Raw genomic sequence first — 288,358 nt, forward strand, 5'->3', positions numbered from 1 at the left:
CATGATGGAAATCTATGAATGACCCCTGGTCTTAAATTTGTTGCCCCTTTGAGAAAATGCAGAATTAAAGGATTTTGTGATAAGAAGTCTGAACTTATACATGATAGTACCAATGAAAGTGCTGCAACCTGTCTACGAAGAGTTGCTGAGGCAAGATCCTTGTCCAGTCCCTGCTGTAAAAAATTCTAAAACCTGGGAGATTGAAGCCTCCCCAGGGTCTGAATCCTTATCCTTGAACCAATTACATAATACTCTCCAAGTGGCCTCGTAAAGCCCAATAGTGGATTGTCTTCTGTCTGCCTGTATAGTGTTAATGATCTGTATGGAAAGGTCCACCCTCTTCAGCAGTCTCCTCTCAAGTGCCAGGCGGCCAGTTGGAGCCATTGAGGCCCTGGGCATTGAATTGGCCCCTGGCTGAGAGAAACCCTGTCGGGAGTAATCTTCCATGTACGCGACACTGACAAACTGACCAAGTCCGCGAACCACGGCCTCCTGGGCCAATATGGCGCCACAAGGAGAATCTCCACCTTCTGTTGTAGGGTCTTCCTGATGACTGCCGAGATGAGTGGTAATGGAGGGAAGGCATAAATGAGTCATCTTGGCCACTGAAGCAAAGGGCATTGATTCCCTCTGCTCCCCAGGATGGGAACCTGGAGAAGAAATGAGGCAGTTGATGATTCGTCTCAGATGCAAAGAGATCCAATATTGGGTGTCCAAATCTGTTGGAAATTTCGTGGAAGAGAAGCGGATGCAAAATCCACTCTGCATGATCTATTGTGGATCTGCTTAATAGAATAGAATTAACCAATCTGCCCTGACATTCTGCCTCCCTGAAGTATGTTTAGCTTTGATTGAGAGCAAATTCTTTTCCACCCAGCTGCAGAGATGGGAAGCCTCTTTCTGCAATGTCTTGGATTGTGTTCCTCCCTGACGATTGATGTGCGCCTTAGTGGCCACATTGTCTGTCAGGATTAACACTTCTTGTCCCACAATTAGTGACTCAAATTTCCTGAGAGCCAGGTGGGCCGCTCTTAACTCTATCCAAGTGATATTATGTTTGAGGTCAATATCATTCCAAATGCACTGTGCTACCTTGTCTCGACAATGGGCCCCCCATCCTGAAAGACTAGCATTGGTAGTTATGCTTGTGAAATCTCTGTCTTTAAAGGAGCATCCTTTATCTAAGGCCAAAGATGTCCACCAAAGCAAGGATTTTAATACCTTGGTTGGCGATCTTACTTGGATGGGTGAGGTACCTTTCAGTGTTCACTGAAATGGTAATAAAAACCACTGCACTTCACAAAAGTGCAGTCATGCCCATGGTATGATATCAAGGCAAGATATTATTTTGCCTAGTAATTTTGACATTTGGGCCATTCGTGTGAGAAAAAATTGAGCTGCTAACACTTTAATGTCCTCTCTTCTTTGTTGAGAGAGGAAAGCTACATCTGATTCAGTATCTATTATCGCCTCTAAATGTAAAAGTCTGGTAGAAGGCTCAAAATGACTTTTTTCCTGATTAACCAAGAATCCATGGGATTCTAAAGTTTGAAGGGTGATGCACAAGTTCCTAGTAGATAAATCAAGGGAAACAGATTGAATTAGGATATCATCCAAGTAGGCCAATATTCTAATTGGAACAGTTCTAAGGTGAGCTGTTACAGCTGCCAGAACTTTGGTAAATGTCCTGGGGGCAGATGCCAATCCAAAGGGAAGGGTTCTGTACTGAAAGTGTTGACCTGCATAACAAAATCTTAAATACTTACGGTGGTTGTTACGGTAATTCCTTGTTAGGAGAATGAGCACATACAGGGAGACGTATTTTGAGAGTAGTGTTTGAATAATACACACACAGCACACAGATACACTGGGTTGAACGTCTTGGTAATAGAGGGCTAACTGGTGGACTCTCCTTTGCCACCTGCTCCTGTTCTTCTACCTCCTCCTGTGCCTGTTCGACTACTTCCTCTTGTTCTTCCTCTTTAATGGCAATTTGTTGTTTACTGATTTCATCTTTAGGGACTATTTGGGTGTCAATAATAATATCATTGCTGGATTCCTATTCCAGTTTATCCCACCCAACGTGCTCAAGAAATTTTGCATTAGCACTACAATAAACATGAGCTGTGCCTTGATCCCAGAATCTAAATGATCTATGGTTGGCCTTATAACCCACAAAAAATAATTTATTAGCTCTATGTTGCCCTTTCAGTCTTACTTGTGAGGGAATATGCACCCATGCTGGAGCTCCAAATGTGTATAGGTAACTTAAATTTGGCTTTCTGCCATGCCAATGAGTGAATGGCAATTCTCCAGTTGTTGTGTTAACGACATTGTTTAAAACATGGTTACTACACATTATGGCTTCACCCCACAGTGTTTCAGGTAAACCTGAATCAGATAACATAGTGCGAGCCATGGCTTGTAATGTTTGCCCTCTTCATTCTACAAATGAGTTATGTTGTGGTCTGTAAGGTGCAGAACGTTTATGCTCAACACCAGCCAATTTCAACATAGTTTGGAATCTTTTGTTAACAAATTCAGTCCCATTATCAGTTACTAAAGTAATTACTTTACTTTTCATTTTTCTCAGCAAACCTTAGCCAGTTAAAGAAATGTTGGAATGTTTCTGTTTTGTTTTTCATAAGATAGCAGAAACCATATCGTGAGTAATGGTACTCAATAATACTCAAAATATAACAGGCACCTCCTAAACTTGTTTTTTAAGGACAAATTATGTCAGCAAACACAACCTCTAAAGGTTCTTTGGTCTTAAACCCATTTAGTCTGTTTGCTGGAGTAATCTTACTCTTTTCTTGGCTATAAGCATTACAGTTTAAATACTTGCTACAGGGTTTCAGTTTTACTCCCTCTGACAATTCAACAGTTTGAGCATTTTGAAATTAATGTGCCCTAGATGTCTATGCAGTAAATGTATACATTCATCATGTGGCTTAACATTGTTATAAACTGAATTAGCCATCTGCAATTGGTCATCATGTATTACATATAAATCATTCTTTAAAGTAGCAGTAACACTTTTACCCTCTTTCTCTATTATACAGTTATCTCCCCTAAAGGTTACTACATAACCAAGATTAACTAAAGCCCTTACTGATAATAAATTAAATTTCATTTTAGGTACATATGACATAGTTAAATGTTCGTTTATACAAGAACAATATGCAGTACCTTCACCTGATGCTTTAATCTTACATCCACTTGCCAATGATACATGTTGTTTACTTGTGAACATCTTTACAAATCTTTTTCTATCTTTAGTAATGCATTGTGATGCCCCACTATCAACAACCCACAAATCATAGTTTACAGTTGAATTGCTAGACATAGCTAAACTAACATTCTTCTTGGCCTTCTGGTGTTTGCCAGTATTCTGTTGTTTTCCCTTCTTGCAGAATTTAGCTACATGTCCTCTAGCCCCACAAGAAAAACATTCCCTAACAGTATAGGCAGTTGAAGATAAAATCCTCTTCTTGTGGTTGTACCTTCCTCAGTTGGTCCCTATCCAGTCGTCTTCTTGCTTCCTCTAACAATCTTCCAGTAATGTCAGTCAATGGCAGTTTATTTCTGGGCAGGACTTCCAGTGAAGATACATAATCATCATAACTTTCATCCAATGAGGAAAGAATGATATAAACTTGATGCAGCTCTGAAAATATCAGTTCTTTTTCATGTAGCTCTTGAAAAATTCTTTTCATGAAGTTTAAATGAGCTAACATATCTCCATCTTTCAGAAGACGTGCTCTAAACAGTTTACGTGTAAGATGTATGTGTGCACCTACACTGTCACGAACAGAAATCCTCTTCAAATTCTCCCAACACCTAGCAGCAGACTCTTCTCCACGAATATGGACTAGCTGCTGGACACTCAGTCTTAGTCCAATTATACAAAGAGCTCGTTCGTTGTTCTGGCTAAAGTCAGCAAGCTTCTTGGCATCGTCCTCATTTTCTGGATCCCAAGCATTTACATCTGGTGGGTCTTGAACTACATTCCATAAACTTTCTCTACGTAGAAGTAGACTGCACTTCATAGACCAGGAAACATAGTTTGTTCCATCCAACCGGGTTATCAGTGATAGACTTGTTGAAGTGACTTGTGCCATCTTTACCAGGATAGTAAACCACAGTTAAACAGTAAACAGCTGTCTGTTTACAGTACTGTGCATTCACACTAACTCTCAGTTATCTGAGCCTGGCATGGCCTGGGGCCATAACCAGTGTTGAGGTAATTCCCTGTTAGGAGAATGAGTGCATACAGGGAGACGTATTTGAGAGAAGTGTTTGAATAATACACATAGAGCACACAGATATACTGTACAGTAAATGTAGGTTTTTACTTCCAGAAAGTTTAAGCAAAGTTCAAGATAAGCAGTCCAAAAGTCATTCACAGGTAAATCAGTCAGTTTTCATCCAGGGATAATCCAATAATGAATTCCAGTGTCAAAAACAGTTCAGTAACAAACTTACATCAAATCCAGTAATATCAGTCAATTAGAAGAAATGAAAGAATGGCAACTCTTTCCAATAGAAGGAAACAGAGATTCACTCTCTTCTGAGACTAAGGCTAAACAACCCAGGTTTTTGGCTCCATCTTATGGCCATTTGAGAAACCACACCTAATTACAGTTTTGCATTTTCTTAAAGATACAGTTTTAAAATGTTTGTCCTGGTTTATATATTTCTAACCCAAATAGCTGTTAGGTGACTCATATTCCTAACAGCTTCTCTCATTTGAGCAATGAGCACTGCTGTATCATTACCAGAGGCTTTTCCATAGGTGTCCTGGGGGTCTCTCAAGACTGCTGGCTGTTCTATTTTGGCAGTTTTGCATGACATGCTAATCCTCAAATAAACCACTGATTTTGATTACTGAGGCACATGGGTGAAGGAGGAAGAGATGATGACTTGCATATCCTCTTTAATCCTTTACTGTGGCTTAGCATATCATTGGGGATAATTCAGTGATTCAACACTGAGTGCCGTGAAGGCTAATTTTAATTATCTGGACCAAAAATTAGGGGATGATTTTTAATGTCTTTATTTTCAGCACAGTGCAATACACATAAAAACAAGGGTTTTCATTACTATTGCTTTGCAATGGTTTATAAAATAAACATTTTAAAATGCAGCTTCACATTAGTGTTGAATGATTGCTGTTTTCAATTTTCACTGGAAGAAAATGATTTCTTTTTACTGCATTGTGTTACTATAATGGCAACTACAACTGATCGATCCATCCATACTGCTGTGGAACCTTTGTGTCCTTTGCTATGTCCCATCTCGCTACATTGGAAATTCTTCAACTGAAAGAGAACATTTTCACGTGTACAATAATGTACATGTAGATGATTTGATTGTACAAGAATCATTGCATGTACATGTAGTGTGGATGCCTAGAAGTCCAGTTTAGATGTTCACTCAGTGTAGTTGTGAGTTCACAAGATAATCATATTTATTTAAACATAACTTGTGGAATACAGCACAATGGATTCATACCAGATAAGATAATGTAGATGGGGTTAAAATGGCAATGAGGACTAGCAGCTTTCCAAAAATTAAGGTTTATTTATGGCAATTTTTTCCAATGTGATAGCTTAATGCAATGAACTAAACTCCTATGAACTCTATCCTGCTGCCTGCTAATGTCATTTGGAGAAGCTAATCAATATTAAATTGCTTTGTTTTCCCTTTTCTTTCTTCAAAAGCTATGTCTCTTCTGCAGTATCCAACATCACAATTCCTACAATGTAGCACTAATTATTGCTCTCTCAGTTGGTCTCCTTTTGTAGAGCTTGATCTCATGGGATGGTAATAAGATTCTGGAAAAGTACTTTTGCCTGAAGGATTCAGATAATAAAATCAACAGGCTCATTATAACGAGGGGTACTAAAAGTTTTCTGAACCATACCTTACTGTTACTCTTTTCAAGAAAGACATTGTTGTTTAAGGCCTAAATGATCCTGTTTAGTTAAAGCTCTCATTTAACTATACAGCAACTACTTTTGCAGTAGTTACACACTTGGTTGGTCTTTCTAAATCTGTGAAACCCTATGGAAATAAACTGTGGGATTACAGATATACAATTTTTCTATATAATTTTAATTCCCCACTGTAATTATTTTAAACACATGAGCATGTTTAGATTAGCATGATCAAACATAAGAGAATTATGGTTAAATCAGTCAGTTTTCAATCCAGGGATAATCCAGTAACAAAGTCCAGTGTCAAAAACAGTTCAGTAACAGATTTACATTAAATCCAGAAAATATAAGTGAATTAGGAAAAATGGAGGAACTGCAATACTTTCCAACAGAAGGAAACAGAGATACACTCTCTTCTGAGACTAAGACTAAACAACCCAGGTTTCTGGCTCCATCTTATGGCTGTTTGAGAAACCACACCTAATTACAGTTTTGCATTTTCTTAAAGATACAGCTTTAAAATGTTTGTCCTGGTTTATATATTTCTAACCCAAATACCTGTTAGGTGACTTATATTCCTAACAGTGGTCAGATAGGATTGGAATATGCAGATACGCTTCGGTAAGATCAATTGAAACTAAATAGTCCCCATGTATCACGTTCCTCAAAATATATTGAAGAGTGTGCATCTTGAACCTATGATTAATAATAAAGGAGTTTAGTCTTTTGAGGTTTAAAATAGCCCTCCATCCCCCTGACGATTTGGGAACAATAAATAACATAGAATAGAAGCCTTGGCCTTGTTCTTCCTCTGGGACTACTTCCACTGCTTGGATTGTTAGGAGGTGCTGAATTGCTTTCTTCATCTTTTTCCTTTTGTGTGTGTTTGAAGATACCAAACACCTGATAAAAAATCTCAGGTGCCTGGCTCGAAATTCAAGTGCCAGACCTTCTCTTGATGTCTGTCTGACCCAAGCATCTGAGGTTGTTTGCCCCCATTGGTCTGCAACACTTCGCAATCTACTGCCAACAGGAGCCTCCAAGTGCTTATTTGTATTTTCAAAATGGTCTGTTAGATGTACCATGGAATGATCGTTTGGTCTGTGGTTGAGACCTTGTAATGGTTCCCTTGGGTTTGTTGAAAGTCTTGCCTCTGGCCAAAGTTTGCTTGATTTCTGTGGCTGGTGGACCTGTAGAAAGGTGCATGAAAAGAACGTCTGTAATAGGGTGATAATTTGTTGTCTGCTTTCTTTAAGACTGATGGAAATATCTTATGTTTATCCCGTGACTCAATGAGAACAGGATTTGGGGGGGCACCAAATAGCTTTCCGCCTTTGTATGGTGCGAACACCAGCTTCCACTTCTTCTTGGTATCTGCTTGCCAATATCTGAGCCAGAGTAACCAGCGAGCTGCTACTGCTGAAGACATAGCCCATGAGGCGAATTTAACAGAGTTCAAAGTTGCATCTGCCATATATTCTGAAGCAGCAATAACTTTGTTAAAGTCTAAATGGGCTCTTACGTTGTGTGTTGGTACCTGCTGCGCCATTTGTCTTAGCCAGATCACAGCGGCCCTGGTGAAAAAGGATGCTGCTGTAGCAGTTTTGACCACCCATGGAACTGCCTGGTGCATCTTTCACCACATTAAATCAGCCTTCTTGTCCTCTCCTTTTAGGACATCATCTTCGTCATTTAGAGTAGCTGAAGAAGATGCTAGAGCTAATACTGGGTCATCAACCTCAGGCAGCTGCAAAGTTGCTGCTAATGGTATGTCTACATTGTAAAATTTTTTTTGTCAAAGGTTGTTGCACCTGGGCCCGAACCAGAGAGATCTCGTTGTCTCTGCACCATATTAAAGAATATTTCATAGGAAGGGATAACTTCCGCTTCCACTTGGACCCCACCTGGGTCCATGAAAACAGCTTCATCACCCCCTATTGTTATGTCCTGAGGACTCTAGGAGTTCTCACTCAGGTCCACTCACTTGTGTGAGCGTTCTTCCCCCTTTCCTCATTGGTTGATTCTCTCCAGCAGCCAGCTATAAAAGCAGGCTGCGGGGTCCAACCAGTTGCTGATTGCTGCGAGCCAGTTCCAGGCGTGGCAAGCACGGTCAGCCCTTTATTGTTATAATAAAGTATTGTTGCACTCATGCTCTGGTTCAGCCTCTCATTGCTCAAACTTAACACTGGCGACGAAGGTGGGATGGCTACCAGAAGCACCATGCAACCGCTGAGTCACTAGTCACCGATCCGCAGCCCAGAGAGAGCGATCGGCCGACTACAAGAGAAACGCTGACCGCAGCCAGAGAGAGCGGTCAGCCAACAAAAAGAGCGAACATTGATCTGCAGCCAGAGAAAGCGGTCTGGTTCGAAAGTTAGAAGCGTCTGTAGCCGCTTGTTAGCCCAGCTACGGGAAAGTGAAGCGCTGCGAGCCGCGAGTCGCTCAGTATTAGGCGCGAAATTCAAACGGGTGTCATTTGAATTTCAAACCAAGAGAGACACAGCACAGCGCTGTAGTAAGTCACTAACGCCCACACTGGCGCGAATCTAGACACCTCCCACGGCTAACAGCCATCGTGGTTAACCCAGAGAGAAAGAGAGGATAGCAAAAAACCTCTCCAGAGCTGATTTCACTTGCAACCCACGAGCGCCGTTGTCCCCAGAGAGATTTTTCCGCAGGTAGCCCAGCCGTTTCCAGCACCATGAGTTCCAATCCAGTATTCCCAGCGCTCAAACCAGACGAAGAGAAGTGGGAATCATATAAGAACCGCTTCAACCATTACATCGATGCGGTCGGCCTGGCGGATGCGGGAGAGCATCGGAAAAATCCTATTTCCTAATCTACTGCGGAGCCACCGCTTACTGATACTGCCGCAGCACTCGTAGCTCCTAGAGAGTTGAAAAACGTCCTGTGGTCCGAGTTGCTTGAGATCCTCACTAACCACTACGCTCCCAGGCCTTCACAGATCGCCAGGAGGTTCACTTTCCATATGAGGAAGCAATCGAGTAAGGAGACCATCAATCAATATATGGCCGCCATCAGAACAGCAGCTCTGCACTGCGGGTTTGGAACATACCTGGAGGACATGCTCCTCGATCAATTAGTTTGTGGGGTCAAGGACCTCAACCTACAGAGGCGCCTTCTAGCAAAAAAGACCTCAACCTCGCACAAGCGGTCGAGGAGGCCCTGGCAGCCGAACTGGCAACGAACTCAGCCACCGAAATACAGGGCCCAAGCGCCAAGCTGGCATCGTTCCCAGTCCATTCCGAGGAGGTGGTAGCAGAGGAAACCCTCAACGGCACTTAAAACGAGCGTCCACCGCCTCGCCACGACAAACGGCCGCAGGTAGGGGCCAAACAAGAAAACACGGTCCACCCAAGCACATCACACTGTGCCTAGCCTGTGGGGATCGCATCAAAGGGCCACCTGCAAGTGTAAAGGAGCCACCTGTAACAACTGCCATAAAAGGGGCACATCGCGAGAGTCTGCCAAATCCCCAAAGCGCTGCACACAGACCCTCCCTCCCGCACTCGGGACCTCAGAGGCAAGTATTAAACTGTCGCACGCACCGCCTTGCCAAGCGTACTTGCCACACTGTTAGTAAAATTTCTCTCTCCGTTTCCCTAGAAGGTAAACCGTGCCACATGGAGGTTGACACAGGGTCAGCGCTCTCAATAATTTCGTGGAATACCCTCAAGAGACTCCACCCCAGCCTATCTACCACCCGGCTTCAAAGATGCGAGTTCGGCCTGAAGGACTACCAGGGGAAGACCATTCCTGTGATCGGCAGAGGCAAGTTCTTTGTCAGTTTTAGAACTTTTAAAGGTCACCTACCTCTAGTGGTAGTTAACGGCAATTTACCCACCTTATTGGGGCTCGATTGGTTTCCCCACCTCGGCCTAGGGCTAACAGGAGTCCATGCTGTCTCAACCTTAGACACTGACTCCTTATTCGCTGATTTCGCAGATGTGTTCAGCGAGGAGCTGGGGTGTTATAACGGAACCCCCATCTCATTCACAGTTGACCCCCAGGCAGTCCCAATCAGACTAAAACCGCGTAGAGTTCCATTTGCTATTCGACCAAAACTAGACGCTGAATTGGATAAACTATTAAAACAAGGGGTCATTGAGCCAACAGATTTCGCCAAGTGGGAGACGCCCATTGTCACACCCTCAAAAAGATGGTAGCCTGAGAATTTTCTCGGACTACAAGACAACAATCAATAAATATTTACAAGTTAGCGCCTACCCTGTGCCCGTCATTCAGCACTTATTGCACACATTCGAGCCGGGCAATATTTTCGCTAAATTGGACATGTCTCAAGCGTATCAGCAGTTCCCTGTTGATAACCAAACAGCGGAACTTCAGACCATCGCCACTCACAGGGTGCCTTCCGATGCAAGCGCCCAATTTGGCGTAAGTGTTGCCCCAGGGATTTTTCAGTCCCTCATGGAGCGGATTTTACAGGGCCTCCTGGTGTAGTACCCTACTTCGACGACATCTTGGTCTCGGCCAGGGACAGACCCCAACTCTTCCAGAGAGTGCGAGCAGTGTTAGAGAGGTTCAGACAGCATGGCCTCAAGTTAAAAAAGAAAATGCGCCATTGCCACTAGACAGGTGGACTTTCTGGGTTATAAAATTGACGCCTCTGGCATTCACCCCTGGAGTCCAAGGTCAGGGCAATCCACGAGGCTCCCACTCCAACCTCCAAAACGGAGCTGCAAGCTTTCTTGGGGCTGCTGAACTTTTACGCATCCTTCTTGCCCCACAAAGCCTCAGTAGCCGAACCCCTTCACAGATTATTGGACAAACAGTCACCGTGGCACTGGGGCACAAAGAAGACCAGGCGTTTAACGCCGCCAAATCACTACTCACGCCAGAGGCGGTGCTTATCCAATTTGACCCTAACCTTCCTTTAGTACTGGCAGCAGACGCATCCCCTTTTGGAATTGGGGCGGTCCTTAGTCACAGATTTCCCAATGGCGCCGAGGCCCCATCGCTTTTTTCTCGAGGACGCTCTCGGCCACGGAACGCAATTACAGCCAGATCGACAAGGAAGCCCTAGCAGCTGTTGCGCCATGAAAAAGTTTCACGAATTCTTTTTGGCCATTTTTCGAACTGGTTACGGACCATAAGCCCTCCTGGGCCTACTGGCCGGGACAAACAGACCCCTCAGGTCCTTTCCCCTAGAATGACAAGGTGGACACTCTTCCTAGCGGCCTATTCCTACAAACTTATTCACCGCCGGGCAAAACACTGTCCCACGCCGACGCGCTCAGTCGCTGCCCCCTTACCCGCTCTGGCTGAAGACCCCGCTCCTGTCAACGCCATTTTGAGATCACCCAGTTGGACCTGCCCATCACTGCCCTTGACATCGCCGCCAAAACCAAGGCAGACCAAACGCTCGCCCAGGTGCTCGACTGGGTGAGGAGGGGTGGCCGGGTGGCATCGTTGATAACAAATTAACTCCATTTAAGACTCGCATGCAGGAGCTGTCCAGCTTGCAGGGTTGTCTACTATGGGGCACTCGAGTGGTCATTCCGACCTCGCTGCGTACCCGAGTCCTGGAGGCGTTGCACGAAGGACACCCTGGCATCGTGAGAATGAAAGCATTAGTACGCAGCTACGTGTGGTGGCCGGGTCTAGACGAGGACATTGTCAATTGGGTAAGTTCCTGCAACATCTGTCAGGAATCCCGCCCTGCTCCCCCCATTGCCACCCCTACCAGATGGGAGAGCGCCAGCGGCCCTTGGTCTAGAATCCATATCGATCTGGCCGGCCCGTGCATGGAAAGATGTTCCTAGTGGTCGTGGACGCTTATTCCAAATGGATTGATGTAGCACAGCTATCCACGACCACCACACTAGCAATCACCAACGTGTTAACACGCCTGTTCGTTACGCATGGACTACCCGACTCCATCGTCTCCGATAATGGCCCACAGTTCGCGTCAATAGAGTTCAGCCGTTTTGCTGCCAACCTGGGCATCCGTCACATTTTCACAGCCCCATTTCACCCTGCCAGTAATGGGTTGGCGGAAAGAGCCGTCAGGACCACCAAAGAAGCCCTCGCCAGGTTCAGCAGGGATGACTGGCACCACAAACTCTCACGGTTCCTAATGAGCCAGCACTCAACCCCTGTTCAGTCACCAATAAGTCCCCAGCAGAGCTCCTGATGGGCCGGCGCCTGAGGACTGTATTGGACAGACTTCACCCACAATACTGCCCTGACTCTCCCCTCGCTTCCACTTCGGGGTTAGACATTTTATGTTACAGGAGCCTGTATTCGCGAGGAATTTCGCTGGGGACCCACTATGGATGCCAGGCGAGGTCATCGCCATCACCGGGCCGAGATCGTATAGGTTCAGGCTGGAGGATGGTCGCGTCTGGAGGAGGCACATAGACCAACTGCGGAGGCGCCACAGCACCCTTGCCAGCAGAAATCCAGGGCCACCAGAACTAGGGGAACCGCATCATCCGCATCTCAGCCTCATCGCTCCCAACGTCCAGGCCGCACCAACAGCCGTTCCGGTCAGCCCGAACTCGGACAACAACGCCCGAGAGTTGACCAACCTGATCCAACCCACGGAACTCGCCCCAGTATCCAGCCCTGTGAGTCCCGAGGATGCCCAATCCGGAGAGCGCATTGGCGACTCGCTGCCGGCTCAACCGCTCACAGACTGATTCTGAATGGACAGACAATGTTCCCGAGCTGCGCCGTTGCCCGGCGCCAACACAAACCCCGTCTACCTCAAGGACTATGCATGTTCGCATCTGGGGGAAGGGGTGTTATGTCCTGAGGACTCTAGGAGTTCTCATTCAGGTCCACTCACTTGTGTGGGCGTTCTTCCCCCTTTCCTCATTGGTTGATTCTCTCCAGCAGCCAGCTATAAAAGCAGGCTGCGGGGTCCAACCAGTTGCTGATTGCTGCGAGCCAGTTCCAGGCGTGGCAAGCACGGTCAGCCCTTTATTGTTATAATAAAGTATTGTTGCACTCATGCTCTGGTTCAGCCTCTCATTGCTCAAACTTAACACCTATCTTATCAGTGATACTTGGTGTCTCTTTATTCAATTCTAGCCTGGTTGCGCTCTTGACCTTGGCTAGTAATGCTTTAAATAAATGTGGTCTTAACAGGCCTTTGGAATCTGATTTCTCTGGTTCTGTTTCCTCCTCAGAAAGAGATTCAATTTCTCCTTTCTCAACTGAACAATTGGATTGTTCATCCTCTGATGTCACAGGTGAATAAGGTTGTGTCATAAGAAACTTTTTAGGGGGATGGGAATGTCTATTACGGTGGGAGGGGTCTACTCTAGATTCTTCCTGTGTTGGAATCTTCATCTGAAGTCCCCCCATCATTCCCTGACCAATCAATTGAGTAAACCACTGCTGAACCTCCGGTGGCATTAAGTGTCCTCCTGTCTCAGCCTGCTGTATTTGCACTGGCCTAGGCAAGGGAGGAACCATTGGTCCTGGATTACTCCAGTAAGAACAACCAGGGAGCTCAGAAGCCTGTGTGTTTATAACTGTTTTGCCCAAATTAGCCATATCCAATCCTACTTGGGAATGAATTGACTGACTTGTAAGATTCTCCTTGGGAGGATTTAATTGCAGTGACTTCACTTGTTTTTTAGAATTCTTTTTCTACCTGATTTACCAACGCATTATGGAGTCTACGCTCAGCCTGTTCATCACCTTCAGTTTTCCTGTTGGCTCTGGCCCTAGCCCTGATTTTATCTGCTGCCTCCTGAACTGACCCTCTGGTCTTGCAGGTTCTTTTACTCCTACCTTTCTGTTGGATAGAAACAATCTGCTGTGAGACAGCATGTTGGAAGAGTCCTACATGATTTTTGCAGATGAAGAGAACAATACATACAAAGCAGATAAAGACAAAGATAGAAATTAACTGTAATTGTGCTCCAAGGTAGATTGAAAATCCTTTGATTACTTAAAGGATGAGACAATCCTATATATGACTGGCTGATAACAGTCCAACTGTGAGAGGCTCAGAGGAAAAATACCACCTGTCCTTTCCTGAGGCTTTGCCCAGCAGGGAAAAAAGTGGTAAAGACCAATTTAAAGCAGTAAATCTCACCCAATTCGTACTGATTAAGATTCTCAATAAGCAGAATCACCCCATGTTACTGTCTCTGCCGCCTCCAATGACCAGTCGGAGAGCACACTAGTCTTTGTCAGAAAATGGCTGCCTAAAACAAAATGGCGCTCCCTCTAATTTTAACTGCCACCGCACTGAATTTACCCTTGCTGGAACTCTTGTGGTGGTTGCTCTTTCACTCTGCTTAGACAACATTCTCTTAATTGGGCAGGCTGCCTGACAGGCTTTTTGGTTTGGGAGCCCTCTGATTAAAGCCTTGAGCAATCACGTCTTGTATCAGCTGTTGTGCTATTCAGCCACTGTTCCCTATTTTGGCTCTGAACCGTGACATCTTTGCTATGGCTGTTTAGTGCTCCCTTAAAATAGGCAGGCTGCCCAGCTGACAGAAAAACATTTTGATGCTCCCAAATCCCCTTATCTAGATCTTTGGGAGCAATGCTTGAGAATCTGCAATCAGTCGCTGTGGTAACTTCCCTCGTAGAACTAATAGGGAAATATTATGCCTTCTGGCAATTGAAGTAAGCATCTGAGCTATTTAAAAAAACCACGTGGTGCTTTTAGTCCCTTAAGGACTGTTGGGTGGATAGACCAAAAAAAAAAAAAAAAGATTTAAAGCTGCCAACACCAATCTATCTCTGAAAAGTAGAGGAGCAATCTAGCAGCCATCTATATCAGCTGAGACTGAATAGAAGAACTGGGGATGATGGCCCGGAAGGGGTGTGTCTTCAGTTTTTCTATTCAGTCTATAGCCAAACAGAGCTGAATATATCCCATAAATGGATCCTGTCGAAACCATTCGCGAAAAGCAGTTGAGGTTGAAAAAGCAGGAAATAAAGGTCAGATAATAACCCGGGCAGGAGGGTGGGCGAAACAGCTGCAGACACAGAACCAGTTCTATGTCTGCTGCTCTTCAGAGCTACCGGTTCTATAGAGCCAGGCAGAACCAGTAGCATCCCACCCCTGGATATGACCCCTTTTTTGTGTCTCTATCCTGCAACACCACACCAACTTTGAAAGGCCATTCAGTTTTCTAGAGAAGAATGGAAGCTTGGGAGATGGAAGGTTGAACTATGGCTTTTCTACTAATAACTGATATATTGATCCTGACATGAATTGAAATTTCACCTTAATACTTGTAGGATATGGCAAGTTCTTTAGGAGGGATTATTTTAAAGAGCAAACATTCATTTTCCAAATAGATGTATAATTAAATCCTGTAAGTAGATGCTGTCAAACTCTGACAACTTCCTGAACTGATTTTCCTCCCCCCAAGTATGATGCTACAAACCTGTCTGGCAAGATTTACTAAGATGGAAGAGTACAGAAATTCCAGCAAGTGAACTACTTTTCAATTAAGAATCAATCAATCTCAATGTATGTTAGCACTGAGAATTTCTTAGTCTGTTTTTGATGTCCTTACAATCTGCCAAAAGAGGGTTAGCTGTCGTCATTGATGACGGTAAAGTCTGATTGTTTATAGTTGTTGAATATTTATAAGGTTGAGAACTTACAGATGCTTCTCTCTTGTAAGGTATTTCCAAAAGTTCCCAGGCAATTTTTCTTTTATGACCACCATCTTCTCCAACCATCCATCCCTCTCAGATTAGTTCTGAAGCTCTATTTCATTCAGATTTATTTAGCTACATGTTCATGTTGTTTATTGTTTAGAAAGCAGACACTTTTATTTATTACTGTTCCTTTTTCAAACATCTGCTATTTTCTGGACAGTTCTGGATAATGCATATTATTCTACTGTATCTTATTAGTCATTTTGAAAGATAGTTTAGACTGAGAGATAAATTATTAACCTGCATGCTGAAAATATTAGTTTTTCAACTGCACACATCCCTACAACATCACAAACCACACCCAGGCACAAAAGCAAAGTAAAGATTTCATGGCAAAATGTTTCCACTCTTGTCTTGCTCAAATATCATATACTAAAAAAGAAAAGATTTCATAATTCTCTTCTGTTAAGTTGTAAATTTTTGCATCTTAGAGCTGTCAGTTTAAACCATAAGGAACCGGAGTTCTTTACCATGAAAAGGTAAAAGGAATCCCTGTGGATTTTTTGCTCCTAATTGTTGCTGACTATAGGGGGCAGGGCTCATTTTTGTTTCAAGGCCATTGAAGCAGGGCTGTCTGAAGACATTTCCAGTCATGTGGCCAGCATGACATCACAGAGCACAGTTACTTTCCCACTAAAGTGACACCTATTTATCTACTTGCATTTGCATGTTTTCAAACTTCTAGGTCAGGCAAGGACAGCAACTGTGTCACATTGTGCTTGGGTCTCGAGCCTGGGTTTCCAGCTGACAAGCTCTATGTCTTAACTGCTGAGCCATCACACTGCCCTTAAATATGTTCTCTTGCTTAAATCCTTTTGTTGCTAAGATTATAGTCCTATCTAGGGGCTATTCTGTTGTTAATCTTCACATTTCATCCAGAGAAACCATGATACTGATGGCTGATGCTATTCTATTCTTAACTTGTTTTATACCTTTGCCACTTGTAAAGAAAACCCATGGTGAAAGGGACAAGTCTGCCTTTAGCTTAGCTCCACATTTATGGCACTCATCACAGTATTTGTCATGCACAATATTGTCAGGTGCAATACTAAAGCTTGCAGGTCCTTTGCATTTTTAATTATCAGAGCAGTATTATCAGCATTATGCAGGTTATTGATGTTTCCTCCTTCAGTTTTACAGTGCTGCTGATTTTCCAATCCAGTTTTCCTTACTGTAGGTTGAATAAATAAGGAGAGAGTATACAACATCATTTCGCTCCTTTGCCAATCTGAAGTAAATCAGTTTCACCATATTCTGTCTGTATTGTATCTTCCTGATCAGTATATAGGTTTATTATGAAAATAGAGATGTTCTTGGGATTCCCATTTTTCTAAAGACATTCCACGGCTTGACACAATCAATAAAACTAAAGGCTTTTTTGTATTCAGTGAAGCACATACTGGTATTCTTTCACTTTCTCAATTATCCAGCATGCATCAGCAGTAATAACTTTTGTTCTAAAGCCAACTGAAAATCCAACATATCCTTTTCCATGTAGAATGCTAGCGTGTATTGGATGATCCTGCTAACATGTAGATTTAAGGATATTGTGTAGTAATCTTTTCTCTCTTTTTTTGATATTGGATTGCAGTTTTATTTCTTTCCATTGGCATATGTCATTTTGGTGACATGACTTGATTCTTCTGTTGCTTCCTTCCTGAGATTTTTGTCTTTCTTGGCTTTGGCTTGTTTTCTTGGCAATTTTCACTGTTTATTCATTCTTCTGTTTTTCCATCTTTGGCCATCTCTCTTCAGATTCATCCTTAATAATTTTAAATTAATTTGACAGTTTCTCTCCATTATCTAATAAGGTTCAAGACTTCAAAGCAATTCCTGATGTCATTGATAAATGCATTATTAATTATGGAAACTGATTAGTTTTCATCTTTTTTAGCTTAACCTGGAACTTGTGCATGAGCAGATCCTTTCCCACAATCTTCTACTTGATCCTTTTCAAGGGATTTCAGGGATTGAACCTGGAGCCTTTCAAGTACTGTATATAGCATTTGCTGTATTTCTGTACTAAGGTGTTATTCTTTCTACAAATAATGTTGGAAAGGATCTGATTATGATCATAGTACTGGGGCAGGATAAATATGGGACAAGTTGTTGTCTGAGTTTTTCTGGATTCAAGTTATTTAATTATTTATCATTCTGTCCTCTATTAACTAATAAAGCATTAAACAACTTAAATCCACACACTAAATAACACTGTTGGTTGTCCTTTCTAAATTCTGCATTGCTTTCTCTTGATCCTTGTATCTTAGAAGTGAAGAAGGAACAGATATTAAGATACAAGGGTCAAGAGAAAGCAATGCAGATTTTAGAAAGGACAACCAATAGTGTTAACCAATGAGGAGTTCCTATATTGAAATCTGAACTCTATTGCCCTATTTCCTGTGGCAGACTCTTCTGTCAAACAGCAGTGCAGTTCCAGTTCAGTGATCTTCCTCTTGACGGGCAAGCAGGAAACACCAGTATGGCAGTTTCCAAACACAGGAGGCTGGTAACCTCATTTTGAAGTAAATGGAAAAATGCACATCACAAGCTAAAGAGACTCTTAAAACCATTAAAATCAGAGACTGAAATTATCTAACTGCCCAAATGGATCTGAGAAGAAAAGATGAGCTAAAATTGCTTGGCAATCTTATTTAAAGTATCTGCTCTTCTCGGTAATGTGAAAGCTGCAAAACTTCTATTTGCAAGAAAGACACAACACTGAAATGGCGAAAGGCAGGCATTTTCTAACTTTTTTGTAAATTAAACATGATAGCTCTGAGATTGGCAGTGGAGGCCTTGCAAACACCATATGACTCCCACAGACATAATTTTATATTATATACATTATTATGTAATTTTATATTATTATACACACATATCCATCTGTCCACACCCATATTTTGTATGGCTAAAAATCTTATTTTTTATGAGATATGAAATTTTAGGAGAGAATGCCAAAATATTGTGAAAGTTAAAATAAGAGTGTGTGGAAATTGCTTAAAATCTTAAGAGTAAAAATTGCTAAAATATTGTGAAATTTCTACCATTTTAAAAAAAATTGGCACATGGCTGCTGATCCTATAATATCTCTCAGATATCAGATTCTACACTACATTTTATGTATATATGTATAGTCTTCTGAACTTGAAAGAATTAGGCATTTTACTATATCCAGGTAATGATGCGTGAAATTGCTGGATTGGGTGATGCCTTTGAGTTGTGCTTCAGCTGTGCTCCACGTTCTTGCTTTGAGAAACATGGTTACATCGTCTGGTAATTAATTTCCATTGTTGTGGTAAGCATGCCTCTGTATTTCCTCTGTACAATTAGAATTATGAATGCAATATATACAGCTTAATAGAATAAGGTTGAAGGTTTAGATGAAGCAAAATATCTATTAAATCTCTTTATAAAATGCATTGCCTAAATTAAGAAGACAGATGAATGGTAGGAGTGAAATGAGAACAATATACAAATGTCATGGGGATGGTTAATATCAATTTTGTCCTATACTATCCAAAATGTACTTTGGAGTAACATGGATAGGAAAGGAGTATTTTGTTGTTGCTGACATCCTTTCAAACACAGTGTCCTTTTAAATTCTCTAGATTTGGCCACAACAAACCATAGCATTATTCTTATTTGGAAAATTTATGAAGGACAGTATCTCTATATTAGGTTGGATTCCACAGTTATGATGAATAGCTTCTGATAGTCTTAGTCTCCATGAATTAGCATACTTGACTTCCAATACCTTTAAATGTTGGCAGACTTTATCACGGCTGGTGATAAAAAGTTTCATAGTATAGCTAGCTATGTATGTTCTAAGCATGGGCTGGCAACGTACACCTGGGTCCTCATTTTTCTTTTTGGATGTAATTCCTTTTCCTATAAGAATGTAATTCATGAATATGGTTCATGCTGAAGAGTCCTCCTAAATGCCAGCATGTTTACCCAAGAGAGAGGGAGAAAGAGTGGGCATTCTATTATTTATTCATTCACAGGCATGGTTTCTTGGTCCCTGGAAATCAGGTCCTATACACTGGATAGTGTTCTTTTAAATCAAAAGGGACTAATCATCTCTTAACTTCACTGGATAATCCCAGGCTCTTGTACTAGGAGAGAAGGACTTAAATACCCATTTACTTTCATCATATTATTGTTTTTATATTCCTTTAGGTATATAATCACCTTGCTTTTATTTACTTTTTTCTTTTTCATTAGCTTTGTTTAATAATATCTATGACATTTATCTGCTGCTCATCTCAGTTTGAAGCAACTCTGGGCTTCAATAGATAACAGCTAAAGCCAAAATGGCAGGGGTTGTACAATTTGCTAAGCCAATGTGAAGCAAATATCAATAGGACTGTAGAATGCTATAGAACTCAGCTACTGTGTCCTTTCTTGTTGTTCCTACCGCTTCAATGTTCACTGTGTTGCTGTCGCTTTCTTTTCAAATTTGGATTCAGAAAAAGCAAGTTTATTTCTTTTCTTTTTGTTACAGAAGATTTACAAGCAGATTTAATGGGCACACAATGTAATTACCTGCTACTCTCTATCCATCTACCATCCATTTCCTGAAAATGCTTCAAGAACTAACGGAGGGCTGGATAGTCAATTTTCCTCCCTTGTCATTTAATTTCTAGAATTTGATTGGTAAGGAGAAGTGTGTTAATGGAGTGGCCTCTCTGTTATGGAAGGCAAAGTAGGAAGTGCTATGTGAATAGAAATGGGTCAAATGGATCATCATGTTCCTTCCATCCTAAATTTTCTTCAGTGAAAATGAAAGATATATTTTAGCTGATGATCACTTGCTGGATTTTTTTTCTGAAGGGCTTAAGGAAGTTGTAGGAAATTGAAATGTATTTTCTATAGCATAATTAGTAAATTTGTTTTGGAAGATACAAGGACAGGTAAGCCATCACCTCCACAGGCACTGCCTAACAGCCCCAAAGCTAGACCAGGGTTTCCCAAGTATAAGATAGGTGGACTTCAACTCCTAGAATTCCCCAGCAAGTTTGAGCCAAGTGAGAAAAGCAGTTTGCCTTTTAAAAAAAATCTAAACTGATGGACAGGAGGCTGGAATCCATTGGATTTGATTATCTCCTCACAGCTTCAGGATTAATTTGTGATTTGCAGAAAGCAGGGTTTTCCATTTAGAAAAATTGTCACAGAAGTAATACAGGTGTCAATGATCATCTTTACTATTTATTCTGTTTCTGCTAGTTAATGCTTTATGCTAATATTTATGTTCTCTGTACATGCTCAGTAAATGCTATGTTCTTATGCAAATTTGTACCTTTTCTCATCAGAGTTCTGATTCAGTAGAGGAGCTGTCATTTTGCACCTGCCATGAATCTTATAATTGAATCTTATAATCTTATTAATTCTTCCCACAAATGAAGTCTGTGTTTTGACTAATTGTATATTTTTTATCTCTTTTGTGGCTGAATGTTCTGCATGCAACTGCTTTAAAGCAACAGAATCTATTTTTCATTTAAAAAAATAAGTATATTTATTGCTTGTGTTATTGATATAACTGTAAAAGCAAGGAAATGAAACTGACACTGAAGGCATAGGAGGTGGAGCTGTCAGATTGTCAGAACTGTCAGATTCCTATCAATTTCATATGCTGAAGTTAAATCAGAGGATGTCCATTAATACCCTGGAAGTTAGGTAGTAATATTAGTAATTTCTGAGCAGCTATGCCAAAGCAATAAGTGGGGCCAATGGATGTAAAACCAGAAATTTTGGTGACAGAAGGGTTGAAACTTCCAATCTTTTTCCCAAAATGACCAGCCATTACACTGCTGAAAATATCTTGGTTTTAGTTGCCAACCTATCATATTTTGTTTCCTTCAAGTCTTTGATGTTCTCTGAGATTGGCTGTTTGCAAGCAGACATTTCATTACCCAACTACATAGTTAACATCTTTATTGCTAGTGAGTGTGGGCTTTGCTTCTTGTTTATATACATTAGTTTTCCCTGCCAGTGTTGGTTAGGAGTATAGTTTTCTCTTGGGTAGTTCCTTGCTTAGGGTATTTCTTTCTACTTGATAGTTCGCCTGATGTTAATAACTGTTTGTCTGTTGATTGTTGAAGAAGATACGCCTTTTTCTTTCTTTCTTAATTTATTGTCTCTTTTGAATGGTATGTAAATATTTCTTTGGCAATTTCAGTGGCAGCCTCATTGGACCAGCAGATACCATGGGTTCAGAGGCTATTAAAATATAACGAGAAAGGTATGGATGTTACTTCAATTATTCAGGAATTCATGCCAATAGTATCCTTTTTATGAGTTTCCAAGTTTGGGCCAAGAAAATCTTGTCTCAATTTACATTTTACATCTTGATTAGATTTTGCCTAAGAAGGAAATAGTGTTGCCTGGAACACTGAATTTGATGTCTCCAAGACACTAATTGGGGAGACGCTAACCATGATTTACTTATTCTTCTTGGACTTAGGGACAGTTAAAACTATCTAAGTACTTTATAGGACCCAGTCTGTATGCTTGCATATTATTGCAGCATTTCATCTAAAGGATTTTCCTCTTTTGTACCTAACCACAGTATAAACATATCCAAATTACATTTTTTCTTTGTCCTTTTTTGTAGTTTTTATTTTTTACAACAAACATACAAACAAAACATAAAAATATAAAATCATCTTTCAATTATGTGCATACAGTGTGTCAGTTGGTTACCATCTTTTGTGCTATCCTTTTTTTACCATTACTCACAAGTTTTATAAATTCTCACCTTATCAATCTAACATGTGCTTATGTAGTATCAATTATTAATCATTCATTTGACTAAATTATTTTTCCATCATTCTATATGAGATATTCTAAATTTCATTATAGTTTAATCTTATACACTCATCCAATGGCTATATATTTTATATTGTATTCTATATCAATCTATTAACTTTTATTGTAAAGCTTCCTAATATATTTCTTTACCGTGTCTTTTTATCTAACCAATGATAAAATAAATCCCATATCATATAAAATTGTTTGTCTTCTTGTTCTCTAATTTCAAGTGTCAATTTACACATTTTGGCACAGTCCATGATTTTCTTAATAATTTCCTCCTGCATAGGTATTTTTCATTTTTCCAATTCTTAGCAAATACAATTCAAGCTGCTGTTAAAACATTTACAATCAAATATTTTAATTATTTACTGTATATTTCCGATATAATTCCCAATAAGAATATTTCAGGTTTAAAGTCTATGGGTTGTTTTATCATTTTTTCCAACCATGTGTAGATTATAGTCCAATATCTTTTTGCATCTGAGCATGTCCACCACATATGGTAATATGAACCAAGTATCTGATGACATTTCCAACATTTATCAGATTTACTCTTGAACATTCTTGCAATTCTTGTTGGGGTAATTGTCCTTCTATACCATCATAATCTTGATTCATCTGTCCTGCAAGCAAGTTAGTAAAATAGGCTTGAGGCATCCTCAACTACATTAGCATTAAAGTAATTGTCTCTACCTTATTCTAGGAGAAGCCTCAAGGTATACAAAATCTGCTTGTGTGTCACCCATTATCTTACAGGGAGCCAGGTGATTTCAATAACAAAAGCTGTAGAAGGAAAGTAAGTAAAATTAGTAACAGGGACAAAATTTTCCTCATGTCAGGACAAGTTTCCCTCTAACTCAAGGATAGTAAAGGCAGCTTTAGGGAAAGTTCTGTGATTGTAACCTTCTGAAGAAGTGTTTCAACTTTTCTCATTTCCTTCCTCTGATATTGAATAAAAAAAGAATTGCCTGCTTGGTAACTCAAAAGCTAATAACCTTTAAGTCACACGTTAATAAAGGTTAGCCTTAATATGGATCTTGAATGTATTGTCTCTTTTTTCTGATTATTAAGATGGTTTGTTGGAAGAAGCAAAATGTTATAAGCAATTTTGAACAAATCTTGAATAACATGTTGACATAACTGAATTTAGGAGGCATCAGCTAAAGAGATTCCATCTGTTCAATAGCCTCATCTGTATCTTGATTGTCTGCATTTCTAAAGAGATAGAGAGCAGATGAGGCAAATGTTCTAATCATTTTATACAGTAGTGATAAAATGCCATTAAGAAAAATGCTGGTAAATAATCATCCTTCCAAAATCAGCCTTAAGGCACCAGATTGGCAGGACTCATATGACCCAGAGGTTAGTGATTCATTATCCTTTTTCTTTTATTGCTCTATTTATTGATTAAAATAACTGTATTTATAGTATTGTCTCACACATCTTAATCTTTGTTAAAGGTGCCAGAATTCTTTTGTATAATGTACTCAAGGAGAAATAGGATAATTAGTACAAACAGTAATGCCATTTAAAATAAAGCAATCCATTTCTGTTCGATTTATTGAAATTAAGGAATAAAAATACATATAGGAAGTCCTTGACTTACAACCATAATTAACCCTGGAATTATGGTTGTAACTCATGGTGGTCATTAAAAAGATCACCATGTGACTGCACCTGCTTTTATGGCCTTTGTTGCAGTGATCATTAAGTGAATGCAGCAATCATTAATTAAACCCATTATACCTAATGGATTTTTTTTAATGAAAATTGGAAGTAAATGCTGGAAACTGGAACAAAACACCAAAAGTCAATCACATGACCATGGGATGCTGCAAATGGCCATAAATGCAAGCTGGTTGCCTAGTACCCAAAATGCAATCACATGATTGCAAGGTGAATGTGTGGCTGTCAGAACTTCAAAACTGTAAGTACATTTTTGGAGGTTTTGTCATAACTTTGAATGGCTGCTAAGCAACCTGTTGTTAAACAAGGATTACCTGTAGCATGATACAGCCACAAGTGTATGGTCAGGGGTATGATTCAACTGATGTAACAACCAGTTCGGTGAGCGTGTGTTTTGCGTGCACGCAGAGGGTTTGCTACTGACCTTCAGCAATCTCCCTGTGTGTTAAACAGCTGATGTGCTGCAATCCCTGTGCTGTGCGAAGCAGCTGATCTTGAAAACCAATAAATAAAGGTCGGAATAGAGCCCAGGTGATTGTCGGAGCAAACCAGTTTGCTCACAGATGATCCTCAGAGCTACCGGTGCAGCCAAACTCAGACAAACTGGTAGAATCCCACCTCTCTTTGTGGGTATGGCAAAGCTATTTTTGAGAATACAGATAAAGTTCTTGAACAGCAATCTATTTTAGTATCTTCATTGGTATTTACTCACAAGAGTAAAGAATTTAATTATTTACTGATTAACTCACAGAATTTTAGAAGTACGAAACAGGAAGCAAATGAATACCTGTTAGTTTACCAATCACCTAAAACAGGGGTGTCAAACTGGTGGCCTGCGGGCCAGATGTGTCATGTGCAGGCTACACCCAACTCAGCACAGCAAAGGCAAAAACATCGTGATACATCACATGATGTGATTGAGTTTGACACCCACAACCTAAAGGCTAGTTCTGCACATATTTATCTATTTAATCCAGCCTTTGCAAAAGACAGGTCATTAGAGAAATCACTTACAAACACCTAGATGACAGCTAAAGTCATCTAGTACAGGTAGTCCTTAACCACCCAATTTGGACCAGAATTACCATTGTTAAGTAAAATGGTTTGGCAAAATATTACATGACTGCACTGCTTAGTGACAGTTCCTGTCCTACTTGAGGTTTCAAATACTAACTCATACATAATTGCTATATTCACAATTTACTCAAGATCAAAAAGATTACAACAATCAAAGGATGCAATATGAACAGAGTCTCTGCCAGGGATGGGAAACAAAGAACAACATGTTAGTTTCTTTATCAGGGAATTGCCAACTTAGACAAACCGCCTAATAAACAATAGCCTAACCAAGGAACCACCAAGAACACTCCTATCAACTCTTATAGGGCAAGTCACTTGTATATGAACAGAGAGCAAACTCCACTTCCTTCTAGCATTGATGTTACCAAGTTTGGTAATGAAATGTCTGCAAGAAAGCAATAAAGTTCAGATAGCATCAAGGACTCCACAGTTCAATCCTGAGCTACAAATATTCTGTTCTTTATTTCATGTTCACTGAGACAAAATCTTGCCAGACTAAAGCATACTCTGTATGAATGAATGCTGATAAAAAAATTAGTAATGGTCCCTCCTGAGCTGCTTCCTGCATATCAATGATTCTAGGTTGATGTTTCTCTTACTTCCCCGCTCAGATTCCCCCACAGACTCTGAATAACAATTACCTTTTTAACAGGAGAGTGCAGAAGAATAGTTTTAAAAAAACAGGCCAAATTTTTGAAAGCTAGGTCAGCATTGTCAGTCAGTCCAGTGGTCAGAATTTCACAGACAATATCGACATGAATTGTCACACAAGAATTAGAGATTAGATTGTTTCCAGCAAAGGAACATGGGCCAGGGCTGCCTCTTAAATCAGGCCCTATCAATTGTCACTAATCAAGAGATTAACTCCTTTGCTTGGCAAGAAGCCTTATGAAATATCTCTACTCTGCTCTCTTTTCTTCTAGCAGGATGTGGGGGCTGGAGATATTACATCATTCTTATCTGACTGTTCCAGCTGTGCAGGTGGTGTCTGTTTTTGATCAGCCTCACGTAGTACTTAGCTTTGTGTCTCCTTAGGCTGACATGCCACAGGTTCTGCATGAGTCTCTTCTTTAAAGTCAAGTCAGCATCTGAGCTGACCCGTGACAGTTACAAATAGTCCTGGTTGCAGTTAGGTAGAACCTGGTCATTATTAGGAAAGGACTTCACTTGTCTTCTGCCCTGCTGCACTTGTCTTTGCTTCAACTCCCTCCATATCTCCCTTTTGGCTGACCTACCTCTGTCACCCTCCCCATCCGAGCTTGTCTTCATAAACATCTTTCTCCTGTTGTCCCAAAGATGCTTTTTCAAGAGGCAACTGGACTTTCTGGTTTTTCTTTGTTTTGCTTCTCATCCAAGAAGCTTCTTCAGCTCTTCTTTTTCAGAGCCGAAGAAATTTCTTGCATGAGAAGCAAAATAACTTCAAAGAAAAAACAAAGTCCAGTTGTCTCTTGAAAAAAGCACATTTGGGACAACCATAACCTGGATGACTGAGAATCTCCTTAGACACTTTCTCTTGTTGATAAAGAGGCCATTTTAGGTAGATGCTGGCCTGTTGTGAGGCCACTAATATGACATCTCTGAAGCCTCACTAGGGATTCACAAAAAGCCAGAAGCTGCCTCAGCTGGGCATGCCTCATCAGCAGCAGGAGGAAGAAGTCAGCGATGATCAGTTGGGGACAGTAGGGGAGACAGAATTAGGTGGTGGCAGAAGTGTTCAGGATGACCAGAAGTTGGAGGGAAATAGGTGGCTGGGAGGAGCAAAATGTGTAATAGGAATTATATCAAATGGCAATAATTATTATCCTAATGTCACCCTAATCCTACAAAAGGATTTTAGAAAAGACACGGACAACATACAACTCATGAGTTCCATGTAATTCTTGGCTCCATTCTGTGCTGCTGAAATCTGTAATTAGCTGCTGAAATCTGTAATTACTAATTTTCAGTAGCATTATATATGGATTCCCTCTTAAACAAAATCCCCATCATAGTCTCCAAAATGAACCTTTTGGCTTAGCATCTCACTGCTATACCTCTTCTGGACTTTGAAGGGCACTCCCTCCTTAAAACCTCCCCAATCCTGATGAATCCTGGCTGAAAGAAAATTTTCCATGCCTGTTTTGGGATATGATGAAAAGCTCTTTCTTCCATAGCTTCAAAATACCATAGTATTCATATCCTCATGACTCTCAAGGTAACATCGTTCATGCAGAAGAGATTAGATTCCCTTTCTCTTACAAATATAGATTCTACATTTGTGTGTAAGATGACATAAACTTGCAGTTACAGTTTTGAAAGAACATTTATTACTCGATTTATGATCTGTTATTTTTTTTATGTGATTCGCCAGTTTATCAACATCTGCCCCACAGTTTCATTGAAAGCCTTTTGTTTTCGCATAAATTACTAGAAAATGAAATCAACCTTATGTTATTACTTTTTTAAATATTTGGAACCTTGTTTCCCAAATTTATTATTAGGTTGCTAAGGTTTGTATGATATGCCAGAGATACAAATATGGTAACCATTATAATTTCAGCATATTTGATCCATTAATTTAATGGTGATTAATTCTAAAATACCATACAATAAAACTAAGAAAAAAATAGAGTTGCAGAGATTTGTCAGTGAATGAGCCACAGTATTTACATCCTGTTGGACTCACTCATGTTGGCAAAGTAGAAATGAAGAAAGAAGATAGGTTTTGCTTTTCCCCTCTTCCCCAGCCAACTCTTTCTTGCTTTTGTTATTTTTATCAATTCCCACCCTCTGGCTTCAATAGGGTATAATTAAATTATACCAACTCCCTCTTCTTTACCAGCAGTAACCAGTCTTGTAGTTTTCTGCTCTGTGAATTTCAAACTTTGATCTCTGCCTCCATATGAGAATATTTCCCCACTGTTTTCAGAACAACGATATACTATTATTCAGAATCCCCACCTAGAATCATAAACTTGGTCCTATTTCTTAAACCATATGAGAATATAGTTTTTAATATCTGGAGGGCTCTTGTTTAGAAAAAGCTTCTCAAGTGCTATTATGAGTGATAAGTTTCTGAAGAGAAAATAATTACCTTATATTACAGTGCAATCTGAGTAACAGTTTATTGTCAATTCAGTGACACTATTACGATCTTAAAGCCACCCATCATGTTTCTACTCTAGATAGATTCATCATAGAACAATGAGGTTTGACATCTCTATTGGTAACTGTATTAGTTGCAATGCTTTTATTTTGTACAAACTCCTAGATAGATTCCTACTGTATCCCAATTTTTATAGCTTGTGTACTTTATAAAAACAATCCTGATGGTTAATTGTCTGCCTGATTTGATTTCTAAAGTTATCAAGCCTTGCTTTTCTATATCTCATGGTTCTACTGCATGAAATCATTAACTAACACAGCTTGAATCTTCTTGCTTGAAATTATATTTCCTGATATAATGTGAGAAATTAAAATATTTACCTTGTTTCTTTATATTCTGTAACAGTTTCTCTTGTCATACTTGAGTTCTGTGGACATTTTTCAATTGTAGTTTTAAGTTCCTAATATTGTCCCAAAATGATGCATTTGTTAATTTGGAAAAATATACTTATTCTCCTCGTTCTTGTCCCAGAACAGAACTTTGTTATCTGTAGTTTAGAAGGACTATTTGTCTGAACTTGGCTAACAATTTAGTGATTTATTTCAAGATGTTATAGTTGAAGATGCTAAAGAGGTAGAAGGGCATGTACGTATGTGTATATATGAAGAAAGTTCTCATTAGAGATTATGCACGTCTTGGATGATTGTTTCTTTTCTTTCCTGGAAACTCTTACAGTTTTCCAAGTGTCTATTTTGTGGCTTACTTCTTAATGCATGAGAGAGAATTGTAATTTAAATTTCAAGATTAATTTATTATGAGAAATTTAACTATTATCCAGTACAATCTCTCTTTCCCCTGATACAGCCTATTGCAATAAAATTATTAATTTGCCAGCTCATTTAGTGGAATTACACAAGAACTATAACATACTCCATATGATAAAATTTCATCAGGAGCAGATTTTTAATAGCAGACTTGTTCATGTAAATAGCCTAGAAAAAGGCATTGAATTGATTCATTTCTTCATAGTTTGGGTTTAAATGACATTGTGTACCCTAAATTAGAGAAGAACTACAGAAAAAACATGAAGCACATCAGCATCATCCCTATTTGATAAACATCTAAATAGATCATAAGATTTGGGGTTATCATATGTTGACTAGTAATCTTTGACTTGCAAAGATTGTACATATTTTTTTTATACATTTGGTATGTATTTTTCTTAACAGGCACACTTTTTGAAGTCATTTTTCTAAAGGAAAATAGCTTTTTTACCCTTATTTTTATAAAAAAAATCCATTGTTATATGAACTTTTCTACTGTTACAGAATTCTGGGAAATCTGACATTGAATTTCTCAATCAACATATGAATGAATGAAATTAATGCAACTAATTACGTAGAAGATTTCCCTTGATAATTTCTATAAAACCAATCTAGAACCCACTATGATATAGTATGAATATATAAACAAACTGGAATTGTTGAAATCTTTATACTAGTTATTTTTTCTTTTTGATAATTAATCCCAACTTAGTTTAAGTATAGCATTTTCTGTTCTTCTGTCTCTTCAGGATTTCTAAAAATATTTAAAATATAAACACTATTGTGACATGGCAACAATTATCTAATGTGCTTCTATACACAATACCACAGCCACACTAAAACTGTCTTCATAGTGTCCTGAGGCTGTACTTTGACAGTGACTTAGAGGGGTTACTTTTAGCATCCAAAAAGAGCATTCAACTTGTTTAGTATATGAGAGATTTCTACAGTTTCCAGACCAGCATGATGGAACGTGAATGATTGAGGCTACTACAGCTCAATATTTTATACTAGAGTGTGATGAAGTGTAAAACTGTAATTAATGGGGCAATCACATTCTTCGGCTTCTCATGGGGATGTGGAGATGTTGTTTGCTATATTAACCTTTTATGCAGTAAAGTTATGTTAACTTTCTGCACTGCTTTTTCTATGATTTACATTGATGGGAAAGTATATTCTTGCAGTAACCTTGTCACCATTTCCCTTCCTTTCCCTCACCCTAAATACCAAGGCAGATTTGTTCCACACATGGAGGATTCTGTGGGGCCCCAGATTGCTATGGATGTTAAGTCCACCCTCAGTTTCCTTCTGCTACAGACACTAATAGCATATTAGAGCAGTGATTCTAAACTTGGTAACTTGAAGAAGTGTCTTGTTACCTTACATCTGGTAAACTTGCAAAGATTTGTTTCTCTCGCCACGTACATGTATACATCTGAACTAGACTGTATGTTGTGGCCTGCCAGCTGCCAGCAAAGTTGATGGCAGATTGGATAATGAGTAGGTTGGGGAGGAACTTGGGCCAGTCCTGGAATCTGGGGAAGGCTCTGATGGGTGTTCTGCATCAGAGGCAGAGAAGGGCCAGGCCCATCTGACATTTATCTTCTGCCTTTGAAGTTGTTTGTTTGGTTTTTTATTTATTTATTTAGTCAAGCATGTATTAGATAACATGTATAAATATAAACATGATTTTCAATACATGAAATGGATACAAATAAAAAGGAACATTAGGACAGGGATGGTAGGCACATTGGTGAGCTTATGCATGCTCCTTGCAGGCCTCTTAGGTATAGGGTGAGGTTTAGTCTAAGGTTAAAATTTGGGGGGGGTTGGAGAAGAAACCACAGAGTCAGGTAGTGTATTCCAGACATTGACTACTCTGTTGCTGAAGTCTTATTTTCTGCAATCAAGTTTGGTGTAGTTTACCTTGAGTTTGTATCTGTTGTGTGCTCTTGTATTGTTATGATTGAATCTGAAGTATTCATTGACAGATAGGACATTGCAATATATAATTTATGTACTATACTTAGGTTGGACCAAAGGCGGTGAGGTTCTAGGTTGTCTTAAGTCTAAAATTTCAAGTCTGGTGGCATAAGGTATTTTGTTGTGGGCAGAGGAGTGGCGGACTCTTCTCGTGAAATATCTCTGGACTTTCTTGATTGTATTAATATCCGATAAGCAATGCGTGTTCCAGACAGATGAGCTATATTTAAGAATTGGTCTAACAAATGCTCTAGTTAATAGTACAATATTACCAGAGAAAAAGCTATGCAGAATTAATGCCTTTTTGGCTATGTAGTTGCAGTGAGGTCTAGCACTTAGATCATTAGAGATGAGTACTCCAAGGTCCTTGACATAGTGGAGGTCATCTACAAGGTTGTGACCATTCAGCTTGTATTTTGTTTTCTGATTTTTTTTGCCATTATGTAAGATATACATTTGTTTGTTGAGATTTGAAGTTGCCACTTGTTTAACCATTCTGACACATAGGCGAGATCTTTTTGAAGGGTAACAGTATTGTTAGTGGTGTTGAACAGGTTTAAAGCATCAGAGAAAAGAATGCAGTTGCTTTTAATATGATTACAAAGGTCATTTATATAAAGTATAGAGAGTTGATCCTAGAATGCTGCCTTGGGGGACACTGCTGTTAACAGGTATGGGATTTGAGAGGGCGTTCCCTATTTTGACCATTTGTTGCCTGTTTGACAGGAATGCTTCTATCCAGTTATGCAGGTGTCCAGAAGTACCATAAGATTTCAATTTGTCGTGTACCACTGAATCATAAATGGTACACATGGTACACAATGATACACTTATATACTATAAGTGGTACATAAGCGGTACATGGTAAGTGGGGAAGAATAGCTGGAGCCTGTTCCAGATGCGTACATGCGCAGAGCTGTCAGGAGAAGGGAACAACTAAGGAACAGGGGTTGACTCAGAGGAAAAGTCACAAGTGGATGCTGAATGCCCCCTCCCATATGAAATAAATAGGAGCAAAAAAGGAGGGGTGTTTGCAGGAGACAATTAGTTTGCTTAATTATTGTGAAGATTTGCTTATCTGAGTTTGTGCGCCACAGAGATTCGTTGCCAGGTATTTCATTTTACAGCGTTGCTCTTGGCCTGGCAACTATCCAAGGACTGATAATGTCTTTTATGCAATTAAACCTGGAAGGCTTATTGCTGGAACTTTTCTGGGTGTGAATGTCAGAAATTCACATTAACCAAATAAAAGGGGGGTCTGTGTTTCAGGACAAGGAGTCTGTTTCATGATTCTGTTAGGTCTGGGTCAGAACACTGTGTTGTTTCTCCATGTCACATAATATATGTGTGTACATGCATAATTTTGTATTTATTTATCTTGTCATGTTTATGTCGTATATATTAGAGATGGAGACACTTTGAGAGATGTAAAATTTCAATTTAATGTATGCCGATTACTGTACATTCAAAGTGACAATACAGTTATTCTAAGTTCTAAGTCTATGTGAATTCTCCAACTAGCAGACCAGACCACACATCACGCTAAGTTGAAATGTGGCATGCTTGGAATTGATTTAATATGTTGTGTATGTTGGGATATGAAACACCTGTATTGTGACATGCCCCATGAATTTGGTAAGTTGGCACAAGGTAGCACTCTTATGTTATAAATGTATATAGATAAAGAGGGAAGGACTGGAATATTCCATTTTATTTCTTGGGATTTCACATTCTTTGAAACTTTTTGGAGGCCATTGTTTTTCCTCTTTTTCTACCAAACTGTTATGCTTATTAGAGTTAGCTTTTACTAAGTAAAAGTGTTGTTTAAAAGTTACAAACTTGAGTTGCTACCTATGTAACAGTATGATGAAGTTCTTTTTGAACCAGAGATGTATTTTGGTTTGAAAGAGTGGCAACTGACACAGAAAAACAAGACAGTGGAGGTTTTTTAATGCTGTTTTTACTATTTGCTGTGAAGCCATTTGTAATAATTAATTACAGTAGGAATACAGGGAGTCCTCAGATTGTGACCACAACTGAGCCCCCAAATTTCTATTGCTAAGCAAGCCAGTTGTTTAGTGAGTTTTGCCCCATTTTACAACCTTTCTTGCCTCAGTTGTTAAGTGAATCACTACAGTTGTTAAGTGAGTAACACATTAAGTGAATCTGGCTTTGACTGTGCTTGTCAGAAGGTCGCAAAGAGTGATCGATCACTTGATACAGGAGACGGCCACTGTCATAAATATGAATCAGTTACCAAATATCTGAATTTTGATTATGTGACCATGGGAATGCTGCAATGGTCATAAGTGTGAAAAATGGTCATAAACCACCTTTTTCAGGGCCATTGTAATTTTAAATGGGCAATAAATGAACTGTTGTAAGGTGAGGTCTACAATCCCAGTGTTTACCTGGTGTCAAGTTTCCTCCTATTTCTTCCTTCCAAAGACCTCCCCGCTCTAGCTCTCCTGCCCCCTTCTCCTTTTCTGGGTTCATCAAAAGAAAGTGAAAAGAAAGGAATAATAGGCTTGACTTTCTGTTAGATCTGCTCAACCAAATACCAAATATGGTTTTCCTTTTGGGAAAGAATGTTCTTCTGCCCAGTCCTTCCCCAGAGACCAGGTCTTTGCCAATGAACGACAACCCCCTCCTTCCTATCTTGACTTTCGAGTGAAAATTTGCCCTGAAAATGCCAGCTGGGTCCCTTCTTTCCATCTTGGATTAAGGGTGAAAATGATTCATCTCTGAATTTTTACTTCCTTTCTCTCAGGAAAGAGCCCCCCCCCCCCGGTGCAATATACATTCATGCAACTTCATTCACCAACTTTTCTCTCTACCCTTTACATTTTGCAGTCTTTTTGTCCCCTTCTTGCCTTTCTCTCTCTCTCCAATTTTGAGTCAGTTTAGCAACATCGCCAGGGACTTCTACTCCTCAACATCTACAATATCAGGTTTGACCAATGGAATTGCTGTCCTGGCATCTCCCAAAGTAGCCCTGCCTAGCAGTCAAGTTAGTTCATCAGCCCTTGTGACAGTACAATTGCTCTTCCAGCTGCTTCCAGAATTAAGCTACTTCTCCCCTTTTCTCATTCCACTTGCTGATTCATGCCTGCACAACAGTGTCCAACCCAGGCCCCTAAAAATCCATATGTAACAGACTGCTGCATAAAAATCCCACACAGCAACCAGTCTGAGCCCAATGATTGTAATCTGGAAATCATGGTTTATGCCTTAGTACAGGGGTATCAAACTCAAGAGGGTTACAGGAGGCCATCGCAGCTAAAAACGGAGCTCGCAAGGGTAGCGGATTGCCTGCCCAAGCTCTGTTTTCGTTGCAGGAGGGTTGCAAGAAGTCATTGCAACCAAAAATGGGGCTCGGGAGCCCATTTTCACTGGCTGAGCCCTCGGGCCAGCACCTAAAAACCTTAGGACTGGTTTAAAAATTATTGTAGTTATAACTAGATTATTCTTAATTCCAGAAGTGGGTATCTGATCAATTGTGGCAAGCATGTACCATATTGCAGCTGGTATTTTTAAGAATACACAAACAAGATTAAATTATGTTGATAGTGATATAAGAGAATAAAAATATTTCTTATATGACAGAGGCCAAAGTTAGGATTCCTATGATGTAATAAGGATTCCTATGATGTAAAGAAAAAGATTATATTTTGATTACTTTTCAAGGTAGAACAAACACGTACCTTTAATTTTACAATATGTTTGCTGTCAAGGTCAAATATTAAGCACAGTTGTCTTATGATATTCTAATTATATATATCATTTTAAATGGATCATCTCAAAATGCTTTTCTTCTCATTTCTTTTTTTTTAAACTAAGAAATTTAAGGAAAAACTGATTTTTTTTTTCCGCTCACAGGAAGAAATCAAGGTGCTTTTGGACAACCTAAAAAAATGGATGAATAAAGAAAACTGGACTTTAAAAATGGAAATTCCATCAGAAATAAAATATGAAAAAAGAGCAGCACATCTTATACAGTTTATTGTTGGTGGATATATTTAGATTTGTAGAATTTAATTGCATACTTTAACATAATTAAAGAGAGACAGTTATTTGAAAGAAATGGTTTGATTTGACACATATAAAAAGCATTGTCTCAACACTAAATAGTTTTCCTGGTCCAAAAACGTCATTCTAAAATTCATATTAAATTTGAAGAAAAAGATATAACTTTGTTGTAATAGTATGTCAAGAGAGCCAGTTTGGTGTTGGGGTTAACAAATTGGGAGATCATGAGTTCTAGTCCTTGGGCACAAAGCCAGGTGGGTGATCTTGGATCAATCAATCTTTATCAGCTCAAAGAAGCATGAAATGGCAAACCACTTCTAAAAAATCCTTGCCTAGAATACTACATGGACATGTTCAGGCATGCAACAGGAATCAAGACTGACTTAAAGGCACTAGTCAGGACAAGACAGGACAGGTAGGGAAAGGAAACCTTAATTTGTTATAATAATTATTCATTTTACCCTATTACATGTCCTTTATTTTAATTATTCAATAATTTAATTGTAATTTGCATATTCTTTTTTCTTAGATATATTGGTGGATAACTTTTATAATATCTCTCTTAAGCTTTAACTATCAATCCCAAAATTGCAAGGTCAAAGGCCATTTCAGGCAGTATATTAAGCTTTTTGACACATTGTGATTGCACAAAAACTATTACATGAAAATGACTGTGAGTCAGACAGGAAACCTCTTTGGGGGAAAAAAAAACTTTGAAATGAATTACAATTTATTTCTTGTCTGAAAAACTTTTTTTTATTGCATTTTCTTTGTTCCAAATGTTTGCACTGAAACTGATTTCCATAAAAGCATAAGAATATTATTTTAGGGTCTGAGATAACATGCCTACAAACTGAATTCTCTTATAAAGGTACATTCTTGCCTTGAAACAATAGTTAAAAAGAAATACTGATGCTGAAAATTGGGCACACATTTAGAAACTCTTATTTGCAGATATGACAGGCCCATTGGTTTATTGGCAGAAACGTCAGAAATTCTGCATTTAAATCACAGCAGAAATTGCTGTGCGTGATAGCTATAGGTCTGGTATCTTCATTCTTGTTAAGATATATCAAATATTAGTATGCATGAATCTTGTTTGGATGAGTGTTTGAAAAGCTGAACAGGAAACTCAGCTTTTATTTAGAATTGAATGCATTCATGTGAAAAATATTCACCTGAATATGTACTCTTGATCAGAACTCTGTAGAAGTACCCAAGATAAAACGGAAACACTAATTGACCTACCAAGAATTTATCATGTGATGCCCATATGCGGTTGCTAATTAATAGAACCAAAATAGAAAGATGGTTATCTCATTATTTTTATTTCTTTCACTGATACAGCAGAAATAATTTCCATTCATTGAGTATCTATAATTAGCCAAACATAGAGTCTTTTATTGTCTTGGAAGCCTTAGGAATCTTTATGTATAGGTATACATTGGTAGGGCCATGTGGCAGATGTACCCAGAAATAAAACAAAGTTTGGTCAGAACATAAACATGGATCATCATGGCTAAAATATCTTTGTTAGAAGAAATCACACTTGGAAAAGCAGTTGAAGATCTATCTTATGAAAGCTACTTTTGATAATAAAGATGTTCTGACCCAGCCTTAGCAGAAACAAGAAACAGACTCCTTGTCACTAAAAACCTGTCTTTATTTACCTCTTGTGAATTAATTGCATTCACCCACCAAAAACTCCAGGAAATAGTCCTTCAATGAGTTAACAGCAGCAACAAACCTTATCAGTTCCTTGCGATAATTGCTGTGAGCTCCCAGCTGAAAGGCTGCAAATTAAGTTCTGGCAAGCAGTCTCTATGGCATGAAACACAATGAGCAAAATCTTCAAAAAGATGAACTGTTATCTCCTAAGACAATCAGTCTCCTTTCCTTCTATTTATTTCCCAGCCAGGGAAGGGCCATTCAGCATCCACATGTGCTTTGCTTCCCGAGGCGACTCCTTGACCGCTGTTGTTCCCCTCTCCTAACAGGCCCCAGGCATATGGAACAGGCCCCAGCTGTTCTTCCTTCCTCACTCATATCAGCCTCCAAAGGCAGCTGCCTCTCAGGTGGCTAGGAAATGTTGGATGGCCCTGGCCCTATCTCTGCATCCAATACAGAGCATCCATCAGAACGTTCCCCAAACTTCAGAACTGGTCCAAGTCCCTCCGCAACCTCCTCCTCATCTGATTCTGCTGCCAGCTTGGCTGATAGCTTGTGGGCCACAACAAAAGATTATCTAGTACATGGATGTCAAATCTGATCGTGTCATGGACTGGATCATGATGTATCACGATGGTTTTTGCCTTTGTGAAGCTGGGATGGGTGTGGCCTGCATATGATGTATCTGGCCCATGGGCTGCCAGTTTGACAGGCCTGATCTAGTGGTATCTCCAAACTGTGTAACTGTTTTTTGTGAACAGTAACTGGTCACTCATTTCCATGCCAGGGGAAATACCAGATGTTGTTTTTCTTATAAGAGAGAAACTGTGTGACACATTGAGTCTGAATCATTGAAAGAACAGAACTAATAGCTGTTTCTCATGCAGGTCAGTTGCATGATAACAACAAATAAAATGCAATAATTTGTTTGTGAATATGAGTTTATTCACATTAAAGTTTATTTTATGCCAATTTTAAACTTTTATTTTAAACTTTAATTTAAACATTGAATATTGATGATCAAGTCAACAACACAAGGGTATGAAATACTACTGCTCTGTTTAATAAGGGAATATCACATTTCTACGTTGAATAAAGAGATGTAGATTTTATTCCTGTAAACACTTTTAAAATAATGGCAAGTGGGAGAGGAAACTAAGTGCATTGCAGTTGGAATATAGATTGTTATATGGAAAGAGACAAATGTATCTATTAAACCTAATTATTTTATCATAACCTTATCCCTTATTCCACCCCCACAATATCCTCTCCTTTGGGCTAACATTTAAGAGACAGAAGGAGTAAAATGCATAAATCCAGATATAACTGCAAAATGGAATGAAGCCATCATTTAACACTGGGGAAATGTTACCAGTCGAAACCCAATGAAAACATATGATTGATGGACAATGTGATATTGCACCGCTTTCAGTGGGAATTGTGATGACAAGAAACAGATTTCAGGTTTGCTAAATCCTATTCATTTACTGGACAATACTTCTGCCAAAAATGATGGAACACAGGATATGCTGCAGAAACCGCTGATATAGCCTCCTTTTTTCTGTACCTGCATAAAATCCAGACTGTTTGCTGCAATTTCCTTTGTACTTCAGTTTAAATTTGACATGTGGAAATAAATTTTTTTTAAAGAGTTGATTAATAATTTAGAAAGTTGACTTCCATAGTTTTAATTAATGATATTGTGCAGTTTTTCAATCCCTTCAATCAGTTTTAATTAAATATAAAATTTCTCAGTTGCCTGTACTCTATATATCCAATTCTGATTAGAGAGTTCAGCTTCCCACTTCCAATTTTTCAGAATTTTCATCCTGGCCACTACCAAAAGAAATGATTTATGTTCCTTGTACCAGAGAGATATGCTCCCATCTTCAAAGGAAGAGGATGTGAGCAAAAATCAAAGTCCTGCAATCTCAGATATCATATCAGGACAATAGCCCAAAAATCTTTGATCAAGTTTTGCATAAGTAAATTAGATCTTGATGCCACAGTAAATGTATAACTTTTTCATGCAATGTTTCCTTTTAAAGCAATGATTATGTGCAGGGGTGGGATTCAACCGGTGTTACTACAGGTTTGGTGATGACAATGCTTTCAAGTCTCCCTAATAGTGCATTCATTGCCACTGTGAAGTGATCCATCTTGCTGCTGAGTAGTATCTTCTTCTTTTCTTTCCTTCTATTTTCCCCAGTAAAGCTTCTCCAGACAGTTGGGCTTTTGCATAATATATCCAGAGTAGTATAATCTGAGCCTCATCTTTTGTGCCTTGAATGATATGGCTTAGTGATGCATATTTTGATGACAATGGAGGTTCTTTCCAGTTCTTGGAGAATTAAATATTAAACTTGGAGCTTTGGCCATAAAGAAATATATTCCATTAACCAAATGCAGAGGTCAATATTTGTCCTGTGAATGGTTGATACTTTATACCATTCATGATTTTTCCTTTCCAAGTTAGATCATTTGCAAGAACTTACATCTTATTTTGTTTCTTTGTGGGAAAATTCTCTGAAATGAAGTTGATAACAAGGAATTTCTTAACCTTATTTCATTCATGAACAGGGAAATTTTTTTTTCTATATGGGATCCACATTTTTTCCAGAACTTGATTATTCTGAAATAAGCAGATTAGAGAGGTAAACATAGTAGATATAGATAGTGAAAAGGTGTATGCCAGAGGTACCTGTGCCAGAAATAAATCTATGAACTTGGAATTACACAAGCATTAAGTGTAATTTGAAATATGAGAGTTAAGCACATTATATATAGATATAGACATCATACTATTTTAATATTTGATTTGCTATACCCTAAAGCCTTTCCTGTATTTCTGTATCCTTTTTGAATATCTTCCAGATGTGTTGCATTTTAATTCCCAGAATCCCCATCTATTGGATATCCAATGTGGGAGTTTTGGAGATGCAGTCCAAAGCACCAGATGGGAAAAGGCTGCGATAGAGGAATGCAGAAAAATACCAGACACACTAATTATTCATCTCCAGCTGTAAAGTGAACTTTAGAAAACATGACCTAAACTTTAGAATCACCCAGGAACAGCTATTTAATCTAGAGCTTTTCCTTAATTTTTGGAGAGTACTATGCAATAATGAGTTTATCCAGTGAAAACAGAAATTGAAATTGAATATTGAAACAAGATCCAAATTTCAATCTTCCCTTTGTTAACTAGTTGTATTTGGATTCCTGATTAATTTTTCTTTTGAATTATCAACAGTGAGTTTCAGCTTTGTAGATTAAATATAATAAAAGTGATGTAGCACTAGACTTGAATTATCTCAATTAAAATACTATATGAAAAGGAAACAAGTATGCTTTTAGCAAGAGTTTAGCTTTGCTTTAGTGCATAAATACTTAAAAGAGAATTGCTAACTCCTAAAACCATTTTCTACTACGGAATGATATTTAGCCTTTTGACTTGTACATGTGTGCCTTTTGGCATCCACAAGTATTTGCATATATTTTAAGTTTCCTTACTTTTGTGAGCTGTTGAACTATCTATACTAGCACATATAGATAGTATAAATGCAACATACAGTATGAAGTTAGTGTTGCCTCTGCTTTGCATATAATTGTTGGGTGTGAGTTCCACAAAAGAGTAATACAAGTTTTCCAGATGGAATATTTATTTCCTTATGGTTCTTTTAGGACTGGAGGAGGAGGAGAAACAGCAGGAAAGTAAACCACATGCAACAAGTATTTCTTAGCATTTTTTAAAAAATAAAATACTTAGGATTTCATCTGTAATCTAAAGTTATGTCCTACTTCATGGTCTGATTCTTAGTATTTAGTACAATCAAATAAATGTGTTATACCTGAGCTACTACACTATACAAAATCACTATGTGCTACATTTGGCTGTAATTTATATAATCTGGGAATTTAACATGGGTCAATCAGAAATTACAGTTTATGACTGAGCATAATATGTGAACCAAGCTAGACACTTACTCAAAGTCTTTAGCAAAAATAAATAAAATGTTTGGGGTGACATATGATCTCTTATCACCGAGATTTTCCAGGTGTAGAAAATGTGCTTTATCACTATATGATGGTGTGTGCATATTAGGCAAAAGTTAGGCAATTTGGCCTCCAACATCACACTGAGGTAACAAATCTTGACTTAGCATGGCTTCTGTCCCTCTCTTGTACATTTTCAGTGTTGCTGCTGTACTTTAGCTCCACTGCCTGATCAAAATAAGGAACTGATACATCCAAAAGCCTTTACATGACTTGCCTTGCAGCTTTTTTTTTTCTGAATGCTTTTCAGTGTAAGAACTTTCCTTCTGGAAATAGCAGCTTGCACATTTTTTATTTGGAGCCCTGGAAACAAAGAAGTCAAATAACACAGCCCAGATTTCATTATGTTGAAATGAATTTGCCTTGGAGACAATGGTTTCCTGTTTCAAAGTAAATCATATCATGTAAGCATGAAGAAATTTACATATATGACATGGTGGCTGGAAGCCAGTTCCTAGTTCTCTGAAGATGTCAACAAATCACTGCTTTTGAGCAGTCTTTGCTTATATGGGTCCCTCTGAGATTTAAAGAAGACACCAAGTGAAACATGGATTTTTGCCCTTCACCTGATATTTTTCCTTAGACAAAAATGAATGGCTTATAGATTATAACTCATCATTGGAACAGTTATTACAGCAAATTGGAGCACATTTATGCATGCATAAAATCCCTGAAGCAAATCACTGGCACCTCTTAAATTGTTTGATGAAATTTCCAAATAGGAAAAGCATAAATTATTGTTTTAAAATTCAAATAGAGCCCATAAATATTTGATTTAATTTGAGCCATATAAATGAATGGTCCACAAGAGAAACACATTTTCAAAACCAAGCTATTTTATCAGGGAATAATGAACCTAGCAATAAATATTTTTCATTAGAACTTATCACAATGATTCTCAAAATGTGGCCTGTGGACCTACAGTGGTCTGCTGAGGTTCATGAGAGAATTTGCCAAAACCTTCCCATGGACAAAGCTTGTTTGCTGGCTCAATTATAATTCCCTATGTCTACCAACAGTTAGTAGGAAGAATCCACTGCCCCACTCAACCCCATTTTTCAGCATGCATTAAGAGATACAAAGGGGCTGTTTGTTGGCTTGGTCCATATTTCCCTGCATTCTTAACACATGAGAAGAAATCCATGGCTCAGGATTCTTTCCTTGAAGCATACCAGTTATAATACAAGTAACAATCTGAATATTAGATTTAAGAAAACTATCAATACAATATTATGTACAGTATATGATAATGATGATAAATCTCTAAAATGGGATTTCATCGACTTGAGGATCCATTTGCTCATCTCTTTAGTTTTGAGATCTTTTTTTTTTTGATGACCATTTTTAATCAGCTTGTTTGTGTAAAGAGGTTTTCTTGGGGTACATGAAAAACTAATTGGGTAATAAATATTTAGTTTGAGCTTAATATTTTTTAAACAAAATGTAATTGCAAGATACTTTTAAATGGGATGGGAAGGTAACACAAATGCAACCATAATCATTATGTTACTTGTAAAAATATAAACTCCCATGCTGTTACAGTCAAAAATACAGGAAGGTGCATTTGCTTAATTGGAATTACGTTTTCTAAATGTGGTCCACGAATGCAGTTAAGCTTGAGAAATACTGAAAATGGCAACTTTATGTGTTTAATGAAACATGCAGTCAATCAATTTGCAATTTTGAATCTTATTTTCATTTATTAATTAAATAAAAGAAAATCTATTTTTATTTATCAATTTTTTATGCTGCCCATCTACCGTACAAAATGACTCTGGACAGCTTACAAGTTATAAAGCAAGTAGAAATAATTAAAATATTAAAACAGCACAAATCAAAATATTGTAAAAAACTGTACTAAATCTATTGGATGGAAATTATTAGGATGAGTCACAAAACATTTTTTTGCTGGTTGAAACCTGCTTTTCTCATGTTCAAAGCACTGCCAATGACTCAAACAACCACAGGCACACAAATCTTCAATAGTCCAGCAAGAAAGCCTGAGGAAAAAAAAGCCCATAAGGTAATGGAAGCACTGAGCAAGGGAGGAGCCAGGTTAAAATATATATCTAAACTTCAGCCAAAATATTGGTGCAAATTGTGCAAGGCTGAGGAAGATATAAATAACATTCAACACACTGATAAGGCATCAATCTATAATTCAAATTCTGGGCTGATGAAAGTTTGGATTCAACACTAATCTCCTAATTTATTGACATTAAACTGGAACTTGGCTATCTTGGTTATCTTAGCTTGGAAGCTATTTTGATTGGCAAACATACATTTTATTTTGAAATTATTTTTTCTTTTGTTTTACTTGAACTTTACAACAGAAAATATATTACAAGGCAGAATCATACAATTGGAAGGAGCTTCTTATGCTAACCAACCTCCTGCTCAATACAGGTAGTCCTTGACTTACGACCACAATTGAGCCCAGAAGTTATGTAGCTAAATGAGAAATTTGTTAAGTGAGTTTTGCCCCATTTTGCAACTTTTCATGCCACTTTTGTTAACTGCAGCTGTTAAATTAGGAACACTGTTGTTAAATGGATCTGGCTTCCCTATTGGCTTTGCTTGTCAGAAGGTTGCAAAAGATGATCACATGACCCCAGGACAGTGCAACCATCATAAATATGAACCAGTTGTCAAGCATCCGAATGTAAATCACGTAACCATGGGGATGCTGAAATGGTCATAAGTGTGAAAAATGGTCATAAATCACTTTTTGTAACTTTTTTGTAATTTTGAACGGTCACTAAATGAATTGTTGTAAGTCGAGGATTACCTGTACAAAAATCTAAATTAACGTATCTCAGACAAATCTTGTTCCAATACCATATTCAATGCCCTGGAAAAAATGAAAAAAGATCTTGACTTGTTTGATAGCCTTTCAGGCATATCAGAAGATTGCTATTCTATCCCTTCTTAAACGTATTTCCTTTATTCTTCAATATCTATTCATATGCTTTACTTTCTAGTCCCTAATGATCTTTGTTGCTATATTCAGAATTTGCCCAACTTTGTATAGTGGCAATAACGAAGTCAAGAGCATTAAGTCATGATGACATTCCAGTTCACTGCAGTTATCTGAAACATTACAGTACATAGAACAACAACAGCATGTTGCTCTTCACCTACATGTAAACAATTCAGTTATCAATAGACATGAGCATTTTAGGCATTCCTGGTCAAGCTGTTTTAATGAGTTCTACATGAAATGAAGTTGCTGCAATTTTTACATAGGACAAAGTTAAATAACAGGTAGTCTTTGACGCACGACTACAATTGAGCCTAACATTTCTGTTGTTTAAGTGAGAGATTTGTTAAGTGAGTTTGTCCTGCTTGACATGGTTGTTAAGTGAATCACCTCAGTTGATAAGTTAGTAACACGGTTATTAGTGAATCTGCCAAACATGGATACACATTTTTAATTCATGTGCAGTTGCTTACAGATGGAAGATAGGAAACAACGAATGTGTCACATGGAAAAATCAGAGCACCCTTTTAGTTGGGAGGCTTTGAGATATACCATAGGAATTAATGGCATTCAAACCACCACACCTGTAAGGGTGTGAATGCCCACTACAGCATATAAGTCTTGGGGTTTTTAATCATTCAGCAGTTATCAGGCTGGCACTGGGTGGGTAATAAGATCCCAGTCATTTGCTCTCAGCCCAACCCACTTCACAGGATTGTTGTGGGAAAAATAGGTGGGTGAAGAAGGCATATTCAGCACCTTGAGTTATTTATAAAAATAAATAATAAAGGGGGGATAAACAATAAATAAATAATACAACCTGGATCATCTCTATTTTCTTCCCTTGGATGCTAACTGTGGTCACGTATGGAGTTAATGCCTAGTCCGGAAGACATTTAAAAATAATTCAGCTGCAGGTAAAATAAGTCTGATACATACATTTACAATTAAGTTGTGTCATATATTTTTTGGATTCCAAAGTGCTTTGTAAATTTAGAAAACTTGACACTGTAATAAATATGTATTGTTTCTAATTTGATTCTCCAAATCCCAAACACACCTTTATTTGGAAAATGGATATCTTGTTTCTGTTTGTCCAATGTGAACAAGGATTCCCACAACATCACATACTGATACGCCTCTAAAACAACAAATCTGACACCTTTTCAACTCCTCTTGAATAGCTTTTAGGTTATGCTGTTCATCTCATCTCCACAATTACTATTATTAGTGCAACCCTCCTACTCTTACTTTCCTTTGATAGCCTGTGACAACATTCATTGCACAGAATGAAAGTTGTTTTGATAATGACTATTTGGTGATATGTGTGAACTCTTTAAATTACTTATCTTTATACCTTGTAATTATCACACATGTCAAACACTCAATCCAATGAATAGACATTTTTGATGAAGTGCTAAACCATATCTCATGTTATTTCCAAGCATGATAATATATTTTCAACACTTAAGCAAAAATAAAATAAATGCCAAGACTTTTCTCTTTTATATATGTTGTTATTTCTTTCTCCCATGCTGGTCAGAGAAAGTTCAAAGAAAGCAAATGAAAGAGGTCTATTTCGCCTGAAGTCAAAGACTTAAAACAGGAACTAGTTTTGCATTATGATTTTATAACTTGCTATTATCAGAAATTACTTAAGTCCTATTTATGCTGATTTAAGAAATTATAGAACATGGACTATTTCTGCAGTTCTACTCCATGCAGGCAGATAAAGGATTGCAGATACAATGACAAATACTTCTACTTGTATGGGGTGGATAAATATTTTCCACAAGATTAAGCCAGCCAAAATATGCATTTTGTCTTCCTTCTAAAAGTCTGATATTTTCATTGTCAGTCTCATACTGTATGTAAATGAAGTGGTAAATTGGACAAAGTTCCCACTTCTTTTTTGAAGGAGGTGAAAATGTAGGGGCAAGCTAAAAATATGATGGTGCATTTGAACTAGATGCTGCTCATAGAGGCAACCAACTTGCTATTCTGTTACCAAAATAATTAATACAAAGCTTTTAATAATTTTCCCCAGCTGTCTTCTGGAAATAGCAATTATTCAAGGATTCCAGAAATGTATAGTCTACCATCCATACATGTACATAGTCATTCCATTCCATCCCCTAAATTCTGCCTGGACAGGTGAAACATGTCAATATGCTTACATGCTATCTAAAGATTGCAATCCTCCATAGCAACTTTATAACAATTTACAATAATAACCTGGCAAAACTGACTAGGGTCTTTTTAAAAGTAGTGCTCTCATGATGGAATGCCATCCTGAAGAAAGTATAACTGGCTCGGTTATTTTTGTTTTAAATTGGTATTAAGTACTTTTGGTGCTACTCTATGTTGGGCGTCGTGTACTACTTTTTTGTCTTCATTTACATTTTGTTGCTCCTATCTCCAAATTTCATGAAAAATTTTAATAATAATGTTATTATCAGTCTCGTGCAGAGGTGGTATTCAGCAGGTTCTGACCAGTTCTAGAGAACCGGTAGAGGAAATTTTGATTAGTTTGGAGAACCGGCAAATACCACCTCTGACTGGAGATTTTACAGTACCCTTCCCTTGCCACGCCCATCAAGCCACGGCCACAGAACCAGTAGTAAAAATTTTTGAATCCCACCACTGGTCTTGTGCCTAATATTTGTGTGAAATGCCATTTACAAATCCAACTAATTTATTATTAGTTGATTGTCTTATATGAAGGAATAGAAATAAGATTTAACCTCTTCTAAATGGTGCCAAAAACTAATCTATAGCTTTAGTTACTAGGATACTTTCTTTGGTTGCTTGGTTTGAGAAGGTATTGCATATTTTTTCAAATGGAGTGTAAGTATATGAATAAAGAATACAACTCATTAGTGGAATGTCCAATTCTAGACAAGTAACAATGTTACCTGCCAATGTTTCAACAAATCCAACAGAGATTTTGGAGTAATAGGTGGGACAGAGCAAACATCATCAGATAACCCACATCAAACATAGAAACACAGAAAAAACAAGAAATCATAGCAAGGTGAATAATTTTTTTAAGAGAAAGCATGCTTATTTCCAAATGCTGAAATATTCATTAGACAAAGGAAAAGTGCATCTGTCTTATACCTCAGCAGGTGGCAGCACCTAACTGACCTTGATTTTGAATGCTAAGAAGGGTCAGCTTAGGTTAATATTTTGATTGGGCCTAACTGGGGATTCTTAGCATTGTGAATGAGGGTGGAAGTTGTAGAAACACCCAAGAAGACAAAGGCACTAGCATTTTTATAACTCTGCTTAAGAAACAATATGGATGTAAGTAAGAAGAGCGGAGCCAGACATGAAAGAAAAATTACTGTTTTAAAACGACCTGCGTGCAAATTTGTACTTATTAATAGATATCTAGATTATTTAGACCAGACTGGGTAAAAAATTTGTGGCCAGGGGCTTCCCTTAATTTTTTTTGCCTGAAAGCTGTAGCAATATCCATCAATTCAGCTGAAAGTTTTCTGGAAAAAAATAGAGCTTGGGCATACAGGATGCCCACACTTGGATTAGACAGAAAAGGCTTCGGTTTGAATCATTTAATCATTTGTCACAAATTATTTCTAAATCTTATTTGTGTTGGGCACTGCCTCAAGCATACTGAAAAAAGACGACTAGCACATGTTTTAAATCTTTCAATTAAGAAAAAAACATTATTCACACTTGATTAGTGCAGGAAGGAAAGAATCTGTTCTTCTCTTTAGCTGCGTTTATCAAAGAGGAAAAACCTAGGGACAGATTATGTCGAACCAACATTAAAATCCTTTGGGTAGAAGGCCCAATATATTCAACACTCAACAGTCCCCGGAAAAATAGTGCTATCTGCTGAGGTTTGAACAGGGCTCTCAGCATGTTAATATTTCACGCGTAATGCATCACAGTTTTAAAATTACCCTGATTGGCGATGACACTTTGGAACTAACTGAACACAGCTGGGAGAACTGGTATCATTCTAAGATGGGCTTCAAAAGAGCATGTAAAATATTGCCAGGGAAAGACTGGCATGGTTTAGCCTTAGGAAGTCTTCAGAAGGTAGTGTTGAATAATGAGAACAGGTAGAGTCTTTTTTTTAAAAAAAAGCATCAGGATTTCATCCATGTGCCTGGGCAGCAGTGTGTCTTGTGGTGTGTCACTTCAGGAAACTCTCATTGCAGGTGGTTGGCAGAAAACGAGGAACACTGCCCATGAATTGAGGTTTGCATTGATGATTGGATAAAAATAGTGGTGTTGCTCGCCTTGACCTCATAGCAGGGCTACAGCCATTGGTTGTGCCTGTTTGTACTACTCCGGCAGATGGAAATCTCCCAGGTGTGCCCTGAAACCACACACAGAGGGCGAGGGCTTGTTTTCTTCCATTAGGCTCTCCTTTTTTGCAACCTGGGAGGTATTTCGGAGGAACTTGTACATTAAGCAGGGCGGGTCTCTCCTAAATAGGTTGCTAGATACACTCACTCAGCCACCCACCCACCTCTTTGTCCTAGAATGTCAGATTTCATCCCCCACTTGGCTCAACAATATTCTTCTCCCGCAGGGTGGGGGAGTTGCCAGATGACTTGCTTTTGAATAGCGGGCAAGGGTGGAAAGCCTGTGCCAGTCGCAGAGCCGGCCGGTCTCTTTCTTCCCTCCTTTTTAGCTTCTCTCTCGCCTCCCCTTCCCCTCTCCTCCAGAACTGGGGGCGTCTTTAGAAGTACTAAGCTATCTGTTCCTTAGCGAAGAGCGAGAAAAATAAAATAAAATAAAAATAAATCAGCAGCAGCAGGAAGAGGCAGCAAGCGCCGCCGACACCGAGGGGCGGAAGGCGGACTGGAGCGAGAGAAAGGGGCGGGCCAGAGGGGATGGCACGCAAGCGCGAAGGAAGCTCGGAGAGCCCCACGCGGGCGCTCGCGGAGCCTCGGTGGTGGTTTAGCTTCGAAGGGGCCTCGGGCGGTCGGGAGTCGGCGGCGGAGTGAGCCACCCGCTATTGGGAGAGCGGAGCAAGGCGGGCAAATTCCAGACCAGGGTTGGTTTGAAAGGCGCCCGGCCAGCCATGGGGTAAAAAGGAGCGAGCGGACACCGAAACAATAAAGCGGCTGGTGCTACCGGGCTCCTCCCGCCGCTGACAGCGCCTGGCCGAGCGCGGGGAAAGGAGCGAAGATGCCGGGGGCCGGCAGGCGTTGACCGAGCCGACCCGCTAGCAGGAGAAGGAAGCCGAAGTGAAGCGAGGCGGTTGAGAAAGCGCGCGGCGGATGCGTTTCGGGGTTTGGAGCGGCGGCGGCGGCAGCAGCAGCAGCAGCAGCAGCAAAGGGAGAGGCGGAGGTCGGCAGGAGCGGAGAAATGATCGCGGAGTTGGTGAGCAGCGCCCTGGGGCTCGTCCTGTACCTCAATACCCTGGGCGCGGATTTCTGCTACGACGACAGGTAAACGGGGGAGTTGGAGCTGGAGAGTTGGCGGCTACTCCGGCCGACGTGCCCTTTCCCAGGAGATGCCCGTTTGTGTGTGTGTTGCGTGTTTGTGATGGGGCTTGCGGTTGTGTGTTCTTCGGGAGGAATGTAAGTTGCGGGTCGCGAGAGCACTCTCCGTGCGGGGTCCTCCGATGGAAGAAGCGGTGACTCCCCTTAACTGGTCCGGTGGCTGGAATTCTTAACCTTTTAGTCCCCGAGGTTCTTTTTCACCTGTTGAAGCGGGATTAGTCGGATTATTCCTCTTTTTCTTCTATTTGGGCAGTTTTTCGCCCCTTTCCCCGCCACCTAGTCAATGGAGTTGCTGTTGCAAGTGCTCTGCTGTCGAGAAACAACTCGCAATTCATAGATTTCCTTGACTGTCAAGTTACTTCGGTCGAACAAGCCCTGCCGGGAATAAACAAAAGAGCCGGGAGGCTGGCAGCACCAGCCAGTCTGATTGTAATAAACCTCTAATCCCCTTTTTCCCCGGATCGCCTTTTCTGTTCCTTGCAAATATACCTGCATTTCATGGAAGGAGCAATCTGTTTTGCTTGAGGCTTAATTACATGGCCATGTGTGCGTGCTATGGTATTTTGTGCCGGAAAAGTGTTATTTTTTTCCTCCCTTCAAAGCAACACCTTAATAGGCCGTTTAAACGATGTTACATCTGGACAAAAAGGAAGGAGAAAAAAAAAAAGACACCACATTTTGAATTGCTCCCATTTGTTTCTCTTGACATTTTTGTTTCCAAAGCATAACGTACTTCTGACATTCTCTTAGATTCTCATACACATGGTAAATAAAGAAAATGAAAATAACCTTCAAATTTAATCTATTTAATTCAAATAGATCACTAGTGGCTTTGTAACTTTCAACCTCTACCTTTTAAATGCCATGAGTGTATCAAGAGAAAGCCACATGCTCTTGTTTAGAAGTTTCCTAGGAGTGCTGATACTGAAAAAACTTATTTTTTCCAAGTACACTGAACACTGTGAGAAATTAAGTTCTGAAATAGAAACTTTTGCTTTCACTTTACTCATAGGGGCAGTACTTGCTTGAGAAATCAAAGAGTAGCTGTTTTTAAGTGTCTGCAAGTGGGCGCCTGTGCATACATTGTCTTTAAAGATTTGCCTGGCAGGTTTTTTTTTTAATTTATGTTGGGCTTTCGTCTGTGTATAAAACATTGCTAATGGAGTAAAATAAAGGACCTAGGACTTAAATTTGCCTTTTTTGAGTTTGGACTGCTAATGAAAGCCATACAGAATTGCTGAATAAAATGACCCTGATGTCTAGAAATGTCACAGTTTTGCTGGTGTTTCTACCTTTCCTTAAATAAAAACCCTGTTTTAGGAAATTGATGAAAAGCTCTTAGTAATTAGAGAAACTTCCAATTTGTTCCTTTTTCAGTGATGTAATCTGATTGCAATTAGAGCAGATGCATAATTAAAATATATTGGGGAGAAGAACATGCTTGGCTGAGCTTATAAGCCATTCTGGAGTGTTTGTATGGTCCATTGACGTTAAATCATCCAAAAAGTGAGCAGAAGTTTACTCTGACAGCATTTCATCAGCCCCTTTCTGTACGGGAAGTGAATAGATCCCTTGGGTAAGAGTGTGAACCTGCCCTTCAGTAAAGTGTTTGCATTGATACGATTTTTCTTACATGACTGTAATTTGATATCACGGTATCTAAAATATCCAAACTAAGCTGTTTGTAAAACTTACAGATGGAAAATTTAAAGTTCTTCTTTTAATTTGAAGTTCTTATTTTATAACCCCATTAGTTTCATAAGTATTCTAAACAGAATTATTCAGTGGCTTCAGAAACAATATTTGGAGAGGATTGTTTAAAAAGGCAAACTGTGGGAGGACAACAAAGTTGAGTGTAGAAAAGCTCTCTGTGAAGTCTTTAGAGAGAAATACACAGAAAGGAAAAGAGGCATTTTTGCTCTACAAATCATTTGCCCTGCAACACAATCTGTCCATGTTTAAAAAGTGAATAGTGCATTTGAGAAGTTTATTTTGTTTCAGATGTGTTGCACCTGTTATTATTAGGGAGTTAATGTTAACATTAACTCATATGTTCTTTTTGGTTTTACAACATTGAATGCCAATTTCTGTAGCCTTTTAGTTATGTTAGAAATCTAATCATTTAGCAATAAAGAACTTGCTAATTCTTTAAGATACTTAATAAAACCTTTAAGTGTATTGTCGTCTGGTAATGGTTTTTAAAGATAGAAAACAAAATAATGCAAAACCCAGACAAAATCTGAGTCACCCTGTTAATACTATGTTGCTAATGTCAGGATATTAAACTGTTGAATGCGCTTCACCATGGCTGATAAAATTTGTTGAATTGATTTATCAAATTAATATTCTGCCCATCTTGTTGTGGTTCAGGTGTCTCTGAGCAGCTTACATCAAGATAAAACAAACATTTAGCAATTATAAATATAAAAATGGATTAAAATTACAAATTAAAAGAAGCTGAAAAACAAGGGTTTGGAGGAGAGAGATGGGGTGCCGTCTCTGTTAGTCAACAGTGTGCACCTGGTTCTTGACAGGCTTACAGATACAACTATTGTATTTAGTTTTCTAAGAAAGGCTGTAATTGTCTGAAAGACAGATTGATGAAACATACTGTACCCTCAGTTTGTTGGTTGAAGATAGATGGTAATTCAGAACATTATTCAAGAACATGAATAAGTTCATTTGCTAACATTTATTTTTTGTCATTTGTTGATCCTTTGTCTAAAGATCATTGTTATTCTAGCCATAATTGTACCTTAATGTCATTAGACAAAATTAGCAGCACTTAAATAGTAGGCTATTTATATTTTTGTCCATTCATATAATAATGGGGATAGCTGCTTGGTATTAATCCCTCATCAATTACACTTTATTTTAACCTGTAGGCATATTAAATTTCTCTCAAAACTGGAGATCTTAAACACTCACTGGATTCTGAAACACACTGCCAGGTGTGGACTTTATTGATTATTCTGTGCATTAGGTCAAATAATTTTATATTATTTTGGGGTGGAAGGAGAAATTGCAAGAGATTGAAGGTTTCCTCCATACCACTACTCCGTACCATAAAACTATTTAGAGAGTTAAATCCTTAAGCTGAAATATTGTACTAGTCACAGAGTTAAGTTTGTCAAGTTCCCTTTACAAAAATATATACGTTTTAAGGTAGCAGAACAAAGCAAATCACCTATAAGAATGAATATAGATGATAGTTTTAATGAAAATAGGTGCCTATAAAGTGTCCCAAATGTGCTTTTTCAAAAGGCAACTGGACTTTGTTTTTTTCCTTGAAGATGTTTTGCTTCTCATACAAGAAGCTTCTTCAGTTCTCTTCTTCAGTTCTTCAGCTTCTTGCATGAAAAGTAAAATATGTCCAAGGAAAAAATAAAGTCCAGTTGTCTTTTGAAAAAACACCATTGGGACAACTATGACTTGGATGATTGAGAACCTCTGTAGACATGTGCCTGTAAAGTATTTTAGGAGTTTTGTAAGGTTAATTAATATACTAATTTTCATATGACAAGATCATTTCCTTAATGATAAAAAATTGAAACCAACATGCAGATATGACATAGAATGAGATTACCTATAGTTCCTCATTGTATTGTGATGTAAAATTTCCCTTTAAGTGTAATTAAATGTTAATATAGGTAATCGACTTATGACTGCTCACTTAACAGTGGTTCAAATTAATAATAGCCTTTGAAAAAGTAACTTATTTACATATTCACATATTTACATGATCAAAATTCTGATGCTTAGCATCCAGTCTGCATTAATAACCAGTTGCAGCATCCCACTGCATGATCATGATTTGTGACAAAAAAAAACACCTCTGCATGATCATGATTTATGACAAAAAAACAACAACTTTGGGAAAACTGGATTTGGATTTACAACCATGTGAGTCAAATTACAACTCTGGGATCCCCACTTACAACTGCAATAAAAATGCTCATAAAATTGGGTCCAGTCACATGATGACTCGTGACTGCAACAATTCATGATAGAAATTCTGATCCCAATTGTGGTAATAAGTCAGGGATTATCTGGACTAATTTTAAAAAAGGTTTGGAAACTCAGTCATTATATATACATGCACCTAAGCTTATATACATGTACTACAAGTAGCCTTGAAACTTTATTGGAGATGTGTTTGTTAAAAAAAATATAACAATAAGATCTTATTGACTCTTGTAGAGTAAATATCCTGTTTCTTCAGACTTGATAAAGTTGTCTTGACAAGCAAAAAAGTGGTAGATAGGAATTCAGACAGAACATAAATTCTTCTGGTGTTTATGGACAGATCAGATTAATCCCAAATGTTCTTAAATATAATGTGAAAATAATTCAGCTGGGTCTATTTTGCCTCTGTATTCCATTATCCCATTATTGTTTGATTTGATTTATATTCTATATTTATTTTGTACAATTCAATAGTTTTGGTGATTTAATTTCATGGAACATAGGTGAATCAATCGCAACCACTTTGGATGACTATAGGTTATCTTCACTGTCAAAGGGGTGATTCCTGTAAAAAAACAGGGAAGCAAAAACAAAAAGGTATGTCACTATGCAAAACAGGATTTAGGACTAAACAAACTGACCTGATAAAGCAGAAATCTTCTTTTGTTCTTAAATCCCCATATGATATCCTTTATGGCGTCTCTTGTTTCAGCCAAAGCTTAATTACAAGACCACGAAAATATATATTTTTCCATTTTTTGATCTTTGCTGTTAGTCTCTGTCATTCTGGAAGAAAAGGGGACACCAAACCCTATATTTATTGACACAGATGATTGTTGCATATTGCTTTTGATGTTGAAATATCAAAACAGCAACAACATGATCTTGAGCAATTTCTTCATTTATTTTGATGATAGTCACTTTTTCCTATGTCTCTAGCTGCTAAGAAGTGCAAATGCTAAAAATTCTGCAGATTTGTTGCTTAGGGTGAGCTTTGACTATATTGCATTCTGATAAATTAAACAAACATGACCTCTCACAGCAAGTCACATCCTAAAAGAATATATGTCACTAAGAATCGCAATTGTATCCCAAATCACAATAGTTCTTAACCGTAGATGCCATGCCATTTATATAACTCCCTTTTTACGACCCACAATGATGTATTTTCATGGTTGGTTAGTGTACTATTCATGGCAATGATATAAATGAACAAAATTTTAGAATTAACAACATACATACATACATACATACATACATACATACATACATACATACAGTGATCCTGCTATACAAAATATCCTCCAATGACAATAAACATGCAAACAAATCCTCTGGGTGAAAACGAATTGCAACATTAGCTAATAATGTGCTACTTTAAAAATGTTATGTGAGATTTAGAAAGCATCCCACTTACTTTTATGATTAATCAGTATTTATTAATGAACTGGCTGTCACTATTTCTCCAAATGGCCTACCATGATATTCTATAATATTGTTTATAAAAATATGTTTTCTTAGCATCTGTTTAAGAATCCCATGTGTGGAGGTATCAGCGTATTTCTTTCTTTCTGTGGCTTGTATTCAAATGATACAATTTAATGTAAATCTACTATTTTTAGTCCCAGCTTCTACAATCAATATGTTATGATGTATTTATCCATGCTGTCATTGCAGTTTCATATCAAGAGTTACAGGTTTTTTTTCCTTTTTGTATGCCTGATGTCCTTATTCTGTAGGAACCAGAGGCCTTCAAAACTCTAAGACTCAACCTATATTTGATTTCAGCTGACCAGGATTTTGTTTGGTGTTTTCGGGGAGATGGAGGTGGGGTGGGGCTAAAATTAGTTGATCCAGTTTTCCCATTCACATGATACTCTACTCCCTTTCTTTTGATGCAGTTAAGTGTGTCATGTAAACAGGACCACTAGGTTGAAATTTTATCTTGCTAACTTGCTTCAGAATAGAAAACTGTTTTGCAAAATTAGCTTCTTTGTCTCCATTCAGCACATCCAATTTTTGTTCTTTTTAAATGGATGTGAATGCATTTTATAGCTGCTAAAGACGCCTACTACTATAATTGGATTACTATAAAGAACAGTTTTTCACTTGAAATTGGGCTGTTTAGTCTGTCTATCTGGCGTATTCAAGTGTCTGTTAGTTATAACTAGAATGTGTAAGATCATTTACAGCTACAGTGAAAGCTACCCACATGTATTCACTATTTTGTTACAAACCCCAAAGCAAAGCAAAGCAGTACACTCTCTGGATAGTGTTATTATGTTGCCCTATAATATTGACTGATAATTTATTTCTGCTGGAGTTGATCATTTTGAAGGAACTAAATACAAACAGAGCTATTTTATATTTAACATTTTCATTTTGTAACTTAATTTACAGTATTATGATTGTTTTCACAATTCTAAAAGAGACAGCTTTAATATTTGAATTGAACAACATGGATATGTGGATTTCCCATAGATTATTGAATACCCCACAAGTATTCAATACATTAAATGATAACAAGATCAATCTATGATGAAGTGTAATGTGTGAAGAAGTCATCTGTTTCTTGGAATGTCTAGTGTGAAAGTATTTTGATTATTTCTTAATTACGGGTTATTTCATAAATACATTTTAAGATAAATTTCTGTATTGGATTAGTGAATTGATCAGTTGGTCTGTTTACAGTATTTGAAGTGAAATTTTTGAATAATACTCCTTAAAGCATTAAAATAACTGCATGTTCTGAAAAGCTGGTTACTTTAAGAGCTTCCCGGACCATCACTGAACATTTGTTCTTGTTTTTCCAGCAATCCTCAGTGCACATATTGATAACTTAAGGGTGTCTTTAAAGTCTCAGGAGGACAAGTCTGCCCCATCACCATGGGGAGATTTTTTTTCCTTTCATTAAATTGTGTCTGATTCATGGAGATTGCCTGGATATGTCCCTGCAGGTTTTTTGGCCAGAATTTACCACTGGTTTCTTTCAAGGGCTGAGAGAGAATGATTGGCCCAAGGTCATCCAGCATGCAGTATGGGTTGAGATTTAATCAGGAGGCACCATTAGAAGAAAACAGAATTGTGTAAGACATACTTTTTAGCAATACAATGATGTTTTATTAAAATTTATATTTGTAGTATGTTCATAATTTGGTGGTAATGCAAATATATTTAATTGTAGTTTTCCAGTCCATCTCTGAAGTCAGATTATAGAACTTAAAATGGGTTCATTCAAATATGTTGCATGGGATAGCTATTGCTAAAGTCTAGTAGCTCATGTAGTTAGTTGAGCATTTTGTATGTCACTGAGGCCAAGCAGATGGATATGAGAAACATAGCTAGGAATACACTGCTTTCACTTTTTTAGTAGCTGATACTGGTGAACCGTAATACTGAATTCATACAACACATTAAAAGTCAAACTAACCATCAGTTTTGGCCAGGGATAGTTTGTAATTGCAGCTAATATATGATGACTGGAATAGGAAACTTAACATTATGTTTCCTTTGATTTAGATTTTAGTTTAGCTTTCTATTTAGTTTCAAGTCTATTCATAGTTTCTTGTGTGAGTGGCTGAGATGTGATTCATAGAAGTCTTAGTTTAGGAATATTGTCAGCACACTCCCACGTGAGTTCAGAAATACGTTAGTGTAGCGAGGCTTAGTATTTTGGTTTACACACGGCGAAAGCATTTTTAAATGGTGGATGTGGAAGTTTCATGGTAAACATTCCATCACTGGAAGGACCTTCTTGATTTATTTAAACCAGTAAAATTGGTGGCTTTTTCTTGTGTTCTAGAATTTCCATTACCTGGACAATGCCAAACATTAGCACTGGTAATTATATACAATGAATATTTGTTGTAATTGTATGGCCAGCCCCAGATGGATTTGTTCTTCTGTTGATGGAACTACTGCTGTATATTCTGTCTTGGGAATGTTCTATTTCTGTCTTAAGATCCATCACTAAAATTTTGGAATGGTCTCTGTAATAAGAAGAAATGCACTTTACAAAATCATTTGCTGAACTTTCTATATAAATAGAGAATTTATATAATAATATTGAGTGTCTTAATTATTTGACTGCTTGAATTTTCAAAGATAACATGTTGAGGTAGCTTGTATCTTCATAAAATTGAGTATTTTCTGTAAGAAGGTCAAAGGAAACAAACATCACTTTCTCTCCCATTCCTAAATCCTGTAATCACAGTTTGTTGAGATTTATTATTGGTTCTTATAGGCATTTGCAAGTAGTGATTTATAATTTTTACCGACGCAATAATTATGGCTGATTCCAAGTTTCTCATTTGTTTGGAGAGTTTATATTATAGTTTATATTATATTGATATAATTAATAGCACATGATATTGTTGCACAGGACCTTCCTATGTCAGAGCCTCTTTCTTCTTGTAATCCAGTACTTGCTGAACATTTTAAAAGATAGATTTGGATAGCTACAATGTGATTTGGATGGCTGCAACTGCTTTGGCTTTTCTGAGGACTGTTAAAAGTTGGCTTTTCCCTAAGTTTGAGGATCTTACTTATTTATTATCATTATTTATTATATCATTTTAATTGGTTGTAAATTTTTAATACCACTTTTAATACTGTTTTTGCATACAGTGTTCTCCACAGAGTTACATATTTAACATGGGTAGTTATATAAATGTGATAAATAAATGAGATAGATAGACAAACATAGTTCACTGTTGCTCTATTAAAACCTAAATTTCATGTTTTAATCTTCTGAACCTTCAAACTATTTTTGAATGATTCTTGAGTTAAATTCTACTTTTTTTCCCCTTTGAAATCTGACTTTTCTTTCCATTTTGGTTTTGAGGATTCTTTTTATCTCTTTTCTAAATAGCTGAACTGATTATAAATAAAGGTTACAAATATTGACAAAATAACACATACAGACAAAATCATATGGAGATTTGCAGCCCTGGTCAAAAGGGCCAGCAGAGATTATACTACCTGAGGCTTCTCAGAAAACAACTGAATTAAAAACTGCTGGTGAGCTTCCAGCACTGCGCCATAGAGAGCATTTTAACATACTGCACCTGTCTATGGTTTGCCAATTGCACAGTGGCAGATAGGACAGCACTCCAGAGTTAACGTCATTGCCCAGAGGATCATTGGTTGCCCTCTTCCCTCTTTGAAAGAGCTTTATAGCTCCCGCTGCCTTAAGAAAGTTCAAAACATTCTCAAAGATCCATCTCATCCTAGGAACCCTTTTTTTGAACTATTACCGTTTGGCAGACAGTACAGACTAATAAAAACAAGGACAAATAGGCTGAAAAACAGCTTATATCCCAGGGCAGTAACTCTTTTGAATTCTGCTGTATATAGTGCAGTGTTGGTGTGGTGTCGGGGGTTTCCGGTTCAATGTGTGGAGGGTGAAGGATGTGTGTTTGTGTTTATTTTCATGGTCATGGTCATGATGTACACTGAAGATGGTGTTTGATTTCATTGTACAAGGCGCAATGACAATAAACTAAACTAAACTGTTTGATTCATTTTGGTTAAAATGTACTTTTTGTACTATATTGATACTTTGCATAGAATTTTATTTTGATTATCAGAATGGTCAGAATGATACAAAATATGAATGTCATTCTTTAAGAGTATCACTCTGACCGATTGATGGATACTTTTATTTCTAGGTTTAATGTAATAGTTTTCCAGAAAAAGTACTTGACGTATTTTCTTTGGATTTTTGTTGTGGAATTTCAAACAATGAGACAATTGACTTTGGATTGTAGTCTTTGGAAAATACGGCACAGTTTTTTCAAACCCAGCAGTAGTGCTTGCTGGAAATGTGTTAATTTGAAGCAGGGAATAATTCATTTGGGCAAAGCTTTATGTTCCCCTTGTAAAATATTCATCAAAATAATGACAGGATTTCATGACTTGACAGTCAGCATTATATTTTAGATTATTTAAAATAATTTTAATGAATTGCTTACCATATATTTGGAAGGTTAGAGTTTATGCTTTTTTTCTAAGAGATAACAGAAGGAATCAACGGTTAAGTTCTTAAGTCTACTGTAAAGAAATTGTTGAATTACATGAAATCTTTTCCCCTCCCAGGAGCAATAACAGTAGAATCAGTAATTCTTCTGGTCCTAGAAATGAATACTTACAGATAATTGAATCAGGATTTTCCATATGAGTGTACAAAGCATAGCTAGTAGACAATTGGGGTATTTACAGGATTATTATTATTGTCTTTAGCTCTTGCTAAACTGAGGAAAATTGAACTTTGACTCTTTGATAAGCTAGATTCATATTTTAGACCTACAAAGAGCCAGTTATTGTTCAGTCCCCCCAAAAGATCTTGCTTGTTCTTTGATCTTTATTAGCAAAGCATAAATGAATGGCATTGGCCAAAATATCACAATCACAATATTTAGTTGTAGTGTCTGATTAAATATTTTATGTTTATACATGGATTCTTATAGGTGGGGAAGATGTGATAAAGGCAAAGGCTTCTCAAATCACTTCAATTTATTCAGTTTTTCACATTCATACATAGGAAGACTTTATAGGTAAAAATATTTGATGTAGGTGAAGCAATGAAAATATATAGGCTTGGGTGCCTGAGAGAGGTGTACATATTTTAACACTATACCTGTATGGTTTTTCCAAAGCATCCATGATATAATATTATGATATAAGGTAACATTTTTCTCTACAATGGATGTAAGATATAACTGTACTAGATTTAAAATAAAAAAATACAGATAATCTGGCATGTCACTAAGGAATAACATTTAAACATGATTTTATTTCTTTATATGATTTATTTATTTCTACAAATTTAGAGGAAGCAGATATTCTCCTCCACGCAGGGGTCCCCTATGTCTGGTCTGTGGACCAGCACTGCTCCATGGCATGGCAATAACTGGGCCACACAAACAAGCAAAGTCTTATCTGTTGGATGCAGGCAGCACATGAAACCATGCCTCCTCTGGTCCATGGAAAAATGTCTCTTCATGGAACCGGTCCCTGGTGCCCAAAAGGCTGGGGGCCTGCATATAGGAAATAAATTTATCCGTATATGTAGCTAGACTAGACTATATGATATGGCAATGTATTCCATTTTCCTTTTTAAAAATAGTTTAATCAGTGAGGGAAACTGAGTCTCCTTTCACCTCTTGGAACATTTCCATTTCATATTTCAACTATAGGAATATTAGTACTAAAAATAACACAAATGCGGTGGTGGAATATCTGATTTTGCAATGCCTCTTGTCTCCTCATATTGTGTACAGAAACTAGAAAAGTATTAATCACTGGCTGACCAACCCATCTATTTTGAAAGACACAAAATACAAAGGTTAATAATCTGGGGGAAAAAAACCACCTACAGATTCAAATTGTACTAATGCACTTTTATTTAACCACATTTTAACTTTTATTCTGCATTTGTATCTTATGCTAAATCCACATTTTGGATTAGCATGTTATCTGGACCAAGCTATTACATTTGCTGCTTTCATGTTTAGTACTATTTTGGATTTTTTTCCCCCATGAACAAAATGCACATATGACACTATTGAGAGCATGGAAACAAGTATTGAGCTAGATTTTTGTGTGTAATGTCTCAGGAAGGCAATTTGCTAAATAAGAATACACTATTTTAATCTCTTTAATCAAATATGACTACTAGGCCATTAAAATGATATTTAATTGAGGATGAATTGCAAGTTTAGTCAATCAATAAAACACAATACTAAGCCATGATGGCTTAGTTGGTAACAAACAGAACATATTATGGCTTTGCCATGTGTGACCCAAGCCAGTATAGAAATTATAGCATTTTTATATCAATTCAATAGAAGATCCTTGGTTCATGTAACAATTGGTATATTTACTCATGTTCACAGCAGATAGCAAGTTTTAGCTGATCTTAGCATGCTAAGCAGGATCATATTGGATGGGAGAACATCAGGGAATACTTGGAATAGAAAGGTTGGAAAATCCTGGAAGGCAATGACAAATCACTTCCATACAGTTGCTGAGAATGAATGGAGGTGTCAATGAAGTACCAAAGCTGATATGAGGAACACTTTACCTTTACCCTTGCTATTAAGTAAATGTGCATATTTGATTACATATAATTTCATGATTTACATAAATTCTAATGGTGAGGTGTGTTGTTTTGTATAATTTTCATTCTCTGAAACACAGGAAGCTTGAGATATATGCCAGGCAGTAAAAGGTTATCAGCATGATTGTCTCCAGTCTCTCTTTCTCATTAGACTACCTGTAATTAACTATAATAATCAAAAATAAAAGCAATGAAATACATTGTCAGTTTTACTGCAATTCATATATTGCCCTTCTTTTTTATACTCTAACCAGAGCACTGCAACTTATGAAAAAGGAGAGGAGAAAAGGGGAGAGAAAACAACTGAAGGATGCTCATAAATCCCAGATTGTCTGATCTAGCTGCTTAGATTTCAAGATACGGTCTCAGAGCTTTTGTTTTCAAGACAGTCAGCACCCAGATATTTCATTAAAAATTGAGCATGTCTCACATCATAAATTCCTAGGTTATTAATCTGATAGCAAATATATACATACATATAAAATATAATAAATTCATGTTATTAATCTGAGTATATGTATACAATTACAAGGCAGTGTGTTTATTTCATAACATATAATGAATCTTGGAAAGATCCAGTGTTGCCACAAATTTAATCTCTAGATGTAATCTCCTTTACAAAGAATGATTGGAATTTTATAATATCTGTATTTATTTAAAATATAGAGATTGATTGTAACTAGAGACACAGATTTAATTCTCAAACAAAGACCATTACTTCTGTATAGGTCTCTGGAAAAAATAGCACTCAGCACTCTAGGAAGTTTACAAAGCCCAAACTCAGCTGTGGACAGGTATTGTCTCATCACAACCATACCATAAGAGCCCTATCAGAGGAAAATGGTGATCAGGTTTCAGTAACATAGATGTAATTGTAGCCTCTGTTGCTTCAACTCTAACCAAGATAATTGTGCTATTATAAATTGGATGATCACCAGATTTTTTATTCTTTGAATAATTATTTGCTTTATTAATTTCTTTTACTTTTTGATGGTTACTAAATATTTAGGCATTTCTGATCACTCACTTGCATGTATGTACAGGTAATTCCCAGGTTATGAACATTCCCTTAGCAAACGTAGTATATAGTCCTCCAAAGTGTGTGTCATACCTAATTGCTGCTTGACCCTTCTGTGCTATTCTCTCGCCTTTCTTTCTTTCTTTCTTTCTTTCTTTCTTTCTTTCTTTCTTTCTTTCTTTCTTTCTTTCTTTCTTTCTTTCTTTCTTTCTTTCTTTCTTTCTTTCTTTCTCTCTCTCTCTCTCTCTCTCTCTCTCTCTCTCTCTCTCTCTCTCTCTCTCTCCTCTCCTCTCCTCTCCTCTCCTTTCCTTTTCTCCTTCCCCTTCCCCTTTCCTCCATTTTTATACTCTCTCCACCCAAGAACAATCTTGTCTCGGTGCCTGCTTTTAGTATTTTCTTTGGGGATTCTTTTTAGTGATAAAAAAAAGAAACCAAAGCAACAATCCTGTTATAAGATTATATTATTCCATATTCTGAGGAAGTAGAGGGTAATCCATGAAAATCTGTGCAATAATAAATTTGTTAGGCATAAGATGGTAACATACTTACCAACAAAAATAAGCTTATTTAGGATTTCAGTCTTTAGAATTACATAGTACCAAGTCATAGTAGTGTTTTTAAATTTAACCAAATTCTTTGGTATTTAATAATAAAATAAAGATGTATAATGTAATCAGAAGGAAAATGGCCTCTTTTTTTTTTTTTTTTTTGCTCAGACCAAAAATAAAAACACAGTCTGTATGGCTTCATAGGTAGGAATGTGGCACGGAGCCCAAGAGAATAAAATGGTTTCAGTTGCACTACTGAAGATGGTTAAGAACCTAGTCTTTTTATTTTCTGATGTGCTTTGTCTGTCTTATGTCATTCAGACCTTACAGTAGAAAAAAATTAGATATGTTTACAGTATCCTGATATCATTTATGTGCTTCTAAAATATATTGGCAGCATGCTTTTAAACAGCAGAACTCATTCACACAAGTAACAAAAAGGAAGTGAATGTATTCAATTTAAGTGATGGAGTATTCTTATGATTAATATGTACTTACGATCCCAACAACACTAATATAAAAAGATAAAACAGTTATGGGCTGAAATTGGCAAATACACTGTAGAGCTTAATAGCAGCTACTTTTCAGATTTATATAATTTTTGAAGGTGATCTAAATGTCAAGATGGGAATAAATAATGTATTCCTTTATATTCCTTCAATATAGTCAATGTCTACTAAAAACAGAAAAATAACCTGTTTATTTAATTATTTAGTGATCTGATGAACTATTTTACAACTATATGTACACATGTTTATATTTATATTTATAAATGGGATGGTGGTAGGTAATCACTCAGAAAAACTTACTAGACAATCTATGCCCTTTGAGTCATCATCTCAGAGGTATTTAAGGGAGATGGGCAATTATAAATATGGAATATAAAAACAAACGAATATATCCTTATCTAATCCGAGAAACAGAATACTCACATCTTTCAATGTGTGTTTGCATTACTTTGGATTTGGACATGAGAAATAATAAGAATTTGTTTATTTTAATATATGCTACTAAATTTATAAACTTCTTGATTCTGTTATAGCTATGGTATGTGTGTTTGTGTGTATGAATGTATAAATAAATAGAAAACACGTACTTCCCAGTTGGATTACGGCAATGCACCTTACCATCTGGTATCTTAACCGGTTCAGAATGCAGCACTATTATTAGTTATGGGGGCACAATGGTAGCTCGTGTAAGACATTACTTTGTAAACTGTACTGGATCCCAGTGGGTTTACAGGTGCCACTCACCCATGAAATTCTATATGGCACAGGACCAGATTATTGGTGTCTATCTTTGGTTATATCATCCTATCCCATATGCTTATAAGTTGGGCATATTCTAGGAAACTGCTCTGTGGAATAATTTCCCTCTACATGCACCCAATGTTTGGCTCCAGCCCCCTTTTCCCCCAGTAAGCTATTAAAACCTGGCTCTGGTCATCTGAGGATTTGGTCTGCGATATGAAATGATTGCCAATCTGGGGAGGTGTTATGATGTGTTTTGATGGGGATTGTATTTGCTTTGTTGTTACTAATTGTTTTTATTGTTAACTACCCAGGATTTCTCTAGTGGGCAGCCAGCCATATACATGCTTTTACTCATTAGAATAACTATGTGTGACCATCAGTTTTATGTTTCCTGCTGTTTTATTTGATTTGGAATGGTTGTTTGCATTTTTTATTTTATTTCTTAGTTTGCACTGTGAATACCCTTGTGATTAAATTGGTATAGAAATACCATATAGTATATGAATAAATATATAACAGAAAACAAACATGCCAGCCAGATATTGCAGTCTGCTGAGATGTAAAGGTACAAAAATCATTTAATAGTTTGGCTTCGTATAAATTGGCTAGAGACAATTATCATTACAGCTGGCTCAGTCCCTAGAGATTAAGGTAAACATAAATTACCGTAACTGATATAATAACTGATACAAAATTTAAATACCTTATTTGTGGAAGTTTGCTGTTTTACAATATTTGGATGACATGGCAAATTGTTACATGAAATAATGGTTTGGAAGAAAATAAAGCAAATAAAATGTCAGAGATTTTTTTTTCCAAACTTCACTTTTTCCTTGGTGATTCTTAAAATACCAGTTGCTAGGGTTTATTTTACTAGACTGAAAATGGGCGTTGGTAGAAGTTACCGTGAACGCCCTTTCTATCTATGCTGCGAGAGAGCCCAGGATGGGACGGGGTTGACTCCTTCCTATGATGTTATAGCTGAGTCTGTACTAAGATATAAAAGCCAGCCCCCGGGAGAGACTCCAGCTTTGGGAAAGATACTTGACAGACTAAAAGGTGTCTCTGAAAGCCCAAAATAAATACAGAAATATGTCTTACCCTCTCCGGATGAATCAAGGGAGGGGCTGGGCTCTCTCGCAGCATAGATAGAAAGGGCGTTCACGGTAACTCCTACCAACGCCCATTCTCCTCCATGCTGCATCGAGAGCCCAGGATGGCACATACCAAAGCTTGCATGTCCATGGGCGGGTCCTCGTCTGGCTCATCACACTGACTGTGGAACCACTCATTGAAGCACCCGTCTGCCGAAGGCTGCAGTCGCCGAGGCAAAAGCATCCAGATGGTAGTGTCTGATGAAAGGAGACAGGGATGTCCACGTGGCCGCACAACAAATCTCCTCCAAGAATGCTTGGGTTGCCCAGGCAGCAGAAGTGGCCATGCTTCTGGTAGAGTGCACTGTCAGACCTCGGGGAACCGGAAGGGCTGCAGCTTTGTAGGCCTGCTCAATGCAAGACCTAACCCACCTGCTAATAGTAGGAGAAGAGGCCTTGTGCCCCAAGTGAGAAGGGAAAAAGGAAACAAACATGGCTTCTGACTTCCTGAAGGAGGAAGTACGCTTAATGTATATTCTAAGAGCCCTTCTTAGGTCTAGCGTGTATCACTGCTGCTCTAAGTCATGGTGCGGGAAAGGACAGAAGTCAGGCCAAACAATGTCCTGGGACCTGTGAAACCAGGTGTTAACCTTCGGGAAAAATGCGGGGTCCAGATGAAGAACAACCCTATCATCGTGAAAGGAACAAAGGTCCTGTCTGATGGAAAGAGCAGCAGGCTCGGAAACCCTCCTGGCAGAAGAGATGGCAACAAGGAACACTACCTTCAGAGTCAGGAAATGGAGAGACACGGTTCAAAGGGGGGCTTTGTAAGGGCATTAAGGACCAAATGAAGGTCCCGGGAAGGATACCTGTGAACCACCGGAGGGTGCAGGTTGGAAGCCCCTTTCAAAAACCTCCTGACTGACGTGTGATGGGATAAGGAAGGAAGCGAATCCCATGAAAAGACTGAGGAGAGGGCCGCAACCTGCCTGCGTAAGGTGTTGGGGGCCAAACCTTTCTCCAGACCATGCTGAAGGAATTTAAGAACTTCTGCCAACTGGGCTGAAGCAGGAGAAAGACCCTCCATGAGGCACCATCGGGAAAAAGCCTTCCAGGTGGCATCATAGATACGCCTTATAGAAGGTTTGTGAGAAGGCAGGATAGTGAGGATGACCCCTACTGGAAGATCAGCCTCCTCTAGCCACTGCCACTCAAGTGCCACATGGTCAGCTTGAACTACTGGGGCTCTGGGTGGAGCAGGACCCCCTGGTGAAGGGAGATTAGATGGGCAGGGATCCTCCAAGGAGAAGCCACCGATAGGTTGACAAGGTCTGCAAACCAGGGCCTCCTTGGCCAATAAGGTGCCAGGAAGAGGAGCTCCGCACGTTCCTCCCACATCTTCCGAAATACTGCCGGAATGATGGGAAGCGGGAGAAAGGTGTAGAGGAGACCCTTGGGCCATCTGCACTGAAGAGCATTGGTCCCCTCCGCTCCCTGGCAAGGAAACCTGGTGACTTGAGCGTTTTGAGGAATGGAGAAAAGATCCACCACCAGTGTTCAAAATCTGAGGGAAAGATCCCTGAATAGAGACAAAGGAATGGACCATTCTGCCTGGTCTGGGAGTTGTTGACCCCGGAGATGTGGTCCGCCGAGATCGATAACAGGTGTTTCTCTGCCCATAACCCCAGCCGTAGACCCTCTCTCATGAGGGCTTTGGACCTTGTTCCCCCTTGCTGGTTGATATGAGCCTTTGCGGCCATGTTGTCCGTAAGGACTAGAACATGAGAGCTGGTCACTGATTGCCTGAAATGCTTGAGAGCTAGAAAAATAGCTCTGAGCTCTAGCCAATTTATGGGAAGGGTCTGTTCCGATCTGGACCAAACGCCCTGAGCTATCTGGCCCTGCATATGGGAACCCCAACCCAGGAGGCTGGCATCGGTGGTTATCACTAGCCTGTCTGGGTCCCTGAACAGGAGTCCCCTCCAGATAGATGGGGAATGCCACCAATTGAGAGATCTCTGGATTTGTGGCGGGAGTGGGACCTTGATGGATGAGTGGCTGGTTCCTGCTCATTGGTAGGGAAGCAGGAACCATTGGAGGGCTCGGGAGTGGAGCCGAGCCCACGGGACGATGCCAATACAGGAAACCATCTTTCCCAGAAATTTGGACAGCAGCGACAGGAGGACAATTTGATATTGCTGGATCTGGCTAATGATCTCTGCAAGGCTCTTTCCACGAGCTGGGGACAGGAAAACCTGGCACGACATGGTATCGATGACTGCTCCCAAGTGTTGCAATTTGGTTGTAGGAGAGAGCTGGCTCTTTTTGGTGTTGATGGAAAATCCATGGCTCTGGAGACATGACAGGGTAATTTGCAGATCCCGATGGGCCAGAAGGATGGAAGAGGAAAGAATCAAAATGTCATCCAAGTAGCATTGGATCCTCACTGGAATAGAATGCAGAGATGCCACCAATGCTGCCAGAACCTTTGTGAAGACCCTTGGAGCCAATGAGAGGCCGAAGGGAAGTGCTCGATACTGGTAATGGGTATTCTGATAACAGAAACGGAGAAACAGGTGATGATAAGGCCAAATTGGGATATGAAGGTAAGCTTCAGTGAGATCAGTGGAAGAGAGGAGGTCGCCCTCCCGAACACTCTCTAAAATAGAATGCAGAGTCTACATTTTAAATCGCCTGTATTTTACAAATTGGTCGAGAAATTTTAGATCAAGGATGGCTTGCCACCCCCCTGAGGCTTTGGGAACGATGAAAAGGCGAAAGTAAAGCCCACGTCCCAGTTGAAACGGGGGAACAGGTCGAATAACCCTGATTTCAAGAAGGTGCTGAATGGCCTGATTCATGAGGGCTTGCCTGGAAATGTCCCGAGACACAGGGCAGATCAAAAATTTTTGGAGGGTTGGGGTTAGGAAGTCCAATTGTAACCCTGACCTAATAGTGTTGAGCACCCAGGTGTCCGTCGTTGACTCCTCCCATTTGGAGGCAAATAAGGCTAGGCGACCTCCGATGGGTGGGGAGAACGAGGGATTACTTAGAGTGATGGAAGGAATGACCCCCTTCCCCCCAAAAGGGCCGTTTACCAGCAGAAGGTTGTTGCCTGCCAGATGTTTCCACCCGTTGGTCTTGGCATTGGGAGTATGGCCTGTGAGAGCGGGGGAAGCGAGATGAGGTCTCCGCTTGGAAGGCAGGAGGGCGATAAGGAGCAGGGTGATAGTGGGCTTTCTTCCCAGAGGAGGAGAGAATTTTACGTTTATCTCTGGTTTCGATGAGATAAGGTTCCAGAGCATCACCAAAAAGCTTATCGCCTGTGAAAGGAACTGAAGCTAGCTTCCATTTTCGGCGTGACTCCACCTGCCAATTTTGGAGCCATAAAAATCTTCTTGCTGCTACAGAAGATGCCATGGCCTTGTGTTGTGACTCAGAGGTTTGAGCCTGCTCTGTTAGAGGACACAGACTTGGATAATGAGGAAGAGGAGGATTTGGCTCTGAGGTTTGAGCCTGCTTTGTTAGAGGATTTGGAATTACCTTCCTCCCTGGTTGTGCCTCAGGTGTCGGCAGATAACCAGGAGGACATATCAGAGCCTCTGGCTGAGGAATGTTGGTTTGATGCGAGGCAAAGATGCAGGCAAAAGCGTGAGATGCAACGCAGAAAGAAAGGACAAATCAGAGACTGAGATGAGAGACTGACACGCCCCACAGGGAATAAAAGTGGGTGTGTTAGCTCTGGGTTCTTATTCGGGTCAACGTGTTAATTTATGAGAGAAGCTTCGAAAGACTCTGTGTGTGGCGATAGCCTGAGATTTATGTTCTTGCTTTATTATCGGACTTGGCAGTCAGCTTGTGTGAGACTGCCAAGGACTTGCCTGGCTAAAGGAATTTAACCCTGTCATTACTGGACTTGTTTGCTTGTTTATATTCATTTGGAACCTTGGACTTCTCACCTCGTTGGCACAGGTGAGACATAGCAGCCTTGGATGCAAATTTGGCAGAATTGAGAGTGGCATCTGCAGTGAATTCCGCCGCTGCAATAATCTAATTAAGGTCTTGGTGAGACCGAAGGTCAGAAGCAGGCAGTCTATTCTGGAGTTGGCGCAGCCACCGTATGGATGCCCTGGTGAAGAAGGATGCTGCTGTTGAAGCCCAAACAGCCCAAGCAGCAGCCTGGTGATTGCACTTGAGGGTCTGTTCAGAACATTTATCATCCAGTTTCAGGATATCTTCTGGCTCCATGAGAGTGCCAGAAGATGAGAACGAGGCCAGAACTGGAATGTCAACAGAAGGCACTGCCAGGGCATTGTCCAGAGCTGCGCTGACATTGTAGAAATGCTTATCCAGAGAAGATGGGTGAGGACTTGCCGAAGGAGAAGCGCACTGTTCCTTGACCATGTCCAGGAACAAAATGGGAGAAGGCATGCACTCTGCATGCGTTACAGGCTTGGAGAAGAGCGAATCCCCTTGGCTAGAGGGATTTCCTTGTGGCTCGGGAGCCACTTCCTTTGGCGACAGCTTGGCAGTGACCAAGGCCTTGCTGAGTAATGGTCTGAAGAGTGTAGGTTTGAAGACCAATGCAGAGGATGTCTGCTCTGAGTGAGAAGCCTCTTCCTCTGAAAGATTTTGGTCAAAAATCTCACCCACTCTGAATGAGAGGAGTAATTGTGTTCAGATGGTGAAGGCCTTCCTTCCTCATCAACCTCCTCCCATTCTGGTAGAGAAGAATGGACCCTGAGGTCCTGAGGCCTGTGTAAATCAGGATGATGAGGCAAGGAACTTACAGATTGAGAAGGGAGAAGGGCCTGAACCCTTTCCAAAGGTTGAAGAATTTGCTTGAAGCTTTCAGCCAATCCCTGCCTAATGGCTGATGAGACTACATCTTGGATATCCCTTGGTCTATGCTCAAAGGTAGAGGCAGAAGGCCAAAGGCCCGCTGCTGTGGGAGTGAAGGGTGGCTTCAGGTCTAGATTGAGGAGAGGTTCGAGGCCTGGAGGGAGGGGGAGGGCACAGAAGCCTGTTAGAAATAAGACCCAGATCTGCTTAAATCCTGAGGATCTGACTGTACAACAAGAGCCTCAGGAGACCAGGATGGAGGATGGAAAGGCTCATAGATAACTTCTCCTCCCCTGGGAGGGCTTGGTTGGGGCCCACGAGTATCACCTGAAACATGCTGTAGTTGCACTCCCTTCTGTTGAATAGTTCTGTTGAACTGCCTCTCTAGAGCTGCATGCCTGCGCTTCTCTTCCCTCAATTCAGCCTGAGTTGCCTTCTTAGGGCTAAAGCCTTAGCTTTGATTTTAGCAGCCACCTCCCTCTGGACTGATTGGGTGCATTGTCTATGTCTTTTTCTCCTATTAGGCTTAAGAGACTGTTCCACTGGGGGAAGAAGCTCTGCCAGAGCCTTATCTTGCTCCATTTGTAAAATAAAGACTCTTGCATTGGGAAGAAGCTGTTTAGAAATTTTTCTATTAAGCCCCTTAGGATATAAATGGCCCCCAGGCTTACAAAATGGCCGCTCACCTCATGGTGGAAGGCTTGAATCCAAGATGGCCACTGACTACAGGAAAACAGGCTCCAAGATTGAAGAATCACTCCTTAGGCTATACAGAGCCCCGAGCGAAGTCAGCAAGGGAAAAACACAGCAACCAGCTACACGATCAGCTGGCTTGAGCTCTTATCAGTTTGCTGATCGTGTTTACGATCGCTCCAAACTGCAGGCGTGGGGGAGGTCTGCAGATGCTGCCCAGCTTGCCTGCACAGAGCTCTGTGACACTGCTCCCAATGTTGCAGGGCTCTCCTGAAAGAGCAGCTGCCCAGATCCCTGGGAGCTGCTTGAAGAGAGGAAAAAAATACTGAAGATCGCTGGTGATTGCTATCTAACAGAACACTTTCAGAGACACAGCTACTGACTGAAAGGAGCTGAGTCAAAAGCTGGGGTCTCTCCCGGGAGCTGGCTTTTATATCTTAGTACAGACTCAGCTATGACATCATAGGAAGGAGTCAACCCCGTCCCATCCTGGGCTCTCGATGCAGCATGGAGGAGAATTGGCACTCATCCCTGCCTAAAAGAAAAGTGCTAAAAAGACTTTGGATGCAAACAAGTCCCTTCCTTTTTAAAGAGTAACACTTCAGACAACAGCTATGGTTAAGCATGTTTTGTCCTAGTCTAATTTTTTGACAGTGCATAATAAATGCTGAGTAATTTATATAACTTCCCAGAGCCAGCACAGGAAGTCTTAAGCCAGTACAAGAAGGCCGACCTATGTTGATACAAGAAAGCCTTCCTACATCCTGGGATGGCTGCCAGTATTAACACAGGCGTCATAAAGATCCCTAGATATCCTGCTCCATTGCCAAACAGAATTTCTAGGGGAAGTGTGTAATTCTAATATTACCCAGATTCCACAGGTACTTGAACAAGGAAGAAGTCATGCCTGGTAATGGATCACAGTTGATTTGGAAAAATAAAGGCCAAAATTAATTCCCCTGCACACTTGTTCACCTAAATACTTGATGTATAGAGATTAATGGGCAGACTTTACATAGAAAAAACATTATCTGTGATTCATTCTTACCATGTAACACCTATGCCTATATATGTGTGGATAGAATTTTACAATATCTAAGTTTCTCTGAAGCCTCAAATACTGTATACATATAGTATTGTAGAAGGAGCAACTAAAAGAGTTGCTTCATTTAAGCAATTTAAGTAAATTAATAAAAAATTAAGACATTCCTTTCAGTTAAATTCTTAGATAGTATAAGAAGAAAATTTTACTGCATTTGTTGCTGTATTACTGTTTTGCATATATAGAAATACAGAAATACTGAAGCCACAGGGAAAATAACAAAATTTTTCATCCAGAAATTTTGGAGAAATTATATTTTTTTAAGCATCAAGTCACTTCATTATTTGGGAACATAAAATGTTAAGGTGTGAATAACTTAACAATTTAATGTTAAGTAGTTTTCTCATGCAACATTTAAATATATGCTTCATTATGTAGTGTTATGTGCTATGTCATATATTACTGGTAAAATTCAGAAGTGTAATTTTCTGTATTTAACTGGTGCTTTGAAAATATTGTAAACTGTCCTTCATATAAGTCAATAAAGTATTAATGAAGATTACAGTACAGCAAAACTGTAATGGACTCAATAGGGAAGAGGATATCTGTGTTCACAAATGTCCTTTAAATACAACTGTTTGGAATCATGGTAATATATGTTCTTTGTTTGGTGACATAATTTGACACCGAGATGATGTAATTTATGTGACAGCACCACACAAACTGCATCATTGACACAAATATTATATTTGTATAATAATCTTATTCAAGAAATATAAATTATTATGCAAAACTATTCCATTGAAAGTGCAATCCAGTGTATGTATGTGTGTGTAGGTTGGTAGGTAGATAGGTAGATAGACAAACTAATTAGAGTGAGGTGGCTGGCCAAATTTCTATTTTTTATACTGTTATAAAAAGTTTCTGGGGAAATAAAACAATGTGATGTTCTTTGTTGGTTGCTATATCTGAAAGGCATTGGCTAACTTGTACATGTCATGTCTCCTTTACTTCAGATACCTAATTTTATAGGCATGGCTAGTGCTATAGCTATAAATGCTGGAACAGAAGGATGTAAAACTATTAGATGTCAAGGTTAAGAATTACTTTTAAAACAACAATTGTAGTAACAATTGTACTAAATATGATCTGTAATTTTGCAATTATAATTTGTAGCAATAGCAAGCACCTGAGCAGTATGATAATGAAACTGTTAGGCCTATATTTTCTGACTGGGGAAAGTGTTGATAACATGGAAGGCAAGTTCAGAAATACATGTCCTCTAACTGACTATTACTCAACTAATGCCTTGATTCTGCAAAAGGTTAATATAATCAATATAATTTTTATACCTTCATCTAGCATTTTTCAGAACTACATTCCACATCCCCTCAAATGTCAATGTTACAGTGTCTTAATTCCTTAAATTCTCTTATAAAACTCATTTTTTGTCTAAATCAGGGATGTCAAACTCGATTTCATTGAGGGCTGCATCAGCGATGTGTTTGACCATGGGGGAGCATGGCCAGCTCAACATCACTTATGTTGGGGGCACCTTTGGTGAGATGGGCAGGGCTGGAGGGATCCAGTTTCCATTTTTGGCCATGATGGCCTCCGGCAGCTCTCTGCCAATAAAAATGGAGCCTGGGAGGGCTGCATGCATCCATCCCAGGTTCCGTTTTCGGCCGCAACAGCCTCCTTTAGCTTTCTGCCAGTGAAAACAGCTTGGGAGGGCCATAGCAGAGGCACTGCAGCTGATCCTTTCCTGTTTCCAGGGCAGCCCTGTAGGCCAGATCTAAGGACCCCATGGGCCAGATTCAGCCTTGAGTTTGACACCCCCGGTCTAAATGCTTTTGCTCTAACTTTGGTTATTTATATTACTGTTGTAAAACCCAAATATATTTGACTGTACTAAATGTGTTCAGGTAGTCCTCAACTTACAACAGTTTGCTTAGTGACCATTCAAAGTTACAACAGTACTGAAAAAAGTGACGACCATTTTTCACACTTATCATTGTAGCAGCCCCATGGTCATGTGATGTATATTCAGATGCTTGACAACTGATTCACATTTATGACTATTGCAGTGTTCCGGGGTCTTGTAATCACCTTTTGCAACTTTCTGACAAGCAAAGCCAATCAGATTAATTTAACAACTGTGTTACTAATTTAACAACTGCATTGATTCATTTAACAAATTTGGCATGAAAATGTGTAAAATGGAACAAAACTCACTTAACAAATTTCTCACTTAGCAACATAAATTTTAGGCTCAGTTATAATCATAATTGGAAGGCTATCTGTATTCTTTTATTTAGGCTGCTCCTCATTTTTCTTTCTTTTTCCTTTCTCTATGTCTTTGCAAGTCTTGTTCTCCAGTATTTTGTGAAATACTTTATGCATTAGGAAAAAGTAATGGTAGATTGAAATCATTGTAGAATGTAGAACAGTATTCAATATTCCCTAATGTAAAAAGATGCTATATTCATTAATTTTCCAGTGAGACTATAGTTTTCTGTGACAAAATAAGCATATATACTATGTTTCTCATATAATAAGGCCGGGTCTTTTTTTTTTTTTTTTTTTGAGCCCTGAAAAAATGGTTAGGACGTCTTTTCGGGGGTGAATTAATTTCTTTCTCCCCTCCACGCACCCTCGCCTAGGGTGCCCCGCTGACAGCTATGCCTTGCCACCAGCCACTCCTAATGGCCAATCATGGTGGAGCGCGGAGGGCTCCCTTACCCCCACCAAGTGCTGAAGACCCAGGTCAGCGGGCGGGTGGGGATGTCTGCCGGCAGCATTTCAGCCGCTTCTCAGGCCTCCATAGCTTCCTCGGTTCCCACCGGTGCTGGCGCCTCTCTCACCAGCACTGTCTCCAACAACAGCGTCTGAGTTGCTCCTGCTTTCCCCCCGTCCCCGTAACAACAGGAAAAAATAAAAACATTTTGAGGTACCTGGGAGCGCCATGTGCTGCGTTTTGGTTAGGTGGGCATGAAAAGAGCCGAGTGACCGTCTCTGCTGCTGCTACTCTTGGTGCTCCAGACTTGGGCTCTGCAAGTTTGCAAAAGTCCTGGTGCGCAGCCCGTTCCTGCATTCCAAGCGCCCAGGTCAAGCTGCAGCTGTCTCTCTCTTGCCAGCGCCATCTCCAACAACAGTGGCAGCAGTGGCTGGAACCGTGGAAGTTACAGATGCAGCTCCCCCACCCGAGAAGCGGCTGAAACGCTTAAAATCAGATGTATTAAACCTAACTGGGAACAGATCTTTACTTTTGGTTTAAGAATTCCATGTCTATGTTTGGTTCTAGAGTAATAATTTGCTGTTTGTAGAGATATAGTGGATAAAGTAGTATCTCAGCAAGATAGTATCCCACATGCCCTCTCAACTGATCTGGTGCATTGTGACTTTAATCAAGAATTTCAATTTTATAAATTTCAGAAAATTAATTTTCAGTGCTCCTATTTGCCTTGGCATGATCCTGATCCATTCCCCTTTTGTTGCATTGGTTGTTTTTTGTAGAATTTAAATACTCTTTCTTCCCCCTCTTCTCAAATAAATTGAAAAACAAAACAAAACAAATGCTTTTAAACTAGCTGATGTCTAAAGTGATTATTGTCACTCCTTTCATTGGGACTTTGGATGTGATATCTCATATAATATAATATGGGCAGAATAATTCGCTTGCAACAGAAAAGCTAAAATTTCAGGACCAGATTGGATTATTGTGATGCGTTACACCAGGGGTGTCAAACTCAAGGCCCGGGGGGGCAGATTTGTCCTGCGGGGTGCTTAGAAACAGAGCTTGGGAGGGCTGCAGGCGGTCCTCCCAAGCTCCATTTTCACTTGCAGAGGGTTGCAGGAGGCCGTTGCAGCTGAAAATGGAACTTGGAAGCCTGTTTTCACTGGCAGACTGCTCGGGCCATCACAGGTCTCCGATACGAGTGACATCAAGCTAGTCACATATGCTTAGCTGACTTATTTTGACTGTGTGTAGCTTATTTGCTTCCTCTACTGCAGTACTAATGTTTGCAGATAACTTTGTTGTTATTTTATAAAAGCAGGCTCCCAAGTCCAGAGCCTTAGCTAGCTAAGTAATTGAATCAGGTTTTTTTTTTTTTTTCTGTAAATGATCCTCTCTATATTCAGCTTGTTGAACATGCATGAAAATGTTGCAAAAATCTTTCGGCTAAATGTTTTTTTTTTTGGGGGGGGAGGGGGAACTGTGTGAATTTTTAATTAGCTAAAAAGTAAGCTGATGGAGCTTAATATTGATGTGCTGCGTAAGGTAAGGCGTAAAGCCTGTCTTCTCTTAAAAATGCCAACAATTAAAAAAAAAAGCCAGCATAATTTTCCTAATCTCTAACAGAGGCACTTTGGAGATATTACAGACCAGGTAGGACATAATTTGCTTTCTGTGTGCATTTTTTGAAAAAAAAAAAAATCTTAATGCCTGTTTTGGCTGACTTAAAGTTTGACTTGGATCATATTTGGATGTTGGATATTGGAAAATACTTCTTAATTTCTGAATCCCGCATTTTTTGGAAACTCTACTGTGAATATAGATCCATGGGGTGGCTACTGCCACCCCATGGATTTGTGTGCTAGGAATTAAGCTAAACATTTGTTTTGCTAAGCTGCTTGGCTAGTTTGTATAGTGTAGAAAAATGTATAAAGGTATGCTAGAAGATGCCCAAAACAGATATCATGTCCCATTTCAGTTCTGTTATTTCAAGTGATCAATCTTTTAGGTTTAATTTTAATTTTATTTTTGTATAAAATGCTGGATTTCTCCACCTCCACCCCCCCATTTAATTTGCCAACCAAGGCATTGCCAATTACAGCTCCATGTAGGCATTTTATTTGCTAGATATGTAAAAATGGATGTGTTAGGAAAGAATAGACTATGCTTCATTTTATTTTTATTTCTTTGAAGTTGCTGTTTCTAAAATTATCTCCTTTTTAAATATAATAAAAGTTTAGACTTTTATACATTGTAAGAACTTTAAGAGCGTTATACTATAGAATTTACCTATTCTAGCAATAGACCTTACAGTGTGATTGATAGCAGTCTACCTGAGATTCTAGGGGTCCCTCCCCATTTCACCTTTTGGAAGGCTTGTAAGATCTTGCTCTACCCAAAGCATTGGCCTAGGATGGGGGTTGATTCAAAAGGCTATTTGTCTGATTGGTTTGGCACCTCATAGGAAGGGTGGTTCTGTTTTTATTCTTGTCTTTACTGATTGTTGTGAGCCACCTATGATCATTACATGATATGGGGATTTTACACTTTCCAACATCAAATTAGTCATATTTTAAGATTATAAGGAATATACCTTTGCATTCTTTGAAGTATTTAAATAAACATTGATTTATTAAGATAATCTAAGTACTGGTAGTAAAATCCTGGAAATAAATACAATCTGTTTAATGGTAATCTTTATTTGTTTATTAAAAAAAGAAAGCAGATTTATAATAATGCAGGAGATACTCTAATATTGACATTTTGGGGAATTTAAATGCATTGTATCTGGACCAAATTTTGAAAGTTATTATAATTAAATATTCTGTCATTTCACAATTTGGGTTCATCTAGCTTCCAGATGTTTTAAAATGGTGTTTAGGAAGCAGCTCACCCAAGATATAACTTTGTTTTCTCACAAAATGAAAAATAATTTTCTGAGTTCCTGATTATATGTTTGCATGTGCATATTGTGTAAAATTAAAATACCAAAATTCCATGTTATCATTTAAAATTATACTTCTATCTCAACTTCTTCAAAATATGCTATTATTAAACCTGGAGCCAAGCTCCTGCAATGATATTGAAGATATGACATCATAATTGTTCTCGTGGTATTTTTTTTACATCATCCCTTATATTCCATTAAGAAAGGGAAAACTATACAAAAAGAAAAAGCTTATCATCCAGAATAAAATTGGATTGTTGCCTTAAAAAAAACCTAATCCCATACAAAGGCTCCCATTTATTTTATAATCAAGTTTTATTTTTAACATCTACATTTTCAGTAGCTACTATCCTATTTTTTGTGTTTTAAAATGTTCATAGTAGTCCCTTAAATCTCTTACTGGATTAGTTTTTATATATCAATTCCAATTAATTAATTTATCAAATTGTAGTTTTCTACTAACATTAAATTGTTCTTGCTATTTTAAGCCTCTTTGACCCATAAATTTAAAATGCAAAAAGAATTAAATACCCCCTCAATCTTGAAGCAGAACACTAGATTTATAATGCTGTGAGTTGTAATTAACACATCTGTTCTGTTTTCATTAATTCAAAAGATTTCTGGATAAAAGAAAATGACAAGTCTCAATTTTTGGAGCAGGGTGATTTTTGATGCATTAGCTAATGGCTTTTTCAGTTTAAATAGGCTACATTATTAATATAGAATAAACAGAAGAATATTCTGTTTGCTTGATCTTATAATAAATTTTGTTTAATAAGGAAATTTTAGAAATTTTAAAGGGCCGTTGTTACAATATAGTACAAGATATGATGGAAGGTCTTCTAAACTATGCTTAAATTTTGGAGGAAAAATGGATATATATCTTCATTCTTAGTCTAAATAGCTTGGATTTGTTTTTCTCTTTTTCTTTAAAAAGTCTTTGTCTTATTATGAAATAGAAATGAAATGTCATCTAAACTTAGAAAATGTGACAGTTCTTTAAATCAGTGACTTGTCGGCTAAGCCTGATATTCTAGAACCTTTATTAAACTAGCTCTGCAAATATTGGAATCCATGAGAATGCGCTCATTTCTCTGGCTCCTCTGTATTAGTGACTATATTTCATAAATGATAGTTCATTAAAATGTTTCATTTTTATTCTGTTTTAATTTGAATTTATCAAGGTTATGCATGCGTGTATAATTAAGTACAACACTTGTTTGAAGTTTTCATCCTTCTATGCTTACTTCATGTCCTTAATTATCTGGGAAGAGGGGAAATCAGTTAAATTTAAATGTTTCCTTATAGAATCCTGATTAATTTCTAGTTATAATGTATATGTGGAATTTGTAAAAAATAGAATGCAGTTATGACCAAATTTTGTTACTGTGTAGAACTTAACACTATTTTCTTGTCAGAATAAAACAAAAAAACCACCTCTCAATGCCAAATGACATGGAGATAGCAGTGGCAAAGTGATCTCGCGTATATATTGACATATCTATTTTCGATTCCCGTTTCTTTCACAAAATTCTTGTATTCATATCTGCTGTTTAATAATAATAATAATAATAATAATAATAATAATAATAATAATAATAATAATAATAATAATAATAATGATGATGAATTTGGAAACAGGAATTTGGTTACAGGACATCGCCTGGCAATGATCAACTGCATGGCTTTTGGCTCAAATATCTGACCAGCCTGCATGGAAAAATGACCGAACAATTCAGTGAGATGTTGCAGACAGGAAACATCAGTGAATGGTTAACAGCTGGGAAAACCTACTTGATACAGAAGGATCCAGCAAAAGGTGCAACACCTGCAAATTACAGGCCAATAATGTGTCTGCCAACCATGTTCAAGCTGCTGACTGGCATCATAGCTGACAGGATCTAGGACTACCTAGAAGCAAATAGCATCTTGCCAGTAGAGCAGAAAGGAAACAAATGAGGAAGCAGAGGCACAAAATATTAGCTCCTGATAGACAAAATGATTTTAGAGAACTGCAAAAGCCAAAAAACAAATCTACATACAACTTGGATTGACTATAAGAAAGCATTTGTTTCACTACTGCACAGCTGGATCATCAAGTGCCTGGATGTCATTGGAATATACAAGTGCATTGGTACTTTCACTGCAAATGCGATGAAGCACTGGAAAACAGAACTGTTTATTGGAAATGAAAGCTACAGACTGGTCAACATCAAAAGAGGGATTTTTCCAGGGTGATTCTTTGTCACCTCTGCTGTTCATCATCGCCATGATCCCCCTGTCAACAATTTTACAGAAAACTAACCTGGGCTATGAAACTGCTAAAAATTGACAGAAAATCTCTCACCTGCTGTACATGGATGATCTGAAGTTATACGGAAAATCAGAAATTGAAATCCAGTCACTGACCAATACAGTTTGAATTTTCAGCACTAACATCAACATGGTGTTTGGCCTGGAAAAATGCAGTGGCACTGAAGAAAGGGAAGATCATAGAAAGTGATGGACTTGAAATGCCCCAAGTGCCACCAACCCGAAGCCTACAAATACCTGGGCATATTGCAGCTGGATAATATCAAGCATGGGCAAGTGAAAAATGTGGTCAGCAAAGAATACACACAAAGGGTCAAAAAACATCTAAAAAGAAAACTGAATGACGGTAACACCATCAAGGCTATAAATACTTGGGCCATACCTGTCATCAGATATACTGCTGGGATCATAAACTGGACACAGCAGAGCTGGACAGCTTGGATAGAAAAATAAGAAAACTGATGACCATACACTATGCGCTGCACCTGCATAGTGACGTTGACAGGCTATATTTGCCCAGAAAAGCAGGCGGCAGGGGACTTTTGCAAGTGAAGCAGACAGTCGAAGAAGAGAAGCATGCTCTGGCAGATTATGTGAAAGACAGTGTTGAACCAGCTTTGATGGAGGTCAACAAGAGGAAGCTGCTCAAAGTGGAGCAAACCAAGAATCAATATAGAAAAACAGCGATGCAAACTCGGGCTGACAGCTGGTATAACAACGCACTGCATGGACAGTTCCTTGAAAAGATCCAAGGAAAAGTAGATAAGGAAAAGACCTGGTTGTGGCTGACCAACAGAACACTGAAGAAAGAGACAGAAGGCCTGATTCTTGCAGCCCAAGAACAAGCCATCAGAACTAATGTAATCAAAGCCAGAATAGAAAAATCTGATCACCCCAAATACAGACTCTGCAAAGAAGCGGATGAAACCATTGATCACATACTGAGCTGTTGCAAGACAGTAACTCAGACTGACTACAAACAACATCACAACATAGTCACTCAGATGGTCCACTGGAACTCGTGTCACAACTACCATCTGCCTGTAGCAAAGAACTGGTGGGATCATAAGCCTGAAAAAGTGGTTGAAAATGAGCATGCCAAACTACTGTGGGACTTCCGAATACAAACTGACAAAGTTTTGGAACACAATACCCCAGATATCATGATTGTGGAGAAGAAAAAAGTGTGGATCATCATCATTGCCATACCTGGTGACAGCAGAATCGACGAGAAACAACTTGAAAAAGTCACCAGATATCAGGACTTGAAAATTGAACTGCAGAGACTCTGTCATAAACCAGTGCAGTTGGTTCCAGTGGTAATCGGCACACAGGGTGCTGCACCTAAAGACCTAGGCAAGCACTTAAAAACAATTGGTGCTGACAAAATCACCATTGGTCATCTACAGAAGGTCACATTACTGGGATCTGCTTGCATAATCCGCTGATACATCATGCAGTCCTAAACACTTGGGAAGTGTTCAACTAGTGATTTGTGATACGAAACCCAACATGGTTATCTTGTTTGCTGTGTATACTGTCATTTTTGTGTATAACAACAACAACAACAACAACAACAACAACAACAACAATAATAATCTCATTTAGCTATAATACAATAGCTGTATTGGATTGGTGAATTACATTTATTTGTTAAATATTTTATATATGACCTCACAATCGGCTAATAGTATTAGTAAAAATCAGCTAATACTAAAATATTAAATATCAACCAACGAATAATATTTTATAATATTTAAGTGTAGGATGTTTTTATATACATGGATTTATGATATTCATTTTTTTATGGTTTGGCATTCTTGAAACTTTTTTTGCAAAGAATATGTACAAAAGTTTTGAACTGATGTTCAACTTTGGCAATTAAATAAGTATAACTAGGACTACTAGGATTGACTGCTGCTATTGGTATGATACCTATACCTTGCTTTTCTTTTATTTTTTAGGTTTTCATTTGCTGGAGGAGCAGGGTTAGTGACAACCTAATTCAAATAATCTTCTTACATGTTTCATATGCCTTACATGCTATTGCTTACTTGTTCTAAATAATATTTTTGCAAGGAAAGAATGGTATGTTGGATTGGAATTCTAGAATGTGCTATGCAATAATAGCTGCTTACAGAATGATGTTTCAGCAAATAGTTAAAAGCCAAAATAAGCCCACACCATTATAGAATTCCCAAGTGGAATATAGGAGTTCTGTGCTATGAATATGGGTCAGCATTCCAAGCAGACTCAGGCATCCACTGGTTGCTTTCCAAGCATAGAATCAGGGTGGATAAAATTGATATTTTTAAAAAATTGATTTTTAAAATTTAAATGGGATTTTTAATTTTTTTTATCAAATTTATTTTAATAAAATGCTTTTGGAGTAAAAATCTATCTAAAGATAGTTTTCAATTTAAGATACATTAATAATTTAGCTTATTCATCATAAAATTGAGCTTAGTTATGTAGTATGAGGCTGTATATTCTGCAATATTTACATTTTTGGTAAACTCATTCAATGAATCCAGATCTGCAAGCTAAATAAGAAACCTTTAGGTTTTTTGCAAATAATATTAAAGATTCTAACTATCAGCAAGAATGAGTCCTTATATTTAAAGAGCACCTGTCATTTTAGATCCACCTTGGCAACACCTGTTGCCCCCTGTTGCGGGCATCTACTCACCTGCTGCCTACCACGTCCCTCACCCTGTTGTGTCACTACCGCATCACCAGCCATCCCATTAAAGTGACTTGGTGAATCAACCGCAGGTCAAAGGAGGAGTCACTGTGGGACAGAGTTGACAGTTGCTCTTTAAAAGTCATGATTTAAATCAATTTGATTTAAATCACATCCACCCTGCATAGAATTAAGAGATGCCTTCTCTGTCATATAGATGTGGAAAGACATCTTCAACTTACAGCATAGGTAAAGACAGAAAAGCAGACTGACTGCAAGTCTGCTTCCAAATGGCTGTTCCTAATTGCACATAGTAGCAGAGTAAAAAATAATTCCAACTTGTCACATATATGCTTTTTTTTTTTCAAGAGGCAACTGGACTTTCTGTTTTTTCTTTGAAGACATTTTCTTCTCATCCAAGAAACTGAGGAAACTTCTTCAGTTTCTTGGATGAGAAGTGAAACATTGGGACAAGCATGACCTGGATGACTGAGAATCTCCACAGACCTGTAACTCCAAACTAAAACTCAAGAATTAAACAGAGATATAATTACACAGAAACAGACTTCTTGCCTATAGTTTATAACAATGAATGTGGCCAACTGGAGACAAGAACACTGGATCATCTAAGAAACAACCTGAGGGCCCATCACCATATAAATCCATGACACAATCCAAGTCAAAGTCAGTTCTTTTCTGAAGGCAAGAAACAGGATGAATTTGGAAACAGGAATTTGGTTACAGGAAACAGGAGACAAGACTTTTAACAAGAGAAAGCCTAGAGGATGGTCGTATACTCTATAACCAGAGTTAGGTTTGCCTGATAGTGGAGTTCTCATTCTCAAGAATCAAACAAATCTCTTCTGTTCAACCCTCTTGTAGCCTGTTTTAAAGCTTTGCTTTTTCTCAAAGTCATGATCTGGCTCCCTGTTGTCTGAACCAGCAGTTACTACACTTTCCCTGACTCCCAGCCATTATTCATAGATGGGTGGCCCAAGCTAAGAGTTTGACATTAGTTCTTTAGCCTTAGAATTAGAAAACAGAAACCTTAAGTACTTTTAAAATAAAAACAGGATGCAAAACAGCATGGAGGAAGAAATTGTTTGACAGGGCTTGGAGGCAGTTAGGAGCAGTTTCCACTCACCTTTGCTTAAAATTTCTAGGAAAAAAGAATTTACAGGTTTTTGATAAATTTACAATTTATCAAGTTCAGTAACCTGTTTAGTAAAAAGTATGCTAGAAGTTGGGTCTTCTTGGTTCCAGTCCAACACATCAACAGGTAGAGCACACTAGTTTTATATTTTTAAAACCCCTGTTTCTACTGCATACATTTTTCAAAGCAATTTGCATTAAAATAAAGAAATAAAAATATTTAAAAAAAAACAGCAGTGTCTATTCTTGACTGCTTCTTCTTGCTCTTAACAGCAGCCACTAGGAAAATTCAAGAACCTAGTCAGTTGGCAAAGCAGTTGGCAAGATCTTTGTCCTTCTGCTCTGATTATTTGAAAGTGTTTCTTCAACTTTTCTCTATGAGTACCTCTTCCCATTTTTAAAAAATATGGAGAACCCCCCAAAAACTTTTGTTTGTATGGGTTATATTCCTAGATATTTAATACTTTAAAAATTAAAATTGATGTATTTGCTGTCATTGCTGCTTTTCACAAATGTTTGATGGGATTTTAATATTGTATTATTTTTCAACATAAGCTGGCAAATAATTTTGATTTCACAGACCCCTGAGAGGATCTTGGGAGGCCCCCAGGAGACATACGTAAAGGGGGATGTGGGAAACAGGTGCAGACGCAGGCAACTGAGAAGGCAGAACTAATGTTTTTATTAGTATGATTTCATGTCATGTGCGGAAAAAACTCGCTACAGCCTTTCTTGTAGGGAACCCTTTTTTTGCTTTTTCTTGCTTATGTACTCTTTTTCTTACAATGAAAATATTTTGAATCATGATCAGTAGCTGAGATACAACTAATGGGTTAGAGAATTACTTAGCTTTGGTTATTTTCTCTTCCTGATCCTCTCCTGGTTCTTGTGTTGTTATGTTTGTTATTTTGAGTGGTTTGGCACTGTAATGTCTTTTTCCCTCCAGAGAGCCCATATACATTCATTTCAGTCAAAATTGATGGTAGTATTAGCTCTTTTGAACACAATAGGTTGGCTTTCTATTTTAAAAGCACCCATGTTAGTTCTCCTGCTAACTGTCTTAAGTCTTTGAAATTGATAGTTCTTGGATGTAAGCCACTGTAACTAAGAGCAAAGCAAGTTTTAAAATTATCAAGTAAAATATTGCATGTGGTTATAATTTAGATGAAACAGTGAAAGTGGCCTAAAAATGCAATGAACCAAGCTTTCTTTTAGACTATTTAAAGATAAGTTATATTTTAGTGAGCTAAGAAAAAGGCCTCAATCTAAAGAAATAGTTTGCAGCTGTTGTGAAGTGCTCATTGATACTACTTCCTGTTACATAGGTCCACAAATTTAAATTGTAACTTTTCTAGAATCATGTGCCATGTGCTTGATTCAGAATTATTTTCATGACAAGAGTTCTAAAATATAGAACTAGAAGTCCTCAGATTCTTTTTTACACGTTTTTCTTAGTGAACACACATACCATGAAATTTTGATAACATAAGGCTATTGTGTTAAAATATGCTTCTATTGCATATATATTGGACTAGAATACAGCTACCACATCTGAACTCTAAAAGTTTGAATAACCATTTTATGGCAGCAGAATGATAGAACACAGCTGCTGTTTTGATGTTACCTTGATTTTTATAGCCCACATCTGGCAGCACATCTCCTTCAAAAATCTCATAGACTATTTCCTCCAAAATGCAACCTGTGCGTTGTAATTTTTATATCAAATAATGTTATCAGTCATCCTAGTTTGAGGAAAGAACATTAATTTTGGCTGGGTTATTTGCATTATAATTCTTATAGCTCTTCTGACTAACTTCAGTGGTTTCTTCCAAGCTATTTTTTTCGTAAGAAAATATAGAATTTCTTGTTAAAGTTTATAATCTGCACAGAAAATAGTGCTTGCTATGGAAACACACAACAGTCTGTGTCGCAGTAGTGATTGAAAACATTTTATGGTCTATGATTTAAATGAAGTAATTTAATCAGCCAATACTAGGACAATTTAATATATCCTTCTTTTGTATAGAAAAAGCCTCTGCAAAATAGTTCCTTGCCAACTGTTTAAAATTATACAATAAAAAGTTCATGCCACATTCGTCAGACAGTTGAAGTGCACGTTAACTGTGCTTAAAAATCACAGAATGGTTTGTGGTTGTAGGAAAACTGGTACCTATATGTTTGACAATTCAGATAGGGTTGGTGATTCTGGAGGGGAAGAAATATCCAGTTTATAAATGTACCACCTAAAATCCTCTTACAGAAAGAAAAAAAGAGATATGGGACAATAGTGTAATATAATTAAGTGTGCTAAATTAGAGCATACATGAACCTGATTACAGTAGAAAACTGGTATTGTAATTTATGTTCTGAATTGTATTTTGCCAACTGTATTTTATGCAGATTTTTTAAAAATAAAAATTTTGCAATAAGGATAATTCATTTTATGTCCTCAAAATTTATTATTGCAGTACACTTGATGCTGCTGCTCATTAATAGTTTCTGGAGGCAGCAGCTGCTTCACAACACTAGGCTTCTAGCAGGGAGAAAATATTGAGATTTCCAGTGTTCAGGAGAGTTCATCTGGTTTGATAAAATATTTAATGCAGATAAAGATGAACAGTGGAGGTCTGACTCGAAGTCTCTTTGCTTTGAGAAATATAATTTGGCTAAAATGGATTTTTTCTTATAGATTTCTCATCCATATTTAATCTAAAAATCTTGGGGAATGATGAATGGAAAATATTTAATGCATAATTTTGATGCAAATATTAACACAGTTGTGGCTTAATGGATAAGTGAAAGGAAGACGGAAATAGCATATCCAAATATAAATTGAGGATAAAGGTATGCACCAACTAGAGTCCTCACGTGATTTGTAAATATGCCAGTTTCTCAAATGCAGAACAAATGTTCATCGTCAACTATGTACAAGATACCTGGATAGGGAAATGAGTATGTATGTTCCAAAAAGGCATATCTCTTGAATGGGATGGAACATGCTAAAGTTACATACATTTGAGTGGCTCTGAAAACTTCAGTGTTCTTAACAGGATGACATTATTTCTGAAAAACCAGATCAGAAACCTGGGGAGAGGGGCTTCCTAAACTGGATATGATGGATATTGCTAAATGAACAGGTGAAAACTGTAGCCTTTGCCTTGCTTCAGCTGATGAAATAGCTGTGGTCCTACCTGGGAGGGAAATACTTTATGAGCTCACTCATGACCTCATCATTATTGCAGCTTTCTTTATAAAGGGCTACCTCTGAAGACTACTTAACATTTGGTCCAGAAAGCAATGGCCTAATTGTTGGTGGCAGCTATTACCCATGAACATATCACATTGGTATTTGGTCCTGTGCTGTCTTCCTGTAGGTTTTCGCATAGAATCCAAAGTGCTGGCATTAATCTGTAATGCTGTCTATGATTTGTCATCAAGGTACCTGTAAACTTCTCCTAATCATAATTTATCTGATGTGTGATTCCTAAAAAAAATATGGGTTGTTTATTGTGAGGTAATGGGAGGCTGGTATTGAAGCTCATAGAAACTGGTTTCTTGTGAATCTGTTTGCATCAAAGAAAAGCTTTCCAGGGGAATTAGCTTTGTCTGAATGTTACTGGCTTTCCACAGCAATTAAAAATGGAGAGGTGTTTTGGCAATGCCATGGGACTTTGTGCTTTTGTAACATGTTGCTGATGTTCTTTTAGAGTATATTTTATACTGTTTTTTAATGTTTATATACTAAACACCTGGTTTGAGTATAATATGGTATTGTACATTGAGTTGCATGATCATTGGTGGAACAGTTTAAAATATTCTTGAAACATGGTGTTTTTACACCTCTCTGCCCTGATATGACTTAGCATAAAATATTGTGTGATGAACAATTACTTATAATTCTGATAACTTATAGTATTGGTGTTCATTTATTTTCGGATAAGAAATATTTGTTGCACTTCCTTTTTTATATCAAAATGTTATGTTTCATGAGCATACTAGATAAATAAAACTTTAAAAATCTGAGACAAATACTTAAGATAGCTTATATTCGCCTTTATTGCACTAAGTGGAGTAATTAATTTATTGTAATACATAATAAAGCTTCAATGGAAATATTATTTTGAAATTTACATGAAGCAAGTTCAACTATCAACTTCATGTTTTATATACAATCTTCAGTTGATATAAGGAGTTCCTTTAGGAAAATCTGATTGCTTTAAAAGAGAAAGGTAAACGTTACCCTTGCACATATGTGCTAGCTGTTTCTGGCTCTAGTGGGTGATGCTCATTACAAAGCCGAAGAGTCAGCACTGTCTGAAGACATCTCCGTAGTCATGTGGCCGGCATGACTAAACGCTGAAGGTCATGGAACGCTGTTACCTTCCCACTAAAGTGGTCCCTATTTTTCTACTTGCATTTTACATGCTTTCAAACTACTAGGTTGGCAGAAGCTGGGACAAGTAATGGGAGCTCAGTCCATTATGTGACACTAGGGATTCGAACCGTTGAACTGCTGACCTTTCTGATCGACAAGCTCAGTGTCTTAGCCACTGAGCCACCATGACCCCCTGATTGCTTTACTAATCCCCCAAATAATTCAAGTTAGAGAACTGAAAAAGAAGTTGTATTATGACATGTGTATGCTGAGGACAGTGAAGTGTTTTACTTGGCTTTTTGGAGAGGAGGAAGGGAGAATGGATGGAGAAAACATAGTTGGGTAAACTATAAATTTCTAGAGAGATAAACATTAATACTACTGATGAATGTGAGCAATACAATACAACCATCAGATTAGAGGTGATATTCAGCAGGTTCTGACTAGTTCTGGAGAACTGGTAGTGGAAATTTTGAGTAGTTCAGAGAACCGGCAAATACCATTTCTGACTGGCCCCACCCCCATATATTCTCTGCCTCCCGAGTCCCAACTGATTGGCTGAGTCTTCTTTTGTTGCCCTGTACAGGAGAATGGAGCTGAAAAACAGGTTAGTGGGTGGAGAGGGAATGGGGATTTTGCAGCATCCTTCCCCTGCCACGCTCGCCACTTCCACCAAGCCATGCCTACAGAACAGGTAGTAAATTTTTTTGAATCCCACCACTGTATCAGATCTGACTTTAAAAAGCTTCTAGAATGGTAGAAAATTGTGTCTGCAGTCTGCTAGTTCTAAGTTCATAGTATAATGAATGCAGTGCAATAATAAGGAATGGGGTTTGCTTATCTTAAAAATCTTCAAGACAGGAATTCTCCTGTGTTGTTGTCACTGTGATAAAAGCAATAAAACAAAATATGCATTAATTAGAATAGGAAACATTTAGAGGTCTGCAATATAATGCATCTACAGTTAAATTTGTAGAACTCTGAAGATATATTTAAATCAGAGTTTCAGTGCTGATAACAATTTTTCACTTTTTCTGTATTTTATTTCATATATTTTTGAGGCCTTACAGTTTCTGGTTTCTTCTATTGATTATCAATATGTGCACTTTGCAAAAATTCTGAACTCTGTAAGATTTCTAAAAACGTTTCATAATAACTTTTTATCATTTTCCAGTTCTATAGATTCCTGCCACCTTTTAGTGTACATTCCTTTGCAGTATTTCAATGAACTGTGATTTTCAGTTTCTATAATTAAATAGTTAATGAAGTGTAGCAATTGATCAGAACTATTCAGGTTTTTGGAGGATTGGTGCATAAACAAGTCAGATGCCAGGAGGCAAGAAGACATTGTGGTGTTTCTTGTTATAAATTATATCAAGATAATCCGGAAAATTTATTGGACGGAATGATAAATTTCCAATTTGGCCTCACAGCACGAGCATTTTGGCCTTCATACTTGTTTCTTCCATAGGGGAAAGAGGTGGATTTTTCCTTCCAGGCATTTGGGAACTAAAATTGGCAGCAAACCAATTGTCAGGCTTTGTAAAGTATAAGAAGACAATCCTCAGTATTTTTTTCCTCCTTGTGAAGAATCTTTATTTCAAACGTTGGGATGAAGACATTAAAAGCTTGTCCCAAAGATGCTTGTTCTTCAAAGAAAAATCAGAGCTGAAGAAGCAAAACTTGAAAAAGCACCTTTGGGACAACCATGACCTGGATGACTGAGAATTTCCATAGACATTTAGTTATGCATATTAAAATGCTTGTTTTGAGTTTTTCAAACCTTGAATGGTTTGAGATCACATTATTTACTGGACTGTCTGCATGGTTATGAAATTTTCCTAGGCTTTGAAATAGTCTTAGATGCTTTTTTTGATGATTTTTTACTCACCAGTTCAAATTAGATTGGCACTTAAAATTATTCTATTTATTTGGAATTTTCTTCTGTGGAAGTACATACAGCTTGTTACTTGATATGCTTGTTTGTTTAAAATTTATCACACCAAAGTATACTTTATTGTGCTCAGCTGAGAAGAAGAAACGTATTAGTTACCTCTGAATGGGACAGAGACGCAGAGTATCATTTTTGGAAGTAAGAATGGAAGAAACTTCAAAACAAAGTGTCTGTACAAGATACTATTTATTTATTTGAGTTACAGTATTTATATGGCCAACCATACCAGGCAAATCTGTACAAAGTAAAAAAAACACAAATGTTAAACAATCCATATTTAACATCTAGGGTTTCAAATAACAGTTCCAACTTATAACAGAGCAAACCTAGTGAGCGAAGTTCACACAACCTTCTGATTCAATCACTTGGGGAATCAGCCAGATCTTTGGTGCCTTCTCAAAAACTAGCAAGTCCAGGGCCATCCAGAGGGAATTCCACGGGCTAAGTATTGCCATAGAAAAGGCACACCTGCTGGATCTAACAAGATGATGTTGGTTAATAATGGTATGGACCTAAGCATGCCCTCCCTGTTAGATCTTGTTAGGTCTTGCAGAGATAATGGCAGACAAGTGGCTCTATAAATAGTGGCAAAATTCACTGCTGTAAAGCTTTAATATGCTTGAGGATTAGTCTACTGCTTGTGAAGAGCTCTTTACCCGATGACTTCATCTTTTTGTGTGTGTGTTTGTTTAATATTAAAACTGGGTTCCTTTCTCTTTCCTTCCTTTCTTCTCCCATTACTGCCTCCTTTTTCCTCATCTCCTTTCACTTTTGTTCCACCCAGAGGTGGTATTCAGTAGATTTGCACCTAATCGGGCGAACCAGTAGCAAGAATTGGATGTGGGTCGCCGAACCGGTAGCAACATCTGTCTGGCCGTGCCCCCAACCTGGTCACCCGGTTTCCGCTCACTCGCTTGCCCCACCGCCTGATGCTGGCTTGCCCCAGTTTAAAGGAGGACTGCTCCTCCTCCTAGCCATGCATTTTCAAGCAGCCACTTGAAAACACATGACTGTGGGCGGAGCAATAGTCCGTTAACCTACAAAACTGCTCCAAGGCTGGATTCTTCATGGACACTAGAAGCATTGCTTCCCCTTGTGAGTAAAGTGCTTGGAGTGAGAGGAATGAAGGCTGGGGAAGGGGTGGGAAATCCACCCATGGAGAAGTTTGCAGGAGCTGCAAATGCAAGTCCATTAACCTACAAAAATTATCCAATGCTGGATTCATTTCCCCTTGTGAGTAAAGTGCCTGGAGTGAGAGGGAATGAAGGCTGGAGGGGGGGAAATCCACCCATGGAGAAATTTGTAGGAGCTGCAAATGCATGTCCGTTAACCTGCAAAACTTCTCCAATGCTGGATTCGTTTCCCCTTGTGTGTAAAGTGCCTGGAGTGAGTGGGAATGAAGGCTGGGAGGGGGGAAATCCACCCATAGGGAAGTTCATAGGAGCTGCAAATTAATGCCCATTAACCTGCAAAACTTCTCCAATGTTGGATTCATTTCCCCTTGTTAGTAAAGTGCCTGGAGTGAGAGGGAATGAAGTCTGATGGGTCTGTGTGAAAGAGAGAGAGAAGAAAGAAAGAAAGTACAAGAAAGAAAGAGGAAGAGAGAGAAAGAAAGAAGGGAAGAAAAAGAAAAAAAGAAAGAAAGAAAGAAAGAAAGAAAGAAAGTGTGTGTGTGTGTGCGTGTGTGCGGAGTGTGTGTGAGAGAGAGAGAAGAAAGAAAGAATAAGAAAGAGGAAGGGAGAGAAAGAGAGGAAGAGAGAGAAAGAAAGAAAGAGAGAAATAGGGAATGTGTGTGTGGTTTTTGTGTGTGAGAGAGAAAGAAAGGAAGGGAGAGAAAGACAGAAAGAGACAAAGAAAGAGAAAGAAAGGAAAATAAATAGGAACGAAGCGGGAGAGAGAGAGAGACAAAAAAACCTCTGTGCTATTATTTTTAATTGTTCTGTTATATATCATGTGATAATATTTTACAGTGTCCCTACACCTAGAATGATTGTACTGCCTTTCTTTTGCCCGGGGCTACCACATATTTTTCAGGGTTTACATGCATTCAATGTCTATAGTCCAGAGCATAAATACATGTGTGTTTAACAGAATTGAAAGGGACTTTGGAGGTCTTTTAGTCCAATCCACTGCTCAGGCAGGAAAACTGAGGATGCCAAACTCTAAGTAGAGGTCCTGGGAAAGGTGTGAGAATAACAGAATAACACTTAGAAGGGAGATAAGCAGGTCCACTGGTTAATTGTTCTCACTGTCTGGAAGTTTCTCCTTATTCTTAGTTTGCTTCTCTCTGTTCAGTTTCCATCCATTGCTTCTTGTTTGTCTTCAGGGGCTTTGGAAATACATTGCCCCTGCCCCTTTGTGGCAGCCCCTTAAAAGCCTGTTGCCTATCACACTCTTGGGCAAAGCATGTGAGCCATTTCCTCCTTTCAGTGGTCCATGAAAGTACATCTATAGTATGTAGATAATAAAGTCAAAAAAAAGGTGAACAACATTTTTACAGAACTATAGATAAGTTGAGGCTGGGTGTGACAAGGAATGGCTGGGAAGGGAGGGGCCAGGCAAGGCAGCCTTTGACGTGAGTGACATTAAGTTGGCCACACCCACTCAGTCACATGACCACCAAGCCATGCCCACCAAATAAGCCACACCCACAGAACCGGTAGTAAAAAAAATTGAATCCCACCACTGGTTCCACCCTTTTGTTTCATTTCCTGTTCCATTTTCACTTCTTCACCATTTTGTTTTTTGCTTTCTTTTTTTCTTCTATCATTTTAGAAAGAGAGAAAAAGTATGGGCATATATTTCTACACTTATATGGTTCTGTGAATGTGGAGCATGTGGATACCACTATCTATAAATGGGATAGCCTTTTAATTAGTAATTAGTATCAATTAAATCAATTGATGTTTTATTTGTTGTGGTTGTGGCCCTGATTTTTTTTTGACTTTATCTCTTTTGGCAGGTATAAATGCCTACATATAATTACAGATATGCACTTACATATAAAAGAACAAATACCTTCAAATTCTTAAAAGTCCTTGGCCATATAAAAGATAATCTGATAAGATATACTTTAGGAGGAAATCCTTTGACAAAGTTATGTTGGAGCAGATATAGCAAAGGATATCCTCCTTTAAGGAAGGAAAAGTCTGGAAATGTGTTTGACATAGAGGAGTTTGGAATTAAAGTTTATGAAAGTTTAGAGAACAAGAACATACTAGAATTTCATTCCTGTTGGCAGCAACAAAGAGAAGTATAGTAAATGGTGATTGGAACCTAAGCTTAGTCTGGGCTATAGGGATACTGCAAACCAGATACTTTGAGAGTAAGCAAAACATCATGTTTGAAATATTTTTAACATTCAAAAAGGAAATTATTGATTTGCTTGTCTAACATACTTTGTTCCCTGGAGATGATGAGTTGGATCCTTTAAATCCTTTCCTAAGACTATGAAAAGTTAGATATAACAATAGCGTAAGGTCATTTTGATTTCCTACTTCTATTTTTTCCTTTTCTGTTAAATATTTTTTGTATTTTTACCTAGTACCCTAACATTGGCCTTGCTATAGACTGTCTGCAAATTACTATTTGGAAAATATTTTTTTTAGCATCAAGGTTTTTATATTTTTGGAGTAAGTATCAGAAAGAAAGAAAATTACAATCTTCCTTTCTTGTGCTTAAAGTATAACAATCATTATAAACAAAACCCTGCTTGTGAGAGAATTTCCAACAAAATTGTCATTTTATGTGGTAACACATAGGCTATGTCTTTGTAAGTATAAATATGTCTATGTAAGTATAATTTGGTTTATTATGTATGTATGTGAATGTGTGTATAGTTTTTCTCCCATGACAACTGCAAACTATTGTATATTGAAGAGTAAATGTTCAGTTACTTTCTATGAAGTATGGCAATGAGTAGTATTTATCTATTTCTGGCCAGTTAAATTGTCAGCTTGCTTTACTTTTCCATGGTATTAATGGTAGCAGAGATTAAGTTTATATAGTGTATAGCATTCACAGAAAGGAGACAAAATTATTGATGTTTTACATCTTCCATATTGCATTTGTTTGACAGTTGACATATTGCATTTGTTTGACAGTTGTATTGACAATTATATATTTTGTGTCTCCTGGGCGGATATTTCTCCTTGCTAGCATATTTGATTTTTTCAGTGCTTAAATGCCTTACAAAAGAAAATTATTTGGTATATTATTAAAATAAAAAGAGTTGTGTAGTGAAAACAGACATTTGTGTACTTCTCTTTGCCCATTAAGAACCCAGAAGTTGCAGTTGCTGCTCTGAGAAGACTTTCAAGGGGCTGATGAGGGACATGCGCCAAAAAGGGCTAAAGCTAAAATGGACTCTTTCAACAAAAAATTACCTTCATTGTCAAAATTTCCAGAGGCAAAATAGCAGAGTTTCAGCTTAAAAAAGTTACGCATGTTCAAAGATTCCCAGAGGAAAAGTGAAGATTGACTGATGAATTTGTTTTTGTGACATTCTAAAATGTTGACCGGCAGATTACTTCATTTATTTTATTTATTTATTTGGTTTGTCAATTGCTTGCAAGATAATAGGTATAAGTAAAAAAACATAGTTATCAATACATAGTTATGAGAACAGGGAAAATGATATTGTAAATGTTTTCTTCACTAGGTGTGATAGTTTTTGTTATGGTCACAAGACCAGCACACCACAAGTGTATACATTCACTCAATCACTCAAATGTTTGTAGTCAATGCACAACATGTGTACAATGAAATTGAAAACTCCTTTAAAAAAAGAATTGCAAAAAAAAATAAAATAATAAAAAATAAAAGTAGTTTAAATGTAAAGGATTAGGAACCATGACAATCCAGAGACTTCATTGAGCACTGAGTAATAATTAACTTTCACATATTAGAAATTGTAGAACAAAATGTAGAAATGAACATCATACTTTACAAAGTTGCTCCTTAATAGATTTCTTAATACAGTAGATAAGACACATAGAAGTTTTCAGCAACTTTAGAGTACAGCTTTTAGGTCAACTATAAGAGTAGTCACATTGTCATTTTAATAACATTATAGAAAGTCAGGAGTCAAATTTGCAAGAGTACACATGTTCTTTTCATGGTATTTTCTGCAAGCGTCCTAGCATCTCTACTGTTAACAATACAGTAATGTGCAAATCTAATGTCCATTCTTGCCAAATAAGCAAAATGAAACAAAGCAAAAAAACAAGTTCTTTAACTTCTGTTTCCTAAGTTATGGAATAATTTAGCTACATTAATATACATTCATCACATCTCTGCATTTTTCATAGTTATTTCACACTGTATGATGAGTTCTAAAATAAGATGAGTTAATTTTTTAAAATCAGTGAAATTTCTCCTTCAAAAAAGATACCACGAAAAACCCTGATTCAGCTGATGAGCTCTTAACTTCCTTGCAAAACATGAACGCAGCTCCACCATCAAAATATTTTCCGCTTCTTATGTTAATAAGCTTTAAAAGGAAATGTGTTGACGTTAATTTTACTTCATTTGCTAATGCCTGATAAATAAAACTGTCTCCTTAGAATGTCTCATAGTGTGATGACATATGGTCTTGGTTTCATGCATAGCAGAAAATATTTTTGATGGTTATATTTGTAGTTTAATGCTGGTCTCTTTGTTGGAATATTTTAATTCTTTTCCTGTATAAATTATTTAGAAGAGCTTGAGTTTATAAGTGTGGTATCTCTTATAGCAATAGCTATAAGATAGATAGCTGCAGACTTTATTACATCTGAACAGTGGCATGAGCTTTTTTGCTCACAACAGAGTCGTATCCCTCTCCTTCCCCCCTCTGAACGCTGTCTGGGGGTGGAAGATTTAAACGCTTATTTCCTTCCACCCTTCCCCGCCTTTTAGCCTTATAGGAGAAGCCATCGAGGCTACTCCTCCATGTGGCGGGAGTTTGCTGCTAGGGAGTGCGCCAAAAGTTTAACGGCTGGAGGCCTTTTTTTTTTACTAAGACCTTGTGGCCCCACTGACTGTATTTCATTTTGTGCTGTGTGAGGTAATTTCTTTCCTGAGCAGAGGTTTCTCTTTAGGAACCCTTGGGATTATTACACCCTCGTCTTGTTTTTACTACATTCGAGGCTATCTGTACATTTAAATTGTTGGCTTAACCGTCACAGCCCAATCAGCCCAGTGGCACAACAGTGCGCACCTAGGCCTGTGTCCACCTGTGCAGGGAAGCTGTTGAAGGCCTTCATCAACTTGGGCCTTTAGGCGTTCTCAATTTGGCCGTTTGGATTTTCAATAATTTTTAGCTGTGTGATTATATATATATATATATATATATATATATTTATTTATATATATATATATATATATATATATATATATATATATATATATATATATATATATATATATATATATTAGTGATTATCTAATAATAATAATAGTAATACTACTACCACTAATAATAATAATAATTCAGTATAATATTTTAATATCAATAAAATATTATTACTGAGATACGACTCATAGGTAGATATTAAAAAAGGGGGGGAATAAAACATCATCAGGGCAACCGGTCTGTTCTTAGATCAGGCCCCTGGGTGTATCAGCCGCCTTCACAGTATTGCATTGAATAACGAGCATACTGTAATTTCTTCAATCGAAATGGCAGGCAGTAGTAGCTCTCAGACCTCAACCTTGAAGGTCAAAGCTAAATCTCAGCACAAACCTAAGCAGACTAAAGGGAATTCTAAAGCTTCAGAAAAGGATGCCAACAGGCATCATAAAGACTTAGAAAAGCAGATATGGGAGGTGCACAGGGCCTCACAGCACTTTCCAGCCCCAGTCCAGGTCCGTCTACCACTTCCCACCCTCCTCCTCCCCTAGATCACTCCCTCTCATCCAGGCGCAGCTTGGCTCCCCAGAGCCAACAGGCCCAGTTACCTGGAACACCAATCACGCGAAGGGCTCCCGAAGCTACATTCATTCCAACAGCTGCCGGTCTTTGACAGGATGACATTCTTCCAGAGGAAGTTCCATAGAGGATGAAGGCCTGGATGGAGCTGGCAATCTGCCAAGGAATCGCAGCAGGTCTTCAATACTTAGTTCTGACCAGGGAACATCCTGTAACAGCTGATTAAGATTCCCAATCGCTAAGGTCATTGACCAGGTTGGAGCAACACTATACCCAGGTACAGTTACAAGGGGAAGTGTCCCTCCAAGAGCCAACGGAGGAGGAGGAGGAAATGAATCAAATTGATCAAATGGAACAGATTGAATCAGGATCAATACATGACAGTGAGCCCCTGTCGGAGGCGGACCCCTTAGAAAGGGGGATGTCTGAGGATGAGGGCTTTGTTCCCGATCAACTTGTGTTTACAGGCTTATTCTGCTCACAACTTTTCAGATCACTCTTGTTTAAGGCAAAAAACATAGCATGCTTGAACAAGTCGACCCCTTCTACCACTCCAACTCCTTCAGAAGAGGGACCAGAAGATCTAATTTTCAACCAACCAGTAGTCGAGGCAGATGTGATCCCAGTTCCTCACATGTCTTTGGACCTGGTACAGAAACGGTGGGCATCTGCAGTGGTGTACCGTGCCCTCACAGGATATGACAGGAAATGTTTTAATTTGGCCCCTGATTTCTCAAAATTGTTGAATACTCCCGAGGTAGATGAACTTATAGTGGGATTAGCATCCTCCATTCCCAGTGAAGTGCTGGAGGCATTAAAGCCGGAGGAAAAACGGGCCGAGCTAGCTCTACACAGGGCCCATCAGTCTGATGCATGGACCATCAGAGCAGCCATGGCCGCCTGCTTCTTTACATGTTCTTCTCTCAGATTGGCTCCGCCTCTTACAGGAGCATGCCCCTAATTTCAACATTAGAGCACACCAAGATACTGCAAAACTTATAGCAGCCGCTGAATTCTCAGCTGACGCAACTTATCATGTGGTCAAGTTTTCAGCCAGGGCCATTACTTCACATGTCACAGCGCGACGCTTACTATGGTTAAAACATTGGCAAGCGGACATTAAGCACAAATGCAAGCTGGCTTCATCTCCTATTGCAGGAGACAGACTGTTTGGCCCTTCCCTCGACCCGCTGCTAATCAAAACCTGAAACAAAAAGAAAATTCTACCTTCCCTTTTTTGGAAGTCAGATTCTAGAAACTCTCAGTCCTCTCGGTGGGGATCCTTTCAGCCCTTTTATCAGTGACCCTTCTTACCCAGATACCAGAGACTGCCATCATTCAGACCAGGGAAGCAGCCAGAGAGGTTCGACTTCGGGGAGAGGAACAGAGAAAGGGTGGCCAATCCAAAAGATCCTTTCGAGGAGCAAGAAATAGGTCTTTCTGGCATCCAAGATAACTTCCTGGACCTGGCTCCCATTGGCGGACGCCTTGAATTATTCATGGACCAATGGGACTCCTCAACGTCTGATTCCTGGGTCAGAGACACGGTCAGATTTGGCCTTGCGCTGGAGTTTCAATCCACTTCCCCAGACTTTTTCATGTCATGCCTTTTTCCAGAGATCCGGTTAAACACAATCTTATGGAAACAGCTATCCAACATCTACTGGACATACGAGCCAACCAGTAGCTACCAACCAACGAGGGCGAGGTTTCTATTCACATCTTTTTGTTGTTCCCAAAAGTTCGGGGGTGGGGTGGGGTTGAGAGCAATATTAGATCTGAAACATCTTAACCGTTTCTTAGTATATCGCAAGTTTAAAATCCACACCCTGCAATCTATCTTACTCGGCATCAGAAAAGGTGACGTCCTTATGTCTATAAATCTGATGGAGGTGTACCTACATATTTCTATTTGGCCTTCCCACTATAAATTTTTGAGATTCTGTTATGATAACCACCATTTCGAATATGTGGCCCTTCCTTTCAGATTAGTTTCTTCCCTCAGGACCTTCACAAAGGTTCTTACAGCTCTTGCTGCTCATCTCCGAGGTGTACCTGTACAACTCCAGTGTTACCTTGATGACATCTTCATTTTGTCATCTTCCAATCATCAAGCAGTCAGAGACGCTCAGACTATATTACAATCCCTACAACAATACGGATTCTCAATCAATTGGAAAAAGAGTCATTTAACACCATCGACTCCATTAATCCATCTGGGGGTAGTCATAGATATGGTGGAAGGCAAAGTTATCCTCTTACCAGATAGACAAAACAGCATTTAGCAATTAGTTAAGAGATCAGAGTTCATAAGAGGATGTCCCGAGCTGAACTATCAAAATTGTTAGGTAAGATGATCTTATGTATATCTATCATTCCTTGGGCCCGGCTCCACACTAGATCCCTCCAGTGATTCCTGCTCCTGTACCAGCACTCCGGCCAAAGCAACTCCAAATACAAGGTCAAGGTACCATCAAAGGTGCTCATATCCACTGGTGGACCAGACCAGTCATCAACAGAGGTTGCCTCTAAAGAGCCCCCCAGACTTACCATCACCACTGATGCCAACCTGTTTGGATGGGGAGCTCACTTTCAATCGCTCACAGCCCAAGGCCGCTGGTCTACCATAGAATAGTTGTGCAGCATAAACTGGCTGGAGCTCTCTGCAGCTTCCTTCCACAGGTATGGAATCAACACATACTAATATTGACTGACAACCTAACAGCCAAAGCTCACATAAACAAACAGGGGGGCGCACCGTTGAAACACCTCATACGGGAAGTGGAGCACTTGTGTTGTTGGGCGGAGAGCAACCTACTTTCCATCAGAGCAGAACACATTTTGGGCCTGTTGAATACACAGGCAGACTGGCTAAGCAGGGCCACGATCGATCAATTGGAGTGGCATCTCCATCTGACCCTGTTTCAAGAGGCGGTCAGGAGATTCGGGCAGCTGGTGTTAGACTTGTTCACTTCCCCCCTCAACTCTCAGCTCCCCAGATTCATTTCCAGGTACCCCTTGCAAGGAGGTACAGAAGCTGCAAGGTCATCCAGAAGCTGCTGGATGAGAGGGTGGAGCTACTGCTAATAGCTCCTTACTGACCCAGACGGCTGTGGTTTGCAGATCGTCGCAGTCTATCCTTATCAACACCATGGAGGGTTTTGCTAACCCAGGGGCCCCTTCAACATTCGGACCCTCAATGGTTGCACCTGACCATCTGGAGGTTGAGCGGAGACATCTGAAGAGTGAAAAATTTTCCAACAGATTTATCGCCACCATCCAAGCTGCCAGACGCCCGTCAACAACCCGCATTTACAATGCCGCATGGTCCAGTTGTGTACAATGGTGTACTAAGTCTCAAACTGATCCCATCTCTCCATCAGTGGCTCAAATCCTAGAGTTTCTACAAGAGGGGCTTAACAAGGGATTATCACCTAATACGTTGAAAAGACAGGTGGCAGCCTTGGCATCGGTTGTCACTTGTGAGGATCTGTCTCTTTCTCATCACCCACGCATACAGAGTTTCCTTCAAGAAGCCACAAATTTACACCCGCCAGCGTTTCACCATTATCCCACTTGGGACCTTAACAAGGTCCTCGTTGCACTAAGTACCCTTTCGAACTCTTGAAATCATCAAGTCTCCAATTTCTGACATATAAAGTAGTTTTCCATGTAGCGATCACTTCCTCTCGTCATATTTCGGAACTGGCAGCTTTGTCGATCAGACAAGACCTTTGTGTCTTCCATTATGACCGGTTGGTCCTTCGTCCTGACCCTATGTTTATCCCCAAAATTAATTCGGCTTTTCACAGGGCACAAGAGCTGATACTTCCTAACTTTTGTCCCAGGCCACCTCAAGGGTTGGAACTACAATGGCATCAGCTTGATATGAGGCGAGCATTGTGAATATACAGTATATTCACCACACAGCGACTTTCAGAAAAATGGAAGCTTTATTTGTGTCATTTCAGCCAAACACTCAGGGATGCAAGGTCTCATCTTCCACAATAGGCCGTTGGCTACGGGCTGCGATAGTGAAAACGTATCGGACTCAATCACTACAGGTGCCCAGGGGCATAACAGCTCATTCAACAAGGAGTACCGCAACATCGGCCGTGTGGGCCACGCAGGCACCAATAACTGAAACTTGTTGAGCCACAACTCTCCATTGCCCTTCATTAGGCATTACAAAATAGATGTGTTTGCATCCACTGAGGCCTCCTTTGGCAGAAGAGTTCTGCAACGGGTCCACAGGGACCAGGAGGGGATTCCAAGCAAGACTGAGTCCCTCCCATAGGACAGGCCAAGCTTTGGTATGTCCCACTACTGGATGCTCTGAATAGCTCATGGGAGAAAGGGCGTTGGTACTTACCTGATATGCCCGTTTTCTTTGAGCTGTGAAGAGCATCCAGCCTCACCCTTTTTCCATTAAACGGGGTCCCGTTTCGGCCAACAAATCGTTAAGGCATTGAGGGCGAGGGTGTTAATTCTCTCATCTGGGGAATGCTGGGGAGGAGTCCCGTGGAAGAGGAGGAGCGTTCCAGTAATTAAGCCCAGCCTAGACATGCAGAGACAGAAGCACCTCCCAGTACTGGATGCTCTTCACAGCTCAAAGAGGACAGGCATATCAGGTAAGTACCAACGCCCTTTCTCATAGGAAGCAATAAACATTCACTGTAAATTGTACACAGTGTACTATACTACCAGGAAAGCAGGCATGGTAACATAATTTTGGGTTTCTATGTGTGATTTACAACAATATCAGTGCAATTGTTGGAGATGTTATTTTTTAAATTCTAGTTAAATGATATAGTACAGTAAATGTTTGGGGCCATTTGATTATTGCTCTTTCATAGAAAAGTTTTGAGAGATGTTTTGGGATCAGTATCTTGTGAAAAGCAGAATAGGGTTAATTGCTAAAATTAGTGATCGTTTTTAAGAAGTCAGATTCCCCCCCCCCCCAAAAAAAAAAACTATAGATGCTGAAATCCCTTCTACTTTGTGTGCCTGAGCATTTATTGTTCATTTGACTTAAACTTGTGAGTCCTTTCCAGAATTGTTTTGTGGTTTTGTGGTGTGGAACACTTTATGGAGTCTGAGTACAGTCCAACAAATTTAAACTTCAAGTAAACACTGATCCAAGCCAGCTGCCCCTGAGATTGAATCCTGGTGGTTAGAATGGCTAAAAGCATGCCAGTATAGTAACTTTGCCTTGTATCAGGTATTAATTGATGGCTTAATGACTAGTAAGTTGTGAATGTCAGATTCTTTTCGATGAAGAAAAAAATAGTATATTTTACTTTTTTCAAACTGGTAAATGATTTGAATATTTAAAGCTTACTTTAGTTTTAATTATTTAGTCTTCACACATCAGGCCAGTATAATTGCTGTTTTGGCTGAATAATTTTATATTTGGGAAATTTCCTTTCCTTTTCCCTTTCCCTTTTCTCTCAATTATACAAGCATTGGTTCCATTACATGTACAATGAGCCATCATTATACTATTCAGTTGCTCTAATTTACTATTATTGTCAGTGGAAATGATTAAACAGTCCTCTGACAATGCTGAAATCTGTATTTGTTGTTATTTATTGAGTCTTGGTTTATTTGGCAGCAAGAACTATGATGGGATTCTCAATAGTTTTGGGCTGCTGAACAATTTTGAATATTGAGAACATACTTTGAGCTCTAATAAATGGCATGCTAGGATGTTCTCATTCAAAAAATGGCTGGGCTGGGACAACTGAGACTTCCAAGGGCAGATTTGGTTTCATGTTGTTCAGGAGCTTCTTGCAGCTCCAGCTCTGCAGCTCTAGAGCTTCAGGGTAACTAGCAGTTCTGGGGATGCTTGTTCCACAAGAGGTTGTAGGACAGCCAAAAGGGCAGAGGAGGGGAGGGAATAGGCAGTTGGGGGAAAGTGAAGGGGAGGCAGCCCTTTGCCTTGGAAAAAGGAACGCTTGGAGCTGGGAGGACCAAACTCAGAAGTCTTGGCTTGGGGTGGGTCGTTGGCCAACACCCAATGGATGTCAGCGTTCCAGCAAACCTCCATTCCAATCAATAACTCTGAGACAAGCATACTCTCAAAAGTACCTTTATTAGAACAGCACCTGGCACATCTGTGGAATCTCAAAACTAAAAGTTTCCTGGACTTTCCACAATGTCCCGAATTATAATCCATCCCCTTTTTTTCCCATCATCATATCACATGGACCAATCACAATCCATCCCAGTGTAAGATCCTTTTTTCCTGCTGCGCCACACTTAATAACCTTGAACTAAGAAAAGAATTTTCTTTTGTCTACTTAGAACTACTCAGTTGAAATCACCTCCTCCCCCTTTCTCAAGCTATGTGGCAGCGTGGAATATGGCTTCCAAAGCTGACAGTGGAATTTGATTAATGACAGTAATGGATAGTGCTGGGATTACCATCATTAAGCAATGCAGTCATGATACTTTGCTTTGCTTAACGATGAACATTCCATTCCCAATTACTGTTGTAATTTAAAGACTACCTGTAATAATACATTGCCTATACATTTCAGTATAGGAAATGCATAGTAATCTGAACACTGGCCATTTTCTCATTATGTGTGACCAAGTGAAGTTAACAATGGATTTCGTTTTTTATTGCAGTCTTAAAGTTGTTCTTTCTCTGTATCCTTTCATTGCATATCTAAAAAGAAACAGTTGAATTTTATTTTGAGCAAGGGAGAAGAGCGTTTCTATGGGAATTACATTTTCCTTTTTCTGCAGAAGAAAGAAAAAATAGAACAAAACAATTGTAGTTTGCACATTTGTATTCATGAACAGGGTTTCAAATTACTTATACCCACGTCAATTTTATATGCCAATTATTTGTTGGACTGAAAGTGCTTTATCTAAAGAAGTAAATCATGCATGACTTTGGATATCATGGTATTCCCAATGAAGCCCAGGTGCTTTTACAGATAAAATTTGAGAGTGAACAGAACAGCAGACAAGGAATACTCCAAGATTCTCTTGCTTTTCTTTTAATTGGGAGCTGTGGGCTTTATTATATGGGTTCAATCTATGCTGCAAAAACTGATGAGTTGTGAGAAGACTTTTTCTTAGTTGCAGAATGTTTCAGCCCAGCTCTGAGATTGATTAATCATTGTCATTCATTTTGTTGAATATATTAAGTATTTACATTATTTAAAAGCATGCAGAGGTGGCATGGAGCATTTTGAGTGATGATTCTGAGTGCAGAATTGTATATCATTTGATGGAATGAGAAAGAGAAAACAGTGTCATCCTTTTTAATAGATAGCTTATTTTGCAGTTACCGGGAAGGCAACAGGTGTACTGTATAGTTCAGTTTTCCTTGTGGCTGATATACATCTATTTTGATAGCCTTTTGTCATTTTTCTTTACTTTGTCTATTTACCTTTCTTCATCATCACTTAGAAGATCTATCTATGTGATTGCTAAGAGTCAACAATGATCTGCTAGCATGTGCGCAAATCATTTCCCCTTTGCTATTGTAATTGATTTTCTTTTAATCTCTACTGAATGGCACATATTACTCACTAATAATATGAGTAGGAAATCAGAATCTAATTATGACTGGTAAATAGAAAGTTTTTGAGAGCTTGGTTGAGAGCTCTCTGAGCTTGGTTGTTTTCTTGTAGACATTTCATTATCCAAACTAGGTAATATCATTACAAGAACACTGATGATATTTCCTAGTTTGGATAATGAAATATCTGCAAGAAAACCATCAAATTCAGACAGCACCAAGGACCCTCCAGAGGTGGTATTCAGCAGGTTCTGACCAGTTCTGGAGACCTGGTAGCAGAAATTTTGGGTAGTTTTGAGAACTGGCAAATACCACCTCTGACTGGAGATTTTATATCCTTTCCCCTGCCACACCCACCAAGCCACGCCCACAGAACAAGTAGTCAACATTTTTGAATCCCACCACTGGACCCCTCATTAGAATCCTCTAAAAGATGCCAACAGCAGTTTGAGTAAGATGACTATTCTCTTGTTTTCCAAAACCTGTACAGAGGAGCAGTTGATAGGTTTCCCATAGGCATAGGATTTGCCCATGTTGAAGAAGATAAGATTTTGGTCTGATCTGCAATAACACTTCTGATGTTGCAAACTAATGGCAGTACATGTTTATTTGGGATTCTCCCCTCAAAAAAAAAGTTAGAAAAACATAATAGTGAACATTTCTGAAGAGTGATTTCTTTTGCATTGTTATATTTCCTTATTCAAAATTATGTAATACATATAGATTGTCGTGGAGGCCATAATAAGGAATATACCTTCATGGAAATATATATTTATAACAAAGTTTATTTACTTTCAAAAAAATATACATTGGATTAAGATATGTCTCTCTTTCTCTGTCTCTTATCTTTTCTTTTTAGAAACTCAAATGTTCTTGTAGACTAACTCTGTATGTTGTTTGTGAATTCCAAGAATTGCTGTTAAATAATAAAACATTGACATAATTACTATAGAATTTTAAGTTTAAAATAGAAAAGTAAGGAGGAAAATCTTTGTAAAAGCTGGTATTTTCAGTATGAAAGTGGATACATCTAAATAAGAGTTACTTTAACTGCAGCCATATGTACTTTTAGGTATAAGAAACTATAATTTGATGAATTATAGCATTGAAAGCCAGAACATACTACTATTATACTGATTGTTGTGTATACAAAAAGTGTTTATAATGATAAAAATACTATTTAATATTAAAATCCTTCCAAGGATGTAATTGTTCATCATTTTGTTTTAGCTAAGTGCAGTTAAAGGATCCTGATAGTCAGTTGATAGGACATGAATCACATTAAGCAATCTACTTCAAGAATATATTTTAAAGGTTGTCTATAATTTCTTCAAAATCCATATTTTTTAATCCTGCTTTTCTATATTGTTAAGAGTACTAAAATGCACTGCAATCATTTTTGTTTTTCTAGAATTTAGATATTTTCTGGAGAAAAAACAATTGCAACTATGTTTCCCATAATCTGCATCTAGAGACACTTCTTTTCTTTTATAGTATGCTGCTCAAATATTTAATTAATTAATGTTAATTAATATTAATCTTGCACATGCAAGATTTCTCAATGTTCATGCAAATTAATAGAAAAGAGTACATAGTTTTATCATTATTTTTCTTTTTAACACTTATGGCTAGTCTATAAATAATATTGGTAAAAAGGACAAGTTAAAAAAAACAGATCTGAGTTATAGTGAAAGTGCCACCATAATATTTATATTGCTCTGTAATCCTTGTCTGTGTGCTTAAGAGCTTCATTTTTGAAGCAATAAAGGGGAAAGTTTTGACAGAATCCCAACCACTGTAATTTAAGCAAATACTCTATACTCACATGAAATAGTAAAGAGAAGCCTCACTGCCTCACTCTTGTTCTTTTGGAATGCTTGAACGAAGAAGGGATCTCATATTTGCTCTTGCCATACAACAAATCATGTGAAATAAGATATAATCCCTGAGCTGACCACATCACAGCTTCCCAGCTAATATTGGTGCTTTTTTTTGCAGCAGTACAAAAGTAAGTTTTTCACTGTGTTCTTACAAAGCTTTGTAAAAAAATTCTTTCTAGTTTAGCATATAGTTATATTTAGGATTTCTTGGTGATCTCTCACTCAGATGTGAACTAGATCTGCCCTTGCTTAGCTTAGCTTTGATTAGAGTTAGGATCCTTGACCAGATCAAGACTTCTACTGATTTTCAGATTCTGAAGATAGGAGACAGTGGGAAGAGGCAATGCAATTTACAATTTTCTCACTTACTGCTCTGCAGAGGATAAATGACAAACAAGTCTTAATGCAAAGTTGAAGTGGAACGTGTAACTTTACCTTTCCAAACAAATACTTAAGGATGTGGCTCCTGACCTACAAGTTTACTTAAAAGGTAAAATTGAATAGAAGAAACACAGAGCACAGTTATCTACTTGTTTTCACCTTATTAAAGCAAACTGGTTTGTTTGCTTTCAATTGATTTTTTTTAAAAAAAATCTTCTGTTTTATATCAAAGATACATAACAGTTGCAATCAGAATATTCTATTTGACTTTTGAGTGACTTTCTAGGTAACACAAATAGTACTCCAATTTTGCAGGTAATACTGCATGTTCCGGTTGTGTTCTCCCTTTAAAAAAAAATTAAAATACAAAATATGGTTCCAGATTTAAAAAAAAAAGCAAACTGTAAAATAGAGAAAAAAACACCTATCTAATACAATAAATCATCACTAGGCTTTGCACCATAATTGTTGCTATAAACTTTTGTATTATAGATGGAAGATTATAATTTCTTGATCAGAGAAAAAAATTCTGATGAGTTTATGAATGCCAGGAATAGAATGACTAAAATAACAATACATCAACCTCTATATCTAAGAGCTGTGAATCATCCCTGGAGAACCTGCAATTATGCTATAATAAAGTAAATTATTTCGGCTCTGTTTTCTTTGGGCTCTGAATCCCAAAATCCTTGGTTTAAGATCAATTAAGTCTATCTAAACTAAGTAATACTCCACAATATGTCAAATTAAAAATCATTTTGCCACCCCAGGGTGAAGGAAAACTATGTAGCAAGGTGAGATTAAACAGAGATTCACCCCAAAGGATTTGTTTCAGCCAAAATCTTAGATGGTGAAGTCTAAGGTTGCCTCCCCCCACCCCCCCAAAAAACAGCAAAGCTCTAGCCCAGGGCTGTCAAACTCCCAGCCCACAGGTCAGATGCGTCATGCACTGACTATGCCCATGCCAGTTTAGCAAAGGAGAAAATAGTCCTGATACATCACATGACACCACCGTGATGACTTGAGTTTGACACCCCTGCTCTAGCCCAACAAGGACACTTGAAGTTAAGAATACGGCACGAAGTAAGGCTTACAGAAACTTAGATTGAACAGCTTCTAAAATAGGGGCAGTCTTATAACACAAAGTTATGCACCATATCAAAGCAATCCCAGAACTTTTTTACACAGTTTTATCGCTACAAATATGCAATAAATTGCCTTAATACATATTTTAAGATTGCATTAAGAACATTTTGAGCTCTAAGAGAGAGCTCACTCAATTAGCTATTCCAGCAGGTAGAAGGATTAGAAGTGTGTGCCTTGATACTTGAAGTCCTTAACCTGATCAATTGGTCTTTCGTTAGTTTCCTATTTAACAGGGGACCTAAAGCACTTTCTCGAGAAAATTAGAACCTTGATTTTTAAATGAATGATTCAAGAAATTTCGTAGAACAGAAGGATGCTAGTTGCCTCTCATCTGCATTGTTGTATTTTGCTGTAGCAGAATTATCAACTTCAGAAGGCAATGATCAATGGATATTGTGGCTAATTCCCTCTCATGAAGAACTGAATCAAAGGGTGCTCTTAAATCAACAGAAGCTGCATTGGTAGGGCCAGAATATTTTTCAACTAAAGAGCACAACATTGCACATACTGGTAATAATTATTTCATTTTATTCTGACTACTGCATTACATTATCTGCAAGAGTAAGTTTCATAATAGGATTATCTTATTGGAAGAATGAAAGGGGCCTACCAATTGTATAACTTTAAAACAGAAAGGAAAACATTATATTTAAATAGGGACAATTAGGAAATAAAAAGCTAATAATAATTAATGGTAACTGTATCTTACTCAGGCTCCTATAGGCAATTTACATAAATTTTCATTAAGGCAGGTAATATATTTAAGGCAGGTAATACATTAGACAATCTTGAGATAGCTTAGCTTGAAGAATATCATGAACTGTTAGTTGTCAGGTAATAACCTAAAATATAATTTGGGGAGAAAAATTCTCAAGAGACATTGGTTTCCTTCAAAGAAGAATACTGTGTAGATGAATACCTCTATATGATAGAGGGTAATTGTTCTAGTTGTATTGATCCTGAGTTCATGGGTAAATCTGGCACATAAAAGGGTGCATACACATGTCTTGGGGATTATAAAGATAGTTTAGTTAATAACAGCAGATTTGAATTCTTGATGTAAAAACACATATTTTAAAAACCCCTCTCTGAAAAAAATGGCAAAACTTAATTTTCACCCCATTAAATGACACACACCCCTCATTAAATAACGCATTGTACTAGTCTATTTCTGTGTGCTACTTTGCCAAGATGTGATTTATTAAGCATTACTGCTAAATATAAACTTGAAAGAAATTATAGTAATTAGATTTTATTGTTTTTGTGGCATTGTAATGGCATCAAACAGCATAATTGTAGTTTGGGGCAAACATAGATTAACATTGGTTCTGGCCATGAAGTAGTCGTATGAGACAAAGCAGTGGTTTCAAAATTGTGGATAATTAATTTCATGCAGTTAAATGCAGTGACTGTTTCTGTTATGGTTCTAAAAGATACATTAGTAACTTTCTTATTTCAAGATTCTCCTTTTAGATTCAAATCTTGGTAAGGTGAGAAACAAGCAATCTTTGGTCAGACCAAAATATTGTGCAAACATGGAAACATATTTTTGCAATCCTATGTATAGTTCTGGGAAAAAATAACCAAAAGTCAATTGGTACTAAAAGAGGACAAGGCCTAAAATTTAAATCCCTGAGACTGATATAGAATTTATATTCTTGCATGCCAAAAAATAATAATAATCCCAATTTGTAAAGCTTCTTGCCCCCAAAAGTTGTGCTGATTTTTTTTTAAAATCACAAAATGCTTTTTCCAAGTTAATGTTGTAAGATTAAGTCAGGGATGGGATTTCCTGGTACTTTACCAGAATTTTTCTCTCCTCTTGTTTCTATCAGTTCAGGTCAAGACTCCCAGAATTACTAGATTTCAGTGCATAGCATCTGGAGAAGGGTCTCAATCACACTATCCAATATTGTCCAACCTTAACAAGCAGGATTGGAATAGAATCAGCCTTTTCAGGCCAGTCTTATTCTGGTATGTGCTTACACTGGGTCCATGCTTGCTATTGCTCAGTACATTTTAATAATTTAGATTGTATTTTACTTTTCTTCCTCTGCCTTGTCCCTTTACTCTATGTGTGTGCATAATTCATAGATTTAATTGCAAATCAGTTTACACTGGTGTGGGAAATAACCAGCCCCTGACTGAACCAGACTGGTAAGAGTCTTATGTGTCAATCCTGTTCAATCTTGTTTCTCCATTGTTGTTTTCTTCAGATCCCCCAAGTAAATCATATGCATTTTTCCATTTTTCCAGGAGCTTGAAATTCGATTTCCCTCATAGCAACCAACCCATGACATACCCATCTGAGAGACAAAAGTTCAAAATTACCTAGTGAGTTTCCATAGTGAAAGAGGACTTGAAGCTAAATCCTAATACCAACTTTAACCACTATTCCACTTGGGCTCTCAATAGATAATAAAGGGAACAAAAAGTTCCGAAAAGAGCTTCTTAAGGAGAGAATCTCCTGGGTCAACATTTACATGTTGTGAGATATGATGATTTTGGAGTAATGGGAAAATGATTTGAAAATATTTCTGGCAAGGTTGTTAATATGAATGATAAAGTAACTAGCATTGGCAGTTATTGATGTTCCTAGAAGGATACATGTTACACCTCTACTCTGTGAGCTGCATTGGTTTCCAATTTGCTTCTGGATGCAATTCAAGGTGTTGGGTCTAACATTTAAAGCTCTACATGACATGGGAGCAAGTAATAGGAGGGGCCACCTTTCTGATTACTTCAGCCCATCCTATCAGGTCAAGTAGGAGAGGCATATTGTGGATCCCCTCAACTAAGGAGTTCCACCTGACAGGAACCAGGAGACAAGCCTTTTCTGCTCTAGTGCCCACCTTTTAGAACATCATCCCCTCTCAGGTCAAATTAGCTCCAACCTTTATGACCTTTCAGAAAGCCCTCAATTTTTTTTTAATCGGGCCTGGGGCTGTCTGACAGTAGAGACCCTGTGCATTGGTTGCACCATTTATAAGGTCTTAAGTTACCCTCTCACAATTTTGGTTTTACTTATGTTGATTATGTAATTGTTTTAATTGATTTTTACACTCAGTTTTAATATTTCGTTTTGTTGTATGCCACTAGAGTCACCTTGGATGAGACAAACAGCCATGTAAATTTGATTAAATAATTAAATAAATAATGTTGAAGCTCTATGATCTTGAGAAAAATAATTTTGTCAAATGCGACTATACAAAAAAGGACAACTATATATATGGCATGGTCATAGCTTTTTTTAGTGATGGACAATTTCACCGATCATTTTGTAGGAAGCCTATAACAGATTGTCCCTCAGAATATGGGGTTTTGAGGGAAAGCAACCTATCCCTGTAGTAAGTAGTGATTTAACATGAATAGGAGCAAACCTGCAATTTGCATGTTGAGAACTAAAATGAATACTTTTTACTTTTGATTTATATTTAACCAATGTTAATATGTATAAAGGCCAATTTGAAGTCCCCAATCTTTTTAAATTTGACCATATTAACTATTTGCCTTATTGAGACAAAGAGCAAGCTATATATAAGATGAAAAGTATTAAATTGTGATTCTATCCAGGCAAGAGAGAAATATTAAAGGATAAGAATTTAATCTCACTGCAATTCATACAGATTAGACTTAAAATGAAATGTAAATATGACAAATGAATCTCTTTTAAAAGGCAAGGACCTCTGCACTTCATATGAAACTGCTATCTCTTTTTTCAAATGTATGTGATAGGACATTCTATATATCAATAAAAGTCCCTTTATGATTCTGTCCAGATAGAAGTAATTCAGATAATTTTAGCTTTGGATATAGTTCTTTTTTTTTTTTTCAGTGCCAGGAACTGAGTGCTAAGAATTCCTTCAAAGGTTCTGTAATTCCATGCTGTTCTATTTTCAGTTGCCTCTTTTAATGTCATATGGAAACCATACCATTCCATAATTATAGGCTGAATGGAAACTGTTCTGTCCCTCTTATTTTGTGAAGATTTTTTAAATGACTTCTGTCACAGAAACTATCTCCACTTTATTGCTCACTCTTTATTCAAATGTTCTTGTTAAACATTCCATGTTGCTTGATACAAAAAAGCTGGTGCTTAGAGCTTACTCTTTCAGTTACAATTTTCTAAGTATGAAGAGTAGGGTAAATGTTAGGTTATGAAGTACTGGGCAGGATTAATTATATTTTATCTTGGTGCAGTGATTGATGAAAAGCATCTTGGACATGAGATGGCCTTCTATGTAATAATTTTTAATGTATATGAGTACAACTATATACTTCACAAAATAAAAGGAATGTTTTCGTATCAATACATTTTTAGTGTGTACAGTAATAAATCATCTGGTCAAATAATGTTTATAGTACTTATGTGCCATTTATAGTTTATATAAATATCCAAAACATCTAAATATTTTATACTTAATTTATAATTGCATGAATATATTTTTGAAATACTTTAGTAGTCACTAGTTGACACAGAATTATTCCTTCTTTCTTCTTCCATTTATGAAAAGTATACTGTATGTTACACCATATGGAAAAGAATTAAATACCTTATGTGTGATAATTCACACTACATACATCTAGTTTCTTAATTGAAATTGGAGAGCAAATAGGTTTTGCTTACCTACTTTAATGCTGCAGCAACCATGGAAATTCATGATGTGAATTAATCTCTTAGACATATAGATTTTACTGCCAAATCTTACCATTGGTGTTAATATAGCATGAATAAATTCAGTATAATTGTTTTTTGTTGTATGAAAGTGTAGATCAGCAGTATAGTCAAATTTAATGCTTTACTAGAACCTGTAAGAACTGAATTCACTGTTGTCAGAGAGAAGAACTCTTGAGACAGCAATCCATTGAAAAATGTAATTGGTTTGCCTGTTTTTCAATTTAAGTACTCACATTTAAGTCAATATTATCTTTGGTAGGAAAAGATATAAGCTTCTTAAAGCTGCCTTAATATTTGATATGTGAACTTGTTCCTTCAGTTTCAGTAGCAATATAGAGTCAACACTGGAATACATATGTCAAGCAGAAGCTTCCAGGAAGATGCCCTTTCTTTGTTTCCTCTTGTCTAAATCAGCCCTATTAATTTTACAAGTTTTTGCTTCTTGTCATTTCTCTTTGCAACTTTAAGATGAAAATCTATAACTAAGTGTTGAAAGAACCAGTCAGTATCTTAATCTTGCATGCTTTTTATGATATTTGGATGGCTTTACAACTTGAAACAAAGACAGTAACTGCTACTGTGTGTGGAATATATGGGTTTTTAATATTGCACTAGGGAATAGAGGTAAGTAGTTTACCAGTAGCTCTGAGTTTTACTAGAATTGTAACAGGGCTTCACATTTCATCCACATGATCCTTAGAAAAGCTAAACCTGTTGGAAAATAGCTTTTCATTCCTGCTTAGCTTCCAATTAATACCAAAGAGAAGGTGCTAACTTCTAACTCTGTCAACCATTATGCTGATAGGACTTTTCAGTAGGTAAAATCTTGAAAGCAAAATTTGATTATTTTAAAATTACTGATTTAATGAGATGGTTTGAGAAAGATATTAATACTGTTATTAATATTGGGAAAGAACAACAATTGGCACAGCGAACTGTCACAAATGAAAACAAATTTTCCATAGTGTTTACATTATTATTGTTGGAAAATGGTCCATGGATAACATAATAAAAACTGTTAGGTGATCGGTTTCTATGTATCTTCTCCTTAGATCATTCATTGTACTTCATTTAACTTGGAAGCAAACCACTCTGAGATCAGCAGTTATTTCTATCCAGACATGTTCATGCAGGAATGAGGATTTGACCCCAACCCAAGAAAGTTTTTACTGTTAAATATATGATTGAAACTTTTCATACCTAATTTACACTCAATTATATATCTTTGGGATTTAAGATTCACTTTGTGTATGTAAGTTTTCAGTATTCTTTCTACCTTCTTGTTTACATGGGAAATAAGAGCATAATGCTTGTATCATATTTACTGGAATGCACAGGTTTTTATTTTAAATATATTTATATTAATAGCTGTTAGTAAATTTAAAGCTAATGAATGCAGAATCAAACTCAAAATGCATATACTAGCTAAGAATTTATCAAAATGGTCAATAGTTACTTCCAGATTGAAGAGGCAAGTGTGTGTGTGTATGTGTGTGTAGAACAAGAACACATACATTGTATAGGACCTTCTGTACTATTGCACCTTGTGGTAGTATATAAGAAAAAAGAAGAGGCGATAAATCTATTGAGTAAAGCTGTACCTGGTGTTAAAATGTTTCAATCCAAAATAATGTTTATTTATTTAAAAAATCTTATTACAGATTGTCTTCTTGTAGTAACCAATCATTCAGTGGCTGTCTGAAGTTACAACAGTGCTGAATGTGGCCAGTCCTTGTAGCCATTGCAGCATCTCTATGATCCCATGATTGTAATTTGGGTGCTTGGCAACCCACATGCAATTATGATGGTTGTAGGTCCCATGATCATGTGATTGTCATTGTTATCTTCACATCTGGCTTCTGACAAGGAAAATCAATGGGGAAGCCTGCAGGAAGACACAAGTCATGGTCATGTTGACACAGTACTTAACAGCCATGTGCAATTTGCTTAATGATCACACCTGGAATTGATACTAATAAGTTAGTGTGACCACATGATCTTTCACTTTGTGACCATATCTCATGGTGTCAGAATTTCCCAACCTGTTGACAACCTGTTGTAGCATTATTTCTATCTAGTGTTAAAATATGTAAGTTTTATGATATACAGCTGAGTAGAATATTCCCATGTAATAAAATTCTCAGCTGGTGCTTTTGATAGCTGACTAGTGCATTTTTTCACTATGTGTAGTGATAATTTTTGCCCACACTTTCTTAAATTTCTGTATTAATTTTGTGATTTTTGTCATTGCTTTCATATAATGTCTAATCGATAAAGAAACAATATACAGGTTTTCTAGTAGAACTGTAGCTTCACATTCCAGAAGTATCCTACAAAAATATTTGTAAATGAAGTTTTTTTTAAACTAACACTGCCAGTGAAAGAAAGAACAAAGTGGGAAAATGAATATAATTTGCATAATATAAATAGAACTTACCTAACCTGAGGATTCCTGCATTAAGGTATAGGCAGGGATCTACAGATACTTTGTGTCTGTATCATAAGAGTATGTACACTGGTGAATATTTCACAAAGTTTGTAGCAAATTATATTTTCCTCATTATCAGGCCTGTAAAATGTAGTTACTGTATAGCTTTTTAGAATAATGTCAAATTGAAATTGGCTTACAGTATCATTGATTTTCTGGATTTCACCAGAAATTCATACTTTTAACTATCAGTTACGAACAACTCTTGAGACAGAAATTTCAGCATGAATTATTGAGCTGTAAAATATACCTGTGGAACTTTAGTTGCATATTTCTTATGACAGATTTTTAAGTTGCTTGTCCCTCTTCCTTCTCCTCCTCCTTGGCATGACATTAGATTATAGATGAAATATGATTATTTCATTTCAATGTACTTTTTAATTTGGTGATTTACAGTTTTTCTCATCTAAATGGTAGAGATGGGATCAGAACAAAACTTGAAATACATAAAGGGCATAGTTTTCTCGTTCCCTTCAAGTTATTAGTTTAGTTTTATTTTGATTGTAGATTAAACACAGACCAAACATAGAGTAACACAAATAACATTATATCTACTCCAATAATAGAAATAGGAGAAATAAAATATCAGTAGAATAAAATAGAAGATTAGTAGCATAAAATTACAAAATATAAAATATAACACCAGGATTAAAATGGCAATTCTTCAAGTTATTGTATACTTTTGATGGCCATAAAATTTGTTTGCATTTGGTGATCGTGATGAGAATTGGCCATAGGAACAAAAAGGTTTGTAACAATTTGTATGATACATCTATAATTAATAAAGTGCAATTTAGGTCTTTTGTGAAATTTGTTATATTTTGTATGCTTTTGGTATCATGCAGGTTTTTGTTCCAGAGAGAAAATAATACTATTGCCTATACTAACAAAATAAGGATTATTAGTATTATTAGTATTCAAGATATAGGAAATAAAACTTTTATATTAAATCCTAGGATAACATAACCCAAAGCCCACACTGAAACTTTACTGCTTAGATTATACAATGGTTGTAAACTTCTTTCTTATAATATATATATATTTATACACCAACTATTTTATAGAATCTAGAAAAGTCTGGGTTAGAATCTGTTTTTTACTATTATCTAGTTTTCAGTATCATGTATTTTATAGTATTATTATTGTTTACAGGCACAAAAATCAATCAAGTAATCAGCTTTAGGATCTTCTGTTCATACATAAATTCTAATCTCATTTTTAGATAATATAAACACTGTATGACAATAGTAAGGTTTGTTATTTGAAAATGTGCTTACCTAATATCCAGTGAAAAATCCTTAATGGGAAAAATAATTTCATCAGTTTATTGTCAGATAAATGGTATTAGTTATGCATGCTAAGTATGGCATTTTGTAAATAAATAAATCCTTTTCTATGGCAAACTCTGCAAAGTAAAAGTTGTGTTATTTTTTATTACTTTCTAATGTTGATGAAAAGCCTGCAACTCCATTTCATAAATATTTCCATTGTCTACAAAGATTTTTTGCAATGATTTAACTTTCAATATTAACAAGAAAAAACACTTAAACACAACCTGTCTCAGTTTATTTAAAAAGTGCTTTGCTAAAGTTCTGTAATACCATAGGGTATGTTTTTAGGGGAAACTTGTGAAATTTAGAAATTGGAGAAGAATAGTTTTAGGAACCTGATATATACTGTTATTAACATTAAAATTATAAGAAAATTATACAGAATATATATTCTTTTATGAATTTTTGCAATAGAATATGAGTCAACAAAAATAATGGTCATCCATGGATTACATAAGTTTTAAATAATTCATTTTACCCTTAAAACCATTATCTTTATTATATTATAATTTGTTTTCTTGCTGTGTTGCATTAAAACAATGATTGTTGCAAATTGGAAAGACTAATTTTACTAAACAGTTGAGGACTTAAAAAACATAAAAAGATTTAATACCGTTGAACAAGACATTTGAATGTAGATTTAATATGACACAGCTGTAAGGTATGGTCATTGTGCAGCATTTTCTGGGCTATAAACAGTTAATCAACCGTACTGCATATGCTTAGAGCATCCTTTGGTCATTCTAGCAATCTAGAAGTTTTCCACATCTCCAAAGTACATTGAAAATGCTATTTCAATCAAGTGACAGTAGTTGTAATCCCAATTTATATGCAGGAACAGAATAGGGGAAAGCAGCTGTTGCATCCCTGAGTCTTAGAAAATACTGCAGTTCTGAAGAAAAATAGATTTTTGAACAATTCCTTAAAGGCACATTTTATGCTAATTAGAATAGTCTTGAAGTGTAACAGATATTACTTCTTCAGTTATAATATTCATGGGAAAACTATAACATTGATTTTGTCATATTCCAGGCATAAATGGGAAAAAGGGCATTTGGATGCACCTTTTATTATACTCTGAGAACATGATTGTTTTTCTCATTTTACAGATGAGAATATAAAGCATTGATAATACTGAAAATAATGTGTGCTCTTAGCATACTTTAATATTTATTCTTTATATTTTTCTCTAAACTCATATATTTAGAAATAAAAAAGGCTTCCTATAAGTCTCTAGATTTGTGATATTGCAGATCAGGGGACTATACCTATTTTTGCAGTTGATTTCATTCTGAACAATTTAAAATGTTCTATACACTTTACAGTAGCAGACTGGATAGGCTTGAACTATATTTTTCATGACTACTAATTTAGATTTTAATTAGCTTGACTGAGTACCAGAAAAATCATCTTAAAGGTTGATGAGACAAAGACCAAATTTCTCCATTTGTTTAAACAGAATTGCAGTTGACCTCATGATAATACATATGAAGATAGAAAATTAAAGCTATTTTATATTTATTTGGAGAGTTTATTTAATTGATTACTATTTATGTAGCCTTTTCTATTTAATGAAATATATTTTAAGTGTGATGATGTATCAGTTATGAGAATTATTGTCATTTCATTAATTCAACATATTTTATTCACATAATTTTGGAACTGTGTGATGAAAAATCTTTGAGATTTTTGCTACATACCTCAACTTAAGACCGTTCGTTGAACGAGGGTTTGATGTTCCACCAGCATTGGAAAAAATGACTGACAGTATGACTCATCTTCAAAGTTCTGACCACTGCACCATTTCCAGATCAAACAGATAATCAGAGTTGGAAGGGACTTTGTAGGTCATCTAGTCCAACCCCCCGCCCAAGTGGGAGACCCTACACCATTTCTGACAAATGGCAGTCCAATCTCTTCTTGAAAGTCTCAAGTGATGGTGCTCCCACGACTTCCGAGGGCAAGCTGTTCCATTGGTTGATTGTTCTCACTGTCAGAAAGTTTCTCCTTGTTTCCAGGTTAAATCTCTCCTTGTTCAGTTTCCATCCATTATTCCTTGTCTAGCCTACAGGCGCTTTAGAAAATAGCTTGACCCCTTCCTCCCTGTGGCAGCCCCTCAAATATTGGAAGACCGCTATCATGTCTCCCCTGGTCCTTCTCTTCACTAGACTGGTCAAGCCCAGTTCCTGCAACCGTTCGTTGTATGCTTTAGCCTCCAGTCCCCTAATCATCCTGGTTGCTTTTCTCTGTCCTTTTTTCTAGAGTCTCAACATCTTTTTTATAATATGGTGAACAAAACTGGATGCAGTAGTCTAGGCGTGGTCTTACTAAGGCTTTATAGAGTGGTATTAGTACTTCCCTTGATCTTGACTGTATCCCTCTGTTAATACAATTTAGGATTGCATTAACGTTTTTGGTGGCTGCTGCACACTGCTGGCTCATATTTAGCTGGTTGTTCACTAAGACTCCAAGATCCCTCTCACAGTCACTGCTATTGAGCCTGGTTTCACCCAGTCTATATGGGTACTTTTGGTTTTTCTTGCCTAAGTGTAGGACTTTACTTTTCTCTACATTGAATTTCATTTTATTAGATATGGCCCCGTGTTCTAGTTTGTCAAGATCCATCTGGATCTTGAGCCTATCTTCTTGGGCGTTAGCTATTCCTGCCAGCTTAGTATCATCTGCAAATTTGGTAAGTTCCCCTTCTATTCCCTCATCTACGTTGTTAATGAAGATATTGAAGAGTAGTGGGCCTAAGACGGAACCTTGTGGCTCCCCACTGCTTACTTCCCTCCATGTAGACTTAGACCCATTAAGGACTACTCATTGAGTATGGTTTGCCAGCCAGTTGCAAATCCATCTAGTGGTGGTGCTATCTATTCCACTTTTTTCTAGCTTACTAAGAAGTAGGTTGTGGTCTACTTTGTCAAATGGCTTGCTGAAATCTAAATATATTATGTCCACAGTATTTTGCTGGTCTACTAATTTAGTCACTGTGTTGAAGAATGAAATAAGATTGGTTTGGCATGATCTGTTTTTAACAAACCTGTGCTGAGTGCTAGTTATTACTTTACTTGTTTTTAGATGTTGGCAAATCTGTTTTGTTATTATCTTTTCCAGTATCTTCCCAGATATTGATATTAGGCTGATTGGTCTATAGTTTCATGGGTCTGTTTTTTTCCCTTTTTTGAAGATGGGAACCACATCAGCTCTTTTCCAGTCCTCTGGTAGTTCCCCGGTGCTCCAGGATTTTTGAAAGATATGGTGCAGTGGTTCTGAGATGACTCTGCCAGATCCTTTAAAACTCTGGGATGTAATCTATCAGGCCCCGGTGCTTTGTTGTCATCAAGATCAGACAGGTGTTCTCTTACTATTTTTTTTGCTTATTTTAACTTTTATTTCTGGTCTGTTTTTTACAGTTATGTTTTTGGTGGGTTGAGCTATAGTTTCTTTTTGCGTGAAGACAGATGCAAAGAATGAGTTAAGCAGTTCTGCTTTCTCTCTGTTGCCTGTTACTTCCTTGCCATCTTCTCTCTTTAGTGGACCGACTATTTCCTTGAATTTTTTCTTGTTATTTATATGTTGGAAGAAACTTTTGTTATTATCTTTGACTTCATAAATCACAATTTAAGTTTTCCCCATTTTTATGCAAAAGTCCATTAGAAGCTTCTAGTCATCAATAGATAATGTATTGATCTTTTAAAAATCCTTTGTTACAATATATTTTGATTTCTAGTTGAAGTCGTTATTGTCATCTAGACATCCAGCTCTATAGGTAGATAGACTTTGTGAAATCATTTGTATTTCTGTTTTTTCTGGCAATATTTTTAGAAATGAAAGCGATGTAACCTAGGCAGAGGGCAATGTCAATCTGAATAAATGGTATGATTCCCTTCGATGTGATCCTGTTTTGTAATACCCATGATATTGTTTAAGCCTTGGTGGATTTTATCTTCCTACTATTAAGGTGAGTTGAGGTAACCTGTGCAAGAGAAGCTTCATGTGGATGGAGTTTAATCATGCCTGCTGGAACAATTCTTCCTTGTAGAGTTGTTTTTCTGCGTCTAGTAATTTTGTGTAATGTTGACTGATCATTGAATAAATGGTTTTGTTTTTGCAGAGGATTTGCCATCATTTTATTTTCCTTTAAAAAAAAAAACCCAACCAGAACAGTTTGGTTATTTAAAACAGTGATAACTGACTTTCCACGACCCTATATAATCCATTAGTGATTTCTTGAGTAAGGCATAGTTTCCTCCTGGGATGTGTAAAATGAAGTGTGATTAAAACTTGAAAGGTAGACTTTACTTCAGAGCCAGCAAATACTGTCTTTGCCAAACAACAACAACAAAAAAAAGCAAGACTTGCTTGGAACTTTGACAAATGACTTTCTTTATGACACTTTGCCTTTCAGAGAGAGCAGAGATTATAATCTTTTATTGAACAGCCCATAGATAATTTCTTTTATTATAGTGACGTTGGATTAATAAGAAGAATGTCTATGGAAGATAATGTTTTTGTTAGAGAACCTATTGATAACACTAACCCGGTGCTAGTTTGTCCCTTCAGTCAAAAATCTCTTTCAGAAAACATTAAGTACCTAGAATATTATGCAGAAATGCTTCTAGTCTTTGTCAAGAAGTTAATAAATTTACTCATTGTTTTCAATCTGAACAAAAACAAAAACTGTCAACTGCTAAAAGAACCCATCATTGTTTAATTTGTTAATGCATTTTTATTTCAGAAAAGTGAGAATATTAATTATGCCTGAAAGTAATAAGGTGCAAATGTACTTAGTAACAACACCACTGAGATAGCAGTATTGAAGTTTGATTTTACACTTTTTCAGTAATAACTACTCTGAAAAACTGATTGTCTGACCTTCAGAAACTCCAAAAGATAAATAAGTCAATATTTTGGATATGAAATTGGAATATGTTTAGAATTGGAACATCCTTATTTTCTCTTTTATGCTTAATTTATTTAAATCCCAAATAAGCATTTAATAAGAAAAAAATATTTCTTCAGCTTTCTTCATTTACCATATTTGCAAATAATTTCAGATATTGTTTTCTTTAAACACTTTTGTTGAAGAAAATAACATCTACAAGGAAAAAAAATAATACATCAGTGACTTGCTCCCTTTGTAGGTTTAGCTTAATATGGGTAGTCCTCAATTTACAACAGTTTGTTTAGAGACTATTTGAAGTTATGGTGGCATTAAAAAGTGACTTTTGACCATATTTCACACTTATGTCCATTGCAGATCCCTGTGATCACATAATCAAAATTCGGACACTTAGTAACTGGCATGTATTTATGAAAATTTCAATGTCCCAAGATCATGTGATCCCCTTTTATGACCTTCTGACAAGCAAAGTGAATGGGGAAGCCAGCCATAACCATGTTGCCAACTTAACAAGGGCAATGATTCACCTAACAACCCTTGGCAAGAAAGGTCGTAAATTGGGGCAAAGTTAACTTAACAAATGTCTCCCTTAGCAACTGAAATTTTGGTCTCGGTTGTGGTCGTAAATTGAGAACTATCTGTATTACTAACATATTCCAGTAAGAAACTGCCGGTTACAAGCAACCAAACCCACACTCGGTTTTTTATTTCAGTTAGTTACTGTGAGGGACAATTTGATGCAGTTAGTTATAGTACCGCACTGGAAACCAGTAGATCATGCATTTTAGTCCCACTGTAGGCATGAAGCCAACTGCGTGACTTTGGGCCAGTGACACTCTCTCAGATGGAGGCATATGGGTAAACCAGGAAAGGAAAATACGGTGGAAATGGAAAAGTAAGTGATGGTAGAGAAAGAGAGATTGGAAATGGCCATAGTGCAGTCTTTTGATAGAGCTGACATCTTGTGATACCACCACTTGACACCTGCTGCATCTGGCCATCTGCAAGATAGGGGTAGGATTCTTGCTGTAGATAATCTCAAAGGAAATCTGGTTCACCTCCTCTTTAAGAACTCTAGAAGAAGCAGACTAGAAACTTGGTTTTTCCTAAAACAGGATGGTACGTGAACTCGATGACTTGAACACTTCAACTGATGCCAAATGTATGTGTGCTTATAGGCCAAGTACTATATTTTCAGGTGTTACATGTGATTCAAGGTATTGGTTGTTACTTAAAAAATTCTAATGGGATTGGGATCTGAGAAAGTGTGAGAGTACGTATCCCAAGTAAAATCAATGTGTCCAACAAATATAAATCAAAAGTGCTGCTATAAATCCCTCCCAAACCAGGACATTTGGTCAGAGGGGCTTGGAAATAGGCAATATTTGTATAGAACAGTCCTTCCTATTATGGCTGTCATGATCTTTTGGAATACATCAAGACCTCTCTGTACAGAAGGCTTTTAGTGATTTCTTTTATTGAGTGAACTATCCATGTCACCAATATTGTATTATGCAATATTATCATGCGTTATTGTGTCATTCATTTGTATATAGCATTTTATCACATTTTGACTAAACACGTACCTCTTAAGACTCAAATAAAATGAAGAAATATAATACACTTATAAATAAATTTGGAGGTCGCAAGATTCCTAATTCTGCTTTAAATAGTATAGTGTGTATGTGTTTAATCCTTATCAATTAACAGTAAGAACCTGTTTCTTTCATTCTCAATCAGATGGTCAAAATGTTTTTTTTAAAAAGTAGAACTTCAATTTAATTTGAAATGATTCTGTATGCTTTTCTATGAATTGAGAGGAAAATCCAGTGGGATGTTTCCAGTAATGAAAATCATTCCATCAGCAAGTTGAAGGTTTCTGTTTCTCTGGAGCAATCATTTTCAGTGTATAAATAGTTGCAAAGAGAAGAATAGGAGGCAATCTGTTGCCTAAAATATGTGGATATCAAAGGCAAATTATATACGTTTGTACTTCGTGTGGAACCAAAGTATAGACCTTCAAATCTATAAACTTTTGGCTACCTTTCCTACTCCTATTAAGTAGCTATCTCTTTTTTTGAGACATTTATCTGTAAATTTCAGTCACAGTTTTTTAGTTGATTATATTTCTTTTACATCATAATTATAATTTATCAATGATTGCTTCTGGATTAGGCTCAGATAAATGAACTGTTTTAAGTTAATGTATCCTATGTTTCCAAGGTCTGAAAAGCCAATTGATGAGGAAATTCGTTGAATTGAAAAGTTAGTAGAAGCAGCACTTCTATCACTACTTGTGTGGAGTTTAAAATGGAGAATTGAGTTTAAAATGGAGGAAGAAGTACTATGCTTGATAATGTACCTTTTTATGCTAATTTCATATCAAAATTGAAAACAAATTTGTTAATTTTAGTTATATTCTTTAGCAATTCCATTTATTGTTGTCATGTAGTTTGATTATTTTTGTATTTGTTTTGTTTTTTGTAGCCGAGCAATCAAGACAAACCAAGATCTTCTTCCTGAAACACCATGGACACAGTTATTCTATAATGACTTTTGGGGCACTCTTCTGACCCACAGTGGGAGCCATAAATCCTACAGACCTCTCTGCACACTCTCTTTTCGCATTAACTATGCTATTGGAGGAATGGATCCTTGGAGTTACCACCTCGTAAATGTCCTTCTACATGCAGCAGTCACGGGTCTTTTCACTAATTTTTCTCGAGTGCTGTTTGGTGATGGACACTGGACCTTATTAGCTGGTTTGCTGTTTGCTTCTCATCCCATTCACACTGAAGCAGTGGCAGGGATTGTGGGAAGAGCTGATATTGGAGCTTGCCTTTTCTTTCTGCTCTCCCTAGTCTGTTACATTAAACACTGCTGTACAAGAAGCTACTCAGAAGGAACCTGGGGCTGGATCTTGGGTGCTGGTCTGTGTGCCACTTGCAGCATGTTATGGAAGGAGCAAGGAGTGACCGTGCTGGCAGTGTCAGCAGTTTATGACGTGTTTGTATTTCATAGGCTAAAAATGCACCAAATTGTTCCTGCTGTATATAAGGTGAGTGGGGTTGTGTTTTGCAATTATTGATTGTAACAAATACATGGATTTTATAAAAAAAACAGAAATGAATTATCTAATGATTCAATCTGTCCTTGTTTTTTTTTTTTTCCAACAACAGCAAGTATTGTACTTTATACTCTAAAAGGATTCAGTTAGTTTCACTACAAACCATACTCTCAGTAATAACCATGTGGTTTTATTTGTAATTGCCTTGGGCAAATGTTATTGTTGCTTCTATTAAGAATTCTATGTGTTTGGAAAAGAGGGACTATTCTTTATCCCCCCCCCCCCCCTCTCCCATCCTTCAGGTTTACATTCAGCAAAATCATAACTGACTTATGGTAGCTTACAGTAATACATAATACAAGCAAGTTTGTATTTGGTTATACAGATAGGTATGACTTTAGTAAATAACGTGATTGTACAAAGCATTTGAAACCAGTGCTTTGCTCTGCGAGCATGGGACTTTGATTTGGAAGCAGCTGTCTTTAAATCCTTAAAGCAAATAAGACAGTTTGCAAGATTTTTGTGATTGCTTTGATAGCTGTCCCTGACTATATTTGCGTGTGAAATAGCCAAGTGAGCTTCGCAAACAAAGTGACTGTTGTAATGATTAAACAAAATATTTTGAACATATTGTTACAGTTTTATGAGGCACCTCTTTCAATTGTCTTGCACAGCCCTAGCAAACTTTATGCAGTTTATGGCCCTGGACTTTCATTTTATCACCACCCTGCCCTGAAGGGTTATTTGAGATTGTGGTTTGATGATCTACTAATCTAGTCCAAAGTAAATCAAGCTCTTTTCCCCCAGACATCAAATCAAATTCTCAAATAAACCTGATAGTTTTCCAGATTGCTATTTTTTTAAAAAAGTGAACTTACTGTTATGTATACATGGACTGATTTGTAGGATGCTTTCTCTGTACATAGTCATTTTATTTATCTATTTTCCAAGGCATGCAGAGCTATCACAATAATGTGAAACACAATTTCATCAAGTGAACAGATTTTAAAGAGAGTTGTAATTATAGAAGCCATGCATATTCAGATGCCTAATTCTGCCACTGCATTTCCCAGCCTGAGAACGGGGGTGTTAATCAACTTTGCAGATTGCAGTATTGTGTCCAATTAGTACTACAGAGCTTATTTATGTCTCTCTGCATTATGTTTGCCTCCATATTGTCCTGGCTTTTGCATATGAGGCAAAGGGTGTGACAATATTTTGATTTAACATGCATTGAAATTACTTCCTCATTGGCTGTGTTATTAACAGTGCTGTTAAATGCTTAGCTTTTACATTTTCTGAGTACCAACCACTGTTTAGAAATCAATGCACAACACATACACAAAATGACTGTTAAATACCTTCCAATGCTTTAAAGCTGTGGTTTTCGGTCTGTGGACCCGGGGGGGGGGGGGGTGCGATGTCACAGGAGGTCCACAAAGGCTTGAAGGAATGTTATGATTTAAATCTTGAGCCTTGGGGGTCCATGACCATGGTCTATGGTCATAAAATGTATTTAAAGGAGGTCTGTGGTGAAGAAAAGGTTGAGAATCGCTGCTTTAAAAATGGCATTTTTTAAAATAATGAAAGTTTTATTCAAAAGATATAAACTTTTTTAAAGAATCATACAACTGTAGGGTTGGGAGGGGCCACAAGATCAACCCTCTAAAGCAGGGGTATCAAACTCGATTTAATTGAGGGCCACATCAGGGTTGTGTTTGACCTCAGGGAGGCGGGGGGGTGGGGGACGTGGCCAAGGTGGGTGTGTCCAATTTGATGTCACTCATGTTGGGGATGCCTGTGGTGGCCTGAGCGCTCTGCCAGTGAAAACGGGCTCCCGAACTTCATTTTTGGCTGTAACAGTCTCCTGCAACCTTCTGCCAAAGAAAATGGAGCTTGGGAGGGCTATGGATGGCCCTCTTGAGCTCCGTTTTCACTGGCAGAGGCTCCGCAGGCTGATCCTTCTCTGTTTCCAGGGTAGCTGCATGGGCCAGATGAAAGCACCCTGTGGGCCAGATCCACCCCCCTCCCAGGCCTTGAGTTTGACACCCCTGCTCTAAATTGTGAAAAACAGTTTTCCATAAGGGCTGTCTCTCTGTTCCATAGGTGGAGAACCCACAGATAGTCTCTTACACAGTTGTATAAATCTATCAGGAAGATTTTAAAAAAGAATTATATTTAACTGAAATTTAGGGAATAACTTACATTATCTATTTCTGCTTCTGTGGGAAGTAGTTTTTGATCAAGTTCCCCGTGTTTTCCCTTTATATACCTGAGCATGGCTATTTCCAAACTAAACATTGTAAACTCCTTTAATCTATTATCTTGTAGGGGATATCCTAAAGTCTCTGAATGGTGTTTGTTGTCATTTTCTGAACCATCTCCAAGCTGTCAATATCTTTCTGTAAATGTGATGTCTAGAAACATGTACAGTACTCGAAGTGTGGTCTCACCAATGCCAGGTAGTGAAAACTGATAACTTCATGCTTCCTTCATACATGGTTTCTAATGCAGCTCAGTATTGTGTTAGTCTTTTATGTTCAGATTGTTATCAGTGATCACATCTAAATCCTTTTCAGTGTTTCCAAATCATGAATTCCCCATTTTGTACACATGTATCCTACATTTTTTTCCTACTTAAATGTAATATTTTACTTCTCTCCCTAGTAAAAGACATCCTGTTCCTCTCAGCCCAGTCTACGAATTCCTCCAGATCAGTCTGAAATTTGCTGTCATACTGTATGTTGGCTAGATCTCTCAACTTTCTGTTAAACTTAAATTTAATATGTTGCTCATCCTTACCATCATCCAGGTCATTAATAAAATTGTTGAAGAATACTGGCCCCAGAGCCGAAGCTAAAACCCAAAGCTAGCAAAACCCCCACTGAATTACAGTTTTCTAACTCTACGTTAGAGAATTAATTCAGACTCTTTGTACTTAGTCGTCTGATACATTTTGCTATAGTGTCACCCAAACCACTCTTTAACAAATTAGTCATAAGTTGGCAACTACTTATACTATGTTGATAATATTACTCTTCCAGATGAAAATACAAATGATCAAGCAGCAAAAATCAATCAGCAGAATGAAAACAGGAAACATAAGATTAAATGCAAAGTAAACCACAGTCATCATAATAGGTCCATTAGCCAACGTTAGAGCTGACAGAGTTGTAAGGAAGGAATATATTTAAATGGTAGATAGCTTCTTTTTGATCAACCATAAGAAGTAACCAGCAATCAAATGTGCAACAGATTAGCACTTAGTAAGGTACCAAAGAAGACTTTGGAAATGTATTCAAATATCATGTATCTGTGTACCTGTGGAATTCTTCAGGTAATGGTTTTATCTCTAACACTCAGGAGAACTGAAAGTTGGGCTTTCAAGGAGCCAGAATAGAAAGAGTGTTGGCGCTTTTGAATGTTAGGTTTGAAGAAGATTCCTAAGAATATCAGGGTTAGCCGAGATAACAAACGATTGGATCATAGAACAAGTTAATCCAGAATTCTTCCTCAAGGCACAAACAGTAAGGTTTTTTGGACACCTCATGGGAATACCTAGTTCAAGTGGAAGAGCTATATGCTTGGAGAAATGGCAAGAAACAAGAAGAAGACAAGCAATGGCAAGGCAGACTTGATTGTACATAATTAATAATTACCAAATATCTAATTATCTGTAGCATTCAATGTATTGCAATATGGATGGACAGCTTTATCAATCATTTAGGGTTGTATACTATGGATATTTTTATTAAAAATTAAGAAAAGTTACTTTTATTTTAGGGAAACTATACAGCTCATGCTTCAAGAAAGGCATATGAACCAAAATAATATTTGTACTGCACGGAGTTCTCTTTTTTGCTGTTTGATCAAAAATGTGCATTTCTTGAAGATCTGAGAGTTAAGCCAATAGAGTCACCCTTAAGTAATGACATAAAATTCAATTATCAAGAAATCTGGTATATCTTAATTATCAGTTTAAATCTTAAAATTCATGTCTAAGATTTGTTGCACTGGCAGTCTTTGTTTAAGATAAATTCAGAATTTAAAATCCATATTAATTGCAGTATCTTATTGGGAAAATTTTCACTCTTTTATGTCCTTTCTAAGGTTATCTGTGTAAACTGTTTTTTTCAAAACATGAGCATTATAATAAGAATGAAGACATCCTAAAAGCCTTTCATTGAATAGGATAGTACATTTCAGCAAATTATCTTTTTAATAATAGTGCCAGGAATATTTGGACTTATTTGGACTCACAAGTGTTACAGTACACTGGTGAGCTTGTAAGGATCCTTTTACAGCACTTAGGACCATATTGTCTATTTATAATTTGAAAACAATTGGTCCCAAGCAAAAAAGGGGAGAAAAATCTTAACAACCTGGTATGTAGTAAATAATTGTTAGATTTAGAATGTTGTCTGACCCCTTGCCAGTTCTTTTATTTCCACATAAATGTTCTGAGACAAATGTGCCTTTAAAAGTGCACTAAACTGTTAAACATGGCCTTTGTGTATGCTGTGGATTTTTATACTTTGAAGAACGGAATAAAAGGTTAGAAGCACAACTGATTATTCGCTTATAGAATAGATGCATTCAAGATTGTTCAACCGAGATTTAATTTCTCTAGCATTTATATCTCATTATAAACGTGTGAAAGTCTGAACAAATATTTGTGTTTGTTTCTGTCCTGCAGTTTCCTGTGTCCTAGAAAACAACAGGTGCTATTAAAACAACAACAAAAACATGCTAACTGCAGTTCCTAGTAAACAAACCCAATAACTGCAAAATATAATTTTGAGATTGCTCATTTTTTAAATGCCATATTGCACTATAATTTGAATAGCATCATTAAGCCAAAACTTATAAAAAAATTAGCAACAAAAGAAACAAAGGAGAATAATAAAATCTCAGGCAATGGTTTTGTGATAGTTTAATGATTTTCAATGAATAAATAAAGGTCTCCAAAACCATATGCTTTCTCTGTCTGCTTTGTCTTCTATTACTGCATTATTTAAAAAGTCTGGTAGACTTAAAGATCTTCCATACACCCTTATAATCTATCTGGGTATATGGTGTACCTCTGAAGCAGATTTTGAGATTGTGAGAAAGATTGCTTGATGAAGGATTCATTTACAGATTTTTTGTGAGAAGTGCATCATTTACTTTTATCTCAGACTTTTTCTTTCCTTTGGAAGTTTTAATATATTTTTTATGAAAGGAAATGTCATAAGCTTAAACTTTAAGTGAATTGATATTCTTGTTATCTGGTATTTGTGACTTTTTAAAGTTGCTGCTTCATTTTTGGATTAGCTTTTTGCCTTTTTGCTTTTAATGATCATATTTTGATCTATGCTTTATTTCAGTTATATGTAAACAAATCTTTGATGAAAAGAGTAGTACAATGAAGAAAGAATAAATGATTTTAAGAAAATAAAATGAACAAAATTTCTTATGACTTATAAATCTGTGCCTCATTATATTAAAAACATTTCAAAATATACTCTCTTATAAATTAAGTTATAAGCATCATAACCTGATTTAACTCTAATTTAAATAATTTCATTAAAATGAAATTATTTAAAAGAGTTCCAGCTTTAAAATAGTATAGTACAGGTTTACTACTATAAAAGACCCAAGCAACAGGAAAAAAATGTGAACACATTGAATGTCTTCCAGATTTCTTTTTTTTATTATTTTCATTTCTCTTTGAAGCTAAAGGTGAGATTATAGGTTTTTCTCAGGAAATTGTACAGATGGTTCTTGCCTATTGCTGAATTCAAGAATAGGATACCTTTTTCTCAGGGACATTTAAACTTCAGGGGATTGATTGTTAGATGTTTTCCTTTTCTCAGAAGGCTATTTCTTAACATGTTAGATACTGTTTTAGGAAAAATGTTATATTAGGATACTTCAGAAATACAAGAAACAAATTTTAATGTTGTGACATTTAAAGATATAATTTAAAATACTTGGGCCATAGACATTTGTTTATGCTTCAGTATTGCAGTACTGTTTACTACAATACTCTATTAAAACTATGATTCCTAGATTCAGTAAAAAATAAAGTTAATTTATCCAACATTAAATATGAAAATGTCCTTCGTTTTGGGGTATTTTTTTTGGATGCTAGGAAGTAAATACTATAAAGAATGTAAAATAAAATTGCAGTGTTGTACTGGAGAATACTGATAAAATGGGGGAAAGCTGATTATAGAATATGCTTGTGGAAATATATTACTTATATAATGGTCTGTCTCACCATGTACTGTTTGTTCACTAAACTCCTTTTTATCAAGAGATAAGATGGAAGCATGATGAGCGTATCTACATCAGTGCTCCTTCAAAAATTCTAGGCGTCCACAAGACAGCATGAATGTTTTTATTGTGAGAAAGTATGTTACAAGGCCAAAGCAGCTAATGAGAAGCAGTACTTCCTAGTTAGTGTACATTCTTTCCAATTTTTTTTCATGTGAAGAATTACCATGAACTGTGGTGACACAGTGGTTAGAATACAGTATTGCAAACTAACTCACTGCTCACTGCCAGGAGTTCCATTCTGACCGGCTCAAGGTTGACTCAGTTTTCCATCCTTCCGAGGCCGATAAAATGAGGACACAGATTGTTGTGGGTGGGTGGGTGGTAGGCAATATGCTGACTGTAAACTGCTTAGAGAAAGAAAGGCTGTAAAGCTTTATGAAGCTGTATATAAGACTAAGTACTATTGCTACCAAATGGACAGATTCATATATGAAAATATACTCCTATAGGTACTTTGATGCAAAGTTTGTGTCCACTTTATGGATCAAAAACAGTACTTTAAAATTCATCCTACTAGATGAATGTAGGGCCTGAAGTACGAATGTATTCATGGTGATCACACCCATTCATAAATGGGCCATTGCAGTTTTCATTGGCTGCAATTTTCAGATGCAAAAGCATTTCCATACTGAGTGCATTGCAGCAATTAAATTGATAAGAGATGAGGTGTGCACCAGCAGAAGGTATAAAAAAAACACTACATTTCATTTGGAAACAGCTATGAAGAGTCTTAAGATCCAGGCTATTTTCCAAGAGAAGTGCTTGCCTCCTGGAACCAGAGAGCCAACCTTTCTTCCTCAGTGATACTGTTGTTTATTAAGGTAGGTTTGGAACATCCACTAAATAGGGAAGACAGTGCCTTTCCAAATTTTTACAGACAATTCAGAAGGATGTAATATGGTCTCAGAAACTGCTCCTTTAGTCCCTACCAGCAAGATCAATCCCATTCCATGCCCATGACTTAATCTTGACTGAAAGGAATCCAAATAATCCATTTCCCATATAGCTCTTAGCAGCTGAATTCTCACCACAGTCTTAACAGATTTCCTTAAAAGGAAAGATTGGAGACTGGACTATAGTTTTCAAATACAGCCAATTCTAGGAAGTGCCTCTTCAGGAAGGGATAGATTATATCATCTTTCAAGCCTGGAGACATCATCCTTTATTATTAAGAGGCATGCAGTCTCCTGGATATAGTCATCCCGATCCGTTTTCTGAAGAAGCCAGAAGATGCAAGGTTCCAGAGCACAAAAAGTGATGCTGGAGATATCAATATGTTTCACAGATAGTTGCATATAAATGGCTTTTGATTGAATCAGTGAGCATTGTGTAGGTATGAGAATGGTAATCAGTAGTAATCAACACAAATTTAACTACATTGCATTGTTATTTGATTAAATTTGTGCTTGGAGCTTTTTATGCTTGCAATATATGAAAAGGCATCATTATGTATTATCTATGCTGCTAAATGTTCAAAAAAATTCTTCAATTAAATACATTGTTATTTTGGTAATTGCTTTTTATTTTATTGTATTACAGAGTAAACCACCACCCACACAATACAAATGCAGCATTAAAAAGTGCTGAAAAAATACTTTTAAAGTAATGAAAATAGTTAAAATTAGTTTTAAAAAAACCTTATTGTAAAAAGTGTCACTATGAAAAGATCTAAAAATTGTCATAATTTTATTTTTATTCTTCTCTGCAATAAATGTCACCAACACTTAGTGACTTCATGCTAGTATAACAGTAAATTATCATGAATTGTAAAAAAAATCCTGAGTGTTTTCACCTTTGAGTCTCCTAACATTTCCTCTTCTGCAGCAGCTGAGAACAGAAAACCAGAAAGTAGCATTTCCAGTTTTATTAAGTCTGTTATATTATTATGACTTAAGGGTAAAATCTGTGCTCTTAGTTATACTTAAAGTAAGCCATAAGCTACATTTTGAATTCTGTTTGTTTAAATAAATCATAGTACAAACCTTTGTATCTAGGTTTAGACAAAATATCAAAGAGCAGTACAGTAAGTTGAAAGTGGAAATGAAAAATTTTATTCTCTGCAAGATTTCACAGGAGACAGAAGTAAATGACAAGCCATAGTTTTCATGAATATAGCCTTTGGATTTGTTATGATGTTATATTAATTCCCCCCCCCCTGGTTTTTCTGTCTGTTGTTCCATCCACAAGGTCATTATTTTGACCTTGCAGTCTTATATAATTTTAATGATTTCCCCCCCTAAAGTATAAGAATTCAAATAATTAGTGCTAAAATGAACTTTTAAAAATGTAAAGGTTTCTTTCATTTTCAGCCTTTGGAAAATTCTATGGTTCAATCCACCTATATGCATTTGAAAATGACAAATAGAAAAAGCATAAAAAAGTCAGCCTTTGCATTCACTTTTATGTCTTTTACAATTATGACATCATAGAGTTTCAGGGGGCCATTTAGGCAATATCTATTCCAATACTATGCATTATGCAGAAGCAAAATTAAAGCCTTGGGGGTTATTTAAAAACAACATGAAATTGTTGGGCATTAATCATCATCTTCTCCACTGATCTGAAGGGAGAATCCAGGCTGGGTTGTCTCTAGTCTCCTAGCTCTGGAGACCGAGTTGAAAAACTGAGGGCACACCCCTGGTAACGGTCCCCAGTTCTTCACTCGGTCTCAGCGTGTTCAGACCACCCTTTAAGGCCTCTGAATAGTTAGGATTGTAGAAGAATATTCACCCTGTGGATTAAGTTTTTTTTTTTCGCAGAGAGGCTTAGATCAGGTTTGACAGCGAGCCAGCTTGCCGGTTTAGCACTTTCATTTTTTTGCGCCTGTTTTCCGGTTCGCGTTTTTTTGCTTGTTAATTTAATTTTTGACTTTTCTTGCTGGTGGACTGGTTTTTGTTTGTTTTCTGTCAAAACTTGAGTGGTGACCCTGAGACCCCATGTGGCCCGGGCTGGGGTGGGAGTCGGCGTCTTATTTAACTCGCCTCCTCCTGATCCACTTTCCCTTGCCTGAGATGAGCCGCAGCTGCCACAAAGCGCTTCTGTCCCTTTTCAGTGGCAGGGCCATTTATTTCGTTTGGGAACAATCTTGCAGTTCGTCTCCAGGATTGTCCCTTGGGGGTTCTGGCCATTGGGATTAAATCCTGACACCCAACCAGTCCCCAGAGAACCATAGCAGCTGCAAGACGCTTGAGTCTGCCTGATAATTGCGGTGCAGCCAGCGCCAGGCTTGCAAGCCTCTGACCTGTCAGGGCTTGCTGCAATTCAAAGAGGAAGCCATTTTTGTTTGTTTTTTCAACTTTTTTTCCTTGACTCAGCTTTTGAATTGCGGAGCTGGGCTGAGCTCACCACTTTGGGTCGCTCTAGCCTCCTGAAGTGGTGGACAGCTACTCTGGCTGTAGCTGACAGCTTAGGCTGAATATTTTTTAGTTTTAGTTTTTGATTTTTTACTTCTTTCCCCCTTTCTCTACCCCTGTCAAGTGACAGTTATTTTAGGCGGGCTCAAAGATGGCCACCAAGGGAGCTGATCAAGAATTGTCAGTTCTTCAGCAGGATAGAAAGAAGGCTGTAAAGGAATCCCCCAAGCCCAGGTCTGCTGGTCTGGAGGCAGCAGCTAGGATTAGAGCTAGGGCTCTAGCCCCTAAGAGATCCTCTAGGGTTGAGGATAGACAGGTCATTCTTGCTATTCTTGTCGGGGTAAAATACCACCCATAAAACATCTTATACAAATTTTCTTTATATGCTGTTGACATTGTTATTTTATAATTTTGAGACCACAATTTTTGCCATTTCTCTAGATCAATCCCATATCCAAATTCTTCCCCCAAGCAATCATAATTTCTTTAACTTGTTCTTCTTCTAGTTTAATTTCTAACAAATAGCCATACAATTTTTAATCACCTTTTCATCAGTACCTGTCAAAATCTTATCTAAGTCAGTCAGTTTATTATAAAAACCTTCTGTTTTAGAGTCTTTATCATACCTTGAATGTATTTGTGCATATGAAAACCAATTCATCTTTATACCTTGTTCCTCTAATTTTTGTATAGATTTAAGTTCACCCTTTTCATTCAATATTTCACCACATCTAACTGTTTGTTCCTTTTTGTATATTATAGGATAAGAAAATGCTTCAATAGTCGATAGCCAGACTGCAATTTCCAAACAACATTGTCTTTTAGTCTTCTCCCAGTTTAACCACAGAGACTCTCGTATATAATGTCTTCTAAAATAACCCTGTGTTTTAGTTCCTTTATACCATAGAAAAACATGCCACCCCAACAACAGATCATGTCCTTCTAATGACAACAATCTAGTATTTCTTAATGTTATCCATTCCTTAACCCACATCAAATTTGTAGCTTGGTAATACAACTCCCAATTAGGCAAACCAAATCCTCCTCTTATTCTAGCATCTTGCAAGAGTTTTTACTTTATTCTCGCTTTCTTACCTTGCCAGATATATTTCAACACAATTTTATTTAAATGTTCAAAGTAATCTTTTCCAAGCCTAATTGGAATTGTTTAGAACAAATATAAAATTCTGGGTAATCTATTCATCTTGATTGTTGATATTCTCCCTATTAATGACAGTTGTAAATTATCCCATTTCGCCAAATCTAGCGCTATCTGCTGCTTAAGTTTGATATAATTATTCTCTTTTAGTGTATTGCATCTTGCTGTCAAGTGTATCCCCAAATACTTGATCTTATTCGTGACCTGGATTTTCAATAGGTCTGCCGGTTCTTCCTTTTGTCTTGATAGCATATTCTTTGTCAAGATCTTTGTCTTATCTTTATTTATTTTCAAACCAGCCACCTTTCCAAATATCTCTATCTTTTCTATCAATTTTGATGCTGTTTCTAGTGGGCCTTCTAGAATGAAAACCAGATCATCTGCAAATGCTTGCAACTTAAATTCTTCCTTTTTGATTTTCATTCCTTTTATATTCTTTTCATCTCTAATATTTCTGTTTAGTACTTCCAAGGTTAACACAAACAACAGAGGTGACAGTGGGCACCCTTGTCTTGTTCCTTTTCTTATATCAATAGAATCTGTCAGTTCTCCCTCTATCATTACCTTTGTCGTTTGCTTATGATATATAGCTTCTATTGCTTGAATAAATTTTTTTGCAAAGCCCATCTGTTCCAGCTGTAATAACATGAATCACCAATTCACATTATCAAATGCCTTCTGTGCATCTAGAAATATCAAAGCCATTTGTTTTTCAGGATGTGCCTCGTAGTATTCCAAAGTGTCCAATATTACTCTCATATTGTCTTTAATTTGTCTCTTTGGCAGAAATCCATTTTGATCAGAATGAATAAAATTATTTAAGTATTTTTTAAGTCTTTCTGCCAATATTGAAGCAAAAATTTTATAATCTGCATTTAGTAAGGAAATAGGTCTATAGTTCTTGATTTGTAATGGATCGGCCTCCTCTTTTGGGACATGTGTAATATAAGCTTCTGACCATGATTTCGGTACCCTCTTCTTTAATGTAACTTCATTCATAACTTCTAGCAATGGAAGATTCAGTGATTCTTGTAATGTTTTATAAAATTCTGCCGGAAATCCATCTGGGCCAGGTGCCTTTCCATTATTTTGCTTCTTGAGTGCTTCAGTAAACTCCATCGTTATATTGCTTTCTAACATTGTTTCAATCTCTTTAGGTATCTGGGGTAGATTAGCATTCTGTAAATACTGTTTAACTCTTTCCTCATCAATATTCTTTTGTGTGTATAGTTTCCCATAATAATCTCGAATATTTTCCTTCTTCTCTTTACTGCTATAGCAAACTTGGCCTTGGTCATCTATTAATTGCAATATTTTCCTTGATTCTTTCTCCTTTCTCAATTTATATGCTAACCATCTACCTTGTTTATTTGCATCTTCAAAGTTGTTCTGTTTAGCACCTCTAATTTTCTGTGCTAGTTCTTCTTTTTCTATTAGACCCATTTTATGTTGAATTATATCCATTTTTAACTTAATGTCCTTTTTCTGTGGCATTTTCTATAGCTCTTGTTCAAGTCCTTTCTACTTATCCTCTAATACCTTAGAGGCTAATCTTTTCATAGTATTTCGTTTCCTTGTATAGTCTATAATCAAGCCTCTGGCCTATGCCTTCATTGTATCCCATATGTTCTGCATTGATGTATCTTCTTTTTTGTTTTCTCTAAAGAAGAAAGCCAGTTCTTTCTCCATCCACTGTGTGAAGTCTTCTGCCTTTAATATAGTATTATTTAACATCTATCTAGATCTTCTTCTTTGTCCTTTCCATTTAATTGTCATTGGATTGCGATCTGCCCAAGTACTTCTTTCAATATTTATTTCTTGAATATTAGTTAACAATTCTGTTGACATCTATATCATATCTATTCTGGACCCTGATAAATGTCCATTTGAGTAGAAGGTATATTGTTTAGCTTTAGCATTTCTTTCTCTCCATGTATCTTTTAAGTTTATTTCATCTACCATTTAAAAAAAAGATATAGGGAGAGTCTTTCTGTTTTGCTTTATTATTTTCTGTGCTGTGTAGTCCAGTTTATTGTCTACAATTCCATTAAAATTTCCCATCATAACTATATTAGCATAGTCCAGTTCAATTATTTTCATATGTAATTTTTTATAAAATTCTTCTTGATTGTCATTCGGGGCATAAATTGCAATCAGGAGTGTTTTCACATTATTGTCCATTATTTCCACCATTAATATTCTGCCATCGTCATCAGTATAAATCAATTTCGTTGGGATAATATCTTTAATATATAGAACCACTCCTCTTTTCTTGCATTGTGTCAAAGAAGTAAATATTTTCCCTAATTTTGGCTGTATCAACAATTGTTCATATTGCTTTTTGATATGTACTTCTTGTAGACAGATTATATCAAATTTTAATTTCTCTAATTTATGGAAAGTTTTCCTTTTAACAGCTGAGTTGAGTCCATTTATGTTAATTGTAATCAGTTTTTTCTCTTCCATGGTTATATTTTGTAGTTAGGTTTAGCAGCTCTCGTAGATCTTAGTTCACGTTCTTTGACTTCCACCTTTCCACCTACTGCACCTTCTTCTTTTTCAGTTGTCATTTGGCAGTCCTCTTGGAATTCAGTTAGTGAAATTTCTTTTTCTGCCTCTTCCTTTTTCCCTCCGAAAAATTCTGTGTAAAATGATTCAGCTTTTTCAGTTGAGTCAATTCTATATCTCTGTTCTTGCCATGTGAACATTAAACCTTCTGGAATCAGCCATCTATAATTCACCTCTTTTTAAAGTAGCATTTTGGTCAGGAATCGGTATTTTCTTCTCATCTCTCTCACTCCTGTTTCAAGGTTTTGTCCCTTTTCTTCCTCTATGTTTTGGAATCTGAGATAAAATTCTGATCTGTCCATCTCCCATCTCAACATCCCACTTTTATCTTGTTCAACCACAGTTAATCTGCTATCAATATCTCCAATCTTCTTATCTCTTTATCTTCTTCAATTTTTTTGGAATCTCTCATCATACTTCATCATCATTTGTTGAATGTTCTCCACCTTTTCATCAGTTTTTCCTGTTTTTTGTTCAGTGTTCTCTGTTCTCTTTTCAATATTCTCTGTTCTTATTTGAATATGTTGAATTCCTTGCATAATCATCTGCAGGGTAACTTTTTCCTGTTCTTTTTCTTGTTGTAACATCATCTGTATTGAACGTTGTCCTCCAGATGGTGAAGAGGAAGAAGTTGAAGTTGAGGAACCAGGGGCTGTTAGTTTTCTACTCATTTCGGACAATTCAAAATCTTCAGGTTCTTCTAGACCTTAATCCTCTTGTGAAGTAACCAATTGCAATTCCAAATAAAAATAACAGGAAAAAAAAGCCAAATAGTAACAATAATAATAATAATAAAAAAGGAAAAAAAAGAAATTTCTTCAGGTTCTTGTATACCTTAACCCAATTGATTGGTTGAATAACAATAAAAACTCAAAAATGAAGGAAAAGACCATAAATACATACAAAAAAGAGAAAGTTGTTAAATCCTAAAAAAGGCGGAAAAGTGAAAAAGAAAAAAAGAAAAAAGAAAAATTCTTCAGGTTCTTCAACACCTTAATCCAATTAAGAAGTCTCAGATATGAAAGGATGCATAAGAAAAAAAAGAAGGCCAGGAAAAAAAAATATGGAAGGTATATGGAAAGAAAAAACAATACCAGGGAGGGAGAGAGAAAAAAGAAAAAAAGACTACTCCCTTAAAAAGAAAAGGAAGGAAATCATTAATACTAAAGCTTTTCCTTTAAAATAAAATGCAAAAGTAAAAATTAGATTTCAAAAGACAAAAAGAAAGACAAAAACAAGTTCTGAAAGGTCAAAAATCCAAATTGCTATTACAAAATGTAAGCTAGTAAGGAGGGGGTTTGGTAGAGTAAGAAATAGCCCAGCTTAAAAAAAATAAAAAGAGCACACTGCACCTTGTTTGGTTATCCAAGGCTTTTGTTAAAATTTGTAACTCTCTTCTCCAGAGTTTTATCACCTTTTTTTCCTATAAACTTCAACACCAGACTACAGCTGTTGATAGAAACCCAGAAGAGCACCTGCAGTAATACTCTCCCATGCTCTTCCCTCTATCTTATCAAATAGCAATGTCCTTGAAAAGAAGTCTCAGTTCTTTCTCAGCTTTGTCTGGTCAAGAAAAAGAAATAGAATATTTCCAAGCCTCTAATTGGCAGTGTTACAAAGTTTCTTTTGCTTTCAGTTTCCCCCTCCTTTTCCAAACAAAATATAACAAGAATTAATTAAAGAAAAAGATATTTAAAAAAATAACTAAAAGGGAGTCTCTAGCCTAGAATATTATAAAGTCAAAAAGTAGAGAAAGAGTAGATGAAAAAAGAGAAAAAACCAGTCCAGTTTCAAAATGTAAGATCATGTGTAGAAAATCCAGCAATGAAAAAAAAAAAATTACTTTGACATTCCTGTTTAAAATCGCCACTTAATCACTTCTGTCAAAACTTTTACAGATTCTTTCTTTTCCTTAGGGTGTCCTTTCAAATCTTAAAATAAAGAAAAAGTTCTCACCAAACCGGCACACTCTCTCTTTCCATTCTCTTTCATTTTGGAGCTGTCCCAACTTCAGCAGCTTTAATGGTTGCCTCTTTGCCATTGGCAAAAAGAGCTTCTCCTGGATCTACCAGGGACTTTGCGGTATCCCTGGGATCGACAGGATGCACTCTTTACTTTCACCGTCTCTTCGGGATGGTTTAGATCTGATTGGACTGTCCAGGAGAAAAGATATCGGCAGCGATCTCAGACCTCCAGGATCGCATGCCGTATCGTCACGACGCCATCTCCACCCTCCTGTTTCTTCTAAATTCTTTAACAATTCGGAAGTAACCTGTCATGTTTACTTTTTGTTGATGTCCACTTGGCTTGTCAGAACATTTTGTATCAGCAATTTCTAGCAGTGTAGAAAAAGAAGATTCACAGCAGGGCAGTGTGCCAGATGGTTCCTCTGTGTTCTATTGGATTTATTTGTGCTTCCATGATGAGTTCCTAATCCCTACTCCTGTTTCTGATTTAGCCTATTTATCACTTCTATCAAATTGCTACCAGTATGTTATTTTTCTTTGCCATTCCCAGCCTTTCCACCAGTGAACATATTGACTATCCTGCTATTGACTATCGTGTATCAGATACATAGGTTTATAGATCCAGATATACTTTATATTAAGGCTTAAGAAATCTAGAGAGAAATGGTACCTTTTTCAGAAATGCTTTTTAAATTATAAAGAATCATGTATTTTAAAAGCTAGTTAATTTATTATAGCTTATTGTTAATATTCATTTCTTTATGGTTCAAAAAAGAGGTAACTCAATATAACTTAATGTTTAGCTATCTTCATAGAATCATGGCATAGTAATTTTTTGAAGGTGTTTAAGCTTGTTAAATAACTGCGAATTGTATAACATTTCTTAACAATTTTCCTGTATTTTCAGTGCCTCAGTGCCTTTGAGGTTTCATTTTCTTTATTGCTTGGTTTATATCTTAATTTCATGCTTCTGAGATGTGGTTGTCCATAAATAAAACATAGTCGCATCAATACCAATTTTAACTATACATTTAATTATGTTAGATCTGTTAACATAATTAGGGCCACTATTTTATCTTCTTTGCTATAGATAATGGTATCCAACAATTCTCCTATACTTGTGGCATATTGGTTTCTTAGTAATAAGCACCAAGAATGTAATTGAGCGTTATGAACTATCTTCCAGCTAGCTATATGCTCACTTGAGTCTAAAAACAATGTCTTTTTCCATTATCTTAGATATATGTTCTACTTGGGGATTCTGCTGAACACCAGAATGAGACCTAATAAATTTCTAAAATATATCAAGATATTTTACAACAATATGTAACTAGATGTTGCATGGATAAATATAAATATACATCAAGCAACAGTTTAGCTTTTCTTGATTCACTATTCTCCTAAGGCTGACCTGTAGAAATTGAAGCATTTGTTAAGGCTCATAAAAGTTGAAAAGTATTTTAGGCAACAATTGACATATTGATGAAAATACTTCAGCTGGGGCACAATGGTTAAATTAGACAGAATTCTCATTAGACGCATACCTTTAGGAGATAAAACCATTACTGAAGTCTACTGCGTAAATTGTCTAATCCCGTGAGTTTAGTTATTAGCAAAGAGGGATGTTTGTAAGATGTTGTAAGAGTGGCAGCATTGTCAGTATAATTTAGCATATACTGTTGAGCTTCAGCAATTGCAAAAGACCATGTAGGGTCAGAGGACAGCTTTAGATCATTAAAGTGAGTTGCTGTTATACTAGCTGTCCCTTAACCATGTACAGCATGCAATTATTGCCAAAAGCTGAAGTGCAGGCAGATTTAGTGTTTCTGAATTAATTAAAATATTTAATTGGTGAATTACCAGAATCAAACAATCTTAAGCCTTCTTCCATCCATATTCATAATAAGATGAGCTACAATAAAAGAGTGTTTTATTCTCCTCCCTCCCAAAAAACAGACTTTAAATTATCTAACTAGTTTTGAATTAGTAGTTCAAATTGGTAAAATAATAACAGAGTCCATGAGTTGGATTTTATTGTTTACAAGGAATCTAATATATGATCCTTTGACATATTAATCTGGATTAATAACCCCAATTTTATTTGGATAGCGATGTATGTTATAAATTGTTTATTAAAATATAGGCAAATGTGATCAGTTTATGTAATGGAAGAATTGTAATAATCACTATATCTATATTTAAGTTTTAAAGAGGCACAGTATTTGAATAGGTGTTTCAAAGCTTTGCTTATAAAATAATAACAAACAAAAAATATGTATATATGCATGTTACCAAATACTGGACTAGAATGAAGTCTGTGCCTGTGATGAATAAGATTATTATATTATTACTAATAACTAATAATATTGATATGGATAATAATAGAAAGTTTCTATATCAAGCTTTTCTGCATCTCCCGGGTAATCTAAATTTTCTCTTGTTGCTGTGGTCCTTTGAGTCTTGGATATTCTTACTTGTGGTTCAGAAACTGTTCAATTACATTAATCATTTTTCCTCATCATACAGCTGGAAGTTAGATTTTAGCATCTTCAGTAACATAAATCTACATAGCATCAAGTCACAGCTGCAAGATGATGCTGTTATCTCTCTTCTATCTAGTTTGGATATGGACAACTAGTATTATTAATTTTTGTGCGATTCAGTTAACTGTGTTTCTACTAATACATTATATGTTAAGAAAACTGTTTATTTGAGCAGAACATAAAGCCACCTGTGCAGACTGAAATCTAATTATGTTGCAGCCTACATAACTTCTATTTGGAGAATTAATCCTATAAAGAGGCTACTAATTAGCATTTACATTTTGTAATGTTTTTCTCCTGTTCTCAGCTGAATTTTTCTGTCTCTGTTTCCTTTTTGGGAATTCCATGCTTATTGGAACATTTTATAGCTTCAAAAAAGCATTTTGTATGTATGTAGCTGTCCTGTATTGAAAAATGATAAGATAATGGCAGATCTGACATGAACTATTTGTTAACTTCAAGAGTGATAGATGAGAGGAAGGAAGAGCTAAGTTATGTAAACTGTTATATGAAAGAAACAGAAAATAAGATTTAGGATACAAATTGAGTACAAAGAATATTTGTGTGCACTGTGAGAATATTTGTCTGCCTATTTTTTCTGCTGCTGCACCTCCCTGAAATCTTTCCTAAAGGATTCAGCAAAATAGTTTTGATGTAGAAAAAGGGAGCAATGCAGCTGAATGTAGAAAACTCTTTTCAAAGCATTCCTAGCAGATACCTTCTTATCACAAGCCACGGAGTGTTTTTTCTATATAAGAGCAGTGTTGTTGATATATTGTGATTATTCCTGCAGTCCATATACTGTATAATAATGTAAACTCTCTGGGAGAGTTTTTTCCCCCAATCTCCTCATCTGTTGGAATCAATTTTCACATATATATTTCCACGTGAATAGTGTTTAGTACATTATGAGTTGCCTGTGTGTTGATGCTGATTCAAAGGCATGCATGCACACATATATGTGCCTTTATGCCAAGCACATAATTCATGTTTATGTATCTGAAGGAATATTAAAAGTATGTCTTCACAAGGCAAATATATGTGTTCCGAGTCCCATACAGAATTGGATTTTCCCCAGCTTTTCCTTCCAGCACAAGATTGATCCTTTTACGAACAGCCACAGAAGCTGGGTTGGAAAAGGAAAGAACTAAGATTTAATCTCTGATTAAAGCTGGAAATGTGCAAGAAGCTAAAAAACTCCAGGAAACCATAAGCAGGACTTTTATCTAAATAATCCATTCTAGCCAGAAAACTGTATTAGAATATTGGTTTATTTTCTTAGGTACTTGATGAATGTATTTTTTCTTTTATGTACACCGAGAGCGTTTGCACCAAGACAAATTCCTTGTGTGTCCAATCACGCTTGGCCAATAAAGAATAAAGAATTCTATTCTACTGTTTCAGTTCTATTGTCTTTTGCTGTCCTGTTATCTTCAATATAAGGACAACTCTGACATTCTTCATATTGTAAGCTAAACATAAAGATCTAAATTTTTAGTTAGAATCTTTCTGGAATCTGAATATTAAGTTGAATTCTCTGTCCCATTTTTGATAGATTTAGAAATTAGAATTCTTTATTGGCCAAGTGTGATTGACACACAAGGAATTTGTCTCTGGTGCATAAGCTCTCATGTACATACAAGCGACAAGTGATATATCATGATCATAATTATAAAATACATTCATCATAATAAGATACAACACTCAGTCATAGGATACTAAATAAGCAATAAACTTGGGATTCTAAATATAACAATAAAAATCATAAGATAAAAGCAACAAAGTTATAGTGATAAGAAAATAGATAATAGGAAAGATGAAAACGATAATAGTAATACAGCCCTACTAGGTAGTTTGACAGTTAACAGATAACAGATAATCAGAGTTTGAAGGGACCTTATAGGTCATCTAGTCCAATCCCCGCCCAAGCGGGAGACCGTACACCATTTCTGACAAATGGCAGTCCAATCTCTTCTTGAAAGTCTCAAGTGATGGTGCTCCCACAACTTCCGAGGGCAAGCTGTTCCATTGGTTGATTGTTCTCACTGTCAGAAAGTTTTGCCTTATTTCCAGGTTAAATCTCTCCTTGTTCAGTTTCCATCCATTATTCCTTGTCTGGCCTACAGGCGCTTTAGAAAATAGCTTGACCCCTTCCTCCCTGTGGCAGCCCCTCAAATATTGGAAGACCGCTATCATGTCTCCCCTGGTCCTTCTCTTTACTAGACTAGCCATGCCCAGTTCCTGTAACTGTTCTTCATATGTTTTAGTCTCCAGTCCCCTAATTATCCTGGTTGCTCTTCTCTGTACTTTTTCTAGAGTCTCAACATCTTTTTTATAATATGGTGAACAAAACTTGATGCAGTACTCTAGGTGTGGTCTTATTAAGGCCCTATAGAGTGGTATTAGTACCTTACTTGATCTCGATTGTATCCCTCTGTTAATGCAATTTGGGATTGCATTAGCTTTTTTGGCTGCTGCTGCACACTGCTTGCTCATATTTAGCTGGTTGTCCACTAAGACTCCAAGATCCCTCTCACAGTGACTGTTATTGAGCCTGGTTTCACCCAGTCTATATGTGTACATTTGGTTTTTCTTGCCTAAGTGTAGGACTTTACTTTTCTCTACATTGCATTTCATTTTGTTAGATATGGCCCAGTGTTCTAGTCTGTCAAGATCCATCTGGATCTGAGCCTATCTTCTTGGGTGTTAGCTATTCCTGCCAGCTTAGTATTGTCTGCAAATTTAGTAAGTTCCTCTTCTATTCCCTCATCTAAGTCGTTAATGGAGATATTGAAGAGTACTGGGCCTAAGACAGAGTCTTGTGGTATCCCACTGCTTACTTTCCTCCATGTAGATTTAGACCCATTTCCTCCATGTAGATTTAGACTACTCATTGAGTACGGTTTGTCAGCCATTTGCAAGTCCATCTAGTGGTGGTGCTATCTATTCCATTTTTTTCTAGTTTATAAGAAGTAGGTTGTGGTCTACTTTGTCGAATGCCTTGGTGAAATCTAAATATATTATTCCCACAGTATTTTGCTGGTCTACTAATTTAATCACTATGTTGAAGAATGTTTTGGGAATTAATTGTTTAGCAGAGTACTGTCCTTGTGTCTAGTTGTTTTGGCATGCAATTTCTTATTGCATTATCTTGAGAAGAAGTTGAAGTAGTTTATGTCCAGGATGTGAGGGGTCTGTATGTATTTTCACAGCCCTCTTTCTTTCTGGCTCGTGCAGTATACAGATCCTCAATGGAAGGCAGTCTGGTTACAATTGCTTTTTCTGCAGTTCTAACTATCCATTGAAATCTGTGTCTGTCTTATTTGATTGCAGTGTTGAACCAGACAGTTATAGAGGTGCAGATGACAGACTCAATAATTCCTCTGTAGAACTGTATCAGCAGCTCTTTGGGTAGTCTGAGCTTTCTGAGTTGGCGCGGGAAGAGCATTCTTTGTTGTTCTTTTTTGATGACATTTTTGATGTTAGGTATCCATTTTAAGTCTTTAGATAGTATAGAACCTAGAAACTTGAATCTCTCTCCTATTGATACTGTGTTGTCTAGTTTTGTAAGAGGTGATAGAATAGGAGGGCTTCTCCTAAAATCTATTAGCATTTCTACAGTTTTGAGTGTTCAGTTCAAGATTTTTCTGGCCATACCTCAAGGCTAGTTGTTTAACTTCCCATCTGTATGCAGATTCATCATTGTCTCAAATGAGACCAATCGCTGTTGTACCATCTGCAAATTTCAATACTTTAACAGAGGGATCGTTTGAGATGCAGTGGTTGGTATAGAGAGAGAAGAGAAGCAGAGAGAGCACACAGCCCTAGGAGGGCCCTGTGCTAATTGTACAGGTATCTGATATGATTTTGCCTAGCTTCATCTGCTGCTTCCTGTCTGTTAGAAAGTTATGATCCACTTATAAGTGTGGTCAGGCACAGCTAGCTGAATTAGTTCAGTTAGAAGAGTACCTAGAATGATGGTATTGAATGCCAAGCTGAAGTCTTCAAAAAGGACCCTTGCATAGGTCCTTGGAGATTCAAGATGTAGTGCAGAGGCATCTGCTTATCTATTTACTCAGTAGGCAAATTGCAGGGGGTCTAACAGCAGATCTGTGATAGTTTCCAGGTGGGCCAGCACTAACCTTTCAAAGTTTTTCCTAACTATGGATGTCAGAGCAACCAGTCTGTAGTCATTCAGCTCTTTGAGGAAAGGTTTCTTCAGCACTGGGATGACAGTAGAGCATTTGAAACAAGAAGGAACATATCATATCTCTATTTTGCAGAGGTGTCTTTGAAAATGTTCCAATCTCTGAAATCAAGGCAAGGTTGTAGCTTTCTTTGCGTCCTCAGTCCAAGACTTCATTGATTTAATTGTTGGTTTTATGGTTTTAAGCCTTTGTCCATAAACAGGTACATAACAGCTACTCATGATAAAGACTGATAAGAATCTTGTAATGTTGTGTAGCAGTGATCTAAAGTATTCTTTAGTAAGACAGTTGACATGCTGAAAGTATCTTGGTAGCTCTTGGTTTAAGTTAGCACTGTTGAAATCTCCTAACACAGTGAGGAGTGAATATGGGTATCTCTCTTCAGCCCACATAATCTGGTCAGCTAGAGTTTATAAGCATTATTTATGCAAGCTTGTGGAGGAATGTGCAAATAGAACAAATGTGGAAAACTCTTGTGGAGAATAAGAGTTTGCAATCTCTAAGCTTTGGTATGTCCCACTACTGGATGCTCTGAACAGCTCTTGGGAGAAAGGGCATTGGTACTTACCTGATACGCCCGTTCTCTTTGAGCTGTGAAGAGCATCCAGCCCCACCCTTTTTTTCCATCTGGTGGGGTTCTGTTTCTGCCAATGAATTGTTAAGGTATTGAGGACGAGGGTTTTTATTTCTCTCGTCTTCACCAAAACTGGGGAACGCTGGGGAGGAGTCTTGTGGAGGAGGAGGAGCGTTCCACAAATTAAGCCCAGCCTAGACAAGCAGAGACTGGAGCACCTCCCACTACTGGATGCTCTTCACAGCTCACGGGCGTGTCCTGTAAGTACCAACTCCCTTTCTCAACTTGTGTAGGAATCAAGTTATGAATACTGATTTATACTGAAAATATAGTCTTCCCATGAGGATAATTTTAATTCTGTTGAAAACACACACAGGTATTGCTTCGTTATTTCATTTGCTTTGAAGCTATTCATCATAAATAAGTCTCTGGGGTCCTTGGTGTTGTCTGAGCTAAGTTGTTTTCTTGTGGATGTTTCATTACCAAACTAGGTAACATCATCAGTATTAGTTTGGAACTGAAACATCTGGGGGGAAAAACAAGCTCAGAGAGCACCAAAGACTCTACAATTTAACTCTGAGCTACAAATAGTCTCTTCTGTCGTGACTAGGAGTCTTTTAATTCAATCTGTATCATGGATTCACTGAAATAAAAACAATAATATGCAAACTATTTAATTTCACTTTTATATTTCTGATGGTTTTCTCTATTGCTTTTGGAGATGAATGTAGAAGAATTCTGTATACATTGTATTTATTTTTTATTTTATTTATTTTTACCCTGCTTTTTTATTATTATTTTTCAAATAACTCAAGGCAGTGAACATATCCAACATACCTTCCTTCTCCTATTTTCCCTGCAACAACAACCCTGTGGTTTTCATTGCTAAGGTGAAACTGGAACTCACAGTCTCCCAGTTTCTAATCTGGTGCTTAACAACTTGACCAAGCTGGCTCCTACTAAAAAGGAGTATGCTTCTCAGTTTAAAATGTTCTACCTTTCCAAGAGGAAAGATTAGGCAAAAGATCTTTATTTGTCCATTATGTTTTTTCAAATAATCTAAGCTCTCATTTAAAACCATGCATTTGTATTAAGGTACACATTATTCTCAAAATTTGCAGGCCATCTTTACATTCCAAATCTTATTGTGTATTTGAAATATTCATCTTGGAATACTTTATAAGCAAAGAATATATTTGACTGTTAAGAGACCTTGCATTATATTTTATGGAACTTTCAAAAGGTTCTGGAATCCTAGGAATGAATTCATCATCTGCAGTATTTTGAGAATATATAAATGAAATGGGGCAAAGATAATTACATAGCCATTATAATTCTTGAAATCAGAAGTTCTATCTTCATTACTTTTGTATTAGATTATGTAGCTGAATTTCACAGCAGAGTATATAATTTTGAGTATAAAAATTGTAAGCACATGATTAATGTACATTATTGTTTTTATTATTTTATATTTTATTTTATTGTTTATAAGCTGTCCAGAATCACTGAGACTGAGTGGGCAGCCACATAAATCAGATAGATAGACAGGTAGGCAGAAAGATATTTAGCAGATTTTCCTAATCTGGTATCTTTCAGATATTTCAACTATTAATTCTTTTTAATCATGGTCTCAAACCTCAAGAATTAGCTGTTTGGGGAATTGAAAAATCTTGTATTTTAGATGTGGTTATCACAAAATATCAGTTTTATGATGTACCTATGACTGTATATTACTTTTCTCCAACTTGGTACCTTAACTACACTTAACTACAAAGACCAGTAGTAGGCATGGTTGTAAATTCCAGAAGTTGTAATTGCTATCTGGTATGAACTGAAATTCAGACCATTTAAAATAAAATGCCTTGACTATTTTTAATGAAGTATAAACCCTTATAAGGTACAAAAATCTTGGGGTTCATTATATGTTCTTGAAGAATAGAGGTTTGTGGCTTTTTCTGCAATTGGATTCAATTTTTCTGTCAATTGCATCATTGGCACTTTTGAGCTATTATCATATTCAGGAATTCTGCAATTCTTTTGGGTTATAAAAATCTGCAGGAGGCCAATCTCCAACAAGGTTGGCATAGAAGCACATGAAATAGTCTCATAAGATGGCTGCTTTGGGAGCGCTTGAAGGTATTTCACTCATTCAAGAGTTTTCTATTGTGATAACTTTGCAAGTAATCTGCCATCCTCAGCTTTCACCATTGAGTTCAAGTCTCATTATAAATTGTCTCTTTATGTTTCTAAAATGCTGGGTTCCCAAGCTTAGCTCATTAATGAGACAGGAATGCATTTTATAATAGCTGGTTTGTTACACCAGAACCACACCGAATAAAAAGAATGTTGCGATTTAATTCATTGGTGCTGGAAACACATTTATAAATTTACACTTGACCAAGCCTGCTAAAGAGAATGCAATAAAGATTGATTCCAATTTTCCCCTGAATTCAATTACTTTTGTTCCTCTATTTCATCCATTCTCTTCCTTTTAAAAGCTTGTTTTCTTTTGAGAAATTATATAAAAATTACATTTTTAAGTTAAAAAATTGAGCTTTAGTTCAGTGAAGCATGTTACTCCCGCCCCCACTCCCTTTAAAAAAGTCTTTTACTGAAGTTTTTCACAGCTAAACTGAATTAGCTATTATTTATCCCCATGGAAGAAGTGTTAAATCTCTTTATTACTTAATAAGTTAAAAGCAAGATTATCCCAAGATTGGCTTGTTTTTTGCTTAAGAGCATGATAGATTGGGAGTTGCATCTGTCTGCCCGTGAAGATTCCACAATACAATCGTTAGGTGCTTCATAATATAAAAAAATAGATTTAAAATAGCTTCTGGTTAAAACAGTGTTCCTTAACCTCAACAAGTTTTAAGTGTATGCATGAATGGGCTGGGTAATTCCCAGAGCTGAAGTTCACCCATTTTAAACTTGTTGAAAAATGCCATGTTAGAAAGTTAGAGACTGATAATTGATTTTTTTGCTTTAGCAAAAAAATAAAAAATAAAATCCATCACATCAGCTTCAGTGCCATGAAATAGAATGAGATTGAGATTGCTTTTCCATTTGTACTAAGTTTTTTACCTATGGTTTATAAGGTGGTTTGCCCCTGATCATATAAAATGGGAGACATGGTCTAATAGTAATATGAAGAATTTTAAAAGAACCTTGAATTTTAATTTGGAGTCATCATCATCATCATCATTTAGCCATCACCTATCCACTGCAGGATAAAGGCCACTTTCGCAAACAATACAGCCCTGAGCTTTCTTTTGCCAATTGGTCCCCCAGTACGTTCTGATGTCATCGATCCATATTGTTTTAGATCTCTTTAATGGACATTTATATTCATATTTTAAGTATTAACACCTGAATTAGGAAACCTTTGCATTAAAAAATAGTTTGTGTCTCTTCATTTAACTTTATTAAAATATAGAATCATAGACCAAACAGAAGTTTTTTAACTACAAAAGTTTAAAAAATACACTATACTTCATCCAGTTAAAAAACAAACCTATTCATTAACCTTTTCATGTCTGCACATGAAACATCAAGAAAAATAATCAGGTCCAGAAACCCTAACCTTTCAACTAGGTATACAGCCTGATCTTAGTTTCCTCCATTCTTCTAACCAAACAGTTCCATATTCAATCAGATTAATTATTGACCTTTTAGTACTTAATTGCTATCAATCTGATTAGTATATATTCCAACATTTATCACCTATAATGTAAAATAAATATATAAATAAATTGTACAACTCCACTTTAATGCATTAGAGCTCCACCTTGATGTGGACTGTCTTAAAGATTTGATTTGAAAACCGAATTGTATATGACCATGGTTAAACATAACTGTTTACATAACTGTAAAAGACAGACCAGAAATAAAAGTTAAAATATGCAAAAAAATAGTAAGAGAACACCTGTCTCATCTTCATGACAACAAATCACCGGGGCCTGATAGATTACATCCCAGAGTTTTAAAGGATCTGGCAGAGTCATCTCAGAACCACTGCACCACATCTTTCAAAAATCCTGGAGCACCGGGGAATGACCAGAGGACTGGAAAAGAGCTGCTGTGGTTCCCATCTTCATAAAAGGAAAAAAAAACAGACCCATGAAACTATAGACCAATCAGCCTAATATCAATATCCGGGAAGATACTGGAAAAGATAATAACAAAACAGATTTGCCAACATCTAAAAACAAGTAAAGTAATAACTAGCACTCAGCACAGGTTTGTTAAAAACAGATCATGCCAAACCAATCTTATTTCATTCTTCAACACAGTGACTAAATTAGTAGACCAGCAAAATACTTTGGACATAATATATTTAGATTTCAGCAAGCCATTTGACAGAGTAGACCACAACCTACTTCTTAGTAAGCTGGAAAAAAGTGGAATAGATAGCACCACCACTAGATGGATTTGCAACTGGCTGGCAAACCATACTCAATGAGTAGTCCTTAATAAGTCTAAATCTACATGGAGGGAAGTAAGCAGTGAGGTGCCACAAGGTTCCGTCTTAGGCCCAGTACTCTTCAATATCTTCATTAACAACGTAGATGAGGGAATAGAAGGGGAACTTACCAAATTTGCAGATGATACTAAGCTGGCAGGAATAGCTAACACCCAAGAAGATAGGCTCAAGATCCAGATGGATCTTGACAGACTAGAACACTGGGCCATATCTAATAAAATGAAATTCAATATAGAGAAAAGTAAAGTCCTACACTTAGGCAAGAAAAACCAAAAGTACCCATATAGACTGGGTGAAACCAGGCTCAATAGCAGTGACTGTGAGAGGGATCTTGGAGTCTTAGTGGACAATCAGCTAAATATGAGCCAGCAGTGTGCAGCCGCCGCCAAAAAAGCTAATGCAATCCTAAGTTGTATTAACAGATGGATACAATCGAGATCAAGTGAGGTACTAATACCACTCTATAGGGCCTTAGTAAGACCACACCTAGAGTACTGCATCCAGTTTTGTTCATCACATTATAAAAAAAGATGTTGAGACTCTAGAAAAAGTACAGAGAAGAGCAACCAGGATGATTAGGGGACTGGAAGCTAAAGCATACAACGAACGGTTGCAGCAACTGGGCTTGATTAGTCTAGTGAAGAGAAGGACCAGGGGAGACATGATAGCGGTCTTCCAATATTTGAGGGGCTGCCACAGGGAGGAAGGGGTCAAGCTATTTTCTAAAGCTCCTGTAGGTCAGACAAGGAATAATGGATGGAAACTGAACAAGGAGAGATTTAACCTGGAAACAAGGAGAAACTTTCTGACAGTGAGAACAATCAACCAATGGAACAGCTTGCCCTTGGAAGTTGTGGGAGTGCCATCAGTTGAGACTTTCAAGAAGAGATTAGACTGCCATTTGTCAGTAATGGTGTACGGTCTCCCGCTTGGGCGGGAGGTTGGACTAGATGACCGACAAGATTCCTTCTATCTCTGATTATCTGTATCTGTACACTGTATAAGCTATCCATTGCAGTCACATGGAAAAAGTTCTTTGAATTTCTAGACTGCATTGGGGTAGATTTAGTAATTTAAAAGGGAATGTTTGAAATTTTCTTGAGTCAAATCTCTTCGAAGCTTTATCATCCTATTTTCTGCACCAACTTTAAAGCTGTTATTTTTCTTATGATAAATTCCATTCCATTTTCCACTCAGGACAAAATTAAAAGCGAGGAAAAACAGAGCATTATTAATAGATACTTTTGCCCAGAGGCAAAGTTTCCTTGTGAATTTTTTCCATTTAAAAAATGAGCTTGTGATTCAAGGTTTTGATGATTAGACAAGATACATTATAGAAAGAAGAGCATCTTGATGTAACTTCAGAGAGAGGTTAAAATATAATTGTACTTAAAACTGCTGTGAAGAATAAGAGAAGTCATTTCTTTATATCTTTCTTTTATATCTTTCTACTTTTTCTACTTTTTTTCTTGCTGTACTTGTAACTTTTTCTTTTATTTCTCCCTGTTCTACTTGAGTCTACTAGTTCTTATTACTGCTGTTAAAAGTTTCAGCAAAACATATTTTTTAAAAAATACTAAAAGAATACTTCAATTACTATTCTGGTTTTATAAACTATAGACATAACACATATTCAGTATATTTCTGGATATTATAAAAAAAATTTTTAACCAAGTGTAACTTTTGATATAATGGTTCAGTTCATTTGGTTTTATGTTCTCACGCTAATAATTTCCAACAGATATTACAAACTTCTGAAACATGCTAATACAGCAAAAAGTACCAACATAGGTATAATAATTCATAAGATTAGTGCTCAATCACCATACATGTGAATTATTAAACTTACTAAATAAACTCAATACGTATATATAGGTGTATATATACACACACACATGTATGCATCTGCATACATATATATACATACTGTCTGCATGCTCCAATGGATAATCAAATTAAACTCAATGTGTAAAATACAAACATAGTGCACAATGCAATAATTTCTATATCAGGCATACTAATAATAAGTTGTAGAGTTTTGCAAAACTAAACTTTAGTTTTCCCAACAAAAATTCCCTTCTACTGCTCTCATATTGATAATGTTATAAACACTTTTAGTCCCCAAAAAGATATTTAAATAGACTAAAACAGGGGTCTCCAACCTTAGCCACTTTAAACCTGGAGGACTTCAATTCTCAGAATTCAGCTTTGCTGGCTGGAGAATTCTGGGAGTTGAAGTCCTCCAGGCTAACCAGTGGTTAGAATGCAATACTGAAGGCTGCTTCGGCTGACTGCCGGCTGCCTGCAATTTGGTAGTTTGAATCTCTCACCAGGCTCAAGGTTAACTCAGCCTTCCATCCTTCCAAGCTCGGTAAAATGAGGATTCAGATTGTTGGGGGCAATAGGCTGTCTCTGTAAACCACTTAGGGAGATCTGTAAAGCACTATGAAGCGGTATATAAGTCTAAATGCTATTGCTGTTATTGAGACGGTAATATACTTTGTAATGGAAATAATGTCAAAGTTTTTAGACGGCTAATCATAGCCTTTTTGAAGCATTGACTTCAAAAGCTTTTTGATAGAATATAATTTTGTGGATTTACACATTATTTAATCCTGACCTTGATTTAGCTCGTTGGCTACTTTCCTGTAATATGATACTCTAAAAACAGTTAAGACCCAATTAGTTACACTTGCAGAATTTTATGTATTGATTTTGTATTTAAATTGTTTATTTTTATTTTTTATTTTCTTATAACTGTTATTAGTTGCTTCTGTAGAATAAAAAATGGGTGCAAACTGAATAATATATAAGTTACACACTTTAAAAAATAAACTGTCTGGTTTCACTGCTCAAAGCTACAGTATAAGATGGATTGTTTTATTAATAAGAATAACATAATTAACCAAATCATTAGTTAAAGTTTTAGAATGCAGCTTGTAAAACTATTGCTAGCTATCTCAATCTATTACACAACAGGAATTACAGTTACGCTAAGAATGAAGACATAACTTTGGTAAATCCCTTAAAGTACTGTGAGGATATCATCAGATCCTTTTTATATCAAACTCTGTTTTAGCATTCAAATGAAATATGCATTGGAAAAAATCCTACATATATCCTTTTTTCTGGTTGCTAATTTCAGCATCTCTGGCTGGAAAATTATAGAGACAAAAATAGATCTAAGTTTATTTTGAGAAAAAACTTCAATGCTGTAAAAACTAAAGCATAGCATATTTGAAGTATTGACCTTTTGTTTCCATGGGAAACTGCGAAGTCCTGTGCTGCCCTATAGTGACTGCATGGCAGATGAATGGGAGATTCCAGAATAACATGTCATTCCAGAATCCCAAGATCAGATTCAGGGCTCAATGCTTTGAAACAACCTAAATAAGTAGGAATTATCTTTTCACTATAAGCTGACATTCATGCATATATATGTCCCTACAGATGCCCAAATGAAATATATTTTCAAAGTTGTGGCATGCATGAAGAAAACTGATAGACTGCTTTTCCTAGTACTTTTCATTTTCATTTTTATTTTTTGCAGAACAGTGTGGCCATTCTCTTAAAATAAAATGAACATACCCAAATTTTAGGATTACTTAATACTTAACTGGAAATAGCTGTATCCAGGGGGGGAAAGGAGGACAAAGCTAAATAGTGTTATCTTACCCTCAAGATTCCCTCTTCTGGAAGCCTTGTTTAGCTTTTTCCATAAAAAAAATCTATATTTATCTTCTTCATCTGTTGAATTTAAAGCAGGCATTCACAGGAGGAGCAGTACTAAAAGAGTAACTGTTGATAGTCCTTAACTAACAGAGGGAATGGGACCAACATCTTAAAACACAATGTTATGTAGCCATGTTGCTTAATAATGACAGTAGCAACATTTCCAGTTAAGTGAATTAGAAGCCATTGTTAGTGGGATGTCACACATTCGTTATTTGTGATCTCCTTTTGGGTTCCCCCCTTGACTTTGCTTGTGGGAAACTAGCAGTGAATGTTGCAAATGGCAATCAATATGGCTATGGGACCCTGCAGCATCATAACTGCAAACTGGACACCAAGTGCTTACTTCACAATTACATGACTGGAGGGATCCTGCAATGCCTGCAACTACAAGGACTGGCCCTATGTACCACTTGTTCAGGGCCATTGTAACTTTAAATGGTTGCTGAACAAATGGTTGTTAATTGAGGGCTACCTATATAGATGATTCAGATGATAACTGTAAGTTAACTCATTTGGTAGAAGTTCAGTTACTTTGGATCATTTTCTCTCATAGTTTCATAGCTATTTATACTACAAACACAATTTCGTTTAGAAGATATTCCATTGCTGGATTGTTAAAGCTGCTTAAGCCTTCCAGGGCTTAATTTGGAATTAACTGACATTTTTAACATGTAGTCTTTTTAGTTATTGCAATGCAAAATAGATCTTTATTGCAGTTTTAATATACTTTTTTTCTTTCTGTTGGAAACCAAACTGCTTCTTGGTTTAGTTTTGCTTTAGCAAGAGAAAGAACAAATATAAGGTTTGGCATAATCATTTGAACATTTTTATTGCTTTTCTAATTACACATAATCCTCAATCTAGGACCAGCAATTGAGCCCAACATTTCCATTTCTAAGCAAGACAGTGGTTAAGCCTCATTTTACTACTTTTCTTGCATGAATCACTGCAGTTGTTAAGTTCATTACATAGTTGTGAAGTGAATTTGGCTTCCCCATTGACTTTGTTTGTCAGAAAGTTGCAAAAGATTGATTACATGATCCCGGGATAACTGTCATAATACAACCATCATAAAAATGAGTCAATTTCCATGCATTTCAGTTTTGATCATGTGATCATGGGGATGCAATGATGGTCATAAATGTGAAAAACATAGTCAGTTTTTTAATGCCATTGTAATTTTGAATGGTTACAAAACAAACCTTTGTAAGTTGTGGACTACCTGTACATAAACTTCTCTATATCCCTGGGCCCAGCCAGGGGTAGAATTTGGCGGTTCATTGAACTGACCATAACATTAGTTAGGGGTTCACCCAAGCCCAGGTGAACCCGTAACAGCCCATCCCTGTAAGTAGGGGAAGAAGGAGTAAAATATAAAATGTAAAGCTGGACTAAGCACCATAAAGTTAAAGATAGTTTTTTTGAGTTTCTAAGCTTTGTTTTGTGCTGCATTTACTACATTTTTCTTTTCTTTTTTTTTTCTTACCTGAGGAATGGGAGAGAACAGAGGAAATCATGCTTGCCAACTGGAAACATCATGCGCTAAATAGGATAAATAGGAACTTTGCATTAACAAAAAGTATTAAATAATAGGGTAATCTACTATGGAGTTTAATTCAGCAGAGTTGTTGATAATGTTCTGCAGATTTTGTAGTAAGGAACACCTGTAGGACATTTTATTGATGGAAGCCGTAGCAATCATAAATGGCACTTCAATCATCTTTTTTCTTTTAAAAAAGTTTCTCTTGGAGGAAAACCCTAACTGATTAAAGGGTTAGACGTTTTAATAAGGATATGAAAGCATATGACAGATGGGATGGATTAGGACTCTTACCAGTACAGTAATCTAATCATTGCTTCCAAGCATTATAAAAAGCTCCCCCTCTTGGCTGGGTTTTATCCAGAAAGAAAATTGCAAGAATAAAGTGCTGTTGATATGCTGGCTCTGAAATTGTTCCCTAAAAATGACTGTATCTGAAGAACATTTTAAAAATTCATATTTTGGTCATATGGTTTCTTGGTTCATAGGTCCATTAGAATCTTATGGAGGGCTTCTGATCCCTTCCCTCTTTCTTACTATCTTCAGATATACAAAAAAATATTGCTAATCTGGAGAAGAAGAGCTCAGGCAACACAGCACTGTCCAGAAAGAGGCCAGAATAGCTGATGGGGAAGTGGGGAAGAGGTGCAGAGTAGTCCAAAATCTAAAATCTATTAAGAGGTTAGGAGATGTCCTGTCCTAGCCCACGCGGCACGCATCAAGTTTGACTACTTTATTGAGCCACTGCAAGCTCCTAATATGATTCCCCAGGTCTCACTGACACAAAGTCCCACTGAGACTGAGTCTGCTAACGCACAAAGTCATAAGCAACAACCCACCCAAGGACAAAGCACAAGTCTGCAAATCCACATACAAAGTCCAAAGTCGAGGCATGAGTCTAAAGTCCAAGCACTGTTACCAAAATCAAGATCCAAGTCCAAAATCAAGTGCAAAATCCAGGGTCCAATCACGAGATCAGAAAATTAGTTGCAGATTCAGAATCAAGAAAACAAGAAGTCAGTGCACATACACAGCAGGGAAGTGAATAGTTATCTTCAGTGCTGCTTTATTACATGTGTTGTGCTAGCTGGTGCAGCTCATTGGGAAAGGAAAGGCTCCTCATGAGTAGCCTCACCGACTTCTGTTTCGCCTCCCTCTATTTGGCTCTACATGCTCTGAGATCCAAAGGGATAAACAGTTCCTTTTTGGCTCTGCCGACCCACTGCAGCTGCATCCCTTCTTCAGCCTGTGCCTCTGGATGGGGATCCAGACTTCCAGGCAGCAGCTGTGCCTCTCTCCTCTTCAGCCAGGCACTTGTCCAGTCCCTCCAATGTTCCTAGCCTTGCCTCCTCTTGCCCACCCACTCCTGGCATGGAATCTTCTGCATCCTCCCAATGCTCCTCTACACTCCACTCTAAAATCATCATCTGAGCTGGTGTCCATCAAACCATTATAGCAAGTTTTAGTTTTAGTTTGACAAGATTCTGTTCATTAGGTGTAAGCAAATAAAGAATTGATTTGATTGTATTTTGTTCAGTCATCTTTGGACTGATTTGTTTACTACCACTTTTTTATTTATTTTATATTATTTGGTTTGTCAATTGCTTACAAGATAATGGGTATAAGTAAAAACATAGTTATGAATACATGGATACATATAAGAAAAATAAAAAAATACAATAGGACAGGGATGGTAGGCACGTTGGTGCGCTTATGCCCCTTACGCCCCCTACAGACCTCTTAGGAAAGGGGTGAGGTCAATAGTAGAAAGTCAAAGATTAAAGTTTTTGGGGTTTGGGGAAGAAATCACAGAGTCAGGTAGAGTATTCCAGACATTGACCATTCTGTTGCTGAAGTCATATTTCCTACAAACAAGTTTGGTGCGATTAACCTTGAGTTTGTATCTATTGTTTGCTCTTGTATTGTTATGGTTGAAGCTGAAGTATTCATTGACAGGTAGGACATTGCAATGTATGATTTTATATACTATACTTAGATTGGACCGAAAGCGGTGTAGTTCTAGGTTTTCTAGGTCTAAAATTTCGAGTCTGGTGGCATAAGGTATTCTGCAACGAGTAGAGGAGTGGAGAACTCTTCTTGTGAAATATTTCTGGACTTTCTCAACTGTGTTAATAAAAGATAAATAATGTGGGTTCCAGACTGATGAGCTGTATTTGAGTATTGATCTAGCAAATGTTTTGCATGCTGTATTTAGTAGTGTAATATTACCAGAGAAAAAGCTACATAAGATTAGGTTAACAACTCTTAATGCCTTTTTGGCTGTGTAGTTACAGTGGACTCTAGCACTTAGATCATTTGAGATGAGTACTCCAAGATCCTTGACAGAATTTGGATCATCAACAAGGTCTTGACTATTCAGCCTGTATTTTATTTTCTGATTATTATTATTTTGCCAATATGTAGGACAGAGAATTTATTTGTTGAGATTTGAAGTTGCCATTTGTTTGACCATTCTGATACATAGTCAAAGTTTTTTGAAGGGTAGCAGTATTGTCTGTGGTGTTGAATAGCTTTACAAATCTCTCTCCTTCCCTTTGTATCTCTCTCTCTCTCTCTCTCTCTCTCTCTCTCTCTCTGTATCTTGCTTTCCCTCGGCCCCTGTCTCGGCCCTCTTCTCACTCTCTCGGAATAGTCCTGCATGCTCTCCTTGGGGCTCTTCGCTGTCCCCTTTTCTTTCTTCCTTTTGGAAATCTGGGCTGGCTGAAGAACGAGAGGAGGAGGAGAGGGAGGAGGGAACCCTCCACTGCGGCTTCTGCTCATTCCTCAGCTAACCCAGATTTCCAAAAGGAAGGAGGAAAAAAGGATAGTGAAGAGCCCCAAGTGGAGCACGCAGGACATTCTGAGGGTGTGAGAAGCTTCTTTTCTTTCTTCTTGGCAAGTTTTTGGAAATCCAGGTTGGCTGAGGAATGAGCGCAAGCCGTGGCAGAGGCTTCCTTCCTCCCTCTCCCCTCCTTCTCGTGTGCACCCTCCAGGCCCCACCATAGCCGGCTCCATAGCTGTTCGCTGTTCTTGCAGCACCTGTGCAGCACACTCAAATTTAGTGCACTTTACTCCATCCCCTCCTCCTCCTCCTCCTCCTGGAGCCCATTACAATGTGGTGCATTGGAGCTGCCACCTTCAAGGCGCCAGCTCCGGAGCAGTGCAACAGTCAATGGGGTGACTCTGCAGGGCCTCAAACGCCCCCCTGCCATCTCTTAGTGCCCCCTGCCAGCCCCCTTGCCTCTTAGCACCCCCTAAGGCATCCCACCGCCCTCCAGGGGTGGTACCGCCCACTTTGGGAACCACTGGTCTATAAGATCATAGTTGCTTTTGTTGAAGTTATAATTGGGGATCACATCATTGTGTTGATTTTTGTGTGGACGTAAGTTGAGACAAAAGTCAATCATATTGTGGTCACTGTTGGAAAAGGGTTCTTTAATTTGTATTCTGTAAATTGAATTCAAACTATTGCAGAAGATGAGATTGAGGCAGTTGTTAAGTCTAGTATTGTTGGTTACTAGTTGTTCCAGTCTCAGGTTTGTTACAGCATTGTAGAAGGTTGCATGTATGGGTTCAGTTTTACATTTGTTTAGGGTCCAGTTAATGTGAGGTAGATTGAAGTCACCAAGAAAGATAAAAGTGTGTGGGCAGGATGTTCCCCATGTTAGTAGTGAATTTAGCTTGTTTATATGTTCGATGTCATAATCAGGTGCTCTGTAATATAGTAAGAATCAAAATGTGATATTTAAGGACAGTTCACAGATGATGGTCTGTGACTTACATACTTACACTGTTTGATTCCCCTTTATGGGGTAGGTTCTATTAGCTTTGCTGTAATTCTGTGATATTTTCAAGCTTGACCATAAAATACCATTGCATAAATGGGATTTGTATCTTGGTTAATCTTTGTTTGGTCATTTTACTAAAAAGTTGAATCCGTAAAATATGTGGGCCTACATTTATTTGGATAAAATCTCAAATTTGGTCTGTAAATGGTGTGCTGGGGTCTCTAATGCAAAGGGTACATTGGATAGAATCATTGTAAATAATTAAAACCTAAATTATAATCATATTAAATTAATGAGTATTCAATGGGGTATTCTAATTTATTCTAATTTAATAGCATATTAAAAAATACAATTCAGTAGATGTTGGTGTCTATTCAGAGACCTAGGACACAGATTGTGCAACATCCCAACTTGCCACTTACTCCATCTGGTCCTTACATCCTATCAACTGGAACACCCCCCACCCCCAATAAAAACAACATTTGGGAGAAATCTAGAAAACAGAGTTTTTACATTGTGGCATAAAATGTGTCAAATCTTACATGGCATTTATATCATTTTTAGAAAAAAATGTGAAAGTAGAAAAGCCAGGAGAACTTTTGTATTTAGAATGCAGATTACTTAATAAATGTAATGTCAATGAGAATAAACATTTTAATTAAACTTCTGTTATTTTGTTTACTGAATAGTTTATTGCTGCTTTAGGTTGTAAATTATCCTGAGTAGTCTAGCAGCGTGACAGTAGAGAAATATAGTGGTAAAGTAGACTTCTACCTTAATATATATTGTACCAAATATTTCCTGCAGCCATTTATTAAAATAATTTGTCAAAGTTTGTTAATTAAGAGACTAGAATTCATGCAATTTAAACGTTTTTATATTGTGAACCACTGTTGGATATTTTTTCTGGCTCACACACTATCTTATATTATGGCCAGTACCTTGATGGGTATCACAAAATGTTTCAATTTAAAAATCCAGTATGTGCTCCGAGTCAAATTTTAACAATTACAAGACACACTAATTGTATCTACCACAACTGTTGTAGAGTAATCCAAACAAATTATAGGTTGCCAAAAATAAATTAAAAGTGTGCATTAAAATGTACTTTTAATCACTAATGTGATCTTGTTCTTGAATTTTGCATTGTACTCAATAGTTTAGTGTAGCTAAAATTGATATTTTAATGATGCTCCAGACTTAACTTAAAAGTTAAAAAAAGCACTAATTAAGGTGAAAGTAATGTCTCTCTTCAATCTATGCTAAAGAAAATAATTGTCAACATGTTGCAGGCTGCAATTGTATTACTGGAAATGCCAATTTAAATTAGTTTTGCATAAAAATAGTAAATAGTAAGCCCAGAAACAATATTTCAAAGTTCATTTCCTCCAGATAAAGCCTATCCCAACATTGCAAAACAGGCTGGAACAAATGAGACCTATTTTATAATAAATAATTTAAGAAATAATTTAATTCACAATGAGATAGTGACCTGTTGCAATAAATCAATAAATGAGGAAGCTTGGGAGACATTAAAATGTTATCTGGTTTTACAATGAAATTTTAGCAGCAGAAAAAAAATCCTATAAATAGAGTAAAAGCATGCAGAAATGAAATTTAAATATAAAATATTAGTTCAGAGGTCTGAACCAAGAATATGTTATTTCCAAAACTATAAAGTTTCCTTAGGTTAGGATTAATTATCTTTTTTAAAAAAAGCCTCACAGTTTTAGCAAAGAATTAGCAAGTATAATTCTTTTTTCTCTTTTTCTCTTTTGCAGAGGAAGAATTGGCCTCTTCTTTTGAGCATTGGTTTATTGATCTTCTGGGGAGCTTTATTACTGGGTCTTCGCTTCTATTGGATGGGGAACAAACCTCCCAGCTTTTCCAACTCTGACAACCCAGCAGCTGACTCAGATAGTTTTTTAACACGAGCTCTGACCTTTTTTTATTTGCCAACCAAAAACCTTTGGCTGCTGTTTTGCCCAGACACTCTTAGCTTTGATTGGTCCATGGATGCTGTGCCTCTTCTCAAAACAATCAGTGACTGGAGGAACCTTCACACAGTGGCCTTTTATGCTGGATTCCTCCTCCTTACTTATACCAGTTTGAAAAATTCCAGCATAGAAAGAGCAGGCAATGGGAAAAATATAACAAATGGCAGACTTAATGGCAATGGTCACAACTACCTATCTGAACTGGAATATAAAGAGTTGAGATCCAGTTTTGCATCTAAAGAAGAGAATGGCATTAACAAAGGCTTATCACAAAAACCACACATCCCCTCAACAGAGAATATTGTGGTTCTGTCGCTATCTTTATTAATTGTTCCTTTTATTCCTGCAACAAACTTATTTTTTTATGTAGGCTTTGTGATAGCAGAGCGTGTGTTGTATATACCCAGTATGGGCTTCTGCCTCTTGATCACTGTGGGCACAAGAGCCCTTTATGTCAAAGTCCAAAAGCGCTTTCTGAAGAACTTGATTTTTTTGGCTAGTGCTGCATTAATTTTTTTTTACGGGCTGAAGACATTTATCAGGAATGGGGACTGGCAGAATGAAGAGATGCTGTATAAATCAGGGATTAAAGTAAATCCAGCTAAAGGTAACATTTTCCATTGGGATTATTTGCAACAAATGGATCCGTTTATTGTGTATTTTTTAATTTAGCTATAACAGTTATTTTTGGAAAATGCATAGATCCTATATTTACAATCATAAATAAAGTACAGAAATAAACAATGTACTATACTGAGATACAATTTCATATTACTTGCTTATTCAGAGGATTCATTGAATGTAGGGTGAAAACAAGTTGAAAAGTACAGAAATGTTTTGCTAATATGTTTTATGTTTCTGAATCTTGGTATTACAATATCTCATGTAAGAACACTTCTTACAGAAACATCTTTGAAAAAAATGGGTAGTTTGAATTATTTACTGGTTAGGTTTTTAAATTTATGAATCACTTTCTATTCATGAACTGAATTTTCTCCCCTTCTTTTTGGAATAGCATCATTTTTCCCAGTGGTAAGATGTTACTCCTATTTGTCTTAATATAGGTGAAACAACATTCACGTATTCTGTTAGTGTTTGGGGACAAACCCCCAAACAGAATGTGCAGCAGCAGTCAAGCCAGGCAGCCAAATGAGAGAGGAAGGGCCCTAGAGTTTACACACACTGATGACAAAAACACTGTTTGTAGTTTAAATAGTTGTTTAATCCAATTAGAGTTTAAACATTGTCAATCAGTCCATATGTCATTCACAAATATATCCATTCAGTAACTTAGTCCATTTACAAGTCAGTTCTATATCCTTATCTTCTTGTAAAGATATCTTCTCCTCTGATACCTTTCCTTTTGAAGACAACGCTGAGTATTCACAGGATATCAGCACATCAATGAAGTAGTCCTTTCGTTCAGGTATTCAAACAGTTGTAGCAAATAGTAGCAAACAAACAGTAGCAAGCAGAAATCAAGCAGAGATCAAGCAGAGAGATTACGTTTCTCTTACTGCCTTTTATTGCCGTTTGTAACCGCACCTTAATTAGTTAATTACAAGCAGTTTTGTGCTTAAAGCTACAAGTTACAAACTCCCAAACCTTGGTTTATATATTTATTCACCCAAACTTAGTTGGTGTATCAATGTTATACCCAACATATTCCTCAGTTTCCATGAAGAAATGTCTGTAGGTTTTGTATTGTTAAAATATTTGGGAAAATAGGGCCTAATAATTAAACCACAAGGAAAATACAAAATGTGGTTTCATTGGTATAAAGCAAGAGCCTTTGAGACTGGAGAACTAAGAGTAAATTCTGATAAATTTAATTGTCACATTGCTAAATTTTCAGAAGTTTAATGAATTTAATTGAATTTAATAAATTTAAGTTTAATGCAAACAAAAACAAACAGAAAAATGAGTGTTCAAGTTACTGTTTCTGTTGAAAATAATGTACAGTAAGAAATAACTTGTAAGATGCATAAAATCCCTCTTCCTCCATCAAAAGATCTTATACTGTAGATGGGATGCAATTAATGCACTTTCTATTTTTTAAGAGAACTGTGATGACCCAGAGTATCTCAGAAATATAACAAAAACCAAAATGTAAATAAAAATCCTTTAATGCCTTCAGCTTAGCTTCACTGTTTAATTGTTCACAGTGCAGGAGTAAACTATAACATTTCAAAGGCAAGAAACACAGTTCACATTCAAAGAGCCGATAACGAAGCAAAAACCAAAAACAAACCACACTGAATAAAGTTCCTTGACAGACCAGGATAGATAATTGCCAATTTCAGGAAGATAACCAGGTACAGTCGATTGGAAGAACTCCAACCAAGATAAAACTTCTTTAGAAATAAAACACTAATTTGTCTCCGGCATCTGTTAGCACGCAGGTCCAAACTCTTATGCAGATCTCACACCTGCAACCCATGAAGAGGATCATGGACCTCTCCTCCCGAGTAGATCACATTTTGCCCTGATCCTCTCCTCTCTGCGTGCCCTAGGATGGATAAGGGATGGGCCTGGGTCCTTCTCTGACTGCTCAGAGTCAGTCTCCACCAGGGGCATGACAAGAACATTTATGAGATTAAAGATTGTTTGCTACAGTGCTACAGCAAAATGATTTATTACATTTGTTCAGGTTTCTAAGATTTTTTTTAAAATTGTGTATAGATGCAAAAAGGGAAATGTAGGAAGAGAAGAGTGCCCATTTACATGAATCATCTTTACCCAATTTGTATATTTTCCTATAATATGCCATGGCACAGCTCATTCCATTCAGTTTGTTCAACCATTCCATTCCATGCGATCAGTTCGGAATCTGAGGAGGAAGGCCTAGGAAATAAGTTCTGTCCTTGAATTACAGAAGATTTTCTTGAATGAATGAATGCTTCCAAGGCTCAGGAATGAAGACAGAATTGAATGACATTGTCTTCTTTCCATTTAATGTTTTGAATCCTAATACCGATTGTTACTATTGTGTTTGTATTTTAACTATTTCATTCAGAGATGTATATTTTGATACCTACATTCTTTTTCCCCTTAAAATATTGCTAGTTGAAGGGTAACCAAATATCTGAATGTCTGCTTTCCATTCACTGAAGCCAGAAGCAGAGGATTGTGGAAAATGTCAGCCAAAATATCTGGAAGTCGCTAGATAACTTTCACCCAGTTTGGATATGTCCAACTCCCCCCCCCCCCATATTTTAATAAATTTTGCAAATACAGAATAAAGAAAATAACAAAACAACTGTTGCAAGCAAGACACAGAAAAGGGAAAAGGAAAAAAAGGTATGTATAACAAATATAAAATTAACAATAAACATATGGCCTCCACCCTAGTTGAATGTTGATACATGTGTCTCATACAAATCTAATAGGTTCCCTCCCTTGTCTTGTTGGTCTACAAATGACTATACATTTTCATTTATACTTGCTAAATTACTAATTTACATCACATTCTTTTAACATATATCTCAAATATACAAATCTATTATCTATCAATCAAATCAATCCAATACCTGTTCACAGTATTTTTTAACAGTAAAAAAGTATTAACTGTTAAACCACCCTCAAAAATAAATACATACCTTTCAATAAGTTGCTCTTTAACTCTGCCAATTCCACCAACACATATTGTCCCAATTATATATTCTTATCAGACAGATAAACAATGTTCACCCAGAAGAGCTCTCCATTAATAGATTAAAAAAGAATCAAATAATCTGAAAAACAAGTTTTAATCAAGATGACTAATATGCTTGGGTACACAAATAGCTGACAAAAAATTAATAATAGCATGTAAAATAATGATAAGGCTGTTTTAACCTGTACTGCAGTACCTAATTTAATAGTAGGATGTTTATTTATGAGTTTAGTGAACTGATACTAATGAACTATTCAAAAACATGACTCACAGATTTGCTTATTGTCACTGAAAATCACCACAGATATACAGAGAAGAACATACTGAAACAACTGCTGTCTTAAAGGGTTATGGACAAAGACTTTGAGCACCATCTGAGGACAAATGACAGTGAGGATTCAGATGCCTAATTCTATACCAGTTTCATGCCTATTCTTTTCCCATTTAATATATTGTTTTGCTTTCAAAAGAGTGACATGCATTATTTATTATTATTTACTTTATTAAATTTATTAGCCGCCTGTTTTGCCACAAAGCAACTCTGTAAGGTTTGTGTATTGTTAGTTACTTTGTGAATTTGGGAAAATAGTAAATATGGCTACTTAAGGAAGTTCAGTGTCGCTGAAAGACTGATAGTGTCAAGTATTTATTGCCAGCTTGCTGAAAGCCTAGTAAAATGACAGTCGTGTAAGTAAAATGGTTTTCAGACTTATGAAGCAATTGACTTGTATACAGAAATTCCAATTGGTCATAATTCTTTGAAGAAACTGACCACTGACAGGTTGATCAAACCGTAAGCATGCTATCATTCATGAAAGCATTTTATGGACATTGGAAGAATTGAGTTAAAATGAACATTTGTGATATTTTCTGATATGTATTTACATATGCGTGCATATGTGTTATTAAATTTAGGAACTGAACATGTGGAAACCATTTATTAATTTTTAGAGCATTTGTTTTGATAAGTTGATTTATATCAGCTGTATTATATCATGAATTTATATAAGCAAATCATATTTAAATTCAGTTATAGTATATTGTTGCTTTGAGCTAAACATAGACAATATTTAATATTTTATGGTTGGCTTGTAATTTAGTCGCAAAGGATCAAGTAATCTTATTCAATTAATAGGGTATGAAGGCAGAAAAATAATGGTATAGCATAATTTACTAGCAGTCAATAACCAGGAAATTGGGTAGCAGTGTGGGCAATGGCTATGACTAATAATAATGAAACTAAAATGTATTTCTTATCTATTTTACTTTGATGAACCCATTTTAAATAATGATATATTTTGAGAAATTAAAAAGAATATTAAAGAAATTTTAAAAAACATAGAAATATCCACATAGAACCAGTCTTTGAAACAGTGTAACAATTTTTATCAAATAATATTAGCAAAATATCAGAGAAAGAAATTCACCATGTAGGAGATAACATTTAATTTGATAGAATTATCATACGCAAAACCAGTTGACATTGCTGTCACTGAAGCAGTATGCAATATGCATAGTAACAGGATGCCTCAAACCCACACGAACAAATATTCTTGAAGGCATGCAAGAGCAATTAGAAGATGAAAGAGAGAATTTATGGAATAAGGAATAATCTCAGAAGAGAACATGGCTGAGGGATCTGATCTTCCTACGTTACTTGGAAGACATTGAATAGGTTGAAAGTGGGAGTGCCTAATACGTGCTCAAGTGGGATTTGCTGGCACTTAACAACATGCTGTGTGAATGTGGAGAGACACAGAAAGTAATTAATGTTTATGTCAATGTAGCTTACCTTTATTCTCCTCAGAATTCTGACTTCTAAATATTAAGTTCTCAATTTAAAAGACCCTTTAGAAGACTAAATTAAATCAACTAGATAATTCAAATAAAATCAACAATTACTTAAATTGATTGTAACTTAATTGGAAGTTGCATCCATTATATTTATTTTCTAACTGATTACAGTTTTATTGGCTTAATATTCCATATTCTCTCCTAAGAATTTTATTTCTGTTCTATAAACAATAAAGAAATGGTTGCAAGAATAACTAAATGCAAATTATTACTAATTTTATTCATATTATACTATGCTCTTCAATAATTCTCATTTAAAAAGATCTTGGATTTCATATGGTACAGTCATGTGACTATAAATTGTAATAGTATATTCTAATAAAGATGGTTTCTATAAAGTGCTTCACAGAGAAGTAAAAATGCTGGCCTGTTCATTAATGAAGAAATTGTGGACTTTGGTCTTTTTCAGTGGCCTTCATGGGTATATATTTTGTCATATTCTTGTGAGCTCTAAATTATGTCCCTTCCTGTCTTTCTAATGAGATTAAACTATTGCTGATATACACATTTTTATTGATGCCCACATCAGCCAAATTATGACTTCTTGAATACTCATAATTCTTGTAAAGTAGATTAATTGATGTCTAGTTTGATTTTTTAAGTTATTTCTAGCTAAAGAAGTATAAACTATACTTGATAAACTATGCTGAATGTAATTTAAATATAGTTATTATATATTTTCTATCTAGTGTGTGAAAGTTTTGATGTGTGATCTTCAGATCAAAATATGTAATTTGATCATTTTAAATTGTTCTTGGTATCTGTTAGGAATGTAAGTCACCTAACATTTGAGTTGGAAATATATAAACCAGGATAGACATTTTAATACTGTCTCTTTAAGGAAATGCTAAAATTGTAATTGGGTGTAGTTCCTCAAACGGCCATAAGATGGAGCCAGAAACCTGGCTTGTTCCTGTTCTGTTGTCCTTTTCTGGAGAGTGTTGCTGTTCCTGTATTGACTGTTGCTGATCGTTGATGTGAGTCTATTACTGAACTGTTTTTGATACTGGACTTTGTTATTGGATTATCCCTGGACTGAAAACTGACTGCTTTAACTGTGAATGACTTGGACTGTTTTGTTGAACTTTGCTTAACCATTTTACTGGAAGTAAAAGCCTACATTTTACTATACAGTGTATCTGTGTGCTAATTGTTATTCTTCACTACTCTCACTACGTCTCCCTGTGTGCACTCATTCTCCTAACGGGGAATTACTTCAACTGTATCTAATATTAAATAGATGTACTTACGTATTTATATCTACTGCCATATCTTTAATGTTTGGCACTGTTGCTTTATGACTTAGGTATCTGAGGCACCTTTGAGTGCAGTAAAAGACTTTGGTCTTTGTATCTCCCTATTCGGATGAAAGATGAATTTCTTGCAGATACAAAATAATTAGAGCTGCAGAACAATGTTATGAATTTTATCAGAGCCACAAAACTGATAGCAAGTGCTTGGCTGACTAAACTGTGTACACTAACCTTGTAAATACAGCTGCAAATCCACCCATAGCATGGATCAGTGTGACGGGCCAGACAAGCCCGAAGCCTTCCTCATGCCCAGTTGGTGGTTTATCGTCCTCATCCTCTTGAATAGCAAAGCTGTATCAAAAACAGTTTTTGAAATTCTTCTGCCTTTCAGATTCATTTGCTATAGCATTTGGGAACTTCTCAGCACCACAACTGATCAAATGTTTCTTTTGACCATGTTGAACTAGTTGTAAGATATTTGGATGCTATTCAAATTAAGTAATGCTGCTCCTGAAACTTAATTTTAGCATTATATACCCCTCAGTGTAGGAGTCTTGGGAGATCGTTCACTTAATATGTACAGAGCAGAAAAAAATCTGACTCTTGAGTAAGTTTTCTCTATGAATACTTGCTACTTATCTTTATTGATAACTTTTTTGTCATAGATATTGGTAATATTTTTCTATCTCTTGCGGTATGAAATTGAACCAGAACAATTTAATTAGATCTAATATTAGACTTATCAAAAAATAGATGGAAAATAAGGGCATTGCCAAAAGAGACATAAAATGTGATTTTTTTATTTAACTGTAAATAAGACTTGCATTTGATAGAGAAAAAGTCAGTAGAATTATTTTGTAATGTCTCATTAATTTTTTTACAGTATTTATTAAAAATTCCTGGATTCCTGTATGTCTCCTTGATTAGATCAGTCCAGCTTGCTTGGGAGGACACCTGGCATGTTTTTTGATTCATATGAAAGTTATATTTCATTGAAGAAATTAAGCATAAACAATAGCTTTTGGGATCTGATTGTGTATATTTTGCATATAACTTGCATATAACATTGAATACCTCTGTCTTGTTTCAGCTAAAATATATGAAAGAAAAAAATGGGGAGAGGGATTTCTTTTCTTTTTTTTTAATTTTTATTGGTTTTTAAGACAAACAGACAAACAAAACATAAAAACATAAAGCCATCCTCCACATATATACATACATACATACATACTGTATGTATGTGTGTGTGTGTGTGTGTGTACACACACACACACACACACGGTTGGTTTACAAATTGTTTTTGCTTCCATTTCGTAGTCTTCAATTACAATTACATTGTGTATATTCTCATATTTTCAATCAAATATTAAATACATTGATATCATTGTTAATCAATCATTTGACTATACTTTTATTCATGTTTCACGAAATAATCCATATTTTACTTAATTTGTTTTATGACAGTTCATATTATCATCTCAAATCTATCCTACAATCATTTTGTAGCTATAATAAGAAAAGAATACATCTTTATATATTTATTATTTTCTAAGAATCTACATATTTTATTACCATGTTTTATTGTCTAACCATTGATAGAATAGATCCCAAATTTTATAAAATTGTTTATCATCTTGTTCTCTGATTTCAAATGTCAATCTACTCATTTCAGCACATTCCAATATTTTCTTAATGATTTCCTCCTGTAATGGTATTTTCTCATTTTTCCAGTTTTTGGCAAATACAATCCTATCCTCTGTTAATACACTTACAATCAGGTATTTCAATTCTTTACTATATATTTCAGGTAAAATTCCCAATAAAATATCTCTGGTTTCAAGTCTATATGCTTTTTTGTCATTTTTTCCAACCACATGTGGATTTTAGTCCAATATTTTTTAGCATCCGCACAAGTCCACCACATATGGTAATATGAACCAGGTGTCTGATGACATTTCCAACATTTTTCAGATTTGTTCTTGAACCTTCTTGCTATTCTTGTTGGGGGAAAATACCACCTGTAAAACATCTTATACAGATTTTCTTTATATGCTGTTGACATTGTCATTTTATAATTTTGAGACCACAATTTTTGCCATTTCTCTAGATCAATCCCATATCCAAAATTCTTCCTCCAAGCAATCATAGTTTCTTTAACTTGTTCTTCTTCTAGTTTAATTTCTAATCAATATCCATACAATTTTTCAATCTTTACCTGTCAAAATCTTATCTAAATCAGTCAGTTTATCATAGAAACCTTCTGTTTTAGAATCTTTATCATACCTTGAATGTATTTGCGCATATGAAAACCAATTCATCTTTATATCTTGTTCCTCTAATTTTTGCATAGATTTAAGTTCACCCTTTTCATGCAATATTTCACCAAATCTAACTGATTGTTCTTTTTTATATATTATAGGATAAGAAAATGCTTCAATAGTCGATAGCCAGACTGCAATTTCCAAACAACATTGTCTTTTAGTCTTCTCCCAGTTTAACCACAGAGACTCTCGTATATAATGTCTTCTAAAATACCCCTAAAATACCCCATAGAAAAGCATGCCACCCCAACAACAGGTCATGTCCTTCTAGTGTCAACAATCTAGTATTTCTTAATGTTATCCATTCCATTAAAATCTCCCATCATAACTATATTTTCATAGTCCAGTTCAATTATTTTCATATGTAATTTTTTATAAAATTCTTCTTGATTGTCATTCGGGGCATAGACTGCAATCAGGAGTGTTTTCATAGTAAAGTAAATATTTTTCCTAGTTTTGGCTGTATCAGCAATTGTTCATATTGCTTTTTGATATGTACTTCTTGTAGGCAGATTATATCAAATTTTAATTTCTCTAATTTATGGAAAGTTTTCCTTCTTTTAACAGCTGAGTTGAGTCCATTTATGTTAATTGTAATCAGTTTTTTCTCTTCCATGGTTATATTTTGTAGTTAGGTTTAGCAGCTCTCGTAGATCTTGGTTCACGTTGTTCTTTGGCTTCCACCTTTCCACCTACTGCACCTTCTTCTTTTTCAGTCGCCATTTGGCAGTCCTCTTGGAATTCAGTTAATGACATTTCTTTTTCTGCCTCCTCCTCTTTCCCTCCAAAATATTCTGTGTAAAATAATTCAGCTTTCTCAATTGAGTCAATTCTATGTCTCTGTTCTTGCCATGTGAACATTAAACCTTCTGGAATCAGCCATCTATAATTCACTTCTTTTTAAAGTAGCATTTTGGTCAGAAATCGGTATTCTCTTCTCATCTCTCTCACTCTTCTGAGTACTTGAGTATTTTTGTTCTATTGCCAAAATCAGGGGTATCATTTGCAAAATCTGCAAATGTGGTAGATGGCATTTTCTCCAATCCATAAAATAGCAGTCAAGCAACAGACTGTACACAGGGTATATAGTTAATTGCACATTTTATTAGCAATTTCACTGCCTGTAGAAATTAGCTTCTCCCCCTAGAAGAGACTGTCAAGTACAGATAGGCTTTCAACATTTGTTTAGTGACCATTGGAAGTTACAATGGCACTGAAAAAAAAGACTTATGATTGTTTTTCACACTTAGACTGTGGCAGCATCCCCTTGGTCATGTGATTACAATTCAGGGGCTTGGCAACTGGCATGTATTTATGACAGTTGCACTGCTTGAGGTCATATGATCACAATTTGCAACCTTCCCAACTGGCTTCTGACAAGCAAAGTCAATGGGCGAAGCTAAATTCACTTAACAACTGAGTTACTAACTTAACAACTACAATGATTCACTTGCCAGTGGCAAGAAAATATGAACCATAATTCACTTTAACAACTGTCTTATTTAGCAACAGAAATTTCAGCCTCCATTGTGGTTGTAAACTGAGAACTAACTATAACCTGTAACCATTCATGTAACCAATTCAAGTGTACCTGTAATAACCATTACCTATACAAATAAAAAAGCAACGAACCTAAGCCATGAAACTGGCCCTAATAATATATATAACACAGCATTTCTTGTTCTTGCATACTCAGCGCCCAGTAGTTCATGTACGAAAAAAATTGCTCCTATATTTCAGTGTAAAAATTGTAAGAAATTTGTGATGCTGAAAATATATTGAGAGTATATGGCTTTGGGAATTAAAACGGTGGCTGTGGTTCAAAATGTGTATTATTATTACTAGTATGTGAAATAGCGTATCTAATGAAAATGGGGTGGGCTGAGGTCTTGAAACTGAATCAGAGAAAAGATTATTAGGTCTTGTCATAATAACTCCTTATTCAGATATTAAATTGTGTATAATTGGACTGCAATTCCTTCTCAATACTATGTTCTTCTCTTGGCAGCATGGGGTAACCTTGGAAATGTTTTGAAGAGCCAGAGTAAGATTTCTGAAGCTGAAAGCGCCTATAGAAATGCCTTGTATTATCGCAGCAACATGGCTGATATGCTTTATAATTTGTAAGTATATATGGCTTCCTTTTTATATGTGTCTGTGAATTAAATCATTTATTAAGATTCAGGAAATGCAAATTATATTCAGCTATTTTTTTCCCTCTATCTTTCATCTCTCCTCTTGCCTTTGGTTACCTTTCATTAATCTTATTTCAAACTCCAACATAGACAGATTTCCTTCTGTTCTCCACATCTAGCAGATCATCAGATACTTTGACTCTGCTTTGCAGTGAAATAGCAGCTAATTTCCCAGAAGATCTAGTGGGGTGCTGTATTTATGAATAGCCCTTTAGATTCAACCCAGCACCTTGCCACAGATCCAGCTGTCTAGAACTTACCAGCAGGCCCCACGTCACTACAGCAGTTGAGATTGCTATTTTATCAACTTTAATTGGTAAATTAATGGCAGCTTTTCTTTATAACAAGGATTTGGAAACCAATTTCCACACTGTGGCAGTCTATTTAGATTGCTGTATTGTAGTGTACTTAGAAGCTTGCTTGAAAGTTACAGTTAATGCTGATTTTCTGTATACAAAATGAAGAAATTCTTTTTGGCACACACGAAAATGATTGCAAGCACAACTTAAAACATGGCTTGAGAAATATTTCTTCTTCCACAATAATATTTATTCTTGGTTACTCTTTGTGACATACTTGGCAATTGATTAGGAGCAGCCAGAATGATTACTTGCCCACCTCATTTTGTCCGCCCAGAAAAAGCTATTGTAGAGAGAAAGATTAAATATTCAATGGCATGCTTTGAACAATTGTTTCATTTTTGCTGAAAGAGTCAACAGAGTCTCAACTGAAACGGCAAAGACGGGGAAAGATGTAAAGAGGTAACCTTGGCAAGTGGGCACATGCAGCAGGGAAGAATATTCCATTTGTGCAGAGGGTGGGCACTTGTGTCTTCCACTTGCGCAAATGGAGCTGTGTGCACTTGCTCACCGCTCATGTGAAACCATCCCCTCCCCCCAGCTGTTCTACAAAGTCAGAAAGGTTGTAGAACTTTTCTGTTGAGCATTATCAGTGATGTACAGTATTATTTTCAAACTGTAATAATTGGTGTATGTTTTTTCAGATGCTTCTGCATTTTAATGTTTTATTTAATATTTACTTGCTGTTGAATATAGATCCCAACTTTTTGTTTATTCCAACAGTCAAGGTATTTGAATAGAATGGATGAAAAAGAATGTATGTATGTGAAAAAGCAGGGACTGTTGTAAATAAAACCCAGTTCATCTTTAGCTACAGTTAAATGGCTAAAGAAAGATAGAGGAACATACCATTTTTCTTCCTTCCTATTTGTTCAGGCCTTGGTTCCTTCTGTACTGTATTTTCATTGGTAATCATGCTTACACAATATTGGAGAGATATAGACTAAATGGATTTTGAACAACTACGGTGACACAATAGTCAGAATGCAGTATTGCAGGCAAACTGTCCACAGCCTGGAGTTTGATCCTGATGGGGCTCCAGGTTGACTCAGCCTTTCATCCCTCCATGATCACTAAAAGTAGGACCAAGGTTGTTGAGGGCAATTTGCTGGCTTTGTGAACTGCTTAAAGAGGACTGTAAAACACAGTGGAGCGGTATATAAATCTAAGTGCTATTGCTATTTACTTTTACCCTCCGATTGAATATTCAGGTACTGAATGATGTAATTTAAAATTTCATTTTAAATGTCATTTGTAAATAGCCTCATTCCTGTTCTTTCTTAATTTAGAGGAGCAGTAACAGGGAAGAGGTTGTTTCTTGAATCATTGTTAAGCTTCAGAAAGAGAACTATTGTTAAATATTAAAACATGGGATATAGATAAGGGATCAGTAGAGGAGTACACGTTTATTGGAAATCTTACTAAAATTGATTTATATTTTTATCTTGTCTTCCACAATAATGTTGGCTTAAATTCAAGGATCTGGAAGCAATTCAAAAGATCAAGTTAAAAAGATATAAGTCTTCACCCATTTCAATCTCAGATTTGCCAAATATGAACTTTAGGCAATATATATTGATCTTTATTTTTCTAGGTGGAAATGGACATTCAAAATGCAGTTGCAGTTAATAACTAGGGTTGTTTTTTTTTTGAATTATATCACTGCATAACTTCTGTCTCGTGCCAATTTTGAATGGCTTCATCCAGTATAAATTATCCTTCCCAAGCCTTTTTTGGAATATGCATGCATAAGGATTTTAATTAATTGGATTGTTTGTAATTCAACTTCTGTCACTATTGCAGTATGTTGATTTGAACACTATGCCATACTATTTCTCAAAAATTGCATTTTGATTCTTTTTGCCCTATCATAAATCAATGTTGTCAGGCAATCCATATTTTAAATTTGTTTTTTTAAACAAACTTTTATATGGAATCTTGGATTTAATCTTATGTTTCTACTTTAGATCAATTATTGAGTAATATTGATATTTTTTCTCATTTTCTATGTTAAAGAAGAAATATAATTTTCTTTTGCCACTCTGTAGCAATAATAGCAATATCTACTGACATTTCAATTTGGAGCAGCAACAATTTCAGATTCAGTACACCTAAATACCAGATTTTAGTATTACCAATCAGTTTTTATTATGGTTGTTGCCAAAAAAACTCAATTGTGAAGACCGAATGGAATACAGGACTGGAGAGTCCCATTTTTTTTAAAGAACAAGAGACTGCTTTTATGTCTGCATCAAAAATTTAAGTAGATCTTATATTATAGCTTATTCTATAAAAATACTAGTTATAATCCATCACATTAGTTTAGAAAAGAAATGAATAATTAATAATGCTGTTGGTGATTCAGAAAGTGAGAATTGCTTTTTTTTACAATGTCATATGATTGTCTAGGAAGTCATACATATATTAATTGGGATATTTTCAATATTTTTAGCCAACTTCTTTTGATTTATACACCAGCTACTTGTCATTCCACAGCTGGACAGCAGAAATTCTCTGTTTCATTCTTACTGCAAAGAAACTTATTATTCCACACTGGAAAGATAAATTTACAATTCCAATTACTTAATGGACTGAAGACCTGATGTTGCTTGAAGTCTCTGAAGTTGCTGATTGATGTAGACTTTGTAGTCATTATTATTAGACTTGGTCGTCGCTTTATTAAAATGTTTATGTAACACACACCAAAAGAATAGTGCACGCACACCAAAAGAATAGTATTTTATGTATTATTTATTATGTCCAGAGATTTTAAGCTGTTGTGTGAACTTTATGTCTATACATAGAGATTGCTATATTCATACTTAAATAATCTTTGTTTTAAATTTCACACAACCTGAAATCTGTGATAGTCAGATTCATACTTAAATAATCTTTGTTTTAAATTTCACACAACCTGAAATCTGTGATAGTCAGATTCACAACAAGGAAGTTGTAATTCAGTGTTATATGGTAGTCATATAGCAAACTTCAGTTTATGCTTCAGATGAAATCAGAAACTATATTTAATTAAATTGTCTGCATTGTAGGTCATAAAAATTGTCTTTCTGCAGATACAAAAGGGTTGTGCTAATAAGACAAGATATAATCATCCAAGCATGACTTCTGCAGGAGATATCATATTTGCAGCTATCCCAACAGTAATTTCAGGCACTATAGTTGCATTCATGTACATGAGAGAAGATAATTAAAGAGATTGACAGTATCTTCTTGCAAACTAATTAGTAGCAGCATCAAAGTTAGCTACAATGAGTATCTGTTGTGCATATAGGGGTGCTTAGACTGAGCATGTAAATATATGTTTATATCCTTGAGAACACATACACATACCTATGTATTTGTATCCATGGAAGGAAAGGAGGGAGGGAGGGAGAGAGGAAGGAAGGAAATACACACACACACACAGAGACATACACATACACATTCTTTTAAACATTTTCCTTTTGAAGTATATAAATAAAACAGAAGTTATCTACTGTTTTTGCTTTGGATGCATCAGAAAAAAAATAGGATATGGAAGATAAATAGGGATTTTTACTTTCTAAAGATATTACTCTTCCATCCCCTCCCCGTTTTGCTGATTGAAAACATGTAGGTTATGGGCATTACATTGTTCTAATAAAAGTTTACTAAACAATATTAAATAAATATTTAATTATTTACTAGAATTCAATAGTCATTCTTGCATCTGCTTTTCATTTTCCATCTATACAGATTTTAAATAGCCAGTGAAAGAGCTCTAAAAATACTTGCATTGTGGACAAGAAGGGAAAAATAAAATTGAATTGCTACACTGGCTGCCAATATTAAAATTGCTAATAAAAGCAAAATGTTCATTCTGAGGTCTGCTAATAAAAGAAATAGATTAAAAACTTGTAAAATAAACATGATATAATACAGTGCATTATATTGAATATTTCAAAAGCAAAACTTAGCTTTTTCAATATGGGAAAGCAATTTATCTAACATTCTTAGCAATACAGCCTTTCAATGGGAAGCAAATTTTTAAAGAGAATATGTTATCAAAGAATAATTCTAAATACATATTATAGAACAAATGAAAAATAATTTGTGCTTACTTCAGTATCCTAATTCTGATATGATTTTGAATCTGAAATAAACTACCACTACTTTATATCAACCATGTGCAATTATTATGGATAAAAAAGTAAACTTCGAGTTTTATATTTTCATCCCTTAATAGCATATTAATTCTGTCTGCCAGAATTAACAAATAATAGCCTTTTAACAACATAAAATGCGTGTTGTTTTACCTGAACACCATTTCTCCTTGTAGCCGAGACAGGACAGGAGTGGGTTGCTCTTGTCCGAGCTGCTTGGACTGAGTCTGTCTAAAAGGCTGATTAACCTAGCTCCATCCACTCTGGGTGGCTCCTCCCAGCTTTTGTCAAAACCATCACAACAGACAGGACTGCCTCTGAAAAAGACAAATAGAGACCGTTATTGGGTCCCCCCTCCCATCAGCCCACAGTACGGACCAGTTCCATTAGGGTGGAGCTGACCAGTCTTGCCTACAAGGAGAAATGGTGTTCAGGTAAAACAACTCCCATTCTCGCTTGTAAGGCTGTGACAGGTCAGTGGGACATACCAAAGCTGGATTGTCCTCAGGAGGGTTTAAGACTGATTCTGGTCCCCATGCTCCGTGACAGCTCTCTGCAGAACCCTTCTGCCAAATGCAGCATCCACTGAAGCAAAGGCATCCAGATGGTAGTGGCGAATGAAAGGAGATAGGGATGTCCACATGGCTGCCTTGCAGACCTCTTCAATTGATGCCTGCATTGCCCAGGCTGCAGTTGTTGCCGCACTGCAAGTGGAATGAGCCGTAATACCTCTGGGTACCGGTAGGGAATGACTTGAGTACACTCTGGATATACAAGACTTAATCCACCTGCTGATTGTGGATGGAGACACTTTTCCCCAACATAACAGGTTGGAAGGAACAAAAATGGGATTCCAAAAAATGGGATTCCATTCTGCGGAAGTCAGGTGTCCTTTTGATATAGACCTTCAGTGTCCAACGCACATCTAAGATGTCCTAAGCTTTTTCTAAATCATGAACTGGCTTGGGGCAGAAATCTGGAAGAACCAGTTCTTGGGACCTGTGGAACAAGGAGTTTACCTTGGGGATAAATGCTGGATCCAACCTCAAAACAATCCAGTGAGAATGAAAGATACAGAGATTTGAGCAAACTGAGAGAGTGACCAACTCCGATATTCTTCTGGCTGAAGTGATTGCCACCAAGAAGGCTACCTTCAGAGTAAGTAGATGCATGCTAGCCAGTCTTAAAGGCTCAATTGGAACCTTAGTCAGGGACGGCAACATCTTAAACAAATCTCACATAGCATACCTGTGTACTACAGGAGGGCAAAGATTGGCCTCCCTTCTGTGGAATCTATGGACTGTAGGATGATGTGCTAAGGACTCCAATTTTCCACAAGTCAACACCTTCCAGCTGTATCAGGTGACCAAGTTGGGCTATGGTCCTGGAGGAAGGTCCAGGTTCCTGATCCTGAATGTCAACCTCACTGATGCGAAGCAGAAGTTTCTTTTTCTGGAGATCTTGTCCTAGAAGCCTTTTGCAGTTTGGCAATATGCTTCTCTATGATCTTCTAGTGCCTGGAAGCCTTCTTTGTCCACCTTAGAGGCCTTATCTGGCTGCTTTCCCTGTTTGCTGCTTGAAGCAGATGGAGCTGCCCTGTGGGATCTTGCTTCTCTGGAGTCCCTGCCTCTGGAGTCCCTTCCAGGGGCATCCACCATCTTGACTGCAGAAGGCCTTCTGGACTAACAGTCCTGTGCAAGGAGGACAACACACGAAGGATTCTTCAGTTATAAAAGCCAGGAGATATCTTCTTTTTTTAACCCCAGCCTCCATGAACCACTCTTCTTCAGCCCTATGCAACTTCAGTAAGAGGTTTTAACACCTCCTACTGGGACTCATACCCATTAGGGCCTAATAGGGCTTTTGAATATAGACTAGGCCTGGCCTGAAGCCTGGGGGTCCTGGTCTACTTCAGAGATAGGGACAGGTTCTCCCACTGGAATGAAATAGATTAAATAGCGCCTACTCTTCATTGTCTTCAGGCCTAGCAACAGCAAGAGGCTGATGGCCTAGTGCTGGCCAGGCGCTGGAGTAGTAGAGTAGCAGGCCTAGCTTCTTCAAAATGGCTGCTTCGGGCCTAGAAGACCTTCAAAATAGCCACCGCTGGCACAAGGAGAACCAAAATGGCCACCTCTGGTCATGAGGCTTTCTGCTTAACTGAGGAACCCCAACAAAGGTTTCCCAGCCTTTGACTGCTCCCTGGATCGCAAGGGCACCTGCTGGGCTGGCTGCTCGAATCGCAGCTCTCCTCTTCACCATGGAGGCTTGGAAATAGCCCCGCGGTTCCAGATAGTGTGGGCTGCTGCTGCCCATACTCCAAAATGGCTGCTTGGTCCCCCCGGCTTCCTCTTCACCGTGGAGGCCCGAAAATGGCTCTGTGGCCCTCACCAGCTGCTCCGGAGTGCTGGAGCATCTCTCAGCTGTTGTGCGGCTCCAATAAATAGTTGAGAGTTGGAGCCGCATTTTTTTGAAGTTTGAGATTTTTTAGAGATTGAAGATTTTCCTGATTTTTTAGAGATTGAAGAAACTTTTGCAATAGAGGGTGCCTTTTGAATATAAAGGCAGGAGAGGCAGTGAATTGTGTCCATCCTGGCTAAGGACTGAGTCGAAAACTGGGAAAAGCCACCCAGAGTGGGCGGAGCTAGGCTAATCAGCCTTTTAGACAGACTCAGTAGAAGCAGCTAGGACAAGAGCAACCCACTCCTGACCTGTCACAGCCTTACAAGGGAGAACATGCCAATCTTTTCCAGTAGTAGTGTAACAGCCTTTGCACAAGAGAATTCAGATTTTTTGCAGAATTTCATCAATGGACTTGGTCCTATTATGAATCATTCAAGCTACCTGTCACAGCTGGCAAATTGAACATTTCAGTGGAACACCCTGCACTATTGCCAGAATCTATTTGCCCCACATCAATCATATTAGTAGAAAGTCCACAACCTGTTGTTGAAAACCTCAAGGTCCTGCCAAAAAACAGCTGGATCTCTAGATGCCCCAGAGCTTAATTGTAGTGCTAAAATTGGAATACCTCTGCCATACATTTCTTATAGCTTTTGGCACTAGCACATTGTCAGTTGAGCTAGGAAATCTGATTGATAGCTCAGATTATCATCACTGTAAAGTACAAGAACAATCAGGAGAGTAAAGATCTACTGGGCTACACAACATTCAATTAGGACAGTAGCTGATATAAACAGCAGCTTATCACATCCAGTAGAAGTCTAAGTCACATATGGTAAAAGGACTTTGTATAACTACCCAAGATTCAGCCAACCTAGTTTTGTTAAATTAATGAGATTTGGATCTAGGTTTAGTGAAAGTATCACAGTCTTGAGTAGATTTTTCTGGAGGAGAAAGCAAAGCAAAATGCATCATACTGCTGATGGACCATGCATCTGCCTCAAGGAACAAAATGGGTCTCATTCATACCTGAATATTTGGGATATTTCTAGAGCAGAGTTTAATCTACACTTTTGCTGAAATTTGTGCATTTTAGAATGAGATTAGAATTTAAGACTATACCTTGAAGAGACTTAAGTATTTAAGAAAGTTTGTGTAATATATGTCTATCTCTGTATATAGGTACTGCTTTGTGAATTGGTGTACAAATTATTATACATACAGTGGGACCTTGGGTCACAACCGTAATCCATTACAGGACTTCGGTCACAATCCAATTTGGTAGCAAACAGAAGCAAGACTGACTGCCCATGCGCCTCTCCGCATGCATGGAAGGGGAAATCGCCACGGGAAGAAAAATCACCGTGGCTGTACTGATCGGCACCCAACGATCTGTTCATGACCAGTAGCAACAATTTTCCCAAATTTTTGGTCATCACCAGATTTGGTCATGAACAAAAGCATTCGTGACCCGAAGTTCTACTGTATGCACAATGATCAGATGATCATTGATATTCAATTTATTAATCTGACAAAGTAGACCACAACCTATTTCTTAGTAAGCTAGAAAAAAGTGGAATAGATAGCACCACCACTAGACGGACTCGCAATTGGGTGACAAACAGTACTCCACGAGTAGTCCTTAATGGCTCTAAGTCTATATGGAGGGAAGTAAGCAGTGGGGTGCCACAAGGTTCCATCTTAGGCCCAGTACTCTTCAATATCTTCATTAACGACTTAGATGAGGGAATAGAAGAGGAAGTTACCAAATTTGCAGATGATACTAAGCTGGCAGGAATAGCTAACAGCCAAGAAGATAGGCTCAAGATCCAGATGGATCTTCACAGACTATAACACTGAGCCATATCTAACAAAATGAAATTCAATGTAGAGAAAAGTAAAGTCCTACACTTAGGCAAGAAAAATAAAAAGGACACATATAAACTGGGTAAATATGAGCCAGCAGTGTGCAGCAGCAGCCAAAAAAGCTAATGCAATCCTAAGTTGTATTAACAGAGGGATACAATCAAGATCAAGTGAGGTATTAATACCACTCTATGAAGCTTTAGTAAGACCACACCCAGAGTACTGCATCCAGTTTTGTTCACCACATTATAAAAAAGATGTTGAAAAAGTCTCAGAGAAGAGCAACCAGGATGATTAGGGGACTGGAGGCTAAAAACATATGAAGAATGGTTGCACTGGCTAGCCTAGTAGTAAAGAGAAGGACCAGGGAGACATGATAGCAGTCTTCCAATATTTGAGGGACTGCCACAGGGACGAGGGTTCAAGCTATTTTCTAAAGCTCCTATAGGCCAGACAAGGAATAATGGATGGAAACTGAACAAGCAGAGATTTAACCTGCAAATAAGGAGAAACTTTCTGACAGTGAGAACAATCAACCAATGGAATACCTTGCCATCAGAAGTTGTGGGAGCGCCATCACTTGAGACTTTCAAGAAGAGATTGGACTGCCATTTGTCAGAAATGGTGTACGGTCTCCCGCTTGGGCGGGAATTGGACTAGATGACCTACCAGGTCCCTTCCAACTCTGATTATCTGCTAATCTGTTAAACCTGTTTGAACATTAAGACTCAAATGGAGGGCAAACATAATACATTTTAGAAATTTTTATTGGATTGATTTGATTGATTTGAGAGGTGTCCTTGTAGATACCCAACTGGGTACTATATGGCATCAGATCCAAAACTCTGGCTTTAAATAACTTAATTGCTGCTGAGATGTAGTTGTTGCCATTTTGACTTGCATATTTGATAATTGCAAGGGATACTTTTTGCGCTCTTACATTAAGTTCACTCATTTGATCGGTCCAGTAACTGGAAGATTGAAAATAAACACATAGGGACTTGTGGTTTGCAGGGCTTCAGCGGCAGGCAGGAATCCGTGATCGTGCACGGTTTCTGCCTGGGCTCGCCGCTGGAGCGTCCTGAGCCACTCGGCTTCGGGGCTAAGCCACCCCGTAGAGGTGTGCAAAGAGGGGGGGAGATCCCAGCAGGGTCGAGGGAAGCCGCATCTTTCCTCCCCAGGTGGCTAAACTCCCTTTCCCGAAGGCGATAAGAGCGAAGGTCAGAAATAGCCGCCTCAAAGAAGCACTCAGCCGGAAAAGAAAGTGCAGGAGGAAGTTAAGAAGTGAAAGTTTTGGCTGACAGGGATAAGAAGCAACAACTGATACCCTGGATTTTAAATCTTATAAAAGATACATCGTTCCCAAAGAAGATTCGGAAGCAGCGAATAAAAGTGAAAAGGGAAAGTTTTTTTTCTCACTCTCCTTCCTTATGTTGACAGCAGATGAATGAGAAATCGGAAAAATCCGCTTTGGCACCATCAGGTAATTAAACTGGATTAAATGCCAAGGGGACAATAAAGATTTCTGAACACTTAAAAAACTTCTCTTTTTTTGCTGTAAACGGGAAGGAAGAGGAAAAGAATAAGAGCAAGATTTGGCTGGAGGAGACTGCTTGGAATTTAAAAGAATCTAAAGTTAAATCGTAACAAGACTTGTAAAAGATACATTTTAACTGGAACTCTGTAACTAACCAGGAAGTAACCCCAGGAAGAGATAGTGAAAAAAGAAGAAAGTGTTAAATGAAACAGCTTGTGTGTATTTGGATTGTTTGGTGACTTTGGGACTTATGGAAATTATATTTGAATGGTTAAAAACAATTGGGTGGTTGTTTAAATTTTTTTTACAATGGCATCACTTGTGGATGAACTGAAAAATGGAATTCAAAAAAATGTAAAGAAGAGGAACAAGACAGGAGGGTATCTAGAGAAACACAGGGAAGAAATTGGGGGAAGCCAAGGTGGGAAAGGTGGGAAGAGAATGGAGAATTTAAGACCTAAAAAAACAACCAAAAATGGGAAAAATAAGGTGAAAAGTGGATATAATGTCAGAAAGCAACAGAAAAGGGGAACACAGAAGAGGGAAATAGAGGTGGAGAGACAAGGGGGTAAAAAAGTTAGAGTGAAGAAACAAGGGAGGAAGGAAGGGAAGAGAAGTTACAAAGATTTGGAGCAAGATGTAAAGAAACAGGACTTATTTCGAGATAATGGGTAAAAATATAACTGAAAATGAGATTCTGCAAAGGTACATAAGATTGTATTGTTATACTTGTATTAGAAATAATGTTAGAAAATTGGAACAATATATGATTAAAAAATGGGATAAAATACTTAACACAATTTAATGAAACTTTTTTGAACAAAATAAATGAATTGAAATAAATGAGAGAATTGAATTAGGAAGAAATGGGAACATTTTAATTACACAATGTTTTAAAATATAAGTGAAATGGGGGGGGAAGTAACTATACAAAATTTATAAGTGTTCCCATAGAAGCATGATACTTATTTGAAAAATAATGTGTAAAATGTTTAAGATTTAAATGAATATTAATTTTAATGATAGAGTTGAACTGGCATGGATTGTTGTTTTGATTATATTATATATCTACAATTTATTTTTTTCTTAAAATATAATGTGTAGCTTTAGAATGTACTAAGCAGAATCTGAATGAAAGTTATGTATTATATTAAGTGTTATAAATTTAGGGGAAAGATACAAAGGCATCATACTCCAATCAGTGATTACAGGAGAAATTTTGTTTTAATGAGAAAAGATAATAGTCAGCTGAAACAGGACAGACAAAGGATATAAGTATAATGATTTAAATTGAGGTGAAATAAATAAAATAGAATTAAGAGAATTAAAAGAGGGGAGAAGCTATATAGAAAATGTAGAATGGTAATAAGATATGGAACGGTATATAAAAATGAGCATGAACTTGAATTTGTGTCTGTACGAAAAGATGTAATCCGGGATCAAGCTGCTTTCAAAAAAGATGTTTTATGTTTTCATGTTTTGTGTTTTGTTTGTTTATGTCTGTTTTTTAAAAATCAATAAAATTTTTGGGAAAAAAAAGAAAATAAACATAGATATTTGAAAGTTTAAGTTGCTTAATAAGTTGTCTGTTGATCTACCAGATTGCTGCAAACTTAAAGCACTTTCTTGAAAGTACTAAAACATTGTTTTAGAATAATTATTTTCAAGGAGTTCTCTGGTGCAATAGAATGACAAAGAGTTATAAATATAATTATTTTCAAGGAGTTCCCTGGAGCAATAGAATGATATGGTACATACCCATAAGTTACAGACATAATAGACACAACATCAGCATATAGGAGAAGAGGGCTAGCCAAAACAAAGCATAATATTTGGAACCACAACTTCTAATCTGATAGAACCAATCAGTGCAATCTCCCTGCCTTTGGGGTTTATTCCTAGTGGGTTTTTTTTTAACATTTCACATGCCCCACACAGTATATTTTTCAGCCTGGCTTGGGATTGATATCTTACCCATACAGTTGTTCTCCCTCATGAAAATCACATCTGAATAATAAAATACATTACAGGTAGTCTTCAATTTACAACTACAATTGGAACTAGAACTTCCATTGCTAAATGAAGTGGTTGCTAAATAAGTCATGCCTCCTTCTATGACCTTTTTATCACAATCACTACAATTATTAAGTGAATTGCATCATTTAGTAAATCCAACTTCTGTTCTTGATTTTGCTTGTGGGAAGCTGGCTTAGGAGATTGCAAATGGCAATCCTGTGACCCAGGGGTACCGTAATTGATATAAATACATGCCAGTTGTCAAGCTCCTGAATTTTGACTGAAGAGATGCTGCAGATGTTGTATGTGCAAGAACTTGTCATAAGCAACTTTTTTAGCATCTATGTAACTTTGAATGAGCACTAAATGAATGGTTGTAAGTTGAGAATGATCTCTGGTTTATACATTGTATATATACTTTATACACAATGGTGAGCAGATTTTATACTACTTACTGTTAGAAAACCTGGTTCTTCTCTGACGATGGGATGACCAGTCTTCTTTGAAGAACATTGCAATATTTGAGCAATACTATAGCTACAATTTATGGAAGCCATTTGATACTCTCTTCCTATTATTGATTGCTTCAGCCTGATCTTACACTTTTCTTTTTAAAATAAATATATATTGTAATCTGCTTTATTGGATGTATTTTAATTACTCCTCTTGGAATGCAAATAGATTTTCAAATTTCAAATTATAACCCTTTAAAGAGATTTCAAAGCTCTAGCTGAATAATAATTTTGGAAAATTAGTTGTTTATAAGAATGTTGGCCTCTTTTACCAAGCTCATAAAGGGTGATAATAACTCTGATCTATTCCATTCTATATCATATGCACATTGTGTCAGTTTCTCTTTTCTAACTGACAAGGCAGCTGTTTTAATAAAATATAGTGAAATTTGTATAATTCCTTTTTTTTCACTTGACAAACACTTTCTCAACCCTTTTCAAGGAAGTAGAACTCTACAATAGCATAACTTAACTACTTTTGGAGGACAAAAATGATTCTTTTTAATTTTTCTTTCTTTCAAAATGATCCTTGTTATTTTAAAAATATAATGGCAAAATCTTAGAAATGTTTCTTTCTTTCTCAAGTACATTGTCTGTAAATATGATTCTTGATATTTCATTTTTCATAATTTTATTCTCAGCAACTTTCTTGTCTTCTCCTTTTCTTTGCTAAACGCAGGGGATTATTATTGCAGGAGAACAACAGGTTTTCAGAAGCACTGCATTATTATAAATTGGCAATTGGAAGCAGACCTACTTTAGCCTGTAAGTAAAGTTGCATGCTTGTTATATTTAATACACTGTTCCTTCTCATTTGTGTTGTATTATAAATAAAACTATTACAAAGAAAATCTATAAGTTTTAATTCTGTTAAATGTGAGCAGATGTTTCTGCATGGTTCCAATATATTTAATAACACCTGGACCATCCTTACTGTAATGTAAAGATGCTGTACTATAGTAAAATAGTTGATCTTGAATGTAAATCCAAGGGCTTGGTACTATTTATTTTATTGTTAGGCAAACATATGTTTCCAGAGTAACATGTTTAATTTGGATTTGAGATGAAAGAAGCTGAAATATGCTCAAATTTATGGCAGTAAGGAAAGTGAGCTGTTTGATAGAGAGGTCACATATTCAAGAAGCAGTTCAGGGTTCTGGGCCACTTCAAGTAAGTCTGGTAAAAGACTTCTGTTATTTACTTTATGTGATTACCAACCTTTTAGTAAGAAGATCAGTAGCTAAATCAGGATATTAGATTATAGGTGTAGAGCAGAGGTGTCAAACTTATTCTTTCACAGCATTGTCACCTGATGTATCATGACTTTTTTCCCCTTCGCTAAACCGGTTATGGATGTGGCCAGCACATGATGCATCCGGCCTATGGGCCACGAGTTTGACAGCCCTGGTGTAGAGAAATAGAACATTCATGCTACATATCATGTTAATCCCTTGTATATATGCTTGCATGTGGAATCTTCTAATATGTGAAAGTCCTGTGAGTGAATGAGGAATCTCTCAAAATTCTCTTTGAAAAATTAAAGCCTGTGACTTCTGAAACATCAATATAGTACTTAACCAACTTTAATTGGTACTTGTTCAAGTATAAATGTAAATTGATGAGAGTGTCTAACATTTCCTTCTCTAGAGAAAGCTGAAGATGATACATACAAGCAATAAAGCAATTTTAGTTACTCTGCCATCTTCCTAGATCCAAAAGGATTAAATTTCCATAAGATTACCTTGTTCAGCAGTCATTGTTTCTACTGAAATTACCAACTCTCAAATCTAATGAATTGGGGTATTTTACCTCTTTTTATGATTATGACAAAACTTCTGAAGAACCATTAAAGAGGAAATCACCTTGGCTGACAATTCAATTAATTCTAATGAAATTCCAGTTTTAATGTTTTGTTGTGATGGAACTCATTTTTTCTTTAATTAGCAATCTGTTTCCTATGGCAGTTATTAAAGACATCAATATCTTATAAAGAAAGTCTTGAATTGCTGTAGAATTGGTATGGATAATCTATGACTTTAATGAAAGATAATTCAATTATAGCAAGCTTAAAAAATGAATCTGGACCAATCTAGATTTGAAGCAACTGTCAACCTATAATTATCTATTTTTCTGGTTTTAAATAACTTCAAATATAAAAAGAGTGTGTATGAATGTACAATAGCTACATTTCTCTTTCTTTTTTTCAGCTGCTTATTTAAATACTGGCATCATCTTAATGAATCAAGGCAAGGCTGAGGATGCCAAGAAGACATTTTTGAAGTGTTCAGAGATTCCTGATGAAAACCTAAAAGATCCTCATGCTCATAAGAGTTCTGTTACCAGCTGCCTTTATAACCTAGGGAAACTTTACCATGAACAAGGACAATATGAGGTAAAATTTTACAAAAACATAGCAGCCATCTTATAACCTTAATATAATTGTGTTGTTTTTTAGCAGCCTCTACTTCTACATTAGAATTAGCTATTGGCTGTCTGGGAGTTGGGTAGTATATAAATTGAATAAATTATTATCATGGTTCCTTCATACAGTCAGCCAGATGTTTAGACTGAATTAAAAATCCACTTATCAATTCCTTCCCAAGGATCTGCAGTAGGCAGGTGTTATTGTTAGATAGTGTTAAAGGTATCATCTCAGGATGTAAACTGCTCCAATTAAAGCTGCCTTTTGCAATTGATTCATGGTGATTTTGTCAATGCCAATACTGTTCAAGTAGTGCTCCAGATACTTTGGGATTTCAACCAAGGTACCTAGAACTATTGGTATTAAAGATTGAATCACAGTGTCAAACATAGTATCTACATCTTATATTTTAGACAGTAAAGAAAACATGAGTTCTGACAAGTTTTTCTTAATACATTTAGAATCTAACAATTTATGTCTTTTTCTAGGTTATTACTCAGTATGATGACTGATAGAGTCGAGTACTAGTGAGATGGTAGCAGCTATACTTATGAACTAGTTTACTAGGAAAACATAGATATTATAGTATATGCTGCAATAGTAATTTATTCATTAGCAGTTATCCTTTTGGAAATGATATACTGTATGGACATGAAAATAATGGCATTTTCTGATATGGTTTAATGTACTTTTTTCCTCTAGTGAAACAAAAAGAAAGTTCTTATGTATTTAGGGTATAATACCAACATCATTAAGCCACCAGAGTCATCTGTGTGAGATGGGCAGCTGTATAAATCAAATTGCTCAGTCCATCATTCATACAGTAGAAACATACAACAAAGTGTACAATTTGACAGCTTCAAGTAATGTATAGCTTCATTTTAAGAATAGATAATGATAAAAAATGACAGTAGTTTGACCTGACATATATGTGTTTTCTCTTAAATCTAGAAGGCTTTTAAATCTTAAACCTAGAATATGACCAGTGTAACTTTATGCAAAGTAGTAACAGTATTATTATTGGCAGGTGGAAAAGTATCATTGTGATTAATTTTGTTTTCTTTTCCCATCCTTAACTGGGCAAGTCTGAATATTGAAAATTGTTCTGTTTTACTTTGAGAAGATTCATCTCAACTGTATAATTTTTATGTAGATTGAAATTTTCCATGTTAATGTTTTGCAGCACAAACTGCAGTTTGGTACCACCTTAGAGACTAATACATTTTTATGCATATGCTTATACAGAAATCAAGATGTCATGAGATTCATCATTATACATTATTAAATATGTAATATTAACTATTAAATGCCTATTTCCTGTTACAATTAACAAAGGCATTTTCATTATTTTATATTACATTTATGCTTCTGAATTTGATGTTGTAATGACATGTTTCTCAACTTTGTCATAGGATGCCCTTATAGTTTACAAAGAGGCGATACAGAAAATGCCAAGACAGTTTGCACCACAGAGTTTATATAATATGATGGGTGAGTCTAAGCAAACATCTAAAAATATTTGTGTTAATTTTCTTGCACATAATTTTGTATTTCTGCCAATATTGGGCATTTACCAAAGAATTTCATTTATTATGTTTTTGGCTCTGATTAAATCTTCAAGCTTTACATTTGTAGCTTACCCCATATCACCATAGACAGCTTCAAATGTATAAATGAGAACAATTAATGAATAAAAAAGTCTGTGTAGCTTTTCTCTATATATTCATAAAGTGCTGTGAACAAGGAAAAACAAATTTAAAATAATACATTATTATCCAAATATAATCCAGATTCTAAAAACAGATAAGGTTTGCCAAATATTTTCAAACAATTGTTTCATAGCCACAATATGGGCACTAAGAATGGCTTTTAAAAACTAATTTATAGCTGGTTAAAGACTTACTAATTCACATAGGCTAAAACATGTCTTTTACACCTTGGTGCTAAGACTACAATAATTCCAAACTCACATGGCCAAAGAGAATTGCAGTAACCCAGACTCAATTGTGCCATCTTCTCTCTTTCTCTCCCTCCCTCTCTCCCTTCCTCTCTCCCACTCTCTCTCTCTCCTTCCCTCCCTCAGCCTACTCCCTACCCTCCCCCTTCCCTCCCAGTCCATTTTATCCAAATAATTGTACAAATAATCCAGCATGTTGAAAATCTTCATTTAAATTTTAAATGGGTTAATAGTTTTTTTTTAAACAAAGCTTTCTCTTTGAATTATCATAATGGCTATAAGAATCACACATTAATGAAGATTTTGTGACATATAAATGTATGCAAATTTTATTGGACAGCCATTTCGGCACCAAGCCCAACTTCCTGTTTAATGTGAAAATAAAACTTCTTGTTTTGGCTAGCCAAAAACTTTTTGCTCGTCAGTAAGTTTCATGTACCAATTGATTATGTCCACATATTTTGGCTGTCTCACACTTCATTCCCCACAAAATGGTTAGGGTTATTAATCAATGGATGACAATTACTCCTGTAGAGAATTTATGTACCTACACTGTAATTCCAACAAGGATCCAACACTAACCAATTATGCCTGTGGAATAGGTTTTTACATAAGCAAAGGACAAAAAAAAGAACAAGCTCCCAAAAGTCCTATAAAAGGTGAAAGTTCCCCTTGCACAAATGTGCTAGACATTTCCTGCTTTAGGGGTTGGTGCTCATTTCTGTTACAAAGCTGAAGAGCCAGCGCTGTCTGAAGACGTCTCCGTGGTCATGTGGCTGATACAACTAAACGCGAATGGCACACAAAACAATGTTACTTTCCCACCAAAGTGGTCCCTATTTTTCTACTTGCATTTTTGCATGGTTTCAAACTGCTGGCTTGGCAGAAGCTGGGACAAGTAACGGAAGCTCACTCCATTATGCGGTACTAGGGATTCGAACTGCCAAACTGCCAACTTTTCTGATCGACAAACTCAGCGTCTTAGCCACTGAGCCACCATATCCCTTCCTGGATACTTTAGTTTCTCCTTAAATATATCCAATAAAGGAAAGACCATGCCTATTAGCAACTGGTTTCACGTTCATACTGCTCTTATTGTTAAGGGTTTTTTTTTTTTACATTTGAATTGAATTCACCTAATATATCCAATAATTGAAATAATTTCTCACTAACAGAGGTTGAACCTATTGAACAGATGAATAAAAATCCTATGGTACAAAAGGGAAAAAGAAATTCTGGCTACTAGTCATCTTGCTTTTGTATTTTTTTAGAGAATTGAAATCTTCTTTCTTATAGAACAGTGGTGGCTAATCTTTTTCAGCTCCCGTGTCAATAATTGCACGCGCTTGTGTGCCAGCACCCAGAAGGCAATGTGTGCTGGCCTCCCCACGTGCCCTGCACATGTGTGCATGACCTCCCTCATGTGCTGCACATCTGCGCATGCATTTCCCCCTTGTGCGCCACGTGTCTCTGCACATGCACGTGTGATTCCCCCTCTCACATATGCGCATGTGCACGTGATTCCCCCTCATGCGCAGCGCATCCCTGCACATGTGTGCATGTCTGCCACACACATCCCTCCGCCCCCTGCACATGCATGCCAGATACCCGACAATAAGCTTTCAGACAGAGGCACGCGCATGCACAGTGGATCTCTTCCAGGTGATGTTTCACGTGCCGAGGGAAATGGCTCTGTGTGCCACTTCCGGCACGCATGGCATAGATTCGCCAACATGGTTATAGAAAATGCCAAAATTAGTTATCAATCAATATAATATTCCTCTATATTATATTGCTAATAAAAATTAAACTTTGTGAGTTTTTCTCGAGTCAAAGCATGATAGAACTGAGTAGACTGAAATACCATAAAGAATTGTATAAACTAACATTTTTTTAGTACAGCAATTGCTGATTAGGAAGTTACCATCTATTTTGTTTCCTTGATTCATGATGATTTTCCCAAGTCTTGATTTTCCTGGAAAACTTTACTGAAGAAAGCTTATGCAAGAAATGTTCTTCACACAGAGATCATCTGGTTTAGACTTCGTTTTTGTCTTTACTTATGAGAAAAGTAATTAAGCACAAAGTAATAGAATAATGACAGTATATCTGAATTAAGTACAATAAATAAATAAATCTTTTAAAGTATAAGGTTTTATCTGTTACTAATTGGAAACATTTCAACTATTAATCATATTTGAAAACAGTAGGAGTTCTTTCATATTGATCCTTCTGGATATTGTAGGCATTTTTATGGGATGAAGTGTGAAATTTTAAACATGTGAATGTTCATCTAACTTAACACAGCTGTTTTGTGGTAGTTTTGCTCCTGACAGTTAGAGCAAGCCAGGCTGATTAGTCTCCGAGAAATTATAAGACTCTCTTGACTCATGTTATCACTAATGCAATTTCCATCCATATTAAGCTTCTTGGAAAATCCAGTTTTATTGTTGTTATCCAGTCTTATGTTTCAAAGATAAGCATCCACAAACATCTATTGGGAATTTTCTCCAGACATACAATTTATATTTAAAGAAGTCAATGATAAAAATCTTAATCTTAAAAATTCTTAATCTATATTTGTTTTATGGCAAGTTGACTCAAGGTTTTTAAGAGATATTTATGTGAGATGTTTATATATTATAGTAATATCATACATATTCTGTTGGTAACATTCCACTACATAATAATAAAATAATAATATACTACTATGTAATATTACATATGCCACATAAATTATAAATATAAATTAATTTGTATTTTATTTTATAAACACACATATATGTATTTATATATTAATATGTAAAATACATAAATTGCTTTTATCAGTTGTATGTTCTATTAATATATTTTATAGTTTCCTATTCTGCTTTGTAGGAGAGGCCTACATGAGACTTAGCAGATTCTCTGAAGCAGAACATTGGTATGTGGAATCACTGCACTCTAAAACTGATCACATTCCAGCTCATCTCACATATGGGAAACTTCTTGCTTTAACGGTAAGAAAACTACCTGGAAAATAGCAATTTTTTAGCAAGAGAAAAACAATCCTATCTGTCACATATTTGTCACATACATACTCATCTCACTATTTCTTTGCATAAAATATTACACTAACATCAGTAAATCTCTTTTTTCCTATTCTATTCAAGCTAGGATCTCTATCTTGAGATCACCTTTGGAAACCATTCAGTTGTTCACAATCCATCTACTAGGGAGATATATAAAATAAACGATATTGACAGATTTAAAATGTATACTATTTGTCAGTATTTTCCTATATCTTTCTTCAAATTTCTGTCCTTCCATATTCCTTAGACTACCAGAAGATTTAGGCCATATTAGGGAATTCCTTACCTCTTTAGGGTGAGAGCCAGAGTATTGTTGTGGTTAGGGTGCTGCAGTAAGTGCAGGTATACTCAGATTGTAATCCCCCCATAGCCATGGAAACCAACTGGCTGATTTGGGACAGTCTTTCTCAGCCTTAGACATGGAAGCCCCCAAAATCTATCAAGTTGTTTTTTCCATATGTGGTAGCAATGTATATAGGTCAAAAAATACTGAAAGAAAATACAGAGATGGCTTTTTGAGATTACAAAATATAAATTGAATTTGGAACCCAAAACATTTTTATTAGGTATGATCAAGGGGAATTTGAGTAAAGATAAAAGATACCTTATTGTACACATCTTAACTGCAGCAAGAATCACGTTAGCACAAAATTGGAAGAATGATAAAATACCACCAGATGAAGTTTTGATTCAAAAAATAATGGACTGTGCTGAACTAGATAAATTCACTATGGAACTGAAAGGCAGAGAGGATAGAAATACTATGCGACATGGGAGAGGTGGTACGAATGGGTGAAGGATAAGGATACAAATAATGTATAGTCACAAAATAAGAAACATGTATATACAATGACACAATAACTGTTAATGGAAATGAGATTTTTGTATTTTTTGTTTTTAAAGAATAATTTTTTTTTTTAAAGATCTACCAAGTTGCACTGAACTAATGTAGTCAGTAAAGAGACTTTCATCCTTCAGTGAATTAGTTCAGGATGGTGATGCATCTATAATACACTAAATTAGGAATGGCTTTTCCAACTGAAACAGTAGACAAAACGTATGTTGAGGTTATCTGGGTATTATCTGGGTAATTTGCTGTCTTTCTAGTTTTTCTTTATATGTGAATTAGCCTATTTTGTTCTTTGATAATTAAATAGTAATTACAATGGTTTGGGTTTTTTTTTTTTTGCCCTAATACTCTGAACAAAATGTTCCACTCCTTTTAATTCATTTAAATGTAAAAGACCCGTGTTTCATTTTCAGTATGATATATATTATATTGCTACTTAAAAATTTTGCCTACTTCTTTTGAAAAATGTTGTTTATTGATTTGTTGCACTTCAAAATATTATATTTTTTGTTCACTGTTTCTTACACTTGCAAATAATGCTACTTTCATCATTTATCTGAAGCTTATGGGACAAGTCCCCATCTTCATATGTAGAACCATAAGCTTGTCTTACACAGTAGGGTTGTTTTGCTAGTGTTGCTTATTTTGTTTTTTTTAGAATATAAATTTTATCTGGTTCTATATTGCATCTGTCATTTCCTTGGATTTATAAAGATTTAAGTTTGATTAAAATCTACAGTATATATTTTAGGCTAATATGTAGAAAAGGAAGATAGAATAATGTGTTTTAAAATACTAAATTTGATTAAATCTATACTATAGCAGAATGGTAGGTGAAACTATAATTTTCACTGTATGTAGTCAGCTGCAAAAAAAAACTTTGTAAGCCAGGTATTATAAATTTATTTGTAAAAATGTATTTTTGCTGCAAGGGTAAGTGAATGAAAAATTAGTGGTTAAGCTATAGGAATGAGAGCCAATATAGTGGTATAGTGGTTAAAAATACAGGACTAGAAAATGGGAGATCATGAATTCTAGTCTTGCCTTAGGCAGAAACCAGCTGGGTGATTTTGGGACAGGATTCTCTCTCAGCTGCAAAAAAAAAAAAAAAAAAAAAGGCAAGGGCAATTTGACCTAAAAAAAATGTTTTCAAGAAAATTTCAAAAAAGGGAAGGAATATTGATTTGAAAGCATAAAAAGGTGCTGTACGCTTAGCCAGATGAATAATTAGAAGATATTGTAGAACAGTGGTTTTCAACCTGTGGTCCATGGACTGTGAGGCCTTAAAAAAATGGTATGATTTAAATCTTGAGTCTTGGGGATCCATAGCCATAGTCTGTGGTCACAAAAGATATTTAAAGGAGGTCCATGGTAAAGAAAAGGTTGAGAACCATTGTTGTAGACAATCCTGAGCTGTTCATCTACAGAATTGTATCCGGCAATTTCAGTGTAGATGCTAGAATAATTATCAGTCCTGAATTCCTAATATGAATTTAATATGAATGAATTGCTTACAGCTAAAAATTACGGGGGATGACAAATTTGTTATGGCATATCTGTTGCGGATTGAAAAAAACCGTAGAACAATTTATACAATTCATAAATGTAAATAATAAATGCATCAAGAAGATGCCGCAAGACTTGGTCTTCTGAAGAGACTGACACATTATGACCTATTTTATGTCTACCCTGTTAGATGCCAGAGGAGTGACAAGTTTCCTATGATGGTGATTTTTTTTCTTTTTACACCATTTAAGTCATGACTTCATATATTGTCAGTGTGTAATTGAAGAAGACTGTTATAAATACCTGTGCTCGAATTGTATGTTTGGGGATAACTATACCCGACACTTAATGCTTCTTTGCATTTGACCTCATTATCCTTAAAAAAAACCAAATTGAAGCTTCCAGGGAAGTTATAATTATGGGATTAGAGCATGATTGGAAGGAAAAACTCTTTTCTTCCCTGCTTGAGTCTTGAAAAACAAATCTATTTTTGGAAGTGGTTTTGGATGCCTATAACTAGTGCTAACACCAATTTTTGACAAAAGATTTTAGTCTCAACAATAAGGACATTTAGATGCGTCCTGGGCTCTTGTGACTTTTCCATTACTTAAAAAGGTATATTTTGGTCATAAAGAATCCATTGCAATAATTAAATCCATGTTGCTTTTTGTTTATTTAAAAACATTCCTTTTGAACTCATTGGTTCAATAGCTGAAACTAAGCTATTGGTAGCAGCATCTTCCCCCTCATTCTTCTCCCTTTCCGCTCCTCTTTGTTATCTGAACCTAATTACAATTTTCCACAGGATTAGATCCAGCTAATTACATCCTCATTATAAACTACGTATTTCTGCCAAAGGAGAAATTTTGACATGGGGTCAAAAAAAAAAATATTCCCATCATTTTTTCCTGATGAATATTTGAAGAAGATTATAGTTCAGACATGTTTCAAAGAACCAAAGTTTCCCAGGTATAAGATACCGATCTGATGTTGGTTTCCTGTTAAATATGAGTAGTACTTCATTTATTTAAATGGCTCAGATACACATAAACAGCTGTTTAAGCATATATATTTTCGGAGGAAACCATGAACAAAACAATATCCAGAATAAGAATTTTCTTAATTTAGTAGATACAGTATTTGGAGCAATAGGTCTTTCTCTCTCTCTCCCTCCCTCCCTCCCTCCCCCTCTCTGCCCCCACATGCCTGCCTGCCTGCTTGCCTCAAGGCTATTTTGGCAGAACACATTTTTAAATGCAACTGTCACACTTAAGCTTAACCTTGTCTATATATGTGCCTTGCTTGCCTGAAAAGATTTTTTTTTTTTAAGTGAAAAACGTTGTAAACTGAGTTAGATTTTTTAAAAAGGTACAAGTATTACCTGGAAGCATATGTGGATTTTTATAAGATTATTCAAAACTGATTTTACTATATTAACCATGCCAATTATGATCAAAATGCACACACATACACACTTGTAGGGATCCAATCAGGAAACAGTACAAATATATCCTGGCCCTTCCTCCTGCATTCCCAATTGCTTGTATTTGAAATATCAATTTCTCCCACTCATTAATGCAACATTCAGATAAGGAACATATGGTTTTAATCAAGACCATAACAGGGGATATAGAGTTAAATTTTATATTCCTCTTCTATTGGAATCTATCATCTTTTTTCACTAGAATCATTAACACTTCCCAATGCTTGCTTGGAAGTAAACAAAAAGAAGTATCTATTTCAGGGGTGTCAAACTTGCGGCGTGTGTCATGTGCTGGCCCCGCCTCCGCCTGGTTTAGCAAACGGGGAAATCGTATATTTCATATGACTCCACCGTGTTGCCGTGAGTTGGACACCCCAATCTATTTCCTTACTTGTGCTCAGATATCTGAATCTGAGCTTGAGTGGAGTAAAAAAGTGGGTAGTAAAGATAAGAAGATAGATAAAAGGATGGATGGTACCTTCATTACCATTATTAAGATAGAATTGCAGGATGTATTCAAGAGGAAAATAAATGTGTGAACTAATTTGTATTTAATCACAGGAACCTTCTCATGTTACATTAAATGCATTTTGTGAATAGATGTTGCTATTGTTAGCTTTCTCATAAATGAAAGATAATTAATAAGGCAGATACCTAAACTAGATATATTAATTTAAAATCAAAAGGGGACTCTTGTACTAATGTTGAATAAATACATGGTAATGAATTATGCATATTTATGAAGCCATAAAATCCCACACTGTGTAACTCTATGCAGAAACTACTACTGACTACCCTGTAAGTGTTAAAATCTATTTCTGTTAATGTGTAATAACTAGTGAAAATATTTTCTATCTCTTAGTATTCAGAAATAACATTAGAACTTGAAAAGCATAAAAATAACAGTGGTCAAGCAATCATCAAAAATGTGCAGTGGTATTAACAATATAACTATATTTAAGTCTGTTTGAAACTTGTTTAAAAGGGAACAAAATTTAACTCTGAATCCATGAAATCTATATTTCCTGTAGTACAAAAATGATATCGAAAAACATGCCTGTAACATACTTACATTGTTGTTTTATTATTTTTAAATCATATAATAGTAATCATATAATAAATTACCTTTAAAATGTTTAAAATATGATATTTTTAAATATCAAATAGCATTCAAGCTGATGAAATGACTGTTTTATAAGGTTATGGAGTCGAGTAAAGGAACAGCTATTCCAGCTTCCTTATTAAAAGTTTAAAACATTTCAAACATTCTAAACAAATCTGGTGTGTGTGGTGTGTGTGTGTGTATAAACATACATACACACACACGTATACACACACACATATACACACATATACATATACATATACACATGTATGTATGCATGCTGTGTAGTATGTATGTATGTATGGTGTGTATACATTCATATGCATGCACACATACATACACACATACACACTTTTTTCTCAGAAGAAAAGGGTATTTAGTGAAATTCTCAAATTTGGAATATTAAATTCCTTTGTTTATGTTAATTATAAAAATATTTTAAAAATATCTGCATATTTGTGTTTTTTGTGTTTTGTTGTAATTTCTCTAGCAATCTGCAGTCTTCTTGAACACCTCCATCTGTATTACATTTCAAGGGAATTATTTAGGCAAAAAAACCAAGTATAGCTAAGGAGATTTCAGAATGGTGGATACCTATTGCTTGTATGCATGTATGTATACAACTGATAGGCTCAAACTACCTGGGCAAAACATATTTAAAATAAAAACAAAACAAATTAAAAACCCCAGAGAAACTGATCGTGCGCATTCAGAAGATAATGTGCTAAGATAATGTGTGGGATAATGTACAATAACCCCCAAATAAAAGAAAAATCTAAAGGCACTTGGGATCCCCTTTACACTAAGGCTTGCAAGAATAGACAAATCTTCAGGGATTTTCAGAATTTCAATAAATGTAAGACTTATGGATTACTATTTGCAGAAGGCAGGTACTATGACAGAGAATTTATGCTTCCTAAGTCTCTATAGATGACATTGTTTAATCAAGGGAATTTAGGCCACATCTATTCTTTTCAATCTTACCAGACAGGCAAAAACATTTTTAAAAAATGGCACTCTCTCAAATGACAAGGTCCTATGCTATGACCGGCTTTATAAGTGATAACCAGCAACCTGAATTGTATCCAGAAGCTCATTAGCAGGCAGTACAGCTCATAAAGCTACAATATCATATTAGCATATCTCAACATACCAGGCACTTCATAAGGCACTGTATTCTAGATCAACTGTAGCTACGAAACAGTCTTCAGCAGCAGCATTAAAACAAGTTTAGAAACATTGCCAAATTATTTTCAACTACCTTGAAAGTGAGATAGGGTCTTCCTTACCAGGTAGGTCAGAAGGAAATACATCCAGATAATCTTTCTATGTTATTGTAAAACTACATACATAGAATCTTGCAAGTTTGGAAAGTACAGTTCTCCCACTCTCACCTCTAGAGCCCAATAACTTAGGAAGAGTCCCTCCTGAGCCTTTTGCTCTTTCCCTCTTATCTGACCATTTCCTAGGCAGCAGCTCATTGCTTGGTCTCCTCAGTTCCATATAACATTACAAGTAGCATCAACCTTACAAGGTGGTCCAGCTTAAGAAACCAATGCCATATAGGTCAGGACCACTTCCATTAGTATAGCTATAGTGAATTCCCACCTGAGCCATGAAAGCCAGCTGGGTTACTCTCCTTCAGCCCAAATCACCTCACCACATTATTTAAGTTACAAATAACTGAAGACCGTGAACATATTCCCACAACAACAAGGGTTGCTGTTGTGGGAAGATGTTTGCTGTCTTGAGTTATTTGTAAAAATAATAAAGGTGGGATACAAATAAATAAATCAAATTAAAAATAGAATCTTGTAAGACTGAATGTGCTTTCTCTTTGCTTCACTTTCATGAAAGCTAGAGAAGCGCTTGTCTGAGATGTTCTTCCAAATTAGTTTCTTGCTCTTGGCTGGAGCCTGGCTTATCTGATCATTGCACTACTGGCAGTCCTTCCTGCTGTTCTTCAAAGCCATTCCTCATTCCTTTACAGATAAAGAGTAGAAGAGTCTACTTTTGACTTTCTTGTCAAAATGTAAAATTAAAACTCTTAAATGTAACAATTAGTATCCAAGCCTTTTTTCTGTCTTCTCTTCATTCCTTTTTTTCTTTGAATACTGTGTTTCTTAAAATGCCATCTTAAGATCAGGGACTGTCATTTTACTTGGGCTATAAATGTTACCCAGAACTATTTGGGCTAATGATACAGATCAAAAATGTTCAAGTAAGTAACATATATTTTCCCTTACCTACTTTCAAAGCATAAAATGATGCATGTCAGGGGAAAAAACACTCATTGCATCTTCAGTTCTATCACAATAATAACCCAAAATGAAATTAGAAATATAATCTTAAACACTATGACAAGAAGCAGAAAAAGGAAAGATTGCTTTCACTGGGAATAAAACCTTAACAAGAGATTGAAAAGAGTTTTAAGCAGAGTATTTTGAGAAACCAATTATAACATTCTAGCTCAGGGGTAGTCAACCTTTTTATACCTACCGCCCACTTTTGTATCTCTGTTAGTAGTAAAAATTTCCTCTAACAGCCCACTGGTTCCACAGTAATGGTGATTTATATAGGGGACAAAACCCGTACCACCCACCATGAAAGCTGGAACGGCCCACTAGTGGGCGGTAGGTACCAGGTAGACTATCACTGTTCTAGCTGAATGGAAAAATATTTGGGATTGCTATTCATTTCATGGAGATAATTCTGAAGGCTGAAGCATAATGGGCAAAGAAGAAGTCCAGTGAATTCTCTCCTCTCTTGAAATAGGAAGAAAAACTGAATGTGCAATGAGACATGATAATTAACTGTCTAAAACTAATAGTGTTCCTCTGTTTCAGACCATGACATAATAGATGTAAATGGTAATTCAGTCAGGATTAGCAATGTGTTCCAGTCTCAGACTGCAGTTTTGATGACCTGCAGATGAATGTTTTTTGTGACATGAAACTTGCCAGAAGAGGATGATAACTTGAATGCTCTACTCTGATTTTTAATGAGCTCTGTTTATCCTCTAATCCAAATTAGTATTGTAGTTTTGCCAAGAGACCCTAGTTTTTTTTTCCATCTTGTTGATTGCTGTTTTCATTCCTTTAAGTGTCGTATGAATGTTTGTTATATTTCACTTCCAATTAAAATATATAAATATTGGTTATACTCAATAAAATATTAAAACTAGACATATCATCTGTGAGAAGGCATCAATTGGCAGAAAACGATGCCATGCAGAAGTTTGCTTATAGACTGCTTTGGGGGAGACTGGTCCTCTCTGTTTGATTGAAATCATCACTCAATTCAAGATTTATCTTCTTGAATTGAGTGATGATTTCAATCAAACAGATTTATCTTCTGACACTTCCGGTTGTCGGCTTTGCTGACAGCAGGGATTCGCCTTCTCTGCGATTCCTGCTGTGCTAGCCGCCTTGGTGCCTCCGATCCTGACGGATTTGGAGGCTAAGGCTGCCCTGTTGGGGCAGCTGAAGAGAGGGGGGATCCGGACGGGGGTGAGGGGCAACGCAACCCCCCCCCAGCCAGCAATAACCCCCTTTTCTCAAGACGGTTCCAGCGGTGGTCTTTTTATGGCCACCATAAAGAAGCCGGCAATTGAATAAAGAATGCGCAGGAGGGAGAAGGAGTTTTCTTTTTCTTTTTTAAAGAAAGTTTTTTCTTGGTCGAATTGGGACCTTAAGGATATATTTAACACCTGGGAAAGTAATGACTTGGAAGCTATTGTTCCCGATTGATGTTTTCAGCTGCGAAGAAAAGTGACAAAAAGGGGAAGTTACTCTCCCTCCCCTATGGAATTAACAAATGGACAAGGGAAACCAGCCTTTTGGTAGAAGGTAAAACCTAAACTCCTTTGTTATAAGTGGGAAGGGAGAGGCTTGGGAAAACAAATTTTTACTCTAAGACTTTGCTGGAGGAGATGCCTTGAAGATAAAGAGAATTTTCTTTCCCTAATTTGACTTCACCCCTAGAAGAGAAACTGTAAAAATAAGAAGCTTCTACTCTGCCTGGACTGTTTGATGACTGTGGGACTTTGGGACTTTTGGGAACTGTTTTAAGCCTTGAAATAACTGATTGGTTTAAGAAGAGGATACAGAAAGAGAAGAAGAAACTTTAAAATGGCTCTATCTCTTGATGAACTAAAAAAACAATATCTAAAACAAAGAAAGAAGGCAAAGATGTTATGGGAGAAGCCCTTTGTTTCCTAGATATGGCGCTTGCTATGTGTCAGCAAATTAAACAACAGCTGGAAGAAATCGAGGAAGAAGAAGCCATTTTTAATGAACTAAAAGGTGTGACTAAGAAAGAAAGGAGAAAGAGAGGAGCGAAAAGGAAGGACTTAAGAAATAAAAAAACATTTATGAAAGAGAAAAAGAAGATGCAAAAACAACAGAATGCTAGAAAGCAAAAGGAAAGAGGAATGCAGAAAGGTGAAATTAAGAAGGCAGAGGTTTTGAAGAGGAGGGGGTAAAAAGTTTAGGCGGGCTAAGAAGGAAAGGGAAAAGGGGGAAAAAAGTTACAAAGATATAAGACAAGATGGAGATAAGGAAATTTTTTTCAGGGATAATGGGTAATATATGGGGTTTTTTTAAAAAAAAGGGGGGGATTCTGCAAAGTACACATGAGTATTGTAATAGTGGTATTTGTATTATAAGTAGATAACCAGAACTTTTTAAGATCTAATAAAAGGCTAAAATATCAAGTTATAACTTTAAAAGGTTTAATAATGAATGATAATAAGTCTTAATAAAATACTAAAGGGAATGTTTAAAATATTAGTTTGAATTTATAGTTTAATGGATTAATGTGTTGATTGTTATGGATTTATTATTGTAGTATTGGTTTTTGAAATAGTAGAATGTTCTAAGCAGAATCTGATTGGGATTTAGGTGTTATTTTAAATTTTAACTTAGGGGAATGATAGAAAGGCATCATACTCCGATTAGTGATTCCAGGGGAAACTATTCTTTCTTAAATTGGAAATGAGACAGATGTAAATGGAGAAATGGACAAAAGATATAAAAAATTTTTTTTTAAAAAAAGCAAGATTAAATATATAAAACAGAATTAAGATGAGGCAAAAGTGGAGAGGAGTTATATAATAGATATAGAATGGTAAATAAGATGGGTAATGGTATATAAGAAAAGTGTGAATACAACTGAGTCCATACAAAAAGAGGTAATCTGGGGCCAAGTTACTTTCTTGAAGAAAGCTTTATGTTTTTTATGTCTGTGTTTTATGTGTGTGTGTTTAATTAAGAATTAAATAATAAAATCTCGGAAGAAGACTAGATGAGAATAATTATAAACAAGCCAGAGGGAAATATAAAGTTGATGACTGGATAGCAGATAAATCAGAAAGGAAATATGATTGAATAATGATTAAAGAGAAACAATGTGGAATTTGGTAAAGGGAATTTACGTGTTTATATGGAAATGGGATAAATTATAAGTATGTGATATAAAGCAATATGTTACCTGCCTTGTAAGGATCTACAATGGAAAGAGGTTTTATGTTTTTAATGTTTAATGATGTTTTGTCTTGTTTGTTTGTTTGTAAAATCAATAAAACTTGTTTTTTTTTTTAAAAAAAAGATTTATCTTCTGTCCATGTGAATAGGATCTTGTTTTAAGCTTGTGTATTGATGATTACTACTATCTCCAAGCACACTTATACAATATCCATAGTTAGCTTCTAGTTTTCACTGTGTGCATTTGTTGCTGAGAAATCCTATCAATAGAAAATTCTACAGATGTGATTATGTACTTCATATTAGAAATTCTGTTTGCTCCATGTACACAATTGGGAGCACAGTGAGGGGAACATTCTACTAGAACCTCAGTCTTCCGATCCAACAGTAAATAAAAATGATTTGAGCTAAGGCTAATCTATATGGAAATGTTGCTTTGCTCTACACATTGCCAGGAAATGCTCACACACTAATTGTGTAAAACAGTTCCTGATGAGAAAGAACATACAGATTTCTCATCTTTCTTTCTTTAATCTCAGGATATGTAATGCTCATGGGGGGGAAACCACATCAATCCTAGTTCTGTTATACATTGATATGGTGTGAAATATAGTTCTTCATCTAGTTCTGTTTGGTCTTGCTCTAGTTACAAATTGTATTTCAAGTATAGGAAATGTTCTCGGTCCTTAAACCAAACTAAGTCCATTTTTGTTTTTCCATATCACACTCACCTAAAAATAATCAGCATTATTTGTAGTAATAGAAAATATATTATTTAAACAGAAAAAGATAGAGTGAGATTTATGTTCTAGTAGGACTATGCTAATTCATTAATTCTGTAAAATTAATGTTTCAGTTTCTCAGTTGTAGGTCTTTGCTTATAAGTAGTTGTAAACTGGTGTCAAAAATCTGTTTTTGCTTTTTCTTTCTTAAGGGTCGCAAGAGAGAGGCAGAAAGATATTTCTTAAAGGCAATTCAGTTGGATCCTTTGAAGGGAAACTGTTATATGCATTATGGTAAGTAAGTTTGCCAATAAATTCGTTCCTTTGGATTCTATTTTATTGTACAAAATTCTTTATGAATGAATGTGTTTTTTTATTTTATTTTAAAGTACTGGCAGAGTATTATCTGAATAATCCACTGAGGCCTATATGGCCAGTGGCATGGCCATCAGTTCCCAAGGAGATACCAGTTGCCATTTTTCATCAGTAATCTATATAATGATATAGATCACATAAATGATGAACACTGGTAAATGGGACTTTTGACATCTAAAAAAAATTATTTGTGATCAATATTAATTGGAAATTAGAATGTTCTTTGTGAAGTGCACGATATTTAAGTGGGTTACTTTTACTAATTAATTTTTATTATGTATAGAAAAGTGTTTTGTAGGACTCTTATACTTTTCCACTATGCTGCAGGATGAAATCCTCCAAAAATCTTTTTGAAAGTTTAGTGAATAGCTGTAAAGCTGGGTAGAACATTTTGAGATATGTTTTGAGCTTTAAATGTATTTTCAAGCTAAAATATATAATTTATTGGTAGTTTCAGCTTTACTGCACATATTCTTTATACTATTCTGTGAATGCTGGAAGTCTTAATCTCAAAGTGGAACCACTTTAAACTAAAAATATTTACAGTAGGGACATAATAGTATCAGTATCGTAATAGTATTAACTTAACTCTTCAGTTAAGTTAAAATAAAATCTTCAGTTTATTTCAAGCTTGAAATAAGGAATTTCAAGTTCAAAACATTTCAAATAAAATATTTTGTAAAGAACTATCAGGCTTCATTTATGATTGAAAGCTCTTTAAAATCAATTACCTTGCAAGGACAAATAGATGTACATTTGGGGTCTTGCCCTGGCATAACTATTATGGAAGGATGCACAGAAGTAGACAATTAGAATTTAGGCCACTAAATTCTAATCAGCATGTATATGTTTCTGTGAGTGTGAATGTGTGAGTGTAATAGTCCGTTGGTTATTTCTGATAGGTTTTTGACATATGGCAGTATTATCCTTTTCATAACTTCTGTTGGTTGTGCTACATTAGGTTGCGTGCTCAGGAACTTTTTACTAAAGCTGTGTGTCTTTTCATTTTGTTGGAAGATATTGTACAGGTAGCCTGTTTCCTTTTTCTAGTGTTCCAAGTTACTGCAGTGTATTTGTGCTTATCTGAATCACATTCTTACAGAGATCTTCTTATGACAGGTTGTTACTTTGATAAAGGAGCACTAATTCCATGTTTCTGCTGCTGATTTTATCTGATTCCATAGCTTGATAACAGTTTTGAAACATTTAGCACTGCTACTGCTAACAGTATATTCCCAGATTGTTTAGTATGATTCAGTATGTTCATAGAACCTTATAAGATAGTCCTTGACTTACAGCCATTTGTTTAATAACTGTTTAAAGTTACACTACTACTGAGAAAAGTGACATGACTGGTCCTTGCACTCATGACTGTCATAGCATTCCCGCAATCATGAGATCAACATTCAACTGCTAGGCAACCCGCATGTTTACAATGGTTGCAGCATCCTGGGCTCATGTGATCACCATTTATGACCTCCCAGCTGGCTTCCTATAAGCATAGTCATTGGGGAACCAGATTCACTTAATAACTTCAGTTGGCAAAAAATCAAGTGCAACCCACTAAACAATGGCCTTGCATAGCAGTGGAAAATTCTGTTTCCAATTATGGTCATAAATTGAGAACTACCATTAGATTTTATTCTTTTTAGTATACTGCAACAGACACAAAACAATGACAGAAAAGTTCTGCCAAATAACACTCTTTATAATAATAACCGCTGAGATTTCAAGTTAATTTCCTTTGAATAATACATTTTCCTAATAATTGCAAAGCATGTAATATTTCTGTGTTATAATAAAATTTATTATTTGCAATAAATGACTGTAATTATGCACTCACTTGATATAATTTACAACTGATCATGTAGCGTGTTGTTCTCTAGCTGAACCTGCAGAGTTTTTCTTTGTTAATGTTTTTAATTTTCTTCTTAGTTCATTTTGGTTAACATAGCATGCAGTTAATAATTCACAATGCAAATTGTTCTCTTATTGTAAGTTTAACTGGATCAGAATGATCTTAGAATGCTGAGAGTATTTTGGCATATTTTGTAATGCTTTGAAAAGAAACTAGACCAAATTAAAATTAATCAGTAGTTAATTGCTGTCCTCCAACTTGTCAACAAGCATAATGTTTTGTTCAGTTGTTCTAAAACTTATATTTAAGTTACAGCCACTTGAAAATTAAATAATTGTATTGCATTTTTTCCTTCTGTTCATAGAAGGTTCTTTGCTTCAGCAGAGGCTTCCCCAAATAGAATTCAGAATAAGGATGTCTTTTCCTACCCAGATTTACTCTTGGTTTTGCAGTATCCCATGCTGTTCCTTTTTGGAGCATTTTTGACAATTGGAAAGGGGGAAGGAAGAACCAACAAAAAAGGATCTTTTTTTATTTATGGAAACTATCGTTCATAGAGTGATATAGCCCTGTCAGTATTAAAGTGTAATGTATGCTGTAATTGTTAATATCTGTTTTTCAGGCCAGTTTCTGTTAGAAGAATCTCGGTTGATGGAAGCAGCAGAGATGGCCAAGAAAGCAGCTGAGTTGGATAATACAGAGTTTGATGTTGTGTTCAATGCGGCTCATATGCTTAGGTCTTTTTATTTCATTGTCTTCAGTATCACCATCAATATTTTACTACATAAAATTAACAAGTTTAATATGCGTATACTTTTTCCAGAATGAAAAAAGAAGATTACATGGCATTTCTTAGCTTCATGCTTGTATACATTGTATACATCCTGCTTTTTAAAATCATGGCTAGATCTGATTACTTTAATGAAGACAACTCACACTGGAATCCTGTGCCAATTTTGCCATTATTTCGTTTGTCATTTTTATTGAGGCTGTAACAGAGACTAATGCTTACATAGCACGTTTACTAGTAGTACATTCCATTCACTTTATATTTAAAATCAGCAGAGTTTTTTTTCCTGATAAATGAATATAGCACATGAAGATAACAAGTACAGGAGAGATTTGATGACAACTCTCAATTTTAGAACAAACAATTGCTATCCATAACATTGGGTGGTACAGTGGTTCAGGTGCTGAACTAAGTTTTAATCCTCCCTTATTCACAGAAGCCAGTTGGAGATTTTGTACCAGTTGCACCCTTTATGTTATATCAGCATCAGGCTCTGCAACCAGCCTCTAATCGCATCATGCATTGATTGTTTCACTGGGTTGAATTAAGTGAATGCAGTGCAAAACAAGTAGATCAGGAGTGTCAAACTTGCATTGTCATGTGATATCGTGACTTTTTCCCCCTTCGCTAAACCAGGTGTGGGCATGGCCAGCATGTGACACATCCGGCCACAAGTTGTCAGCCCTGAAGTAGATGATCCAACCAAGCAGAATGAATGTTAACCATCAGTAAGAATAGGCAGCCATTTTTTTGTGGGTGACCATATCATCTCTGAATTACTTATTCAACTCAATCTTTTGAGCTTGCTTTCTTAATGTTTGAAAGTTAAAAGGTAACCCAAAATAGATAGTTTATGTATCTATTCAAGAGTATCAACAATCATTCATTCCTTCCTCAGGCTCATTTTTTGTGAGTGTTTTTTTTTCTTTTTAAAGTGAATGCAGTGCTTTCTGCGTTGACTTGCTTGCCCACAGTTGCCATAGACACATAGGCTAATCTATTCAGCTATATAGAATTATGGTGTCATCCAATTCAATGGCTCTTTAGAAATAAATGATAATGTTCCTAAAGCAACACAACTTCTGGGACCATTTCTATCTTTTTGCTTCATTCTAGTGGTTTAGATATATTAAACTACTGTAGTTTGCTATATCTGAAATTGGGAACTATGTTTTCATGTAACTTTAATGATTAGCATTATATTGGGGTTTAAGTTCCAATTTTAAAAGCTAAGACATGAATTAAAATTGTTTACAAGTTAATTTTTAATATAATAATAATAATAATAATAATAATAATAATAATAATAATAATAATAATAATAATAATAATAATAATAATTTATTTGCGGTCACAGACCAAAACACAAGTACAACAAAAGAAGAACATGGGAAAATTAATCATGAACAATTGGTCACCAAAAACTTGACTAAGGGGAATTACAGCGTTCTCCTCTGATGGTTACAGCTCTTAAAAAAAATTGGAAACCTGAGAAGTGATGTATGAGGAGCCATCCCCTAGACAATATAAGAACAAATTACTAACATTGGGTCTAGAAGGGTCTGTTTCAAGGAGAGACAGTAACTTAGATCTGCCTGCGTTTTAAATTTGGTGCTAACAGAAATGGCTGTGAAAGTCTGACTCACAGACGAACACAATACAGAAGCCTGATGATGGCAGATGAGATTCTTCCAAAACGTTGCTACAACTTTAAAAGTACAACTATAATGACCTGGGAAAATACCCGAACAAAACTGAATGCTGTACAGGAACAGGTATATAGGACTAGGTGTGTTCGGGTCTTTTCCCGTATAAGATTAAGAGTATCTTGGCGACCTTTCGGTGAGGTCCCACTCGCCATCCTCAGGCTGGTGCTTCGCCGTGCCAGTGCAAACAGTGGCACGGGTCAAAGTACCAGCCTGAGGATGGCGAGTGGGACCTCGCCAAACGTCGCCAAGATACTCTTAATGTTACATGGGAAAAGACCCGAACACACCTAGACCTACATACATAGATACATACATACATAGATACATACATACATACATATATATTGAAACATTCATATCATAATCAGTAGCTGGAAATGTATTTTAACTATTAATGTCAATGATTCAATTAATTTTTCACTTTCCATTACCAGATTGACTTTCACTGAACTTGCCCTTTTTTCTTCTCTCAATAGACAAGCTAGTCTCAATGAAGCAGCTGAAAAATATTACAAAATGGCCGCTGAGCTAAGACCTAATGTAAGTACTTTCTTTAAAAAATACATTACAGAGACCTTGAATTATAACAGAAAGAAAACCAATACATTTTGAAGAATTATTATAATAATGGTTTGGTCTGTAAGCATCTTTTAAAAGCAACCCACAGCAGCACTCTAATAAACCTTAACATTTGTCAACTAATTATTGTAGATTCATAGAAGGGTAAGAAAAGAAACATTGCTGTCTTAAATTTTAAAACTATTTTCATTTTATTTACCATATTTTTGTTGCATAAGACAAAAGTGGGTGGGAATGTCTGTGCATCTTATACAGCGAATGTTGCTGAAGCCCCACCCACCCACCAGCACACACCTTTCAGCCTGTGCCTCCCAGCAATTTGCCTCCTTGCTACAAACAGCAAACAGCCTGGTCAGCTTCAGCACAGACTGATTAGCACAAGCAGCTGATTGTTGGTTAGATCAGCCTCACGATGATCAGCTGTTTCAGGCTGCAGGGATCGCCAGTGCCTATTGCAGCCTCCATGCACCTCATTTTTGGCCTCCAAATCCCATTTTCAGCCTCTGCACACCCTGTTTTCAGCCTGATCCAGACGGTAGGGATCAAAACGGGTGGAAAATGGGGTGCTCAGAGGCCAAAAATGGGGCGCACGGTCAAAAACAGGATGCAGAGGCCAAAAATGGGGTGTGCAGAGGGACTAATAGGTGATGGCAATCCCTGCAGCCTGAAACAGCTGGTCGTCAGGAGGCCGATCTAACTGACAATCAACTTTTTGTGCTAATCAGGCTGTGCTGAAGCTGAACAGGCTGTTTGCTGCAAGGAGGCAAATTGCTGGAAGGCAGAGGCAGATTTTTTTTTTTCCTCCCAAAAAGCTAGGTGCGTCTTATACTTCGAAGTGTCCTATACTCCGAAAAATACAGTACATATTAAAAGCAATCAAAATGATAATAGACAAGGATTGTAAAATTATCATGGATCTAGAAAGGACTTTGGAAGTCTTCTAATGTAATTCCATGCCTGTGCAGAATTCTCAGACTAGCCCAGACAAAGGGCTGATCAAGTAGCCATGACTTCAAGAGGCAGGAAGTTCCATTGCTTAATGGCTTTCATAGTATTATTTCAATCTTGATCACTTTCCTTTCAGCCCACCCAGTGAAATTTGCCTTACCTTAAGTGTTACTAGGAATGACTACACAACTTCTTCCTTTGGCAGCTCTTTAACTATTTAAAAACTGCTGCCATGTTTCTCCTAAGCCTTTGCTTCTTTAGGCTAAAGATACCCAGATTTTTTTTAAAAATTCCTACATATGAACAAAAGCACTCTCCTTAGAGATTATACTTCATTCCTTATTATAGTCTTCACAATGGATAGTATATTTGAATATATTGGTACATGGTGTTGTATGATCGATCAAAATATTAGGGGCTTTAAACATGCTAATTAGAATAACTTTTTACTGTAAGTATTCAGTTTCATTTTGCAAAACCAGAGACTATGCTTTCATATGAAATCCTGTGTTGGAAGGAACAATATTTCTATAAAGATAGAACATTCAGGAATTGTGTTTGATGTCTGAACTTTTTAAAAAGCTATTATCTTGAAAGAAAGCTGGTGAAATTAATCACACACATGCTCTTAAAAAGTATAAACACTTTGAAGTATAACTCTGAAGTGTTAAATAAAAGCTGAGCAGATCATACATTTTCAGTCCCAACCACTGTGAGTGTCATGACCTACATCACACAATCTGACTAGTCTCATATCAGGACTGTCAAACCTGTGACAGTTTTAAGCCCTATATCTTCATCAGCTTGTCAAATGCAGCTGTTTCTGCTCTACTTATTCAAAAAGTTTTGATTAACTATTACATGTATATTAGCATAATAACACATGCGTGCAAACACTCATAATAAAAGGTCTGAATATACCTTTAGGCAAAACAAGCACAGTTCCATGGGATAATTTTACGAGGGATGGCAAGTATTTATAGATTATGGTTTCTGAGTATGTAAATGGTTTCCCTATCGTTTATGCAAAATATTTTGTTCAGAAGTCCACCAAATAAAGCATACTGCTGGTAAAAGCAAAACTTCTCTGCCATACATGGTATTTAGCTCAACAAGGAATCTTTCCTTATGCCCCAACTTTCTGGAGCATATTACCAAGAAACTATATTATTTTAAAAACTATTTAATTAGAAACACATTCTGGTCCTTCTAATAGCAATCATGTGTTGTTTTAATGGATTATAGCATAATGTAGTTTGTTACCAACCTAAGTAATTAAAAGCCTGTTGTGCTTCTTTCTAACTAAAAATACTTTAGTTTTTGCTGTGGTATATGATGGTGCAATGAAATAATGTAACCATGCAGAACTGGCTTAAACAATTTGGATTCCATTTGCACCCAGGTTAAAATACCAGATTAAGATCAGGAGAATCAAGGTTCAAATCAACCCCATCATTAAGATCATGTATAGCCACGATTCAGTCATTATGCTTGGGGGGAAAACACACCAAGCTATTTATCCTGAATCTTGGTGGATATGTGATTGTTAATAAATAAACTGCTTCTTTTGTCTGCATTAACTCTTGGTTGATACTTGGAGAAACTCAGGTTCCAATGCACTGGCAGCTGTGAAAGTTTATTAGTAACTTCAAGGCAATCAGTCTCTTTCTGCCCAACCTATTTCTTCCTAAAGAAAAGGAAGAATTTAAATTTAAGATTCTTTTTACAACTTCCCTCGTTTTGAGGCTTTCATCAGTTCTATCCAACCACATTACTATGGTCTGTCTTTTCCCATTTTGTTATTCACACCACAATCATTCTTGTATTAATGACTGAGATACTAGTTATTAATTTTTGCATTAAACACCATTCATTCTTGTTGAACCACACACACTTCTTAAATAATACCTAACCAACATTTCCCATATTTAAGACACAGTCTGCTAAGACACACAAATTAATCTACTTGTTTTAATTTTTTCTGCTTGTATACTTGCAATTTTCACTCCATTTTCCCACATATACTTGGTCTTTGATATATTAATTTATAGGTCCATATTCCTTGTTGTCTCATAGACTTTACGCTTTATTGCAAATCATTCAGATCCCCAATCAACAACATGGCCTTATTGGTATATTTTTTATTTTATTTTGATCATTATCTATTCCTGTACTATTCCAATAAAAATTCATCCAAAGATTTTTCCAAGCACATTGAAAAACTAATCCTTCTGTAATTTTTGCATTATGTCATATTTTCTTTTTATAAGAGAGTATTAATAGTATTCTTCCAAATATCAAACATAGGTACAACTTCATACACACATTAAGTTGTATCACATCCCATAAAACTACAAACTATACCTATATTTTAATATTTATCCATATGCCCCGTCTACCCTTGCAGCCATGGGTTATTTAGATAGGATTTTTTTATCCTGCCTCTATTAATCTTTTTAAAAGATGGTGAACATGTATAATATTCCTAACTCCTCTATTGTCCCACAACAACAACCCAGCCAGCTTTGATTCCTAAAGTGCAACTAGAACTCACAGTTTTCTGGTTTCTAGACCAGCACCTCAACCATTACACTAAAATGGATCTCAATATTTTGCAACATTCAGATTGGCTCTCAGTGTTTTGCAACATTCTCATAGCATCAGAAGTGGTATTCAGCAGGTTCTGACCAGTTCTTGAGAACCGGTAGTGGAAATTTTGAGTAGTTCAGAGAAACTAAAATACCACCTCTGACTGGAGATTTTACAGTACCCTTCCCTTGCCATGCCCACCAAGCCACACCCACAGAACCAGTAATAAAAAAAAATGAATCCCACCACTGCATAGCAAGTAATATTTCCTTTCATCATTCCTTTCATTGTGGTTCTATATGTTCTCTTTACATTCATTCTGTTCTATACGTTCTCTTTACACTCAGTCTGCTGTGAGAGTAATCCTTGTTTTGAGAACTGAACCTTCTCTTTATGAATTAATTCTATTTGCTCCCTAGTTTCCTACTCTTTATTTTTTTATATCCACTTTTCTTCTCATCCATTTTTGCACCCTCACAAATATTCAAATATTTCATTACCTTGTATCTTTCACTAATTATCTGAGTCTTTCATAATTAAATAAGTCATGCTTATAGGTTCATTCACTTGCCATATATACATATGATTACATGTATACATATGAGAAGATTTCTATTTGAAACAGTCACCTTACTTAGAAATGTATTATTCTCATTAATTCTTTACTCTGAGAATGGCTTGATGGAATGGAATGTGTGGAATGGAATGTGTGGATGACCTTGGAGCATGAGGGGAAGAGTTACTGCCTAGGAAACAATCAGACAAGAGACACAGGAACCCCCAATGGCTTGACGGTCAGAGAAAGAAATTAAGGAAAGAGCTGGTCTAATAGTTAAAAGGGATGGTGGGAAGTTGGTGCTTTCAGATTTTCAAGATTCTCTTAATACAGCAGTAAAATAACATAGAATTAGATCAATTAAATCATTCTGTTTTTCTCCAGTTTACCTGGGAAAGCTGACACCCAGTGATTTTTCTCTTTCCTTCCCACCATTCATGACATACAACAGTATCTCTTTGCCTCTTGTTAACTGATTATAATCATACAGTATGTTTCATGATTTCCCCATGGTCTCTGGATCATTCATAGTCATGTTCAAGGGAGCACAACAGCTGCCTATATCACCTACATATATAGTTTTCTACATTAACAAACTATAGCTATAGAACTGCACGCCAAGCCAAGCAGTTTCTCTCGACAAACGTACCTTCCTCGTGAATCTGACTAAATCATCCCCTGTTCCTTGTGAGGAGGAGCAGGAGTGCTGTCTCACAAACAGCATTGCAAACCTCCTCTATATTTTGCTCTGCTTTGCTCTCTATGTCCATAGATCAGGCAGGAGAGGCAGCTGTTTCTTGATGCAGGGGATTGTTCAGAGTAAATTCAGCGCCAGAAAAGTAAACACAGATGGCTGAGGCTTCATTTAACTTCTTTATAAATACATGAAGTAAATTTTACAATAACAGTTGTAGATTTCTTCAACATGGAGCAAACTCAAACAGAAGCAGACATGTTACAGGTTCAGAGCAGAAGAGCAACTCAAAAGCTTAGAAACAGACATCAGTTTCACTTTAGTTCAGCAGACAGGCAAGCAAGTTAGTTTCACTTTCACTTTCGAGCTGAGCACAGAACAGAGATAAACCACACCCAAATTCTCTCTTTAAGTTTCAGCCCTCAATTCAGCTCTCATTGGCTGACCTTGTTACTAAGCTCTATTCAAGTTCATGAGTATACTCTGACAGGTATCTGTTGTCTTTCACCACTATTGATCATCATCAGCTGATTCTCCCCTGCTTTTGTTAGGGCAGCTCTCCAGTGATTATTGTTTTTCCCAATGCTGGACAGGCCTGGATTGCATTGATTTCAGCTCTTGGGCTTTCCAGACATTCCTGAATTGGCAGGGACCATAATAAGGTTGTTCTCTATTGTGGCTGTTGCTCTTTGGAACACCTTACCCCACTGAGGTGAGATCGGCTCCTGCTCTTCTAAACTTCTGTAAGGGCCTATAAGGGGATTAGGAAAGGCAGTAGTTTTTAAACACAGTATAACTCTGCAAGAACGGTTGAATAAATGTCACATCCTTAATTGGAATTCAGCTTCCTATTTCATAATGTTGAGTCTTAGTCCCTTAGAAACGACATAGTGGGTCCTAAACTGTCTGTGTCATTTTATCTGTGACTTTTAACTGTACTTCTTTGATACAAGTCCATGAAATGTTAGATACATAGCAATGTAGTAGCATCTGAGATTTAAACTTTGTGCTTGAACTCAGTTAAAAAAATTTTTACAAGATTTTTATTCTTGTAAAATATTGTATCTGGCCCTTATTCAGCAAATAATCTTATTCCTATAGTGTATTAGTTAGTTAGAAAAGAGGATAAATTTTATTAATTTATATTGACATATGGCCTTCCGTCTAACCAATGTTACTCTGGGCAGCTCACAGGGATTAAAATAGAATTATAAGCACAATGTATATTGAAAAAAATTAAAAACACCATTCTCACTTGATTTTTAGTAAGTGGCTCTTAAGATACCATCCGTAATTTTTTTATGCAGTGTGTAACCTTTCTGCTTATTTATAGTATATTTTGAGAATAACTATAAATAGATCTTTTCTGCATATGGAGTATATTTAAACTTTGGGAACTACCTTTAAGAATTAGCATGTTAAAGTTTAGATTAACTTGAAAATTCATAGTCTCTAAGGACCTGAAAAATCATGTTCAAATTGTATCAGTCTGAAAATATATATGATATATATATTTGATAATATATATATCTAAACAAAAACTCTCATGAGTTTCATGATAATTGCTGTAATTTTGTATGGATAGTGTCTAACTGTTTCAGCTACTCCTGATCAGAAATGCATATTTATATTTGATATTTAATCCAGGATGAATCAATTATATTTTGGAACAATTGGGTTAAGATGCTGCAGTAAATTTTCTACAAGTTAATTACAATAACAGTATGTTAACGGGGCGGGGGGGTCCAGGACAACTCATCACAGCCAACTTGCTGTGGCAAGTTGCCATAGGACAACTCACCACAAGAAAATTAATGCTGTATTAAGCATTTCATTCAGGTATTTTTATTATTGGTGACCACATTTTTGTTAAATTTATTGTATCTCCTGTATTTCTGGACTGACCTTATTTTATTATTATTGGCTACAATTCTATTGAAATTAATTTTATTCTAAATTAATTAATTTATATTAATTAATTTATTTTTAATTATAAATTAATTTTAATTCAGAAGGCACTAATGAAAATGCACACACACACACGCACACACACACACACACACAGAGTATGTATCAGGTGTTGTTCCCTTACCTTATATACAGGGGTGGGTTTCTACCAGTTCGCACCTGTTCGCTAGAACCATTGTTAACATTCTAAGCAGTTTGGAGAACTGGTTGTTAGAAGAAATTATTGGCCTAATCCTGTAAGGAAGGCAGGAAGGAAACATTCTGGTATTGCTTACAGAAACTGCCTCTCCGTTAACCCTTATTACATTCTTGGCAGGACTAGATTTCCTGTCTCAGGAACTTCTCTGGAGTTTTTTTTTCCCTCCTTTGCTGGTACTTTGCTTGTGTGGAGTGACCACTCAAAGTTACAATGGCACTGAAAAAAGTGACTTATGACCATTTTTCACACTTACGATTGTTGCAGCATCCCCACAGTCATGAGAGGCCAGGCGACGAGATGTGTGCCTCGATGTGAGTGATATTGAGTTGGCCAATAACATGACCGCCAAGCCACGTCCACCCGGTCACATGACCGCCAAGCCACGCCCACCAACTAAACCACACCCACGGAACTGGTTGTTAAAAAAATTGAATCCCACCCCTGCTTATATATATCACTTTCTCACTTATCTACAATAGTCACATATTATCTACAATATGGAAGTAATACTACTTTCTGTACCTAACAGCAGAGTAAAGAAGTTGTGGTTATACAATTACTGACAGCTCTAGCTAACATAGAATCCTATTATCAGAGTTCAGCAATATGCCTGCATGTTTACCATCCCTGCCTTAGTAAAATTATTGATGCAATTAGTTTTAGATTAATTAATTTGTTTTGGATTAATTAAGTGCATTGATCATTTGAAAGCATTATATAAATATTAAGCTATTGTTGCTATCAGATGCAGAGTAAAAGCAACTAATGTTCTAATTTAATCTACTTATTTTTAAATCCTATTTTGCATGTTTTAGAAGTAAGCATTTTCTAGGCTGCTGTTTTAGAACAGAGATGGATAAACATAAACTGCCCTCTGTAGTCTAGGGTTGTTGCCCACTTACAATCTACTTTTACAAATTAGGGAGGATTAGCTATGCATAATTTATTTTCTTACACTTGATTTTTTATTTTTAAAAAGTCATTTTTCATTGCATATTTTGAGGAGTTCTTATTTTTACTCATCCGTATTTTTCATGTGCCTTTTCATTGCAATTTGATCCCAAGAAATGGAAGTGCATTCCTATCATGTGATTTAATGTCCGTGTTGGATTATCCCCAATATTATTTTTTCTTTAGAATATTATTACTTTATAGTAATAAAAAAGCTTCTTTCCCCCAATTCAGCTTCACATCTGAAACAGTTAAATTTTTGTTTGTATGTTTGGCTGCATGTTGCAATTTTTCAAAATGGGTCCCTATGCTTTGGCATTAGGCAACAGGCCAAATTTGAAATGAAATCCATATTAAACAGAAGAAGAGCACATGAAAAACTGGCCCTTATCAAAAATATAACTGGAAAGCCACATGCAGGTATATTACAAGTCTATATACATGGAAAAGAAATTACTTGGTAGTTCAAAAAGTGATGACCAGGAGCTCAACTGTACCTATATATATACTGTAATTGCATACAAAATATACATCCTTTAAATAGCATTGAAATGTTCCAATGTTATGTTTGGAGATTGTCCTATTCAGTAGCTTTCCAATCTTTCTCGCCTTTCTGTTTGCAAGCTTGGTTCTTGGCAAGCACATGTAGCATATCTCTTAAGGGCTATTTAAAATTGGCACAGTATTCTCCTTACGATAGTTAATTAAATGGTGCCTGTGCCAAGAAACCCAATCTAGCTTTAAGTTTACGTGTGTGTGTATATGTGTCTTTGCTAACTGATAATATAACATTTTAGTGCTCTATTTAAATTTTGAAAGCAATATTGCTAAACTTTTGACATATGCACATAATTTGATGTCACAATGTCTAGTGAAACCTTGACAAAGGAATGCAAACCAGAGAATTTAAAGTATATGTGCAGCAATATTATATTGGTATTCTAAGATCTCAAATCTTGGGGCACAGCTGAGAGTTCTCTCTCCTTCATTGGGGAAGTTTTTTCACAATATCAAGCATGTTTTGGCACTGACAAATTATGAGCACACCTTCATCCTTCTCCCCTATGTCCTTAGGATTAGTTCTGCCATTTCTAATTTAGTAACTAAACATGGCAAATTACTGCATCTCATGTAAACTATGGCTTAGAAATTAGTGAAGGGAAAGAAAAACAGAGATAGGTTCATTTTGGTTCAAAGAATGGGTTTTGGCAGCACAATTGAACATCTTTCCTCTTTTTAGGCAAGGAAAGAAAAGCAGCTGTTGCTTTAAACCATTTTTTTTTTAATCACAAGAGTAAAAACTCCTGTTTTCACACAGTAGATAAAATTCATATCCTTTATAATTGGCATATCACTTTCTGACTTGGGTTTATTTACATTTTAAAATTCATATTCCCTTTCTTTTTCTATTTCCATGATTTAGAATAGATTTGTACGTCTTTCTTGCAGAATGCAAATCTACGGAAGTTTAAAAAGACATTCTTCCAGGAAGCATTTTGATTCCCAATCAACTCTACCCACCTCACATGTTCCCTCAAGTCTCCCACCTAACCCCAGCCAAGAGCTTAGATCAGGTCAGCATGAGGCTGCAACATTTTAAGATCGTATGTCAGAGAAAGCAAGAAAGTGAATTAATAGAACTTTGAGGAACTCAACCTTTTGATTGCTGTAAATGTAGGGCTCACATTGAGTCATATTCTTTAAATAGATACCATGTTTTGTCTTGTCCTTTGTTGCATTAAATCTAATATTTCTTTAACTGTACCGAATACCTATATGGATAATCTATATCATCCATATAGATATTTGGTACAGCTAAGGAAATGGACACTATTGGATTTAATGCAACAAAGTACAAGACAAAACATGGTATTTATTGACTCCTCCTTCTGAACTTCTTCCTTTACCACCATGCTATATTTTTTGGCATATATCTTCCCAGTAGATAACTGGTATATCTGACATCTTGTCAGCTTTCACTAACAATTTTTGCCAAGGACTGACCCTACCATTGGGTAGAATGAGGTTGTTGCCTTAGGCAGCAGGAGCAGCAGCTGACGCCCAACATTCCTCTGGAGTTCTCTGCAAGAATTAATTGAAGCGTTTAGCCTACTAGCTGCCCATCAACTGTAGTTAGGGCCAAAAACTCTGGGAGATAGGTGTAGTGTTATATATGCTTGCTGAATATTGATAATAGATGGGTAAATAGGCAGGCAGGCAGCAGCTAGGTAGGTAGATGACAGACAGACAACAGACAGACAGACAGATAGATATTAGCATCATACACAAATGCAAACAGTACAGTTCAGTCTGCTAAGACCATACTAACAGTATGTACATGAAAACAAGGTCTTTCGTTCTATATCCAAGAGAATGTTTATATTCTCTTATGACAGATAGTTGTAGATGAAAGGCATACAATACTGTGTAGTGGGATGATTCTTCCAATTAGGACTGCCAAACCCAATATGATTAATCCTTACAGAGTCTCATTCTCTAACTGATTAAGGGATATATCGTGACTGACTTTTAAACAATAATCTTTCCAAAATACTTTCCTCAGCAGTGCCACGGAGCATATGCTGATCAGACATATCTAATTTATAGCCTCACCATTCAGAATATGATGTGATAATGTTCATGATCAATTTAAAAATAATCATGAATATGATTAATCTTGAAAATACACAGGGTAAGGATTTCTCTTTTTGATGAACACAATATGCTGACTCCAAGTCACTGGAATAAAAATTACCTGTAGTAGAATAAAATAGAATCTAGCAGACATATTTGATAAAATCGAAATAGAGCTAAATGGCCATACTTAACTGCTAGTTAAGTACTGGAATGACATTGGAATAAATGTATGTAAAGGTTGACTTCCAACCTTTGAACCTTCACCACAAGAACATGTAGACATTGATCACCAGACCTGTGTACTTTAATATTTGCTATGTGGACTGCAAACCACAAGAGGTAAAACAAATTTCATAGATTTATAAATCTAAATTAAAATAGCCCACAAGGTACAGAAGTGGACATTAGCCAAACCACAAAGATTATTATTCGATAGTTCAATTTTTTTATATTTATATCTTGCCTTTCCTATAGGAGTTCAAGATGACAATCATAGTATGCCCTTTGCCAATGTTTACTCATAAAACAGCCTTTTCAGGCAGGTTGAAGGGAGATGGCCCCAAAGGATTCAATAGAGCCAGTTTAGTCTACTGGTAGTCTAAGACACCAGGCTAGAAAGCAAGAGACCATGAGTTCCACTGCCTGCTTAGCCAGGAAAGCCAGCTGGGTGGCCTTGGACCAGTCACTGTCTCTCAGCCCAATTCACATCACAGGGTTGCTGGGGGAGGGGGGGAATAGGAAGAAGAAGGCGTGTTGGATATGCTTGCTGCCTTGAGTTATTTGTAAAAATAATGACAGGATATAAAGTAAATTTTAAAAATATATAAACCACGCTTAACCAACAACTTAACTGTTACTCCAGCAGATGCCTTCATCTTCTCTAGGGATAAAAAAGAGATGGCTTTGGATAAAGGAGGAACTAAGACACCCCAGGAAAAATAAAAGTCTCTCCTCCCTCCCTCCCTCCCTCTCCCTCCCTCCCTCCCTCCTCCTCCCTCCCTCCTCCCTCCCTCCCTCCCTCCCTCTCTCCTCTCTCTCTCTCTCTCTCTCTCTCTCTCTCCCTTGCATTCTTTGAAATTCTTTTTTTGGTATATGCATGTATGGTGTAGGAGATGACCAGGCTGAGCCTGAGGGAGAGGTCATAATCACACATGAGACCCTTCAAGAGAGATCTAAGTCCAGCCGATCTTGAATTCCTTATCTATTGCCAAGTTCCTTTGATCTTTAGTAGTTCAGGTTCTTGAAGAAAACTTAAGTATGCAATAATTCTTTATATCCATTTGTGCCAGGATCTCCTGATTTCTCTGGTGCCTGACATACTGTATGGAATATCATACCAAAGCATATCAAATCAAATAAAAAGATATATCAAAATTATCTGAAGAATGCATTCTTTATAAAAAGAGCCCCAAATTCAGACAAAAAATATCTGTAGACATATTCATTACAGTGGATCATTAGGTCTCTGAGGCCAGGAATTTAAAAACATCTCTCCCTAGCCATTTTCCTTGGTCACTTGTTGTCTACCCCCGCCCCTTTTTTTTTTAGGTATAAGATATTGTATAGTAATTAATGATGAAGTAACCTTAGTCTAGTAAGCTTTTGTATAAGCAGCTTTGTTATCATGCTGTATTGCCTAGATAGTGTAAAAAGTCTTCGGGCAAACCCAATCTTTGTCAAAGGGATAGAGTCAGTGTCAGATTTAGAAAAGCTCATGCTGCAGATTGAAAAAAATGAATGAGAAGAGAATTACTCCAGACATTTATCAGTGGAATTTAGAGAAAGGTATGAATCTGGAGCGTAAGAATGACAGTCCCCTGTCTAGACTATTTCTCAGACAGTTTTCATTATAGGCAATGCAGTTTCCTCATGAACTTAACAATAAATCAATAGGAGAAGCTAATGATGGAACTAGCTCACAGGGCAACTGATAAGAGATAAATTGCCAGGTAATTAATACCTGGTATTATTGACCAGACTAACTTGAACTCACTTGTGTAGTATTACTGAGCCTATTACCGAGAGGTTAAATTTTATTGGATGAATCAAACTTCTGATACAATGTAAAGATTGAAATATCAGAAACATTTTAACCTATTTTTTTTAAAATAGCTCATAATGTAGATATTGCAAAATTGGTTGTGTAGTAGCAATAGCACTTCGACTTAGATCTTCACAGTGCTTCACAGCCCTTTCTAAATGATTTTACAGAGTCAGCATATTGCCCCCCAACAATCTGGGTCCTCATTTTACCGACCTTGGAAGGATGGAAGGCTGAGTCAACCTTGAGCTGCTCAGAATCAAACTGTTGAATTGCTGGCAGCCAGCAGTTAGCAGAAGTAGCCTGCAGTACTGCCTTTTAACCACTGTGCCATCACAGTTCTTAGAAAGATCAGTATACATTGGCGGTAATTATATGTAATCATCTGTCACATATATACTTTACCAATGCCTCCTGGCATCAAATATAAAATGTACAAAAAGATACAACACAGCCTATGACTTTGATTATAATTCTGATACAATACAAAGTATAACCATATGTAAAGAGAGATTTACTATCTGATACATGCAACAAAGGTCTATATGTTGCAATGATTAAACTGTGTCTTGAGCATAAAAAGACACAGCTTGACTCCTATAAATAAAAATTCAATGATTTGAGCATGCTTATATTTTCCATATGGTATATAATTATATGCAGAATAATTCTGAAAATATTTGGACTAAAGAACCAGGGAAGTTTAATTGTAAGCAATTTGTGATGTCTGGAACACATATGTGCTTTATTTTTTCCAAAACTATATAACTACAACATTTAAAGGATTATAATTCTTTAGGAAGTGAGATTATGTTAATTAAATAATATTTTAAATGTTCATTTTGTTACCCTATGGAATGAAATAATAATTCTTTAGGGTTTTTTTCCCATTGAGTATCAAGTTCTTGATATATAGCTATTGAAAAAAAATGTAAAACTCATCCTTAGTTCATGTTACCACATGATATTTAATTGTCCAAAGCTGGGAATTTATATTTCAGCTGCATTTTAAACAATAAATACAGTTATATTGGAAAGTAAATAATGTGAGATACCACTCACATACTTTAAAGCAAGGGTATCAAACTCACGATGACACGTTGTCACATGATGTATCACAACTTTTTTCTCCTTTGCTAAACTGGGGGTGTGGCCGGTACATGATGCATCTGGCCCGTGGGCCATGAGTTTGACCGCCTGCTTTAAAGCAAGTTCAGAAAGTGATATTTGAAAAGAAGTTTATACTGTACAGATCCCAATTTGTTTTTAGGTTGAGCCAGTTGCTCTCTTTCTTATACTTAATATTATTGGGTGATTAATTCTTGAAACAAGTCTGATATATATTGTCCTCAACATATGACTACAATTGGGATTGGAATAGCTAAGTAATACAGTCATTAACTGGGTTGTGCTAGATTTTGCTGTTTTATTAAGCAAATCCAGCATCCCATTGACTTTGCTTTTTGGAAACCAGCTGCAAGGTAATGATCATATGACCCTAGTACATTGGAACCATCATACATATATGCTAATTGCCAAGTGCCCAAATTTGGATCACATCACTGCAGGGTCACTGCAACAGTCATAACTGAGGACAATCATAATTCACTTTTTTTCAGCACCCTCACAACTTTAAACAGTCATTAAACAAATGGTGGTAAGGCAAGGGCTATCTATATGTTTGTGTGTGGACTTTTTTCCCTTTGTCACATTTTGCAAAAGAAGAAAAAATGACTTTTAAAAATATGAATAAAGAAGAACTAGCTTTTCTAACCATCTTCCCTATCTGCACGCTGTAGCATTCTATAGCAACTTATCCTGCAATTGTTAATTAGACACTCAGTAGACAGGTACATAACGAGGCAGATAATCCTTCAGCTAACTACCTGTATAGCTAAGCTGTTTAAATCATCAGAGGATAAAACGAACACTTTAAATTGAGCCAAACTGACAATCACTGTAGATCTTTCAGTGTTAGAATGATATGATTGCAATTCTGTGCACCACTTAGCAGCCTCGACAGCACCAATGGGAATTTTTTGGCACTGTTCTTTGCAGGCTGCACAAAGAATGTAGAATGTTGTTTTCAAACAGCCATTGATTGTTCCTTTTGCTTCAGGTAAAACTCATTTAATAATTGTGGTTGGCATAAATAATTTTTTTAATATAATGTTATTAAGAATTTTAATTATACTAAGTACTAATACAAACTAAACTTAGAGAAAAAGAATGGATGGAAAGAAAAAAAAATGTGGTGGGAAAAAGACAAAATATATAATAAAGAAAAAATATATATAAAGAAGTGACTTCCAACCTTCATATAAAAAAATTTAAATGTAAACAAATTTAATGTCTCCTCAGCCCCTATAAGATTAAATACATTTCTTCATCCCATATCCCAGATGTTATCTATAAATAAATAAAACATGAATATTTAAATTCAGCTAAAACTCCATAAATATTTTGCACTGCAAAACAAAAATAAAAAGTCTCACCTAGAACAAACGAACCACTTTTATATTCCTTTTACTTCTGAGTGTCCTAGTCTTTAATCCAATCAAATATTGTCATAGAACTTGATTTTTCTTCAATTCTTCTATATCCCATTCGACAGATTTCTTCAAAGCTTTCTTCTCTTTTGTAGATTAATTGGAAAACATTTTCCAAGGCATTCTGTTGGTTTATCATTTGTATTTTCTTGTTGATCTTTAAAACTTCAGTCAGTTTCTTTTGTATATCAAGTAAAGGGTCCTTTTCAAAATCATTCTCTTGGCCTGTCATTTATAGGTCCACATTCTGTATGTTCTCTGTCTTGTTCGATAAAATTTGTTCCACCTCTGTCTTTACGTCATAAATAAAGTCTATCATATGATTCCTGAAAGTGCTGATATTGTAATTACCTAATTCTGATTCCATTCTTTAAAAATCTTAATATTTCAGATGTTATAATGTTTTGTGTCATTTTGTAAGTTCAATATGAATTGACATCAAATATATTTTTTTCTGCTTAAAATCTTTAATTTTCTCTAGTGTCCAGTTTCTTATATTATCATTTATCTTTTGTTATGACTTTCAACTTCTGGATAACCAAAGTAAATCTAATAGGCAAAAGTAATTAGAAAGTGTGGTTTATGAGCTTCATGTCCTTTAAAAGTCTCTGCTGTGTTTGTGAGCCAGATGGTTGATCCCATCATCTCCAAGTATTCAAACCCACAGAAAATTACCATCCTGTCATCATCTTGCCAGGAGGGGCATCCATAGCACATGTGGACTATACCCCTGTTCACTCCTTATGCAGAGAGGTTTTAAAGAACTGGTCTACTTACTTGTTCCTTGGTCTTTGCTGCAAATATTGGCTCCCCTTTCATAGAGCCATCTTCAGATGCCCATTGTCCAGAAGCCCCTTGCAACAATTTCTAACATTGTTGGAACTGAATCAGGGATACAAGGCATAGTAGTGTTCAAAACGTGTTAACATAACACATTTTTTAAATCATGCCAAGTACATTTTTAAAATAATTATTTGAAAGAAGAGAAACTACCATGAAGAGGGCATTTCTTTTGCATGACTTTCTATTATTTAAAGTTGGAGTTTTCTCCTGCAGAAAAAGTTCATATGAATATACGTATCCCAAGATAATGTTGCAGGATCCAATCTGAGTCAGTCACCGGAATCAGAAGTTTAATCTTCTGAGCTTTCAGACTCGTGCTGGAGCCCATCCTCAGGGAACTTCTCTCTACTAGAATGTAAAATTAATATATTCAAGTTTCTTAAGCAGCATCACCAAGAACCTGAAGAACAGTTCGATATCTGTTGTGAAAGTAGCACATTGAGGTCTGTCAAAAAGAAAATGACAACTCCAAAGTGATTCAGTAATACATGGTTCTTTTTAACAATAAAAAAATACTGTTGACATTTTGACTGCTTTCGAAAATCACGCATTGCAGCCTGGCAGTAACAGCAGAAATAAAAGTTCAAGTGAAATGCTTACTATCCCCACATGAGGATGAAAAGGCCTGACAGCATATTATAGCATGGTCATTGGCAAGATGAAGCAGAACCACCCTGAGTCTGGTGATGCACCCCAAAGATAAATCTTTTTCATTTTCTTTTTTATTATTTCATTCTTCTTTATCAAGCTACTGTATGTGTTTTCAATTAGCAAAATCAAGCCTTCAGAATACAGCTGGCTTCAGGAGAGAGAAAGCTGGTTTAAGGAGAGAGAGCTATCATAATATTAAATATCTGGATGCCATATTTTTCAGAGCATTAAATCTTTTTCAGCAACAAAAGCCTCATGGCTGTTCTTTAAAAAAAATAGGCACACTGAATGCAAAAAACAACACTTTGAACTGGCTTGAGGAAACAGGAATTTAACCTCATTGAAATTACCTCTGTAAATGTGTATTTATATGCACATTGCCATGTTGTATCACCCAACAAATTAATGCAGCTGTTTAAAAACCAATAGTTGGATCGGTTTTTGTATATTGGAGAAAAAACCTGCTACCATAGTAAATAAATGAGATAAGGAAAGTCATACATAAAGTCATATATTTTAATTATTATTGCTAACCAAGAGCTATAAGGTTATACATTCGTTGTCCTTCCAATCTATCTAAAGTAGCTTAAATGATTGTATGAATATACAGATGTACATAATTTGATAATTTCATTGGTATTCAAAACCTACAGATTTTCATGAAGTCATCATTCTTTTTCAAATATAGAATGGCTACTGTAGCTTAACATTTTTTGTGGTAGGACAAGGAGATTCGAAAATGATTACCTAATAAAATAATATGTTGTATCCATGGTTGCTATATTTAGATTGTTTCCATGATATATTTTCATCAAATATACTGTATGTTGGCTTCAATTCTGGTTCTTCTGTCTGCCTTCATCAGCAATGAACGCAGAATACCCTGAAAGATATCTTTCTGTCCATTGTACTAGAAAGACCATTTGTAGATGTTATGAAGATACTCCTTTTACTTATATAGTAATCACCAAAGTTAACTTGACATAGCAACATCAGCCAATTCAATTTCAGTCCTTATCTTGCACTCTGGTTTCACTATGAGAAAACAACAAAGGGACAGTTGTCATTTGGCTTCATGATAGCCTGTTGAAATTTCTTGTTAGCTCCTGTCCCAATACAAAGAAGTTACTAAAGAACAGTTTTAAACTTGTTCACCAAAAAACCTTAGAATAATAACATGCTAATGTTTTTTTTTCTTTTGTGGAATGGCTGTTATAATTATTTGCCAGTGCAGAGGAATTTCTAAAACCCCAAAGGTAGTATGAACTGGCATATAGAAATGAAATATAACATAACATAAAAGCCCTTTACATTTGTGTTTGGATATTGCTACCAAGTCAAGATAAAAATAAGTCACATAGATGCTACATTGACTTGAAATTGCATTAGATTAACTGAAATTAGAGAGATTGTTACATATTACCATCAATATTAGCAATGTTAATCATTTTGGTCAAAATGTTTTTGGAGAAATTGGAAAAATTGCTCAGCAATGTTTCATCTTTATGAGGTGCATAGATTTAATATAGCAGAACAATGGATACTATTTTTTGAATCAATGTTATTAAAACCGTGATAATCTGAAAAATTAAGTAAACAATAATTAGCCTTGAAAAATCCTTCAATTTTTATTATTATTATTATTATTACTATTATTATTATTAAATATAGTCCCAGTTTCTGAAGTATAACAATAAAATGATTCTCTGCATATTCTATTTTTAACAAAATAGGTGTATTCATTTACTAAATATAAGCACTCAAGGCCTAACTTTCAGTAAGATATATGGCCATTCATTTATAATCTATTTATCAAAGAGTGTATATCAATATCCATGCAAATAGATGTACACAAAATTTGACAAGAGGAAATACGCTAAATATAGCCATTTAAAATTTCATGTTGTTCCTTCAGACTAGAAGTATATTCTATACACTTCCAAGTTCTGTTTTAATAATGGCACATGGAGAAGGCAGGTATTTATTTGATTTTGTTAGGATTTCTTTAGGGTGATTTTAGTGCTTATTGATAATTTTTGTTTAAAGAAAAAATAATATCATATGAAAATTAGTAGAGGTAGTCATAGTTAAGGAGTATTTTTCAGCAATGGAAGAGAGGGAAAGCATAATCAAGAGAGAAATAAGAAATAGCAAGTTCCAGGGGAGGAGAATAGGGCACTTTTCTGGTAGGAGTTTACATAAAACGATTCCCATGAGTAGGACTATGTCTTCACAGAAGGAGAGTTGATTTAACAGATGAGATTAGTCCTTAAATTGTGCCAGTACCCAATGACACAGTTCAAGGGCAGATGGACATGCTGTTAAACAAAATGGGTCTTGTGGTCATGCATCGTTTTATTTTTAAGGATGCCAATAGAGCATTGAGGAACTTGGAGAAATAAAAGTGTTAAAGTGTAAGTTGCCACTAGCATGCCCAGTTCTCATTTAAAATCATTCTCATCTGAAACTCAATCAGACTGAGCAAGAAACTTGGGGAAAATTAAAAAGTATCTCCAGCCACAGTCCATAGGTTGCCTACCATGAAATGGGTCTTGTGGTCATGCATCATTTTATTAGATAGAGAATGCATTCTGTTAGTGTATATGTTATTAATGCAACTATAACTATATAAAAATATCAATAAAAAAGGAAAAGGGGAAATGACAAAAATATGAGGCACACAGAAAAGAGCAAGAAGAGAAATAAAAACTCTGACTTCAAACATTCCTGAAAAATTGTCCCTTTTATTCCTTGTCAAGCTGAATTTAAGGGGGAAAAAGTACTTTTGCAGTTTCTAATCTTCTAATTACCTTCCTTTTCTATTGTTATCTTTTACATTTTTTATTCTCCCTGTACTATTCTTACTTGATAATACTGATATATGAATTAGGCACCCAATCATGTAAGTAGGTTTCCATAGTGACATACAGAACTAACTTTTGACCCAAGTCTAACTTAATTGCAAGTGTAGCAAAAATATCAGTTACTGGGGTCATCATGATGAACCTGCTATCACTACACTCTTCTTTGCTAGCATTGCAATCTTTGGAGAAAGATCATAAAAAACTGGCTGGGCAAATGAGTACCCAGGAACCTTCCTAATAACTATAATTTCCCCTAAAACCATAAAAGAATTATATTAAAAGCTTAATAAAACTGCCAGCTGGCTCTTTTTGATGTAAAAGTCTCTGTCTCCAAAAGGAAATGAATGAAGAGGATGTTTGTTTGTTTCATGTGGCCAGGATGTAATTTGTTCTGTGCCTGGAGAAATCCCACATTACCAGGCCATAAGCTAATGTACAGAATGTACAGACACATCTTTATGTGTCTTTTATAAAATACGATATTTATAAAGAAAATAGCTGAATTCATTTTCAGGCGGCAGCACGTAATTGCTACTAAGATAAGAGGCAGTTTTTTTAAAAAACAGTCCTTTATCCTTTGTAGGCCTCAAACAACGATTGGCTTGCCATGAATGACATCTAGCACAATTGGCTGAGGAGCACCCTCTGGACAAGGTGCTAGTTTCACATGGGCATAGCATAAGTGAGGAAGGGCAGCATTTTCATTGCAGGTGTGATGCAGGAAAAGCAAAGTTAAATCTTTATAAATAGTATTTGGAATAAACAGGCAGATAGTGTGCATTCTGTTGGGTTGGACAAGTTGAAAGATATCTCTTTTTCTCATACCCCTTTGTTTGTAATAAAGGTAGATCTAGACAATTGCATTACTAATGGGAGCATTTAAGCATTGAGAAGAAAGATAAGCAGTGAGCATCAGTGTATTTTTTGAAGGACATCATAATATTTCATCTGATACCACATCTCCAGTATTCTTTAGTAGATCTGAGGGTTCTTCTCATTCAATAAAGGCTTTCCTTAGTGATGCTGAAAATCAAGAATTGCTGTTAGTATAGAACAGCAAAAATCATTTTGTGCACTGCAGAATAATCTGTTCAGGAGGCACTTGGGTTGATTTTATAAAACCAAACAAGTGTAAGTCTTACAACATTCTGTAAAACATAAAAAAGAAAATCTGAAAGATGATAGGCAGTAATTACTTTAGAGCAGAAGCAGGCAGCTGCTTGGTGCCCATTTAATGTATTTAATAGCCAGTAGTGGTACTAAGTAGACCTATGATGTCATTGTGAGTGAAGCCCACAAGAAGGATGAGAAAAAATATTTAAAATTACCAGGAAATACTAGTTATTTTTAATTTACAATAATAATGACCTAGGCTAAATGATGTAGTGGTTATCATTCCCATAATTAACTCCATGCCCTTTTGTTAGGAAGTATTGAAATGTTATATGCCAATAAATGAATTTGTCACTGACTGCTTCTCTCATTGTAATGTATAACTTCCTGACGAATTTCTACTGTTTTCCTAGAACAGGGGTGTCAAACTCGCGTTGTAATGGCATTGTCACGTGATATATCATGATTTCCCCCCTTCGCTAAACCAGGTGTGGTCTTGACCAGCGCGTGATGTATCTGGCCCGTGGGCCTTGAGTTTGACACCCCTGTCCTAGAACATTACGTCATCTCATATTCATTTGAAATTGTCTATCTTTCATTGTCTCAGGTTAAATCCATCTTTGAATAATAGATAATGTTGCCTCCAGAACAGCTCCAGCACATAGTATGCTCTAGTATCATTCACTTAGGAGGCTGAAGCAATATAAAGTTACCAGATACTGAAATGATGAGAAGTAGAAAACTTATTTCCAGTGTGAGAGGAACGTACTGGAGACTTCCTAGGATCCTTTACTAAGTATTTCTAAAAGTTTTGATGTTGCAATAGCAGCAATATTCAGCATTACTAATTAGTGCCATAATTGAAACTGAAGAATTATTTTTACAAACTCTCAAAGTTATTATAGACTGCTGGGGAAAAACCATGCAGCCATTTTGAAAGCATTCAAACTTCAACATAATCACTTGACACATTGCCAAAGTAGCTACAGTGGTACAATCAGGCAACCTTTTATTTACATGTAACCTGTTTTCTTGAATCGAACATAGTATGCTTTCTTGATAATAATATTTAGAGCAATGATAATCAAGATATTGTATATGGCATCAGAATAAAAGAAGTTACACAGTTGTTTATTTCATCATATTAAATTCTAATTCCTTCTCATGATTGAACTTGCTATAGAACCAAAATCTAAAATAGGAAATTTTAAATGAGCATCTAATGAAATTGATTTGCTTCATCTAGTCTTATTTTCCAATTTTCCTTATCTAATAAGAAGAAAATAAAAAAGACTGTGGGTGGGGAACACAGCTTTTGGTGATAAGTCCTATTACCTGTAGTTTGCACATTAAAGGAATTAATGTTCTCCATCTGAACACTTCACTGCAAAATGTGCTGTACATCTGATGAACCCATTCTTTATTTAACACTCATGCTTCTTCTAGTTTCTTAACTGTTTCCATAAAAGTAGACTACAAAAACATACGGGAATAATTTTGCTACTTAGATGAAAGCTCTTGGACGAAGAAAGATAAACTCATGTTTTCTCCATTCTTTTTCTTTTTGTCCAGTACCCAGCTGCCTTAATGAATTTGGGAGCTATTCTTCATCTCAACGGCAAACTTTTGGAGGCTGAATCAAACTATCTTCATGCCCTTCAGTTTAAACCTGATGATGTCATCACACAATCAAATCTTCGCAAACTCTGGAATATTATGGAAAAGCAAGGCTTAAGAACAACCAAAACATAATGCAGGGTTTTTAAAAAGTGTTGTTGTTTTTGCAAAGAGTTTAGAAAAAAAATTAAAATCCAAAATAACTTTTGGAGCACTGTTTTTGTTGAGTGCTCTTGCTAACTAAGCTGTAATAGTCAAAGGTTGTAATTGCTGCTAGAAGAACCCTACAGGGCTGCATTTTGATGTTTCAAATTGAAAATGAGAAAGGGGTAGAATCTTTTTGATAAGTTTCATGAAGGATTTAATAATTGTTGCCAAAATCCAGAAAATTAAAAACAATCTGAAACTGGAGCATCTGAAAGGGACCCACCTTAGCATATTCACCAGGGCATATTAGTCATTCTCACTTTGGTCATTTTTATGTGGTTTCTGGTAGAAAAGTCATGTTGGCCTACTGAGCAGCCTTCCAGTCAAATTAAGAATTTAGAAGAGGATAAAAACTGGCTTAAATTTATTTTCTTAGGCTGTAATTCATTAAATGTATACTGAAACTAAATGTGTTTGCTCTTTGTCTTGATATTGTATAACACTCCACAGACCTGCCTATTGAGTTAATTCACATACTAGCTCAACTATTTGAATTTGTTTTTTAAAGATGTGGTTTCATGGCTAATCTTCACTGGCAAATGCATATTGTTAACCTGTTTGGTTGGCTGGACGGCTGTGAATTATCCTCTGAAAGTGTAGAAACAAGCAACAATAAAGACAACTTGAAATGTAGAATTAACCATATACAATAGTACTGAATTAAGTAAATGAAGAATTAAGGCAAACTCTCTGTCATCTTCTTGTAATCTACTATGCTTCAGAGCCTCAATAGTCAATTACTTTTAAAAGTACAGCAGGTTGCTGAACCTATGCTGTACAGTAAATGCTTCTATCTTTGCTTTGCCCTGTCAAAAATGGGAATGATCCATGCTTTAAGACAGCACCTATCCACTGGGTAGGAAAATTGAACCTTGCTCACAACTTCAACGTTGTTATGCTTTGTTGCTTTAACCAGCTTGCCTTACTTCCAAAATCAGATCAGAGTTAAGCTGGAGAGCCATGTCCATAATAATTAAATGAAAAGTATGGATTTAGGTTTGTTCTTATCAACAATAGCTATTTTATTGAAAAAAGAAATCCATTTGTATACAGACATTTTAAATATGAACTGTTTAGACATATAAACAAAAATATGAATTTTCTGCCTTTTAGTACATTGAAAGCAAAGGATAGAACAGTGTGGGTGAACATGTTACTAACATTGTTTTTGAAAATATGCAACACTGGTAGCATGATTGCATCTATGGCTTGACTACGTGGTGCATCGTGCATCAAGCACACACAAAGCAAACTACTATCTCCATTAAACTGATACCCAGGTTGCCAGTTTGTTTAAATATACTTCCAAAGTATGTTGTCTTTGGATTAACAACAAATTTGTAGGCATGCATTTGGTGAATGCATTTTTGAAATGTTAGCAGCAGGATTTACCAGCTGTTTGTGAAAAATAAACTATTATGCTATCTGCAAGAAACTAAAAGAGTTTAATATTTTAAATAAATATTTAATGAATCCACAAGGTGTTAGACTAAAAGGAATTATGTGATTGACAATAGCTGCCAATTATTTTTGCATTTATTTAACTATAGATGAAGAGAAATTGTGTGCATATTCTAACCCAATTCTGCATTCTTTTTTTTTGGTTTAATATTTCAACTTATTTAGCCTAATGTTTATGATTTGCATAAAAGCATCATTTAAAAACAAGATCATTTACCAATTCCCTTTATTATTAACTAGACAAATTACACTATAATTTCAGAATGGCATATATACCCATCAGTCATTTTTATATCAGTGTGACTGGCACCAAAGAGCTCCTGTAGACATATCCAAGGGCTTGCTATGGCTGGCTTAATTTTTCATCTGTGAAATACATAGCCAATTTTAAATTCATACTTAAAGCCACCTTGAATTAAAATGGGTGGTTGTTTTAGAAATAAAGAGCTAGTTATGTGATCCTTTGCATCCTAGCACTATATCCTGCAACATCCATAGATTGAAGGTAAGGTGTCCCTAAGAATCCTCCCTATGTTAAAAAAAAGTGTATTGAATATCATTCCATTGTTATTACTTTGGAAGTGATGCATTGTTGAAGGTTTTTATTTGCCAACTGTAGCAAGTAGTCATTAGATAGGATTCCACAACTGTTGCTAGTCTTCTGGTTGCTTTTCATGGTGTGTTTTTAAATGTTTAAAGAATGTATTGATGTTTAGAAGGAAACAGGAACACATTTATTCTGTGCATTTTAGTCACCCCAGTTTTCTATGTAGAAGTATTAAGAAATAATAGGCTATTTTCTCAGCATAACCACAATTTATGTCATCCTTTGTGATACTCTGAGCTTGTTTGATTTTCCATTAGGAGTACCATTGTTAAAAACATTTTATTATTAGGTACCACCTCCTAATTTCTGTTTTCTTACATTAGCCTATTTTATTTTAGAACTTTGTGTAGATGAGTGACCTTTCAAATTTTTCCTTCCAGGTGCAGTTCCAGAAACTGTTTTAATGAGATAGAAAAAACTAAAATATTAACCAGTGAAATTCAACATTTTCACTGTTATGCATTCAGATATGGATAAAATGCAGTGTTAGCTACTGTCTATTTAACTGAACAATGTACTGTTGCATCATTTTCTCAAAACTGTAAAACCAAATGCTGTATTAATGATGAAGATTGATTTTTTTAGTATCATCCTATGCATGTATACTCAAGAGTAAATCCAATTAAATTCAATGGGTCTAACCCCATGGAATTATGTATAGGATAGCAATTTAACTGTATTAGTATGGCATTCTGAAATGTTAAATTTCAGCATCAGATGCAAGGTCAACTTCCTAGTTGTAACATTTCACTTTTCATTATACCATCTCCCTTTTTATATTTTTTATTCTTAATTACATTTCTTATACACTAGATTTCCATGAAGTCATACAGGAGTTTTGCTTGTCTCAAATCAAACAATGACAAATTGTTAAAATAAAATCTTGTTTTTCCATGCATTTTTAGTATAGGGTTAGGCTTTATATCTCTCACTTTTCAAATAAGTTTAAAATTGTTGTCTCTGCTCAGGGATTTGTGGTGGATATTGCAGACAGTGCTTAAAAATAAGAGCACAAATTTACTAAATTAAATTTTTATTTTTGGAGAAAGCATATTTGTATAAATTATCAAGATTTGTAGGGTTTCCTTTTTGTAGAAATAATTGTTTATGTGCCAGATAAGAAAACCCACTTTGTTTTCAGTAATAAATGATTGATAACAAATATACCGAAATCATTCTCATCTGTTATTATCAACACTTGATTAATTTTTATTGAATATACTGTATATTAACTATCATAATAAGAAAGTAATAGCATGTTTATTTTTATTGAAAATGGCTATATTTTATTAAATCATAACATAGTTTCTTTGATTTTAATTTATAACCCTCATAAACTATTTTCTGTAATTTGGAATTATGAGTGAACTAAGGCATATGACAAATCATGGTTCAAACAAAACACTATTTATAAACTCTGTTACACGCTAGCAATTGTGCTAGACAATGTTATTTCTCTGCATATTCCAGAATCTCAAGATAGTCTTTAGTGCTGTCTTTTACATATTCTTCACTATTTCCTGAAACAGATCAAAGATTTGCCCCTTATTATACTTTGGGGGAGAAAACCCTGAATATTAGGGATGTACTCGTTCACAAGATTCTGGGCAGGCTTCTTAATTCAGTGTTTCAGAAAATAGACATCTTTAATTATGATTTAATTCAATGTCAAAATTGTAAAAGAAATATTTTTCCATTAATTAGGATAAGAAAATCCAGTGGATTTAATTTTTTAATTGAGAATATCCTGGTTATCACTAATGAGGCAAAGACGACGTCTTGGTATCCCTCTAATTGTGACATGGAGATGCTTATTTAGTTTGGGAGACCCTCCCCCAGATATAGCCCATATCTTTTATTTAGAATTTTAAACGGAAAAATGAAGACTACCAATATATTTAACATAATACCTGGAGCTAAAGTATATGATGATCAGTTTCAGTGTTTACTTTTGCTCTATGAGATTTCCAAACAAAGATTTTGGTTTGGTTTGTTTTGTTTTTCCATGTAGGTGTGAAATGACAAACTTGTCTCTGGATTAGTGTGTTTTTTGTTCATGATTTTTCGGAATATAATTGATAAAAAATGAGTGCAATAGTATTTAAAGGGATTTGCAACATACCTGTTAGAATGTCTTTATGGCAATATATCTGAAATAAATATACAACACAAACAAAAATAAAAGTGTTACTAAATAGATACTCATTCAAAGTGATCAGAGAATGAGTCACTTAGTATAATTACATGCCGGGATAGCTAAATCTGATAACAGAAATGGTTTTGTTTTTTGTAATCAAAAATAGATTTTTTTAAAATTTGCTTCACACTATCCCTTAGTCTTAATTTTTTATGTTTACTGTTAAAATACTAAAATACAAAGAAAGTAGAGAAAAAAGCAAGGTGATACAAAAAAGGGAGCTTTTTACATTTGAATTACAAAACACAAAAAAGAAAAACTCCTTTTTAAGTAATATGTCCCCCTTTCTTTCCGTTTACATTTCTGACACTGAGCCACATTTTAGATAGTTAAACATTACATCAGACATCAGTAATTGTTAGCTTCCTTATGAGTCTTAAAAATCAAATTTCAAATGTCTAAACCTGCCTTACTTTGTGACATATTGTATACAAGGGAGCCATTTCCGCTTGAATTGTTAAACGTCTATTGTGGATATATATACTGTCAGTTTTGCTGTTGCAGCATATTATCCAGTGTTAGTCACCCATCTGATAGTAAGATTTCTCATTTTAGTTTCATGTACAAAATGAGTTGACTACCTCCCCCCTTCCCATTGTACTATCTTGGGGCTGTATTTTATTCTAATACAAAGCCAAAAATCATAAACATTTTGAAGCAATAAGTCCTGGTAAAGCTCCATCATGCAAAGGAAGGCTATTCTTAATAGAAGTGCTAATTCTAGCATGTTTGGGGGGGAGCTTTCTTTGGGAAGATTATGCCTGACCCTAATAATATTTGATCATGTTAAATTGCTAGTAGAACTGAGTCGGTAATGAATCAGAATCATTCATGCCAGGCCAATAAAGCCAATTATTTTGAAGGAAAAAAATGGAAAGTGCTCATCAGCATTCTTGAGATGATAATCAATCAAGTCTGCCCTTCAAAATATTCTTCTCATGACTGGGTACTACATGGCAGGCATAGCAATCAGATTTTTTTTTTGTGATGTTGTAAATGGGTATCTTTTCTTTTCCCAGGCAACTGTCATAATCAATCAAGCATCTCATCATTAGCCAGCCAGCCAGGATATTGTGATGGTTGTCTAAAAAGAAACTATATGCAACTTTGCAGGAAACAATACAATACTAGCTCAGATATTCTATCAGAACATTTCAAAAATGTAATACTATATTTTGCCATAATGGGAACATCCAAGACAGTCTCCAGAGAATGCAAATATCTTTTTATAAATAAAGATAAACCAAATTCATAATAAATTTTATGCAGATAATAAATTTCCTGTTCAGCTTATAGACCTCCACAAAAAAGTCCCAAATTGTGAACCATGCTTAAAATGTATACCTACACACCCCAAAATTATTAAGGGCCACTTATATATAAATAAAAAACATTCTCATATTTGTAGCAGCAGAAGAAAAATATTTAAGAGTATAAAATATACTATAGTTTGTCATACCAAATCCATTGACTGAGTAATTACTACTCCTTTCTACCAGAAGTGATTCTTGCCTTAGGATAATGATGGTTCAGATATTATTGACCCATTCCCTAATAGTTATGATTATGCTGGGCATAATTATATTATGTTGCACTTGCTGGAAGAAGAAGAAAAGGAAGAAGGAAGGGGAGTGGGAGGAGAAAAAGGAGATTAGGAAAAACAAATTAGCAAATTCTATGTAATCGCTTCTAGGGTTCCTTTAGTAGTTTAGGATTCATAAAGTCCAAAACCTCTTTCATCTTCCGGATGTGTTCAGTTACAACTTCCATAATACCAAGTTGCTTACTGAGAGAATTTTTTGGAGATTGCAATCTAGTGCATTTGAAGAACTTCAAATGAAAGGTGACTACAGAGTCCTTAGAATTCCCTGAACTTGGTTGTTTCATTACAGTGCTTGTGAATGTGGGGTTTCCTCCTTAAAAAAGCAACAAGAAAATGAAAACCAGAACACATCTTCCCCAACAGCCAACATAAACAACTTGGGATCAATACCAGACAAACAGTCAAGCTGAAAGCAATTCCTTTATCAAGGAACTAGCAAGGAGACATACCTTCAAACAGGCAATCAAAAAGAAAGCAATAATCAAGAACCAACTAGGAAAAAAGTAATATCTCCCTGCTCCATCCTTCCACTCTCTCTCTCTCTCTCTCCCTCTCTCTCTCTCTCTCTGATCATCAGTTAATACAAATATTTTATATTATGTATTTTGTCTTTGCTGAATCTTCCTCTTTAAGAATTTAGAATACACAGTCTTATTCTACTTTAAAAGACAATTTGAAATTATAAGATACATAGGGTAGATTTTTTTTCTGCTCATGGGCAACCTCTGAAGATGAAAGAGGAGTGTCTATCTCAGAAGCACCCCAACTGTTAGTATAGTAACAATGAAGTTTCGTTTTTGCTGCTCCAACCACATTAATATGAAAAATAGGACAAGCAAGGACAAAGCAAATTGTTTTGAAACTGCTGAGTCAAAGCTTCAGTTTCTTGGAAAATTATAACATGCTTGCAAATATTCAAAGAGGGAAAAAATCTAATGAAAAATAAGTAAAAAATGGAAAAATGCTCTCCTCCTATCCTATCAGCCTAGCAAGGTTTAGTTTGGGTTCCAACTCCACAGATTGTCCTACCCATTTGTAATATGGTTCTACCTCTCCAAAATTCAGTGGGTTATTCTTGTCTCTGTAATTTTATGGGAATAGCTATTGTTTCATATGCAGACATTCAAATGTATTCAAAATGATTTTGCATAGTTTCTCAGGAAAGAAACATTTTGTTTCAAGGGCAATTCAATTAAATGTGGATTTGTAGCATTGTGTATAATAATCTTGGGACTAAATAAGTTCTTTTTCCAAACTTTGATGATGACAATTTTAAAATGTAGTGCATTTTATTACTTTGGTATGGTTCTAGTTGAAGTATGAAATTTCCAGAAGTATACAAGGAAATTAATAAAAGGCAATCTATTGTCTCTTTCTTTAATGGAAAACCATTCTTTCATTCTTCTGGTTTTTGTTCTCTTTGTGAAGACATCACTTCAGCAAATAGCAATGCTTTCCCCCGCAACGTTTACAAATGAAGGAATTCAAGTTTCCTTTTAGTGCTGTTACTGTATGTTCTTTATTAAGTGAAAAGGAACTTATGATGCCAGAAAGACTACAGTCTAGGGTCTGAGATTCGCAATAAAGCTTGCAAATATCTGGGGTGGGTAGGAAATAAATGCAACATTTCAATTTTCTCATTATTTAATTCATTATTTAATAATATTTGAATATCAGATATTATTAATCTGTTTTGAAGCTCACATTTTTTTGGTGCTGTCATTAAGTTATTCTGCTGATTGACTTGTCTGAAATCATTACTTGAATTTGATATATTTTTAAATAGCCTGGATATTTAATTTGCTCGGTGTTCTCAATGAAACAAGAAATAATTGAGAGTCAAGAATCTTAGTGGGGTTGGTTGTAGTTAGTATACGGGAGATAACCAGGAAATTCCAGGTTTATAGGTTAAATAGTGAAATTGCAATTTATTTCAGAAGAAAGACTGGCATACTTCTGCAGGCTAACCCGGAAAGCTCTGGGAATGTATCAGTGATGTACACCAAGAGATGAGTTCCATTTGAAGCAGATATTTTATCAAAAATATTTTATTTATTTATAACAATGAGAAAAATACATTTCTACCAGAAATACAAGTAGAAACAGAACAAAGTTGCTTCATCATAAAAAGATTAATTAAACTGCAACAATCAGAAGATCCAACATATTGTGTTAAATTCATTAGGCAGATTTAAAATAAACAAATGATTACAGAAAAATCAACTTCAACTCTACAATATTCCAAAACCCTCTTATTAAACAGTAGACTATAGATTAGAGATCTGAATATTTGATTTATATTTCAATCACTTTTATTAAAGATGTTCAACCAACTGTTGCACTATGCACACATTCAGTAGCAGCATATGCTCTGCCCATCTGCTAGAATCATGGCATTGTGTTACACACAATTCTAATTTTGCAGTTTTTGCAGCCAGAAAAATGGCTTACCATGATGATTACCTTTTCAAAAGATATATGAAAAGGCGGTAGTGCCCAAGATTAAATGAAATACTGTATAGATTAGAAAATGCTTTATTTTCAAGATGGATACAGACTAACAGGGGTGGGATCTGACCAGTATAACTACCAGTTCGGTGATTTTAAATTTTGCGCTGCGCGCATGTATATCATCGTCATCTGGACAGCTGAGCAGCGCTGTGCACGGGTGACAGTGGTTGAAAAAGCACTTTTTTTCTGTTTTTTCAACTGCAGCTGTATCGCACAAAGCAGCTGGGTTGAAAACACAGGAAATAAAGGTCAGGTAAGAGCCCAGGTGGGTGGGTGGGCCAAAACAGCAGCAGACATAGAACCGGTTCTATGTATGCTCTCTATTTGCTGCTTTTCAGAGCAACCGGTTCTATAGAAGTGAATAGAACTGGTAGAATCCCACCCCTGCAGGCTAATGCAACAGGCTTGATTGCATCCACTGCAATCATCTGCCAGTTGGATTTTCCCCTTTCAATCCTGTTTCCATTACATTGAGGAAATGCAAATGGGTCATAATTTCTTCTGAGTTGGCGCCATCCTCCAGTTCATCAATGAAAATATATTGGGACTGTTATGCCCATTTTGGGTTCATGTTTCTGCACTTTATTATTTTGCCATCTATTTTACCTAATAAAAAATTAAAGACATACCCATGTTTCTCCGAAAATAAAACCGGGTCTTATTTTCTTTTGGGGCCCAAAATAAGGACTAGGACTTATTTTGGGGAGGTGTCTTATTTTTTTCCAGGACCACTTCTTCTGCTGGGTAGGGCAGGATGACCTACAGTGCACCAGTGCTGCCACCATGAGACAATGGGTGGTGGAGCTGCTCCACATACCCTGCACTGGATTATCTCAGGGCCCGTACAGCCAGACCATCCATATCCCAACACCTGACTCATGGCTGCAGCACCAGCACACCGCTCAGCCTCTTGTTCCATTGTGGCTGCAAACAAGCAGAAGTGAGCCATTCACCACATAGGCTCCTGCTGCACATGATTGCTGGTGCTGCTGCCGTGAGGCAGGCATAAGGGCATGGAAGTCCTGACTGCGGGGGCCCTGAGATAAACTGGTGCAAGGTGCGTAGAGCAGCTCCACCACCCCCTGCTTCAAGATGGCAGCACTGCAAACAACCAGACAGAATGGGCAGTCTGCCAGCTGCACAGGTGTTTAAGTAGGGCTTATTTGGAGGGTAGGGCTTATATTGGGCACATGCATAAAATATGCTAGGTCTTATTTTGGGGAAACAGGGGTACTTGTTTTGTTATGTGTTTGGCAGCATATTGTACAAAACTGTATATCAATACAATAATACAACAAAAATATTTATTTATTTTTTGTCCCTTGAAAAAAATGACTCAAGGCAGTTTACAATACAATATCATTAAATTAGTGAATACATTATACACAAGAGAAAAGAATAAAAAAATCAATTTCAATAGTTAGGGTGCCAAGACTTGTTGAACTAGTATGTTTACTGCCTTTCTAAAGGCAAAAACTACAGACCTTGTATAAACTCTGTTCTTCCCAGCAATTCTTCTAACTTTCTGAGAAACAGGAACACAGTACATTTTGGGGGGGAGCAATCAGAATGAAATCTGAGCAGGCAATAAGCCAAATAATTTCCAAACAACAACAACTTCTTATTGGTATGATCCAGTCTGTCATGCTTTTATCTTTTTTTTTTTTAATCTCATCCCATCTTTACATCCATAGTGCCTACATAAAGGGCTGAATTAGGGATATGTTGCTGGATATCATCAGCAGTTTATGATACTATTTGACAGATTTCTCTTCTGGCAACTTCAAGTTACAGAAGAATGAGAAGAGCTAATGTTTTCCATCCTCAACACTTGCAGGAAATCTAATTCAGTGTTTCCATATTTCTATGTTGCATCTTTCCAAAGAGACAGCACCTGCCATCATGCACAACTAAATCTCATAGTACAAAACACATTTGAATTCAGTTTGCAATGCTTATGCCGGGACTAAATTTAGATGAAACTGTACAATAGTACTAAACTTATTTAGCTTCTGTCAGCACAAAATGCGGATATGTTTATTGATTATACTATCCTGTAAATTCCTGCCCTTGCTGCTCTCTGACCTGACTAATTAATGATTTTCTCTGCTGTCTATTTCTCTGCTGACTAATTCCTTCCTCCATTTCCTCTGAACACTTAGGACTTGAACATTCATGATCAATATATTTACCTGCTATAAATGCAAACAACATCAACCTGTGACTAGCACCCCTCAGAACAAGTTGGTTGGTTTAAAAAGAAGGAAAAAACGATATAGATTAGACATTAGATTAATTTAGATCGATGTCCCACTTTTATTTGTCAATACTCTCTTCTTCTGTTTTCCACACAGCAATATAGACATCTGTGACTGACAACCATACATGTAATGCAACTACCAAAGAGCATAGCTTCAGGGGTGGGATTCTACCTGTTCGGACCGGTTCTATAGATTTTGCGCAGTTCAGAGAACCGGCAAATCATGCCACTGGATGGCCCCGCCCCTCCCCACCCCACCCCATCACTCCTTATCTCACATGCATGCCATCCAATTTGCTTGCATTATGCCTTCGCCTAATTTTTGGTAAGTTGCTATTTTTCCTTTTCTTTTCCCTGACGATCAGCGGTTCCAACTATCAGGTGTGTCAGGAGATCATTGGATTTCTTGATTTCTAGCTAATCTAAATGGCTGTTGTACTGCTTTGCCTTTGCCCAGGAGGCTTCCCTGAGGCCCAGTCATATTAAGGGTATTAAGGGTGTTGGTGGTGGGGGGAGAAGTGGTCTGAGAGCAGAACTGAACCTTCCTTAGGACTGAAGTTTCTATTTTTCAATACAGATTCCGGCAGCAGATTGCAGAAAGGTAGATCTGTAAGTGAAACTGTGATTCTGCATGCAACTCAGTCTGCCTGCTTGCTTTGCCTGATTTTGGGTAAAAGTTACTCCTTTTTAATAAAAAAAAAAATCAATATTTACAATATTTACATACAAGCCATGCACAGCCAGTCACATAAACACCAATCCACATCCCCAAATTAGGCCACACCCACAGAACAGGATTTTAGGAAATTTGAATCCCACCTCTGCATAGCTTGTGCCATAATGTTGTTGCAGCAGATCTTGCTTTCAAATCAGGACACAAGACCACGAAGGGTAAGAGAATACAGGTTTATTTATTTGACCATACATTTGGTCACTTGATTTTCTTGTCCTCTTTCTGAGAAAGCCCGTATTTAGAATCCAAATAACCAATATGGAAAAAAAAAACCAGGGAAGAGGGAGAATTAAATCTATGGAGGATAGCAAACAATGCTGCCAATTTGCAGAACAATGAAAAAAGTTTGAGAATCAGGAAAGAACTTCTTTCAGAGTCTGAGAGAATCATATAATTTGATCTGACATCATGATAGTACTGCTGTTCAGTAAAAATTTTTTTAAAAAAACTTAAATAGAATGCTTCTCTGAAGAAAACTAAAAAAAATGGAATTGGGGAGTAGAAACAAATCAAAATTAAAAAAAAATATTCTAACTTCTGGAAATCTTTCTTTTATTATGTGTTTATTTGACAGTCTATTCCACCAGCTACTGAGATCTAATATTAAGGGCAGCAATTGTCAAACCAATACATTTTGAGCAAGTTAAGCATTTTGTGATGTGGTAAAACACACATGGAAAGATTCTTGGGTAGGCTTCCAAATTTGCTAAATGCACTCAAGGAAAGAATCAAGACAAAACATGATTTCAATGAATCTGTGTCTAAGTCACTTTAGTGTTTCACATTGATTTGTGGCTAATGTATTGTTTTTACAATGTAACATCATATAACCTAAAAATATGACCTCCTATGATTGAGATGGAGATCCCATTTAATGGGAGATATTTCTCTTCCGAAAATGAAAGAACAGTTATATTAAAATTCTCCAGTAAAAATTAATTTGTTTCTTGAGTAACAGTCGTAATTATTTTAGTGTTATTCTCTGAAAATATTATAAATTCCAATAAGAAGGTATTCAATCTGACAAGGACATTGTACTTATTTCAGCAAACACATCTGCAAAAAGCATGTTGTTGAGTCATTGTCAGCATAACCTCATACTCAAACTAATTTTGACAGTGAAATAAATAATGATTTTAAAAACTGATTAAAAATCATAATTATTAAAATTAGACAAAGATCAAGGAAAACATTTGTTCCCAAAACTATCCCATAATCTAGGGAAGGGGTTTCTAAAATCAAATGTAATTTGTAAAATTTTATTGTATGTGTGCATTGTAAAAATAGATTGGGAATCAGTTCATGATCCAAAATATGTTGAACAACTTTGTCCTATTCTCTTTTAAGCTTTCAAAAACAAAAACAAATGATGAATCCTTTCATCTTTGTTAGTGAAGAAAAGAAGGCTTTCTCAATCTAATTTTATCCTGCTGGTTGCTCTACTTACTGGCTTCTGCGGAGAGTACATGCTATATACCTTTCCTCTTTCCTTCTTTTACAATAAATTATAGGAATACAAAGTTGGTTTGTTTGACCAAAGCCAAAACAAGTTCTGTGAACCTTTTATGATTTGATATTTTTTTTTTTGCTGATACCAGGACTAAAAATTTAATGATTTATGGATTTATACATGAATAAAAGGATGGATATGGGAAGAAGAGGTACTTGCATGCAACATTGTAGTAGGTGAAAAATTACCAAGTTTGTACTTGTTGTGATGAAGATCAGAAGCCACTTCTTTAAGTATTTCTTTTTTCTCTTTCTTTTTTCTTCTTTATTTCTTCTTTTCTTCTTTTGTACCTTTTCACTCTCTCTTTATTCTTTTTCTTTTTGAGTTTAGTTTGCATCATCTTACTATTGTTATTAAAAGTTAAAATAAAATTATTACAAGAAGAGAAATTGCAGCTGGGAATAAAATATAATTTCAACCTCTTAGAAGTGAAAATAATCACACTTCTCCTGTAATGCCTTCAGGGACATAAATCACAGTTGTGAGACTTGTCAAGTTATCAGTCCAATTATAAGACAATATGTTGACAGTGAATATTGAATTATGTTTAGCTGTATGATATAATAAATATGAAGTGTTTTGGTGCTTCAGACTTTTTAAACATTATTTATTTTTAAGGAAGATACCATGGGTCAGTATTTAAAATATTGTTCATTTATTTGAATCATTTCCATGCTGCTGTCATTGAAAAGACTCTTGGCATATTACATTGAAAAATACAATTTAAAATTCGCCTTAGTAAAAGAGAAAAATATGAGGAGCAATAAATAGCCATACAATAATACAAACCATAAAATATATAGATGGCATCAGATCTGGGGAAGGATCTATGAAATTGCTTGGTGTTTAAACATTTCCATAAAACCAACGAAGAGGAAGCTAGCCTCATTTCCACAAGGATCCTACTCCTACAGAAGACCACATCTCTCACCTGTCCATTGTCACCTCATCAACTCCTACTAGTTGTAAAGCTTATGGAAGTATTTCATATGCTTGGTTTCCACTAGCATCTTTTCTCTTTTGCTTTATTTTTCTAAAACAAAAAACAGATTATTTTTTGTTAAAAAAAATCTTCTCTTTGGCTTTCAGATATCTGTATCATCTGTTAAATGAAAAGAGGGAGAATAAAGATGCAAGTGTTATTTGAATAAACTTGAGTGAAAAATTTGCATTTCACAAATGCACCAGTTTGGAAAATTTGGATAGCCAGCTTCCTTTTTAGGGATATGATTGTCCCTGTCCCAAAACACGATTTGATCAAGCCAGGGAGTCCAAGGTTTAAAAAGCTTAAGACAGGGATGTCTTGGGGGCAGCATGGCTGGCTGAGGAATTCTGGGACTTGAAATCCACATGTTTTAAAGTTGCCAAGGTTGAACCTCCCTCCTTTTAATAAGCACTTTAATAAGTAAAAATGCACAGCTTCAAATCCCTGGTTGTAGCACCATCTTTACTGATCCAAGGCACTTTTTGGATGCAAAATGATGACTGAGATGTTTCAGAAGTTGTTGCTGCTACAGCTTCATATTAAAACATATGAAAAGGAAATTGCTGACATCTATTAAGAAATTATCACTCTTCTTAAGAAACTTGAAGTACTTTTCCTTGCCTCCAAGAAACTCAATAAAGTAAACTTTACGACCAGTCTTTCTCAAAATTGGATAAAGATTTCTAAGTCACTGTTTGTGAACCATTCTACAATGAAAATGAAGAAATAACTCCTATTTCCAATACATCTAAATTTGAAGAGAATGTAAATGGGTTTATTCAGGCAACAGTATTTATTCAGGCAATATTCTTTTTGTCCTGCATGTGAACCTCAGCTTTATGAAAGAAATCTGAGATCTAATTTATTTTGATTTACTAGACTTATTCACTGCAAGAATATACAAAAGAGAATGTTTCAATGAGAACTACTCAATATTCTCCCCTTGCATGAAGGCTGAAATTTGATGGCTTTGAGTAAACCCCAGTCCTCTGCTGTATGTGAAATGACCCTCTCTGATCAGCATAAGCATCTGGTCAGCATAAAAGCAATGACTGATATTTTTTCTAGGTAGAAAGGTCCTCTTGACCCCAAGTAGCTAGTGTCATGAAACATCTATATTTTGGGATCTTTTTGCATGTAAGTTTAATTTTTTAAAGGTTTGGGGGGGTTAATATAAGAGATTCAGCAAAAAATAAAGTGTTTTGAATGATTGGTGCAGCTTGGAGTAATCCTTTGAAATGTTTTGTTATTATATTGTGGAGACATGTTTACTATGAATAAGAGCAAGTTTGGTCTACTAATTAAGGCAGTAGACAGAAAGCAGAAAACTGTGAATTTTAGCCCTGCTTTATGCATCAAAGTCATTTGAGTGATTTGGGGACAGTCATTCTCTCTCAGTCCACAATATCAGGCTGGAGCAACAAATTGATTGGTCAATTTCTCTTGCAACTAATAGATCAACTCAGTCTGGCCAAAGTGGAACCTGCACTTGTGGGAAAAACACTAGGAAAGAAAAAATATTACTATTTTATCTATTTATTAACAACTATTTAGTGCCATAACCAGGATCAAACAATTTAAAAAATCCAACAAGTAACTTCCTTAGGCATAAGCTACACCTTTACATCATGATACCTTCCTAAACAGCCAACCATCTCTTTCTCTCTCTCTCTCTCTCTCTCCCCCCCCTCTCTCTGTCTCTCTCTTTCTCTCTCGTATTTATGACTTTGTTGATTTATCCAAGCATAAAATATAAAGGAAAATAGAAATAGAAAGAAAATTAGAGGAAGGAAAAAGAGAGGAGGAAAGAAATATGGGGTACAAGGGAAAAAAGAAAAAAAAAGTGTTGACTTCTGACTCTTTTTAGCACAGTAGAAGATAACAACGTTATAGCCTCAACATTTTACTTTTACATATTAGTACATACCAGCCATTTCTATAACAACAAATTAACCTTTTCTCTGAAGATTGGATTTATTGGCAAAACCAAAATCTAAGTTTCATTTCATCACAGAATATTGAACATTTAAGGAAATGAATGTTGATGGTCTATGATTACTTTACTTTGTCCTTGAGCTTTGGAAGAGTTTGTTCAACAGAGATTGTAAGAGAAACCTACTAGCTATCTGTAGGACACAAAATTGTACAACTGATTCAGGGATTCAGCAGGCAGTGAAGCATTTTAGCCTTAAGGGGCACACTGATACTTCGCTAGCAAGCTAGTACAGGATGAGTGCTTTGCAGTTTGTTTTCAAAATCTGCTTTGCCTGAGATGAATCCATTTTGAATATGTACTGTATGTGAACAAATATTTCAAAAGCACCATGAATCTCTCGTGTCCTTTCATCTAAACAGAATGTAACCTTTATATCCTACCTTTATATCATAAAGAGAATTTGTATTAAATGCAGAGTTGAAAACGTCTGCATCATGCACTGCCTTTAAAAACTTTCAAGTGAAATGGCTTTATGATTTTTCACCTCATTCTTTCTCACAATAATTTTCTAATTTATAATTTTCTTTCAAGTTGATTTTTATTGTCTCTGAATAGTATCTTGTCTGAGATTTCTCGATAGTAAATTATTTGAATTTAGAGGAGAAAACAGTCCTGTTTTCTATCTTGAATTAACATTTTCTCTGAAGATAAGATGACAGTATGCAACAAAGAGCTGGAAAAACAGGCAGGTGGAAATGGTTCTTTTACTGTATATTCCTCACATCCTCCCTTACTAAGTAAGAGTAATTAAATTGCTATTCCTGATCCATAGGAAAGCCATGTGTCATTTTTACTCTAAAATTGTGAACTGTAGCTTTTTCTGTGCTGTAGAAGTATGTCTCCTTTGCAGGGGTGGGATGCTACCAGTATAACAACCAGTTCGGTGATCACACCCTTTGCGCAGCACCTCCTGCACTCCATTTTTTTTGCCTCCTAGTGGGGGTATTTTTGCTCCCAGAAGGCTTCCATGAGGCCCAGGAAGGCAAAAAATGGAGCATGGGGGCCATGCTGTACCCCACACCACGCTCTGATTTTTTTTGCCTCCTGGGCCTCAGGGAAGCCTCCTGGGAGGCCATTTTTGCTCTAAAGAAGGCTTCCCTGAGCCCAAGAGGCCAAAAACAGAGTGCAGGGGTCTGTGCAGCACCCCGTCTCCATGTCCATTTCTTTTTGCCTCTTTGGCCTCAGGGAAGCCTCCTCGGTGAAGCAGTAAGACAGTGAGGGGGATCCTGGAACAGCTGATTGTTGGAACAGCTGATCGTTGGGAGGGGAAAAAAGAAATACTGTAAGGAAAAACTGCGCAGGAGAGGGTGGGCGGGAGAGAATGTAGTCAGCAATGTATGTGATGTCGCACATATGTGATAAGGACTGATTGGGTGGGGAGGGGAGGGTTGGGTGGAGAGGGGCAGGGCCAGCCAGAGGCACGATTTGCCAGTTCTCCAAACTGGGCAGAATTGCAACAACTGGTCATACAGAACCAATCTGACTGGTAGAATCCCGCCCCTGCTTCTCACCTAAGAAGATTTTTCAGCTCTGGTAGAGCTGAAGAAGCAGTGGAGCTAAAGAAGCTTCTTGGATGAGAAGCAAAACATCTTCAAAGAAAACACTGAAAGTCCAGTTGCCTCTTGAAAAAGTACCTTTTGGGCAAGAGGCTGCCAAGTGTCACATACAAATGTCACATGTCGCTACTGCTGTTCTACATGGGCTTCAACCCCTCAGCCACAAAGACTTGATACAGATACCTTCTGGATAAGTTCAAGAGTGGAAATACCACCAGCCACCTTCTCTACATGGATTATATCAATGTGTATGTTAAGAATGACCAAGACATTGACTTACTGATCCACCTGAGATGGATCTAGACTTAGGACATTGGGATCCAAACAGACAAGCAAATACTGGCCAATCAACAAGACACTGTGGTAGTAGACAAGGAACAGAAGACAGTTGTGGTGATAGCTGGAGCACTACCAAATGAAATTGCATCAGGAAGGAGCATGTGAAACTGGAGAAGCACCAGGGTCTGAAGGAGGTGGTGAGTAAGTCAAAGGCCAAAGTGGTGGGAGCATTTGGGGCTGGGACTCCTAAATTGGGAGAATGGCTGCAAAGATCCCAGGAGCAACACCAGAGCTCTCTGTCCAGAAAAAGGCTGTGTTAGGAACAGTTAAGGTACTGTGTAGAACCCTCAATCTCCCAAGTCTCTGGTATAGCACATGAGATTGACCAAGACGGGATGAGAAGGGAATATTTACTTATTATTATATATGCAGTGTAAGGATGTCAACACATATTCCATTCTTTACCATTGCCTTCATAGCTTATCATCGCAATTGTCATCCAGGCTTTTTTATACTATAACCTGAGCCAAAATTTGTTTTGTTTTTATTTTGTGAAAATCACTTTCCATAAAGTAAAAAAAAAAAGTGTTTTTTCCAATGCACTACAAACAACATTAACAATGCTGTAGTCAGCTGATGTAAATATAAAAAAATATATAACATGGTTATTTAGAAATTAAGAAAGTCTGCTTTTACATTGGAGTACAAAAGATGAGACATCAATCAGTCTGGCAGTTTGCATCTGGCCATCCAAGTATGGGTCAGCAATACTGGTGTGCAAACTAAAAGTGACAGTGCGATCATTTATTTGGCACTGCATGGGTACTTCATTGCTAAGAGCAATACCTTGTCAAACTGGTCTGGGCTCAGAAGATAAGCATAATCAGTGCTGATTAGTATTTGAAGGGAAGATGACTTGAGAATTCCAGGTTGATAGGATGGACTAGAGTTTTTTAAAAAAGCAAACCAAAAGCAAAAACACTTGATTATTGGGGCCAAGAAAGCTTCCATGGAGATATCAGCCATCAAATTTGATTAATATCTTTATCATAAAATGAGTGTACAGGTCTGTAGAGATGCTGTGAAATTCTTCTGGTTGTTACTCTACATTATGCCTTACCTTGTTTTCAAACTTCTCTGAATTCAGTCCAAGCTTTCATAGGAATGTTCACATTAGTTTAATATTAACCTGTATCAGTCCTGTCTGTATTTGATATTGTGTTCTAATTTTCCAGCAAAATGTCAAAAAAACAAATATTCAGGAAAAAAATATAGTTCTTATCTTTGGGTTTTGTATATACTTTTCCATAGTATTTGTTGAATATTTTCTCCAATTACCTTTGCAATACATGACTTTTTGCTAAACAACGCAAATATATGTTTTTACATGAACAATAAGTATTCATTAAGCACTCCAACATTTGCATTTTTACTTATCCTTCTAAAGTATTTTTAATGTCTTGTGTAATTTTGGCAAATACATCCTGCAAACACAACTAAGAATAATCATGGCTCACATGATTATTTTCTCTAGTGGAATTTGCTGGAGATGCATTTTATTTTTAAATCTTGCTGCTTAAGATCATTATTGTTTATTTGTTTTAGAAAAAAGTGTCAAGGATTAAATTTGGGGTTTTGAATTTTAAAACATTGTTGATAATGCTTGCTAAAAACCTTCTATTAACGTGTTAATGGCCTGAATGTTGCTAGTATTTGATTTTGTTATATGCATTAAATATTCTTAATAACCCTAATATGATTTTTAGCATGGACCCCCTAAGTAGATCAAGTTTAACTCTTGTATTTTTGTGTTATTTTAAACATAATTTTATTGTAACATTTCCAAATTTCCACCCAGGAACCTTTAAAGAGAATCCCATCTATTATGTAAAACTTGTCTTTTACAATAATTGATTATCAAGTCAGGAGGAAATATATATTTCATTGCTTTTATCAGTTTCTACAGGTTGTATTTTATATAATGTCACTCAGTACTGACAATCATTTTACAGCAAATATTTTTTATTAGACTATATAAATTCAGTTTCCAGCATTTATTCTGTTAAAGTTCACTAAAATGCTGATTTGGCACATTAAGCTCTTGGCTAAATTTTCAAAACCCTTAATTGTAAATAAGTCATTGCAATTGTGAAAGAGAAACAAGAATCTAAATGGCTTCTCTTTTCTGGCTACATTTATTTAATTGATTTAGGTATAGTGATAAAAAAAAAAACTACCTTGAAATACTGGTTGCTTATCCACCCTCACAAAGAACTGCACTCACAAAAGACGTCCTTTTCTGAGTACAATTACCTCTCCAATGATGCAAACATCATCTCTTCATATGCCAGACCTACTTCATGATGAGTGGTTGCATAATTAAGTCTTTCCTAAGGAAAGACTTAATAATTAAGGCTTTCCTAAGTCTTATTTCTCTTTCCAAGCCAAATCAAATGGAAAAAAGTTTAGGATCTGGAATTTCAAGAATATAAAGAGAGCAATTCCAACTTACATGAAAGGCAGGGAAAGCACACACACACACATACACACAAATTGTTGCCAATTTTTTTCTGGCTCAAGTCTCCTTGTTAAAAAAAATATGAACTAAATAAATTCCTTTTCTGAAAATTCATCAAAAGTATACTTACTTTAGATTTCAAAATTCAAAAGAGAAAGATGACCTATCTGAATTTAGGCTCCCCATCCTAGGTTTAATGAAAGCATATTGATAGGAGGGGGAGGGTTTTGGTAGTGAGAAAATGTCTTTTGAATAAAATATTTACTGAAACCAGTCAAGGAGAGGCAGCTATGCATAGTGCAATTCATCACTAATGGAAGGGATGAAATATATCAAGGACAGTGAATGTCATGTGAGAATGCTTTAAAACCACGCAAATAAAAGATCCCTATCCTATCTCTCCTTCCAGATGCTCCAGGGAAGAATCATTGTCAATTATGTTTGAGAACTGTCTAGCTTTTGCTGGTATGCAATACCTCAAATATCACAAACCATATATCCCAATTACACCGCTGTCCTCCCTTGAAAAAAGCAGCCTATCTTGCATTCAAATTTTCTTTGTAGCTGGTTTTAAATATAATTGCTTCTATAGTAGCTACAATTCAAATTTCACTACAATAAATTGATGTGTGATAATTGTAATAAAGTCCAACTGTTCCTCTCAGATAGAAGTAAGCAGCTGCATTTGTAATGGTAGACAATTGAAAACAAGAATGAAAGCCTATATAAGTAGGGGGATTAAATGAAATACAGAGTAATTATTATTCAGGTAAAACCTTTCCCCCCCCTCAAATACAGCTATAAAAAAAATCAGTGAAATGAGTAATAGGGAGAGTCTGCTGCAGAGAAGTCCACAATAAAGAATTCATTTCTAAAAACTAGGCATTTGGTTTTTCTTAAACTTATTATATAGGGATCCCTATTCAAAATTCCCAGTTTTCTCTTGTGTGCACTCATACATACAACATGTTTCTTATAATAACTCTTTTACTACTTACCAAGTGTGCAAAATTCTTTGATTCCCCCCAATACAGGTATATGCCATGCAAAACAAATACATATAAAATAATTCAGCAGTTTCTGTTGATTATGCATCCAGTGCTAGAGATCCTGGCTTGTATCTACTCCTATGGATCTGACTGGTTGTCACAGTCTTAAACTGATTATTGGCCCCAGATTGTCTCTTTTAACCAATTCCATTTCTTAACAGAATCAGACAAGTCTCTTTTCAAGCTGATACACCACAGATGACAAGAAAGAACCTGATTTACAATTTTTGAATCAACTAACTATACAAGAGTAGAACAGAAATAATTACAGAACAGAACTAATAAACTATGTTCACATGGTATATCCATTATGATTTGTCTTTGCTACTTGCATTTTTCAAATTTGGGATGCTTCACTATTAAAGGACTTCAGTTGAAAAAAGGGACTGACTTCTCTTAAGTAACTAGTTTTGTGAAATATTCTCTGAAGTGCTTTCTAAAATATACAATAGGTGTTAGATACCCAGAATAAAGAATGAATAAACTAGTGTCCAGGAATGCTGCTTAAATTAATTCCATTATAGCTTGAATAATCATCATGCTAAAGAGCAACTACCAGTCTTTAATACAATTTCTACCAGAAGGGGGTCATTAGCAATGAAAATTATGAAAGTTACAACACTGTTGCTTTGTTTCATTCATGTTCAAACTGTCCTATAAAATTACATAGATAGAGAACTTAGAAAGAGTGGCACAACTACATTTCCTTCTGAAAATGTTTTGTGACTTGCTGTATATTTCGAGTGTACTGTACTATATAATTTCATATTTCCAATTGTGTTTGCCAGACCCAAAAGACTGCCTGACCTGGAGTAGAATCTATTTAGCCTACAAAGTATAATCTCTAATTTATAGGTCAGTTGTCAAGTTTATTCATTTTGGTTGATGTTAGCATAAATTCATGACCCGATTGCCTAAATAACAAGATTTATTTACAGTGGATGAATTGGTTATAATCAGATGAAATAATGTGTCATGGCTAAGCTTTGAAGTTAGGCTTCCAGATAGTATTCATTGTAAATAATTCCAAAGATGGGAATGACATGTGAATATATTAAATCAAGGAGGTGAGGCAAACAAGTTTACTAGGAGAGAAAGTTCCTTTAAAAGAATAAAACAGAAACCTTCACAATGACCTTTTGATAGCAGTTGTGTTTCTAGTAAACCAGTTGATGGAGATGTCCTTAAAGAGACAAGGAACGATAGAAATCAGCTGCTCATAGCTTGAATAGTCCTTGTAGACTTTTTCTGACATGGAAAAACTGGTACAGATATTCTCCAGAGCCTCTCAAATATAAACTTTCATATTATTGTTGGCAGAAAGGTACAAGCTCTCAGCATGTGAATGGTGAACCAAGAAAGGATTATCATTAAGTCCCAAGTCATTCTGACAGATTTCTTGGCAAAGTTCAGAAAGGAAGGCTCTTTGTGTCCTCTATGGGCTAGTTTTTCAGGCTATATTTGAGATAGATCAGCACATTCTTCAAATGGTTTTGCTTCTAGCGTCACACTAATAGAACTTTTTTTAACAAATATTTCGAAGGAACCTTTGCTTAGCAACCCTGTTCATGCCTGCCCCTGTAAAATGTTATGGATTATAAAGGAAAAGGAGGAAGAGCTCATTCTTTTCTCAGTTGCAAAGTTGTTAAGGAGGGACTCTGCATTGAAACCAGTCACATAACTCATCCCACTCCACCTGAGAGGCAACTTTCTCCACAGTTTAATACAGTTTCTTGAAAATTGATAATTTAATTTAAATATATCAGTAGTTAAGCAATAATGCACACATTTGTTAATATAGTGAATATACCACATTTTTAAATTTCTACTACAGATAAAGTGGAATAAAAAATAAATGGTGAATTTAATATTTATACTCATAGGAATAATATTCTGAAATTATGTCTTGGAAGGAAATCAGTCAAGCTTCTATTTGAAGAACTTGTATAAGTTTTTACTGCAATGGTTTAGATTTGGTCCATGTGTGTGAAAGCTAACAACTTGGATCCTGATCAACATACTCTTAATATGGCTTGAAATTGTAGATTTCCCCAACCACTTTTCTGGAGTTGGGTTATTCTTCTTAATACTATGAATGACTTTGAAAAAAGATCCTTTTGCAAGCAAAACCTCCCCCTCATAGTTCTAATATTTTCAAATGTTTCTCCTGTTTCTCTTCTTGATGTTATACATTATAACATTCAGCAGGAGTTTTAATCTTAGGGGGAAGCTTTTCAGAAAGCAAAAAATAAAAAAATAAAATAGGGAACTGGGTAAGAGAAAATTTTGAAATCTGCATTCAGTTGCATGCCCTGATTTGGAGCCGGTCTAATAAAAGTAGAAACTACCTGCCTGTAGAGTTCATGCTTTGTATTCAGAAGAGACCAGGTTTAATGCCCTCCCTCTGTAATTGTCTCATCTGGGATGCTTCCTTTGAGTTCACTGTTGTCTGCCCCATTTATTTGCCCTAATTCCAAAATGTTCAATTCTTCCTAATTCATTCTGTAGTATTGGCTGCTACAGAGTACTTTAAAAACATGAGGTTGTTTTTTTTTCTGTCTGGCAGACTTGCTGAATGTCACTGGTAGAAATTCTTTCCAGACTTCTCTTCTGTTGCCTGCTTACATACAGTTAGCTTTGTAAATGGAACAGCAGAGGGATGTTTGCATTTCTCACATTGCAATCCATAGCTACAGAGATAATAAAATACCTTATAGAGACTCAAACATATTATCCTTCAATGATACTGATGAGAACTCTCCCCATTTTTAATGAAGGTTGCTCTACTTTTTAATTAATAAGTATGTAGGTTTTACATAATTTTAAAAAAGTTATTCCAAAAGATAGATATTTCAGTGTAAATATTCATTTGATTTTTCATTGTATTTGTCTTTTTATAAAAATGACTTTTTCAAGTGACAATCATTTGATTAATTTTTCTGCATAGCTTCATTTAAAGATTTTTTTAAAAAACCCATTTTTTGCATCAAGAATTCTTTACATTGGAATTCAGCTTAAAACCCAGGAGATACAGGTGACCCAAATAAAGAGCTTTGCCAGCTGTAGGAAAGGTATCAACAGCTGTATCTAATTAGGCTACTATAATGCAATCAAGAAGAAGGATTAACTCTAGCATTTTAAGATTATCTAAAATTCATTTAGAAAGATTCACAAAGAGTATTTAAAAAGTCAATGATTTAATTAAGTTAATCCAATATTTTCAAGAATAATTGGCTGCAAATACTTTTTAGGTAAGCATGAAAGAAAAATAAAAGTCTTTTGCACATAATTTCAATCTGTTTCAATAAACCAATTACTATTCCATTTTGTACACTGGGAATCCAGTGGCGATGGAGTAATATTTGCAAGATTACATCAGCAGGAAATATAAGATTTTTTTTCGTTTTTGAAATTTTGAATAATCTTTCTCTCAATCCAGACACTTAGACTCTTCAGTTGCAATGCTGTTAGTATTAATCTACAAATGTTTTGCTGTAATCCAACAGATTATTATTTATTTCACTGACTCAGTTATAGCACCGTCTACCTGTTTTGCTTAATATTTTGTTCCCAGAAAGTGAATTAGACTTAAATGACACACATTTGCTTTTTCAATTGATTTTTTGGTGGCCTTTAAAAAAATAGTTGAAAGTTGAGTAATACATAGTATGGGATTTGTTTATTATTGTAAGCTACCCAGCATGCAGTGTTGGGCAACCATATAAATTTATTTAATAAATAAATAAATATTACACTTAGAATTCTCCATTGAAGGATATAGATTTTAGAAACATAGTTCATTTTTACTTTAAAGGAACATTTAATAACAAGGACCCCAAATAATAATAATTTTTTTAGAAATAATGTGTAGGATCAACATTCAATATAGATGAGGCCATGCCATCCACAACAATATTTATTTATGTGCTTTTTAAAAACATTTTTTCTGGTTTTCAGTGGGGAAAGAAAAAAAAATGTTGCTGAATTTCAGCAACTGTTGAAGAAAAGTAGCTACTTTCACAACACAAGAATTCATGGGTTGCATTGAACCACATTCTGGTCCAATCTTCTACATTTTAAGAGGATTTGTTTCTTTTTTCCCCATAAGATTTAGACTTTGGCCCTCAGCTAAGATAGATAAGCCTGTCCAAGAACATTTTGTCCTCTAAAGCAAAAGATTCCTATTTTCTGTTAAAAAACAACACAATTGGAAAAGCAACACAATTGGAAAAGCAGAGCTGTAATTCTCCATCTCTTATATTGAAACATAAATTGCAAAGAGGCTGCTGTGAAAATGTTACATTGAAATCACAGAAGTGTGGGGCTGATGGATGCTACCACCCTAAACTAAACGACTTTCAGTCCTGACTTCATTTTATTCAAAGGTAATGGTTGCTTCCTTTGTACACATTGTATTGTGAAATGTGCTGACTTACGACTGAATTTGTGTTTGCTTGAAAGTGATATTGGTACCTAATAATTCTGAATATTGTATTTGATCGGTACTCACTAATTTGCAGGTTTAATTCAATGTGACAAGACCATGTAAATGAAAAATATTTAGTTGTCACATTTACACAGCTACATGAAATGCAGCTGCTCTTTCATTTAAAAAATCATGTTATTATGCCAATTATAGGTATCTAAGAAGGATACAATATTAGTGTATTCTCTTTGAAGAAACACACAAATACACATTTCCCTCTAAATGATGTAGCATCCACAGGTAATACCTACTCAGTTAAATATTTTAATATTTGTCTCATTATGTTTTCATCAGGCAACATGTCTAAGTCATCATAATGTCTCAGGAACCAAACAAACAGTATACAGCCGATGTGACAATGTATTCAAATGGTAAGAACTCTACTTATTTGTGATGACTCAGCAGAAGTTTGGCACCATAAAATTATGGTTTCTGGTTAGTCAACTGGTGGAATAGCAGAAAGTTGTGACAATTAGGGATAATACTAGGCTGCTGAAAAAAATACAAGGTCCTGATTTCATCTGAAGCTCTCCAGATTGCTGAACAAAGGCTCACAGCACTGGCTACCATGTGAAGAAGATACACAAGAGATACAGAATCCAAGAAGATGCCATGTTCTCCAAAGAACCATCCACTCAACTGCAGTGTAATAACACATGAACAGTAGAACACCATCAGCAGAAAGTGAAAAGTACTGAAGAACATATTAGAGAAAGAGAAGACACATATCTTCTCTCTCTCTCTCTGTTGTGTATATATGTTGCGTGCTTGTAGTTTAATATCCAATTATAATCTATATTCTTGGATTTCCTGTAGATCCTATATAAGTATTAACCAAACCCAATCCAGGTTAATATTACAGAGCAGCCAATGTCTGTATCAGCTGTCAGTTAGGAGAGCTAAAGTCACCCATGAATTGAGCACAACTCTTGATGACTTCATGGACACAATGGTGCAGCGTTCTTGGTAACCGTATGGAAGTGGTTATTCTTCTTTCTGCTTTTCACATTCCTATTCTGTTCTTCATTTATGGTATACCTAATGATTTCCATCCAATTACTAGCAAATCCAACACTGCTAATTTTCCAAACCCTCGAATGAATAGTTTTATGAAAAATGGCAAGTGATTAATCATTTCATGTATTCCTTTATAAAAGAAAGGTACATGCAGCACTAGCATGGCCAATCCTATATTATTTCAGTAGTGTGAATTTTTACTTCAGTGTGAGAGAGAAAACATTAAAGTTATTCAATGTAATGCTATGACACTTCTTTAATTCACGTCATTCCTTCCTATGGTCCTCTTGTCTTCTGCTGCTATCTCAGGAATTTCAGGTAGCATAGTCTGTAGTGGGGGGTATTCAGTGACTATGATTTTATAAATGTTTGGGGAACATGTCAAGCAAATAGAACAAGAAAGGAAAACATTTTTTCTGCTCTCACAGGAGACTAGATATTACTGGGAATGTCCTAAGCAGTATATGAAGGCATAATAGCTTCTGGTTGTGTTTCTCAATAAGCTATGCCCATTTTTATTCTGGGACATCATACTGGAAGAAATCAATAGCCATTATAACTAACAGTCACCAATAAGCTTGTCTTCTATATTTTCATTTTGATTGTCTTAACAAACTTGAGTGGTATGTAAGTAGAAAAATGGATTATATAAAAACAAGCTTTTTATATACAAAAATAACTATATTTTTCCAGTCTCATTTCAGAAGCTATAGTTTAGTTTAGCCACACACTGTTTGAGTAAGAAATAAACATAATGGAATTGAAAAGAGAAAGTAGAATCTCTGCTGATAACATGGAAGAAGGAGAAAAAGTAGCTTGGAGAGATACGTTAACCCTCCTTAGTCTGCACATGGTGGACTCAATCTTGACAGTGATGATGATTAATCAGGATGTTGTGCCAACAAAGTAAGAGAGAAACTGGAATAGCTGAATTTTGCTTATCTAATGTATTATGTGCTATATTTACCATAAAATATTATTTTTGTCGATGTAATTTACTTTCAAAAATAAGTATTCCCTAAAACTATAATAGGACAATTAAGTAAAGCTTGTTAATTCAAAGCAGTCTTCTTTTTAAGGAAATATGTACTTGACTTCTAATTCCTCAGGCAGACTGTAATTTTTGGAATAGGTTAGCCTCTTGCCACAAAAAATAGCTCACCTGCTACAGAAACAGAACATCAAACTTTATGAACCTACCATTCCATATATGTTATCTTAGAAAATGGGCATCATATTAAATTAGTGTTTTGACAGTTTCCTTAGAAATTCTTATTTTTTGCTTCTATTATGCCTATTTTTAATAGTTTTGAATTCTTCTTCAGTTCATTTGTTTGCACACTTTATTTTTGCAAGATGGCTGTGATCCCCTTGTCTCATTGATCTGAGAAAGGTCTATGGCATAGGAAACCAATAAAGCTAGCAAACTAGACTATTTTACAATAAAAAGTAAGATACTCCAACACCCTTCAAACAGCTTAGCTATAGTTGTGCAGGTTTATGCACTATATACTTGGGAATATTAATCTCAGCAACATTATATTTCTCCTTTAAAGAAAATGTAAAAAAAAAAAGCTTACAAAATTCAGCAAGAGTGGTAAAAAGGCAGAAATGATTGGCAGAATCAGGACCTTCAATAACATAGTTCCCATAACTATCTTTTCTTCCTCCCTAATGAAACTGACTTTCTAAAGTCCCTCTCTTTTTCCTTTCTGGCCAGATCATTAGTTTTCTGTCAAAGATCCACAAAAAGCTAGAAATAGGAAGAGCTCAACAGGAAATGCTCAGCTTCTATGTTCGCTGTGATAAATGAACAAGCACTAAAAGCGACTCAATGGAAACAGATCATGGTCAATAAGGCTTACCAATTAGGAACAAAGTTTTGATTTAGTGGAAAGCAAGTGATATAGAAAGATCTGCAGAAACAATAATTTGCAATCTGAGAAGTGTGCCCAAGGAGACAAATCAAGCTCTCTGGAAGGCGTTAAAAGGAAGGAGGTTGATATTATTTGTCTGAAGCTAATAAGGCCTTTTATGGTGCATTCTTCTAAAAATACTGTATCTTCCTACATTTTAATGATAAGCTGAGCTATAAAAACATTAATAATAGTGGATATTTTGGAAGCTCTGTTGCTCAACAGAATCAATTGGTGCATCCACAGTATGATTTTTTTTTGCAAAAATAAAACCACTAGATTGTACACAGTTGTACAAAAAAAATTACAGATTGTATAAAAGAAAGAAAGGGCATTTCAAATCTGTAGGCAAATGTTTCTTAAGTGGTTCTGAACTGGAACAATCTAAATAGATTACAATGGATAATATGACTATATAATTGCATTTTATACACTTATACATATAGTTCTGGATTTATGACCACAAAAGAAATTCAAAATTTCTGTTGGTAAGTGAGACATTTAACTGAATTTTGCCTCATTTTACAACCTTTCTTGCCACAGTTGTTAAGTGAATAACTGTAGCTGTTCAGTTAGTAACATGGTTGTTAAGTGAATCAGGCTTCCCCATTGGCTTTGCTTAACAAGAGGTCACAAAAGGTGATCACATGACCCTAAGTCACTGCAATTTTCATAAATTTGAGTCAGTTGCAAAGCATCTAAATTTTGATCCTGTGACGATGAGGATGCTGCAATGGTTCTAAGTGTGAAAAATGGTCATAAATTACTTTTTTTAGTGCCATTGTAACTTCAAACACATTTACGCAATTTCTGTTAATGGAGAGGTTTTGCTGTCCATAAAAACCTATCCAATCATAAATGTATTCATTTTTAAAAAGGCACACATCTCTTTGAGGTTACATTTTGCAGTTATATGGACACTGTTTCTATTGAAAATGCTGTACTGAGATGATGGCCAGTGAGTTGGCCTTGTTCCTTCTTCATGTCTGGAATATTAATTGTATTCATTCTTCCCAATATAGCTTATTGCAGAAGGAATTAGTTTCTGGAAAAGGAAGAAAAATAAGAAAACATTTTTAATAAAAAAAATGCTCCCTTGTTATCATGTTTTACCTAAATACAATGTGAAGAATTTTTTCCCCAGTTACACTTGGAAAATATTAAACTAGTAAGATAGCTTTGATTTCTGATTTTTACAAAATAGCAGCAAATGCTTATGTACTGGAAACAAATTTGTGGTGTGTCTAAACACACTTGGCCAAGTATTCTATTTCTATTTCTATTCTAGCTTGATGGAAAGGTATCATCTTTCAGTCAGAACAATGTAGTGGAGAGGAGAGAATGACAAATAAAACAACTTGCAGCTTTCTAGCAACATAGACTGGATTCTGTGTCTTTTATTTACTGAATCTGTTATTTGAAACCTTCTGTTCTCCACTGATGTTCAAAAGTGCAGCATTAAAAGGATATCAGAGAGAAAATCTATGAAATGAAACACTGTATAATCGGTAGACACTGATTAAAGCAATTCTGAGCTATCCCCTTCTAGTTTAAAACAAATTAAACACAAGTCATAGCAGTATGAGACATCATTTTTCATACTGGCAATTGTGTATGTACACATGTGCTGTAGACCAGTGGTGAGATTCAAATTGTTTTACCACTGATTTGGTGGGCGTGGCTTGGTTGGCGTGCTTTGCCTAACACTGATGTGCAGTTTTCCCTATATCAGCTGAGACCTGCAGCACCAATCAGCTGAGAGGATAAAGAAGAGAAAAGCGCAGGGGTAGGTGGGAGGGCTGATCCTGGACTTTTCTCTTCTTTTTCCTCTCAGCTGATTGTCAGTTTTTACTACCAGTTCGGCTGAACTAGTCTGGTACTACCGGTAGCATACCACCACTGCTGTAGACTGTATGTGGTGTAGGGATAATCCTTGATTTATGACTGGTAGCTTAGTGACCATTTGAAATTATGACAATTACCCAAAAGGTACTTATGACCCAGTTCCAAAGTTCTGACGGCCATCCCCTTTCCCACAATTTTGTGACTGAATTTTGGACAGTCAGCAACTACCCTGCATTTACAGGTGTTTGCAGCATCCTATGGTTACATGACCCTGGTTTACAATGTTCTGACAAAAACCAGTGCTTACAGAAATGGCCCATAGTGAACAATGGGTTTTCTTAATAACCACAGAGGTTGCTTAATGACTGATACAGAAAAGGTTGTAAAAACAGGTCAGTCATGTGGGTGACTTTCTTTACAACCATCACAATGTACAGTAGTAAAGGGCAGGCTCCATTACAGTCATGTTGAGGGCTACCTATAGGTGTAACTCCAGTGAGAATATGGTTTTCAACCAGGGATGAACAACTTGAGGGCAAACTCTAGAACATCCCAGAGTGGATGACACCACCAGTTTGGTGTGGTATGTCAAAAGACAAATGAATACCAGGGATGTCAAACTGGTGGCCCATGGGCCGGATGTGTCAGATGCAGGCCATGCCCACCCCAGCTCCACAAAGGTAAAAATGTCCCGATACATCACATTATCTCACGTGACACAATTGAATTTGACACCCATGCCTTAAACATTGCAAAGGCTCAACCTTTTATTCTTTAAAAAAATCCCAACCCCAATGAATCAGGCATAAAGACTCCTTATCTTTTCAGATATACAGCACATAATTTATTTGCTAATAAATTTATTTAACCCACTCTTGATTTACAATGCATTATAACTTGCCAATAGTTGTCTTTACTAAACAAGGCTTGTAAACACATGCTCTTACAGCGTAGAAAATTCACCAAGTTTGACCTACAACACGGGGTCAAATTTGACTGCATCATGTGATGTATCATGACATATTGTGAGGTATTGAGCCTTTGCAGACCTGAGGTGCATGTGGCCTGTGCACGACACATTTGGCTCGTGGGCTACCAGTTTGACAACCCTGACCTACAAAAATTCCAAATTAAAATGGCACACTGGAGAGTAATTAAACTCCGAAGGTCAAAGCTTGTAGAAGATCCATCAGCTGATCCAGGTTCAAAGCCAGAGTTGCACTGTTCACAAATTCAAGGCACACAAAATGGGAGTTAAAGGGTAGTTCTTATCAACAGACAGCTTGTGCTTGCTGCTCCATTTTAATAGATGCAACCCTGGTATAGTTCATTTAGTGTACCTCATTAAGCAGGGTTAGATTCCTGCTGCATGCAGCCTTGAAGAACTCATTTGCTTTATCCTTTTTGCAGTCTGTTGAACCCACTGCATTGGGAGGGAGAGGTAATTTTTTCGCCCTCATCTTCCAAAAACAACGGCAGCTGTGTGTTGGTTGATGGCCTGACCCCCTTCTCTGCCTGTTCAAATAGAAGTCTGGTGTTGCTAGAGCTGCTCATCATCTGTTGGCTGCAGATGGCTCTGGAGTTGGTGGCACATTATGGGTCCCCCTCTCTGACTCCAGCTGGACCCAACTATGTCATCAAGAGAGATATACACCACAGTTGGGGAAAACCTGGTGAAACTTAACCAAATAATCCTGCTTTCCATTCAACAACATAATCTAAACTGTCTGACGCAGTTCTTAACCATGCATGGCTGGTTATCATGAACTATGAACTATTTCACATTTTTCAGTTATTTTCATATCTTTCCACTATTGTTCTCATTTTAAGAGGAAATAGAAGAAATCATGATTTAGAGCTGATTAACTGAAACAAATTATCTAAGATCTTTAAGATTATAATTGAAATGGATTTATTCTTAAAGCCACTCAGAGTTTTTCATGAGAGCCAAACCACCTGTAGATTTAATAGAGTTCTTGCAGGTGAAGCTGCAGGAAACACTATAGTATAAAGATTCTTGGTAGTGATAATCTTCCTGAGTTTTTTATTACCTAAAGCAACCCAAGAAGAAAAATAAACTCCAATTGTTAAAACATGCTAAAAAATCTATCAAGAACAGATGATAGCAATCCCTCTATTTTGTTTCTATTATTTTTTTCTATTCCAGACTGAATTTTTGGGTTAACCAACAAATCAGTGGATACATGACTATAGAATGTATTTGTGCAGCATTTAGTTATTTAGAACTGATATATTATTTTTTGTTGTTTTATTAAATATTCATGCAATGAACCATTTCATCTTTTCATCTTAGATGATTTGATATTTCAGTCAGCTTGAAGAAAAAGAATGGGTTTGATATGGAAGGAAAGAGATCCAAATAAATCTGTAAGTATGCAGTGAGCACCCAGAAAAGAAAATGGCAGGTATATAATTTGAAAGTATAAGCATTTTTTAATGTAATGAAAAAGAAATATATGAACCAACAGTTAAATGAAAAAAAGATCAGCTTTGGAAAGTGATGAGCCACAGGTGCTTTTTAAAAAGGTAGCTGGACTTTGTTTTTTTCTTGAAGACATCTCACTTTTTATCCAAGAATCTTCTTCAGTTCTGACTGAATGGTGGAGGATGAAGGATTTATATTCCTTGCAGTCATCTGGTCATTAGCACTCCGAGAATTGTTGAGGCCACTTGGAGGTTTATCTGTGCCCTCAGGGTCACCTGAATAGTGCAAATGGGTGTGGAACATTCTTGGAACTGCTGAAAGGACAGAAGTTGTAGACAGGAAATTGGTGGCGTCGTCTTCCTTCCCCTCTGTTGAGAAGGGCTGTTTAATGTTAATATAGATGGTCTCTTTGACCCATCTTTCAAACCAGTGATCCTCTTCATCCAGAATGTGGACTTGATGCATGTAAACTGATAAATGAAAAGTGGGCTTATAGCAGTTATTGCTGAATTCATATTTTATGTTCCCACCCCTCCATTTTTAGACCCTAACTTGACCATGTCTGAGTTTCACAGCCCACTTTTCCTTTTCCTTAATATTTGTTGTTTTTTAGATATTTATTGACTATAATAAAGATGACAGACATTTGGTCTGATGACCTTCAGATATCAAGACTGCAAGTCCCATGAACCCAACAAATGTGACCAATGATAAAGGATAATTTATTGGAGTTGGGATACAAAATATTTGAACTGCATTAAGGTGCCAACTTTTGTTACAAGAGCCAGTGGTAGGATGTTAGACTGGGAAGACCCAGACTTTTCTTTTCATAGAACTATTTAGAACTGGGCTGTGGAGAACTGTATGAAGCAAATCAGGATCTGAAAAATCTGAAAGACTAAACTTGGAGGGAGAGTCATGAATATAGAGCAAACAGTCAAGCATACTACACCTCCTTTCATATCACCAGTGTATAGGCATTCACTGAAGGACAAAGGATAACAGCAAGATCCTAGACAAATTTAATTCTTGAGAACTAAGCCATAGTTTCGGAGTCAACATAGAATAAATAGATGGTTTTTCTTGTTTGGTTCAGGGTGGGATCATCTGTGCCCTTTTATCTCACTTTACCATCAAGACCTCAAAGCCATGCCCAGGGCATCCCCCCTTTTCTATTTTCCTGAGTTAGATTGAGTGATTGGTCTGGCTCGGAGCCCCTCAGCGAAATTACTGGGGCAGCCTTAGGTTTTAAAGTCTCAGGTCCTAATCCAGCACATCAACATTACATTGTAGTGGCCAGGTTAAAAACCAAAGGGAGAAAAGGGAAGAAAAATGCTAAGTTGCATGCAGAAATGTAATGGATTTTTTGTTACTTGGATAGCCTAATTAGGAGCTTGCATGACTACGATCAGACAGAGGAAGAGAACTTCTAATATAAAGGATTCCATTTGATATTAACCAGCCATGTGCTGGAGCAACTTAGATCTGATAGGTTGATTTGATACGCCTGTGTGTTTTTCTGTGGTTTCCTGATTGAAAATTGAAACTGTCTCCATGTGACAAAATTTTCTGCTCTGTTCATTGAACCTTAATCACTTTATGCCTTTCAAACCTTAACTGTATTAAGGCTTAATTATAAATATGATTAGGAAAGCACTTGTTAATTTTACTTCAGATTGTTAATAGCATCACTAAAGCCTTTGGAACGGGTTGGTATATTTCACTGTACATAAATTGATCCTTCTATTGTGCCAGAAATGTCTCTCATTTTTTCCCCTATATTACATACAGCTCCCAAACTTACATGAATATTTATTATTGGTGGCCTGCTGTAGTAGAAACTGCAGGAATACTTCATGCATGAACCTTCATCCAAATTTTGTCAGTCACTGGAAATGGATTCTCTTGCAGGGAACAAGTACTATCATCTCCTTTTACTGATTTTTGTGTAACAGCATTTAGGACATGATTCAGGTGTATTTTAAATGAGTGTAGTGGCTTCTTCATAGCCCCAGCTGTCTCAGTTGTTATGCTGTGTCTGTATTGGCCTTGGTAGAAATATATCCCCTGGAAATAAAGGCTCCTCAGACAGATGTTTTCATTTTCATCCAGATGGTTCTCTTTTGTTCCTCACCCAGAGTCCTTGGTTGAGGCAAAGCAGAAAAGAAGCAGCAAAAATCCATTGACATGGCAGGTCCTTAAAAAGCACTGAGCTAAGGACGATGATGTAAAATGGTTTGTGGAAAGAGTCAACTGTCCAATGAAAAAAATCTGTATTTGTCTGAGATAATGGAAATAATAAACCTGATTTAAGTTATTCTTCTGAAAAATAAAGAGCACAGTGCTATTGTGCTGTTTTTCCATAATAATCTGCCATGATATGTAAAACTATTAGCACTTAGACTTATACACTACTTCACAGTGCTTACAGTCATCTCTAAGTGATTTACTGAGTCAGCATATTGCCCCCAGAAATCTGGGTTCTCATTTTACCGACCTTGGAAGGATGGAAGGCTGAGTCAACCTTGAGCCAGTTAGGAACAAACTGCCAAACTCCTGGCAGCTGGCAGTCAGCAGAATTAGCTTGCAATACTGCATTCTAACCACTGCACTATTCTTTTTATTAATTTATATGATACATAAAAATATTCCCATTAGGATGTTTCAAAGCAATTGATTTAACAAGACCATTCTACTGGCTTTAAATGATGCAGAATAAGAGAATAGAAAATCTCTACAAAGAGTAGTCATATTTATATACCCATAGACTGTATTATATTTGCAAGTCAATGGTTTTTACCTTGAGAAACTTGAGAAGATTTTCAAATAAGCTTCCTAACTATTTACAGCAACATCAATACCATCTACAGGTTTATAACTGGGTCATCAGGGGAGTGAAATAAGCTGACCTAAATAATCAACACAAAGAGGGTTAAAATATCTCATTTTGCTTTGAGCTAAACTAATTTTAATTCTTCTAGCTAACTAAGTGTCTTAGCTGTTAGGTATATCTGTGGTCTTTAATGTTTTCCCCAGGCGTTTTCACCTGGGAGGGGGGCAGGAGGATGAACAAGGGCAAACAAATAGATACAGAGACATCTTGTACTCTGTGGTTATGCCATCTATTAAATAAAGGCACAAATTGTGGATGGCAGTGAACATTTTTTGAAAAAGATCTTAAAATAATTACCTTCCAATTAACAATTAATTAATTAATCCATAACAACCATCCTGATTTGTGTCTTGCTAGTGCATGACCATGAGACAACTGACTGGGTAAATAGATAACTGGATTTCTGCATTATGCAGCTAGGAATAACAGATTTGATTATTTCATTATTAAGAATAAATCATAGAGGAACCTATGTAAAAATTGACTTGATGGTACACAATCAATGAATAAGAACAAAACTAATCTGAGAAATCCTAATAGCATTGGAAAATGAAACTGCTAGGATATTTTTGCAGAAAAAAGATATAACAATAGCAATGTACTGTCCCTTTCTGATCAGGACAACACACCGACCTTTTAAAGACAGTGTGTCTACCTTACCACTCAAATGAACACTCAAAATGGCTAATGAAAATAAAAAAGGAAAAGGAAAATAAAGTGGATGCTTAATGTTAGCTAATATTTACATATTTCTAAATACTGAGAGTCTCAGAGACATCCCAAGGTAATTCTTTCCATTGGGTTATAATGAGAGATGTCTTCTTCATATAGGTTTGAGAACTGGTGTTCAGACAGCAGAAATATCTTCAAAAGGACCCTATCTTCAGACCTTAATTGCTCATAATGAGAAATCAGCCCTTCAGATAGGCTTAAACTATTTTGGACTTTAAAGATTAATCCCAATACCTTAAACTCTGCCTTGTAAGTAGATTGTTCAGTACAATTATTCAGTATCAATTAATTATTCGGTTGGTACATTTTGCACAAATTGCAATTTCCGGAAAACAACATCTCCCAATCCCACATATTTTAATAGAGGACAAAAAATATATAAATAAAAAAATAGAATATGTGGTAATGTCAAGCATACTAATTAAATTTTGGCATTTGCCTAACCACGTGCAGACCCCAACTTAGGAACCAATAAGAATAATGTTTTCAAGGAATGGGCAGTTTTCGTAGCCTTTTGAAACATGTAAGAGATTCAGCTGCAACTAGTTTGGATGTCATGTTTTGAACCACATTTCTGTTTATTTTCAGAGTACGAAAGGAAAGTCTGAAGACAAGAGGACTGTGACTTATTTCATCTTTTTATCATGGGAATTTAAAATTGTCAGTCTGTTGAGTATAACAACCTCAAAAGTATATTAGCAAAATTCTACAAAAGGAATTTTAAGCTATAGAATGTCTACTTAAAATTAATGTTTTTTTTATTTTGGGGAAAAAAAACAAAAGATATGAAAGTTTCTCAGTCAAGAATGATTGAGAATATTTTTCTAAATGTAAACTTTGAGTTGGTTTTTATTATTGTTGGAAAAGAATGTTGTTTGCAGTTTTGTTCTATGTTCTAAATATTGAAATCAGGGAGCATAAGAATCTGGAACTGGCCATTTACATGCTGTGTGGTTGCTTCCCTAGTTGCTGGAATTAAATTATTTATGCAAAGACTCAAAGACTACTCTTCTGTTCTTTAGTACATTAACTGCATGTTGAATAAGCAGTGGGGGGTGGTTGGGCTTTGTATCCTTTTCAAAAGCTTGTATTTTTAAAAAAATTGTTTATAAAATATGATGAACATGTAAAGAAATCTCTAAAGATAGTTCCTATTGACTTCTGAAGGAGTATCTGCTTTTTTTTTTATAGTGATGGATGATTCCACTAGGAAAAACAATAATCTATAGTGGTAGTTCCTCAAAGGGCTAAAATGGGCTTAGAGGGTCTATGCTTTCCTCATAATGGAAATCTACTTCTAAACAGAAGAAAATTGCAGACAAAGGAGATAGAAAATAATTCTCTTGTGCTGAATCTTTTGATTTGTAATGGAAATAAAACTCCAAGCCACATGAAAAGAAGCAATGAATGGATTTTCATCCCATGGGGGATGAGGAGAGCACAGGCCACATGAGTCAAAATGAAGCATTCTAAAAGAAATTTGCTTTATAAATTTGATACAAGAATGGTGATAAAGGATTATATAGACACTATGTATTTATCTATCCCACCCATCTAGTTAAATAAGACTGGAATGTCCTTTATAATTTGTGATACCGACTGTTACTTTGGAATTGTTTATTTGCAGTGAAAGCTTCCCACTAGATTCAGATAGTAAACATGATAGCAACAGGGATGTAATTGAAATTGTCACAGGTGGGTGGGGGAAAATTAACTACTTTCTTATCACATCATATTTTCTGTGATTAGTATTTTTGAATAGGTACAGAACTAGTCACTTCATTATGTATGGATACTTGTGGCTAATTTAATGTACATTTAAGAAGTTATTTTTATTTACTAGCTTCTTTAGAAAATTACCATCATTACATCAGAGGTGTTATTCAGCAGGTTCTTACCAGTTCTGGAGAACCAGTAGCGGAAATTTTGGGTAGTTCGGAAAATTGGCAAATACCACCTCTGATTGGAGATTTTACAGTATCCTTCCCCTGCCACACCCACCAAGCTACGCCCACAGAACCAGTAGTAAAAAAAAATGAATGTCACCACTGCATTACATCTATGTAATATCTGACAACCAACTGAACATGTTCAGAATACATAGAATGTAATTTGACACATAGTTTTTTGGGTTGCCCATCTGTAGCATTGTTTTTCCCAATAATTCAAAAAACTGCACATATAGTTGTGACCTGTATCTCTTTGGCCAAGAATAGGCTTTTATATACAGATGGGGAATTTCTGTTCTACTGACCTAATACCACAGACTAGCCCATCTGGCTCACTGATCTTCTTCAAGTAAGATTTCATCACTATCCAGCTTAATGCACCCATAAGCTCAAGCTCTGATTTGATTATTCTGCTTCTTTCCCACAATGGGAAATACTGGAAGGTTGAAACTGAGCTGGATTTGCAATTGCAAATTCCAGGTCTTGTTTCTTCTGGTTAAATGAAGACTAGGAAGAGTAGATGACTGGGTACCATGAGGACACGAAGAACATGCTCCTGGAACTTGGCTGTTTATCACTCTCTAGTCTGTGGAAAATGTAGGAGGAGTTTGTACATCTACTATAGATCTGTATTATTTTCACTTTAATACCATGGTTGTAGTATTTGTATAATTTTGCTAAAATGTGTTTTAACTTGTGTCCGAACTTAACCAGAAATTGAATGTGGAGGTAGAAATTTTAATTTAGATGCTATCATACTAATATATAATAATTGTTTTTTTTTTAAAGCATAGAAGATTTTACAGCTAACAAATAGCTAGGAATGGCCATTTTTCCTGGATACTTTCATTATTTGTATTGAACTTCTGTATATTTTGGCACAGGATTTAACCTGAATTATCATTAGCAGTTTTGTTCCAGGACAAAAAAGTAGTTATACTTTTCACTGGCTATGGAACAGATCTCTTATGCTTCTAAAAAATTAGCAAGGAAATAAATTCATTACTTTCAAAATATTGTGCATTTGCATGGAAGGGAGGCAATCACTCACTGTAGGAAATTCAAACTTGGCAAAATTAAAAATAGACAGAATATTTTTCACACCAATTTTGGCTAATAATGCATTGTTATCTTTAAATGTTAAGCTGAAATACTCTCCAAAGCTTTAAATTTTAATTTTATTACTATTTTCTATTCATGTTTCCTCCCCTCCCCCACCAAACTTGATTTTTATGTTAAGGATTATAGCTGTGTTCATTTATAACAATAAAGAAGATAGAAAATTATTTCCCTTTTATTGGCTTAGGTAATCATACAGCTTTCTATTTTCATTATAATCTTCATTTAACTCAGCTGACCCCTATAGTTCTCAGTAATGATTCTCTTCATGCAATCTGGTGCATTATTATGGATGAGGAAACTCTTTGGTCTCCAACCTGGAAATGTTTTTGGAACTGACACCGTGCAAATATTACTATAAATGACACTTTAAATTGCAAGAACCACTTAGAGGGTATGGCAAATTATGTAGTTTAAAACATAGTTGTCTTATTCATAAATAAGACTGGTCATATATTCTTATTTAGTCTGGTCACAGTTAACTATCAAGGCACTATTGCCTGCTGTGCTTTTTATTCATGTTGTGTCTGATCATGCCTGAACTCTTTCTATTTGTTCTACAACCAAAGATTCAGGAAACACCTTTGCTAAACATTTTGCCTAAGGGATAATCAAGACTGGGGGCTTAGTTCAGTTTTCATGTCCTGTTGTGAGCTTCCCACAAGATTTTAGTTTTCTATTTTTTTTTTACTTGATCCAATAAAAACCATCATAATTATCTTAGAATTACAAGCTTTGGATAAATATATCATATTAGTCCACTGTTTATTGAATGAAATGAAAAAAGTGGGTTCATACATTATGCTATCACATAAAGCATGATTTTTCTTTGATGGGTTCGCATATCATGCTAAATGAATACACTATAAAACAAATGAAATTCTAAAAAATTGATAAGTATCGAATTGATTCCTATCTGAGGAATCTAGCTTCTAAGTAAAATAGTGGCATCAGGAAAGCTGCATTAAGACTGAGCTTGGCTTTCGTCTGTGGGAAAGGAGAAGATTTTTAAATTGAGCAATTACTTAATATCAGCAAAGCTAGAATCTGAAAGACATTCCCTCCCCCCCCCCCATCAACAATGAACTCTAATTCTATGATTTAAACTGAATACTTTGATCAGATAACAGATAATCAGAGTTGGAAAGGAACTTGTAGGTCATCTAGTCCAACTCCCCATCCAAGCGGGAGACACTACACCATTTCTGACAGTGTGTGAAGACCAGTGCAAAGAATGAGTTAAGCAGTTCTGTTTTCTCTCTGTTGCCTGTTACTTCCTTGCCATCGTCTCTCTTCCCTAATATAGACGAAGCCTCTTCTTCTTGTAGAAACACTTAGCATGTCAGTAAAATGTTTGGACAATGAACAGTCAGAAAGCAGAATGCTGCATGCATTTTCTATGAATACCATGGATATTACAATATTTTGAATCACCTTCAATTCTAATGGATTTTATGCAATAACACACTATTTGCCCTGATAAGATAGTAGAAAAGATTCTACTGGGAATAGATAGAGCCACACACATCCAAAGAAGGAATTTGCTACTTTTGGACTGCTCTGCTTTAAGATTTATGAACTACTAAAGCTTTTTATTTGGCAGATTAATGTTACAATGAATTGTCATAGACAATGTTGCCATGTGAAAATAAAAAAGAAATCAGAATAAATTCTGCTCAGTCCATTGTTTGTAGAATGAGCAGCTAAGTAGAGGGAGAGAGGACCTTCTCTGTTGTATTCGAGGGGTCACTGCTTTGGGATCCTGTGTGCCCTATGTTGAAACGATGCAAGAAGAAAAAACATTTATTTTTAGCTGGCTTGGCAAAATGTGTCAAAATGCAAATATGATATTCACCTCACTTTTTAAGAGTCCTTCAAGAATCAACACATAGTCATTCTTTCCACAATGTAATGGTTGTTCAAAGTGATCTGAAAAAGTTCTTCCAAATGGAGCATTTTTTCAGACAAAAAATGATACAAATATTTCCTACATTACATTTCCATTTCTATTTAGATCATACTTAACAGCTGTTGACATACTAACAGACTACACCAAGAATGAAGTTAGTCAGTTAGACACTTAAAAATACAAAAACAGGACTTATTCAAGGTGCAGACATAATTAGTTCTTTCAAGCATTATAAAAGAAAAAGACCTGGATATTCTGCAATAGAGGCTGCAGAGGGAGGAGAAGAGCAGCTTTGCCTTCCAGGTCAAGTTTCAAACAAGGCAAAGAAGTTCCCTCTGCATCACCCTTTTAACACTTAACCCATGATTGTCTGTTTTCCATCTCATTGCACTGCACTCCTGTTTCTCCCCCTTCCTTTTAAAACTTTTTTTTACAAAGAAATATGGAAACTGCAAAGCAGAAACTGTGGCTCATTATTCTGTTTTGAATTAAAGCGGCCATGCAGAAAGGCAGAAGACAGAGGAAATGCTGCTTTGGCAAGGTCAGTTTGCAAATGGCTCAGTGGTGGGATTCAAAACATTTTACTACCGGTTCTGTGGGGGTGGCTTGGTGGGGGTGGCTTGGCTTGGTGGGCCTGGCAAGGGAAGGATACTATAAAATCTCCATTCCCTTCCCACCCCACTAACCTGCTTTCCATCTCTGTTCTCCTGTGCCAGGCAACCAAAGTAGACCCAGCCGCTCAGATGGAACTCAGGAGGCAGAGAATAGATGGAGGTGGGACCAGTCAGAGGTGGTATTTGCTGGTTCTCTGAACTACTCAAAATTTCCACTACCGGTTCCCCAGAATTGGTCAGAACCTGCTGAATACCACCTCTGAAATGGCTGCTCCATGTGGCCCAGTAAGAATGGCTCACAATACTGAGTTCTCCAGATCTCCAGAAGGTAAGCAAAGATTGTAATGAGTGGAACAGGGGGACAAAGCAGGTGCAGTGCCCTTGGGCACCCCAAGGCAAGGACGGGGGGAGAGATAAGTGAGTGTGCTTCAGCATCTCTGCAAAGTTATGAAGCTGTCTGGTCATTCATAAGTGTGAATGACCAGATAACTTTTTTATAAAATTCTTATCTTTGAATCATAGTCATACATGGCTTTTGGGAGGTCTGTTGTAACTTTGAATGGTCACTGAATGATTTGTCATACCTCAAGGATTACCTGTAGTACAGTTTATGCAAAATGATGGAACTGGGACAAAAACTTTAAATATTCAAATAGCTTTGGAATTGTAATAATGAAAAATTTCAGTGAACTAACATAGGATAACTATCAAACTATTAGCTAACAAAACCCAAAGTATTCTTTTAAGGGTAATTTATTTTGTAAATAGGTGACAATCTTCTTCATCTCTGTCCTTTCCCTGAACCCTCCTTGCAACAAATCGCAGATGAATCTGGAAGATATCAGTAAATTACTTGTACTTACCTATAAATTAGGTAACTATTCATTAACCACTGAAATTTAGGTTTCTCTTATATTGGTCTATGATTTGATTTGACTAGATTTATCTACACACAATCACCTTTTCATAGCCAAACATAAAAGTTAAAATTTAAATTAAAGGTTAGGGAAGAGGATAAACAAATTCAAACTGAAATTATTCAGCTAGTCTCTAATTTTCATCAACTATTGGGTTTGCCATCTTTACTCATAATAATAAGTAGCAGCAAGGAAGATTTAAAGCATTAAAAAAGTAGTTAAAAAACCCCATGTTATTATTACCAGTTATACTGTAAAATTAAATCAGGTAACAGATTTACTTTAATTTTTAGAATGCAGTTTATTTGATTATCAAATTTCTATACTGCCCACTTCACCCGATTCTGGAAAGTCTATGAATAATCAAGTTACATTAGGGGATATCTCAGATCTAATATCCCCATAGCATATTACAAGTACAATGAAATTGAAGTGATAGTCTGAACTTCCCACTCTGTACAGGATATCATTTTGTTATATATGATTTTAATTAAAACTTTTATACAAGAAGATAAAAGCTAACAGAAAGTAAGAAAGAAAAAAGAAAAAAAACAAGAAAAAGCAAAAAGTGCAAGAGAAGGAAAAAAGTTAAAGATAGAAAGGAAAAAGGTATAAAGAGGTAATTTCTGATACTCTTCACTGCAATTATGTACAAATGTATTTGATGTCTCTCTATCAAGTTATATCATATTACTTTTCTTTTTATAATCTATCCTGTTTAATAATCAAAACCAAATTCATATTTTCATGTTTCTATAAAAACTCCATAAGAGGCTTACAGTCAGCAATAAATGTAGATAAAGTCTTTTCTCTAGTCAAAGAAGTCTATCCCTTTCAGCAAAATCTGTAAACCAACTCCACCAACCATTCATCCAACTTCAATAGTGTTAAATCTTTCTACATCTGTGCATATAGTAATGTCTTTGTAATCATATAATAAAATAATCTTCCATGGCATTTTTAACTGGTTTTTCCTTAATGTTACAGAGTGGAGGTGGAGCTCTCACCACGCAATCAGGAGACTGTGAATTTGATCCTTGGTAGAGGCAGGTATTTTTCTTTCTGGGCACAATGAGTAAATATCAGTTGTGAACTCTGCATTGGTGACAGGAAGGGCATTCGGCCAGTAAACACTCAGTTCCATTCAGTTGGTCTGACTCCAACCCTCTGCAAGGGATTACAGGGTCATTAAAGGTTCCCCTGCATGTACGTGTCATTTCCAGCTCTAGGGGGTGGTGCTTATCTCTGTTACAAAGCCGAAGATCCAGCACTGTTCGAAGACGTCTTCATGGCCGGCATGACTAAATGCTGAAGGTGCACAGAACGCTGTTACCTTCCCACTAAAGTGGTCCCTATTTTTCTACTTACATTTTTCTAGGTTGGCAGAAGCTGGGACAAGTAATGGAGCTCACTCCGTTATGCAGTGCTAGGGATTCAAACCACCAAACTTGTGACCTTTCTGATAGACAAGCTCAGTGTCTTAGCCACTGAGCCACCACATCCCTTTACGGGGGAAAACCATTACTCTTAAAGGGAAAAGTACTGGCGTCAATTGAATATTGGTTTTTAAAACCCTCTGTATTAAAATATGTATTTGGATCCAAACTTTTGTTAGTCTTTTTACATGTACAACTGTGAGATGTTTCACTTCATAGTATTCATATTTCCAATATATATTTGAAGTGCCTTTAGACATTCTAAATATTCTGTGTAGGATATCATTGAGCACATGAGGAAAAAAGAGTACTGGGCACTAGCCTTACCCCTATAATCTTTTTCCTTCCAGCCAATTGGAATAATATGTTGGGAGCAGTGATGAATTCTCAGATATTTTCTGAGAAAGTCAATGGATGAATGCCTGAGCAGATGCTCACTGGAGTTTTAAGTGGGGGCAGAAAATGTAAGAAAGTCTTATACCAGGTTACAATAGGTAGTATTTAGCATTTTTCAAAACCACAAGAGTAATCATTTTTGTTCTGAATAGTGTTGCTTCTGCATAGAGCGTGAATATGACTGAATAATTAACAGCTGAGCTAGCTATAGAAATCAGAATAAAGAATGTTGGAAATTGAGAGAAAGATTTTTGATTAAACAATGGAGTTCAAACTCTCCAATTATTAAAAAATAGCTGAAAATAAATTTGCAGATGGTAAAGTTATTAACTTTTGTTATGGACACAAAGAAAGATGACATTCACACAATCTTTTTTCTACTTTTCAGAAACACATCAACATGGTGCTCTCATAAGAATGTCTGATGCCTCTGCCCATCACTATAACTTATTCTTATTTCTCTGTTTTATTTGATATATCAATGTTTCTGGAAAGATCACAAATAAAAGAATAGAAAGCACACAGAAAGTAAAGTGGTCTGTTTTTACTTCTATATGGTTAACATTATGTTTTTACAAGACAATCAAGTAAGTGCACTCAATTTACATCCAACTTAATCATGTTCTCATTTGGTTTCTAAAATGCCTTAAATTTTATTCCAGATGTATAGTAGAATTCTGGAAAAGGATTAAAACTAGGAAAGGCCATGTGCCAACTTGTCAGATGCAGACTTGCAAGCAGGATGAAATAAGCAAGATATGGGTTCTGAATTGTGAGGGTAGGCCTACATGGCATGGAGAACTAACGGGATCTAATGGATAACAAAAAATAATAATCACATTCTGATAGGATCCCAGCATTCAAAGTATATTTGTAGTCAGACACTGGAACCATACATGACATCCCAATATCATTATATATTTTTCCTAGGCTTACCTTGTTAAATCAGTTTCAATTTATGTATCAGGTATATGGCATTAACTGTTTCCTTCTTGAAAGCTGCAGTTGGAGAAAGCTGAAGATGGCATTATGCTATTGTGTTATATTTGGTTTCTCATACCATAAAGGAATGATAAATTGCTTCAAAAGTTAATCTGGTTTTAAAATGTATTTTTCTTGAGATCTTAATAAATTCTATTATGCTAGTTAGAATTAATTTCAGTTTCAAGGGCTGCAAGAACCAAAATGCTGAGAAGATAGAAACCAAAAGGAAGGTGTAAAGAAAAGTGAGAAAAAACTATGGTCAATGATGTTTTTCCACAAGACATCCTCTACTTGATTGATTTTTCAGTAAAATAATTGATTCCAATCAACCACCATTTTCAAATGTCTCAAGAAATCCTGTAATGGGTTTCTAAATCCATTATTGTCCCCATGGGCCACCAGTATTGAAATCTTACCAATGATTTCAAAGTATGCGACAGATTTTATTCTTTTGGCTGATGTTGTTAATTTCCTCTCTTAATGCTAAAATGCTCCAGTAGAGAGGTGCAGTCTTGAATTAAACAGTGAACACAATAAACACATGCTTGAGGAACCAAGGGTAATTTGTCCCCCTAGATATCATGATCATAACTTATTTATTCCCACACTAAGCTCTAGTTTTCAGCACTTTTTGGATCTTAATATCATGCCAGTTAAGCAATGGAATGGCCAAGAGCAATCATTGCTTAGGGCTTCAGTTGCCTTACATTTGGTCCTGGAGAAATGCTATCATTAATCAATGCAAGGAAATAAAAGGGAGTAGCAAATTATGGTAACATCAAGCCACAATCATATAATATTATTATAGAGTTGCAGATTTGAAAGAGCACAGTTCAATCAGAATATAAAAATACATCATGTTCCTTACATATTCACTAAAAAATAGTAAGCAGACAGTGTGAATTCACGCACACACACACAAAAAACCTAATATTAGCCATTTTCCAAACTGATTATCTCATGTTGTATCAACTTGCTTGATTTCACACATCATCGTTGATTTCAATCACAAAATAGCCCTTTTACAAGTTGAAACAGAAATACAGTAGAGTTGGCACCTTCCTAATATCCTATTGGTTACTATAAAGGGGAACATTATGAGTGCATGACTGACCTTTCCACAAATAGCACAGAAAAAGATCTTGTTTATCAACACACTTTTGCTTACAATAATGCTTTTAGCCTTTATTTGCCTTTCAGTTGATAAATTAGAATTATGTCCTGGAAGTAATTATTGGCTTTCTGTCATTTTCTTTTGCAAAATATTCTGAGTGGCAAAGCAAATAAACAAAGCAATGCAAAGCAAAGAAGACAGTCAATACCTTAGATGTCAATTGATATATTTTAATTATACTGAAATTACTGTAATGTATCTGAGCCAAGTCTATTCATTGAATGCAAAACATTTTGAGGTTTTCACTTAATTTCTGATCAACATTAATATCACCAGTTCCCTAATAAGATTGCTAGTACTGACGACTACATTAGGCATTGTTGTTGTTTCCACTAGGTCAAGAGGTTTCAGAATCCATTTAGTACATGCATTATGATGATATTAGCATCCTTTGTACGTTCAGTCACATCATTTATTCAATCTACCACTCAATAAGTGCAGAAAACATTAACAGTCACAATCAATTACAGAAGATTACATAGATACAGTATATGAACACATTTAATACAATTTATTATTTACATTTTCTGTAAAATAGCAAATATTGTCCAAACAAATCACCAGAAGAGAAGTTCTATTATGGAGTTGCTTCACTTTATTGCAAGAAATTCTAGCAAGATGGATGCTTTTAAAATGCAGGTGATAGAATAAGAACACAGATATTGTTTGCTGCCAAATAAGTTGGTACAGTATTTCTAGGTACCCCATGATGTTCTTCTTTTCTTCCATACACACCGCCACATTGAATTGGTACCACTATTTGGTTTTCTGCCTTGCTTGACTAATAATGATGTTAACCACAAAGAATGTAGGGCTAGCAACTCTTTCGGAAGCTGCAGAATGCTTCATTTTTCTGAAGAAAGATAATCTTCCTGATGACAGTTATGGTCTTTTCCTTTCATCCAATTATTTTCCCCTGCACAAATTTCAACCCACCTTATTATTGTAATTGAGACTGGTGTCCTCCTCTTCCTTCTCCTAACTGTTCGGCAGTAGCTTTTAGAGCACTGCATACTGTATTAGTGAAAATCACATTGTGGAAGGAGATGTATAGGGTGTCTATGGAGATTCTTAGTCATCCAGGTCATAGTTGTCCCAAAGATGCTTTTTCAAAAGATAACTGGGTTTTGTTTTTGCTAAAAGACATTTCACTGCTTTTTCAAATGACAACTGAAGGTTTTTTTGGGTGGTGGTGGTGGTTGCTAGATGTTTCATTTCTCCAAGAATTCAGGTTGCCTAAGTGGAGGCAGGCTTCTGTAAAGTCCTTTATTGTTCTGTTAAATTCTACAACAACTGGCTCTACCACAGCTGGTAAGGCCCCACACCAAACTTTCCTGAAGGCAGTCACTCACAGACCCACAAACAAAAGCTAGTAAGCAACAAACCAATTTGCAAAGGCAGAACGGAAGTTCAAAGACAAGGTATAAGCTCACAGAGTAAGGTCTAGAATTAAGGTCCACAGGGCAAGACATGTCCATGAGGCAAAGGCACAAGGCAAGGCAGAGGCAGAAACATGAATCAAGACTGAATTTTCCCCAAGGCTGGCAGAATGAATGTTAAAGCAAACAATTGTTCCTAACAAAGACACCTCCCCAGACTCTGCTTAAGTCAACCTAAGCCAGGTGTTCCTTGTGAGAACGGGTAGGATGATCTTCTCCTGAACAGCCTTGCAGACCTCCTTTGAGTTTGCCTCTGTTCTACTCTCCATGCCCTCGGATCAAGTATGGGAAGTAGCTGTTCTTCATCAGAAGGGATCTGCTACATTTCAACACCATTGCCCATCTACAGCCAATCCTCTCCCTGGTCTGTGAGGGCAGGCAGCTCCCTGTCCAGTTGACAAATTCCTTAAATCCTGAGGGGCCTGGGACAGTATCACCCTCAGCCTCTGACTCTCTAAACATTCCAGGGGGATCATGCCATCCCTGTCCGATGGTGTTAGGAATATAAGTCACCTAACAGTGATTTGGGTTGGACAATATATAAACCAGGATAGACATTTAATACTGTCTCTTTAAGAGCAATTAGGTGTGGTTTCTCAAATGGCCATAAGATGGAGCCAGAAATCTGGTTTGTCTTAGCCTTAGTCTCAGAAGAGAGTGAATCTCTGTTTCCTTCTGTTGGAAAGTATTGCTGTTCCTCCATTTTTCCCAATTGATTGATATTTCTGGATTTAATGTAAGTCTGTTACTGAACTGTTTTTTGACACTGGACTTTGATATTTGGATTATCCTGGATTGAAAACTGACTGATTTAACTTGTGAATGATTTGGATTGCCTATTTTGAACTTTGCTTAAACCTTTCTGGAAGTAAAAACCTACATTTATTGTACAGTGTATCTGTGTGCTGTGAGTATATTATTCAAACACTACTCTCAAATACGTCTCCCTGTATGCGCTCATTCTCCTAATGGGGAATTACCTCAACAGATGGTCCCAATTCCAATTCTTCCTCTGAACCAGGATCCGATGAGGTTAGGTTTAGGGTTAGTTATGAAGAAGCTTCTTGGATGAGAAGTAAAATATCTTGTAACAAAAACAAAGAAAGTCCAACTGCTTTTTGAAAAAGCATCTTTGGCACAAGATGTATAGGGATATTAAAAACAATAAATAAAGAAGAGATGACAGATTATTACGTGAAGAGGGGAAAAAAAATCTTATTTGATTTGACCTACCAGTAATGGCATGCATGCAACACTGCTCAAACCTCTGATACCTTGGATTAGAGCACAACATGTCAAGAACTTATGCAAACACGTTACTGATGTTGTGGCTGAGTATTCATCACACAAAGATGTTGCTCAGAGAAAAAAGGCAGAATTACTTAATTTTCAATCTTTTAAAATATAATTTTATTGAATAAAATTTTAATCATAAAACAATACAAATATTAGAAAACAAACAAAATAAGGAAGAATTATGAACAAGTAAGAAAAAAATAGAAAAAGAAATCAGAAAGAAAAATATTATAAAGAAAACATTTCTAACTTTTTAAAAGTCGTTATAAATGCATTTATATTTTACCCTTTCTTTCTAAGGTTCATCATAATTCCTTCTTTCCCTAAGCCACCCTTTCTAATCTTTGGACTCACAAATCACATTATTATTTTTCTTTGTTTGAGCAAAAAGGTCCATAAGGGGTTTTCAGTTATTAATAAATGTAATTGTTGATCTTTCTCTAATTAAACTAGTTAATTTTGCCATCTTTGCTAGTTCTTTCATCTTCACTAACCTGTCACCCATACAACCACTAACCAGTCCTCCATTTGAACAATAATCATATATAAAAATAATCTATGGATCTTTTCTAATTGACTGTTCATTAATCCCAGCAAGAAAAACTCTAATTTCAATTGAATGTTAATCTTAGAATTATTTGTATCATTATATGTATTTGAATTAAGAAAATTCTGGCTTTTAAATTTTAATTATTTATATACAACTTTTACTAAAGTATTAATTTGCTTTTTAAATAAAAAAGTAAACAATAACACAAATTAATGTACAAGTCCACAAAACACAATAAAATGACTTTTTATGTTGTCTGCAATTTTAATATAAACTTTATACATTGTAGACAGTTTTTCTCGATTCATATATTGATGGCACATCATTTTATAAAAAATCTTTTAGGTTATAACATATAATAATATAAATTTCAGTCCTTTTAAACACATGCTTTCACTGTTCCATCAACCTTTTTTTGTCCAAAGTTTTTTCACTTGTTCTTCTGTTTCAAATTTCAATAGAGGTTTACACATAATGGAGAATATTTGTAGCTCAAAGTTGAAATGAGTGGAGTTGATGATATTTACCTAGTTAGAGCAATGAAACGTCTGCAAGAAAACAAGTCCAGAGAGCAGCAAGGAGCTCTCAGAAGTTTACACATTTTGACAAATACATATTCATCATTTGTGCATATGGATCAAGTTGGGTTTTCTGCTGTTCAATTCCAAATGTCCTATTATCTATCTTAAATCTCTCTCAATAGACAAAATCGAATCAATAAAGTATTGTATTATATTGTACTTACATTTTCTTTTAACTGTGTTTATGAAACTATTGTAAACTAAATTCTTCTGCCAACTGCTCTCTTGATTTCATCTTTTTTTCTCTGTGTTCTAACAATTCTTGATGAATTAGCCATTTCTCTTTACCTGCAGTTTCTATCCTGCTCTATCCTGCTGTACAGAGTGGAGAGTTGATCTCTGACAGAAAGCCACTTGAAGAGACTAGAAGCATTTGAAAAGTGGATTTACAGGCGGCGGTTATGTATAAGTTGGGTTGACAAAATCAGAAATGAGGAGGTGATAAGCCACCTGTGAAAGCCAAGGGAAATAATCAAAACCATAAAAAAGCAAAAGTTAGAATATTTTGGACATGTGATGTGACACCCAAAAAAATATGGCATTCACTTAATCCTCCAAGGAAAGATTGAAGACAAATGAAGTCCAGGCAGAAGAAGAACATCGTGGCTTCAAAATCTAAGAGACTGGCTCAGTGGTGGGATTCAATTTTTTTTTACTATCAGTTCTGTGGGTGTGGCTTGGTGGGCACGGAGGGGAAGGATACTGTAAAATCTCCAGTCAGAGGTGGTATTTGCTGGTTCTCCGAATTACTCAAAATTACGCTAACAGTTCTCCAGAACTGGTTAGAACCTGCTAAACCTCTGGACTGGTTTGAACAAAACTCAGCAGCACTTTTTCGTGCAGCTGTTGATAAAAATAGGATTGCCAACATGATCCTATAAAATACTTCTTGAGCAGAGACTTATAAAGATTTATTTGTATTCCATATTCTCAATACAACACATAATATAATGATTCTCAAAACCTACATTGATTTTAACTTTATTGTGCCTTTAAAAACCATGCCATTCAAACCTTAGATCATGCCTTTTAATTCTAAGATACTCTCATTTCTCAGCGGAACCCATTCTGTCATCCAAACTAAGCAGCAGATTACAAAGTCAATTTGAAATCAACAACAAGAAGAATACCATCCTTCTTGTTCCTTTACATGTTGACTCTGTCAAGGACCTTGGAGTTCTCATCTCTAATGATCTAAGTGCTAGAGCCCACTGTAACTACATAGCTCAAAAGGCATTAAGAGTTGTTAACCTAAGCCTATGTAGCTTTTTCTCTGGTAATATCACACTACTAACTAGAGGATACAAAACATTTGCTAGACTAATACTTGAATACAACTCATCAATCTGGAACCCGCATTATGTATCTGATATTAACAGAGTTGAGAAAGTCCAGAAATATTTCACAAGAAGAGTTCTCCACTCCTCTATTCATTGCAGAATACCTTATGCCACCAGACTTGTAATTCTAGACCTAGACAATCTAGAACTATGCCACCTTCAGTCCGATCTAAGAATAGTATATAAAATTATGCATTGCAATGTCCTACCTGTCAATGATTACTTCAGCTTTAACCATAACGATACAAGAGCACACAATACATACAAACTCAAGGTAAACCGCACCAAACTTGATTGGAGGAAATATGACATCAGCAACAGAGTGGTAAATGTCTGGAATGCTCTACCTGACTCTGTGGTTTCTTCCCCAAACCCCAAAAACTTTAACCTTAGACTGTCTACTATTGACCTCACCCCTTTCCTAAGAGGTCTATAGGGGGTGTGCATAAGCGCACCAATGTGCCTACCGTCCCTGTCCTATTGTTTCTTTTTTATTTTTCTTATATGTATCCATTTTATGTACCCATAACTATGTTTATACTTATACTTGTTATCTTATAATTGCTTGACAAAATAAATAAAATAAACAAAAATAAAATATTTCTTTTATATTTTACCCTTGTTTTTTCAGATTTAGTTAATTCTCAACTTTACTTCTTTTCAGATACGTTCAGATGTGTTGAACATTGTGTATACATGAAGGCCCTCAAATTAAGGAAAGATGCAATATTTTTCTTATTATTTTATCATATGGTGACAGCCTCATGGGTGTCCATGTATTTCTCATTCCTTGGTGCTTTAGAATTGTTTACATCTTGGAGTATAATTGAGCTTTTAAAAAAGAGAGAGCATCAAGGAAGTTCTACACTGATCGGGTTACATTTGTTTGCATTATAAACCATGACTGCCATTCACATAAAGTTTTCCTGATTACATATATGCCAAATGTATATATACATTACTGGGTAATCTTTGAAATAATTTTCATTTCATATTTTTTGTACATTCTGTTGTATCAAAATTGGAAGTCAATCTATAAGATCAGTTAAAACAGGAACAGTAAAAATATTTCCATTGATGGGTTTTCCATAATAAACAGCATGTGACAAACTTTTCACATAATCACATTATATTATTATAGCTGAAGATATTCTTTTATTAATCTCACCATGGGAATTGACACTAAGCTGCAATGAAAAACATACTGAAGTTTTCAGGGTGAAGAAGCATTATGCATACATCACCTAGCATAATGTTGAATTATTATACATAATGTGTCAATTCCTTTCTTATTCACTTCACAGTAAGTCATTATTAATAGAAGGCAAATCTGCAGTCCAAAGATAATGAAATTAGCATGGGCATATATAGGAAGATGAAAGTTTAATATTAGGCAGCAATAATATCAGAATGCAGAAAATTTAATAATATTGGATGTCCTCAAATTCTTAAATAACAGAAAATTATACTGTGGCATTTATGGTGTCAGATTTTTTAAATCATATTTGAGGGCTTCTGTGTTTTGTCAGTGAATTGAATTTAAAGCTGAACATTTGTGGCATCTGAAGTTGAAAGCAAAGTATTGAAACAGAGTCAAACCCAATTAGGCAATTTCAAAATGCCCACTGGGGCCATAGTTTGTTATTGTTGCCATCTTGTAACTCTGGATATCAGGCAACAACAAAACTATTAAATCATTATGACTCAAAACAAAAGCAGAAATTAAGCAACATAGAATTAAGTTACCAGAGGACCACCAGTAGGAAAGGACAGTAGCTAGCTACTCTTTTAATTTCATTGTTGAAGTACTAGGAAAAGATGGTACTTTAAGTATTTCATGAGCATACAGTATACTGTAGATTAAAACAATAGTCAACTGTTTTAGAAAGAATCATTTCACAATTAAGTATGGAGAACATAAATGATTTTATTCTGAATGTATTGTGGATAATGAATATGTGATCTGTGATTGAGCGAATGATTATGTACCATTAAGTCAATGTTGATCCTCAGTGACCAGAGGCAATGTCCCCAATCTGGACATTGAGTCCATCTACCTTATTGCTGATCATTCTCTGTTTCACTTTCCTTCCAGGTTGCCCAACATGGTAGACTTCTCCATAGAGCTAGACCTTTCCATAATATTTAAAATAGATTGCAGAAAGTTCTGCATAGTTTCTGTGGTTTTAGAAATGTAGTCAATGAATAACAGTGTGGCAAATAGGATCAATATTAATCATAGTAAAAGTTGCAAACTTCAGGACAAATTCAGCTTTAGATAGTGAAATACGAGTTATATAAATAAAGTTATGGCTTAAGACTCCTTGGAAATACCATGTATCTCTCAGGTTGAAAAGTGAATACTAATAAAATTAAATTTAAATGCAGAGATTGTTAGCTCAAGTTCACATTCCAAAGTTGGACTAAATTTCTTGGCTGTGCTCTAGATTACTTGGTATTAAATAAAAAAAAAATCTGCATGTGTTCAGGATTCCATACTTAGTCTATCTTCAGGCAGTCTATTTGCCTGTTATAATACAGAGTTTTCAAAATGTATTTTGTGTAACTTGATGGAGAAACTAAGGACAAACAAGGAAGGAAGGATGGAGGGAGGGAGGAAGGAGGAAGGAGGGAGGAAGGAGGAAGGAGGAAGGAAGGGAAGAAGGAAGAAGGAAGGAAGGAAGGAAGGAAGGAAGGAAGGAAGGAAGGAAGGAAGGAAGGAAGGAAGGAAGGAAGATCACTGAAACATAACCTATATTGACCATGGGATTCTCCTGGGATGGCTTCAGGGGATGGGAGTGGAAGACCTTGTGCTGTCCTGGTTCACTTCCTTTCTCTGTGCTTGCTCTCAGTCAGTGTTAATAGGAGGGGAGAGATCCAGCCCTCACCCACTGCTTTATGGGGTTCTGCAGGGCTCAGTAGGTACTCTTTTTGCTCCTGTTCAACATTTATATGAAGCCACTAAGTGAGCCACTAAGTAATCCCTCACTAAGAACTGAGG

General features: G+C 36.2%; 1 protein-coding gene and 1 pseudogene across 2 annotated transcripts; both read left to right on the plus strand.

Moving 5' to 3' along the window:
- The first annotated feature begins 48,721 nt into the window (after positions 1 to 48,721).
- Positions 48,722 to 236,283, plus strand: TMTC2 (transmembrane O-mannosyltransferase targeting cadherins 2). Of its 2 annotated transcripts, XM_026699094.2 has the most exons (12): positions 48,722 to 49,256; positions 123,794 to 124,364; positions 162,394 to 163,216; positions 173,701 to 173,815; positions 187,396 to 187,481; positions 188,924 to 189,108; positions 190,551 to 190,629; positions 193,973 to 194,094; positions 205,528 to 205,609; positions 208,171 to 208,285; positions 210,524 to 210,587; positions 232,802 to 236,283. In XM_026699094.2, exons 1-12 carry the CDS (start codon positions 49,174 to 49,176, stop codon positions 232,979 to 232,981), a joined length of 2,505 nt encoding a protein of 834 aa, XP_026554879.2. In that variant the 5' UTR covers positions 48,722 to 49,173; the 3' UTR covers positions 232,982 to 236,283. The 2 variants fall into 2 exon arrangements, with proteins under 2 accessions (XP_026554879.2, XP_087790642.1); XM_087934516.1 differs by lacking the exon at positions 123,794 to 124,364 and having other exon boundaries at positions 48,953 to 49,256.
- Positions 80,327 to 81,348, plus strand: LOC148125601 (uncharacterized; annotated as a pseudogene).
- Positions 236,284 to 288,358: the final 52,075 nt, after the last annotated feature.

Source organism: Pseudonaja textilis, chromosome 5 (assembly GCF_049901715.1).
Source record: "Pseudonaja textilis isolate UNSWEBS1 chromosome 5, rPseTex1.2, whole genome shotgun sequence".
In the NCBI taxonomy this organism is placed as follows: domain Eukaryota; kingdom Metazoa; phylum Chordata; class Lepidosauria; order Squamata; family Elapidae; genus Pseudonaja; species Pseudonaja textilis.

Bases quoted from the DNA above. Each gene is read 5' to 3' on its own strand.
- TMTC2 (XM_026699094.2), top strand. From the start codon at position 49,174: ATGATCGCGGAGTTGGTGAGCAGCGCCCTGGGGCTCGTCCTGTACCTC. The intron at 49,257-123,793 runs GTAAACGGGGGA...TGTTTTTTGTAG, and splicing joins GATTTCTGCTACGACGACAG to CCGAGCAATCAAGACAAACC. The intron at 173,816-187,395 runs GTAAGTATATAT...TGCTAAACGCAG, and splicing joins GCTGATATGCTTTATAATTT to GGGATTATTATTGCAGGAGA.